At 43.6% G+C, this 282,327-nt stretch overlaps 14 protein-coding genes across 29 annotated transcripts in view; 6 read left to right on the top strand and 8 right to left on the bottom strand.

The window, feature by feature from the left end:
* The window catches only part of usp6nl (USP6 N-terminal like), a 42,809-nt gene extending 26,658 nt beyond the window's left edge, over positions 1–16,151 (top strand). For 6 of the 7 annotated variants that reach the window (XM_029494935.1, XM_029494936.1, XM_029494937.1 and 3 more), the window contains 13 exons: positions 3,119–3,192; positions 5,398–5,477; positions 6,380–6,419; positions 6,889–6,969; positions 8,498–8,605; positions 9,013–9,122; positions 9,444–9,492; positions 9,581–9,701; positions 10,145–10,239; positions 10,396–10,461; positions 10,723–10,822; positions 10,909–11,061; positions 13,437–16,151. In XM_029494935.1, the coding sequence (XP_029350795.1) occupies positions 3,119–3,192; positions 5,398–5,477; positions 6,380–6,419; positions 6,889–6,969; positions 8,498–8,605; positions 9,013–9,122; positions 9,444–9,492; positions 9,581–9,701; positions 10,145–10,239; positions 10,396–10,461; positions 10,723–10,822; positions 10,909–11,061; positions 13,437–14,992 (2,633 nt within the window). In that variant the 3' untranslated portion in view covers positions 14,993–16,151. Of the gene's footprint in view, positions 188–3,118; positions 3,193–5,397; positions 5,478–6,379; positions 6,420–6,888; positions 6,970–8,497; positions 8,606–9,012; positions 9,123–9,443; positions 9,493–9,580; positions 9,702–10,144; positions 10,240–10,395; positions 10,462–10,722; positions 10,823–10,908; positions 11,062–13,436 lie in introns of all 7 variants that reach the window. The other variant, XM_029494932.1, reaches the window with a different exon arrangement.
* Positions 16,152–17,517: 1,366 nt separating this feature from the next.
* On the bottom strand, positions 17,518–21,159 carry echdc3 (enoyl CoA hydratase domain containing 3). Its single transcript, XM_029495466.1, has 6 exons — positions 20,729–21,159; positions 20,099–20,220; positions 19,933–20,030; positions 19,334–19,534; positions 18,884–19,062; positions 17,518–18,474 (listed from the first exon to the last, which is right to left on the bottom strand). Exons 1-6 carry the CDS (start codon positions 21,157–21,159, stop codon positions 18,321–18,323), a joined length of 1,185 nt encoding a protein of 394 aa, XP_029351326.1. The 3' UTR covers positions 17,518–18,320.
* Positions 21,160–21,528: 369 nt separating this feature from the next.
* Positions 21,529–26,253, bottom strand: kcnj8 (potassium inwardly rectifying channel subfamily J member 8). The gene is made up of 6 exons (XM_029494824.1): positions 25,846–26,253; positions 24,294–24,442; positions 24,044–24,204; positions 23,432–23,571; positions 22,726–22,942; positions 21,529–22,651 (listed from the first exon to the last, which is right to left on the bottom strand). Exons 1-6 carry the CDS (start codon positions 26,190–26,192, stop codon positions 22,406–22,408), a joined length of 1,260 nt encoding a protein of 419 aa, XP_029350684.1. The 5' UTR covers positions 26,193–26,253; the 3' UTR covers positions 21,529–22,405.
* Positions 26,254–29,426: 3,173 nt separating this feature from the next.
* Positions 29,427–61,795, bottom strand: abcc9 (ATP-binding cassette, sub-family C (CFTR/MRP), member 9). The gene is made up of 39 exons (XM_029495647.1): positions 61,648–61,795; positions 59,683–59,824; positions 59,445–59,566; positions 58,778–58,944; positions 58,546–58,647; positions 58,330–58,470; positions 58,031–58,225; positions 55,773–55,937; positions 54,968–55,123; positions 54,747–54,881; positions 54,471–54,633; positions 54,186–54,226; positions 53,928–54,070; positions 53,637–53,745; positions 51,573–51,680; positions 48,243–48,315; positions 46,864–46,969; positions 42,881–42,982; positions 42,674–42,758; positions 42,497–42,577; positions 41,281–41,418; positions 41,025–41,150; positions 40,830–40,929; positions 40,494–40,567; positions 40,147–40,374; positions 39,906–40,060; positions 39,690–39,759; positions 39,466–39,623; positions 39,223–39,315; positions 37,949–38,051; positions 37,599–37,706; positions 37,142–37,262; positions 35,104–35,234; positions 34,345–34,423; positions 32,215–32,323; positions 30,910–31,013; positions 30,670–30,803; positions 30,516–30,578; positions 29,427–29,564 (listed from the first exon to the last, which is right to left on the bottom strand). Exons 1-39 carry the CDS (start codon positions 61,793–61,795, stop codon positions 29,427–29,429), a joined length of 4,716 nt encoding a protein of 1,571 aa, XP_029351507.1.
* Positions 61,796–79,175: 17,380 nt separating this feature from the next.
* On the top strand, positions 79,176–186,046 carry LOC115036591 (plexin-B2-like). Of its 5 annotated transcripts, none has more exons than XM_029494810.1 (43): positions 79,176–79,627; positions 110,771–110,826; positions 120,222–120,273; positions 157,157–157,677; positions 158,531–158,857; positions 159,139–159,277; positions 160,000–160,145; positions 160,225–160,404; positions 160,915–161,049; positions 161,899–161,999; positions 162,456–162,582; positions 163,930–164,095; positions 164,349–164,460; positions 164,544–164,655; positions 164,743–164,844; positions 164,931–165,026; positions 166,279–166,366; positions 166,952–167,115; positions 168,641–168,789; positions 168,920–169,055; positions 171,036–171,172; positions 171,265–171,447; positions 171,786–171,897; positions 173,353–173,562; positions 173,652–173,735; positions 173,826–173,921; positions 174,153–174,289; positions 174,382–174,482; positions 174,833–175,065; positions 175,193–175,374; positions 175,737–175,803; positions 176,327–176,473; positions 177,283–177,360; positions 177,447–177,525; positions 178,023–178,123; positions 178,562–178,643; positions 178,729–178,880; positions 178,980–179,140; positions 179,818–179,965; positions 180,117–180,181; positions 180,352–180,427; positions 180,994–181,068; positions 181,193–186,046. In XM_029494810.1, exons 4-43 carry the CDS (start codon positions 157,162–157,164, stop codon positions 181,295–181,297), a joined length of 5,607 nt encoding a protein of 1,868 aa, XP_029350670.1. In that variant the 5' UTR covers positions 79,176–79,627; positions 110,771–110,826; positions 120,222–120,273; positions 157,157–157,161; the 3' UTR covers positions 181,298–186,046. The 5 variants fall into 5 exon arrangements, with proteins under 5 accessions (XP_029350670.1, XP_029350673.1, XP_029350672.1 ...); XM_029494813.1 differs by having other exon boundaries at positions 157,160–157,677; positions 181,193–181,297; XM_029494812.1 differs by lacking the exon at positions 79,176–79,627 and adding an exon at positions 87,274–87,326 and having other exon boundaries at positions 181,193–181,297.
* A 1,421-nt stretch (positions 186,047–187,467) lies between these two features.
* mdm2 (MDM2 proto-oncogene) lies at positions 187,468–195,013 on the bottom strand. Its single transcript, XM_029495099.1, has 13 exons — positions 194,876–195,013; positions 193,138–193,176; positions 192,722–192,789; positions 192,544–192,618; positions 191,918–192,051; positions 191,705–191,754; positions 191,384–191,442; positions 191,050–191,143; positions 190,772–190,959; positions 190,568–190,699; positions 190,292–190,363; positions 190,025–190,211; positions 187,468–189,846 (listed from the first exon to the last, which is right to left on the bottom strand). Exons 3-13 carry the CDS (start codon positions 192,770–192,772, stop codon positions 189,389–189,391), a joined length of 1,500 nt encoding a protein of 499 aa, XP_029350959.1. The 5' UTR covers positions 192,773–192,789; positions 193,138–193,176; positions 194,876–195,013; the 3' UTR covers positions 187,468–189,388.
* Positions 195,014–195,836: 823 nt separating this feature from the next.
* Positions 195,837–202,948, bottom strand: nup107 (nucleoporin 107). 2 transcript variants are annotated; one of them, XM_029495063.1, is made up of 27 exons: positions 202,838–202,948; positions 202,127–202,209; positions 201,731–201,826; positions 201,507–201,601; positions 201,003–201,138; positions 200,810–200,913; positions 200,390–200,505; positions 200,267–200,315; positions 200,101–200,172; positions 199,901–199,989; positions 199,745–199,820; positions 199,541–199,654; positions 199,343–199,433; positions 199,160–199,239; positions 199,022–199,081; positions 198,781–198,926; positions 198,477–198,525; positions 198,324–198,393; positions 198,125–198,240; positions 197,819–198,008; positions 197,635–197,741; positions 197,363–197,465; positions 197,093–197,250; positions 196,880–197,005; positions 196,604–196,717; positions 196,233–196,421; positions 195,837–196,038 (listed from the first exon to the last, which is right to left on the bottom strand). In XM_029495063.1, exons 1-27 carry the CDS (start codon positions 202,843–202,845, stop codon positions 195,931–195,933), a joined length of 2,745 nt encoding a protein of 914 aa, XP_029350923.1. In that variant the 5' UTR covers positions 202,846–202,948; the 3' UTR covers positions 195,837–195,930. The 2 variants fall into 2 exon arrangements, with proteins under 2 accessions (XP_029350923.1, XP_029350924.1); XM_029495064.1 differs by having other exon boundaries at positions 196,233–196,400.
* A 286-nt stretch (positions 202,949–203,234) lies between these two features.
* Positions 203,235–206,176, top strand: slc35e3 (solute carrier family 35 member E3). Its single transcript, XM_029494726.1, has 8 exons — positions 203,235–203,439; positions 204,105–204,561; positions 204,704–204,814; positions 204,914–204,973; positions 205,259–205,357; positions 205,528–205,610; positions 205,804–205,888; positions 205,979–206,176. The coding sequence occupies exons 2-8, from the start codon at positions 204,160–204,162 to the stop codon at positions 206,078–206,080; spliced, it is 942 nt and encodes a 313-aa protein (XP_029350586.1). The 5' UTR covers positions 203,235–203,439; positions 204,105–204,159; the 3' UTR covers positions 206,081–206,176.
* A 2,937-nt stretch (positions 206,177–209,113) lies between these two features.
* On the top strand, positions 209,114–223,746 carry upf2 (UPF2 regulator of nonsense mediated mRNA decay). Of its 3 annotated transcripts, XM_029494724.1 has the most exons (22): positions 209,114–209,169; positions 209,662–209,693; positions 210,188–210,550; positions 210,689–211,468; positions 211,550–211,710; positions 211,828–212,010; positions 212,097–212,246; positions 212,521–212,624; positions 212,716–212,801; positions 213,146–213,254; positions 213,382–213,495; positions 213,588–213,704; positions 213,959–214,348; positions 214,775–215,050; positions 215,262–215,445; positions 217,380–217,528; positions 217,652–217,756; positions 217,875–217,973; positions 218,062–218,235; positions 219,663–219,804; positions 219,913–220,033; positions 220,904–223,744. In XM_029494724.1, exons 3-22 carry the CDS (start codon positions 210,189–210,191, stop codon positions 220,911–220,913), a joined length of 3,816 nt encoding a protein of 1,271 aa, XP_029350584.1. In that variant the 5' UTR covers positions 209,114–209,169; positions 209,662–209,693; position 210,188; the 3' UTR covers positions 220,914–223,744. The 3 variants fall into 3 exon arrangements, with proteins under 3 accessions (XP_029350584.1, XP_029350583.1, XP_029350582.1); XM_029494723.1 differs by lacking the exon at positions 209,662–209,693 and having other exon boundaries at positions 209,129–209,169; positions 220,907–223,746; XM_029494722.1 differs by lacking the exon at positions 209,662–209,693 and having other exon boundaries at positions 209,129–209,169.
* Positions 223,621–230,126, bottom strand: proser2 (proline and serine rich 2). Its single transcript, XM_029494725.1, has 4 exons — positions 230,017–230,126; positions 228,895–229,053; positions 226,630–226,888; positions 223,621–226,545 (listed from the first exon to the last, which is right to left on the bottom strand). The coding sequence occupies exons 2-4, from the start codon at positions 228,970–228,972 to the stop codon at positions 225,158–225,160; spliced, it is 1,725 nt and encodes a 574-aa protein (XP_029350585.1). The 5' UTR covers positions 228,973–229,053; positions 230,017–230,126; the 3' UTR covers positions 223,621–225,157.
* A 1,187-nt stretch (positions 230,127–231,313) lies between these two features.
* Positions 231,314–239,223, top strand: rab3ip (RAB3A interacting protein (rabin3)). 2 transcript variants are annotated; one of them, XM_029495341.1, is made up of 14 exons: positions 231,314–231,430; positions 234,204–234,311; positions 234,606–234,723; positions 234,810–234,976; positions 235,070–235,241; positions 235,544–235,639; positions 236,427–236,504; positions 236,587–236,799; positions 236,882–237,010; positions 237,161–237,273; positions 237,389–237,412; positions 237,970–238,069; positions 238,281–238,350; positions 238,451–239,223. In XM_029495341.1, the coding sequence occupies exons 3-14, from the start codon at positions 234,634–234,636 to the stop codon at positions 238,531–238,533; spliced, it is 1,335 nt and encodes a 444-aa protein (XP_029351201.1). In that variant the 5' UTR covers positions 231,314–231,430; positions 234,204–234,311; positions 234,606–234,633; the 3' UTR covers positions 238,534–239,223. The 2 variants fall into 2 exon arrangements, with proteins under 2 accessions (XP_029351201.1, XP_029351202.1); XM_029495342.1 differs by lacking the exon at positions 237,389–237,412.
* tmem19 (transmembrane protein 19) lies at positions 238,637–243,513 on the bottom strand. Its single transcript, XM_029495343.1, has 8 exons — positions 243,284–243,513; positions 242,020–242,161; positions 241,595–241,708; positions 240,686–240,823; positions 240,532–240,608; positions 240,272–240,449; positions 239,684–239,893; positions 238,637–239,607 (listed from the first exon to the last, which is right to left on the bottom strand). The coding sequence occupies exons 2-8, from the start codon at positions 242,141–242,143 to the stop codon at positions 239,447–239,449; spliced, it is 1,002 nt and encodes a 333-aa protein (XP_029351203.1). The 5' UTR covers positions 242,144–242,161; positions 243,284–243,513; the 3' UTR covers positions 238,637–239,446.
* Positions 243,514–245,790: 2,277 nt separating this feature from the next.
* kics2 (KICSTOR subunit 2) lies at positions 245,791–248,603 on the top strand. 2 transcript variants are annotated; one of them, XM_029495347.1, is made up of 3 exons: positions 245,791–246,111; positions 246,392–246,680; positions 247,342–248,603. In XM_029495347.1, the coding sequence occupies exons 1-3, from the start codon at positions 246,039–246,041 to the stop codon at positions 248,159–248,161; spliced, it is 1,182 nt and encodes a 393-aa protein (XP_029351207.1). In that variant the 5' UTR covers positions 245,791–246,038; the 3' UTR covers positions 248,162–248,603. The 2 variants fall into 2 exon arrangements, with proteins under 2 accessions (XP_029351207.1, XP_029351206.1); XM_029495346.1 differs by having other exon boundaries at positions 245,791–246,270.
* A 1,900-nt stretch (positions 248,604–250,503) lies between these two features.
* LOC115036656 (SLIT-ROBO Rho GTPase-activating protein 1-like) lies at positions 250,504–268,871 on the bottom strand. Its single transcript, XM_029494921.1, has 24 exons — positions 268,805–268,871; positions 262,212–262,407; positions 262,056–262,110; positions 261,872–261,979; positions 260,373–260,435; positions 259,777–259,974; positions 259,545–259,673; positions 259,199–259,420; positions 259,020–259,121; positions 257,308–257,505; positions 257,141–257,225; positions 257,043–257,070; positions 256,897–256,930; positions 256,710–256,770; positions 256,339–256,416; positions 256,124–256,258; positions 255,403–255,508; positions 254,764–254,988; positions 254,129–254,208; positions 253,664–253,844; positions 253,202–253,357; positions 252,435–252,443; positions 251,776–252,160; positions 250,504–250,926 (listed from the first exon to the last, which is right to left on the bottom strand). Exons 1-24 carry the CDS (start codon positions 268,869–268,871, stop codon positions 250,504–250,506), a joined length of 3,324 nt encoding a protein of 1,107 aa, XP_029350781.1.
* Positions 268,872–282,327: the final 13,456 nt, after the last annotated feature.

Raw genomic sequence — 282,327 nt, 5'->3', positions numbered from 1 at the left:
CTTTGCCCGTCGCTCGTGTTTCCTCTCTCGTCTCGTCTCTTGGCGTGCGGCGGTGGCGGCTGGGCGACAGTGATGGGACGGGCCCGTTCAGGTTGTCTCTTGCTGTGTTGGGATCCGGTTGAACTGTGACCGATGCGGACCAAAGCTCTCACCCGCTTGGAGGATCCGCTGGAAGGCCTAAAAAGAGGTAAAAGGTTGAGGAAGTGGATGTTTCTGTTGCTGTTCTGATGTTTTTACTGACTCAGTTTTGTCTTGAGAGGTTTACAAAATCAAATTCAGATGTTAGTTTCAGACTAAAATGGTGCGATAACTATTTAATTTTCTTGATTTATCATGTTTATATTCAAATATTCAGGATTAATCCAGATCATTAGCCACATAAAGGCTCCATTTTTTTGTTTCATAAGAGACATTTATGGTCTTAGATGAAGTTAAAACAGACAGAAGATTCTCACGTCCTGACGCTCTTCCTGATATTACTGATTATTAATGATGCAGTGTGGGCTTATTTAATGTTAGCATGCTAGCATCGATGGAAGCTGGTCCAGGACCTTCAACCTTCAGGCAGCTCCTGGCTGCTGTTTTTAATGGTTTTAGCATAAATAATGTAAAATCTTGAACCTAAGCAGAAACACAAACCACAGCTAGAGTCAGAGGAAGCTAAAAATCTTCAAAAGTTTTTGCTGGAGTTGTGTGTTTGTGTGGTCTAACACAGCTCGGAGAGGCAGGCGTTGTAATAACACGTTACAGCGAATGGTGACGTCTCTGCAGTGGCCTCATCAGTTGTTTGTTGTGAAGTGGGTGACATCATCTTGTCTAAGCGTGTCTGTGTGTGTCTGACTTGTGTAGATGCTACACGTTTCAGGTTTGTTGTGATGAGCAGCACTGACTCTGCTGTTACACACAGTTAGTTTCATCAGGGAAACTGAACACGTTACAGACAGCGATGGTTTGAATGTGTGTACGATGTGATGTTGTTGTGTTTGTCTGAATGGAGGTCTGGTTCAGTTGTAGCAGATGAACTGAGTGAGAACAAAAGACAGGAAATGAGTTCTTCACCAAGCAGCATCATTGTCAACTTCATCATTATTGTTATTATTGTTGTTGTTGTTGTCGTCGTCCCTCTGTGCAGATAGCATCCTAAAGAGGGTTAGAAACGCACAAAGAGCTGGGTGAAGGTTTGAAAAGAGGGACGAGTCCTGAACAGGAAGAACAAAGGCGCCGTCAGGAGACAGGCCGTGATTATTGTCGCCTTGGTCGTCTTTTTATCGTGGAACAAACACACACTCGCCGCCCACTGCTCTTCTTCGTCACATGTTCGTTAGATGTAACTCGCAGACTCTTCTCCAGACGCACAAATTTTCATTTTGGCTTTGGAATAAACATAAATGTTCTATATTCAATGAATATCAGAGGTTTTAATGGCTCGTCTGTTGTGTGCGTTGAACTCCTCTGGGTTGAGATTCAAAGTCAAGTCTTTGAAATGATCTGGAGCAGCCGTTCATCATTTCCAGCACTCAGCTTTCTTCTTTATTATTCTTTAGTTTTATGAAGTTTTTAGATGTAATTATGCAAATATCCGCGGTGCTCAACATCTCTGGACATAAAGGGGGCTTTAGGTGAGAATTCAGTTGTGGAGTTTTGTTTTTCCAAAAGCTCAGTAAATCTTCTCCTCCTCAGTTCATGGTCTCTTTCCATTTATTTAGATTTTGAATGAACATTTGTCTCAGTGTGGATCAGTGTGGATTCAGTCAACCTTTAATTTCGTTCAGCCACAAACACAAACACTTTGTGAGTCCTGATCTCCTTCACGGACGTCAGAACGGACCCCGAGCATGAAAAAGGCTCTAATTGCATTTAGGTTAAGTCGGGCCACAGTGGAATACTAATATGGCTTTAAGGTCTCAGTATGAGGACGAAGCTTCAGTGCAGTGAAAGGACTGAACCCCCCCATTCCTCCGACTCTCACTATGGGAACCTCGCAGCCCCCCCGCGGGGCGACTTCCCGGCAGAAAGAGGCTTTTACTGTATTTGTTTATTTGCTCCAGACAGTTTGCCTCGTTGGGCCCTCTCCTGCTGTGTGTGCGCTCGGGGCAACCAACAACAACACACACACACGCACAGACACACACCATCCTGTCATAAAAATGCCAGCCAGCTCGACAGGGAGCGTGTTTGTTTCGGAGCATTTTGGAATTCCAGTCCGGTCTGAAACCCTGGAGACCCAAACAGGAAGTGGGAGAGTGGCACAAGTCAAATACTTCCTGTTAAAGAATATTAAATAACTGCTGCGAATTAAAGCGGATTCTATATTCTAAATTATTTTGGATTTAACCAGATTCACTTTGGTAGCTTCCAGCAAATGTTGCCGTGTTGTGCTTCCTCAAACTTCATCTGATTCGTCATCACTACGTGCCGCACCTGTATTCAACATAAACACAACATGACCCCACTTAATAGAGTGTTTGTGTGTGTGTCTGTGTGTGTGCTAAGAGCTGTGACGATTCAGAGTGTGGCAACTGCAGGTACAGAGCGAAGCGTCTGTGTGTGTCAGTTGTGCGATTTCACACATGCAATGTTGAGATACACAAAACCTGCCTGTGCCTGTTGACGTCTCTGTTTAAAGGCGCTCTCTCATTGGCCTACAGACACACAAAGACACACAAAGACACACACAGACACGCACATTATTCACTGAGGCTGAGGTCAAGCTGGCACACTGACTGCGCCGCAGTCAAGTGGCTCACCAAGCTTTCTCTGACTGAAGTGGGTCTGTGTGTGTGTGTTTGTGTGTCCTCCACGTCAGCTCTCGGCCCTGACGCTCACAGAGAAGCAACACAAAGCCGGTCTGTCCGAATAAGAATCACCTCAGTTTGTAGACGATTTTAAGATCTATCTGTTGTGTTTAGTGGCGACAGAAAATGATCTCCACACTGAGACGGATTAAAGGGACGATGTGAAAACTTTTAAGATCAGCTCGGTCAAAAATAATTAGTTTTAATCAAACAGACTTTTGTGTTTGTGCAAAAGATTCACTGACTCACAGCTTGTTAAAGTTTGTGTTCTAACTCGTTTGTTTGTTCACCTTGTCCTCTTTTCTCTGGTGTTTTATCTGCAGCGTCTGATACCGAGCAGGATGCAGCGGTGAAACTCGACCAGGAACGAGCTGAGATCGTGGCCAAATATGACAAGGTACGGTTTGAGCGCCATGGCGACAAACAGCAGTTTTCATCTCGTGGTCGTCCACAGCCACATTCCAGCCGCTCAGTCGTGCTGACACTCCATAAATCTGCACCTTATTGCCCGTGAAACACAAGAATCACAACAACATGCCGCGACCACAATCTGCTGCTCGTCGCTTTTAAAAGGTTTCCATTCATAAAGCTGCGATTTCTGTGAAGAGTCACGTCTGAGATGACTGACCGCACAAAAAAAAAGAAGCTTCATGTGTTTGAAGGGCACGTGGCTGGTGTGATGTCACTGGAAGGAAGCTTCAGCCCAAACACATTTCAACGACGGCCTCCTCGGATCAGGATGTGTGAGCCACAGGAAGTGCCACTCATAGCACACTGATGATGTAGTTGTGATGTCACCGGGCTTGTGGCGGCAAGTCAGCTTCAAAGAGGGCGCGTCTGTTTTTCTAAATGTCGTAACCTGAGGTGAGAAAGTTTGGAGGACGTTCAGGATCCAGTGAAGATGAGGAAGTGTAGTAGCTGTTTTAGTCTGCCATTGATTTGATTGGTTCATTGATCATCGAGTCAAAGTGAATGTTCGAATGTTTTTCTCAAAACAATCTGAACGAACGTTTTTGACATTTTCCTGGATTAGTGCAGATATTTGATATTTTAGTCCAGTCAGAGTTTTAATCATGGTTCATGTTTATTTTAACTTTTTTTTTTTTTAAGTTTCAGCTGTAATTTGTAGATTTGTCCTCCTTTAGCTGCTTTACATCAACGTCTGTACAGTTGTTGTACAGTGTCTTCGTTGTGTGTCTGTGTGTGTCAGTCCGAGTAGCCCAACACTCTGTAAATTAGTCTTTTTAATTTAGTCCAGCAGGCGCCGTAATCAAACTGCCTCATTAAGAGTGAAGAGACCATGAAGGGGAGATGATGGAGGCGTGCGTGTGTGTTTGTGTGTCCTTCAAGACACCGGGCCTGACTGCTGCCGCAGCTTCGGAGTTATTGATGATATGATTATGTTTTTGTCCAGACGTTCCCGTTCCTGTCAGGATCGTGGTCCCCTGACTTTTCAGGAATGCTAGCTGAGATGTTTTAAATTCAAATATCGAAAACGAAGGAGCAGAAATTCTGCTCGCGATGTGATGTCAGGAGACATTTAAAGCTGAGGGGCTTTTCTCAAATCTTTGAAAACTGCAATTACAGATTTATTGTTGTGAATCTGTAGCAGTTATATTAACGAACTGTGTGCACAGTCCATCACAGAAGGTGACACAGCAGCTGCTCAACAGTCCGACTCCCGCTTTAATTTCCCCCTGAAATGGATTTGAAGCAGAGAGACAAATGATGAAAACTCTCCGGCCTTTTGTTGTGTCGGGAGTTTGTGCGTGTGTGTTATTTATTTAAGTTGTGTGTTCCTGTTGAGGAAGCGGCTGATCGGACTGAGCTGTGATGGAGATTATTATTATCCATCACCTGGTTCTTTTTAGAACCTTCGATTTGACGCAGAATTTTGAAACACGCAGTGAAAACTGTTGGATCCGTTTCATGACTGAGATCAGGAATGCTCACACGCTAATGGCAGCATTATTTCTGCTTATGGAATATTTAAAATGTAAAGAGGAGCGTCTCTTTCTCTTGTGTAATTTTAAAACCATTCCTGTTAATTTTGCACTTCACTGAACGTCGTTTCATTTTAATCAGAGCATCATTTTGATTAAAGGAACAAACAAAACAAACAGATGCAATTTTCCTCTAATTGCTTTGTAGTTGTTCAACACAATGAGGCATAAATTGCTGGTTAATTAAGCACTTGGGATCAGCAGATAAATGAAGAGCTGATAAAACCGTCCATGAAAACTAAAATGACGACACGCAGTCGAGAAATGAAGCACTTCAACGTCACATTCAACACGTTTACTTTGAATTTATTTCTATTTTCTGATTGGTTTGTGATTCAGAACCGCTGTGTGAGGTGACAGCAGGAGTGTGTGTGTCAAATCACACCTCACTGAGTCATCACACACACTATATAACTATTTCAAGATTCACTGACACTTCCCAAAGAGCCAATCGAACCGGAGATTTGTGTATTAAGGATAATTAGAAAAGCATGACAAAGGAAGTAGAAGAAGTCGTGATTCATTCTGGCAGGAATGAAAATAAAATGGATGCAGAAACATGATAAAGTACCTGACTGCTCTTCCTCCTCCTCTTCCAGGGAAAAGAGGCCACAGTGGAGCCCTGGGAGGACACCAACTTCCACCTGTACAAAGCTGTCGACCGCTTCGGCTTCGTCCAGTAAGAACAGCACGTCCTGTTTTCGTTCTGAGTCCATGATGAAGATGGGCTCAGAGAGCAGTCTGTCTGTGGCTTTGGCCGGAGCTGCTGATCATCGTGTTATATTTAGAGCGGCAGGAAAGAGCCCGGTTAGCCACAATCACAGGCATCAGAGTGTCAGACGGAGGCCGAAGAGTCCAGACCAGCAGCTCCACGTAGTCAGATGTAGATGTTCAGACTAAATGCCGTGTTTGTTGAGCGTTGTCGACCACAGAACAAACTCCAGTTAGCGCAGATGTGAGCAGAAACATTCACAACATTCTCACATCAGCAGAGGAAACCACAAAATGTAGAAAACCCCGTCTGCTGCTTCCGACTTTGTTGGCTCTAATATTCTTTTTCTTTTTTGTTGTTGTTGTTGTTCCACTAACTTTAGAAAATGAGCCTAAAACTAGTTGGGTGGAACCAGCAGACTGAATAAAGATGGACGCCCCCCCCAAGGACAGGGACATTCTGGGTTAAACCTGACAGAAGTGCTGTTTCAACCCAAGAGCATATTTATCGAAAACCCGTTTTATTTTGGCTTCTCTTACTCCGATTGAGTTTTAGGAACATGACAGGAACACGGATGGCAGACAGTCAGGTGACCTCGTTGTTGTCCTAAACAGTAATAACCAGCGCAGCAGAGGGAGAGGAGTGTCCCATCTGTTATTTCCTGTTTGTGTGACTGCTGACATGCTTGATGTTCCCTCTCTCTCTGATAATGGTCGGGCCGAGCGAGGCGAGCGCTGACCCGGATATCGTTGGAGTCGTTTCATCGCTCAACAGTGTTTTTGTTTGTTTCGATTCACATGTGACAGAAAAGACACAAAAGCTGCGGCTTTCCTTCTTTTCACTAATTCAGTCCCTCCTTGTCTCCTCAGTGAGAATGAACTTCCATCCTACGACTCAGTGGAGGAGAAGGTGAGTGAGATGAACTTTGAGTGAAGAAAAGATCAGAAGTGTGTCCGATTGAATGATTTATCAGAAGGAGGATGTCTGATGCTCTGGTTCTGGTTCCGGTTCCACCCGTCCAGGCATCAGTGAACCTCCTTCAGGGGGAAGGAGAGGAGAACAGGAAGTAAATGACCTGTATTGTTGATTGTGGCACGAACAAAAAAAAAAAACAAAAAACTGTCGGGGGTTCCGTACTTTTCTTTATTGGTGAAAATGGGACGATGAAATGAAGAAACAGAACTGAATTAAAAATTGATGTGTGTGATGTTGAACTGAGAAGATTCGGGCTCCATGTTTCCCTGAAACATTCATTTAAATAACTTCTGAGCAGTAAATTAGATGATCTCAGCAGCTTCAAACGACTTTAATCAGGCTGTTCCTGTTTCACCGCGCAGACAGGAAGTTACTAACGTGTCACTTCTGTTTTTCCACGCAGCATAAACACACGGAGGTGGAGCGGACCACCAAATGGCTGAAGATGATGAAGAGCTGGGACAAATACAAGAACAGCGAGAAGGTGATCAAAAAATGCCGAAAATGATCGGCTTCCTCAGCAAATGAGTTGCAGATGAATTCGTAGATAAATATCACAGAAGCCATCGAAGCTTCGATCATTGCTGCCTTAAATCGGTCTTCTGCCCCGCCCTGTCAGGAGCAGCTGTGGAGGAGTGTCACTCTCTTTCTGCCTCCAACAAGGGCAATTAGAGGGGGCAGGTATCGTTATCCTGCCTTCATTAGTGCTGCTTTGGGCCCGGGTCGGGCTGTTGTGCTGCCTGCAGCGCCTCAGTGTCCTTCATTTGTTCCTGTGGATTCAGGAGGGAGTTGTTGTGTGGTTGTGTAGTTGTGCGATGTGCCGGGGCTTTGAAATGTGAAATCCAGACGTGTCAGTGCAGCACAGTCAGACTCACTGCCTGCTCTGTTTCAAAGAAATGTTGACGGCGAATAACATCCAAGGACGGTGGAGTGTTTAGCCCCGATCACTCTTCATCTCCATCCTCCTCCTCCTCCTTTCTTCTTTAAAGCTTCGGGGTTTTCTCTTTTCTTTTCCTCTTCGTCAGTCAGCAGCGTGTTTTCAGCTCTGTGAGGAAACAGGTCACACTTGATGTGTCTCTTATTTTGTTTCCTCACTCGCCAGCTGTGGAAAACATTTTGCCCGCAGTAGGAACCGACTGAGAGCTCAGCAGATGGAGACGAGTCTGAGCTGTTCTTTTTTGTCTCCCTCCCCAGTTTGACTGGAGGTCGTCGTGTTTAGCAGAGACAGCATCTTAAACTGCAGGCATCGATTTGTGTTTCCGTGTTTTAGTCCGGTGGCTGTAAAGATTCAACAGCTTCTCAGTAAAAACTGAACATCATTTGTGTTTATTTGTGTTTACAATCAGGAAGAATAGAAGTTCTTATCCTTCCTACATTTAAAAGAGTTTAAATCTTTTATTTAAACAGCAATTTCAGTTCAAATCTGAGCTTCCTGTGTGTAAATGCAGTGAATGCAAAGAGAGATTTACTGAAATGAAAACGCTGACACACACTCGAAGGATGATTAGCCTAACAGATGCTCTCATTGACTCGCTCATCAGAGTCTAATTATGAGGCCGTTGCAGCAGAAACTAGTTAGTCCCAAGTGTGATGGACACACACACAGAAAACATCATTAATTTTAGGATGATCAGCACATTAGTGCTTCACACTTTTATTAAAGCAACAAAAACATGCAATAATCTACAAATAACACATTTTAGACTTCAAAACAGTATTTCCTAAATAAAATCCAAGCTGCCAATGCCAACGTGCCGATGTAGGAACAGCAAAACTTCCAAATAACTGATGAAATGTCAGATGGTGTTTTAAACTGAATTAGGGAGTTCATTTAAACATTGTTAGTGGGTTTTTTTTCTCCAACTACACAAATCGGGTTTGTTTCCAAATGAGCTGTATCTGCTTTCACAAACGTAACTTAAATGAATGTAAGAACATTAAATACGAACAGAAACTCCTGGACTTTGATCTCAGCTGAACAATGACCCCCCCTGCTGTTTGTTTCCTTCCAGCTGGTCAGGAGGATCTATAAGGGAATCCCCCTGCAGCTCCGAGGGGAGGTGTGGTGTCTGCTGCTCGATATTCCCAAAATAAAGGAGGAGAAGAAAGACTTCTATGAGGTAAACACTCTTTCTAAAACCTCATAAAGATTCATAAACGAGCTTTATTTGATTCTGTTGTGGGCTTCTGAGGCTTAATTGTGTTTGTGAGGAGAACTTTTTTTTTATTGTCGTGCAGAGACAAACTTTGGGTTTCATTAACAAGTTTAAGCTGGAAGGATCAATATGCCGCTGCTTTCATTGGCTGGAGTAATTACAAGCCATCGGCAGATAAAGTTGATGGGGAAGCTCCATTTTATCTTTTTTTAAGATAAAAAACTAAATTAAAAAAAGGTGGAGATTGAGTGGTTTTTGTTCTCATCACTACATGATCTGACCTCTGGCACACGAATTTCCATCTTCAGGTTCATTTGTTTTGAAGAAAACGTTAGAACGCTGGGTGACTTCCTTGTTTCCTTTTTCTACAGAAACTAAAAGCCAGAGCCCGAGGACTCTCCCCCGACATCCGACAGATCGACCTGGACGTGAACCGAACCTACAGGGACCACATCATGTTCATGAACCGCTACGACGTCAAGTAGGTCGTTTTGACGCCACAGCTCCGATGTGACTGCCGCCCTTCACCAGCTAACTGTGAAGCTTTCCCTCCGTAGAAGTGAGAGGTCTGATTAACTCTGCTGTAAATCATTTGGCGGCAGCATTCATGTCCGGCCTTCGCAGCATCTCGCCGGTTTTACACTTTCATGCTCATGTGAGGATTCAGTGATCGGACCTCAGAGGCTGACATGCAGAAGTTCAGCCGCCTGTTCTAACAGGAAGTTGGTGACGCAGAACCGGAACTGTGAATGATGATCTGGGCTGGTTTGTGTTAATTGCGGGTTGTGTTTGTTGTTCTCAGGCAACAGGCTCTTTTCCACGTCCTCACAGCCTATTCCATGTACAACACGGTGAGTCACGCTGAATTTACAAACCGGCCGGTGAAGCGATGAGGAAGGAAAACGTAGCTTAAAGATTCTAGTGGTTGTGTGTTTGCAGGAGGTGGGATACTGCCAAGGCATGAGTCAGATCACAGCTCTGCTGCTCATCTACATGAATGAAGAAGACGCCTTCTGGGCTCTGGTCACACTACTGTCTGGGCAGAAACACGCCATGCACGGTAACACACACACACACACGACTCTGAGCGCCCCATTTGTTGTTTTTTATTTGAACACGGCAGGTTTATTTCTGCTGCAGCAGAATGTCGTCACATAAACGTTTTTATTTACTGAGTTGAAAGAACAATCTCACCTGAAACCTTCCGAGCATCATGTGGCGATGTCAAATTAAATCCACAGAGCTGATATGCTGCTCCTTAATCCTGCATTGATAATGTCACTGATGGATGATTATCAACCAGCTCAAACTGAAACGGCGCTCAGAGATATCCTCTCTGAACTTGGAGATGCTGCACGCCGCCGCCATGAAGCCCAGCTGGAACATACCAACATCTCTGTTGATGCTTTTGGCTAAATACTGTCTGTCACGCTGCCGGATGAGGAGCAGCTGAAAACTTGAGCCCTGACTCCGCACGCTTAACGCCTTCGTCCTCTCCCGTAGGGTTTTTTGTCCCCGGCTTCCCCAAGCTGATGCGTTTCCAGGAACATCACGACCGCATCCTCAAGAAGATGATGCCCAAACTGAAACAGCACCTGGTGAGACACACAATGCAGAGAGCAGATGCAGCTGTAATTGGCCGAGGGACTTTGTACAAATATTGATATTTAACTGTTGGCGCTGTTAAAACATCCTTTGTTCTCCACTCAATGCACTAAAATAGATTTTGTGTCGGTTCGTTTGTTCTGCTGCAGGACAACCAGGAGGTGTTTACCAGCCTCTACACCATGAAGTGGTTCTTCCAGTGCTTCCTGGACAGAGTGAGTACATTAACAGGAAGCTCACCACACATATAAAATGAGACACAGCCGATCACAACATTTGGGCGTTTCCTGTCGCTGGACACTGGAATTAATCTCTGTATCGAGAGAAAACCGAAAAATCAGGAAGAAGTCAGCTGTTGGAGGAGATCCTCTCCTAGGAGACAGGAAATAACTGCTTGGGAGGTGTGACTGTAGATTTATCCCTGCGGTGGGAGTTTTTCGTGGGATTTGCTAACCTCTCGTTCTGTTTGGGCTCAGACTCCCTTCACCCTCACCCTCAGGATCTGGGACATCTACATTTTGGAGGGAGAACGAGTGCTGCCTGCCATGTCCTACACCATCCTGAAGCTGCACAGGAGTAAGACGGTCCCCTCCACTGTCCAACTGCTGATCGCCTTCTCTTCCACACAGAAAAAGTCTGAATTTGTGTGTGTGTGTTGGCAGAGTACCTGATGAAGCTGTCCATGGAGGAGCTGGTGGAGTTTCTACAGGTGACTCTGTCCAAAAACTTCTACATGGAGGACGACGCGGTGATCGAGCATCTGCAGGCGTCCATGACGGAGCTGAGGAAGGCGAAGCTGGAGCTGCCGGCACCAGGTACAGCAACGACGCACACAGATCTGAGACAAATAGAAAATACTGCTGATTTCAAAGAAGGAACGTCCAACATACACAAGGATCCAGTTTTATACTCAATATTCAGTTAGTGAGAATTGGCTGTTAAACAGAATACTTTCTGGTCTTAATGTCCACGATGGCCTTTTTCTTTTAATTCAATTTCTCCAGGAAGGAAAAAAAATCAACATCTGGACAAAGATATTTGGTGTTCTAGACACAAATCTGTCGAAATTTAAACTCAGATTGAACCACACCTGTCTGGAGTGGTTGAATTAGATCTGGTGTGTTTCTTCTGTCTACTCATTAATCTGCCTTCTCTCCTTCTTCTTTCAAAAATGTTAGCCAACAACAACAAAAGTGTGGCCGTGAGTGGGGGCCACATTCCCTCCTACAACAGTAACCGGTGGGCTATCCTGACTGGTCTTCCCTCTCCATGTCTCTGTCCATCTGTCCCTCAGTCCGTCCGTCCTGTCTGTCGCCTGTCTGTCCAACAGCACTCGGGTTCTCACAAACTAGTCTTCCAGCTGTTTTTCTTTTTAAACCCCCCCGCCCCCCCCCACACACACATACTGTTTCCTAACTAAGTTCTGATGCATTGCTTCAGTCCTGCAGCGGCTGGCTCTCCCTCTTCTTTTTGCCCCCCTTTTTTCCTGTCTTGCAGGTGACATCTGCCCCCTGGTGGGCAATTACAGGCCTCACTTGACACTGGTTTGAAAAGCAGAGCTAGTCTAGTATTCTATCAGCAAACTCTGACTGTTTTTAATCAATAAACACGCAGCGGTTTAAAAAAAAGCAGCCTACAGTTTTATTTCTCAGAAGGCTCTTCACCTGTTTTCTTGTATTTTAGTAGAGAGATTTTTGGTTTTCTTCCAGAGCCCACACTGAAACAGTAGCTGTCTGTCTGTTCCTTTTGCCCACTGACAAGATAATGAGCTACTTTTCCAACACTGGAGGCTTTTGTTAAACTGCCTTTTTAACAACCATCTGCTACCAAACGTTGTGCAGTATGGGGGGATTTTCTTTTTTTTTATCTGAACCGGCTGAACTCTGAGAAAAGACAGGGATTTTTAACCAGGCCTAGTTTGAGCTAAATGATTCTCTGCTCTTCGACTGACCTCTAACTGATTTAGAGATTTGGACGATGAGAACGATGAAGCGTGGGTGTACCTGTAAAAACTGAAATAAGGTGGAATAACACTGAGAGCTGAGATGATCATCCATCACACATCTTGATGTGATGTTACAACCTCTAAAGCCTGAAACATCACTTCAGTGTTTCCTTCCTCAGGGAAAAAAAACTCTAAAATAGCACTGATGCTGTCACCGTGTGGGGATTTAAAGACTGCCACTATAAAACAATCCTTCACTGCACTGACATGACTTCCTCTTTTCCTCCCAACTGTGGGAAGTAAAAACACGTGCAATAAATAATACCCTAGTCAGTAAAACACTGTGTGGGTTCATATACGTGATTTAGAATCTAAAATTGGTTTCAAATGAATCGTGAAAAGACGACTTCACTGACCTGTGTTGTGAGCAGCTTCCAGTCAAAAAGGATTCCTACAAGAAGAAACAGAACTGTTAATTTAGCACAAAGGTAGTACATTTTTTAGTAACACATTAACGAGACAGCCTTTGTTTTAAGACGTTTCAAAGAGTGAGGTGTATCAAAGTCGTCGTGGACAGGCGCTTTAACTCGTGCACTGTGCCCATAAGTTCATTTCCTGGATCACTCCCACAGCACTTCCTGTTCCTTCAGCTGCTGCCTCCCGACCCGACTCTGGTGATCTCACTTTCCCTTCCATCACTGTGTCTTCATTCTATCCAGTCTTGTCGACTTGTACTTTTTATTTCTCTTTGACTTTAAGCAGTAAGCTCAGATCTTAATTCTTCACTCGGCTCATGCACCGGTTAGTCAAAGTGAGGAAACATCTCTGGTTGTGATGATCAGTACATTTTTTAAAAGTACATTAATCATGAATTATTTCTCTATGACCTTCCGAGTGCAGGACTTCTGCCGCTGTTACGTGCGGCTCAATGAAATGGAGTCGGTTAATTTCAGGGACCACTCAATAAATGAGCCCGTCCAACATGCTGGGAAGTAATATTAACACTGTTTCTGATGGTTTTTTTCTGTCCTTTGCTCTGTGCCTGTGGAAATGTGATTATGTGTCGTATGAATGTAAATCTCCTTTATTTTGACCTCTCTATGGCAGTGGTGTTGCATGAATCCATGTCCCCGTTGTGACTCCTCATCCGATGTGAATCAGCGCCACACAGTGTCTTCAACCATCAAAGTCCAGCTTCGGTTCGTAATTATTTCCTGATGCGTTTGTTCTGTCTTCATCGTGCAGGTAAAGAGGACGAGTTTCCCAAGAAGCCCCTCGGCCAGCTTCCTCCTGAGCTGGGAGCAGCGATGGGGAATCACGTGGCCAACGGCGAGAGCCACGTGGAACCGGTTGAGCCTCCCAGGGAGCCGAGTCCTGTACCGGACCGCAGGCGGGACAGCAGACCCCCCAGCCGGTCGCGCCGAGACTCGCTAGATAAACCGTTCCGCCACCACAAGGCTGAAAAGAGGGACGCCCGTTCCAGGGGATCAGGGGAGATGCCCAACGAGCAGCGAAGGCAATCCACATCCACCACACCAGAGAGGGGAGCAACGCCGCCCTCAGCACACACACCAACGCCACAGCTCACCACGGTGGATAGAAGGAAGCCTCAGAGCCACGCCACCGCCAACCACAACTCCAATGCCGCCTCCAGTTCTCACAAAGACATCACGCCGCGTTGGTTCAAACCTTCTGAGACAAAGCTGGAAGCAGTAAAAGCGGCAGCGCGAGAGATCCAGCTGAGCAGAGCAGCATCACCGGTCCCCTCCAGTCCAGACAACGCTGCTCTTCCCCATCGCCGCCCGCGCTCCAAGGGCTTCGTCCCCGGCTCCGACCGAGGCTCCAACGCCTCCCAGTACGACAACGTTCCTGGGCTGCCGGAGCAGGAGTTTGAAATCTTGGAGCTGGAGAGGCCTCCGTCCAGAATGAGGACCCCTCGTAGCGAGACGCCCTTCAGTGTGTCATCCCTCCATCAGGGCAGCCCCGGCCGTGGACCCAGCCTGGCAGGAAGTGTTGTCTCCGTTGCATCAGGGACCAGGACGGCCAAACACCCTCTTCCTCCGTTCTCTCACAACAATGTGCCGGTCCAGGCCAGCTACCCCGGCGGCCCGAGTCAGTACCAGCCCCCTCCCAGGCAGCCGTCCCCCGGCAGAACTACTACCGAGGTGCCCATCCTCCATCCAGCTTACAGCGTGAACCTGGACCACAGAGCCCGATTCCCTCCCCCCGCCGGTGTGGCGTACAGGGAACAAGTGTACGCCACCACCCAGCGGCAGCCCAACAGCCTCTCCCCAGAGAAGACGCTTATGAACCACTCCTTCGCCACCTACCGCAGACAGCCGCCACCCGGCTCCGCCCAAAATCCCCGAAGCAGACCTCCTCTGGAGCAATCCCTGCAGCTGCAAACCCAGGGCAGCTCCACCCCCATCTACCTGCAGCAGCTCACCTCCACCGCACAGGTCTGCAGGTTTGAGGAGCCTTGGAGGGGCGACGCTGGTCCACACTACCAACCAGAGGGAGGGTCTCGGAGAGCAGTAGCCGGGCCGCTGTGGGCATCAGAGGACGAGCTGCCCCCTCAGTCACCGGGCGGAATGCCCCGCTCGCCCAGTTTCCAGAAAGCCCAAATGTCCCCTGTCCACGAGTTCACATTTCCCCCCAAACCCGACAGCCTGCTCCATTACAGGACACAGTTCCAGGAGCAGCAGACTGTCATAAGACAACAGCTCCCCCAGCTGTTCGGAGGACCGCACTACAGGCACGCACAGGAGGCGTTCGCCATGCAGGAGTCCATGCTGCTGTAACTGAAGCGTACAGAACTGGAGAGACACTGAAAAAACAAAACTGAAGTGTAGTCACTGACACTGTGGTGAGGATGAGCAGTTCTCTGTTCTTTATGTGTGAAGTACTGACCTTCTGTCGCGCTGCATCGTAACGTTGCAGGACACACCAGCCTCTGATGTTTATACTGATCACTTTAAAAAGAGAAAAAAAACTGACTGAAGATTTTATTTTATTTTTGGATGTAAATCATTCACAAGAGGTGACAATATGTATCTTTTAGAGTCCGACATGTACAGTGGATTTTTCTTTTGTGAATACGCTGAGTTATCAGTAGCAGAGAGCAAAACTGATTTATTTTCCATCTTTATTTTTTATATGTTACTTCCAGATATTTAGAGATCGAATTACTCTATATGCTCATGAATGTTATTTTTCAAAGAGGATAAGTAAGACTGTCCAGTGATACCATTTAGAAAGCAGTGATAAATAGGTCACTGAAGCTCTTTGATTTACATTTCAGTCCTAGAGCGCAGTCCAAATATTCCTTACTGATAAACTCATGTGAAGATCATTTCTCTGGCACTTACGAAGTTCAGTACATTGAGTATTTACACAAACAAGGCCAGCATAGTTTTCAATCATATTCCAATTCTGATTAGAGACAAGTAATAGAGCTAATTTGCGAGGGCTAATAATATACATATATTTTGGTTTGAATCATCTGATTTGCGATATAAACATAGGTAACATGTTTTGTTGTGTGGGTTTTTTTTGAAGGGGGGGGGTCACTGAACTGTAGCTGCCACATCACAGGCATCTGGAGATGGATGTGAACTACTTTCAGTAAAACTTGTCGTCACTTCATTGTGTATTATTATTCTCAACACTCTCATATCAACTACTGTTCAGCTGCTGGCACCTCCACTGCCATAGTCTGACACACAACACAACACAACACAAAACACAAGCGCTCACTACAGATCATGAATGTGTGAGTCGCACATGCTAACATTTAATAAGTCACACTCCCTGTTATTATTCCACACTCTGGTTTTGTTAGCCATACTGTTCATTACATTCCCTAAGTTCTCTTTGTTTTTTGTTAAACGACTAATTACAGACAACTCTGATACTTTGCTTAATAAAATATTGTGGGTTGAAAATAAAACGTTGTCCACCATTTGTTCTTGTATTACAAACATAAAAGTCTTTCCTAATTCTGTTCAGGCTTTCTTTTTTCCTCCAACAGTGAAACTCCTGAGGACAGAGCTGTTTTGAAATAATGCTGCAAAGAGGTTTTTTTTTTTTTTACAGAGCATCAATCACATTAATATTAACTGAGTAAATAAATCATCAGATCATCGTTCGCTGGCTCTGGTTTCTATTTTATATTTTCATGTTCTATATACATTTGGCCTGTGAACAGTCCAGATTAGGAATGTTAACAATTGATATTTAAGAATGTACTAAATTAAATTAAATGAAACATGATAAACATAATTCTGAAAAGCAGTGTGAAACCAATTCACTTTAATAAATGTTGACAGAGGAGCCAAATGTACACGTTGTGGTTCTACGTTTAACTACAACAACTCAAAGTTATCGCAATACTTGGATTGTTATGTTTTTTTATGTAATAGTTACCATTGAAAATTATCCCCCTCATTAATTAATCTTTAGTTCATTTCTAGCTGTAATTTACATCTTTAGTCCAGATGTCATGGAAAGTTACTGGCATTCAAATCTGTCACTAAAAAAATCTAATTTAAATATTCAAGTTGAATGTTTGCTTCAAATACGTTTTGCTTTACTCACAAAATTTTAATTTGTCATTTTACTTACATAACTATATTAAGAAAGTATAATTTTTGCCAAGATTTGTCAGTTTGGAGCTGAAATCAGACAAAACAGGAAATCCCCAAAACTAACATTTAACTCGCATGATAACCACAACAACAGCAGCCAAATGCTCATTTACAACATTTCAGAGCAACAGCAGACCGAATCAGCCAAATATATGTTGAACATGTGAACAGCACTGAAAGCTTTAAAGTTTAAAAGTGGCCAAAAGTTCACAACGTGGAGGAAACGACAGAAATGAAAAGCCGCCATGTTTGTTTGCTAACGGTCGACCGCAGCTAACAGCTAGCCGTTCTTTAAATTGATAAATCAAAGGCGGGCTTTTCTTTTTTAAATGAAACATAAAGATGCTCATGTTCAACACTTACCGACAGAAGGACGGAGGGAGTCAATCTTCTGTCCTTCAGAAACTGTACTTCAGCTCCGGCAGCAGGACTTCTTCAGCTATTAGCGAGTTTGTGTTTACGAGGCTAAAGCTAAAGCTTTAAAAAAAAAAAAAAAAAAAAGATGGCGACCGGAAGTGACACATCTTCGCCGAAGTTAGAAAAATAAAATCAGACAAAATTAGACAAATATTACTTTTTACAATACAACACTTAATAATGAGAAAGGACTGTTAGATTTTGTGTTATTTTAACAACCTATAAACAAATCATCAAACGTGAGCACTCTTGTTTTTGGTAAATGTTAAATTTTTTATTGTGAAATTTTTTTTTCATAATATCTCTTGGTAAACTTTTAAGACTTCATAAGAGCTCATAAAGTTTCTACAAGAATATTTTTTGCACTGATAAAATTTAAATTAAGTTACAAATCATCATAATCATTAATTCCTCACACTATAATAATACTGTGACTTTACAGTTTTTACCATCGCCTTGGTACAAATACTGATGCAGCAGAAGAAAGAAGCTACAACAAATGCAAACTATTTCCCAAATACAAACAGGAAAAGGAGAAAAACAATAAAAATATAGATTCAGAATTGACCTGGAAGGCTGATCATCTTTTACCACTTCGGTTGATGGGTGTTTTTTGGTAAAATGCAGCTTTAGTTTTGGAGTCTCTCTTCACTGTACAAATGCTTGAACTTCTGACATTTTATCAAAGAATCATATTTTACAACAAAGTTGTTCGGTATTTTGCACTGTGATGGTTCAAACTGAAGATTTTAATGTGCATCTAAAACTGGGAGGAGCTTTATCACGACAGATTTAGATTTACTTTACGTACTATCAACATGTTCATTGGACAGATACTGATATAGAGCAGCTTTCTGAGTCTATTATGGCATCAATACTCTGGATGGTAACAGTATATATATTTTTTTTTTTGTCAAATTTTAAGGCACGCAGTAGGTCAGTTACTGATCTTAGGTCTCACCAACAATGAGGAAATATAAAGATAAAGATAAAGTCGACAAGACAAACTATCCTTTCATTAATCACTGACCGGTTCATTAATCATCTCCTGGGATAAAAACGTCCATCAGTCATGGGCTTTTTCTGCTTTGTTGCTCCACACTGGCTTACGTTTCTCGATGAAGGCCCGGATCCCTTCCTGTCCGTCTGTCAGAGCCAGGTTGTCGACCATCACCTTGGAGGCGGTGGCGTACGCCGCATCTCGGCCTTGAGCCATTTGTCTTTTGAGGAAACAGAAGGAACACTGACTCATTATGGTGGATTGATATTTCACTTTCTCATATTTAGGAGAAATTTGTGATAACTTCATCAGAATTTGCCCTGAAACAGTCTCATTTCATTTGGATGGAAACTCAAGTATTCAAAATTATCAGTGTGGGTTTTTTTTTTTTTTTTTTTACATCATCTGTCTTGTCCTTCCACAATCTGTCATCAGCAAAGAGTTTTTGGTGCCATCATAAAAAACTCTAAAAGTGTCTGCTGCGTTTATGCAACACATGGACGCCATTTAGGGCCAGTAATGAAAACAGGATGACATTATTGGTGGTGAAAAACTACAAATGAATTATTAAAATTGATTTAAAGTAAAATTCATCCCTTCATTATAAAAAAGTGTCAGTTTTCACCCACCTTTGGAAAGTGGCCTTTCCAAGGGCGACGACAGGTCGGCTTGCCTGACACACCCGCTGGGCGATGGCCATGGTTTCCTCCTCCAGTCGCTCCTCAGGCACCACCTTACTGACCAGACCGTGCAGCAAAGCATCATGGGCCGAGATGGGGGTTCCTGTAAACAGCATCTCCATTGCAACCTGGTAAAAACACAGGAGTCTATTATTCATCAGGTTCAGAGGAACGGGAAAGAAAACACCCATCAAAGGTTATCAAAGCAAAAAAAATATCTTTCCAATTCACGACACACTGAAACAGAAAATACACAAATTTTAAAGACTTTTTTGCATCATAGAATATAGTAAAAAAATACTAAAAATCAAGCATGCTCGATTTAAATACTGATGTTGGCGCAGAAAAGAATTAACCAGCAGCTCCGAATACTCCTAAAACTTGTTCAGAAGCTCTGACCTTCCTCGGCACCGCCCTGCCGATGGCCACAGCTGGCGTCGAGCAGAACAGGCCGACGTTGACACCCGGAGTGGCGAAGGTGGACTTCTCGGTCACCACGGCAATGTCACAGCTGGCGACGAGCTGACAACCAGCCGCCGTGGCGACACCGTTCACCATGGCAACCACTGGAACAGGTATGTCTTGTATCAGAGTCATTACCTGAAGCACAAGAGACACGAGTTAGGCGTGTGTGTGTAAAATAAACATCGACTTATTAAAACAGTCAGTGATTGTCAATGAAAGTGAGAAGTGTGTTTTTAGTGGAGCCTGCAATGAAAGAAGACTGAAGTTAATTATTACTAATTTTAGTTCATTATTCAATTAATTTGTGTATCCATCCAGTCCATAAATTTACAACCATATAGCTCTGTTTGTTACTTCCATTCTAATCTGAGCACATTTTTCATTTGGACAAAATGAAGGCTTCACCTTTGGAATTACTCATTTACACTTTAAGCTGATTGAATTAACCAATTAAATGTTATGAGTTAATGATTTAACATGTCTTATATCAGAGGTGCTCTGATTTTTCATTCATAAAAAGGAGAGAAGCTCACCTGTGCACAGGTGTCAAACACCTTTGTGTGGTAATGTCGGCCCTGAGCTGACGTCAGCTCCTTCAGGTCATGTCCGGAGGAAAACACCGGACCTTTGGCTGAAAACACACGAGATCAGACGAACATCCTTCTCCCTCTTTGTGTCTAACACAGCTTAGACGGATACCTGATATGATGATAACTCTGAGGTCTTCACGGTCTACGTCAGTCAGGATGTTTTCTCTGAGCGACTCCAGCATGGACAAAGACAGAGCGTTCCTCTTCTTGGGATTGTTCAAAATTATTCTCCTAAAAACAAGACCAAGAAACATCAATATATCACGTGTTTCTATCGTCTGCTCAAAAATGAGGAGAAATTATTTCACTTTAAGCTGGACAAAGACAGGCAGCCAAATAAAAGATTAAAACAGAAAAAGTTTTTGTCCAAAGATTTAACAGCACCTGAAAATGTGTTTAATTTCCATAATCAAATTTAATTTAAACAGTTTGTGAATGAATGATCAAATATAAATTTCTGTCCTGGATCATCATTATTATTATTATTATTATTATTATATAGATTTTTATCAAGGATGTCCATTCATAAAGGAGAATATGGCGCCTCCAATTTGTAGCTGATTAAATATACTTCATTACTTTTTTAAATTTACTAATATTTTTTTTCTAGAAATTAAAGTGTCCAAAAGTATTTGAAATCATGAATTCAACTCTGATTTTAGGGGGTATAATTTATGTTTTTGTTGTTGTGGTAGAATGATGATCAAGAGTTTCGGTGTTTGTTGTTTCTTCACCGCACCTGATTCCTTCCTGTTGTTTTCTCACCGTCAGCGGCTCCGGTTCGGTCCCACAGTAAGACCGGGTGCAGGTCTGCAGAGTCCCGGTTCTGGTCTGCAGAGTCCGGGTCCAGGTCTGCAGAGTCCCGGTTCTGGTCTGCAGAGTCCGGGTCCAGGTCTGCAGAATCCCGGTTCTGGTCTGCAGAGTCCCGGTTCTGGTCTGCAGAGTCCGGGTCCAGGTCTGCCGGGTCCAGGTCTGCAGAGTCCCGGTTCTGGTCTGCAGAGTCCGGGTCCAGGCCTGCAGAGTCCCGGTTCTGGTCTGCAGAGTCCGGGTCCAGGTCTGCAGAGTCCCGGTTCTGGTCTGCAGAGTCCAGGCCCTGCTGAGCTTTAAAACTCCGGCAGCTCCGCTCAGAAAAGGACGAAACATGTTTCTCCGCTTCGCCCCCTTGCTCATTCACTTCCGGGTTTGGGGACGTCACAGACACGTGATGCAACGTAAGCTTAAGATAAAATAAATTGAAATAAAATGTAATAAAATAAAATGAATCATTACGAAACTAAAGTAGATGACGTGAAAAAATATCTAATTATTAATAAAATTATTGATTTATTCACTCATTCATCTTCTACTTATGTTTCCGGGTTTTGGTGCCAATCACAGCTCACTCTGGACGAGGGGCGGGGTCACCTGGACAGGTGTCCAGTCCGTCACAGAGACAGACAGACCGAAGGACAGGTTGGACAGACACTGAACCCAACACCTTTTCACTTTATAAAACGAATCATTAATAAAACAAAATAAATCTCTGGAGGGGTGTTTGACAACTTTTTTACTTTTATTGGGAGCTCAATCCAAAAAGCTTGAAATGTAACAGCAAGAAATTATATCTAAAAGCCCAACAGTTAAAAAAAATAACGTGTCTGTGATTTATTCAGGTGGACTTCACAACATGTTGAACTTGTTGTCTTGTTTCTTTTTGATTTGTGGTATTAAAGATCGTTCACAGCAACAGCAGGAGACTATAAATGTAAAAGTTGTAAAAGTAAAAATGAATTTAGCAGTTTGATGTTTGTGTTTGTGAAGAAGTCTTTTTTGACCTCTGACCCCTGAGAGCCACGAAAAAGGATCAAGTCTGACTGGGTGAAGTGGTTTTTGTTTTCTTTTTCAAATTTAAAAAACATTTTCAAAGATCCCACAGCTTCAGGCAACGTCTTCACATTTCCATTTTCTGTTTTTCTGACCAGGAGGCGTTTGAAGCAGAAGAAACAGAAAACAGGTTCAACGTGAGTCTCATGCTGCAAGGTGTGTGTTTGTGTTGCCATTTAATTGTTTAATAAAAGTGTAAAAAAAAAAAAAAAAAGTCTGTCACCGTCTCCTCGAGCCAGAACCCGGAAAGAGAAAAAGTTTAAATTAGAGGAGAGGAAACAGATTTTAGAAGCTGCAACAAATAACTCATGTAATTAATGATGAATCCAGCGTCAGTCTTTAATTTTAGAGGCTTTAAGAAAACACAATGCATGATGGGAAGAATCCTCCAGGATTCTCAGGATCACCAGCCGTGGACGCGTCGGGACACGAGTCGAGACAAGGCGGGACACAGAAAGAGAAGGAGTCCCACCAGGGCAGGACAGACGCCGACACCCGCCATCCTCCGTCCCCCCAGGAGGAGCAGGGCGGCCAGCAGGAGGCAGACCTCATGTCAGGTGACGGCGTTCAGGCTCTGGACTCCGTCGCTCGGGGTGAAGAACTGGACTTTGGGCGAGACCATCGAGGAGTTGTTGCGGCGCAGGCTGCCGCTGGTCCCTTTACGCATGGAGTTGTTGCGTCTCATGGAGTTACGCTTCCTCAGCGAGTTCTGGTGCGACAGTTCGCTCTTCTGGAGAGTCTGAATTAAGATGGACGGCTTCTCGTCCAGCTCCCGGGCGCTGCACAGCGGCGTCGCCACCTGAGGGGAGAGGGAGGCGTGATGCGTTTGTTTTCAGTGCCACCGTGTCTGTCGCTCTTTGTGTCACTTCGTACCTTCACCGTGTTGCCAAACTTGGAGTAGTCCACCGAGTACACGCCCTCCTCCTCCGTTACTATGGGAACAAAGCGGTGACCCCACTGGATCTCCTCGGAGACGTAGGATGTCCGGGCCTGCGTGGTGATCCCGGTGGTCTCCACGACGCCCTCCAGGATGACGATCACCTCCAGGTCGCTGCACTGAAGCTCCATGGCCGACAAGTCGTACAGAGGACTGAGGAGACACACACACACACGTCACAACTTTGTGTGTCTGATGTCAGTGAGCAGAAGTCGGTCTGAGTTTATTGTGTTGACAGAATAAAGAGCTGATTTTTCATCATTAATGAGCAGAACTCCTGATCGGATAAAGACAGAAACGACCCAAACATGAGAAACAGAAAGTGTTTTTAGTCTTCTCTAACGGGGTTCTCTCTCTCTCTCTCTCTCTCTCTCTCTCTCTCTCTCTCTCTCTCTCTCTCTCTCTCTCTCTCTCTCTCTCTGGAAAATGCCAACATTGAATCAGGCCACTGCAGTTTGTTTCCGTCCAGCAGGTGGAGCTGCTGAGTTTTGATTTCACTCCAAACTGAGCAGCTTGACCACCAAAGATTGATACGTTTAAAAGCTGAAGGGGTGAAACTTGTGAAAAGGTCTGCTGTTGGATGGATCCAGATCCAGATCCAGATCCAGATCCAGATCCAGAGCAGCTCCTGGGTCTTCATACCTGCTTTTGTCGATGACGTGGCAGATGATGAGCGGCGCCAGGAGGAACAGGCTGTTACTGGCCACGGCGCTCTCCGTCTGGACGTCGATCTGATGGATGGGGATCACTTCCCCCTCCGGCATGGTGGTCTTCTTCACCACCTGCAGAACCACAACAGTCCACCAGGAGGCGAACAATCATCAAGTCTGACAGGCGTCGAATAAAAGTGTGTCAGCTGGTGACAGACGGACAGACGGAGTAGTTATGAACTGGCTCATTTATCTTCAGGATCAGCTTTTACACATTTACAGATCCAGCTTTATATCCTAAAGACCCAGAAGTCCATCTGAAAGTGAACCAACACTTTTAAATGAACTATGGCATGATTCAACATCAATGTCCCCCAAAGAATTATGGGAAACTTGATTAAGATGAGGAGTTAGGTGGCAACATCATCTGTTTGTCGGCCATCTTGTCACCCCGCCCCTAACCCCTCCCCTTTCCCTCTGAATGGAGCATCATTTAAAAATCAACATCATGTTGTGTTTCAGACGGAGACCATAAACTCATCAGAGAGGAGGAGGGACATTTTCCCATAGACTTCAGCGCAGGCGGAGGGAAGCAGAAACACACCTGTAACCTGACGGTGGCTCCGATGATCATGCTCTTCCTGAGATCCCCGATGCGGATCATGAAGCACAGGCGGTTGTTTCTGACGGCGATGACGGCGTGACGGCTGAAGATCAGCGTCTCCGCTCGGCGGTTGGACTGGGCCGTCTTCATGAAGATGCAGCCTGAGGAAAAAAGAAAGGGGGCGGGGCCGACGTGTCAGAAACACATGGAGGAAGTCTGACCTCTGGCCTCTCGTTTGTCCTCGCCTCACCGAGCATGACGGCGTTGATGATGAGCCCGACGATGTTCTGCAGGATGAGGACGGTGATGGCGGCGGGACACTGCTCTGTGATCATCCGTCCTCCGAAGCCGATGGTGACCTGGACCTCGATGGAGAACAGGAAGGCCGAGGTGAACGACCTGGAGCCAGAGATTTCACAACAAGTCAGTCTGCTGATGATTTACGGCTCCTTAAAAGCTTCATCGCTGGCAGAATGGCGAGATATTTTTAGAAACCAACAAAAAGGAAAAACTTCTGCAGCTTTAAATTCATCTTGAATGGTTTTTTTCTGCAGGACGTTTGTTTCCATTTAAGGCATCGCTCAGTTTCTGCTCTCCGCTGATCCAACTTTCACATTCAGCTTTTTTTTTCACCATCACGCCAAAATAAAACACTTTCTCCAGGAAAACACACAAACAAACAAACAAACAACCCCTAAAGCGCCACTCAGACTGACAAAACTGGAAACTGGAGGAATTAAACTGTTGGTGGTTCTCAACATGAGGATGGAGCTCCTCCTGGGGGCCGCAGGATGAATCTGAGGGGGTCGGCAGGTGATTAATAGAAGAGGAAAAAAAAACAACAAAAAGCTGCAGTTCAAAAGTTTAAACCTTCAAGATGGATTTTTACACATTAAAAAAATAATAATGAGAAAAGAGTGAAGTGTGAACAAGAATAAAAAAAAACATTATTGGACAACAGCTGAGTTGGTCACTATGGAGGGAAGAGGAGGAGGAGGAGCAGGAAGAGGAGGAAGAAGAGGAGGAAGAGGAGCAGGAAGAGGAGGAGGAAGAGGAGGGAGAGGAGGAGGGAGAGGAGGAGGAGGAGGAGGAGCAGGAAGAGGAGGAGAAAGAGGAGCTGGAAGAGGGGGAGGAAGAGGAGGAGGAAGAGGAGGGAGAGGAGGAAGAGAGCAGGAAGAGGAGGAAGAAGAGGAGGAAGAGGAGCAGGAAGAGGAGCAGGAAGAGGAGGAGGAAGAGGAGGAGGAAGAGGAGGGAGAGGAGGAAGAGAGCAAGAAGAGGAGGAAGAAGAGGAGGAAGAGGAGCAGGAAGAGGAGGAAGAAGAGGAGGAAGAAGAGGAGGAAGAGGAGCAGGAAGAGGAGGAGGAAGAGGAGGAGGAAGAGAGCAGGAAGAGGAGGGAGAGCAGGAAGAGGAGGAGGAAGAGGAGGAAGAGGAGCAGGAAGAGGAGGAAGAAGAGGAGGAAGAGGAGCTGGAAGAGGAGGGAGAGGAGGAGGAGGAGGAGGAGGAAGAGGAGGGAGAGGAGGAGGAGGAGGAGGAGGAGGAGGAGGAGGAAGAGGAGGGAGAGCAGGAAGAGGAGGAAGAAGAGGAGGAAGAGGAGGAGGAAGAGGAAGAGGAGGGTTGGGGCTGAGAAGGACGTGAAAACTTTTCCTTCACTTTGAAATAAAAAGAGCAGAAGTTTGATCATTAGAGTTTTTTTAAACCATCAGGAGGAAGAGGAGGAGGAAGAAGAGGAGCAGGAAGAGGAGGAAGAGGAGGGCAGATGGAGAAAACACACTTTGAGCCTGAAACTTCGGCTCTTTTCTTACTTGACGTCGGTGACGCAGTGAGTCCCGTTCCGCTGACGCGGATCCAGGTCGCCGTGCGCGAACGCCACCAGCCACCAGCTCATGGCGAAGAGCAGCCAGCTGCTGACGAACGTGGTGGTGAAGATGACCAGCGTGAAGCGCCACTTCAGGTCCACCAGCGTGGTGAAGACGTCCTGCAGGAAGCGGCCCTGCTCGCGGATGTTCTTGTGCGCCAGGTTGCAGGAGCCGTTCTTGGCGATGAAGCGCGCCTTGTTGACCCGGTCCCGGAACACCGGTTTGCGGGGCATGCGGGAGACGAGTCCCGGCAGGCCGAACTCCTCCGGGATGATGCTCTTCCTCGCCAACATGTCGGCGGTGGAGCGGACGCCGGTTCGAGTCCCGACCTCGGTTCGTCTTTACGCGCGGACACACGCGCACTCCTCTGCCGCTGCGCACGGCTGGGGACGGTTTGGGGGAAGAGCCCGCCTCCGACCGGGACTGGGACGGACCCGGTCCTCTCTCTGCTGTTGACGTAGTCCAGCTCCCAGAGTCCAGACCCGGTGAGACCGGGGTGCTGCTGCTTTCAGGGACCGTCGGAAAACACCAACTCACCAATCAAAACACATTAATAACACTTTAATCAGCCAATCCATAAGCTGGAGTCATTTTAAGGCACTAAATTATTCTTTTGATAGTTTATTTATCCGTTTAATCGCAAAAGTAAACTCATTATTGTTTTAAGTTTAAGAAGAAAAATAAACTTTGGCAGCGTTTGTGATAAAAAAAAAAAAAATCTAACAAAACTAAAAGTGGGTTAATATTTCTGTTTCCCTTCTTCATCTTTGTGTTACAGCAGAAACTTTCTGTCTTAACAGCCTTCATTTGCTGCCATTCTTCTACACATCTATCATCTTTATTATTCTTCTCGGTATATTTCTAGTTTTCTTTTTCTTTGCGTTCTCCGTTTCTGCTGTAACACTTTTTCGAGGCATTATAATCAGACATTTTTTCCCATTTTCAGTATTTATCAATTTTTCACTTGAAATATTCAGCAGTTTGTGACTGAATCACCAAGTGGCGCCATTTAACAACGTATAGTGTGTCAGCTGGAGGGTCAGAGGTCAAGAAACAAACAGCTTCACTTCACTCAAACATTTAATTGTCATTATTCAAGTGTAATAAAAAAAAAGAAAAAGAGGCACACATAATAATACTTATATGTTTAAAAATCCTTGGATATACAGGCGACTACATACAGAATGTACATTTAGATAAAAATAAAAGAAAGCGTGCACTCAAAGACAAATGTCTGCATAGTTCCCACATCTCCACGTGTGCTATGAACCTCTGTGTGTTTCCTCCAAAGTAAAAACATGACGTTTAAAATATCTTATCATTTTGCTCTGAGAGCATCTCGAAGATAAAACTGAAGCGAAGGCCAAGAAACACACACATGCTTACACAAAAAACTAAAGGCAAAAGAATTTATGAATTATGAAGCATAGCTAAAAAAAAAAAAAAGATGGCGGCTGAGCGAGGATCAGTGCAGAGAGGAAACGTTCAGCATCACAAGTGAAGAGTTAAAGGTTTTAGTTGGAAACACAGACTTCAGCTGCTGCTTCCCTTCTCCACATCGACACGTCACCACAACAACAACCCCGGATGTTTCAGCTCTCTGTGGGAACTAAATGATTAAAGGAGTTGTGTAAAAACAGAAAAACCACCAAGCAGCTTCACAAGATGAAACATTGGAGAGTTCAGTAAAAAAAAAAAAAAAAAAAAAGGAGAGAAGAATTGTTTTGGCTTTGAGTCTGTACAGTACAAAGTCATTTCAATCTCACAAAAACAAGTTTAATCAACACACAATAACACAAAGGGACAACAGCACCACTCCCAGAGAGACAGTTTAGATCAGCGTGCCCGACTGATTCTGTTAAATTCAAAGAAACAGGACTGTAAACTAACACGTTCAATGTTGGATCCTCATAAAAACACCGACTGGAGCATAATATCACTAAAACTATCACTTCGATTTGAACGGACAAGTGGAACATAAAGGTGGCTGCTCTCATCCTGTTTGGAGTCTTTATGCTAAGCTAAGCTAAGCTAAGCTAGCCACTTATTGGCTGTTGCTTCAGGTCTCCACCAGATGAGGAATACAAACCAAACCCCAAAATTACATTTAAGTTTTTGAGGATTCACCCGTTGAAGTGTTTGTGTGTTACTACATATCCCATGATGCACTGCAGAACCAGGAGTTACTGAGCCTCTTTGACTCAGGACTTTAGAGCCAAAAACACACGATGTGAGACTTTTTAAAAGGGCTCGTCTTTTATTCCACATCGTTTCTTCTGATGACGTTCACCTCTGAGTTAAATTTCTGTGGATGGAGTCGGATGAATGTAGATTTCATATTTTCACTCCTCTCAGCTGTATCAGCAGGACGGTCAACACGTTTGACTCTCCAGGTGTCTGTTGTCCCCGAGGATAATAAGTTCAGCAAAGCACGACTGCAGACAGACAGCGGGGGCCAGCGGGGGCCAGCGGCTCCGGGCGCCGACACCCTACAGTGTTCGAACTACTGTCGCCATAGAAACGGAACAGACGGGACGCAGAGGCTGCTTCGATTTGGAGAAAATGAACCAGAAAGAAAATCCAGCTTTTTACAGATCCTGATGATGATGGATTTTCTTTCTGGTGTATTTTCCCCCCTCGTTTCCACCACGTGGAGTTTGGTAGATCTGATCTGATCCGCAGCGCTCAGGAACATTCAACGATATTAAAAATCAACCTTCTCCGCTCGTCATTATTGCATTATAGAAGTGACAGAGTACAAACTGATACGAGTGCTCAATAATCTAAAATCTTTCTGTTTTTATAAAGACTTTTTACATTTTTTCAGTATAAAAAGATTCTGACTGAACCAGAAAGTTCAGTTCGATCTAAAACTATTCGACCGAGTCCATAAATAGAATCAGGTGTGAACTTTAAATGGCTTTAAATCATGAAACCAACCGTCTCTTTTGCAAATATGCATTTCTCTTTTCTCGTTCACTGAAACCCATGAAGTGGCCAAACGGCCAATTCAAAGATCCGGTCTGTTTTTAAGGTTCAGCAATTCTCTGAGTTCAGTTTTTATTAAACAAAACACACTTGTTGGTTCGATATGTGATCAGATATGTTGACCATAAGACGACCTGATGATCGGTTTTCTGCTCAGAGGTAAGTTAAAGAGCCGCCTCACACCTCACTTCTTTTTATCGATGGAAGCAGGAAGAATTCAATGGTTTTTCTTAATCTACAGGTCGGCCTGATTGTGAATATGTGAAGCACTTGGTGAGACTTTTAAAAATGACACGTTTATCAGCAAAAATAAGGGAAAATAAGTCTGAATGTGAGAATCCACTAAATGTTTAGATTCGTTGTGTTGCACTCAGTCACACCAGCTGGTGACTGACAGCGTCTCTGCTTCTGTTTCTCCTTCCACTTAAAAAAAAATCAGAGAAGCTTTTTGCTTAAAAAAAAAAAAAAAGCGGCGTCTCATTTTGACGTCGGTCCACCTCAGAGTCGGCCGACCGTCCGAGCCAGACGAGAGATCCCATCTACATGTCGGCTTTGACGAACGAAGCGAACATCCCGTCCTCCTGCTCCAACAGGATCTCGGGCTTGTCGTACTCCAAAATGTTCCCTCGCTTCATCACAATGACCACGTCGGCCTTTAGGATGGTGTGGACGCGGTGCTGGAGACGAAGGAGACAAAAATGGAGTCACAAATGTGGAAGCCCACAGCGCTCAACCAAAGTCCAGACAGAACGACGTGATTTCAGTCTCTGCCACAGAAAGTGAACAGAACACACTAAGACAGAAGAAGCTGCTCTTTCTTTATCTTCTTTATGTTTCTTCTGATTTAGTTCCTGTCAGTGACTGAGGAGTATTCAGGCTAAACCTCCCAGTTAACTGTTCCATTTTTAAACTTCTCTATTTGACACAACACATTGAGGCCAAATTGGGCTGCATGCACTCTAAATATCTATCGCAGAGCATGCTGGACTTTTTTTCTGTACCAACCAGGCTGTCTGCGGCAGTAAGTTGTCAGACCCAGACCAGGACTCAGACTCAGACTCAGCTGGAAGAAGTGGAAAAGAAACAGAAGCAGACAGAAAAAAATGGAGGAAGGAGAAAAGAATGAAGTGAGCGGGGTCGAGCTTAGGCGGTCTGTGCTGGTCCGGGTCTACTTGTGAGTCCTCACTAGCACACTGAAGAGGCTCCCCTCCTGAGTTAGCAGGTTGGGACCCGAGTCATTTTCCACCAAGATCCCTGAGGAGAAGACCAGCACCTTATCGGCATCCAAGATAGAGGACACGCGGTGCTGACACGGAAAGGAGAGGCAGGATGGGACGGGAAAATAAAATCACAGAGGAGAGGAAAGAGCAGAAGCAGGGGGAGAAAGAGAAAAACACAAATCACAAAAAGGTCAGGAAAAAAAGGAAACGACGTTACATCTGGAGTAAGAGTTAGTGAGAAACATGGAACGGAAAGATTCAGGAGAAGGATGAGATATCTGGAGAACATCACGTGAGGGACGCACGTAGAGTTCAAAGCTAAAGAGCTGAACAAACCTGGACTGTGTTGGTAATCTGGTCTAAATAAATAGTTTATAGTTTACATACAGAGCAGAGTGGAGGACTTACCGCGATCGTAACGACTGTTCTGTCTGCGAAAGCAGTCATCACAACTTTCTGTAAGATATTCTCCTGCAAGCACAGACAGAGAAGAGCGGCAACGTTCTTAAAGGTGTGAAAGATCATTTTTAAACTCTGAAGAGCTGCAGCTTCACACACACACCGTGGCCATGTCTATAGACGCTGTGGCTTCATCCATGATGAGGATGCTGCTGTTCCTCACAAAAGCTCTGGCCAGACAGAAGAGCTGCCTCTGCCCGACACTGAAGTTCTCCCCGCCTTCTGTCACCACCGCATCTGCACACAGACAGACACACAATTACACAGCCGTGCTGAATTACTAATTCATCCCATCAACTCCGGCAGGACTGTGAATCTGACTGCTGTCTTTGTATCTGTGTACCTAGGCCTCCGGGCAGAGCCTTCACCATGTTCTTCAGCTGAGCGATCTCCAGCGCCTCCCAGAGTCGGTCGTCGGTGCAGGTCCTTTCTGGATCGAGATTAAACCTGCAACAACAACACAACATTTACACTTCATGTGTCCCAGAGGATGATGAGCCGGTGTGGCCACTCACCGACTGTATAAACACAGTTATAAAGGGGCTGACTGTGCATATAAACTGTATGTGTCTGTATTTGGACTCCTGTTTAAAGAAGGATTTAATAATTATAAGAATAATAATAATAATTATAAAAAAGTCTGGAAGCTACACTTTGAAAAAGCCGCAGCAGAGAAATTATTTCTTGGTTTCATTATCAACACATGAAATTCTAATAATCTAAACAGGATGAAAACTAATAATTCAGTTTATCAATAAAGAAGTCAGACAGACAGGAAACTTCTCGAATTTTAAGATATTCTTAGTTCAAAGAAATCAGTGCGAGAGTTTCAGACTAGTTTGACAGCAGAGTCAAAGAACAAAGTCACAGAGCAACAAAATCCCAAAGTGACAGATTTTTAAATGTGGCCTAACTAACCCAGTTACCGTTAACTGCAGCAAAGCAGCAACACATGAAATGCAATAGAAAATAAAAGCAGCTCTTTTATCAAAAAACCCCCCAAAAAAACAAAAACAGTTAATGATTCTTCTCTGATCTGCTGTTGCTGCTGAATGATGAAACAGCAACATCTACAATAACAGTGTGAAACAGTTACTGTCGACCATTCACCCCAGGCTTACCTTCACATAAACACGAGCTGCGCACACACACACACACGTCATTTTCTTGGAGCAGCGTATCTGTCCAAACAAACAGCTCATGTTCTTTGTCTTTTATAACAAACACAGAGTCACTGTATTGTCTAGTAACACAAACACGCAGACATTGTGAGTGTGTTTGACGGAGGAGGAGGATGACGGAGGGTCCTTCATCCTTCAGACGACCTCCTCGGTCTGAACGTCTGTGACTAAAGTCAGATTAGGTCCCAGCTGGAGTTCCCACTGCGTTTTCAACCGCTAACCCCACAGCTGGGACGTCGTGTCGTCACGGGACAGACGCTGCTCTTTTTCCTTGTTGCTGCAGTTTGTGTTTTGTTTTTTTTTTGTTTCTCCTAACTTTTATTTAAAGACCTAATTCAGCTCTCCCAAAGAAAAGTGTGTTTAGTCTGTAAATCAGCAAAACAACTTAAAGTGGCAGAACTCACAAAACAGCCAGTTCAGATATTAATAATGATAATGTGTGAGTTTATACAACTGAGTTTGCTTACCTTATTGATCCGCTGAACAACACTGGATCCTGGAGGATGATGGAGAGTCTCGACCTGAGAGTCTGCAGAGGAAGTTTAGAGATATCAATCCCGTCGATGACGATCTTTCCTGGAAAACAAACAAATGAAAAGAACAATCAATCTTTTTTTTTTAGGTTAAATTTCATGTTAAACTTTAGTCATCCATTGACAAAATGAAAGAAAGGTCCCTTTGAGAACTGATACGTCACCAGGCTTCATTTTATTTTTCTTCATTTATATTTGAATGCCTTCACAGATGAAATGTTTCATTACCTGGTCAATAAACCCATGCAAACAGCCCATTACAGCTGTTCTGTGTTCCTGTGTTGGTTGAGAATTCATTGGCCTGTTGTAAAAATTACATTATCTTATACTAAATGCTCTGTTTAGTACAAATGTTCCTGTGGCCAGGATTCTGCTCTGCTTTTGTTTCACTGCTTTATAAGGAAACACTGTTGAAACAAATGTTTTAATTTACAGATAAATGAAAAGTCTGCCAAGCTGTGTGTGTGTGTGTGCGTAAAGGGAAAATGTGACTAAGTAATCTCATCCTGGCCTGAATATTTTGTCTTGAAGCAGTCGTCATCGTCCACAGAACAAACACTATGATACGATTACGAGTCACTCTCAAAATCCACTGAATGAAAACGACGTTTTAAGACTTTACAGCCGCCGTCTTGGAAGAAATATGACTCATTCTTACGCCGCGTCTTCTTCTTGTACTCATATCTCCCTGCTCTGATAAGAGAGTCTACTTCGGATCCTTCAGTCAGGAACAAAAAAACACCTTCAGGTTCTCTCTTAGATCTGCACTAGTGTTTGAAAAGACCTGAAGGAAGATCAGTTAAATAAACATTTTCTTATTATAGTACAGAGGACGGTGGATGTTTATAAAAATGAAGCAGAAAGTAGATTACCTCCAGCGAGAAGTGATTGACAGGAGGAAATGTAGCCACAGCGTTTTAATAGAGGAATAAGTTCAGGCCTTGGATACGCAGGTTTATTGGTCTGAGTCTTTTCTGGGACCCAACCCCCCCCCCCCCCCCCCCCCCCCCCCCCCCCCCCACCCCCCCGATGTTCCCTTCACAGACTGATGATGAAAAACCTTCCAGAATTTCACAATTAAAAAAAAAAAAAAAAGTTCAGTGAAAAGTCAGAAAAATAAGCAAGAAATTGCTGGGTTTTTTTATTGTTGCTGTTATTAATAATTTCTATTTATTATCTTGTGACCCCCCCGAGGATCTCCAGAAGATTTTTTGTGAGATGGTTTGTGGGTTTTTCTTTTTATCCCACATGACAGAAGGAATTATTGTATTCGTTATTGTGGAGCACTTAAAAGCCTTTTGAGAAAACTCTTCGCCGCTGAGGAATAAACATGTTGGCGTAACGTCGGTGGACGTATAGGTCAAAAACCGAACACATCTTATCTGTAACATGCTTCTGTGAGTAAGATCAGATTCACACAGGGTGGTGTTTCAGACCGGGAAGCTGCGGACGTTTTAAACTAAAAGGATGATGATGTTCAGAGTTTAAGGGGCTAAATGAGTCTGATCGGATCTGGACTGTCGGTTCTAGTGTTTCTAAATATAAAGAACAGTTTTCCCGGAATTCCCTCCTCCCTGCTCATGTTCAAATGTAAAGACTTGTTCACAGGAACTTCAAACATACTGGCTGAGTTTTGTGAGAAAACAACAAGCAATGATTTGTGATGTCGGAAAACTCAGCAAAGTTAGACTTTTTACAGAAAGTCCAGTTCGGATTGTCAGATTAAAAGTGAAAAACTAAACAATAAAACGGGTTTAGTTGAAGGTATAAACATCTTCCTGTTGAACTAGACTGTGATCCTAAAGACATCATCTTCATCTTGTCAGCAGAGCAGAGCGAGAAGAGAAGACCATAAGTGATGTTGTTTTCTGAGAGGAGCAGGATTTGGGGTCAAGAGCTCCTCATAGCAACAAGTTGGAGGGAAATCCTTTAGAGATGTTCCCAAACAGAGGAAAGAATCTGAAGAGTCTCACACTTTGATGAGACGTTAACAAAACAAGCAGTGAGAGAGACAGACAAAAAAAAAAAAAAAATCAAGGTGAGTTCTCAAGGAGACGGACTCACCTTCGAACATGTCCACCATGTTGAAGAAGGCCAGCGACAGGGAGGACTTCCCGCTGCCCGTGCGGCCGCAGATTCCCACCTGACGGAAAGAGAGAGCTGGTCAACAAAGCCTGGCTGTGACACGGCGGTGAGGCATGAGACGCCTGAGTGATAACAGGACGGCAGGTACATGCTGCGCTCGCTCAGCTCGGTGTCAGGGAGCTGCGACTCCAAAGGAAGCATCTCACATTAGACTGAGGCTGTTAACTATCATCACTGCAACTATGAAAACACTTCATTTCAATGTGGATGTTTATATAATAACAAAAACAATAATATCAACTCTTGTTAAAAACCTTCAGGGAAGCATTTCTAAAAAAGGGAGAGTGTATTTGGTGATTTATTTGCAGCTTTGAATTCAACAGCCTGCTCTTTAATGCTGCTGCTGCTGTTTGTTCACTAAATTTGTCGGCCTCCTTCTGTTTGTCAGCTCGCTCCTTTGTGCCTGCAGACACTTGTCATTCCAGTGTGATGTGAGGTCTTAGTGTGAATTACTTGTTCCTCACAGCTGCTTCAGTTAATGGAATATGATGAAGCGCTGGCTGTTACACAAGCAACAGTTGGACGTGACTCTGGGAATTTCAGGCCCACTTTAAGATGAAGTTCTTGAGCATTTTCAGCAGATTAAAGACTGACAGGTTAAAGGATGTTATTAAAAATTTGAGTCACTTGGCTGTTCCCTCCACCGCGGCGCTCTGCTCGCGGCGTCGTGTTAATTACCTTCTGCCCCGGTTCGATGTAGATGTTGACGTGTTTCAGCACTGGTTTGAGCATGGGATCGTAGCGCACACACAGGTCGTGGATCTTTATTTCGCCGTTGTGGGGCCAGTTCTCGGGCACCTGAGAGCCGTCTGGAGGGGGAAGGGGGAGTAAGAGGAAGGGGGGAGGTTAACCCTCACTTTACTCTGGACAGAAAAACACTGCAGTGCAACAGAAAACAGACCCGGCTGGCTGTCTATGTTCCAGGCATTATGCTGTAAACAGGAGCGTATAGACCATAAGGGCCAAGTCATAACACTGCAGATCAACAGCAGCGGAGTTTCCCGCTTGAAGTGCAGCTCAGATTCCCGACTGACATCACAACTATACAGTTAGTTTTATAACTTCAAACCTTAGAACAGGGCTGGACTCAGAGCTGCGTCACAATCCGGGCCGTCAGGTTTACTCAGTTATAGCTGCGGAGCGGAGCTCGGGGATTTACACACAAACTGTATTTACAGAAGATCTGATCCGTGCAGATTTAGGCTGACAAGAGAGTGCTGAGGTCAGACAGGGCGAATATACAAACCTAATTAGAGGATATTTTTGACTTAATGGCCACCTCATGAATGTTGTTGCGTTGAGGCAACAAAGACATAAGCTGTGTCCTATTTTGGTTTGGCCCTTTCAGTAAACACCATCTACAATGGACCACATTTAGACGCTTTTGTGAGTCATCTTTGTTGGATGGCGGGTTTTCTCTCTCAACAATTTAATGATGATGTCAGCAAAGATTTAGCAAAACTCCTCCACAGCAAAAGGAGTATGTGGAGCTCGCACGGCGGTTAATTCACATCAGTATGATGAAAAATAATAAATCACATCGATAACAGAAATGGGATGGCTCTGCGTGGGCTGTGTTTAATCTGTTCCTCCCTAACGTTGGAGGATTTTACACTTTTATCAATTTGCTGGAAGCTTCCATGATGTCAGAGAGGAAAAATCCCTCTGTCACTCAGGGCTTTTGGGATAGTTTTATGGCTTCATGGCTTGTTTGCTGTGAAGGTTCAGAGCAAAAGTCAATAAGGGAAATAAATATGAACCTGGATTCCACATTTATGCCTTTCTGATACTTCTATAGAAATTTCTTGGTTTCTCTTCAGTCCTTCATCTCCCTTTATGTCTTTCTGCCATCTTCCAAGCTCAGGAATTGTTTTTATTTCCCGATATAGCTGCCGTGTCTCCGATCCTTTGGGAAATTCACTAAAGCATTTTCCTTTTTTGTTCAAGGTTTGAAAAGGTTCGGTTTGGTTTGGTCAAATTTCATTTGGCTGGATAATCTCAGTGGCACAGCGCTGACGTAATAAGAGTTAAACAATTAGACGTCTCTTTGTTTTGTCCTAGCAAGGGAAGAAAAAAAAAAAAAAGATCCTTGCAGCTTTTGTATTTTGCCATAGCAACAGCACATCCCATAAACTCAACACACAGCGTCCGGACAGTGGAGATGAAACTGTTACGAAGGTTCTACACACAAACAGACGCACACTCATGAACCCACTGACATCACACACACAGTGTTGAGTTACAGCAAGAGCTGGTTCTTCAGATTGGATCATTCTGTTCCAGTCAGTTAATCTTCAGTTATTTTCTCTTGGGAATAATTTAAACAAGTTCTAAAACTAAGTGGTGAGTCTTAATTTATTCATTTTAATTTTGTTGTGGAGCAGGTTTGTGATGTTCTTTTCTCATCCATGTGGTTTTAGCAGATTAGAAAAACACCTTCTAACAAAGTAAAAGAAATCCGATTTGGAAATAATAGATTTCAGTAATGACATAACTCCTGATGTTTTTCCTGTTTGACATAAAATCTGATAAAGAAGCACCACAGAGATTTTTCTTCTCTGAGGTTATTCAGACAATTTGAAAATCGCAACACACAATTAGATGCAAAACTTAAAACATAACATACATAACATAAAAGTTTTGAAGGTGTTTCGAGGATTTAAAGGTTTAAAGAAGATAAAGAACGTCACATCTGATTGAGCTTGATATCATTTACCCATAAATCCCTCGTAGTTCTCCGACTCCGTGCTGAGGAAGCTGTTGACCTTCTTCACAGCTGACATCTGGACCTCCAGGTCTGCCAGGTTCCTCACAACCCAATTTAGATAGTTGGTGACCTGCACAGTGACATAAGAACCGACTATAACGATAACACTCCAAGAGAGAATTTCTCTAATGAGGTGGATCTTATTGTGTTTGTATCCTGTCAGCTCTAAGTGCCAACAGAGTACACACTTGGCACACACATAGCATTTATCATTTTGAAATCTAGAAACCAAGACGACAACAGCAGAGTTTGTTAAGTGTCATATGTGTAAAGGTAAAGGTAAAAAAAAATAACTTTCAGGTGGAAAATGTGCCTATTAAATTCATAATTCTTTCAACATATTTAACAATCTAATGTCGTGTTTGTAGAAAAGGTGGATACAGGAGAAGTGTGTGACTGAACTCACAGTAAGGGCGTAGGTGAGTCCGAGGCCCACCAGGCCGACAGACTGCAGACCGTAACTCCATATGGACGCCCCCGCTGCCGTCAGCACTATCACTGCTCCGAGGTAATCCTGCCAGCGACGGAGAGGAGAGGAGAAAGGTAGCTCAACCTGACAGAGAGCTTCACTGTGGTACTTCTCCTTACATATTCAAATTCAGCACAACCTCACTGAGGTCATAAAAATACAGGACTGATCCTATTTAATACTTCATTTAAAACATAATTACTATGTGCTGCTCTCTAAATGATGGCATGCTTCTGAAGTACCTGCCAAGAAACCAGCCAAAGGATTTTCATGAACTAGTTTCTCACCGTTCGGACCTCCAGCCAGCGGTTGGCGGCGGACAGGAACAGGTAGGCCGTGTTATTGGTGTCTGTCAGCTCCAGCATCCGCTGTTTAAACCGAGCCTCGTGTCTGAAACCAACACACATCAGGGGCACCAATTATTATCGGAGGGGTTGTTGATTTCCCTTTTACAGTTTAAGGGCTTGATGACAAACTGACACACTTGGAGGTCTGAAATAAGCTTAAAAGTGAAAAAAGACTTTTTAACTAATACAATATTTCTACTAAAGTTCTCATCAGGGCCTGAGCTCAGCAAATTACTGCATCTAAACCAGACTCAGTTTGGAGGGAGACCAGTGGATAATGATAATGGGAACCATCCCGCGTTTGCCAAGAATCTGTCTCAACACCAGATTCACTATTTCTGTGTGTGTGTGTGTGTGTGTGTGAGTGAGTCTCTCAGTGTTTGTATATTTGTGTGTGTGAGGAAGAGGATGTCCTCAGGGAAGAGAGGAGAAAAAAGCGTGAGAGCTGTTTAATGCTGGATTATACCGACGATGGGAAAGGGGGTGAAGACAGAAATACAAGGAGATCCTACGACATGGGTCGGAGCTCATGCTCCTGTCAGCGACTATTACAAACATTCAACAGCCTTAAAGGAAGACCTCCATGTGGTCTTTGATTCTAAACCAGGTCTAGCTTGTATGTGAATGTGTTAAAGGTTTCAGAGAAATGCTGTCGGTATACAGAAACTGAGCCTGATAAACAGCTGTGAGGACTTCCTGAACTTTGTGATGTCACAACCAATCAAGCACTGCCCTCAGCCACGCCCCCAAGCCAAGCACCACCTGCTGTCAGGAAAGAGTCAGACAATCAGAGCTAAATACAAAGAAAGTGTAAAATATGGGACGGTTTTAAGTGGATTTGTAAAACAACACTTCAGGATAATTTATCAAAAACCCGTTCACAGCTAATGTACGTCACTTGTCAGACTAACAGGAAATAGTTATGAAAGAGCAGAAACGGCAGAAGACTCCAAACTCCGGCTGCGCCAACAGCCACCCACCCTCTGTCTTCTACCTGCCCAGCAATAAATTCACATCAGCAGGAAGAGGAGCGATAGTAACTGAATTATATGTCCTCCTCTTCTCAATAGCTTTTTATTCTATTTGGATTTTACATGTATTTGGATTAAATTAACTGCGCTGGTGTAAGTTTTGCTACCAGTGCTTGAAAAATACAATTTTACATAAAAAAAATCTTTTAAAGTACAGCACTGACAAGGACCATGAAGCTGTACCTGAATGCTCTGATAGTGGTGAGGCCCTCGGCGGTCTCAGAGAAGTGGCAAAGCAGAGGAAGCTGAGTGGAGTCATCAAGGTCCTGGAGGTCCCTGAGAGAGAGAATTTATATCCCAGTCATCTTTGATGTTGGGTTAAACAGAGGAAACAGATTTTCTAAAAGCAGTTGATAGATTTGACCTGTGAACCCAAACTGTTTCCCACATTTGTTTACATACAAATAAACTGCACTTGGGACTCACTTGGAGGCCACGCGGAAGTACTTCTGTATGAAGTAGAAGGTGATCGCCAGGGGAAGCAGGGCGACCAGAAAGAACGGAGTGATGGAGGATATGACCCCGATGGCTGACAGGCAGAGCAGCGTGGACCTCGTCAGTGACTCCAGTGTGGGAGGAATATGCTGAAAGACAGAAATCATACTTGGTTTCCTCCTTTTAGTGCCAAAACACAAATAGTGTTCAGTTACCTGGTCAATGATGTTGGTGTCAGCTGAGAACCTGTTGAGGATCTGACCCAGGGGGGTGACGTCAAAGAACCTGAGGAGCGAGGCGACAAATACAGAACCACATATTGCTCAAAGCTTTTTTTATGTTGGCTTATGTCATCTGAGCAGACTGAACTGGGTTTTTTATGCTCAGGCATGTGTATGTGTGTGTGTGTGCGTGCGTGCGTGCTGGTGCACCTGATGGGGGCGTGGATGATCTTGTTGAGCAGGTTGTGGTGCAGGTTGGTGGCTGCAGAAAGACCCAGAAACTCCGCAGTGAGAGAGGTGATGAGGCACAAAGTGATTCCAGCTGCGCACAAGACGATGAACACCAGCAGATAGTGGGAGTGGCTCTGTGGTTCAAATACAAAAACACAATGTATTGTTTTTAAATCACAAATTTAAGCATTGAGTAATTAAAAAAAAAAAAAAAACGTACCTCAGCCCCCAAAGGACCCGGGGTGGGGAGGGTGATGTTCCTGTCGCTGTCGTTCAGGCCTTTCCCACGAGACCAGCCTCCATCAAGCGCAGTCTGATTGGTTTTGGACGACGTCCAGAGAGCCAGCCAGTAGTCAATGGCAACAATGACGGAGTGTTTGAGGAGTTTACAGAAAACCATCAGGAAACACATGAGGAAACCACCAGAGGACATATAACACCAGCACGCCTGTGAGGAAAGAGGTCAGTATGACAGGTGGAGTAAAGAAATGAATAACTTTAGGCTCATTATTATTGATCTATGTTTCTCTTTTTGAACAAACAACAAAAACTAAAATATGTTGTTACCTTCCACGGTATTTCTGATCGTCTGTTGGTGGTCGAGGACATGTCGTCGTCCTCCTCGTCCTCCACTTCTTCCTCTGATTGGATGGAGATTAGATTAAAAACAAAACAATTCAAGCACACAAACACCTTTTTAAATCGACGACAAGCACAAAGGTTGAAAAACGTCTGACACTTCAGAGATATCCAGTCATTTTAGTCTTTCCTGACGGAGGACGTATATTCTGTGTTTTACACTTCCAGTTTTTGCTTTTAGACTTGTGTGATCAGGTTTTGTCTCACTGACACTTGAAGGCAACGGTCAGCTACATTCAACAACATTACACAAACAACTATAACCTTCATCCTCATCATCGATTTGGTTTTTGGCCTCTCTGGAGTAGAACGCTCTCCTCAGTGTTTTCCTCTCCAGCATTGTTTGACTGTCCTGCTGTATGTCCTGGAAACAGAGACACAATGAAAAACATTACAGTAAAAATGTGAGTAAATGCCAGTAGATTCAATGTCTGCCATCACCGCAGGTATTTGTGAAACCTTCTCCAGCTCCTGGTCCTGTCTGTTCATCAGGGTTTTCCAGTGATCGTAAAGCTCCACGTCGTGAGTCTGAATATCTTTCAGCGTGCCCTCTCTCAGGATGGAGCCGTCCTTCATAGCTATAATCTGGACAACACACAAAAAGCTAAAGGTAGGGACATTTTCCCATAGACTTCAAAACCATCAGATTCGTTTTTTAAAGCTAGTACAGATTTTCAGGTTTAAGAGCCTTCGGTCAATATTTCCCATTTCTTACCCAGTCTGCATGTATCAGGTACTGAAGTTTATGGGTGACCAGGACCACGGTCCGCTTATCGTCCTGCAGGAACTTGAGGATTCCTTCCTGCATCAGATGATCACTGAGGTGGATGTCCAACGCCGAGAACGGATCATCCTGTCACATTCAGAAAGGAGAGACACATGAAAATGGTTTTATTTAAACGCCTTTCCGGGCTCTGCGGGGAGAAAAAGTCTCCGCTCTTACCTGTTCTGCACCACTGGGACAATTTACTGTTCAGTGTTTCCATGAAGTTGGCTGATTTAGCAACACTTAAGCTCCTCTGAATAACAGTGTCTGGCAGATCTGTTTTGTTCCATTAAAGTGTGTCTGACTGGGTGGGCGAGCACTGTAGTGTGTCTTAATGGACATTGTGTTATGATTATTTCATGTAGCTCATGATGACGTATGTATTCCAGTCTGGACGCCGCATATGGAAAACACAAGCAGCTGCACGTTCACAAAGAAAACATCCCCCCTTTATTTTACAATATCACACAGTGTGATAACACTTATGGCTTTTAATGAGGAATGCCCGCTGGACAACCAATTAAAATGTGTGATGGCAACAGGAAATTATCCAACTGCTCAGAAAGACAAACACATGACAGCGCTGTGAGTAATGTTGTGTCACACCGCTGATGATGCGATACCATAAAGAAACGGAGGGTCATGACACGACGTTGTCTGATTAGAACAGAACAGGAAGCTCGCAGTGATCCAAGTGTACATTGTTTTGAAGAGGGGCGTGTTGAGCATGTTGGTCTGACATTTAAGATTTAGAAGTTTGTGGTTTTTTCCTTTATTTCAGTTTGGGGTCAGATCATTTCTATCAGTCACCTAAAAAAAAAGTTTTAAATGCTTTTATTTGTTTTTGGTTTGATTGCTCTTCAGTCCTGTCTCATGGAAGGATCTCAGGACTAAAGCCTTTTTCTGATTGTTTTGTTGAATTTGGTATGTGCACAAACCAGAAATGAGATCTTCAGAAGGGTGTTAGACCTCCCGATCTTAGATCACGGTCATATGAAAACATTTCTTTGTCTTAGCCTTTAGTAGTAGCTGTATGTGTTATGTGTTATAATCTTTTACTATACTCAGATAACTTTCATACTTTGTACCCTGTATTTAATTTTTAATGGAGGCTGGGGTGGAACACCATCTGTGCCACAGCAGGAAGTAAAGATGCTTCGCTCACCAAGAAGACAATGTTGGTGTTCTGGTATAAAGCTCTGGCCACACAGATTCTCTGCCTCTGGCCTCCACTCAGGTTGATACCCTGAACAACCACAACAGAGAGAGAAACAGTACAACTTTAGAGCTTATTTAAAAGGTCCTGCAATGTATTTCATTCCCAAATGTAAAACATGCATACCCGCTCTCCAATATCAGTTTGGTCTCCAAAAGGCAGCAAGTCGATGTCAGGCTGCAGAGAACAGGCGTCAATCACAGCTTTGTACCTTAGAAAAAAACAACCAAAAAAACAATCTCCATGATCTCAGGAAAGGCTTAGGTCAGGGTACACAACAAAGACATGAGGCTTCAGAAAACTGTATGTGCTTGTGTGTCTTTGGGTTTCTACCTCTGTTTACTGAAGGGGCTGCCGAAGGTGATGTTTTCCTCCACCGTAGCGTTGAGCAGCCACGACTTCTGGGCAGCGTAGGCCACCGAGTATCTGTTCTTGCTGGATGCATCATGGGAAAGGGAGGCAAAGAGACACTGCATAAGAACTACAAGTCCTGTATTCATAAAGCTTAAGAGCAGGAATACTGATCCACCATCACTTGTCAGTTTTTTCTGTTGATTCCTCACAATAAAAGTTATGAACAGGTTTAATTTCAGGTCACAGAAGCATTTTACATATTTACAGTGACAACATTAGGTGGTATCAGTTTTAAAAAGCCAAGCCCTGTTCCATTTCATCTAACTAGATTTTAAAAGCACACATTTATATAATTCTAAAATATAATTAGACAAATATATAATCAGCAGTATCAGATTTTTTGATAAGTAGAGGAGGGGTCATTAAATGGGTTTTAATTAGGATAACAAGATTAGAAGAGATATCAAGAGTCAAGGCCCCGAGATGAACCCACTAAAATCTGTATTGTTTACTCTAAATGTGTACTCTTTTCAATTAAATCTGACATGTTTCATTCTAGCTGTTAAAAGTTTTCCTCTGCTGCAGCATGACTGTTGATATTTTCAGTTCATCTAAATCCCTGAATACTTAATGCCAAAGACGTGATTAAAATATCAGACCAGTACTCCTGTTCTTATCAGCTTTATGAAGGCAGCGCCCAAACATTCAGAGGAAAAAAAAAAAAAAGTCATTGGAGGATTATGTTTGAAAGCTGCCGAACTTCACTGCAACTTGAAAAATACTGTCAGATATGGGAGATAAATATGGATAATGGATTAAGGTTAATAATGGGCTTCAAATCATCAACAATAGAAACTACAACAAATCCAACAATAGAATCAGCTAAAGCAACACAAAAATAAATACCAACACCAACACCAACAATAACAACAACAACTGTAGCACTGTGCTGGGAGTCTAATCTATGAACTGTTCAGGTTTTTCTTAGTGACGGTCCGATTCTGTCTGTGACGGACATGAAACATGCTAAAGTGTAATACAGATGAGTCAATTTAGAACACAACACAATATAAAAACTACTGTTTTGTGACAAATATCGCAATATCAGGTGCAGAAGAGGAATATTATTATATGTTATTTCATAAAATACAACCACAGATATTTACTCCCATATATCACCCTCAACACAAAATTTGCTGAAAGGAATGAAAACACATGCAAAGGTCACAAAGCATGAAAGACTGAAAGATGCAAACTGATCAGCCATAACATTATCAAGACTGTGGGGGGGGTTATTAGGCAGCAAATAAACGTTTTGCCCTGAAGGTGATGTGATGAAGGAGGACAAAATGGTCAAGTGTGACTTTGACAAAAACCAAACTGTGATGTGTATATGACTGAGGTCTGCACACTGCAGCTCTTGGTTGGCTTTGGGGAGTGAAAGCTGGAACAATTTCTTTATTTTACTTTCTGAAGTTCATGCTGATTCAGGTGGCAGAACACAGTGCATCACAGTTTATTGTATACAAGGCTGTGGAGCAAACTGCAATAATGGCTCTGGAATGCTTTTAGGAGTAACAACCAGGTCAAAGTGTTGACTCAGCTCCAAAGTTCCCAGATCTCAATCCGATCCAGCATCCGTAGCATGAGCTGGACCAACAAGTCCGGTCAACGGAGGTTCCGCCTCACAACTTCCAGGACTTCCACAAACTTCCAGATACCAGCGCTCACCTTCAGAGGTCTCGATGAGTCCAGACCTTCTGGGTCAAGGACTTCTTTGGCCAGCAAGAGAAAGACCTCCATAATATTGAGCTGGTCATAATGTTATGGCTGAATGTCACTGTGACTATTTGGAGGGACATCTGAGGGTGAGTAAATAAAAAGAAGTATCTTCTAACAAAGCTAACGTTTGTTAGTTTGACTCCCAGCATTGAAAGCACAAACCACTCCAGGATCAAAACCAATGATCACCTCAACACGATGAGCAAAAGATGGGTCGCTCTAAAGGCAGACGGTTGTTTATGAACACATACGTGTTAACATGATGCTGCTTCAGCAGCCAGAAGAACAGATAATAATAATAAACAATGATGATGCTTCGATCCAATTAACTTTGCAGCTTTATCATAATAATAAGAAGCAGAAAAATGGTATGTGTTCAAAGGTAACAAAATCCGTAGATAGACACAAAAATACGTCTTGGCTATATAAATGATTTGATGTTATCATCATATAGCCAAACCGCCAAAAAACATAAATGTTGATTCATGAAGTAATTAAAACCGAGGCAGATCATTTTTATGTGCTCATGAACAACACACGCCTGAGTCTGTGTGACTATGAAGGATGGGGTTTTTTGAAAAAGAAAAAAAAAAAAAAAAAAAGGCGAGAGGAGGGAAAGGCGGATCACGGGGTCAAAGGGTCACGTCAGATCTGAAGCAGGAAGTAAGGGACAGGAAGAAGAAGGTCTACCTCCTGATGTCTTCGTCAGACTCCTCTTTCTCTGACCAACTGTCAAAATCACGTCAGTTTGTTAGAGCGAGTCTAACACAATGAGCTGTGTGAATGCTTGTGTTTGTGTGTGTTACATATGTAAGAGAAAAAGAAGAGAAGATGGTAAAAGCTCAGACAGAGAGAGAGAAGCTACATGAACACAGAGAGACAGGATCATAAGAAGAGGAAGAGACAGAAGTGTTTTCATGCCAAAGCCCGGACAATGAAGACATGGTGTTAGCCTGCCAGCTGTTAATCACATTAACCTTCCCACCCAGAGAGGAAAGGGCCGTGTAAGTGATGCTGTCATTGTCTGTCTGCAATAATTAGGTTTTGTGGCTTCCTTGACAATGATGTCTCAAATCTTATCAGTACAAGGGTGTGTGTGTGTGTCTGTGTGTAATGTTAATGTCCTAGGTTAAATGATGATGTATATTCAGTAGGAGTTTATGAGGCCTTACAGAAGATCCAAAGATTAATTTATAAAGTAAATGCCGCACACCCGTATTAAAACTTGATGTCCTCTTTTCAGTCACCTTGTAAGATGACTTGCAAGAAAACTGTGTGTGTCGCAGCTTTTGAGAGGATTACAGAGCACATTAGTTAATGCATTTAGTTGGTCAGTATTTGTAGACAACAGGTGAATTTACTGATGTTTCTGGCCTTTTCTCATCTCTCTCAGGTTCTATTTTTGCACTTCTCTATGGGCAGTTTAATGTAATTAAATTCAACAAAACGGCTGTGATAAAATAAGTGCTGAATGTTTAGATGTGGATGTTTACAGTCTGTGTAAATTATTATTTCAGAAAGAAGAGACCAGAGACTAAGTACCTTATGTTGCCCCAGTGGATCATCTCACATTCAGGTAGGCTGATGTGGCAAGAAGGGAAAAAGTGAGGAGACCAGACACACACAGACAGACACACACACACACACATATATGTGTAATATTTATGTGCAACCACGCACATATACACATGCGCGCGCACACACACAGACACACACAGGAAAGGTTAGTGTGCAGCCTTAGAGGCTAGATTATCATAAAATCAACAAAACTGTTTTTACTCTAAAACTGAATTTAAAAAAAAAAAAAAAATAAATAAATCTGTTTTCTTGTAAGGTACTAACACAACTGGGATTGGATTTAAAGAGGCAACAACAAAACACCCTGACAACAATCGGAGGGAAACTTATCAGATCTGGAGCATCTGGATGGTGATTGCCTCTACTGTCAGACAATTAAATCAGAGTTCTGAATCTGAGTACGAGTTGATTTAATGTTGACTTTAACACGTAGCACTGAACTACTCCGCGGCTCTGAGCTCATTCTGACTGAGAAATGCCACATTAAACATAACTGAGGACGACATTTTAAGAAAGGCTGCTGAAAACACCTTAATCTGATTATTATTCCAACACAATCAATGCACTTTAATTATCTGAACCTTGTTGTAGCATTGTCTTACTTGCTCCAGTAGACTCTCCCGTCGATGGTCTGCATCTCACCAAGCATGGCCAGCAGCAGGGACGATTTCCCACAGCCAACCTGGCCGACGACCATCGTCAGCTGACCTGAACAAATGAAGAACGGTGTTGAGTTTATTTCTGGTTTATTCTCAGTCATCATTGTTCTATCATTTATATTTGTTTGTCATTTTTAAATAATTTTTGTAAATACAAAAGCTTTTGAAAATGAATACAGGGTAACGTCATACTCAAAAATTCACACAACAACTTGACAAATGTAGATGGGGTCAGGGGTCAGGAGAAACTGAGTCACTGCTACACCAATAAAACTCATAACCTCTTAAGTCTGAGGTGAACATTGACTTTTCGTGACTGCAGTACTTCACTAGCCCTCTAAATATAACCTGACCGTGTTCCTGGTTGAACTTAACAGGGCTGTGCCCAGAGAGACGTTACTGCAGGAAAACAGATGGAAATGATCAGATTCACCTGGGTATTGGTTTTATATCCATGTGAAGTCATTTGATGCAGATTTCTAACAGCAATAAAAGAAGCTTATAAACAGAGAAAAATTCATGACTTTTTATAAAAACAAGATCAGATCATAAGAGTCCCGTTAGGTTCATGTATATCAAACATCCTGATTATTTCAGAAGCAGTTTGACAGCGACAGCAAGAAAGACACTTCCCAAGGGAAGGTGTGTGCCTGAGTGATATACTACACGGTCCATCTGTTGGCAGAGTCCTCAACATGACCTGGTCTCCTGACATTTGGTATTTCAGTGACGTGCCTGCAGCATTAGTGTAAATTATGGTGTAATGTTCTGACAGCAGCTCTGGATGCTTCATTCACAAAATGATTCCTTTCAGCCTCTAACGCACTGACAGATTGGAGTCTGATTGAAGACCGCAGCAATTTATAGCCAATAAAAGTATATTAAGTATATTAATTAAAAAAAAAGCAGATAGATAAATGTGTGGATTTAGATGATTAAAGTGGAAACAGTTTCACGAGTAGCCTCAGCCTTATGACAAAGAAATAATCACTTTCCTGCTGCATCCCACTGAGGGAACAGACGATGGTGCTTTTAAAATGACAACACTCAGCTGTCTGAACACAACCGGACAGCAGCATCAGTTCCTTCTGGGATTAGGTTCTAATCCAACTATTCATTTTATCCTAATGGGACGCTATTTTCAGTAAATCTTTAACATGACAACAACTTTGAATTGCCTTATTTTTTTACAAACCATATTTATCAACTATTCACATTTATTCAAATCATTTTCCCATGATCTCCTAAACACTGTCATTTAAGATTCAGATTAAATTATGAATCCATTCTTGTCTGTGAGCATATTAGTGACTGAGTCCCACCTGTTGGGATGCGGATGTTGATGTCTGACAGTGTCGACAGGTTGCTTCCCCAGGTGAAGAATCCATTACTCACCTGAGGAATAACAAAAAACAAAAAAGAGAGAGATTTAATGCAGCAGCAGGAGTTACAATTTAAACCCATAATAACAGTAATATATGATAACTTTGGTGCTCGCCAAAGTTGATTAATTTTGCTGCAGTCGTTTATTCTTTGCAGAGTGTTTCACATGAAATTGTCATCATGCACACACAACCGACTACGTGCTGTTTTCTTGTTCTGTGTGAAGCCACATGACCCGCTGCATGTCCTGACCCGGAGTTTAAGAAACCCTAACACTGAGTCCATTGCAGTAAACACTGCTGAGATAACTGCAACAAATGGGAACGCACACTGCGTCCAAGGTCTGAGAGACCTTAAACACAATGTTGGACATTTCTCAGGTTGAGGTTTCGCCTCGACGAATGACAAATAAAATGTAAAAGAGGAATTTGTCTTTCATTTAAAGAAATCCTGCAGTGACGCTTGATTTTCTTCCCAAATATGGTTTAATTTTAAAAGAAAATTATCATTAAATACATGGAATTGCTTAAAGACTCAACATTTAAATAAGAAGTGCATCATTTGGGCTGTGTGTTCTTATGAGCTCTACAACATTTTTGACATTTTAAAATGGATCATGAGCTTGAAGAGGTTGAGAAAAGCAACCTCATTTTTTTTTACTGTATTTAATAACCTTAAAGAAGGAAAGCATTAACAGGACTTTGTATCTAATCCCATATAGTGATCCATCACCCTATTTCCTGCTTGGACTGTTTACATTCCTCCCATCTCTTGCATTTATTTGTTTATTTTATCTGACAATCAGCCCCCCATCCTCACTCCGCCAAGCCTGGACTCCACAGTTCCCTTCTCCCCATGACACAGATCCCAAAAGACATCCAAAATCAGGAATATGTGCTTCAATAATATAAAATAGCTACCAGGGTGTTACTTAAAATGTCTGTATCTGTTTAGTTTTCAGAAATTTAGAGGATTTGACACATCAAAACTGGTCAAGTGTCTAGTCAGACGTTTCAAGTTCTTCTAAAAATTGTGAAAATCATATTAACAATTAAACCTGTTCAGTAAAACATCAGAAAAACAAAATGACTCTAGGAGGACAAGGTAGAAAAAAAAGAGTGCGAGAGTTAAGTTTGGATCAGAAAGAAAGAAGGGGAGTGAAGGAGAAAGGAAGACTTAGTGAAAGCAGAAAATAATGAAATGTGGGGTCACTGCTCTTTAAGCAGAGACAGATCATTTAGTACACCAGACAGGGAGCCAGGGGAAATGGTCTAAACTGTAGTGTTGATTAACTCCTGTTAATGGATAAAAGATCATTTAAATACTGCTGATTCCATGGCAACATGAATATAAAAATCTTCAGTTTTGACTTTGGTGTCACCTTTTTATTCCCTCATGTATTTGCATTTGTAAAAGTTCCCTTTTACAATTAAAAGTGAGCGAAACGCTTATTAAAAACCGATAACTTCAGCCAAGGACGTCTCATTCTTCCTGAAATCGTACAGAAAATAAACTCTTGGCCCAAAGAACAAACTATCAACAGAAACTTAACAACCTGATGGGAGATCTTAAAGCTACCACAAAGTTATTTTAGATATTGTTCTTCCACCTTTCGGGCTCACAGCGGCCCTGACCTCAACTCCATCCAGCACCTTTGGTATTAAGCGGGACGCTGCAGGTCCCCGAAATCAGGTTCTAAAACCTGGTGAGAAAGGAGCTGGGGGGGGTTGATGTAGATAGTCCTGTCCTGTCCTGCATGCTCCCTCCCTCGTTAATTAACAAACCACCGTCTGCTCGATAGCGTCGCTCCACAGGGATGAGACAGGAAGAGCGGCCTTTTAAAAGAAGGCGGGGGGGGCTGAGAAAATGTCGGGACAAATTCACAGGGACCTTTCAGGGGCAATGGATTCTCGTGTGAATCCTATACTTCCTGAGTCGGCGTGCACAAATCCGTGCATGTAAACACACCGCACGTGTGATCACCAGCTGATGTGCAGCACAAACACTGAGCTGAAGAAACGAAACAGCTGCTGAAGAAGATAAGTCAGTGGTGATAGAAGCCGACAGCAGCTCCTACGCATGAATGGCCACTTAAAATTTGTGATTATTTTCTGTCACATCAGCCAAGATCCAAATTGTTTAGTAAGACTTTGGTTTGCTCATCTATTATTACCTCGTATTCAAAACACATCTGACACTCCCGCATTTTTTTTTTTTTTTTTTTAGCTGAAGAGTTATGGATAAACTCATTTTCTGGCCAGCGTGACTTAGGTCTTGTATTTGTATTTGAGTCTGCTCATTATAAAGTGTTTTATTTATGGCGTCATATTAAATTACAAAGTACGTGTAAAAATGCAGCTGAATATTGGGTTTTAAAGTACAAGCTGGGGCTGGAGAGGAGCTACAGTCTTTGATTCTCTAGTATAGTGACTACAGCTAAACTACAGCTGGAGTGTTTTTGTCTGACATGATGCTAAGAAATTGTCTTAACAAAAAGACCAACTTATAACAAGCACAAAATGGTAGGGAATAAAGAAATAATCACACAGATCAAAACAAAGCAGCGGTCAACAGAGAAAGAAGAAGAAAAAAGGTCATCAACTCCCCTCCTGTCTTAGCTCTCGGGTCCTTAGAGCACACAAGTATAAATGATATTATAAATAATATTCGGAAGTCATTTCTGGCTCCTAAATATAATTTGAATTGATTGATATGATGGCCCAAATTTCAAATCTGGTTGGGTTTTTTTATGACTAAGAAATGAAAATGATGAGTCCCATTTCCATCTTTTCTTTCACATCCTCATGATCTATTTCTATTAATGGCCTCTCACACTGTCTCCATCAAAATGGTGTCCTGTTCCTCTGTACCTAAACATATCCATCCCCAGTGGACCCCTTACACCTCACCACCAAGAAGAGACAGTGAAAGGGCCAAACAGCTGAGTTCATTGCTTTTGAATGTGCCGCCTCGGTGACCTGCACACAGAACAGCTTCACACTTCAGCCTGACTGTGAGACGAAGACTTCCACTGAAACGTGGTTGGTTTAGATTCATAGCACTTCTACAGCTTTAAATGTCGACTTTCACCCTCTCCGCTGCTACTGACGGGGCCACAGTCAGTCTTATCCACTGACTTATCTGGATCCTCCACCATTTAAAAATCTAGTTTAATCTTTGAGACGTCATATTGTTTTCCTGCCCTTAACCCCTCTCTCCCCCTCTCTTCCCTTCCAGCCATCTGTCAACATGTGAACTTTGATCCTGACCTTGACAGCCACATCCTCCGTCTCCGTGGGTCTCGTCTGACGCCTGGTCGGCTGCTCGTAGTGGTCCATCTGGTAGCGCATCGGCTGCTTCCTGTTGATGGCTTTGGTCTTGCGGGGGACATGAAATTAGCATTAAAGGACAAACTGAAAATGTTCTTGCATCCGCTTCAGCCCCTCTGGGAAAATGAAAATATAAACCTCGAAGATGTTGCCCCCAAAGGCCTGACTCCCACTGCAGCCATATAATCCTGCTCTTGTTATCCGGACTCTCTGTACAAGCACAATGTACATCAGCCGTCTTATCTTTGTCCAACTGACTCCAACATTTCACACATTTGCTGTACAAGAGGCGAGGTTGTGTAGCAGGAGGTCAACTGATGCCTGAAGCATTCAAGGGCCAAACAGGCCTCAACCTCAGGAGACCATGAATAGTGTGATAATAATAATAATAATCACATTTCAGGTAGGGGTTTTTAAATAGTTTAGTTGATTCTTTGCTGTCAGTGCCAAACACTGACAGCAAAGAATCTCATTGATTTTTTTTTATTGTTGTCACTATTAGTAAAATCTCAGGATGAATGACCTGGGACATTCAGACAAGTGGAAAAGGCTCTCATAGAAACCTCTGCACTGTTTGACTGATTTAACAATCTAACGGATGTGACTGGAACAGCAGCGGCCACTTAGCTAAGCTAAACTTTTTCAGCTTTGTGGTTACAACTTTGACTCTGTAATGGCTTCATAAACGGGATATAATGCAACTGCTATAAACCAACTGCACATGGGGCTTTCAAAGTAAGTGGATCAGTGAAATATTGATAATGAAAATGGTTGCTGTTTGTTTTTAATCCATTAATAGATATTCCATGTGGTGGTTTGACTTAATGCATACAAAATCCTATTTGAAAACCATTGTGCCTTTGAGGAATCACTCTGTGGTCCGGCCGTCCATTTCAGACACAAACAGTGATAATCCCACTGCAGCATAATAGACTGACACCAGATTAGAGTCATGGCTGCAGTTCAGTGGGACGCGCCGCTCTGTCAGACCCCACCCACACATCTACTGCGTCAAAACCCTTTAAACAATTAGTCCTGGGGAAATAACCTGACAACAATAGAATTGTGTTGCATTGTAATGTGAGAGGCCAGTCACAGCCTGTCCTCAAAATATGATTTACCTTTCATTCATTCCAGTCGAATTATTCTACCACAAAGCAGCACAAAGCTGGCGATGAGTTCATAATTTGCAGTCTTAATATGAGCTCTTGAATCTTTTAGCATGTGAGTAGGTTGCAAATATTTGCATGAGCCTGAAGCGCATGTCTTTCTGTCTTAATTGCACTGTTAAAATACAAATTTGCTGTAAAATAAAAGTGTTTTTAATTGTCAAAAATTTCTTTAGAAGCTCTAACGTCGTCTTGTCCCAGAGCCCTATCATAGAGACAAAGTTTTATCCTTAAACTGCCAATTAAAGAAACCTGTTGCCACAATGGCAATGTCTGACATACCTGCAGTCACATGGGAGGAATGTGCAGTGTCATATGGCACTCCTCACTGATCCAAACCCCTGACCACGAGCAAACCGGCCGTTAAAGGCAACACCTTAAAGAGATTTCTTGGCATCCTCAGCGTGCTCTGTTAACACTGTTTTAAATATGAGATATATGCTTGGATTTTTTTTTTTTTTTTTTTTTACAGTTTGAAGGTCTTCATAAGCCAGAGCTGTCGTTCAATGTGGCATCTATACACTGCACGAGCTTCAAACCTTAAGTGAGAAAAGTGAATAAAAGCAGCCGCGGGGTTAAACTACTGAGGTGCTTTTTGTCTAATATTTGCTTTTAATTAGCACAACAGACGTATTAAAACAACTGTCCTGATTTTTGTTGCAGAATAAATGATTTTTAAGAAACAACTTTCATCTCAACCTAATTTACAATCTGTCATCATGGAATTTAAAGTTTTATAAGCTTCAGTGGATACCCACTGACACTAAAGTTTTCCCAGTAAATGGTCGTCTATCAGATCTCTTGATCCATTGATCTGCTATCAGTTAGGACTCACCACGCCCAAGTGTTTTTTTCCAGGTTCAAAGGAAGCAGACATGTCTCCATTGCGCCAGCTGTCATCTCCAATTTCATCACTCTGGAGAAACTCGCCAAGCTTCTGGACACTGTACGCACACACAAACACAGACACAGTCCAAGAGTAAATATAATTGCGATACTACCAGTAATCTCTCAGGAGGTTGGAATATCCCCATGTGCCTTTAATTAGATTGAGCTCAGAACCAGATCCAGTTGCTGACATGGTTTCTCCAGTCAGTCCGGCCCCTCCCCCAGGCGTCACACTCACCTGACCAGAGCCTTTACGGCGAACCTGACCACCGTGGAGAGCAGGAAGAGGGGGGTGACCAGGATGTGGAACAGAGACAAAGCTGCAAACGCCTCAGAGGGCGTGGGACCGGTCTCATTGATGAAATGATGCATCACGAACGTCTACGAGACAACAATTTAGATTTGATCACCTCTGTCATAGTTGATGTTTACTAAACATATCATTGGTTAAAGAAAGTAGAACCTTCAAGGTAAGAAGATTGTGAAGTTGTCTTACCGCAAGAACGGCAGCAATGGGAATGGCAGCATTCATGAAAACTGTACAGAGACAGAACAGGTTTTATTTCACCGCTTGGTTCAGTTCATAAATTATATTAAATAACTCATCATGCATGTGTTTCAGTCATTTTTTGGGGCTTTTTGATTAGACAGCATATACAGGCTAACAGGGCACCATGAATCTTAGATTGTTTTCGTTTGTATCCACTGACTTCAAGCACGAGGCGTTCAAGTTCTCCAATCAACATGAGTTAAAGCCACGTCACGGATGTTTTTATCTTACTGGACAGAGACGTGTAGAGGGCAAAGGTCCTGAGGCTGGTGAGCTCTTTGCCTCTGGTCTCCTCCACGCTGTCACAGAAGATGTTCTCCCAGGCGTACAGCTTCAGCAGCTTTATGCCCTTCAGGATCTCTGTGGTCTTCTTTAGACGGTCTGTGGAGTGTTCCTGAAGGAGAGGGAAGGGGATCAAAATGATCTATTGTAATATTTCAAGAAAAGATTGTTACTAAGTGATGTAAAATATAAAAACCTGCTTAAAAGCATTAGTATAGTGCCTACTAGAGAGACTTTTTGTGTGTCAGCCAGCTTTGTAGCTATGAGATATTGAAGCGGAGCGAGCAAAACTATGACGGATGCTCCAACCAGGGCGCTCCAGCCCAGTAAATAATATAGCAGGATCACTCCCATCACAATCTGCAAAGGAAGCAGATAATCGTCACTATGGATTAAAAAAGTCAATTTAAAAAAGTGCAGCCCATAATGAATCTAGCTTTTCCTACCTGCACCGGCATGGCCCACAGGTTGGGGCAGAGGAAGAGGAACCACATCAGCTGGTTTGTCTCTATGGCAACCAGGTTGTTGATCTGGCCCAGAGTCATCTCGCCCATGGACATGTTGGAGGTGGACAGACGCAGGATTTTGTTGTAAATCATTGCCTAAAAAAAAAAAATAAAAAATGAAGCAGATATGAACACAAAATGTGGCAATGTATTAAATATTAGTGTTGAAATTAGCAGCAGAGATTTGGTACCAATAGCAAACACAATGATCCAAAGTTATAAGACAAGCTGAATGTAAGATATATTCAAATAAATTTAATTTTAATAATACAACTGTTGATTTCATTCAGCCTAAAACCCTGTCTTTCACTTTTGACTGAAATATTTTCATAGTTGAACACCGGTTGACCTGAGCTGAGTTGAATGCAGAAACCACCACACAGGTTTTCATGACTATATTCAGTAGTAGCAGTAATATCACAGAGTTTAATGGAGAATTAAAGTCACATGGTCTAAATACCAGAGGCTTTATCCCACTAAGTGATTCATCTAAATGAATCTTTGGTTTACACAACTGCACTTTTAACTTTTGTTTTTGTTAACATTTACCCTCTGAACAGGGAGATCCGTGCTGTTTGTGTTCAGAACTGACTGGCTGCTTGCTCAGCACTGAAAATTATCTGGTGGATAAATTCTAATGCTGACGCAGCTCAGAGACCACGAGAGCTGAACTTTTCCAAGCAACACCCCCGCAACGAAAACAAAATGTCAGAAATTAATTTTCCATAATGACGCGTTTGCTCACCAGCAGGGCTCCGCGCAGGTTGATGCCGGTTTCTATGGTAACATAATAGGATGCCTGCAAGAAGGTCCTCTGCAAGATTAGAGCCAGGAAGAGGAGAACGGCCAGGACAGAGGTGTTCTGCAACAGCTTGGAGGAAGACATGAAGTGGACATCGAAATGGGTCTCCTGCAAACAAAAAGAAAATCAATTGAATCCATCTGTGTCATGTTGATAATTTATTCTGGTAATATCAACATATATTTTTGCAGTGAGGATTTGATTACATATTTGATTTGATGCACTAATGCACAAGTCGCCATTTGCATTATACCATTAAAGCCATCGTTGCTAATCAATGAGTGGAAATGTTGGATTTTAAAAATGAATTATCAGGAGGTGCTTTGTTTTGTTGTGCATTTAATTTGCAGGATTGACCAGGTGTGCCAAATATTGACGTTTACAGTTTCTAGATATTACTGAGTGAATAAAACAGTAGGGCATAAACATATAGGAATCAAAACACTCGACCTGATGCTCAGCGGCCCTTCTCTTTGTGTTAACCTGAGATAGAGTGTGATGTGTGTGTGGAACTTTCCATGCCACTCAGAAATGCAGCCCTGCTCTGCTCTGCTCTTTCTCCACTGCCCATTACGCCCACTTTAACGGGCAGGCACGGACCTAACAACAGCTCCCGTCCAACATCAACCATAACAACCACCAGCCAAATGGACTGAATGAAAATACGCTGTCATTATAAAAGCATCTGTTCTGGCTCTCCAACCGACGGCCCCGTCTGCATCGTGACCTTTTGGAGGAGGCTGGCATGGATTTAAGAAGAGTTGAAGTTTGTGATCAGCTATGCCAGCATCTTCTCTCTCGCCAAATGGGCCATCTGTAAAAGTGTCTGTTTTCTCTCTCGCTCATCTTATTGCGCTGTCATGGCAGGTTAAAGTGTTTTGTATTATTGTCTCGTAGCTGTACTGTTGTACAAAGCTGATTTATGAGCCCCGGTGCCAATCCTGAAATATTTGCGATGATGAACCGCAAACTCAAGACTTTGTGTAGATATGAAACACGGTGCCAAAACAATTAGACAGATGATTGAAAGCACCATTTGTTTGTTTTCTTTTTCCTCCCACGTTCAAACAAGTGAAGTTTGCTGCTTATCTCTAAGGTTACATCATTGTGAGATTAACATTTTAGGATTGTGAAATGGTTAGAGAACAGCGGAGGCCATTTTTAGATATTACTCACATTTGATGAGAAATTTTCTGACTTTTACTCACGGCCAGAAAATACCCAATGAAAACAAACTACCTACCCACCTCAATGTTTCATACTTTGCCAAGAAAATTGTTTGTGTTATTTCCATTTTCTAGACCGACCTCATGGCAAATGCAAATTCTTATGCTGATTCACAAGAATAAATAAAAGTCATGCTCACACCATTTCTCTAACATTAAAGTTCAAAATGTCTCCTGATCTTTCTTTTGTTTTCGCAGACTTTTGTTTATGACAAAAAAAATTGAGATCATGTTTTGCAAAATGGGGGGGGATTAAACAATTCCTCTGCCGATGACGACATTTAAGAAGATTTAGTTGGAATTGATTTGACGGTTAACATTTGATTTGGGTTCAAATTAAAGTTTACTGTAGGGTATGTGGTGGTGTTGGTTGGTGGTCAGTTGCCATGGTAATAGTTATGTCGTGCTTAAACCATGCAGGTGTGTGTGTTTGTATCTGCGTGCGTAATGTAATTTCAGAATTTCAGCAGCTGCACATTATTACATTATAGACATATTATCACATCAGATACAACCTCCTCTCTCACACACACACACACAAACAAAATGGTGGTAACATGATGACTGTGACCAACGCCTCGGTAATATCACACTTGCAGTGAGTCATTCATCCAGCGTAGACAACTCATGATGTTGCACTAAAGTGCACTTAACCTTTAATAAGCTGATGCCGACACTCAGCCGTGTGATTTCTCTGAAGGGAGATGATGATGAGGGTCAGCTATGATCGTCAGTTTCTGTACCAGTTTTCAAGTCCACATAGTCACATGATACCACGCAGCCGTCTGACGTAAATTGAATATTTAAAAAGTAGATTCTGCAAATAAGCTTCATTGTAGTTCATTTACATCAGTTTGACCATAGTAATGAGCTTTGAGCTGATATTCTACTGGTGTTTTTGCCACATTTTTCATTTTATTTCAAGCTGTGTTCACACAGAAACACACATTCTGTCTCACACAGGCGCATACATACACCGAGGGTGTCCTTGTCCAAGGTGGTGTCTTTCTCAACCTTCAGGTACTTCACGATGCCAGAGATGCAGAGCGGCCCAGCGAAGCCCAGCAGGTCTGCCAGGTAGCGGAAGGTGCTGCTGAGCAGGATGGGCCGGCCGAACGCACGATACATTGAGCGCCAGATGGACGGGGCTCGATCCGGGTCCACCGCCGTCTGTGTGAGGAGAGTGTGACAGATGACGGAGGGAAATTACAGAGATTTGTGTAGTGTAACAAGTGCAACAGGATCATTTGAGGTTAAAGCGTCTGTCTGCTCACCCTCTGATCCTCATACGCATCTTTGAGCCGCAAGTAATTGGTGAGGGCTCTCATGGCGATGGGCAGCTTGCCGATCTTTTTCAGCTCTATTGGCCTTTTATGGGCTCCAATGATCAGCGGATTCATCCACCAATAGGTCGCCTGAAAATGAACACGACCAATGACATAAACACTCTGACATGACACTAAAATCTGATGTGTTGTGTTGTCATCCACCTTAGACAGCAGGTTGACAAATGGCTGCAGAAAGCGAACCCCCAAATCCTGCAAGTCCTCAGGCGGCTTCACCTTCTGAGGATTGGCGAAGAATACGTATTTCTACAAAGGAGACCCAAAAGGGATTAACATATGAGAAAACCACTCTGAAAACCACAAACACAAAAACATTTTGGTATCCCTTCCTGGTCATGCAAGTTAAAGGTTATCTGTTTGAAACATGCTCACTCACCCTGACTCGTATGACATTAACCTCAACAGCCATTAATAGTCCATACAGGATCACCAACAAGGCTGTGATACAGAACCTCAGGTGCTGTGGTCCCACGTTGAATTGCACATATTTCCAAAGCTTAATGGACTTTGTGATGAATGCCAACACCCAGTAAATGAAAAGAACTACAAGAGAAAAATAAGTTGTTTATTGCAGTATTGTGCAGTGCTGAAAATAAATATGTTTAAAATTCAAATTCTAAAATCTAAAAGAGGGTTCTAAATCTTGAGTAACTTCTTTTACTTGAGCCCAAACAAATGCTTTTAAGAAATTCACTCAAGGTGTTAGTGATAGCATTCACAAGAATGGGACAGATGGACAATGTAACGGCTCGTGTCTTGACTGTGGAGGTAAAAAAACAAAAAAAACGCTCAACTGCTGTCAGAACTCAACATCAAGCAACTTGCATTATGGGTATTTTTGGTGCCAAGTTCCAACAAAGAAAATGAGGAATGGCAGATAGAGCATCTCTGGCTTGATTACAAACTCTCAGCGTTATGGGTGAGTGGCGTTAAAGCAATGGAGTGGTCTTTAAAAAGCTTTGACTTGTGCACAGACTGTTCTTCGAGGACAAATAAAATTTACGGGGGTAAACAATCTCAGTGCCCTCAGTGGTGAGACTTACCAAGCAGCAGTTTGGGAAAGTTGGATGTCTCTATGTTGTGGTAATAAACCACTGATGTTGTTGCTGCCACGAAGCCCATGAATGCTGGTGTGTAGAGATGGAGGTGATTTGTTCCCATCATCCTACAGTGACAGACAAAATATAGAAATGCCACATGGCTTCAGCATGGTGTGATCATTTTACAAGGTGGATTTTTTTTGTGCTTGTGTGTATTTGACATGTCTGTCTGAGCCCTCACTTGTTGGACACGATGCCTTCTGCAAACTCACAGACGTGGACAAAAAGCAGCGAGAAGGTGAGGATCCACCTCAGGTTGTGGCCGGGGAAATGAAGCCATGTGTTGTGATGTATCTGGACCTTCGAGCTTTGACTGCCCCAACCTGAGAGACAGAAACAGAGGGAGACAGAATGAGAAGGAAGTCGTGATGAATCTGAGCTCCACATTGTTTAAAGATCCAACCTGTATGAAGCAGGGAGAGAAGAAGAAGTCAATGATTGGTTTTTGAACCAAGTTATGAGCTTCTGATGAAGGAAGACAAACACAAGGAAAGTGATATAATGCAAGATTTAAGAACATAAGATATAATAGCCACCTAAAGCAAAAAAGCTCTGTGTATCTCCAATACTGACACACTTCATGAAAATAAATGTGTCAACTGAATTTGACTCCAGTTTAGTGGTTAGAATGATGGATGCTCTGGGCCAGTAACTTGTTTCACTTGTGCTGACAGTGATGATATCGTTTCTTATCTGGTTTCTCAACTAAATGGACTGTGGCCATTTGGAGTCTCCGGGGACTGAGACCATAAAAAACCAGAACCAGGAAGTATCAATTAGTGAGTCCACTGGGACCGGACTGAGGGCTTCTGGTCAGAAATATTCCCATAAACTACGACTACACAAGCATGCATGCACGCGCACACACACAACAAATAAACCATACATTCAGCAAAAGACATTTTCTGTAATATAATACAGCAACAACAGAGCAGGATGGAAGGATTTTCTATTATGACAAACATAAAACCAAAATAAAATTAAAAATGCTAGCCTCATCACTTAAGATACTGAAACACTGTTGTAGTTTTGTGTGTGTGAAAAAAGTCACTGCTGCAGATCATGGAACAGCTGTAGAAATCTTAAATGCTCTTCCAAGCTGCTTAATATTCACACTGGAGATGAGGAAGTGTGTGCGTGATATACATTTGCTGTGGCTGCCAGGAGGTTTATATGGAAGTTGACTGAAATTGTTAAAAAGAAAATGGAAATGGGACAAGTTTGCTAAAAAAGAAGGTATTCCTGTTACGCATCATAAAATTTCAGTCCCTTTTCGGTGACGCAGAACTTCACAAGTACGAAAACATCATTCAAAATACCTATTGACTATGATCTAACTGCCTTGGTGCTCCTTTCTCAACAGTCTGTTGTGTGATGGATTTTAAAATGATCTGCTAATATGATGAATGCCTTTAAAGTGCCAGCTGTTTAACTGTGTATTAGCTGAAAAAACTCACATTTGGTTATTTTAGTCATAAATCATTCAGATATGTATTTAAATTATTCAAAAAAAATCTAATAAAACTCTGAAGCAGGATTTTGGTCATATCGCCCACTCCTATCCACCTATTCAAAACCTCTTATCCTATACAGGGTCATGTGGGGCCCCAGACTTTCCCAGCATGCACTAGTGCTGGCTTGCTATGGTCAGTCACAGTGCCAGAACACTATAAAATCACATTCACTGCTCCTGCCCACTAATCACTAACACTTAACGCACTGCAGTGGATTAAAAACATCATCAACACCATCAAAACAAAGATCAAACTGTGTGCGTGTCTGAGTCATGGCAATCCTCTCTGGATTAGTTCTGTCCTGACAGCTGCACCGACTTCTGAGACTCTCCAGCAGAAAAGGTGATGCTCTAAGAGGCTTCAGCAGGAAACACTTACACATTTGTCAGAACACAGATAACTCAGCTTGAAGCATTTTTTTAGGAAATGCCCAGAACTTTGACACATTTCTCCCATCAAATCAGTTGCATTGTCAGCAGAAGATATTTATTTTTAACCAGGTGGTTGTTTCACATTTAAGTTAAGACAACTGTGTTTGCAGTGATTGGAGCTGGAATAATCATTTGATCAATCAAATTAGGAAAAAAAAAAAAAATCTTTTTGGTGATTTTTTTGGAGTTAGAATCACGTACCGATGAAGAGGATGGGGAAGGTAATGAAGAGCAGGAAGACGTGGGGGACCAGGTTGAGAGCGTCCACGAAGCAGCCATTGTTCAGCACACCATTATGCACGCTGTAGGCATTGATATTGATCTCGCTGCCACAAAATGACAAGGCCATGCCACCATCCAACTGCTCCACACAAGCCTTAAAAAAAACAACAAAAAAAAACAAACACCAAAATAAGGGTTGATTTCATCTAATGTTTCTTGTTGATCCTTTAAGACCCAGCGGTCTGGGTCATAGCTGGTGCTTTGGTTTGACCTTTGGAGAATAGATCGGACACGTTTGTGGTATGTCACACATTCAAGTGCACACACACTTGCTCACACAGTCACACAGCATGAAGCATGGGTGCTATTTCAAAGGCGCTGCACAACCACATATCCACAAGCTTATGGAGCTTTACTGTTAGACAATTTGTGAATGAAGTGTTGGAAGTTTTCATGAAGACATAAGTATGTTAACTGTTCGACAACCCTAAATCCCATTCTGATTAAAAATACAGAGTAACAAGCTTAAAACGATGATAAAATGTTCCTGAATATTGCTTTATAGTGTGAACTCATTATAAAGCCCTGGTTATTAACCTGACATCAGTTAAAGGAGTTTAACTAACTACCAGTGCTCACTGAATAAATCAACCTTCTTATATCAAAACTTGCACCGTTTGGGTTTTGAAGTTTGCTCTAATGTGTCACTACAGAAGTATTAACAACGTAGCAAAAATTATTACAGCAATGCAAATCGCTGATTTGTAATTCATATTGATGTATCAAGCTGATCAGAGTGACAGCAATTAGCGACTGATCTACCTGTAAATGGAGGGTTTTCTGTCTGTCTGATCTGTTTCTTGTCAACCACTCAGCCAATCAAATCCAAACTTGGCAGGCGTGTTGCAGATGAGCTGACAAATTGTAGTATAATGTGTCAAGTTTTTTGGATGAGCGGTGGAACCAGAACTATGGAACTTTAGAACTCAGTCAAAGGAACATTATATGGCATCGCCCTTCCGTGACATCATATTCAGAACACAAGAACAATGTCTTTTGGACACATTCCATCACCCTTTGGCTCCATATGTGTCGCTGAGGATTTGGAGGACCAAAAGATGGCAGAGATCAAGGTGGCTGGGAGGAGGTGGAGGTATTAATGGCACAAATGCATAAAGCCTTGGATTTACAATCAGGATGAGGAGTAGTGTGATCTCTCTGCCCAGCTGGAAGCAGAGACTAAGATGAAACACTCTCTGACCTAACAGGCCTGCTGAGTGAGGCTCAGTGAGCTGATGTGCCAACAAAAGGAAATCCATCAGCAGCAGCTCAAAGAAGAGAAGCAATCCTACGCCAAAAGGGTGAAAAGAGATCAGGAACTGATCCAGGGGATGAAGACCCAGAGGAATTCCCTGAACCAGGAACTAGAGGGCCGAACAGCAAAACTGGAGAAACTGACCTCAGCCAACCTCGAGCTCATCATCAAACTCAAGACTGAGGACAGGGACAGTGAGGGAATGCCCACCTGAGGTATGTAGGAAGAAGAAGTCACACTTTCAGGGTCAGAACCTCAAATGTCTAAAGACAAACTCACATAGAAGGAAAAAAAGAACCTCTCTCTGGAAATGGATCTGCCACCTCCTCAGTTTTGGAACAACACAAACTGAGACTCCAACATCAGGAGCTGTACATCGCAGCGCTAACCTATACACCTAGTAGCATGTCAATAAATATTACCTTGAATTTTTATATTCCTTCCTACGAGAGTTTGAATTACACCACCATTAATAATTCAGTCCGTCCTGTGTGATCCAGGATCAGAAAACACAATGCTTAGAAAAATGGATCTCAGAAGATTGAGACCAAAACCTGCACTTTAGTTAGCACTTTAGCACTCAGTGTCCTTCTCATTAAGCCTTTTGGTTCAACTGTTTTTTTTGGTTCAATGGCTGAAATTAAGTCTGACACTAAATCAAGCATGAGACATCACATTTTCTTTTTCTATGATATAAAGAGAGACGGGTACAATTAATTTTATAACCAGGAGTTCCTGCCTTCTCCATTTCGCAGTCAAGATGGCTGCAATTGAGTGCAAAAGGATGAAAATGTGTTCCTACACTAAAACACTCTACATTTTGACCAATTTGAATAATTTATGCAAATATGAAGCACAGAAAGAGATGACAAAAACAAAAACAAACATGGCCACCGGAAGTGCTAAAGCTCTTCCGGTGGCCATCTTATTTTGGCGTGAACAGTGCAACAAAATTTTTTTAAACGTAGAAAATTAATCACTAATTTAATACACTGAACAGACTGTGAATTAATGTACACATCGTTCTGTTTAAATTTGTTTTGTAGTTATTCTCCAATTATATATTTGTATTTTAAACATGGCGGAGCCGTTAATTTGGACCGTTAACGCAGTTGATGTGGTGCGAAAAATATTAAACATTTAAACAAGTTAACCTCCGTCTTTAAACCTGCAGGCGACAAACTTGGTAAAACAATAAATTTTTTTCAACACAACACTGACAAAAAGTGAAATTTGTCACCAGCAGAGTCGTTAAGTTTTGCTAATTAAAGCTAATATTAGCGTCTTACCTCGGAGAGAAGTAATAATCCTCACTGACAGCGTTTCATTCCTGGTGCCTGAGTTTTAAAATATATATACATACACATAGAAAACAGGCGGTGGGAATGGGAAGCAGGCGAAAGAAAGGGTTTACTGAGAGCTGAAGAAAGAAAAGTTGATTATTTTTAGCCCCGTTAGAGAATCAGCTGCTCCGCGTTCAGCTGCCTGTCTCCGTCAGCGACGTCAAGATACGTCAACACGACGTAACAACTTCCGCCGGTGGCCTTCAAAAATAAGAGACGGGGAAAGAACACTGAATCTTTGCTTTGATTGTATCCTTTTAACTTTGTTCTGGTTTATTTACTTTAGTTTTATAACACACTATCCAAACAAAATGATTATGACCCTCTGTGTGTTTTAAAGGACAAAGGTAGTCCGCAAATGTTGTTGTTTTTTCTTATTTTCTGGCTTTCATTGATATTATAACTCCCAAGTATTTAGAAATGTCTATTCATATTTCTGTTTGTATCCTGCAGCAGCTGTTTCTGCTGTTAAGTATTTCTGATCATCACTATTAAGAAAAACATGAGCTGTTAAACCTCCTGTGTGCTTCAGTCTAAAAACAAACTGATTATCTACCTACACAGCCTGAATGTAGAGAGTATTTATTGAAATGTTAATGGTATTGACAGCCATGTGATTGGATACAAGTGCATGTGTCTAATTAGAGCTTGTCTATTTGTTGATGATTTTGTAGTAATGTGTGCTGCATAAACTCATTGAATAATTCATCCTTCTTTTCTATATATTACATTTAATTATCATTCAGTCTGCTATTACTTCACACCTTTTGTGAATTTGCTTAATTTTCATCTTCTCATTTCTTTTATGTTCCTCAGAGAAGCCTCTTTTTTCTTCTTCTTCTGTCGATAAAATAAGATTACTTTGAAGGTGTGATTTTTGTAAAATCCGGTCCAAATTAATCTCACTTCAGCGACCTTGACTCACTTTTCCACCCCTCTCTTCTCAGATTTCCAAAGTTGAGGTTGAGTGGGGGGGATTATTATGGGCTGCTTCTTCAACAGCCAGCTGATAAGTCACTTACAGCCAGTTTATAAACCTGCAGCTTCAGTCCTGACACCTCATCTGGTTACACTTTTGGATTTTGGTCATAAAAACCTGAAGTCCACCTCTGCAGAGGTCAACAGAAACAGAGAGCATGTTTTTAAGAACCATTTAAATAGAAATACATAGAATTTTTTATTTCATCTTATTATTATTATCATTATTATTATTATTATTATTATTATTATTATAGTTCACTGTCACAGAAGCAGCTTCATGTGAAATCATCCATGGTATGTAAGGATGCGGGATCTGGTGCCATAAAGCCCGTCAGAGAGAAGCCCTTGATCGGGTCACTGAGGCGGACGATCCTCGGTTGTCGACCTCATTTATGGAGGACACATAATTCACAATGAGACGCAATTACTGCACCGAATTTAAACCGAAATGCACACGAAGGGGAAACACTGATGATTCATAATAAGACAAAGGTTGATGTCTTCCACCTACAGCGATTCTGTTATTTAGTCATTTGCTCTTGACGAAACTCCATTTGGAAATTGGTGAATTTAAGGTCTGTATCCAAACAACGGAAAAAAATACATCTGTTAAATATAATTTGATTTTTTTTTTAGTTAAGATGCATCCAATTTTGTGTTCGGAGTGAGAAAAAAAAATATGTGAAACGACATTTCCTCATAAAATGTGTCACGTTTTGAACTGTCCCGCCATTCATTCATTCATCAAAACCACCTAAAGCCCATCAGGAGTCCAGCGTGAATTCATTTCAATTTCCTGCTTACATTCACAACTTTAGTTGATTATATTAAAGCCGAATTGAAGACGTTTCTCTTCTTAACATAAACATACAGTATAGTCTTATTTTTAACTTTGCGATTTTTTAGTTGGATTCGAGAAACTCTTAAATTTCGGATCGGTGGACGAGGTTTGGTTTGTCTAACCGGGCTGCTGCGGAGGACTCAGAGGGAAAAAACGAGAATCCTTACCCGGCTTCTGACGCAGGTCAGTCCTTCCTCAGGTCCCGTGTGTCCCACAATAATGCGGTTTATACTGAAGGACTGAGGAACCTGGGGGAGGGGGGGCAGGACACGGACACACACGCACACACACACACACACACCCAGATATGGTGCAATATTTCCTGCAGAAATTTGATTTAATGCATCAATAAGTAACTACAAATGGGGGATAAAAATCAACATTACTGTCAGACATCATGCTAATATTAATAATGTATCAGTCATTTTATATTACAGCTCATGTGTTCATATTTATCATTTCTCTTAATCCTGCTCAGCATTAGATTTTATAGTCCTGATGACGTCATAGTGACATCATCGGGCTAAACCACGTAGAGGGTTTTTGGGTTTTTTTTTGTCCAATAAAATAATTTCTTTCGATCATTTTTACAATTATCAAGTAACTTCTTGGTTATTTATCAAAAAGAAAATTGTTGTGGTGAAGAAAGAAATCGAAGGATGTTGGTTGGTTTTCTCTGGGTTAAGATTCCTGCATCCTTTGGTTGAATCACAGCAGTTTGATTTGTCCTCAGTAAATTTTCTGGTTAATTTACGCTTCATTTCAATTTAATATAAAATTTGAAAACACGTTTCCAGGTAGTCATCCTAATTAGAGCTCATAATTAAGGCTAATAGGAAAAGCTGCAGTTGTCAATCAAGTGATTGAACCAATAGTGTTTTAGCAGAAGATACTTTGTGGGTGTCTAAAAGGTCCTGAATTTTACGCTCTTACTGTATTTTATTTGGAATGATTGATATTCATTAGAAGATATATTTGTGGTTTTAAGACCCAAAAACCAAATCAGTGTCGTTTTACAGGCTTCTCAGATCATAATCAACTTTATTAGCCAAGTATGTGAACACAAGGAAGAAACATGACTGGCTGAAACTTAAGCATGAAGTTAAAAGAAGACAATAGAAAATAGTTAGAGGAGCCTACACCTGCTCTATTTAACTTAATAAATCATTTTCAGCGTCTTCAGTATCTTCACTTTTTGAAACTGTGTGGTCAAATGGAAACGACAAACACAACACATCAAGTCGTAACCTCATCGGCTGATTCATCTTCATCTGCGAGGAGATTCCCATCAAGCAGTGTTTCCCAAGAAACCGCCAAGGGAAGAAGTTGACCTTTGACCCCTGCACGGGCACACAAAGTGCCACAGCTCATAGCTCTTTATCTCCTCCGGGGGCCGACAAACACTCCCACACACCCTCTCTTCTGCTGTGTTGACACGCACAGACACACACACGCATACAGTAGGAACAAACTCAGACAGCTGTTCAACTTTGACCTCTGACCTTTATGTCACCAGAGGAGGAAGTAGCACTTGTGACCCAGCATCACAGGAAGACCCTCAGTGACACAAACACACAAAACAAACACAAACAAACAGGATGGAAACACGAAATATAAGTTAAAATCCGACCCATGTGATCAGCACTTTCATGCACCCATAAGTGTGAGTGTGTTTTTTTGTTAATTTTGTGTATGTGTATGCTACCTCCGTGTGTTTTGTTTGTGTGTTTGTGTTGCTCATACTCCACACAGCGTGAGAAAGCTTCTTCCTGAGGGCAGTGCTTGACCAACACGCCGCCCCAGGACAGGAAGCGGGGATCGTTCCCCCCTCCAGAACAAACTTGTCCGTGCTTACACCCTTGTGAGGAAAACCTTTAAACTTTGACCTTTTACTTTGCAAAAATTTACTTCGATTTTAAAGCTGATGAGCTTTAATGTTGATGTATTCTGTTTTGTTCAGCGTAAATTAAAAACAACGGAGTCCAGAACATGCTTGAAATAAAGCAAGCTACAGAACAGAGAGATTTAAAAATCCTCAGCTACCTTTTCTCTAGAGATGTTCAAGTGTTTTTATGTTTTATTCCTTTATTTCCCTAAGTTTTCACATTTCTATAAGAAAGTCATAAAAGGATTTTTAGGATGTTCAACTCCATCATACCAAACGCAAAACACCAATCTGTCCACTCTGTCAAGGCTTCAGCAGAGGAGTGCTGGTCGTAACAGTTGTGCTGGATTGTGAAGATGAGCCTGCTGAACACAGAGAAGTTCGCTTAATAAATCAAAAGGACAAATGTAAAGACGTTCTGCCAAATATAACAGCACAGGTGAGTGTGGTCACTTCTCAAAATACACAATGCGCCTTAAAAAATGTCCTGACTTTCCAAAAATGTCCCCTAAAAAAAACAGACACACATTCATTAGCGATGAGTCTGTGCTGCCACCTTTTGGGGACACGCTGACGGTGATTTTTAAACTGATGGTGAGCATCAAAGCAATAAATCAAACTTTCAAAAAACATCCTGGAAAGTTAACAAACTCAGTTTTCATCTCGTCCTGCAGCAGCGGTGATGGCGGAGCGTTGTTTTCTTCGACACCTAAAGGTCACCGGACAGTCAGCAGGAGGCGGGAAAATGCTGGCACACGCTCTGATTGTTCTGGTAGGTGACGTTTGTTATTCGGCAGCAGTCTGGCATGAAAGGATGCCAATCTGAGCTGGATGGGATCTGCGCAGATTAAAGGAAAATTTGTTGAAATGCTAATCGATTCCTCGAACAGACAGGACGGAGGCGGGAAACAAGAAAAGCTGCAGCGGCTGTCGGGAAATTACAGGCCGCAGACTTACTTCAAACAGCTGGAGGTTTCAGTGATGTCGTGAAGGTGGAACCAGGCCGAGTCACTGAGTGAATCACAGTGAAATGAAGATAATTTCACAAAAGCAAACACACGTTATTACTGCTGAGCAGGATTACACACTTAAACGCACACGGCAGTCACACAGCTGATTCAGTCAAAACTAATTTGAAGCGTCAGAATTTATTTGCATCAGAATCATAAATGTTTTTTCCGCTTTGGTGCTTATTACTCAAACCAGGCGACAAATTTAGCTTCATTTTAATTTAATTTCTTTGTACGTGAGCAAAGAAAACTGTAAAGTGTGTCCGCTCGTCCATCGCTTTGTATTGAAAGGGCACCAATGTGTCTTTTCACATCTTGTAATGACTTTGACTGGTGGTCTGTGATTTGGAAAAGCTGTTTTACAGCAGCAGTAGTGCTTCAGTTCATTTCAAAAGCAAATCTGACTTAATCCAATTTTAAACACAGTTTGTTAAGACTCTGCTAATCACATACTACAAAAAAACAACCCTGTGTTGATGTGTTTTAATCACAAGCTTAAATTTAAACCAGAGATATGTATAAAAAAGTGGGTTTAGTCGTACTGCAGCTTTTGGGAAACCGTTTTATGGAAACAATTTTCATCTGGGATTTCTGCCAATTTGTTTTTCTTCTTATCCAAATTCCACCTCAGCCACCAGGAGGCGTACTCATCCTGTAATTGTTTTGTGAAGCTGACCTCCGGCCACAGCCCATAATACTCACTCTCTTTGTCATTTATTTATTTGAAATATAAAATGCATCACTTCCGATGCAACACTGTTGCTTATGGAGTTCACAGCGATATCCTTTAATTTATTTTAATAATCATCTATCAGATTTACATTGTTTAGTGCTTTTCTTGTCTTTTGAAAAATCTATCAGTTTCTTCTTTTGTTGTTTTTACTGTCTGAATTTCTTGACTCACTTTCTGTAACCATCATGATCATTATTATCATTATTTAGGAATGCAGAAATGGTTTTCTTTTTTTTCAGACGCCCTTTAAACTTCCTCATGATTTATAGCTTCAGTATGTTTATCCTGCACAGGTCACATCCACATGAACTCTAACATCTTTCTTTCAGAAAGCAAATTAAGAACTGGTTTCCACTGTATTCATTTCTAAATAACTGGAGATAACAATTTTCACACAAGGCAAAAAAAAAAACAACATAATTCATGGGTATGGTATCACATAAGGTCAAAAAGGTCTCTCTGAGTCGTGTCTCATGAAATAAAAATAATAGAAAACTTAAATCTACTTTCTTGCTCCTGTGTTGGGTGATAGTCGAGCTGTCCAATAAAAAACTACCCAAAAGATTGGCTTCATCTTCACATACATTATTGAAGTCCCCCATCTGTGGTAATATATGGATGTAACCTTGACTCTGAATTAGCTGCAATTTTTCCAAGACACTGTTCTTATTGCTGCCAAAGAGACTTTGCTTTTTACTTTTCATGACGGGAGCCGACCCTCATTGTTCACCTCAGATGGTTGAACGGTGAATTCACTGCGTCAGGTAAAAGTTCTTATCTGTGATTGTTTGTGTTGACGTTCTGGATGCTTTGTGTTCTTTTTTTTCTCACAAGTTTTCACTTCCATCTTCGTCATGTTTGTTTTGAATTCTTGTACAGCTCGATACATATTTTACACAATAGAGCTGCTGTACATGTTATAATGTGCAGCCACAATTCAGTCTACTAAATGAAATCTGTTCATTTGTCTTGAAGATTGTCCAGATGTTTCCATGACAACTTCCTCCAGCAATGAAGGATGTAGCTAAGATTTAAATTAGGGCCTAATTTGATAGGAACTGTGATGTTTAAACTGTGAAATTTAAAGGTCTCTGAGTAGATAATAAAAACAAGAGACATCTGCAGTGTCTCCTACTGATCCTAATCAATCTGAGCTGAGGGACATTTTCCCATAGACTCCAATACAGCGGTCATTAGATAGAAAGCAGGTTGAAGGCTCCTCAGCATCGGCTTCACTTTTCTCCATCTGCATGCACTTTTACAGTGCCAGTGAATGAAATCTGGATCCTGAACGCCATAAAGCAAAGGTTGATGCTCGGAGGTAACAGGATGAAATGTTGAGGTATGAAGATAAAATAAATGAGCCAAAACACCTACAGTCACCTTTTTTTTTATTTTTTTGCTCTTAATGTCAGTCTCTTGAATTAAAAATGTGCACATTTAAAAAATACTTCCAGCTCAAAACACCAGCAGTCAGCAGCTTCAGTCCACCCACATCAATTTCAGTTCCGGTCAGGCGTCGGCTCTCCAAGTGCTTTATTAAATAAATTGCCCATTATTTTAATGCTTCAGACAAATCTCACTCAGAAAAACGCAGCATGGCCTTTATCAGCATAAATTATTCAGAGCATCCCCTGACAGGTGGAGCTGAGGGACAACAGAAAAACCCTCAGCTGTCATCCATCTTAAATATGAACAAATCGGCCTTTGTTTACGAGCGGGACGAGGACCTTGGGCCAGACTTTTAAGGATGTGTTAAAGAATACTAAAGCTTAAAGGATTTTCACGGGGAATGCGAACATGAATGCACAGGTGGTGGATTAGCATGGAAACAATGACGACAACATCCAACAAAAACACACACACAAAAAGAAACGGCAAAAGAACAGTCCTTGGAATCCAGCAGAGGGATATCAGCAGCAACACACACTGTATGTACAGTACATGCTCTAACTAATGATGAATACACACACACACACACACACACACACACACACACACACACAGTCTGCAGTAATCAGAAGGCAGTGTGTTTTTCTCTGCGATGTAATTCATCAAAGTGACGGCTGCCAATGAGTCTCGGTCAGGCCGGCAGCCACAGCTAATCAATCATCAATCTACCTGCTTCTTGTCTCAATGTCTTCTGCAGGTGCCATATTTTCAGGAAACACACACTCACACACACTCATCTCGCATGACCAGGCCTTGTAGTTCCTCGCCACGTCGAGGCCAGTGTGTTGGGAAAAGCACAAGCAAGGCTCCGGGTTCGTAGTTCAAGTCCCCAATCGGGCCGGCTTCAGTGAGTAAGTAATCAGGAGCTGGTTCATGTGTTTATTGGAAAAACAGACCTTTGGCATCTGGGTGGGTCTCAGGTCACGGAATAATTAAGAATGTTGGGAAATATATATGCGTCCTGTGTCGCAGAGGGAAAACATCAGGGACCAGATGCATTAACACGCTGCACAAAACCAGGAATATGCAGATTCCTTTCTTCAGAGTTATAAATTCCCTCATTGAGCAAGTAGGCGCACGTTCACAAGCCTCATTTCCACTCCCATAATTAGCCGTAAATGGATGAAGACCCTCCCATAATCCATCACTTTGAAAACAAACTCACTTCTGGTGTGCCTTAGAAAACAACGACAACCAAAAAACTCCAAACTTTGTTTGTCTGGACTGTAAAAAAGTCAGATTAATAATAAATAACAAGTTAAAGAGTGATGATATGTCATATAGTATGATCTAAACCAACACAGGAACAATTATTTCTACATTATTGCTATTGCTAATCCTTTGATAAATATACATATATAAATTACCAAGTCTTCGCATTTAGCTTAGCCTTTAGCTTAGCCTTTAGCTCAGCCTTTCCTCAGCCTTTCCTCAGCCTTTAGCTCAGCCTTTAGCTTAGCCTTTCCTCAGCCTTTAGCTCAGCCTTTCCTCAGCCTTTCCTCAGCCTTTAGCTTAGCCTTTCCTCAGCCTTTAGCTCAGCCTTTCCTCAGCCTTTAGCTCAGCCTTTAGCTTAGCCTTTCCTCAGCCTTTAGCTCAACCTTTCCTCAGCCTTTAGCTCAGCCTTTAGTTTAGCCTTTAGCTCAGCCTTTAGCTTAGCCTTTCCTCAGCCTTTAGCTCAACCTTTAGTTTAGCCTTTAGCTCAGCCTTTAGCTTACCCTTTCCTCAGCCTTTAGCTCAGCCTTTAGTTTAGCCTTTAGCTCAGCCTTTCCTCAGCCTTTCCTCAGCCTTTAGCTCAGCCTTTAGCTTAGCCTTTCCTCAGCCTTTAGCTCAGCCCTGGCTCGGCCTCTGTGGTTCAGCTTCTTCAGCTCAGCTTCTTCTGGATGCTTAACTTTCATGTGTCTTCTGCCACCAGTTTTTGAGTTTTTGATGGATGTTCTCAACATCTCTGCACCGCCCGTGTGGGGATCGAACACAGAACCTGGCTGCTGAGAGGTGACAGAGCTAATCGCTGCTTTCTGACCAAATTAAATAAAAAAAAAAAAAAAAACAACCTTCTGCATCGTGTCTCAGTGCGAATCAGTAACAAACAGCACTCCTCAACAGTTGTCGGCGCCCGATGAATAAATTGTGTGGCGGAGGGCATTTTAAAGCGCGGGGCAATTAATCTTTCTCAGCACATTGGTCGTGTTGTTAACAAGTCTCGTATTGATGGAAGTAAGATATTCTATTTGTTCCTTAATGGACTTGAGGAATCGCTCAATTTGTTTCTTCCATAATTGCAGAGAAGATGAACCCGGTCTGTATGATTCCCTTCGATCAATACTCATTTTCCAATCCTGCATCCTGTTCACAGACAGGAACATAAATTGGTGCGTCAGCGAGTCCACTTTGTTGGGGCTCTAACTAATTTCTGCGTCAAACCGTTCCTGTTGCACTAACTGTGACCTGCTGGAAGTGAGGTTATTTTTATGAAAGGAGAAGTGATCGAACAAAGCACTTATTTCAGCTATGAGCAAGATTTGGTTATTTTTCTGTATTCGGAGCTTTTCTTCCATCTGTAGCTGGTGTGCTGGATCATTGCCTCCTTTTTCTTTCCATGAAACAAAAAAAATTCTGTCTCTTCAAAGGCTTCATCACTGAGAACATGAGTGAAAAGGTTTTTACCCAGAGAGAAATGAAGTGTGAGGAGTGGGTGTACTGCAGAAAAACAGCCTCATTACGCCGCGAAGGACTGAATGGGCTTTTTAAATAACATCCTGAATGTTCTGTGTTTCACTGTACCGTGCCGCTTTCACATGCTTTTCAATTTACATCCCACTCCGCCTGATGTTATACCTGCCTTGTTTTATTCCCTCCTGCTGTACAGTACGACGCACGCCGGGGCGAGATCCAGGCAGCGCCTGCTGCTCCCATAATGCATCCTTTCCTTGTTGTCATGTGTACAGGATGTGCACACCGTGACCACCTCGGTGCAGGTTGGCTTGGAAAAATCATCTCGCTCGGATTCAGGCCTCTTTTTCTGAACCTCTTTGTAGCTCCTCCTGCTTTTCAGTGCGGATCAGGAGAACTTAGCCGTTCTCAGCGGCGCAGTCACTTTCCCTTCTGTGATTTTCCTTTTATGGCATGTTTATGGCTTATGTTTCCTTCGAGAGAGGAAGGAATTCAATAGAAGGGTCAGTGCAGCAGCCCGGGAATTACAGCTGAGCGCGGCTGGCAGGCAGTGTTCGAGGCCCTCAATCAAACTTTTATTTTCTACCTGTGCAGTCGTTTCAACAACAGAAATGGAAAAACGGAAAAGTCGCGACCCGTGTACTGTTGACAGTGATTACAAATCAAACCGAGAGAGGCGGCCTTGTTTGGCGGAGAGATTATTTCTGTTGCTGATGAAAGGCGACTGTACCGTCAAAAAACATGCTCGCCTTTACTTTTAATATGTAAGAACCACGAAGAGCAAAAGGAAGTCAACAACATCTTGTGAGGAAGACGCTGAGTCTCATTTGTCCTTAAATTAGCAGCATGCAATGAATCTGTTGTTGTTACCACGGTGACAGAGATGCAGCGTCTTCAGGCCGTGTATGTGATGGCGACGATGATGATGGTCCAGTGAAGGTCTCCTTCTGATTCCGCGGCCACGATGATAAAGGCTTTTTCTGTAACTGATATTTTTCTCCTCTTCGACTTCAGTTCATCCTTCAGGAGCTCCGTTTTGAAATCTCAAATGTGGATTTAACGTGCAAAAATGTGTTTTGGGTGTTTTTCCATGTAAAAGCGAGTCAACTTGGCTCTGATGTAAAGAGTTCATTTAGGTGATGAGGATTCTTCCAGCTGATGTTTATTGCACATTTCAATCGGAGCATTAAACTGAGCGGCAGCTTCCACTGAACAGAATATTACGTGTGCGTCTGTGTGTGTTTTGGTCTTTGGTGTCCTTCAGCAGTTCAACAATCTCATTTACATACTCATTCACATACACATACTCATTCACAATCATTCACATCTGACACCTCTATCACAAACACACAAACACACACACACACACACACACACACACACACACACACACCTGTGGGTTCTGCAGTAATGAGCTGTTTGATTAACTTTTGCAGCTCAAATAAAAAGCCGTCATACTCAGAGATGGATGAATGAAAGGATGGATGATGAATGGATGAATGGATGAATGGATGAATGGATGATGGATGGATGTTTGGATGACTGGATGATGGATGGATGGGTGATAAAAAACATGTTTTATGATATCAACCCTTCAAAATAAAACCCCAGAGAAGAGTAGACGTTGACACTGTAAATTCTGAATCTGTATTTTCTACGACATTGTGTTTGTAATGAATTGTTGATGCTCCGTCAAGATTTATTTGCTTCAGAGGAAATGTAAATTCAGATTGCCTGCAGTTCAAAGTTTCTTTTGGTGTTTTGTGTGTTTGTGCTTCTTTTGCGTTTTCCTCTCTTGTGTTTTGATTTGTTCATTTTTGGTATGTTTTATTTTTACCCCCTCTCCTCACTGCTCAAAGCTGGGTGATGTGCCTCCAGGCATTTTTTCCGATTTAATAAATCTAATCGGTTGCGTTAGCTCGTTTCTCCCACTCACACTGGATTAGATGAATTTAAGTAACCTCTGCACAGTTCAGGATGAGTCAGGAGGAGAAACGAGCGATATGGAAATGTTGTGTGTCTGTGTGTGTTTGTTATGGACGTCTCATCACGCTTCATATTGAATGAAATATTCAGCGCCGTATGAGATATGAGGAATATTCTAAATTTTCTGTGCATCATTTCACCAAAAGTCGGCCTCAGACGCATTGAGTTGTGTTGTTGTTGTCATTGTTACAAACTTGTGGTGTCTGCTGGAATTTAAATTAAAGGTCTGTGAGTTTGAATAATGACCAAGAGCATAAAATTCATTTCTTATCATGCAGCAGCTGAAGGGCCCACAGTGGACCACGAGGTCAGCGTTTTCCTGGAAGAGGAATTAAACACATTCTGTCCTCATCGGAAACTTTCGGAGCCTCATTTAAATAAACAGACTGTTGCGTGTATTTATTCTGTTAACGGAATTATCTTTTTGGAGGGTTGGGATTGTTTTAATTTGGAAGTGTGGATATGACAGCCCAGTGCAGGGACGATGAAGACAGACAGACAGCTGGCAGGAATGTGTTATCTATGGATGGCTGAACAGACACGCCGACACAACAAGTCAAAGGTCAGAGGTCACGCTCTGGCTTTGAGGGAGGGCAGATGGACTTCACGTAGATTTGAGTCTTTAAAACAAACTTCATGTTGTAATTCATAGCTTTTCCGTATTTAGATACCTGTGATTCAAAACATTTTTGTTTTTTATTCTGAAAGTGACATTTCTTTAAATAAAATTAGCTAATTTATTCTTTAAATGAATACATCTGCTTTTTTTTAACAGTGGATCACTGAAGTCACGGCGGTCCAGCCTCTGAGGACCACGAACGTATGAAACTCTGGAGGTGTGTGTGTGTCGTCAGGCATCAGGGCGTGTCTGTATGCACAGGAGTGTGTGTCAGGATTTGCATGCGCTTTGTTTGAGGTGACAATGTAAACACACAGATCTTCTTGGATCTTTGTGAGGACACTTGTTGACATGATTCCTTCTTTTGTTTCTGCTCTGACTTGAACTGTCACAATAATCAAACGACCCCAAACGACACCTTCGGAGCCTTTATCCTGTTCGAGGCGGGGCATGAAGCTGACGCTTTGGAATTTGTAAAAACCTAATTTTCCCTGAAAGGTCCTCGCTTCACAGCTCTGGATCTGGACCTGACAAAGATAAACACAAGGACAACACACACACACACACACACACACAGACAGACAGATAATTACTTACTCTGATGAACAGACAGTTTGTCAGCCAGACTAATGAGTCAACTAGTCTGTTAGTCTGTCAGCCGGTGATTTAGGCGGTTAATGAGTCTATCAGTACAACACGACAGACACACACTTCCTCACAGTGTGTGAAGACTCCAGTTTGTAATTTGACCAACAACTCTTTTATTTATTTATTTTTTATTTTAAACCAGTAGAACCCATTTTTTGAAGAGAAAATGGATCTGACCAGGCTGCACATTCTGCCAATCACAATGTAGCCACGCCCCCCAGCCAATCCCCTCCTATATAGTCTTTTTTTCTTTACATTTAAAAATTAAACATCACGTTGTGTTTGAGACTGAGACCATAAACTCATCAGGAAAATATTTACTGAGGAGGAGGAGGGACGTTTTCCCATCGACTTCAACACAACCTGACTCCAGTTGGAGTCGCCCCCCGATGGTTGTTAGATTATTTATGTACATATAATCAAATGAACGAGTGAAACACAACAGAAGCAACATGTTCTGATCAGAGTGCTCCACCTGAACACATTTCTTTAACATACTTCATTTTAGCGTTTATTGGTGGCGTTGCTGCTTTTACGGAGTTTCCTGACGCTAATAAAAGCAAAAGTATCACCGAACTTCATTCCTGGGCCCCTAACACTTGACCTCTCTGCGCCTGCAGCTCATTTTGCTCCACATAAATCGCTGCAAGTTGCTCTAACGCACTGATGCCTACTGTAACATTCAGGAGACTTGTGAAACAAAAGGTCCGGGCCCTGAATGGCCCAGTGTCAGGGATTACTCCTGAGACAAATTCTCCAACAACAAAGCCCTCATTGTGCCCCTCCAAGCCCTTGAATTAGCAGGAGGTGGGGGGCAGGAGGAACTGGAGGGGGGCAACTGCACGCTTAACTGGGCTTGACAGCGCGACTACTATCCCAGCCCTCTCTGAAGATTCAGATTGCTTCGATCTCACGTCGCAAAAAAAAAAAATAAATAAAAAAACTGAAAGGAGTGAGAAATGTAAAGATGAAATGAAAAAGTAAATCCAATGGATGCCTAAATGGATTAATTTGAATATAGATTAAACTCTCCAGAATCTATCATAAAGCAGGCCTCGGCCTGAATATGGATTAGGCCGCAACATCTGTCAGGAAAAATAAAGAGGTAGTTTCTTCAGGGGTCCTTTTTTGTTTTTCAGTGGAACGTTTGATTCTGTTTGTTGGTTAAAAGCTCTTATTAAATCCTCTCAGGTTTGGGGTTTTTCTTTAATTTAAACTGTGGGGTCCAGTTTTATCTTTCAGGGTCAAGTCATTAAGGAAGGAAGTGTATGTCTTCCTGTTTTAATTTTCAAAATAAAATCATTGCTTCATAAACATTTTACATTTATTTTTATTGCACATCGATTGCCACTCAAACATGTATTTTTTTTTAAATATTACTTTTATATTACTTTTCTTCAGAAAGCAACACAAGATTAACAATGAAACCAGATAAAAGTTAAAGAAGAGGAAATATATTTTTGCACGCCGACTTTGCTTTTTGTCATCAGACTGACTCTATGTTCTTTATATATGTCAATTTATTTCAAATAATACGGAGAAATTCGCTCCACTGAAGAACAACAGCAGCCCTCCAGCCCGAGCTCGGGTTTACCAGAAGACAAATTAATATTCATATGGGTTTGTTTGAAGGTGTTTCATCAGATTCATTCATTTTTCATCTGTGTATTTAACGAAAAACCATTTAAATGTCTGACAGTTAATTTCTTTAATGACTGTTTTGACAACAAATAATAGAAATAATATTAAAGTATAATTTAGATAGACACTTTATTTATCCAGGGAGAAACAAATAATTCGCAGAGACATAAAGACAATGAAGAAACATAGTGGAAGAAAGAAAATATGAATAATCAATAAAACTTTTTTTTTTCTTTAATCTGCATCCATTTTTGGTGACTTTTATTTGGAAAGCAGACTGAAGCTGTTTCCGGTGTGATTGTGTCCGACCTGACTGGACCTGAAGCCGATGGGGGGTTTTCTCCAGCAGGAGGAGGAGGAGGAAGAGGAGGAGGAAGATAAACGCTCCTCATCCCCGAAACTCTCCAGTCAGTCTTGTTGCGTGTCGCGGCGCGCACAGCCGAGGAGCCCGGTGCGTGAGCGCGCTTTTTATTTCTTAGAATAAAAACACACACGGAGTGTGAGAGAGAGAGAGACTCACACAAACACACTCTCCCGCAGCAGAAAAGAAGTCCATGCGTGTGTGGGGTTGTGTGCTCCACCTGAGCCGGCCGGCCGGGCGGGCGGGCCGGTTTCCTGTGCGGGGGGAGGACGGCCGCTCGGTCGCTCCTCCGTCGTGGGAATATTGTTGAAGGGACCAAAGTTGAACCGGATCGGTGTCCTCCCTCCAGGATGTAACGTGTTTTTGGGAACTTTTTCAATAATCCGGATCAGTTTTGCTGTCTTGAACTTTTTCTTTTTATTATTTTTGGGGGCGTTTTGGTGGAATACAGTGAGAAAACAGAGACAGCAGAAGGTAAGAGCTGCTTTCCCCTTTTCTGCCTGATTGTTATTATCTCTACATGCTGAAAACCGTTTTGGTGACATGAAAGCTGTTTTTCTAAAAGATTTGTGAAGGTACACGTGATTTCTTATCTCGCGCTGCTTTGGAGAACGTCACACCGGATTCCGCCGTTAAAACCTGAAATTTAACAATTTGCGTTAAATTAGTGAACGGCACGCGCAGCATGCGCGGAAATTCGCGTTGTTTCCCGTGCAGAGTATAGATGGGGGAGATTCGGCATTCGGGTGAAGGCAAAGTGAGTTGTTGTTTGCTGGAAAACTTTAAAAATGGGTCTGATTCTTCTAACGAGCTGCGGCGGCTGCACCGGGAAAGCACCGCGGTGGTTAGCGGCTCGATAGTCGGAGTGCGGCTGGATTTTTAAATCCTGGCACGATCCAAGTTGTGTTTTAACTTTTAGTATTCGAGCCGAAATGAAAACTTGACGATTTAGAGTCGCCACGTTTGTGTGATCCGGTTGTGCAATTTGTAATTTCTGCGGAATGGTGAGGAAACTTTTAATTCTACGGTTTCCCAGCCGAGTCTGGCGCAGCCGAGGCTGAGGAACGTGTCGGGACCGATCAATACTCACAGGAACATCTGGAGCTGCAGCTGATCCTGTTGAGCGGGTGACACAGCTTCAGTAATGTGATCCAGACTGGACTGACTTCTTCCCAGTGATGGCATTTTTACAGCAGCTGCACAAACCCATTATCTGCCATTGATTCTCCTCATTACCCGATGATGATGATGATGATGATGATGAGCAGCTCTGAGGATCAGCTGGACACTAATATAAAACCCTTAATGATATAAACAGATGTCTTATTCCTTCCTTCCTTTCTTTCTTAATTATTATTTTTTTTTTTTTTGCTCTGTGCTCAAATGATTACAACAGCAGCTTGATAATGATTTGCATTAGTCAGATGTTCGGCTCCAAAGGTCATGAAAGCACTTGGACCCGTGTGATGTGTGGAGCTCTGTGCTGCTGGTGTTCACCATGGGCAGGTAATTGCCCGTGGTGTCAGTTAATGGATGAGGATCGCCCCCACGCTGCACCTTGAGCTGTGGAGCCATAAAACCATTTCAGCTGCAGGGCTGATGGTGCGGCGGGTTTGGAAAAACTCAGATCAGCAGCAGGTTTGGGGTTAATTTTTCACGTTGTAACAGATTATATGAAGCTGCTTTTGTGCATGGATGGAAAAAATCAGACTTTTAAATGCTTCTGCTGACTTTTTTCATGTTCAATTAATGTTTTCCAGGAAGCAGCAGCTCTCGTGTGTTCATGAAGCAATCGATGGTTCAAAAGGATGGTGTACTTTTGAATAAGCTCCTCAGTAAATCCCTTTTTAATGTTTTGTTGGAGGCGAGGCCATTTCAGCAAAACGTCCCAACACATGCATCACTGCGCAGCACAACACACACACACTATCTGTTGACTGTTTTAAAATGAGTGAGGGAGCGGGAGAGCAGCCTCAGGTGATGCAGCACACAGTGTTTTACATTATCTGAGAAATGGAGCCAATTCATGGAGAGTTTGTACAAACGTTTCCTGCAGGCAAAGAAGGAATTTCATTGGTTCCTCTTTGGGCCGTTTCAGCAGAAGAGCTGACAGGCAAATTTTAGATATTCAAGGACGTCCTTGTATAAAATTCCGGTGTCGATATGCAGGTTAACTGGATGACTTGGACGGTCAGACGTGTTTTTTATTTGCAGGCCATCTTCATATTGTCTGTTTGTTTTCCAGCTGGACTTTGCTCTGAGCCAAAGACTCAGGCAGACCAGATTTGGCGGGATTAAAAGGGCTCGTGGGCTGCAGTAAAAACCAGACCCCCCCAGCTCCTGGTTCTCACAGCGAGAGCAGTTCACTTTGAAAGAAATAACACAAATGACTAAGATCTGTTTGGATCTGTTCTGTCGTTTCTTTAAAAAGGGGTTATGTATGACAAAGAAGAGTATTTGGTTTTTTTACTCTAAAAAAATGTCAGTTAATCATTGTTTGATTGACAAAGAGTTGAATTAACAAGATAAGGAATCACAGATTAGCATTTAGCTTTGTGTGACTTGATTAGGTTTTTCTAATGCTACATGGCTAACATTAGCATCAACGGCTGTTTGTGTCACTTCCGGTGATGTGTCGGCTATTGTTGTGGTTGTAAGACGTGCGTTGTCGTCTTCTTCTCTGGATGCTGCAGTGACAGTTCGCTGTGTTAGAAGTGTTAGAAACTGATGAAAAGCAAAAGTTTCCATTTGTGTTGGAGAGAAAAGGACGTAGGTTTGCTTCTGAAGTGGAAATGCTAACAAAGAAATGGCAGAAAATTCACAGGTTTGTTTTCAGACGTGGGAATTTAAAGTGTTGAGCTAAAGTGGAAATTTGAAGGAAGCTGTTAAAGCTATAAATTTGATATATTTAAAATTAGGAACCAGCCGAAGCTGTCTTTGTTTTTGCTTTTTGACTCAAACTGTGACTGTCCGTTGTTGTTGTTGTTGTTAGTTGGTTATCTAAAAAATCTGGGGGACTTTGGCTCCGCCCACCGCCCGACCAATATGATTTCCAAACCTTCAAGCGGTCGTCCGGAGAAAAAGAGAGCTGTTGAAGTGCAAATTAACGGCATCTATAGAGTCACTGATCACAAACCTGTTTGAAGGAATGCAGACGGAGCGGCTCGCCTCCGTCACAATGAAAGAAAACCTCAGTCAGGCTTCATGGATCCAATAATCCTTCATAATAAGTAAGCAGTGAAATTACCACGGGGAGAAAACGCACAACTCCACAGTGCTGACATGTGACAGCTTCCTGAGCTCGCGGCGTGACAAATTTGCCAACTTGTGCCTGTCAGCTTCTTATTGGTTGTGTAGCTGAGTTTTGTTTGGACCAGGACTGAAGGAATAATTGGGCCAAATCACACGGCGATGAAACGACCTCGCGTTGTTTCTTTGTTTCTGATTCTCAGGAAGAACCCTCCTCGTTAAAAACTGAAACACAATCAGTGAATAAAAGGAGCGAAAGCAGCAACACAAAGTTTTTTTTGTTTTTTTTTTTTCCCCATAAAAATGTAAAAGAATTCAGCCAGTTTTAAATCAAGTCCAGCTCAAGAACAGTCAGATTGTATTGAACTCTATGGGAAAATGATTTGATTATCGGCACAGTGAAGTTTCCTCTTTAGTTTTTTTTGTTTTTCCACGATAAAATACTTTTAAAATTATTTAAGATTTTAAATAATTCTCCTATTTAAAGGAAGACATACCAGGGGAAAGGGATGAAGTGACTTGATTTTCTTTGGACCAAAATGGTCACATGGCAGAAGCAGATTTATTTAATGGCTGCCCGATCACTGGCAGCTAAGCTTTTAGGGACTCTGTTAGTTTGACTCTTTCATGTATTTATAGTCGTACAGCGCACACTATCATCATGTTGTGTCTCTGTTGGAGCCCTGTGGCTGTTTTTGGTCCAAACCTCCTGTCGCTGCCGTGTTCAAACATCCAAATAAGCAACTTCTGCTCAAAGCCTGAAATTAAATGTTGCTTCATAACTTGGCAGCGAGCGCCGAGAGCAGCCATAGAGCGGGAAAACCACTCGGAGGGTTTGTTCTTCAGGAAGGGGCTGCAGGGGGTCAGAGGTCAGCGGTGGATTTGCACGTTGGGTTGTAATCAGTGTGCGTGTCTGAGTTTGTGTTGCTTCCTGTTGTCTTTGGCAATTGTTGTTGAGCATTTTTTTTTTTGTCAGTCTGAAGGCCAGCTCAGTCGACTCAACAGGAAATAAATACGTTTACTGAGACGTTGTCAACGTGACTGAGACTTCGGGTGCGTTCGATTGGAGTTTTATTTTCGTGGCCTTCAGGTGTGGGAGGTTTGTCAGATTAAAGTCTGTTTGTTTGTTTGTTGACAGCAGGAGGAGACGGTTTGTTTTCATTGTTGTTCCATTGATTCATCAGCTAATTGTTTTTATGAACAATTGAGGTTGAATCAGTCTGATTAATTATTTTAATAGTCACTGATATGAAAAATAATCCTGAAATAAGACTATAGTTAGTTTTTCTCACTTTTATTTCATTTTAAATGGAACGTCTCTGAGCTGCAGACAAACTAAAGACGTCATCTTCATCTCTGGAAACCTTTGGCACGTTTTTCCTGATTTTTCTGGCATTTTTGCAGACAAAACGTTATTGATTTAACTGAGAAAACAGTGTTTGGATGCCAAAAATAATTACCTCCTCAGTTTGGGACGGAGATCGTTTTGCCAACGTAAAAAGCTGCAGCTGCTCGTTTGCATTTGTTCAGAAACATCTCAAGTTTATTTTTAAAGCCTCTTCATGATCATCCACACGATTCTCAGCTCTCACCTTTGATATGTGCTCATGTTTTTTCACATTTCTTTTACATTATAATGAGGCCACTCGCTTCTACAGGCTGTTGGTAATAAACAGAAAACTCCAGAAGACTCTAAAGTCACGGAGCTGCAGCGTCTCTCCTCATCGCTTCTTTTCATCTTGCAGTATTTTTTATTTTTTGGTCTTGGAAGTGTCTTTTCAAAAAAAGCTGCTCCTTCCATAAACATCAAAAACATCACTTCTGTGCTGCAGAGGCCTTTTTTTCTTTGTGTAGGTGTTCACATCAGCAAACAGAAGCGTTCATGAATGAGATACAGATGTTGTTTTACTTCCAAAACAGACATTTATTCAGGAGACAAGGATGCAAATTTATAGCAAAGTTTGGCAGCCATTAAAAAATATGTCTTCAAATAGTCAATATCCAGACGTTGGTCCTCTTAAACTTAAATAAACAAAAACATCCTGAGACCCTGAAGTTTAATTTCTCTGAAGGACAAGAGGCCGAAGAGGCGGCTTTAACGTGTCTGCTTCAGGCGTCGCCTGAGGATTGTGTTTGTCCAGCTGTTAATGTGTCGTTGTGTTAACTGACTTGTGCTCCTCTCTGCCTGTTCTTTGTGGATTTACTCTCCAGTGAAGCACCAGCGGCACTGGAGTGTGAGAGTCCTGTGACTCGGGATAGATCGGGCAGTGTTAAACCAACAGTAAGGCTCGGCTTGTTGTTATCGACCCTCCCGATGCAGTTTGATTGTAACTGATGGCGAACTCCGTCTTGTCCCGTCGCTCGCTCTGACATCACACAGACTTTATTTGACCAAACTAATTCATTTTCACATGTGACCGTTCGCAGTATAAACAGGAAAGGACTGTTCGTGAGCAGGAAACTGGGAATTGCGCTCTCCATGTGGAAAATGGTCAGATGACTGGAGCTGTCATGATTAATAACCCAATCTGAGAGCGAAGGTGTCTGCAAGGGTCTGAAACTTTAACGGCAGTCTTTAAATTAAAACTGTCTGAAGTCAAACGCGTGAAACTGCAGAGTAATGTGGACACCAGGCGTAAACGGAGGTAATGGGATGTCTTAAAAATAAAATGTGCTTGTGTGGAATTTGCCTTAAAGGCCCATTTGGGTTAAAGGTCGGTTCTGAATACAGAGTCAGAAATCTGATGTTTTATTGGGATGAACAGGATTAAAAACTGAGATAATGGTGAATATATTTCGTCACTCCAGGATCAGGTTTAGCTCCCAGAATTTTAAAAGCTGGCCAAATTGACAAGCTGATGTCCAATTAGGGAAAGATTTTTTTTTTTTTAAATCCGGTTGTGCATGATTGCATCATTCTGGCAGTTTTAATCAGTCCAAACTTTCAAAGAAAACTTTTGAGAGAAACAACAGACACACAGCTAATGAAAGGGAAAAAGGAAAAACCTCTGAGTTGTTTGTTGAACTGAACGTTAACTCGTGCTGAGGTGCTCTGGAAACGGGAGTGAGCTCCGGCGACACTCGATCAGTGGTTACTTCATCTGTGGCGTCAAACCACATGTGACCTTTAACCCCGTTTACATTATTGATGCGTGACAGAGACAGCAGAGTTTAGGGGATCAGATATTGACGTTCTCTTGAAACCAGAAGCTCTTTGTGTTGTTGGTCCTGATTTAAGGCCTTTGGTGGAGAAGAAAATGAGACTGAAGAAGCAAACAAAGCTCTTCCTGCAGACTCTTTGGATAATAGGAATCAAATGAGACTTGTTATGAAGAGATCAGGCAGCCGTCACTTTGTCTTTTGAATGTGTCACGGAGAGATTCTAATGTTGGGAAACCTTTTTATTTCCAGGACAATTTCATGTAAATGGAAGTTTTGTGGAGATGAGATTTCCGCAACAAGCAGACATTTGTGCAAATTGGTGCCGTTGTTCCTCCGTTTTCCGTCTTTCACATCACAAACGCAGGGAGGGACGAAAAATATTCACGTAGCATCAAGTCGGACCACATCGTCTCACAGAAAGAACGATTTGTGTGTCAGTTTCTTCTCCCGCAAAGCTCCCAAGTGTGCGATGCGTGCTCTGGGCCGGCCCATTTATTTTCCCCAGGATGCCCTTTAACTCCATCACCACGGCTGCTGACACACACATCACTTTCTGATGACGGATATTTCTCTGCTGAGTGATGAACGGCGAGCGCGAGGGGCCATTTAGTAACTCGGGGTCACGTCAGCTCGTCCTTTGGGAGGTGTGCGATGTGAAGCGTCGCTCTCCAGAAAAGACGGAGTAATCATCACATGAATAAAACACCGCCGCCTACTTGGTGAAGAATAGAGAACATGAAAAGAGAGGCAGAGACAAAAACACGGCGGGGGAGGAGGATCCTTCAGTTAATGATTCTACCCAGCGTCTCCTTTAATTTCATACAATGGTTTTAAATACTTGCTCTTCTAGTTGTTTAGATTTTTTGTGGGCTCATTACAGGGGCGCTGAAGTTTTATTGTGCTGAGAGAGGGCTCGACTTCAGGAGTCTTCCTGCAGATTTGGAAAATGTGTTCTATCTGAAATACCTGCGATCAGTCAGATCAGCTCTGCTGCTGGTTACGCTGCTTACTGTTTGCTCCATTAATCCATGAAGCCATCACACCTTCCTGACATCTGTTAACCAGCTGTTGACTGGTCAATATTATAATATGTTTATGTTGAAAACAGGAAAAAAAAAAAAAGTGAAGGCAGCTGCTGGCGTCTGGTTGGTTTGCTGAAGTGTCTCCTCCTTTTTGTTGCTTTTCAGGTTGAGCCGGTCTTGTGAGTTGACTTTAGTAGCGTTCTTTAAACCAACAGGCCTCTAAAAAAAAATGACCATCATCCAAACCTTCAGATTTACTGGACTGATTGTCCCAAACTGATGGTCCGTTTAAGACCGCCGAACTTTAAAATGTCATGTTTCCAAGGTTGTGTTTTTCAAAACATGGTTCTAATTCAGAAGCAACCGCGTTGTCGGATCACTAAACCGCGACAAAATCCCTCCATCTAACATAATCTGCCACCAAATCTTAGACATAAAAAAATAAAACCTCAGCCCCCGAGCTGTGCTGGCAGCCAGCAGCCAAAGGAAGGAAAAGCTTTGTTTAAAACCATCGCCAGCCGAGTTGCGGCTGCTTATGTAGATGTTGCATCACTCCAACGTTGCGTTGGGAATGTGTCGGCTTTGTTTTTTATCCAAAAGAAGCATGCGAGCTAAAAACAATGAGGTGGATGTTATAATTGATCAGCGACTGAGAGCGAACGTTGATCCCTAAGCTGCCGTCGGTCGGACAGATAGAACCTGATCAAACCTGATGTCCTCTGTTTTTAATCAGTCTGCAGGTACGTTAGAAACAGAGCGTGTAAATAATCCTCCTCAGGAGTGTCCAAAGGTTGTTTGCAGTAGGAACAGTAGTGTTTGTTCAAAGCAGATAAACGGAACGCTGGAAGGTTTCCGGCTTCAGTTTATGATCTTTTGCATTTAAAAAAAAAAACAAAACTGTCCAAAATTCAACATTTTTCCAACTTTCTGGTTCGACTTGTTTCATTTTCACTGAGCAGAGCAAACACAGTTTGTGTTTTGTGGAGTTACGATGAGTCAACACTCTGTTTCGAAGGAATCCAAATGAGAAACATCTGTCGGTGTGTAATTTCATTTGCTTTTTTTTTTTTTTTTTACTTTCTTTGGGTTTTAAGAACCAGGACAGCTGAGAAATCTGCCGCCTGTCTCTGAAGTCTCCGTTCTTCACCAAACACTCGATGTCTGGGTGATAAATTCTGCAGCTCTGGCTTCCACAGAATTTCCCCAGAAGTCTGACAGTGTGAAGAGTTTCACTTCCTGTTTTGGTTTGTCTGAAATCTCTGGTTTCAGTTTTGTCGCCTTCATTCCTGTCATTTTTTCCCCTCCCTCATGCTCAGTCACTTCTTCAGCTCTTTATCTTTCCTGTTGTTGTTCGGGCTTCGCTCACATTGTTCCCAGTCTGGGTTTGTTGTTACTGTCAGTCTGACTCACCCCCCTCTCTCCTCCCCTCCCCCCTTCACTCCCATTACAGCCTCTCACATACTTTTCAGCTACGTGTCTCATAATATCTGTCAGTAGTATACCTGCCGTGTTCGACGGCAGTTTTAAGGCTAAACTGAAATCCTACCGAGTCGTTGAGACTTTTCTGAAATTCCTGCTGCTGCACACGAAGCCCCGTCCGTGGAAACACTTTTATCATGTCCTCGCTGACCTAAACGGACAGAGGTGAGCATTTAGGAGGTGCGGGGTGTGAACCGCGCTGTTTCTGCTGAATTGTGGGAAATGTAGGCGCTCGGCTGATACCGCAGGGACTTAAAAACTTGTGTCTCGTCCAATTTCCTTAAATTTTATGGAAAATTTTAAATCACAAAACTTCTATTGAAGCTGTGAAATGATTGGTGTCTATTTGCACAGGGAGGTTTGTTGTTTCGTTTTTTTGGTGGAAGAACTCAGATTTAAGCTGTTAGAGGTCGTTGTTCTTTCAGGAGGAATAAAACTCAGTAAAGCAGCAAATGACTCGTGAGGACGCACTGTGCTGTTGGATCAACATTTCTGCACAAAGAGTTTTATGAAAGCAGACAAACTTCAGTAATTAAAGCAGCAGCTCCCAAATGAACGGAGTTTAAAGGTGCTGAAGAATAATGGACAACTTTCCTCATCTGCTGGACTTTGTTTGTGTGTTTTTAGGCTGCAGGATCACAGATCTGTTTTAATGGACCGCAAATTTTAAAATGGAGAATTATGGACCTGGACGCAGATGAATGGCTGCTGGGAAAAAAAGAAACCGCAACTTCTTTTTTTTTAGGATCCCACACAGATCCGATGGGGATCTGGACAGTTTCCAGCTTTCATGACTTCACTCTGGAGATTTCTGATGAGCTGACTTTGGGAATTTCCACTGTATGAATTCAGTTTTTGTTGATGAGCTGCAGCTTGGATGTCGAGGAGGCAGCAGAAGATGAGCGATCACACAGCTGGCGGTTGATCTTATGAGTGCTCTGAAAGCCTGAAGGTCCACAGACCATCTGAGTATTCAGAGGTGAGCGTCTCTCTGTGTGGGCTGTAATTAAAACCACTTTCACACTGAGAGCGCCGGAGCAGGAAACGCTCCTGTGTGAATGTTTATGGGCTGTTAGGAAGCTCGATGTGACTTCTGACATTTCATGGTTTTACCTTCATCTGGCTGGAAAAGGTCTGAAGTCAAGTCACAGATGAGAAAGTGTTGAACTCTGGCTCCGAGCGTCAGAATTTTTCAAAAGTTTAGAACAGAAAAGGTTCAGAAAGTCATCGCTGCTTTAACTTTAAACGCAGCTGAAATGTCTTGCTTGAACAAACATTACGACTGAACTGAAACTGACATTTAAATGTTTAAAAACATACTAAAGACAAGAATCTCTCTTACTGGATTTTTGCTTTTTGCTATTGGCAGAATGAACTTTAGGTTCTGGAGAAACTGTCGAACATCCAGTATCTCTTTGGAACCATCATTTTTTGAAAATCATTTTGTGCCTTTCGTTATTGACAGGATTAAGTGAAGAGAGACAGGAAACGGTGAAGACGGACAGATCACCTCAGGAGAGACAGCCTGTCTGCCACAGTCTTCCACGCTGGTGATGTCATAAATTGTGGTGGAATTAGATGGATTTCAAACTCCGATTGCAGCTTCTCCAATACGCTGATCACATATTAACTAATAAGTGATTAATAATAAATGGCTGCAGCTCCTGAATCCTACTTCAGCTGTTTATCATTCACACAGCGCGTGCTGCCTTCGCAGGCAGTTTGGGGTTCAGTGTGTTGCAGCCGGGGATTGAACCGTTAACCTTCTGCTTGGTGGACGCCCCACTGCTCCACCAGAGCCGCAGATTGATTGAAATAAATTTGAAACCCGTCGGTGCTACGTCATCGCTGCCCTGATCCGGAGCTGTGTGTGTTCGATGATCTAACACAACCTGAGTGTGAGATGCACACATACTTGTAGACGAGTTCACACACATTGCAAGAGTGTGAATGTGTGTGTGGTCGTAGGTGATGTGTGGTAACACACACTTGTATGGTTAAATGTAAGAGACAGAGTGTGTGTGTGGCTACAGTTTGACCTCTCATCTCCACCACAGGAAACCCAAACCCACAATCCTCTGCTCTACTATTTTCCTCCACGAGTTTCTCTCTGCCAACTTTTGAGTAATTCCACTCTGAGTCTCTCTGCTCATTTATTTCTTTCTCATTTCTCACAGTTTAATGTTTTTTAGGAGCAGGGACTATTCGTTGTCTTTATCATGCAATCAACATGCCACAGTTCATGCTGCGATGGTAATCATGAACACACACACTGCTGATTGCAAAGGAAGCGTGCAGATTTTAAAGTGGCAATCAGCAACTTACCGATCATTATTATTATTATTATTATTATTATTATTATTGTTGTTGTTGTTATTTGTGTTCGGCTTTGTGGAGCTGCAGTTATTGCAGCAGAGGTTTTTATGGGATCAGAAATTAATTGCAATCAGACATTGAGACAAAAGTGAACTGCTGAGCAGACTGTTGGTGCCGGACTTTTAAACAGGAAGGAGAAACCGCGGCAGTCCGTCATTAATGTCGGGTTTCTGCAGAGGTTGAACTTTGTAACCGCTGCAAACACATTCTTGATCCCAGAGGATGAATCCGGATCACTTTAAAGCTGGATATCAAACTTTGAGCTTTTTGTAGCGTTTTAAAACAACCTGACCTGTCGTTCTGTGAGCTGCCGTTTTATTTTTCCGCTCAGTCTGCTTTGGGACGTAATTTAGCTCCTTTACAGGTTAACTTTTAATGAGTCAGTATTAACTTGTTCTTAAATGTTTGCTCTTCAAACAAAGAAGCAAACACCTGAATATTCAGCTCTGGAACTCCATGAATAATTTAGACTAGGCTGGATTTATTTAACACCACAACTCCGACCTACAGCTAATGGATGATGTGCCGAATTTACTCCATCAGCAGAAAAACACACAAATGGTTTTATCGAAGTTTAAGTCGAGTGTTTCACATTAAAAGCCTAAACGGAGGTGGGGGGGCTTTAACCGCAGGCGGCTTTTCAATGTGAAACATCTGCAGGAAATGCTGAACTTGTGTTTAAGCCAAAAAGGGTTGAAGAATAAACAGAAGCATTGACAAAATATTAAAATAACAGATTCTGTTTTCAGTTTAGACCAAAGCTTTTGATTATTTTAGCTATTGTTTTTTTTTTTTTTTTTTTTTTGTAGATGTAGACGATCAATAAGCTGCAAGAAAATCTGAGGGAAGGAATGAAGGAGAGAAGGAATGAAGGGAGGAAGGCAGGGAGCCAAATCATGCACGTTTGGATAGGCAACGGGCCAAAATGCAGGAAATGAGGCATATGAACACACACACACACGAAACACAACACAAAATATGATCACCAGTTTCAAACCAAATATGAAGATATGAGCACAACATTTAAGTAGCAGTTACCCCGAATGCATGTAAACAGAATACATAAACAATGGCCACACACACACACACACACACACACACACACAGCCTTGATGGGTGTTCATGTGACGCTGACGAATTCAACATGACTCAGAAACCAAGAAGTGGATTTTCTGCAAGTCATCGAGGTCTGAGGCCTCCACGCAGGCCCACATGAGCGTCGTCCTGACAACACGTGTTGAAGGGCGGGAAGCCTTAGAGTCTCAAAGCGAGGTCAAAGGTCAGTGCGAGAGTTTACTGAAGGTTAGGGAGTCAATGCTTTGGTCTGAACCGGATCTGGAGGAAGACAACAACATTACGGAGCGTTCAGAGTTAGCAGAGCCGCGCCTTCCAATGTGTCATCGCCTAACTCTGTTAAACAGGTTTACTCATGAGTAACACTGTCACCTGTGTGTGTGTGTGTCTTTATTCTTATTTATTGTTTTCAGTTCAGATAATGCAGAAAAAAAATCACACCATCTGGAAAGAAAACTGAGTTTTCCTCTGGGTTTTATTTAAATGTACTTTCTGGAAGAATGGTCACAGAATAACTTTATTCCTAATGTGATTATAGAATTAATCATACAAATGAAGCCACCTTCAGGGGCCGGCTCCTTGTTTTTGTGTTTGTGTGCGTCTTTTGTTTTGCTGTTGTTGCTGCTTTTCGGTTTGTCTCTCTCTGCAGTGGAATGAAAGTTCCCATCGACAGTCATGTTGTTTGTCTTAAATAAAATCCAAATGTTGGATTTTTTTCCCGACACAAACACACTCACATCAGCAGTTCGGCTTCACACAGTCTCATTTGTACGTGCTGGTCTCTCAGCAGTAATTACTGGCGGCATTGAAACAGACAGGAAGTCAGAGTGGGAAGGTCAAGACATTCATCTCTAACCCAGCTGGGTGTGTGTTTACATATTTCTCTCCTCCTGTAATTGCTCGTTTCTTGTCTGAGGGTTGATGGTTACACGCCTTAATAACGTCCCACAGTTTGTTTGGCGTCTGATCGGATCGTCGCCGACAGCTGCAGCTCTCGATTATGGAACGAATTCTTTTTCCTTATTTTAGAAAAATGAAACGTGCATGTTACTGTTGGTGCTTCACTGCTGAAAAGGCGATGCACGCTCTTCGTCTTCGCTCCATCGTGTCTTTAGTCGCATTGCTGAATTCATAAAATAATAACCGAAACATTTAACGGGAATGAGATGAAGTAAACGAAGCATTGGCTGGAAAAATGGCCTCCGTCATTGGAATCGTTTTGGCCCTGAGCAGCTTCCAGGACGACGAGGAGCTCGCTATAAGGTCAAAGGTCAAAGGTTACGGTCTCTTCTGATAAATATCTTGAACTTCAATCCGACGCTGATGAGTCTGCAGAAAAGTTCTAGCCGGTTTTGGTTCGTCAGCAGAAGCTCATCCGGCTCCAGCTGTCCTCGTTGTTGTGGTTGTTGTGGTTGTGTTATTTCCTGAAGTTGTTTGTTTGGCCTCTGTGTGTTTCAGCCTTTTCATATCTGTGTGGTAGTAAATTCCTGCTGCCGTTATGAGGTGATTAGTCATATGGTATCAGTTTGTTTTGCCTGTAATGGAAACTGCTCTCTGCCTGAAAACGCCCCTCTCTCCTTCGTTTTCTTTTTCTCTCTTTAATTTCCTCCCTCCTCGTCCATCCGCTGTTTTCCTCTTATTTTATTGCCTCCTTTCACCCTCCTCTCGTCTTCCTCCTCTTTGCATTCTTCTCATTCCGACTTTTTCAGAGTTCTTCCTTCTTTTTCTTTTTATTTACTCTGTCATCACTTTCTATTGAACCTCTCCTTCCTCTTTGGCTAATTTGTTTTCTCTTCTGTTTATAGAAGATGACAAACTGGCTCTGCTCCTCCCATCTATTAAAGCAAACATGCCTGGACTCCAGAAGTAAAGGAGCAGTTCACCCTAAACAAAAAAAACAGTCATTATTTCCTGTTTACTGGCTGCATCAGAGCAAAAGCATGGTGGTTGTTAAATACCTTGAAGGAGCTTAATCTCGTGACGGTGACGGAGTGTTTGTGTTTCTGATTGTGGAGGAATGCGAGGACGACTCGGGGCGTCACGTCGGACGGCAGATTGCGGGTCATCCAGAGACTTGAGACGAAGGCGTCACGGTTGTTTGGAACTCGATGAGTAATCTGGTTCAAATCGCTGCGTCTGCAAAACGCCATGGTGGTTAATGCTGTTTGTCTGTGTGGGCAGCTCTGTTACAACAAAGGTCTTTTTTTTTTTTTTTTTTTTTTTTCAGAGCTGCAGCTATTTGTTGATTCATTTTAATTCAATCAAGATGAAATAAACTTCATGATGAAGGTTACGGGTTGTTTTTCGGTTTTCCGCTGTTGGTATTAAATAATGTCGTCCTGTATTTGAAATTCTCAAATGTTAGATTTAGCTTCTGGAGAGTAAAGTTAATATTTCTTGGCTTTGGGCTGCAGGTCGGACCGAGCGAGATGTATAATATTGTTGTTTTGTGCTCTGAGGTGTCGTCAATATACAAAAAGAGGAACGTTTGATTCATTAGACGGTGAAAAGAGATGAAATCAGTGAAGCGTGGAGTGGAAAAACACAAATTAATGTTAATTAATGACAATAGAAAATAAGTTTCTGTGCTCACTGCTGCCTGGATGATTCATCACAGATACAACAGAAACTGGAGTGTGGTTTTATATCGGGCAGCACGCCGCCTGTCGTGTTTGTCCTTGACTCTTCTACTTTGAAGCTTGTGTGTGATCGACTGCAGGAAAGTTAAAAAGTGGATTTGCCGTTAAAGTAATTAATGAATACAGTCCTGAGTTTTCCTCTCGCCCCTCCTCCTCCTAAAATGAAGCGTGGAGCAGCTGGATTCTCACCGGAGCTGAATGTGAAGGCCTCATTTTTTTTTTTTGTCCCAGCAGAAGGTGGTGAGTTCAAGGTCCCGTGGACGTCGTGGGGGTTTGAAATGGAAATGTGTGAGTGATCAACACCTACTGGAAGGACGTAGATGTGAGGCGGCATGTGTGCGACTCCACAGGACGCTCTAACAAAGCTGCATCTCATTATCTCAGGTGTGTGTTTGTGGCGCAGAAAGCTGCCAAACGGGAGGACGTCAACGCCAGCAGCAAACGCTGGCTGGCTCGCTGCAGAGTTATTTCTCAAGGACACAGACGACAAACGGACGTGCCGCTGATCGCCGTATGCTTGTGGGTGAATCGTTTCCTCCGATATGTCGCCAAACAGGCCTTGACGCTGTCTCCCTCCTGTCAGCTGCCAGGAATCTTGCTGACGGACGTCGTGGAGGTTTTATTCAGACTTAAACAGCAGTGATGGCTGATGGATGCATTCAGACCGGAGCAGTTTTATTTTTAGACACAGATCAAGTCATGCTTTGGTTGAATTGGCTCCTTTCTTTTGCCTGCTCTTCATTTTTATTTTATGAAGTTATTTAAATCATCAGTTAAATGGCTGATTGTTTCGTGTTGCCTGTAGTTGATCTTCAGTCAGAAGAGGAGAAGCAGTTTTCGGACTTTGCTGCTCAGTATGCAAAGAAAAACATTTCTGCTGTTATTTTCGTCTCGGCTCGGCCTACAGCGAGCGATGACTTAAAATGAAATATGTAAATAGAGACACTTTTAATGGTGTTATGTTTGCAAAGTCTAAATCCATCCATGACCCAAGATGCTCCTTTCCTGATATCTTGCTGATGTGTGTAGATTTTCTTTGTCGCAGTGTCCCTCACGTTGTGCTAAGCTGCTGCTGGCTGCAGACTCGTCTAACTGTTGGTGCAGAAGTGAATATCGTGTATTTCCATTTCCGTTGCCGTGAAGTGTGCTTTTCAAACGAAAAGTTTAAGTTGGATGGAAAAGGACGACAGTAGGAAGCAAGGGTTAGGGTTAGGGTTAGGGTTAGGGTCACAAAATACTCAAGTCTTTAAATTTTAAACAAGCTGAACTTTTTTTTTTTTTTTTTCATGGATTAAAAACATTTTCTGTACCTGGACAAAAAAAAATGAATGTGAATGTGCAGCACTATTACAGAAAATAACTGAAAATTTATGCATTGATATCCACCATTTAAAAAAAAAAAAAAAAAAAAACTCTATCTTTCCAGGCGTAGTTTCATTTATCTTTGCAGAAAGACCTAAAAATGCTCCGTCAGATATTTGATGTGCACCACAGTCCTTTAACGCTGCGAACAGATCAGAGCAGTCACGGGGGAAGAGTCGTGTCGACTGAATCAAAGTTGTGACAAAAGTGAACGAGGCAGTCGAGGAGAAGCCGCGGAGGTCAGAGGGAGTTCAGGGTGGGATTTCTAAAGCAGGCTGAAGTCTTGTTTTCATGGAAAAGCAGATTTAAATGGAATCATTTTCATGGAAAAACATTTCTAAACTTAAAGTGTTTTCTCCGACTGTTCGGCAGACTTGACTTTCTTTTCTTTAACATTAAAAAGCACAGTGACTAAATATGGACTTTAGATTGAAAAGCTCCCATTTCTTTGTGAGAAGAGATGATGAAAATTCACATCAGCACCTTCGACTGAAGTCTGCTGAATCTTTTTTGATCTTTTGAATCTGCGATGTCTCGAATCGGCAGAACCATCGAAAATGTTAGAATTTGGCTGGAACCACCCAAAAACATTGTTGTTTTTTTTTTACACTTTCCACTTACAGAGAATGTGTTTGTTTTTTTTTGTTTTGTTTTTTTTAGAACGCCGTAGGTTGTTTTGATGTCGCAGAAACGGAGGCGTGTGTGTGTGCTGAGGCTTTGCTCTGTCACTTCCATTAAACATGCTGTCCTCATTTTCTCTCTCTCTCTCTCTCTCTCTCTCTCTCTCTCTCTCTCTCTCTCTCTCTCTCTCTCTCTCCTGTAATTGTCCTTTGCCTCTCTCTCCCCCTCTACACCTTTTCGTTGCCCTCCTTTACTGTCTCCTCTTCCAGCGATGCTCATCGCTCGCTTGGTTGCTGTTGCTGAGGTTGGGACTCTAGTTATACACACACACACACACACACACACACACACACACACACATAATGCTCCTCAGCCAAAATCAGAACCAGAACATGAAACCTGAAAGTGAGGACGGACCACTCTGTCCCCACAGAACATGTCCTCGTTCCCAAGGTCAACAACTCAGAATTGGTCCTCACAAAGATAGACGCACACACACAGACACACACACACACTTTTCAGACAGCACGCTCTGCTACACTGGTCAGGAAATTGGACCCTCAGCACTCTGTATATTGGAAAAGAATTCCTTTGAAAGACACACACACACACACACACACACACACACACACACACACACACACACACACACACACACACCAGCTTCGAGGACAGGTGTCTGTTGCAGTTTAACTGTAGTCTTATCTCCAGCTGGATTATCAGTAGTTTAAAGATGGAGCTGAGTCACCCCCCCCGCCGGTCCTCTCTCTCTCTGCCTTTTGTCTTATTGACAGTTGATGTCGCTCGTCCACGCGTGCTGCTGACAGATAAGCTATTGATGTTAATTACAGGACGTGTAGCCTGTCGGGGCGGGTTCTCCCTGAAGTGGTCCAAAGTCCAGGACTCCCAGCTCTGAACTTGGGGATGAATTCAGTCTTTGTCTGTCCAGAGCCAAAATGGATCTGTCTCGGTGGGGCGATGGGATTTCTTCCCCTTAACGCTGTGATTCCATCATTCTCTCAGGAGGTGACGCTCGGACCGATCCAGATAAAAGTGGAGTCTCAGGAAGTCTGACTTAAATGTGTATTTGAGTTTAACGGAGGATGTGGTTCAGTTCTGGGCGACGACACAAAGTAAGCATTCATTTGGTGAATTGCAGGTAAAAAGGTGTCTAGACTCTCTAATTATGGTCCCAACTGGATGTCCACTGAAGGAAACCTGAAACTTTCAAGACCTGCGAAATCCTGAATCACTCAGCATCCAAAAAAAAAAAAGAGACTTTTAACGGAACATAAAGCGTCAAAAGTCAAATTTCATAGTTAATAAATGAGTTGTTGGTTTCCTGCCTGTTGTTTGACTCCCACAGTGTGTGTGGTTTATGTGCACGCTCATGCATGTGTGTGTTCTGACATTTTCATTGTCTTCCTCAGAAACTGGGACCAAAAGGAGACGTTTGGCACCAATTAGTGGGATTTTGTGTGCATTTGTGCGTTTGTGTTGAGCAGCTCTTATAGGTGTATTTTCCCTTCCTCTCAATGAGCTCAGCTTTTGTTGTTGTTGTTGCAGATCTGAATAAACAGAGAAAATGATCTAAATCGAATCCTTTAATTAGGTCGAGCTCCAATAAGACGGCGAGATGAAACGGATCTGTTCACTCTGCTGCCATGAACGAAGGCAAAATCCCTGAAAGGTTTTCAAGTCTGCCGTTAGTTCTGTTCGATGAGGAACGGGCTGATGGAGCAGCTTTGTTTTCATCAGTTCTGTTGTTAAGTTGCTCTTAAAATTCATTCCCAGGTGATATTAAAAAAATCCCTGCTTCAGCGCCTCCAGAACTGTAATTTCCTCTATAACAAATTTCCCAATTTATCCTCTCGGCCGTTCGGGGCTGAGAACCGGGATCCCTATTAACCTTGAAGCGGAGTTACTTTGGTAAATTCCCATTAACCTCCAGCGTTAGTCATTTATCGGACAACAAAAGACGTGTTTGTCGGAGAGTTCTCGTCTTATTTCTGCCTCATTTGGAGATGATTTTCAGGGCGATTGCAGGTGAACAAAACATTAACAGGCTGCTTCTGTCATGACCTGGTTGAAGAGTGATGTGGAAAAGTTGGATCCACTTTTGACTCATCGGGCTCTTTGGAAATGAAACAGCGGAGGATAAAGTTAGTGAAGCTGATGAACTGATCGGTCTGGTTATCTGTTGCTGAAGTTGTGGAGCGCAGTGTTATCGTTTGTTGACTTCCCTCCCAAATGAAACAATAGACGCCGCGTAGATATGAGGAGCTGTATCAACAGTACAGCTTCCTCCAACGTCCCACAACTTGTCACATCCTTTTTCTGGAAGTTTATAAAAAAAAGATCCGGAAAGATAAAAAGAATTACATCCTGTTGATACGAGAGCTGTTAGCTTCAGCTGCCCGGTGATGACATTACATAGAAAACGTTACAGCTGAATGAAACCTGACAGGAAGTAGCCCTGAGCGTCCGGCCGTCCATTATGGATGTTGAATTTCTTGTCAAAATGACGGCTGTAACAGTTCCTGATGCTCCTGAGATGCTGTAAAGAATGTCGCTGACGGATGGATGTCTTTCTGCTCTCGATGGGTCGCTTACATCATTAGATTCATTCCTGCCCCACTTGTTGACCCAGAAAACCTTTTCCAGTTCACTTCACATCTACTCTGTTTGCTTTTCTCCCCCCCCCCCCCCCCCCCCCCCCCCTCTGCTTGTGTCGCCTTCCAACTGCTTTTCAAGCTTTAATCAGCGCCGCTGTCCTCGCAGGTCGACTAATGGCCTCCCTCGGGCTGACGTGCACAACCAAGTTCGAGGCGCCTTTTTAGGATTCAAGTCTTTTTTTTTTTTTTTTTTCAACTTGAAATCCCCCGAGTGGGCAAGCCACAGGTGGAAATGATTAGAAGAGAGCAGAAAGAAGGAAAAGGTGACGAAAGGTCAGCGTTTGAAGGCGTTAGACAGCCGCTGTCACACTGTCAGTGGATTTCTATGCCCTCCTCCTACAGTAGCTCTGTCCAGTTCGTAGCTTCTTGAATAAACAGGAGGCCTCAGAGAGTCGGGGGAGATTCGCCCACACTCAGAGAACAGACTTTCCCTCTTCTGTTGTGTGTCTGTCCACTCGCATTTTGTCGGGCTAATTTAAGCATGGCCATGCAAACACGCAGACATCTATCAGTATGTACGCATCACCTGCACATCTGAGGGAGGGTTTGGTTTATTGGAGGGTCAGCGAGCATGTGAACGGAAACACGGAGTCATCTTTATCCAAACAGACGAACGTGTCAGAACGAGGGAGGACGGAAAAAACTGAGGCTGCTGATGTAAGAGGGAGCAAATGGGATGTTGAACAGATTAAAAGGTGGTAAAACAGAACTGGATTAAAGGAGGAAGTAGTTCTGAAATCAAAGGAACAAAACAGGGGAGACGACGTCGGGCAGGCATTCGGCCTGGGGTTGGTTTTAAAACGGAGTAAACAGGAGTGACGGCTGCAGCCTGCAGCTCGGTACTTTCTGAATGCTGGATGTCATCTCAGCTATCGAGGCTTCTGCAGTGATTTCCCCGACGTGCATGAAGCAGTCAGCTGCAGAGTCGGGCAGATGAGCACAAATGCCCCCCCGCCCCCCGATAGCTGCAGCCAATTCACACCTATGGGATCTCTCATTAGTCTGAAGCTAAAGGAGCGTTTAGAAACTAACACACTGCGGAAATCTGTGTTTATTTTCTGTGATGCTTAAGTAGAAGTTGAGAACAGGGATGTCTCCGACTGCCTTTCCCACATTTGTTTACATTGTTTCCAGAAATTTGGGTTTGGTAGAAAACAGCTGGGCTCACATTTCCTCCTCGAGGAGCCCCGTCGGTCGTCTGCTGCTCCTGTTGGAGGATGTTCACATGAAGTTTTTCAGCTCCTTCAGGTTGCACCGCCGAGCTGTTGAGTGCTGACCCGACAAACGGCGCCAGAATATTTAAAAAAACTTTGGTTACTTTTGCTCTGCAGCAAAGTCCAAACAATATTTGGAGATATTTCATTGAAATTAAGCCCAAAATCACAAATGTAGCTCAAATAGTTTTACCAACTCTGAAGGATATTTGACCCTCCAACCTTTATTTTGGATCAGGACACACAAACAGAGAGGAGCTTTTAGTTCATGGTGAGACATCAGAAGATATTTATACTTTATTCTGCTTTGGGCATCTTCAGGGTGAGTTGACAATGAGGAGGATTGTTCTCATTTTAGCTTTTATCAGCTACAAAAAAATCATGCTAATACCTTTTTTAATTCAACCAGAGAAGCAACTAAAGATTATTTTGATTATTAGATTGATAATCTAGATTGATTGTTACCTCCAGGAGCTGAAACCAGCAAATGTTGGGCATCTTTTGCTTGATTGAGCTGAACCGTTGTCAGGAAACGTCGTGGACGTCTGAGATGTGACAAAGAGTCCCGGGACTCTTGTCTTTTCTGAAAGATCACAAAGAAAAGAGGATACATTTTTTAACAACATCATTAAGCTTTTCAAAATCTTGGAAATCAAAGTAAAATAAATTCAAACACGTTCCCCGTGTTCAGTTGTCCCAGTTGGCTTCAGTTTTAAGTGTTTAAAAAACCATGAATGAGATTAAAACTGGTTGATTTCAGCAGGAAACTCTGAATTTTCATAATTATGAGAGCTCATCATCACACCATCACTGCTCGGGGATGTTTTGGGAACCAAAAGCGGGCGGGGAGCATCTTTATCGAGCACTTCCTGTTCTCTGCGCGGTTCAAATCATGAGAACGGACACTGAAATTGGTCCGAAGTGTCTCGACAATGATTGATACCAAAAAGGAGCTCTGAATACAGACCACACTGGTGGTCCTTATCAGCGACACATCCGGCCAAGATGTCAGCTGTTTGTGGACGAGGGAGGAGGCGGGTCACATGAGATGAAGACGTGCTTGTAATCCTGAGATCTTGTCTGTTTGTTTTTTTAACGTTTTCCAGAAACACTGACAGGCTTTGTGTGAAGAATCTCTGCAGAGAGAATCTGCGTTTGTTTTCTTTGATGCTTCAGAAAAGAGCCAGAGGCAAAAGATTATAAGTTGGACACCTCCGCTCTGGGATGATTCATCGAACTGTCCAACAAACCTCCAGAGCATTCAGCAGGAAACAACACAGGAAAGGATGAATAGCTGGAAAAACTGTTGTTGTTGTTTTGTCGTTTACTAAGCTTGTGTCTCTCTGCTCCCTTTGTCCTAATTGTGTTTAAACTGCCGTGTTAAGGCTCTCTGAGGAGCAGCAGCCTTCAGGAAAACTGAGCTATCTGAGCTGACTCTAAAAATCCTTCAGGACGGAAACTTTGATGTGAATTCATGAAAAAAAAACCTGACTGATTGAAATCAATCCTAATTGAACAATCTGGCATCCATCAAAGATCCTGAGATTGATCCTTTTTTTTTCCAATTCAAATAAAATACCTACAGTTTTGTGTTGACATTCAGAATGCGTTGATTGATTTCCAAATATCAATCAGGAATGAAGTAACAAGAAAAACATTCCACCTTAAAAATGTCCAGGTGACCTCTGACCTCCGGCTGAGGTAAACCAAAAAGGAGAACAACCAACCAGAACTTTAATGCAGCAGCTTTGTTTTAATGAAGCACCTGGCTGGAGGAACGTTTTCATAGTCGTGAAAATTTGTGCTTAATGTGTCGTGTTTTAGCGGCAGAAGCGGCTCTACTTGTCGGGAGTGGCTGTTGGTCGCCGTCCTAAAGATAAATGGATGGAGTTGTGAGGAAAAAAAAACCCAAACAAACAAAAAACGCTGCTGCACATCCTGGGTATGTTTGTTCAGCGGCTCAACTTTTATCCAGCTCTCAGAAACCGAGCTGGATCTGCAGAGTCCAGCTCTTCTGCGACTAAAGGTGCCAAATAATTTATGACTTCTGGGAGTTTCTCTAAAGTCCACTGGATTTTTGTTCCAAAGCCAGAAATCATATCAGGCAGACTGAGGAATGGCCGAGCCCTCTGTTATTGATCAGACAATCCCATGAACCTCGACAGATGTATCGTGGTCATTTTTCTGGCTGTGCAGGTCAGTAGATATTTCTGTTATTGAATCTTTAGAGGTGACGGGTGTTAATGAAATATATCTCCCTGTGTGCTGTTAAATTAACATTTTGTGCAGAACTCTCTGAGTTTGACTCAGAGAGAGGCAGAGCTGATGGACTAAACCACCAGGAAGGAAAATCTTCCTGCCGTTTGAAGACCAGTTCAGCAAAATGTGACTTTAGTTTATCCATAAATATATGCTGCGTGCTCAAGCGAATTATTTTAATAATGAAATATTTATTTCAGTGTATTTTACTTTGTATATTACATTTACTGGAATGTGCAGTATACCAATATTTACCAAGATGTGACTATGATAAAAAATTTTTACTTCTTGTGGGCAAAATGATCAATGAATTAATAACATAGATATTGGAGTCTATGGGAAAACGTCCCTTCTTCTCACTAGATTTATAAACCTGTTTAAAAAGGCAGGAGGGCCGACTGACTTTGTTTGACTTGATTTTGTTTTTTAGAGATGATGATCAGCAGCTTCCTGAATTATGAAAATAAGTTTCAGTTCTGTCAGTGTCGTTATATTTACCTGCCAGAGAGAGGAATGAAACAAACTGACCTTCTCTGTCATGGAGACGGCAGAGAAAGATATTATTGATCTTCTCTGCTATATTTTAATAATTATCTCTCAATAAGCTGAGATGATGAAGACCCCCCCCCCCCCCCCTCGACTTCAGCTGGATCAAACTGGGGTTTGTCAGAAACCGCCTTGATGTTTAGATGAGTCAAAAGAAAAAAAATCGATCTCATGCCGGCAGTCAGGAAGATTGATGTCAGAACTGGCCGTGACACGAGCAGACAGGCGGCGCTCTGAAGAGAGATTCATGGGTGCTAATGCTCGTCCAGGTCCAGATCCAGACTGCGTTATTAGTTCCAGGTCAACTCATAACTCATTAACAGCTTTCTCAATATTCCCGGTGGATGGAGATTGATTATTTGGTATTAAGGAAGTCCACCAACGTGCTCAGGCTCCGTTTGAGAAATCAGACCTGGAGACGTATCGACGGCCCCAGAGATGGATTAAATAGCTGGAATATTCTGCGCCGTACGTTTTCAGACGGTCTAATGAGTTTCTGGGCGGTCGGGAAGGACGAGGTGGTCCAGGATTTAATAAGACCACCAGTGGAGATGAAGCTCGGGCGAATGGGACTCTCTGAACCTCATTATGGAAACAGGCTTTATTTCTGATTGCCTGGCTGTGTGTGTTTGCGTGTCTGTGTGTGTCTGCACAGGTTCTGGAGGGCCTTACACCGTGTGCAGAATCAGACCTGTGTTGTTGGTAGGAAGGCAGAATTTTCCAGCTCAAACAGAAAACACAACGTGAAGTTGTGAGGTCGGGGGTGAACACGAGTCCGCTGAGGGGTGGAGACCTGAAACTTGAGTTTCTGTGGTTGTTGTTTGTTACAGAGGGAGGAGGAGGTGAACTTGACCTACAACGGTTAGCATAGCATGGAGGATCAGTGCTGTTGCCGTGGTTACGGACGTCCTAATGCAAGATGAGCATGGGGGGGCAGCTCATGTATGAGCTTCTGATCTGTCAGACTCCTCCTTTACGTTTAAATTCATACTCACTGGACCCTCCCCCTCAGAACGTGGGAAAAGGGAAAGCCCCCGAGGTCTCTGAGGAGAACCGCGTGGTTGTGGGATGATGACGAATTCCAGCTAATTGAGACCAGAGCCGACCTCAGTAGGAACCTTCTCTGTATCCTTCCTTCCTTCCTTCCTCCTTCTTTTGGCTGCTTCTTCTTCTGCTGTTTCTCCTTTTGCTTGCGTCTTCTTCTTCTTCACTCCTTCCTGATTCTGCTCTCTCTTCATCACCATCTTCATCCCGGCTTGCTTCTGTTTCTTCCTCCTCCTCTTCTTCTTCTGCTGTTTCTCCTTTTGCTTCCATCTTCTACGTCTTCTTCTTCCAAATTGCCAGAGGACGTCACTCTGTTTTTCCTCTTTTACTGAGATGAATTTATTGGACACGCTCATTAATGACGTCATCATTGGAGGAGTTTTCCGCCTCACCAGATCTGTAATGTCAGTCCAGAGTTAATTCAGAAGTTAGCAGCCAATCGGATGATACATCCAGACGAACCGGCTGTCATCTGCAGCCGTGAGGAGATTTTTCAAAGAGGGTTATTTTGGAAAACAACATGTGTATTGCTGACAAAATAAATCCATGCAGTTGTTTTTTGCTTATTAAACTATGCTGATATTTAGTTTGAAGTAGCATCACGGCTCCTGACCCAGATGCGGCAGCCTCTGTGGATTTGTGCGTTATGAGCTGACAAATAAGAACGGAATGGAGAGCAGATAATATTTCTCTCTCCTGACCTCTGCTGACTCACCACAGACTCTGACTTTGTTTATTGCCTTTGTTTTTGTCCGAGGATTATGGGATTTGCCTTTTCTCGGCGGACTTGATGATACATTACGGCAGCTGGATGCTGTAAAAGCTCTGTGTGATGAAAACGGTCGGTCACACGTCGCCTTTTGATGACACTCCTGCAGCAACACTTCTCATACACGCTCATTTCTAAAAGAGAAGCGTGTTTGTTTTTAGAAATTCACGTTTCAGTTTGAACTGCAGAGACAGAAAGTCTTTGCTGCCTTGTTGTCATGCAGCTGATACTAAGTGGTGTGCTGACTTTTTTTTTTTTTTTATCATCACATTTGAGCGACCTAAAACTGGATAACAAACCTCATCAGACTAGATCAGATTTTTTTTTTTTCTTCCCCTTGAAGGGTACTGCACCGCTTTTAACTGATGAAACTGATAAATACTTTTAGATGGTGTGATTTTTATGGCCTGTAGATTCAGTTGTTTTTTTTTTTAATCATATCATGTCACTGAGTGTGAAGAAGCAGCATTTATCTGCACCATAGAGATCCAACTTCCTCTTTCTTGGTTTCCTTTAAGTTCAGGTTACAAACTTTAAAGGTCTCTGCAGCTGTTCACTGAACTTTGAGGCAGCTTGTTGTCACTTTTGCTTTTGTTTGATATCATCAGAGACGAGACAATAGTTGTGTGAGCACAACACGTTTTAATGTCACTGAGATTAAATGTTGAGATGAATCACCAAAATCAAACACACGGCTCGTTGTCGAAGGTCAAATCAATACCCCTTCAAAAATAAAAAGCTCTTATCTGGTTTGATAATCTGATCTTTCTGCTCATGGATTCACCTCACAGGAAAAGCTCAGTGTTGATCACAAAGTTAAATCAAATGTAAATTTCGAAGCGGCTCAACAGCACGGTTTGGGGTTTTTTGTGAAAAGATAAAATACAATAGGCCAGTCATCTGTCAAACTTTATTTCTCTCCCATTAAATGATTTTAGAAGTTAAAACTGCAGCGTCTTCTACAAAGCAGCAGCGTTTATTATGTTCAGCTTCTCACATTAACCTTTGTCATCAAAAGCTCGTTGGGCTGCTTTTGCTTTGTATGATGATGGCAGGAAAGAAAAAGATTGTGCTTCCTGGTAGATTAGTCAACTAAAGGGCATAATTTATGAGGGGAATGTGAAGAGATCAGCATCGGTTTTCCCTGACGAGACAATTTGTTTGACAGTCAGCACAAAGAAATGCTGCATTTACTAGTCGCTCACAAGTTCGACAAAAACGTTTCCGTTAAGGTGATTAAAGTGTCCGTCCAGGTGACCGCTTCACCGCGGAGCACCGGGCCGGTCAGAAAAACCTCCAGCCAAACAAACTTATCAAAACATTTTCACCAGCGTAGAAAATCAATAAGCTCTCAGCTGAAGGTGATTACATTTGTGTCCTGCTGAGGCAGTAAAGGGGGAAGTTGTGTTATAGTGTGATGTAAAGAGACGAGAGTTGTGTTGGCGATGGTTCATTCTCGGGACCGTTGACCCGAATTTACTGGACATGAAACTTCAGCCTGCAGTTTGACCACGTCAGGACCGTTGGCAGCTCAGCTCCCACTGCTGCAGACACCCGACTGGTCATGGAGAATCTTCACTGTCTGAGATGTTTGTTGCTACGAAGCTGGATGTGACTCCCGACGTTCAGCTTCATACGCTTTCCAAACTAACTACAACTGGCAGCTTTTTCCTGTTCCTGTTGTGCCACAGTGCTGCGACGTTAGTGTGTGTCTGGCAGCATCTTCCCAGTAGTGTTGCAGTGTTGCACTCTGGTGAAGGGTAACTGGTGTGTGTGTGTGTGTGTGTGTGTGTGTGTGTGTTCTGTGGTTTGCTGAACCAGGTCGAGCTCTTCAAAGAACGGCCGTAAAAGCTCGGGATCTGAATCGGATGCTGTTCAGACTACACACTATAATTATGTCCCAACAAATTCCTGCCTACACACTCCTTTAGAAACGAAGTGTGTGTGTGTGTGTGTGTGTGTGTGTCGGGTGGTCGTTCCTGTATACAGTTGATGTCTCTTTGGGGGCTTTATAAGCTGCATGTTATATCACGTTAACATTGTGTTCAGGCTGTTGATGTTTGTGTGGCCATGTCGGTGTAATATTTACACAGATGGTTGTGCGAGAGTGTGTGTTAGCATGTCTTTGTGTGTGTATTGGCAGCTTATCTTTTCTATGCTCTTCTCACACACAAGTTTCTTTGGTCTCAATTGGATGTGAAAGGAAATCCCATGTCTGTAAGGCTTCCACTGCAGGAACAGACGTGTGTGTGTGTGTGTGTGTGTGTGTGTGTGTGCGTGTGTGTGCGTGTGCGTGTGTGTGCGCGCCACACTGGATTAACCACACAGTGTGAGCAGGAACAGTGAGGCTGTAAAGGGGAGATTCAAAGTGAAAACAGAGCCGGAACAAGACGGATGATGGGACGACGAGAACGAGTTCAAGATTGATTGAAAATGTCTTTTAATTCCAAAACAAAACATATTTGGTTTACAGAAAAAAGAAAAATCTCCCGACGCTTAATTAATCCCCAATTCAAAAACGCTGTTCTGATTTTTCTAACCTCACTCTGCTCGTGTTTTTGGAGCGCCGCTCTTCCAGCGACTGTCACATTTTCTGCATAATGTGTTTAAGATAAGGTGATCCCTTTGGAGTCGCTGGCAAGCAGAAAACAAAAGGCTCCTCCAGACTAATATTAATAGATTGTTGCTGTTTTTATTTTTTTATTTTTTTAATTCTAACACTGCTAGCAGACGATTTTTCCTCCTAAAATCTCGTGTTTTTGAGCAGCAGCGAGGAAAAGCTAATGATACTGTAAATCTGCCTGATATCAGACAACAGGTTTTGTATTTCATCTTAAAGAGCTTGAAACAAACTGGCAATAATGATGATCACACTTCCCCAGAGCTCCCGTTCACAACTTTACATCACTTGATATCTACACAATAATAAACTTTTAGAATAATCGAGAATCATAAAGTCGACTGCTTCAGTCTGACCGGATGATCCGACCCCTGATTTATGGTTTGTTTTCCTCTAAATGGGAACATCGTTTGAAATTATTTTCCACGAAGAACACTTGAAACTAGAGACTAAAAAAAGTCTACTGAGCTAATAGATCAAGTGAGAAACAGGGACAATTTTCCATTGATTTCAATACAATCTGGACAATCTCCCATCATCCATTGTGTCATCAGTTTTAAAGTTATCTCCACATCAGAACTCACATCACTCGTCGCCCAGACTATACGTTGTTAGTACTTGAATTACGGCCAGAAGCTTGTTTCATGCAGGCCATGGCCTTTGACCTTTGACCTTTGACCGCAAAAATCCCGACTGGTTCATACTTGTTTCTGAGTGAAGGTTTGTTCCCTGGAGTTGTTTCTGAGAAAAAGAGAACTGGCGAGGGTCAGATGACCTCGATATTAAACTCCCTCTGGACGCCGACAGCCGGCAGCTCGGAGGCATGAAAGGCGGGAACTTTGGCGGCGTGTCCTCCATCGCCGGGCGGAACGAGGTCGAGGTGTTGTAACAGAAATGAGTGTGAAATAGTTGATCTTACTCAGCTCTTTGTCAACAGTGAACCGGTCTAACCGGCTCACCTGGTGATCCGTGTTCAAACATCAGCCGAGCACACGGCGCCGGTTTCACCACGTTTCATCATTAATTGCACATTGTGCCGCCGTACTTACCTCGACCTGGCAGCTGCTCGCCCCCCCTCCCTCCTCGCCGTTCGATGAGGCGCCGGCTTCGTGGCGAAGTCATTAAAGGGAGAGAAAGCTGAGCTGCAGAGGCTTCAGCTCTCTGTACCGCCTTGCTCTCATGGCTGGCATTTCTCAGATAAGAACCAGCCAGCAAAACTGATTTACAAGGCTCCTCTGTGTGTGTGTGTGTGTGTGTGTGTGTGTGTGTGTGTGTGTGTGTGTTGATTTAAGACTCAAAGTGTAATAAACCATCATGAAATACTCGAGTAGCAAAAAACACATCAAGCTGCAAATTGCATCACAGCTTTCAACACTAGTTCTCCATCTGTCATACAGCCGTGTGTGTGTGTGTGTGTGTGTGTGTGTGTGTGTGCGTGCAGCCTTTTTTTTTTTTTTTTCAGGGTGTGTATTATATTTCTTCTCCTGTAGTTTTTATAGGATGTATATATTTACTTCCCGCCCTTTCCTTAACGCTCTCTGCTGAAGTCATTCGATACAGGCATCGATATCTCGGACGGGAATTCCAAGAATGTCGAAGTGTTAACTCCTTTTTTTTTTTTTAAATTAGATTTTCTTACTTTTCTTTTTATCCTCATTCCTGAACATCCTCAGAGAGGAACTTGACACTGAAGCTTCTTTTCGCTCATCAGCTCAGGTGGAATGTTTTCCACGTCTGGCCACGCCCAACTGGTTCGCCGCTGTGAAGGCACCAGTTGGTTTGTAATTTGTCTGTCAGCCATCTTGGTTTTTTTATTTTGTATTTTTGGAGCCATATTTGGAGGAGAAGGTGAATTTGACCCAGTCTGCACTCGACCCTGATTGGGGGGTGTGCAGTCTGTCAGTCACACAGTAGCCACGCCCCCTGATCGATGCACATCTTTCTGGTCTGTTTTCCTTTAAGATATGAACCTCATGTGAAGTTTTGTATTTTCTAACTCATTCTTTCTTCCATGTCAACAAGTGAAATGCCTTTTTTTTTCTGTCCTCAAACTTGGGAAGCTCTCCACATGTAACCTTCCCAGTCAGTTGTGTTTATTGCTGCGTATTTTAGTCGTCGACAAGCCCGATTAGAAAAGCCTCCCAAGCTGTTGTGTGGGGTTTGGTGCAAGAAGGTGTTGAAAAAGTGGCGGAGACAAAGTTAATGGTGCGTAACATAAAATAAAGACAGTAAATATCTCAAAGGTGTAATCATGCTGTCATTCTGTCTTCTGTTATAAAGTATTTAATAAAGAACAGGAATTACTGTCACAGTTATTTCCTCCATCTGTCTGAACTCGTCTATGATTCACTTCTAAATAAGAAGCTAAAATCTTTCCCATATGGCTCCGCTCTACTCTTCAGGGAAATGTCCCAAATGCAAACACTTCTGGTTCCTTTACGAATGAAACTTCAGACTAATGAGACTCAGAAACAGGAACAGGGCCGGTCCTGGACGCCGGAGGTCTGACTAAGACCTCAGGTTGTTCTTTGCTGCGATCCAGACGGTTTTATTTGGCGCTGGGTGGTTGCAGGATCGACGGTTGGATGAATGCATAATATCCCGTTAATTAGAGTGAATTCCTTTCTGTAAGTAACTTGGACAAAGTGTTTGTTTGTAGCTGGATGTCCAGGTCTGTAATAAATGGGGCATCTGGAAGCAATTAATCCCCTCTTTCAGTCGTTAGTGACTCTGTCATCTTAGATTTATTACAGCGGCAATTAATTGAAGAGCCGATCGACCGAATAGAATCAATAGTTTGTTCTGTTTTTGTATGATTGTAGAAGAAACGTCTTCGGGTTTGGACTGTTTGTGCTGGAGGGTTTTTACAGAAGGCTGAAGTTGGCTTGATGATCGCTGACAGTCGGGTTCATAAAACCTCTGAGGAGTGCCCTTAAAGGTCGACCTGTGAAAGTCTGTCTGTTTGTAAAATCATCTGTGAAACCAGCTTTTAGGACTTCCTGAACTTTGTGATGTCACAAAAATGCAGAACTGCCATCTAGCCTCACCGTTTTTTTTTTTTTGGTTTTTTTTTTCTCTTTTGGTGTTTTACCTGAAATCTGCTGTATTTTTATTGGCTCACTCAGAGAACAGCCAAGAGCCAATCAGAGGGGAGGCTCATCTCCTCTCTTCTGATTGGCCAATTGACTCTTTAAATTTTACGCACCAGGTTCTGCCCCGTCGGCAGAAACCGCCTCCGAACAGAAACATGGTGTGGGAGTCTCTGCATAATTAACCTTCTTTTCAAACCGGCTCTTCACACCTTGTGGCTTCGATTTAGCTTCATTTACATGTTTTAGCTCTAATTGACCATTCAGACTGCCGACGCTCTCACAAAACCGCCGCGGGGAGGATTCTAACAACGGTCACACCTCGGCTAAAAATAACCCACAGAAGGGTTTTTCTGGGAGCTGATGAAGTGCTTTGAGAAGTGGAATAAACGATGAAACCTTTTCTGTTCTGTGCAGGAGAAGAGCGAGCCGGTTCATGTCGTCGGAGTTCAACAGGCCTGAACGCTGAGCAGGTGAGGAGAGAAAAAACTTTTTCAAACTTTATTTTGAACACAGTCAATAATGCAGATCAGTCACGTGTCGGTTCTCCTTAAATGAACTGAAGCTGACTTCAGTGGATTAACAAATGAACAACGTTAGTTCAGATATGAAGACATTTAGAGCATCAGAGGCTTTGGAGCTGATTTTTCATCATGACTGCTCCAAAGAATGAGCAGAACTCCCGATCAGATAAAGACAGAAAGTTCCTCTCGTGTGTTTGGGTTGTTCAACGTTTCTTTGGTTTTTATTGTGTGACATTCAGTTAGTCTTTACTGTAGAATCCGCTGAGGTTCTGAACAAATTGGTGAAATTTGGAATATGACAACTTTTTTTCATTTGAGTTCCATAAAAGTTTTTGTTTGAGACACACAAATTAGGAATTTCTTTCTCGGAGTGAATGTCTCGACTTTTTGGATTCGGGAAGCAACACGAGCCATCTGAGTGTTTTCCGTCCACCCAACGACTTGCTCTCATTTCTTTTCTGTTGTGTAATGATCACCGGAGTCTGAAGGGACGGTGGGTGCGACCTGCTGTTTTACTGATGAATTCCTCCTCTCAGACAAAAGGCTCTTGCTTCTCCGTCTGTTGGTTATGTCATATAAATTTCCCATAAAATCAGTTCATTAGACCGGAGTTGCTGTGTCAACACGCAGCATTGCAGAGCTGTTAACCTAATTATTTCAGTTGTGTAACGCACATTTTTCTTCCTCCGGCCGCTCTCTTCGTAACACAAAGAGGCTGTCGGGGTTATGGAGGGCGGCAGGAAGACGAGCGTCGCTGCTACAGGAAGTAGTTCAGCTGTAATAATAAACTCTTTTGGGAAATGTGCTGGTCAACATGAGTATACGTTTAACTAATGAGTTATTATTGTGTACTTCACTCAAACGCAGCAGCAGCTGGAAATTAAACCTGTTTTTGGGTCAAACCAGCGACACGGAAAGCCTGAAACTTACATTGTTGATATCCAGTTTAATTGCTGGCAGTCTTGCAGGCAGACAGCTGGATGTGTGATTAAAAAACAATTAAAAAACAAACAAAAAGAAAACACACCGTTTGTACGGCGAAGGTCCGTCGTAGGTGAAAGAGAAACACGGAGGGAATCTCCTGCAGAAATGATGTTTTCATACTGACTGATGGAGATCTGACATCAACACGACTCGACACCTCCTGATTAAAAAGCTCTTTACGGAGCCTTTTAAAGGTCCATTCGTTCTGAAGGTGGAAGAAGAATTAAATTCATGGATAACATTCGGAGCAGAAAGATTAAGTTAGTGAGAAATTGATGATTTATTGCTGTGAAAATGGACTTTGACTAAATTTACAGATAAGTGTGGAGCAAATTTGAGGTTGTATCAACCGGCATGGATCGCTTCAGGACTTATTTGATTTGTTATGGTTCTGGATTTGTCCTTCCTGGGTCATCCTGGGTTTGGGGAAGGTGGGAATTGAACCGACAACTGTGGAGTCTTCAGTCTCAGGTGGTGATGCTGAGAAGCATCGGGCCAATGCTGAGCCAACAGAAAGTCAAAGCAAAATCTATAATCATAAGTTGAAATGCAAAACAGTGCAATAATTTTGCATCTCATTGGTGTTTTATTGACCTTAAAAACAAGTTTCTGTCTCTCACACACACACACACACACACACACACACACACACACACACACACACACACACAAATACTCCCACCTTCCTCTGGGAGGTATGCAGGAAAGCATGGGTTTGTTTTGCAGGAAGAAGTTCAGTGTGTTTGCATCTTTATTTGTGTGTGTGGGTGTTTGTGTGTCTCGGAGGGGAGCTACAGCTGTGAAGGCTGGCTCAAAAATGTAAACTACACACACACAGACACACAAACTGGGGAAGACAGGGACTGTCTTTATAACTGTCAACATAGCTAACATTTCCTTTCTGCTCCAGAAAAATCTTCCTCTTCAGGACTCGATGTTGCAAGTGTGTTGTCGCTGTATGTGCGACTAAAAGTTGATGTGTGTTAGCTGTGAAATGTCGTTAGGAGCATGTGTGAGAGTTAAATAAGCCTCAGAATTCTTCTCTTTTCTGCCGCCGGCGCCGGCGCTGCACTGAACCAGGCTGGTAGACCCCCCCACCTGATGAAGGCCTGATGAGGTGGATCAGTTGGGAGGACCAATTATTCCGGCTCGGCTCGGATTACACCGTGCGTGGTATGAAAACAGTGTGAACACACCTGAAACTGTCCAACCTTCCGCTCCTCCTTCGCTCTGCTTCCACGTTCCACATTTTAATGGAAAATGTTATCGGTTTCCTCACGTGCCCTGATTTTTGGTGCAGCGAGAGGGAGACTTGGTGATGTCGTTGCAGTGCAGATTGTTACGCTGCTGTGGTCTGAAAAACAGACGTGGCTTTAATGATGTTGGGAAATTACTTCTTATTTATTCAACCTGCCCGATCAAACACTTTTATCTTTGTCATGACTTTGAACAACAGAAACGACAACCAGAGTCTGAATGCCCCCAAAAAAATGAATGAAAAGTTCCAGTCTTTTATTTTGAAGAAGATTCTTTTTTTTTGTGGATTTAATCTGTGTGCTTCTACATCTCCTCCATCAGACCAAATCATGACCTGATTTACTTTTAGACAACATGGGACCTTTAAATTTCTTCCATTCATGAGAATCTTCTCCAGTTTAATGTTAATAGTTCATCCTCTCCTCATTACGTCTCAAAATATTCTAGGTTTAGTCTGAATATTATGTGTATATATAATTCAATATTTCATTAAATATTGTATGAGGGGGCTGGATTTGAATTCAGAGGCAGTAACACTGGAGGTGACCAAAAGTGGACGGACACTGAGAGAATGAATCCACCAAAGTACTGACGGCTGAAGAGAGGCTAATATCAGCGGCGGTATATATTTATACGTTTGGGCTGGCCTAATGACAGGAGTGAGTCCTACAATGACAGATTGATTATGGCGGGGGCGGCCAACATGTCATCGTGCTTCGCTCATGAAAAGTTTGCCTCATCTGTAAATGTGCTGATGCACTTCTTCACCGGGGAGGAGGAGGAGGGGGGGGGGGGGGGTCGGGTGGGGGGTGATCTCTCTCTCTTATCTCGCCTCCGTTATTATATCCCAGCATTCAGATGGGTACAGCATGAGATGAAAGAATCAGTTTGTATTGAACATGGTTGAATGCAGTGCTGATGAAAGCTCATGCTGATAATAGCTTTTTCATTATGTCCTTAGTCGAGCTTGGCATTTCATTTTCTCCTGCAGAGAAGTTCTGACTCTCGCAGCCGCAGCTTCAGGTGAGACTTGTGTCTTTTCACCGCAGTTTGGTGGTTTGTTATGTGGAATATTATTATTTTACCGAGCTCTTCTGCCCAATTAGGCTCAGGGGAGCAGCATTGGGGGGTTATTTATTTACTCCAGAGAAAAGATCAAGATTATGTTTGAAATCAAGATTGTTCTTTTAATGGAGCCGACACCTGTTGTTTGCGGATGAAGCCGCAGGGCGAAGCAGCGATGGGCGCCCCATCAGAAAGAGTTATTTGGCCAAGTAGTCTGTCACCTTTTATTTGACATTCAGTCTTCAAAGTTTAAAAGGGCCGATCAGCTTGAACTGGTGACCTCAGAGTGAAGTGGAGGACCGTAGACGGGAAAGTGTTGCTGACCTTGAACTCTGAAAAGCAGCTTGTGCAAAAAAAAATCAGACGGCGTGACGTGAACTCTACAACCTCGTCATCTTCGGGGCTGTCCGATAAACCACCGCTGAGCAGGAGGGTATGAAATCCACTGGCTCTGTTTCAGGGGCAGCCTGCTGACAGCCAAAATGTTTTTATATGAAGGCTGCATCAAGGCGGGTTAAACTTGGCAAGACAATAAATACTGTTGAGTCCGGTTTGAATAATGCTCCCTTCAGCTTCAGGCAGGATTTTCCGATTCTTTGAAGTCATCGTGACATTAATAGTTCTTTCTTCACAATGTAGGATGACGTTATTCACATCAAGCGTTGCGTCCTCGTATTTATAATTGGCCAACGTCGTGCCAGATGACTTCGTACAAACTTGACCACCCTGTTTTCCGTTAGCTGGATCCTCCAACGCAAAGGAACAAATGAGCAGACAATTCCTGTCTTAACACAAACTGACAAACGACACTAATAAACCAGCGAAGATCGTTTTTACTCACAGCAGACACCTCGAACTTGGAGAAGAGCAGTTCGTCACCATCAGGCCGGCTGTTCCTGACTCCCTCTTTCCTGAGGAATGTCAGTCATGTTGAGCAGAACCAGATGTGTTTGCACCCACCGCTCTTCCTCTCCACCCCCGTTTTGCTGCACTTCTGTCTCTGTGTGGGTTTCGAGTCAGATTGAGATATTTTAGGAAGTTTGCATTTAGTTTTTATTTCTCAGAAATATATTCTGCTGCTGCTGCTGAGAAAACTTCCAATCATCAAGGCTTTCATTTCTCCACTGCTTGTAAAGTCTGTGGGACTAATGAGTCCATAGTTTCAAATCTTCTTCAGTCCAGAATGATGTTGGATCTGGACTTCCTCCAGAGTCGGTACTGTCAGAACTGCTGCAGATCTTTCTGGACAAGTTGACGTTAAATGGGACCAGTGAGGTCAAAAATTTTTTTTATTTTTTTTTTCTTCCATTTGGGCAAATGGACAACAAGACTGTGGTTGTACTTTCCCATAATGAATGTGTGGAGGAAAATGAATGCGAAGCAGTTGGTGTTCAGTCATCCTTGACTTGGGGAAATGAAAGGGTATAACTGTATTGTTGCCAGATAATATTAGTTTTTACATCCGTAGAAATTAGCTTTCGCAGAGGCGGATGGATGTGAGCAAACGGAAGACGCTGAGGGACAAAAGGGAAGCACAGATAGAAAGATCTGCACAGATGGATTTGAGGTGCTGCAGAAGTTTTTTTGTTTTGTTTTTTTTTTTTGTCTTTACTCCTCCCTGCTCTCACTTATTGGATTTTCAGTCAGTGTATCTTAGATTCGTCTGCCCTCCCATCTTTTTCTCATTTCCTCCCCTTTACCTCTCTCCAAACATATCTCTGTAAACAAAGAAATCCCTCCGCTAGCATGGATCAGTTTAGTTTCCACTTCATCTTTGTGTCGGCGGCCTTGATCAGAGCGTGCCGATGCAGCAGCTCGGATCGGCTTTGCTCTTCACGTCTTTATCTGTCCTCTGTCCTCCCTTCACTGTCCCACCCCATCCTTGTCCTTTTTCCTTCTGACCTCCTCATTTCCTCCACTTTCTTTTCTGATTGCTCCCGTCATGTCTTTTAAAGCATTTTACTCATTTTTTTCTTTCTTTCTTTCTTTTGTGAAGGAATCAGGTCGAACACGTCTAATCAGCCACACAGCTAATCTGAGCTGTGTCACGTCTTTTTAAAGGATCCATAATTTATCAAACGCAGGCTGAAATATCTGCCCCATTTCTACAGAGGAGTCATTACCCCCCTGAACTCCGGGGCAGAGCAGCACACAGTTCGGTTTACAGAAGGATTTTGTCCTGCATGCCTTTGCCCTCATAAACAAACTGATTAACTGTGTGTGTGTCCTTGTGTGTGTGTCTTTGTGGGTCCTTTGATCTGGTGACACAAAGCAGAAGTGGCTTTGCTCCCAGCAGATGAGGAGAGAGAGATAGGAGGGGGATGAAAAAAACAACAACAAAAAAAGAGAGGTGTTGTGTTTGGGAAATGGGTCAAGAGGAAGTTGAGATTGTGCTTTTAAGTGTGTGTGTGTGTGTGTGTGTGTGTGTGTGTGTGTGATGTTTCTCAGCTGAGGCCGCGTTGTCAGTCAGAATGGGAATTTTGGTGGTGTGTATGTGTTGATGGTGCATAACTTAATTCCACAGGGAAGAAAAAGTAACAGCCTCCGTTTCCTGTCCTAATTGCTTAAAATCCTACACAAATAAGCCTACACACACACACACACACACACACACACACACACACTGGTCTACACACTCATTTACACATCCTATGTTTAAAAAGGACTTATGCAGATAAGTTTAGCATTTGCATAGTTTTAACATTCATTATCTATTTTGACAGAACAGCTAATACATCTTTTTCACAGCACACACTCCTGGTTTCTTCTTCTGTCTCTCCTTTTTTTTTTTTTTTTTTTTTCCCGCCTCCGCTGTCCTCAACACCTCTTCCCTCGGCTTTCTGCGTCCTCATCGTTGCCGTATCGAGATGTTTTGTCTCATGCATTATTAAGCAGTTGCCTGCTTGCAGATCCAGCGGACGCGAGGCCGCATTAGCATTCATTAGCACCTTCCACCTGATGGGTGTTAGCGCTCAGAGTTAGCTGCTTTAGCTGCCGTTTTCATCAACGTTTTGAAGCTCCGCAGACCGGAACGCGAGGTCGTCCCCTGAAGTCGCCACTCATCGGTGGTGTTGTGTTCACACGACAAAAAATCCGATTTTCATCCTCCATCTTTGATCTCAGTCAGAGGGATGACGTCATCAGTGAACAGCGGTAGATGTCACTTGGTGGTAATGGGGAGGGTTTCCGTGGGAACCGGTCGTGAACTCTCGCCGCTGGTTTTGTTTAACAGGGCGTTTAGCTGCAGCTGAGACCTGCAGACCGTTTCTAAGTGGACTCGTGAAGGAACGGCGCTGTTTTTCCCCCCGGAGGTGGTGGAGACCAAAAACAGAGCTCACTTCTGAAACCAGATTCTGGATGTAAACTCTGAAAAGTGAAGCCGATACTGAAGTAAACCTGCCTTCTAACTAAAAGAAGTCAGATTGTGTTGAAGTCTATGGGAAAATGTCCTTCCTCCTGATGAGTTTATGGTCTCAGTGATGTTCATACTTATTTAGACAACCTCCTACATTTAGGTTCATCCTTGAAGGTAACAACTCTTTGTGTTGATAAATTGTTGTTGAATGTTTTTGTCTTTCAGTCTCAGTCTCTTTGTGTCAGTGTGTTTTCATATTCAGTTCCAGTTGTGTGTGTGCTCAGAAGTGAAAGTGTGTTTGGGTCTTTGTCTGTGGACATGGCTGCCATTGTTCGCCTGTCTCTGTTGGCACATCATGACACATGACCCACTGTGTGTGTGTTTTCCTGGCGTAGAGGTCAGACGGGGAGCAGAGGGGACGTCACTGTCACAATCTGGACCTGCTGAGTCTGTCTGTCCTCCGTCTGCTTCGCTTTTATTACAAGATGGAGCCAAAAACTGAAAATAAAAATCTAAATATCACCAAAAATCCACGTGATGAAAGCTTTGCTCTTTAACTCAGTAATGTGCAGCTTTGGCCTGCTGCCTTTTGCTGCCATTTGCTGATTCACAGCAGAGTCAGTTATTGAATCACGTTGAAGAGGAGATTGGAAATGAAGCCGGGGGGTCAGCGGAGGGTGAACGGAGGGAAGGACGCTGCTGAAATTTTAATAAAACTCATGGAAATGTTTCAGATGCTTTCAGGAGAAGAAATGTCTTCACTGGCTTTTGTTCCGATTTAATATCTGACGAGACGCCGCTGACAGTTTGAGTCCAACTTTTTTATTAGTTTTGACAGAAAAACTAAAAGTGACGACGACAGAAGGAAGTCAGAAAGTGAGACTAATGTGTGCTGCGTTCACAGCTGTCAAGTAAATAACACAGAGGTCACTGTCTTATTAATGTGTCAGGATGGTGGAAAGATGAGACGTCGGCGTCTCATCAGGGAATTGTATGTCCAAATCTGGTAGATGTCCCTGAACGCCCCTTTCAGAGGACATGATACAATTTATAGATGTTCCTTAAATGCCTCATGAAGGGTCGACAGTACAGTTTACCAAAAACTTGAACGCCTCACCTGCCACCTGTGGTGACGTTAAGCCCCGCCCCCAAAATAAAAACGTGTCAGACTGAAGGTTGGAGATGGAAGCGCGCTCTGAATTCAGAGCTTCCATCGGTCGAATCACGAATCCCTTTGGTCCATTCTTTGCTTTTCTGGTTGTCATCTGGAAAAGTAAAAATCTGTCGTTTGAATTTTATTTGAATCAGATTTTGATAATGAATATTTTTTGTCTTCAAAGTTTTTTGAGCTACTTCCTGATAAGGGAAGGAAACATTTGACTGAGGCTTCGCCATCTGGATGTTTGGATGTTGGAAGTTAGGTGCTAGAACATATGGACACACACAGGGGCAAACAAATGAACACACACACACACACACACACACACGCACACGCACGCAGGAGTCGGCTCAGCTATCCAGAAGCATATGGTTCTTTGAGATAGAGTGGAGACAGACTGGGCCATTCTGTTGGATAGCACCGAGGGCCTCAACATTGTTAGAAGTCCTGCCAAACAAACTTCACCCTCCACACACACACACACACACATTCTTGTCCTGCATCACTTGCTGCCTTTGCTGCTCATGTGAATGAGAAGTGAAAGGCAGCGCCAGCAGAGTGTGAGCGTGTGAAGTGACAGCGTGGATACCTGCGAGCCGAGCTGCGGCCTCTTTGTTTGACACACAACTTTCTCTTCTTCCTCTCTTGGTTTTGTCTGTTTGGTTGTGTCATTATGAAGATTACTCTCCAAATTGATTTTCCCTTTATCTCCTCAGTTAAAAAGCCCCTTTATTCCAGAGCCTGCTGTGCCTATAAGTGTTAATGTTATCGTTGTGAGAGAAAAACTGAGACTCTCTTCTTGTATTATCACAAATTAAAACGCCTTTAGTTGAATTTATGTCCTGATGAAGGGCTCCATTTAAACGCAGGCGGAGCTCCACCTTTTTGTTATTATTCCCCGCAGTAATATTCTTTTCTCTCTGATAGATAACACCAGATTTTTGGCTGTTTCTGTGAATTAATTACGTTTAATTAACAATGTCATCACTGTGCTGTGAATATAACTCCGAGTTCAGCTTTCATCCGCCAGCTTTTCTGTGGAGTAGAACCGATATTCAGTGTCAGCCCCAGTGCATTGTGGGGGTTTATTTCCACCTTAGGACTGCTATAATTTCACTTTATCTAGTTTTCACTTGCCCGTTTATCCAAATATATCGGACGGATGGATGGAAATAAACGTCAGCAGCTCGGAAAATAAAAATAATAATCCAGCACACTCTTGGATTTGCGTCGTTTCGGCGCTGGAGAGAAGCTGGTGTAAAGTCTAATAACCGTATTTAATGAAGCCGAGGCAGAACTGGCTCTTTACAGCAGCAAATAAAGTCTCCTCAAGCTGCTGCATGTGCCTCCACCCAAACATTCATCGGTTACATCAGTTTCCCTCTGAGCCAATCAGGAATGAGTACGCCACCTGGTATAGACCTGTAACCGGAGCCCCTCCCCTCGGGGGTCGGAGGCGTCGAGGAGCTCCAGTTTCAAACCAGATCTTAATGTGCTTTTGTTTTTGTTTTTTTTGTTTTTCAGAAGACGAGGTGGTTCATGTCATCAGAGATCAACTGGCCTGAACGCTGAACTGGTAAGGACTGACTTTTATTCTGAAATCCTCTCTACTTCCTCCTCCTGTCCTTCCTCGCCGTTGGTCAGCCGTTCCCTCCTCCTCGTCAGGAGCTCTTGTAGGTTCCCACAGATACCAGTGGCTGTTTATTTTCTGTGGGAGGTTAATGGGTTAATTGGAGGCTTCAGGCCGTTTTTTAAAGAAATGAATTCTCGCTGAGATTTTGTTTCCCCACATACAAACACTCTCCTCACATATCAGCCAATTACTGGAACACGCACACAGACACACACCCCTCTGTCTAAGTTTAATACACAAATATCGCAACATTCTTTTAATTTGTACAAAACCTGAATGCTCTCGAGTCTTTTTTCTGAAAAACTTTTCACAGTTTCTCAAACGTAAAAATCAGAGCTTGTGAACGAGGAGGCAGAGGCTGAAATCGAGTGAATGAGGAATTAGGAACGAGCTTTTACGCAGATAAACCTCAACAATGCGTCTTCCTCTCCGTCGGCTCGACCAGGCTGCCTCACATTTGATGGCTGTTGGAGTTTATTCTGCCTTCGGTGCGCTCTGCAGGTATGACCGAACATATTTCTAACGTCGGACGGTTTGAGGACACGATCGTGAACATAAGGTTTCCTGTTTTCATCATTTCAGACACATTTCCTCCGAATGTCAGCCGCCCAGTATGAGTTCGTACGGCCTGACCTGCTCTGCAGTTTAATACCTCAGAAACAGCTACAGTGTTTAAGTCGCTGTTTTTGTTCCTCTCATTTAGCTTTTGCATCAGCAGCCTTCTTCACCTCTCTGTGGGCTCTTAATGTGAAGAGACATTAAACGTTTGTTTGTTTCCTGGTTTTTGCTGGATGTTTTCTCACACACACACACACACACACACACACAGGAAGATGCAGTGTGTGCACACAGATTTGTTTCTGTCGGGCCTGCAGACTGACTCCAGGCTTTTCTCTTTCCCCACTTCATAACCTCAGATGGGTGAACTTTGTGTACTGTCCTTCAGGTCCTGGAGAGAATCCAGTTTTTCGGAGGCAGAAGTACTTTTTATGACTATTGATCATAATTTTCAGTCTGTTGCTGCGGCTGCTGGTCTGAAATGAAACCTCCCAATGAGGCAGTTTGACTCGAACGGGCGTCTTATCTGAGCGGCTGCTTTCTATGATCTGCCAAATCAGATTAAACTGTGTCACCGCTCTCCTCTTCCCCCAGCTTCCCTCTCCTCCTTCCATCCATCACTGTTCCCCTCTCATGTCCATGTTTTCGATCTCTCGCTCCCCTTCTGCTGTTTTTTTTTTCCCTTATGAAATTGTTCTTGTTCTCATAAACTGCTTCATTTTATCTGCCTTGTTGCTTGTCACTCTCAAATCTTATGAAAGCAAATACAAGACTGTGTGTGTGTGTGTGTGTGTGTGTGTGTGTGTGTTATGATGGCTCCTTTTCAGGGTCAAATCATTCATTCTTCTCTGAATGAGCTCAAATGTTCCCTCATCTGCCTTCATCTTGTAAATGTGATGACAGCTCTCGACTCGATATCTAAAACAGATTTGTCTTCGAATACGTGACGTGTTAGAAGTCTTGGAGTTGTCTCATAAGATTTGGGATTTAATTTAAAGAGACACGACTCGCTGTCTTTGTTCTGGTTGACTGGGACTTAATTTTACCGACTGCTTCACGTTCATTTCACTCGTGTGGAGTGATGTTGACTAATGATGTTACTTGGACTTGACTTGACACACGTGAGGTTTGCCTCATATCTGTCTCTGGACCTGGACCTGGACCTGGACCCGGTTCAACACCTCAGTCTTCAGCTTCTAAAACGGATTTTTCACACATGGTCTCAAACATAAACAGTCAGAACTGACTGTGAATCTTTCCTCATCGACCCCCCCCACTGTGCCGTTTCCTGAGGCCAGCAGCTCCTGGAGAAGCCCAACAGATGGTTCCTCTGAGGGAGGGGGGGCGTGGGAGGCTGGATGAGGCCCATCTCTCCAGTTCAGGCCACCAGGGGCCTCGGGGCCCCCATTAAAGCAAATCGCGCATAAGGACATGAAATGTTCCCTCCCCTGAGAGCGCAGCGATATGATGGGTGGAAGGAAAGCTGAGTATCGTCGGCGTGTGAAGTTAGCAGGTTCAACGTGTCGGGCTGAATTTGTGAACGCGAAGTGAAACGGTTTGGAGAAGCAGTAAATATATGTGCAGAAACATCAAGGCCATTTATGGAGACAAAGAGAGAAGAAAGAAAGCCGCCCGACGCAGACGGCGCTGGGAACAAAACATATGCATTATGTAAGAGAAAAGGAATCTGAAGGAAGCAGACATATAAACTTCTTATATAAGACGTGATGCAGCAAAAGCTTCGGTTTGGTTCTTATTTTTTTATTTTGGGCCGTTTCGGTTCCAGCTGTCACTCAGATGTGTGCTGTTTCTCCCAGCGATGAGTCTGAGAGGCTCATTAATACCTGAATTGTTCATGATTTTCAAATAATTGAAGTGTTTTTCTTCACTGTCAGGAGCTAAACTCTCACGGCGATGGTTGATGTGCTTTTTGTTCTTGGCCTGAATGTGGATCCAATTTCTGTGCAGTATTTTTTGACTTTTCTGACTGTTAGCAGTTTCACTGCTAAAATATTAAGCTCTTCTACAGTCAGATTGGTTTTTTGAGCAGTTTTAAGGTAAAAGCAGATCAGCATTTAACATTTTTAGGGTGCTATTGAGGAATTAACCCTTTAAGGCTGGATCTGAGACGGGCTGCCGAAGGTGGACGAGTTCGGCTTTTCCTTCTGCCCTCCTCTGCCCCCCCCCCCCCGGTACAATCGATGACTGAAACACAGTTTTTGTGCGTTTGGTCCCATCAGAATTTAGCGAGTTGTTTAAGTAAAAATGGCTTCAGAGTATTGAACGTCACTACAGAACACAAACTCTCAGCAGATTCAGTCCAGAAAATATCAATGGTGACCTTCTCAAAGCCACATCAGTCAGATTGTGGTGAATGATTAATATCAGCAGTAAACACAGCTCTGTGTGTGTGTGTGTGTGTGTGTGTGTGTGTGTGTGTGTGTGTGTGTGTGTGTGTGTGTGTGTGAGGAACTAAACTATAAGATGTTGTGGGAATGTCGGAGAGATCCTTCGTCAGGTCGTTTCTTCTTCTCTCCCCCATTAATCTTCTTCAACACTTCCAACACGTCTGCTGCTATAGGTGTGTGTGTGTGTGTGTGTGTGTGTGTGGCTTGCTGTTGTGTGTGTGTGTGTGTATGTGTGGCTTGCTGTTGTGTGTGTGTGTGTGTGTGTGTGGCTTGCTGTTGCGTTTGGGTTCATTCCCAGAATTGCATGGCTGCGTGAAATTTGAGGTGTGTGACTCTGACTGGACTCCTTTTCTGTCTTAAAGCGCACACACACACACACACACACACACACAGATGGCAAGTGGTGCCATCAGACCTGCCAAAGCTCAGTGTGTGGTCATCTTTTTCATTATATCCCCCTAATCAGCTCATTAATTCATCTTGACAATGAGGAAGGAAGGAAGGAAGGAAGGATGGAAGGAAGGACGTAAGGGATGACGGATGAATTGTGACAGAAAATGGTGGAAAAAAAAAAGCAGAACGGATGGGAGAACGCCAAGATGGATGAAAGCCGAATAACAGAGAAGAAAAGAAAGCAAAGAAGAGAAGAAATAAAAACTCAGTGTGAGTGAAGGAGAGAGACTCCGAAGGCAAAGTTGATGACTCGGAGCCGACTTTTATCAGCTGCCAACTGGCTCAGTGTGTGTGTGTGTGTGTGTGTGTGTGTGTTGAGGTTGAAGAGTTTCAGGATCATTGCCTGTACTTCAGCGTATTGTGTGTCGGTGTGTGTTGGAGGGCGTTGGTGAATGGGTGCTCGTGTGCGGTTTTTAGTATTTTCTTTTCTGTGTTCGCCAGCGAAGTGTGGCCTCGCTGGAAAAGATTCCTGCTCTTTTCTTTAAGCCGCTCCAAGTGGCGTTGGGTTGGCTGGAAGAAGTGAAGAAGAATGAGGAGGAGGAGGAGGAGGAGGAAGGCTGTCCGACTCTTAGTCTCCGTTTCGCTCTGAACTTTCTGTAGATTTTTCTTCAGTAGGTTCGTCTGTTGGAACCTCAGCTGTTGATCTCTGTCTCAGGTTTTCTTCTTCTCTGGTCCTTAGGAAGTTTCCTCAGCCCTCTAAATTGGAGCATCATGTTAATATTAATAATAATAATAATAAGTGTGTGTGTAGTTAGTGTGTAGTTTGTGTCTCTTCCTGTGGTCATGATGTGTTTATTATCCGTCACAATGAAGCCAGATAACAACATATCTGGTCGGCTGATGTGTCGACCTGCACTCCAACACCTGACTGTTTGATTCCTCTGGGAGGAGGAGGAGGAGGAGGAGGAGGAGGAAGAAGAAGAAGAGGAGGAGGAAGAGGAAGAAGAAGAAGAGGAGGAGGAGGCTCTGTAAGCTGTCTGCTACATTTCAGCCTTTATGGACAGCAGCAGGGACCCTCCCTGCCTCTGATGGCTTTAACAGCTTACTCTGCCGACTCTTTCTCTATTATTCTCTACACTTCTTACTTCCAAAATGGACTCTGTGTGTGTGTGTGTGTGTGTGTGTGTGTGTGTGTGTGTGTGTGTGTGTCCATAGCAACAGGTTCAGGTTTAATGTCTTCCACACATGCTTCTCTCTGGATCAGTCTGACTCAATGATACAGTTAATGAGAAGTGTCGTTTTTCCTGCTTTTCTCACACAGAGACATGTTTTTGTGTGTCTGTGAGTGTGTGAGTCTTTACGTCATATTGTGTATGTTTAAATAGGATCAGATGGTTTAACAGACGGGGCGTTAACAGTTCGAGGGTGTGCGTGCTCCTCGAGCCAAGCTTCAGATTTCTTGGAGAATAAAGTGTGATGGAATATTTAGAATACGTCCTTCCTTTAAATGGTTTTCATGTGTTTGGTGAGGGCGTGGCGTAGCGTTTGGTGATGTCATGGCGTGGCATTCGGTGATGGCGTGGCGTTTGGTGATGGCGTGGCATTTGGTGATGTCGTGGTGTTTGGTGAGGGTGTGGCGTTTGGTGATGGCGTGGCGTTTGGTGATGGCGTGGCATTCGGTGAGGGTGTGGCATTCGGAGATGTCGTGGCGTTTGGTGATGGCGTGGCATTCGGTGATGTCGTGGCGTTTGGTGTCCGTGGATTTAGACTAACTCTTTTGCTTTTGTTCCAGACCCAGCTGTGTGTACTTCCAGTGCGCTGGGTTGGCGAAACGTTGAGGTGGTCATGCCCCACCCACGGGTCTCACCTTTGATGTTTGACTGGCGGCTCCTTAATTAGCCCGTTAGACTTCAGAGAGCGGTTGACCTTTGTGTCCCGGACGCCACTCGTTGTCTTGCTCGGCTCCACATTGTGCATTCATTGAACTGGGTTTTCCTTTTCTGCAGCTTCTCCGACATCGTTGGCTGTTTTTCTTCGTTTTTGAACCATTCAGGGTTTTGACAGAGAATGGCTCTGTCATTTTCCCATACGCTTCAGTACCGTTAGTGAACAGTAAACAGGTTAGCATGCTAACATTAGCATTTATCTCCGACAAACTTCAGGCGTTCACTTTTTCATGAACAGGACGAGTTCATTAGATAGAAAAGGACTGACCTGGTGAAGCTTTTATGTTTGTTTATGTTGTGCGGTTTTGGTCATAGCACACAGACACACAGACACACACACACACACACACACACACTGTGGGCAGAGTGCTCAGTTTGATCTGCTGCCGACATGCTGAGCCACACGGGAGCTGTGAGGAGTTTAAAGTTTATACAGCACCGTCAAAATTAATGAACTAGGATGTCACAGCACAGAGAGAGTGTAGGAGAACACACACACACACACACAGACACACACACGTAATGAAAGAGCATAGACACATCAAATGAAGTTACATGTAAAGCATCAGGATAATTACAAACGCACACGTCTGTCTGTGCTGTTTGTCCTCTTACGCTTCCGAAGACCTGCAGCGATTGTGTTTCTGTGCGTCTGTGTTCATGTTTTAACTCATGTGTATTGTGTGTTTGACGGCGCTGTGGCCCGTGACAAATGAGCGCCTCGTTCTTCATCAGAAAGCGTGAACGCCCCCCCCCCCCCACACACACACCATCACCACCTCATTCAGATATTCTTCAGAAGCATCTGGGAGGATTTAATAGCAGAATAAAATTATTCTCTAAAGATTATCTTCCCTCAGAGCTACATCTGTGTGTGTGTGTGTGTGTCTGTGTGCGTCTGTGTGCGTCTGCATGTGAACAAGAGTGCACTTCCTCTGTTGAACTATTCAAACAGTTTCTAAAAGCTTCAGGAAGGATTGAGTAAGATAATGAAAGCGCTTTCTAAAGATTTCTTTCCGCCCTATCTCGCCTCCTCACCCCCGTGTTTGCTGCAGGCTGGATTTTTAATCTCCTGGATCATTTTGATCTCCTGAATCATTCACTGTCATCATTTTGAATTAAACCATTTCACTGTCTCCCGTTTCCTTGTCAGGGTTTTGTTTTTTTTTGTTTTTTTCCCTTCCCGTGCCTCTCTTTTATTTTCTGGCATTGTGCAACTGGAAACAATTATTTTCTGACTCAACGTGCTCTCAGCTGCTGGATCCTTTTGTGTTTTTGTCATTAAGGCGTTTTCTGAGTCCTGAAAAAGTCTTTAAACGTCTTTGACAACAAACTTGGAGCCCTTAAAGCTCTTCAGCTCAGTTGAATCGGAGTGTTTTAGGTTGTAAATTCAGTTTAATCAGGCTGAGGATGGGATGCTTTCGAAGGAAAAGTCGTGTTCTTGGAAACTTTTAGGTGTGCGAGTCCTTTTAAAGGCGAGCCAAATTTATTTATGGAGCGCATTTCATACATAAAGACTATTTAATGTGCTTTACACACACAGAGAAACGTAAAATCATGAGATAGTTCATTTAAAAGGATATGCAGCTGTCCTGTGAGCTGCCGTCGTCCCCTCCCTGATGCGGCCTAATTCAGGTTTCGGCGGTGGGATGTTCCTCGGTGATGAATCAGTCGGAAGCGTAAACCTCATTGGCTGCTGGGTTTTTTATTGTGTCTCACTGAAAACGACCTTTAATCAGAGTTTTGTCAGAGGCAGCTGACTTTTGGCTCAGTTCTCATTTGGTGTCCGAATGGCTCTAAAATCATCATCTCTCTCTTTACTTATTTATGACTCTCTTCTATTCTTTTTTTGTGTGTGTCTTTCTTTTCATAGAAAATAAATAAATTTGTGCCGATTTTTTTTTTTTTAATCTCGTCTCCAGCAGGAGAAAATTTCCTTTCACTTTGAGATGTGAGCATCTTAAAATCGCAGTTTGCCAGCTGAGCTGCGACGCCTGGAGGTGACCGCTCAGCCGTGCAGGAAAAACACACTGGGAGAAAATGTGATGTAAACAGTTTGGGTCGCCTGAGACGCTTTGCTGCTTTTAAATCACGTCATGATTGGATTGAGAATAAGGACGCGCCAACAGACTGCTGTTATCGGCCGCCGAGTAGATGAGTGTGTGTGTTTGTCCTGAAGCCACCTGATAGATCCGCTCTGACGGGTTTTTGTCCGTCCACGTCGGCCCGGAAGTAAAGGGGGACTCTGACTGGATGTCTCCTCTGCTGGAAACTAAAACCTTCTCGTCTCAGGGCGCTCCTAAAGAACCGACTTCCCTTTGGGCTGCAGATGGAAGCGTTTGGTTCTGCGCCGTTGGACCACAGGTGCTCGGGAATTTCCAGCCAAGCTTCCATCGCCTCGACTCTCGAGGCGTTTTCGGTAATCCGGCCTCTGATGTGAGATCCAGTGAATAGGCTTGAATCCAGGCCCGGTTTTTGAATCGGGACCAGTTCCTGTCAAAAGCAGGATTGATCGCTGATCTGTGTTTCAGTGACTTGTTTTCTTCTTTACGCCGGTTTTATGGGCGCTTCAGGCGTCGCGTTAACAGTCAATCAAAAAGCCATCAAAGGAACTCTGTTTCATTTGTGCCATTTTCAGTTTTTCCATTTTTCAGATTCTACTAAACTGAAACGTCGTTTTAGATGATTGAGATTCTAGATCAACAGGAAGTAGCTGTAGCTTCTTCACAATAAAAGCCCTACCGTAGTTGGGTGGGGAGAGAAGTTTGACTCTTTGAGCAGAAGAGAAAGAAAACATTGTGATGTTTGGCAGAAGAGCAACTTTCTCATCATCTCCGATTGTTTCTGACATTGAAGCGTCTCCTGGAAGAGAGCCGGGCTTTCATTTAAGATCTCGTCTTTTGTTTTCCAGAAATTTGATGGGACCCAAAAGATTAACAGAATTATAAGCTATGAATAAAACAATAACCATAAAATATTTGGCAGATGGACTTTAATTTTTAATACATATTTTTTTTAATGTTCCTTCTTTCATCCTCTTCAGACTCCGTCTCTCACTCGTCTCCTTCTGTCCCCTCTGGACGGGCCGGGATCGGGAGGATTTCAAGGGTTTTGTGTTTCAGCGGGGAGAAAGATGAGAAGATAAAGAGGGCAGTTGAAAACGAGGGGGAGGAAGGCGGGATCGTTTTTGTACAAACGACAGAGGGAGGAATAAAAGGGGGGAGGAACTCCAGGGACTCTTGTTCTTCTTGCAGCACTTTGGAGTTTTTCTTACTTTTATCTTCTTTCACGCTTTCTTTTGCCCCACACACACACACACACACACACACACACACACACACTTTCACCCATAATGCTCTGGGTTCGGTCTGTTTACACACACAAACGGTTCTAAAAGAAGCTCATTACGGTAGTCAAGTGTGTTCTCGGACTCACTATTCAGACCACAGATTGGAAATACAACACCAGACACACCCCTCACTGTGAGAGTCAATACAAACGCACACACACACACACCCAGTCTCAGGTGAATTAGTATTCCCTCTTTCCTCCACACTATATTGTATTTGTGTCTGCAGAGTGTCGCCCCCCCCACTTTTTCATAAACTATCAGTCTGAGAGCAAATGATGATGGGGCTCAGGGGGGCTGATCAGAAATCAGCACTTAGACCGATTCAGTTTTAGTGGCGTGTGGAAAAACAAAACAAACTCAGAGCGGCAGATTGAAGCCAGGATTGGCTTCTGAAAATGGAGCTTGATATGAACTAAAAGCTTTAATTTGGAACTATTAGAGTGAAAATGATGTTGTAGATAAACATCAAGAGTCCCCAACGTTCTCTGATTCAGCTCCTCTAGTTGATTTTGGTCCCATCTTCAGTCTTGATCATGAACCAGCTTCTGTTTTCATACAGTGAGCGTATCAGAGAAAAGTCTAAAGAAACTGAGCCATAAAACCGGCCGTCAGGACTTCCTGAACTTTGTGATGTCACAACAAGATGGATGGAAACTGTTGTTCACATACAAACATCATTCACACAACAAGGAAACCATAAAACATAAATACACAATGAAGAAATGGTGCAAAATGGCGTACAGACTGCAGACTCTGAACTTCCTCCCTGATCGACGCCTTCTTCATAAGGTTTTGATATGAAACTATCGATCCCGGCAGCTTTCCCATCTCACTGCAGAAATCAGTAATTATTGACCGTTTCAGGAATAATCAGCCTGCGAATTTTCTAGCTGTTGAACCTTTCAAGTTCAACTCTGCGACCTTCCTGTTTTACTGTCAGTTATTCAGCTCGATATCGTAGTGACTGATTAAACGAAATGAAAATGAAGCAACCTTCTGATTAAACACGTTGCACACATTTTGTCGTTAATCGTTAGTGGTATAAAAGCCGTCGCGCTGCAGACCAACTGTTGCACATATTTATTTCCAACCTTTAGCCATGCTTACCTTCCTGCTGCCCAGACAGAGATCGGGCTTTTTTTTTTTGGATTCAGCCTTTGACAGTCTGGACTAATGCGTCCCGTCTGCTCCTGGCTGATTTGTTGTTGTTGTTGTTGTTGTTGTTGTTGTTTGAACAGATTAGACGCTCATATTTTTCATTATTGCTGCTGCTGATAGAAATCCAGTTATATTCACATCCACTTCTCAAAACTCTCAAAAACAAAATCTGATTACTGTGGAGAAGCTTTTTTTTTTTTTTTTTTTTTTTCCTCTCTCTCGCTCTTGATGTAATTCAAAAAATGAAAGTCCAGCAGAACTCACCTGTAGCAGATACTAACTGGATCACTGACCCTGATTGATTGACTCCTCAACCAGAGTGAGAAGCCGCAGCTCTGAACTGTACGAGTTAATCCGTATTTTTAATTGATCAGGAAATCAAATATTTTGAGGTACTGGATTTTTGATCATCCTAATTAAAATAAGAAAAAGGTGTGATACGTTTATAAATGTAATGAAAGTTTCATTTTTTTTTTTTTATTAAATAAAATTCCATTTTCAGCCCTGAGCTGCAGATCCTCTACTTTATTTGCCTAATAAATAAATAAAGGCATTAAAAACGGCCTCAAAACTGACTTAAAAGAAGTCATAATAATAATCTGTGTTTTATTTTGGGCAAGTAATAAATATGCGATGAATCCTGGAGGGTGGAGCCGCCGACAGGTCTTCAGTTGGATTGTTTTCTTATTTGCTATCAGAGAAAAAACAAGACTGTTTGAAATGTTTGAAAAGCTGCTAATTGATTTATTTTTTTTTTTAATTTTTATGTTGAGCCGGCTCTGCTGTCTGGTTGCTTTGTGGTCAATAGTTTCATTAATTGATAAATATTTAATAAATTCACGTTCTGGTTAAGTCAGCAGAGCTTCTTCAGAGTGACACTTTGCTCAGTGTGTTTTAGCATACCTCTGCTTGTGTGTGACTTTGTGATGCGTTGTGTATTTCACGTCAGGTCTTTTGAACGAGCCTGTAAAGTGTCACAACACTGGAGGGAAATTCAGACGCAACAACACAACAACACTCAGTAAATAATTCAAATATTGAGACGAGTGAAAAGAGGAGGAGATAGTTTTTGGCCTTGTGTGTGTGTGTGTGTGTGTGTGTGTGTGTGTGTGTGTGTGACTGGAGCAGAGGCAGCCTGCCATGCCTCAGTGTGTTAATTATGTAAATTGGTCATTAGGAACCCTTATTGGGGGGGCCGGGACGAAACTGCCCAAAGACACACATATTAAACACACACAGATCTGGCAGCACATGTTAAGTGGGGAACAGGAGGAAAAGTAGGGCAATGGAAAAGGGGAAGTTTCCTTTGGACCTTTGAGCAAAGCATTTTATCAGGAACGTGTCACTGTGGAAGTTTTCCCGTCTGAGATCTGACAAAGGAAATTTTCCTCGATGCCAATTCTCTAGAATCCGTGTCGTTAAAAATAATTTTTGCGTTGTGCGACTGGTGCTGTTTCTGCTACGTTTCGTGTCCTCGATACACAAAGTTTTCTTCAGATTTGGAAAAGTTGAAGATGCTTCAGCCTTTCAGACACTTTCAGACTTTTTGTTTTGTCTTCAGGTCATCTGAACGTCAAAGTTTTCTGAGCAAACATTTTCAAATTTGTCAGAAATGTTCACTCTGACTCAGTTGGTCAAAGTTCAGGGGCAGTAATTCTGGTTTTTCCAGCCGGAGCCTGTATGTGAGAGTCAGAATCAGTTTGAACCCAAAATCATACCTTTTAATGAAGCTGTCATTTCTAAAATATGTCTAAGTCTTCACTAACTCTGCTAATTCTCTGCTAATAGCTTTCACTGCAAAATAATTGATAGGGCTCAGGGAAAGAACATTTTTATATTATTACAGAATAAAGTATTTCTCAGGCAGAGTTATTTTCCATATCTGGCAGGTAGTAACAGATTTTTTAGCCTCTGGGGGATCAGGCAGTTGCTTTTTCTCCCGGCACTGATGTTGACTCGGAGCTCGGTGTTTGGCCTCCTCCAGTTCCTGAGGGGACACAATGACTCCGTCCAGGCACAAAAACAATCGGCTCAAAAGTTTCTTCTGTGAGCTGCAGGGCGGTCATCATTTAAGTTGTTACAGAGCTGCACTCGGTCATAATTATAAAAATATCAGTTGCGGTTATTTCCAGCTAATGAATGTGACAGTTTTTGGTGCGCAGACACACATTTCCTGGGGGGTCGGGGGGTTTGAATGAGCAAACTTGGACTTTTGACCTCAGTGTATCTGAGCTTCTGTCTCTGTCCCAGCGAGGCTGCTGTTGTGTAACATGGCACACACAGCTTCAGGCTGTTTGCTGCACTTTGTGGGCCTTTTTGGACTTGAAGTTTAAGAAAAACCTCCCAAAGCTTTTTTCTTTTTTCCTCCCCAGACGCATTAGCTCAGTGCACAGAGTCTGAGGAAGCATTGGGAAGTAATTAGCCCCCCGCTGATTCTGCTGCTAAAACTCCATATTGATGAATGGATCTGTCAGTGATCAGGACTCTTCCTCGCTGTCTGACTCACCTCATCCAGCTCTGCAGAAACTTTTCAAACCGGAGAACGTCTTCGATTTTAAAGGGGGTTTGAGGGTTTTTTGTTTTTTTGTTTAATCAGCCGTTAACTTTTTGTGTGAAAACTCAGATGGAAACATACAAATATCAACATGCCGGCCGAGAAGAGAAAATCAGTGACCTTGCCGTGAACTTTTGAAATCTGCTCTTATGAATCTAAGCACTTCCTGTTGGACGTCCAGACTGTTAAAACTGATACTGAAGTTCGGAAACATCCTCACCGAGTCACAGAGTCAGTTTGTGTCTTCAGTTTTTATCACTGTCTTTCTTCTTCGACCTGCTGAATGTCCACGTCCATCATCTCTTGGCGATTAAGATGCCGAGCGGGGCGACGAGTTAAATCACAGAGGAGGTGTCGTAGCGTTCTTTCTGTCGTCTTCAATTCGCCGGCAGATGTTTTCCTTCAACAGAGGACGCTAAATGTTTGAACTGCAGTTTGCCATCCTCGGTTATCTGAGATGATGTGAGATGAAGGGTGAGAAACATGATTCTGAGGGTTCACTGCCGTCCTCTCGCTCCGTCTCATCTCTGCCGTTTTATTTTTTTTATGGTGTCTCTCAACATTTGTCCGTCTATCAGTCTTTTGTCATTCCCGCCTTTTCTCCTTCCATCACTCGGTCTTTTCTGCGTCTTTGGTATTTATTGGGATCCATCTCTTTTTCCATCTGTCTCTTCCTCTGTGCCTGTCAGACGACTTGCGTGATAAGAAATGGCAACCGTATCAGCGCAACAGACTGCATGTGTGGGTCTGTGCGTCTCTTTGTGTTGGCGTGTGTCTGTGTGTGTGTGTTGCGCTGGCTTGTCAGCTCCTTTTGTCAGTTTGTCATTGTAATTTTCAGACTGATCGCCTTGAATTCCCATAGAGCTCAGTTGCACAAACACAGACACACAAACAAACGCACACATGGCTGTTTCTGTCCCTGATCATGTAAAGATGATGGACAGGGAAGAAAAAAACATAAAGGCAGAGAGACAAAACACTCACAACAGAGACATTCTTAATGTCAAGAATGAGTAAGACGCCTGCTGAGTCCCAGACAGGCTCTGTAGAACAGTCTCTGACCTTTGACCTCTCAGTCTTTGTCTCCACCCCTTTAACTCCATTTAACAAACTTGGCTTCCACAAAAAAAAATAATAAATGTTGATTTTTTTTTTTTTTTCTTCCCTCCTGCTGAGTTCATAAGCTCAATCTTTGCCATCCAGAAGGAAAATTACCACCAACTCCACTTCAAGCTATTTTGGAGTTTGGCAGTACAGAGAGACAAGAATTGTGAGGGGCGGTGGGGGTGGGGCGGTCAGTCAAGGCTGTGGATTATCAGTTTAAATTCAAAAAGATCACCCAGAGTTTCATGGAAGATTTCTTTATTTTATAAACCTATTCAAAGATTTGTCAGTTTCTAATCATCTCCGCCGCCCTCTGGTGGTTAGCTGCGGTATGTACCGCAAACTCCGCCCCCTTTTACAGTTTCAAATGAAATATTTTCTCTCATTTTAATTTTCAATGTTTGGTTTAAATTCAGTGATCGTCGTCCTGATAAAGTTCTGTTACACATCCGGCTTTGTTGGGTCTGTTTGTTGGTGGGTGTGTGTTGTGAAGTGGCCGAAGCCCAAAGATGCTAAAATGCTAAATGCTAAAGTTAAACTGCAGAGTGCAGATGATCATCTTTGCCTTTTATCACCTCCAGCGGCTCCTCCTCCTCCTCTCATTACATTCAGTCATTAGGCAAAGTGTTCTGATGGAAAAACTGATTAGAGCAGCTTTGAAGATCATTTTAAGGACTCATAGCTGCCGATTAGATCGAGACAGAAGAGGAGGAGAATTCTGACTTAAGATCAAAAAGGAAATAAGTTGGTTCTGTGGCTTCTCATTCAGGATCAGTTTTTTTTTTTTTTTTGTGATATTCAGGACTGGCTGGAGGACAAACGGAGGAAAAAAGTGTCTCTTCATGTAATCAGGTGGTTTAGTCGGAAAGAGAGCAAAAACACAAGCAGCACAAAGAGGCAGGTCAAAGCATCAAGTACCAGCTGAAGATCTTTTCACCCTCATCCAGGAAGTTTGGTCGGCTCAGTCTGCCGTGGAGACCCGGCATTTAACCTGTGTGTTAACTATTCTGCTGCTGGTGTGTGCGACGGTGACAGCAGGAGCCGCCTCCTCCGTTATTTCTTCTTATTAAATATTCAGGTTGCTCTTCTCGACCTGATGAGTGTCGGGCTGCAGAAGCTGGATTTGACAGGCTCAGTATTTGTGTGTCGTCGTGTTTGAACACCGTTTGTTGACAATCAGGTTTGTCAGATGGGATTCTGGTCTTGCCCCCCCACCCGCCCCCCAGCAGCGTTGGCAACAGAGACCTGGATCCGGTTACAGTTCCTGAAGAAGAGCATCAAGGTTTTATTACTATTTCACTGTGGATGATGTCCGACAAGCTGCAGCGGTTTTCACAGCAGCCATCAAACTGACAGATTTCAGCTAGATTGATGTTTTTTTAAATCAAAGTCCTAAAAAGTCTTTACACAAAAGAACAAAAAGGTGGTTTCTCATATTCTGTGCAGAGTTGTAGCCCAAATCCAGGACTCAGACCTGGATCCGTTTTAGTGCAGCTTTCATATTTCATGGTAGTCTGGACGCCGTTAAACGGGATAAGACGAGCCACCTGCAGCACCTGCAGTGATTCCTTATCTGCAGGAAACGACCATGAAATGACTCAACGTGTCGGTGCACACTGAGCTAGAATCCCTACTGGAAATACAGTCATCAAAATAAACTAATGAACCATTTTTATTTTGGGAAAAGACAGTTTTTATTTAGTGTTATGCAGCATTTAATACGATCAGTAACGGAATAAAGGGCTTATAGAAAATACACAACGATGAGTCAATTCAGTCGGTCTGTAACTTAAAACGGGAAACATCAGAAATATGATATTATTGGTGTCGACACAGCTTTTGATGCAGAGGTTGCTGCTTGTAAACGTCTGTGTGTCTGGTTGAAGAACAAAGCATTCAGGGAGTTCATGGGATGTTCGTTTGACTCTTTTATCCCCCACAGCAGGAAAATAAAAGTCCCAAGTATAAGAGCCAGTTTCCCAGTTTCCCTCCTCCAGAGGTCACAACCTCTGCAAGAAAGAAAAGGAAGTTGTTGGCGGGAAATGAGCCTTTAGGTTTCTGTAAGTTATCGGGCTGCAGTTTAATCAGTGGACTCTTTAACGTGACCACACACACAAAAATAATCAGTATGGAAAAACAAAAATGCCATCACGGTATATTTGATATTAAAAATGATCGGATTAATACTTAAAACGGAGCAAGAAGCTTTGAAGGCCTATTAGATTCCTCTGAGTTAAATGTTAACGAACACTTTAGTGCTCGTTAACATTTATTTTGAGACTGTTTCAGATGTGTGGCTGTTAAAGCCTCCGATGGGACGTAGTTACTGTATATGAATTATGTCCCGTGTGACTCAGAGCTGCCGTCCTGGTGGGAAACCGCCTCCTGCTATATCTTTCCATCTGACTTGTCTATCACCTTCTTATCGCCTATTCCTCATCTCCAAGCCTCGCTCTGTTTCCTAAGAAGGTAACCTGAGAGAGGAATGGAGGCAGGAGGGGGAATTAGATTCAGAGCGGGAGCGGGAAAAGATGTTGAGAGATAGCGAAAAGGGCGAGATTGGAAGAAAGGGCAAGGACTGGCAAGAGATGAGCTGAAATTAAACTCGGGAGTGAATAAGTATGAAAGTTCGACGGGGTGAGAAGAAGAGAGAGCGGCGGGCATATGAGAGGAAAAGATAAGGTTTCAGGGTGAGGAAGGGTAAGTAGAGGGTGAAGAAGAGAGCAGCGATGGGAGGTAAATATGAGCATCAGCGGGAGTCGGCTGTGACGGTTTAGTTTTATTAAAAACCCTCCGTGCAGGCCACCTCTGCTGTAACAGATGATCCTGTTTGATTGTAGATTTATTGTAGAATTTACTCGACAAAAACTTAAATAACAGGCGCAACATGATGGAGGAGGTTTGGCTGCAGATTCATAACTCACCTCTCGTTGGAAAGAAAAGCAATCCAGCCTCATTTTGGCAGAGGAGCCGCCCATACTTTATCATTTTTAAGGTGCTACATGTAAGTCCGGGGGTGGGGTTGGTAAAGTTCTGTATCGGAGCAGTTTATGTTGGACAGTCGGGCTCAGAGTAGCTGGTTAGCACGTTAATTTCAGAAAAAGCAAAAAGTAATGAACCTGCAACATTTCTGTTAATTAGTTAATTAGCTTTGCTGTCTTTAAGTGGCTAGCTTCCAGTTAACTTCCAGCTAACTTCCAGTTAGCCACTTAAAGACAGCAAAGGAATCAAAATAAGGAGCACTGTTGCTGCAAAGCTAATGTTGAATTATTATGTTTACTTACAACATTTCTTCCAGACTGATAAACCGGCGTTAATGCTAAAGGTGGATATTTGGGAGAAATGACCTTCCTCCGGATGGTTATCGATGATTATTATTATTATTTGATGTTGTTCTTTCCTGCAGTCTAAGTTCAGTCCTTTGTTGTCCGAAACATGTTTTGTCCGTCTCTGCCTTGACGGTGGAGGCAGAGAGAGGAAGGATGACAAACAGAAACCAGAAGTCGCCGAGCGCTGCGAGCGGAGATTTATAAGAATGTTCTTTTAAAAAAAAATGTAAAAAAGAGAAAAGGGAAGATGAGAAGTACGGCAGAAAAGGATGGACGAGTGGAATGATGGAAAAATGAGGGAGAAATGTAGGAATTGCAACGGAGACAGAGGAATAACCTTTTCTTCCAGCGAGTGCTATAATTGGATTTTGACTTTTCTGCTCTGTGTGTGTGTGTGTGTGTGTGTGTGTGTGTGTGTGTCTCTGTGTGTGTGTGTGTGAGAAATAACTCCTGTTCCACCTCTCGAGACGATAGATCAGATAGAGACCCGAGAAAATGACCAATTCTTCTGCTTCTGTCCCAGTGAGCTACTCAACACGCACACAGACACACACAGACACACACAGTTGATACACACTGTAATTTATAGCTCTGGTGCTTTTCTAATTACACACAGTGAGACTGTGAACTTTGTGCGTTTATTTGTGTGTTTTTGGCTGTATCACAACAGTGAGGGCTGGATGTGCGTGATGAAGTTACATCCTCACTCATGATGTCAAAAAAAGTGTTTCACGTTAGTGCGGCATAATGTCAATAAAACTTTGTACTGTTGTAGCTTTTCATGAACTAATTTGTTTAATTGAAGCAACGTTTATCGCAACGTCTGCGTTTTGTTTTTGTAAAGCAGGAAACCAGCAGAGTGACTTGAAGTTTTCTGAAGGTTTTAATTTGTTTGGCAGTTGGATGGAAAACTGGGCTTCTTCTGTCCGGGAGATAAAGGCAGCAAAAAATACACACAACGCCAGCAAACCAGCAGATAGCAATGAGCTTTGGAGCACTGAAGTGTAAAATAAAACAAACAAAAAAACATTCCAGGGCTGGTTTGTTATCAGAAGTTAAAAAATGGAAGTGATAGAAAGGATGATGGGATTGGGGACAGAAAGACGACGAACACGTCGGACATGTTTGCAGATATTATTCCTTTAAAAAAGAAAACGAATTGAGAGCTGAATTGTTCCTTTTGTCTGTTTATTAATTGGAGATTGATTGATTAAATCATTAATTGCACATTTTTGATCGTTGGTTTGTGAATCAGACCAGTTGGGTGTGTTTGAATTGAAGAGTCAGATTGTGTTGCTTTTCACCGACTGAAATGAAAACGTTGCATCATTTCCACTGATGTTTGACTCACATGAGAAAATACGGAAGAATTACATTTCCCAACCATTTTAACAGCTGCGTGTGGAGAGAGTGAGACATTATCTGTCCAACATAAATCAGAAATTCATTTAAAATGCCGCACAAATGGAACATTCAAGTCCCACAAAACTGTACATAGAGAGACAGACGCACAACTCGGCTGCATCAAAGTTCCCAAATGTTCACATTCATACTGTTGAATTAGACCACGGCTCCACTGTTGGACCTGCATGAGAAATGATTTAATCGTCCATATTGAAGATAATAGTCAGATAACACGGTGCAGTAATGATATGATGTATGAAATCCTCCTCAGGAAACTAATATCCAGATGTTATCGCCCGCCAAGTTGTGGAGGAGAAATGAAGGAGAAAGTTTATATTAAAAGGCCCGTCGGCTCTTTGTGTCCGTCTCACTTCATATTCCAAGTGAAACCTTTTCAATAATGCAACTTTGACTTCTGCTTATTAAAGAGATGCTTCTTCTCTCTGCTTCTGCAACTCGCTGACAGGAAAAAAAAAAAAAAAAAACCTAAAATCAAATGTGAGGAATGAAATTAAAAGAAACACAAAACTAAATTATTAATGAGGTGTCGTTAACGTTCAGCAGGAAATGTTGACCTTTATGTATAAGTTCATTTTAAGCTATACTTATTTTACAGTTAATGTCGTACACACACCATCTTATATACAACAATACAACAGTAAATGTTTTCCTCGCAACTTCATCATCGTCGCATTTGGATTGGGGGGGTGTGGCTTCTCTGTGATTGACAGACTGTACAACACGCACACACACAAAAGAAAGAGAGGGTGGACGGTTGGTTCAGCTCCACAGTCGCTCCATCTTTGGACAGGAACACTCGGCTGTTGTTGTTTGTTTGTCCCCCCCCCCCCCCCCACACACACACACACACACACACACTTCCTCTGCAGCACCATAAAGGCCAAGCAGGTTCATATTTTATTCATATTTTCTGATGTATGTTTCTCTGCCTTCCTCTCTCTGAGCTCTCCCTCCTCCCAGCAGTCTCTTGTCACCTTCCTCCTCTCCTCCTCCCACCTTTTCATGTTGGGACCCCCCCGCCGCCCTTCCTCTTCCTCCTCCTCCTCCTCAGTTCCTTCCTGGAGCTGACACTGACCGATTCCTCCTCTGTTCCTCTTCGCTCCCATCTCGTCCTCCACTCTCCTCTTTTACTCATCCACACATGAAAAGTCTCCGCTGACCCCCCCCCACCTTAGAAACAGCTAAGCCTAGCTGTGGTCTCTCTGGGAGTTTGTGTGTTTGTGTCTATATTCACACTCGGGGGAGACTCGAGTCATTTGAAGGACCGATTCTTTTTATTTTTTAGCAATAAAGTGCTCCAGGAGAGATATAATGGATTAAATCTCAAAAACAGAGACGTGTCCGGAGAGAAAAAATACAACAACCTGAACTCAGAGAGCACAAGAGTGATTATTTCCTCGGTTTGTGACTTTGATCTGTCTTTGTTCTGAGAAGTTAAATACGATAATGAGAAAATATGCTGCGTGTAGCTCCGGAGATGACTGAGAGTTTAAATTTTTATATCTGTGGTATCACAAACAGACTGCTGTGAGAATGTGCTGTCATATCACCATGAAAATTATCTGTCAGGCTGTAAACAAAAATGAAAATGTGGCTGATGGCCAAACCTGATTTATGAGCCATCTTTTAACCCCCTTTAAAATAAAAGAGCTCTGGCAATTAAATTTCTTCTGTATGTTTTCACTTCAGCAGCTCATTTCACGGTTTACTTTCTTGGACTCTGTGCAGCAAAATAAACCGTGAAATTTGGAACGAAAGGCAGAGACGTGCCAAGCGTTCCTGGTAGATATGACCACCAGTCTGCATGTTGCGCTAGGGAAAAAGAAAAACTGCCAAGAAAACATTTTTATGAACAAGAAAGAGAAGAAATCCTGGGAGGTTGGGGGGGGGGGAAACCCCGAGTGAGTCTCTGCTGACAATCGGACAGTGATAGCTGAATTAGGAAACAGATGTGATGGCAAGCAGCATGTGGAGGAAAGATGAAACTCACAATGTGAAGATGAGAAGAACATTTAAACTCATGTAGGATAAAGGGCAGGACACGATGGTGTCATCAGCATAGAAACGTGTTTTAGTCGCTGTTCTTATGTTAACGAGCTAAAACTGTGTGATTAGTCCATTCATTTAGATGTACAGAAAATAGAATGATTTTAGGAATCTGTATTCATTCATCCTAGAAAGCTGAAATATTCAGCTTCACCTGCTTTTATGTCGTTCTTCCGTCTGAAAACGATTTTCTTTGAGAGAAATCGGAAAACAGCGGTCGCTGCCTTTCGACGGGGAAATATGTTATCATCTCATCAGATTTGGCCCAAACGCCTCATTCCTTAACGGCACTCTGTGATCATCGCCTCTTCGTTTTCACGTTCCCTGTTCAGGCCTCTGTGCTTCCTCCAGCCTACTGTTTTGGCTGCGTTATCACAACACACTCACAGACACACAAAGACACACACACACACACTGAGGGTATAATAACTCTGGCCAAGCATAACAGGAGAGTGTCGAGGCAGGTGCTATTCATAACATCCCTGCTGTAAATACTGTGCTGTTAGCTGTGTGTGTGTGGAGATAACCCAGGATAACCTCATTTCACCTCTACAACACACATGCACGCGCACACACAGACACACACACACACACACACACACACACACCGCTCCTTCTTCAAACTTATTCTGTCTCAAACCCTCACCTTGTCATCTTATCTGCCCTTTTGGTCTGTCACACACACACCTACACACTCACACACTCACACACACACACACACACACACAAAATACCCTCCTTGTTCCCACAGAGTGCAGTGGTGTAATCAGCGATTCAAATTCTGACAAGAGATTAGTGCCACTCAGCTAAAAATCACAATCTGCCCTGTCAGATAGCATAGGTTTGTTGAAACACACACAGACACACAAACACACTTATAATATAGAAAAGTGCTACCTGCAGTTCTGCCATCAAACGTGTCCATAATTGGTATCTTCTCTTATATTATCAGACTTCGCAGCAGCTCTTACGTAATTACCAGGACAGTCTAATAACTGCAGAGCTTCACTTTAAAGACACTTAATGATACTCTGCTGCGCCCCCCCCCTCGCCTGTCCTCCTCCCCCACCCTGTCCCACGCGCCCTCCAGTTGATCTTCACACCTGCGCCGCGGTCCCGTGAACCGTGTCACGTCTCACGCTGAGCCGACGTGTCGTCTAGACAGAAAGCTGTTTTTAGACGTCTCTTTGTGCTGGCTGCTTTCACAGCTCTTCAGCGGGGGGGGGGGCAGCACTCAGGTTTTTACTTTGGTAAAAATAGCTGCAAGAAATAAAAGGCGCAAGTCAAAGTCCTGGATTGAAAAAGTGACCTCAGGCCAAAAGATAAGATCAGAATAAGATCATCAGAATAAACCAGATTAACAGATATTAGTGATGCGTTCAGGTGCACCAACACCTGTTGGTTTTATTTTCTGTTACTCATCTGAATCTGCTCACTGACGTTATAAAAAAAGAAATATTCCGGAGTCAAAAGTAAAATGTCCATCTCAAGCATCAGAAAGTGAAAATGTTCTGCCGCCTGATGATGATGATTATTGATCATTTAGTGACATAGTGAAGAATATTTCAAAAACACAGATGGACCCAAAAAAGGAACTCACATTCGTTAATCTGGATTTTTGGTCAAATCTGAGATCTTGAAACTGCAGCCACGTGGCCGTCGTCCACATCGGGTCTCCTCTGGGAATCAAACCGTCTAATTCAGATTCACTTCAGTTATCATTCTTCTTTTTTGAAGTGGAATTTGGTCTGGAGGCAGAAAAAAGCTCCCAGAATGCATCGCTCTGGACTCCAGTGAGCTCACTGGGAATCAGTCAACTGTAGTTCTAATTATTACGGCGGGGAGGGAATTACCCATAAGCCCTCAGTAGGTGGGATTAAAACCACTGAGCAGGGCAGGTAATGTTTAAACCGCCACACTTCTCATGGGGACCTAAATCCAGTCTGAATAGAGTCCAAAGAGCCAATCAGGAGCAGCGCACAGGTCACATGACGTGGGACTGAGTTTTAAAAGAGAGGGAGAGAGTTTGTGAGTGTGTACACACAATGAAGGCTGTGTTGTGTAATTGTTTCCTCCTAGCTGTCACTATTAAGACACACACAGACACACACATCCTCAGGGCTCAGTGAGAGAGATGTAAACTAAAGGTCTCTCTATCGCTCTCCAGCAGCTGGTTGTCACTGACTCTGACACCACAATAGCTTGTATAGCTGCTTTACCCACACACACACACACACACAAAGACACACACAACCTCGAGGCAGCTGTAACATTTGTTTGTTTGTCACCAAGGCTGATGGAAGTTTTGTAAAATTTAAAGCACGCACACACTTTTTCTCTGCCATGGTGGCGACAAATATGGAAGACACACTTTTACAAGGCTGAGGATAATGACTAAACACACACACAGACACACAGACACACACATTGTGGCAGAGTACCATTTAGCTGGTAATAGCCTCTAAAGTCACGCTGCATATTAATAATGCGGATTTCCCTGCTAACACCGTCATAATGAACTGAGTCAGACACACTCTTTGTGTTACTGTGTGTGTCTGTTTGTGTGCACCTGCCAATATGTCTGCGCACATTTCAACTGACTGTACAGGTGTGTGTGTGTGTGTGTGTGTGTAACTTTTAATACCAGCTAATCCTTTCTGTTTCCTCGTCTCTGAACCTTGGTCATACTGTTTCTGAGCTGTTCTGTGTGTGTGTGTGTGTGTGTGTGTGTGTGTGTGTGTGTGTGTGCGTATGTGTGTGTGTGTGTGTGTGTGTGTGTGTGTGCGTGTGTGCGTGTGTGTGTGTGTCTACCTTCACATTACTCAGCCAACTCCCCATTGACCTCAATAGTTATAACAAACACCACACTCTTTCTCATGTACGTATCAAAGCCTCTTTGGTTTCTCTCACTGCAAAGGCAGGTTTGTGTGTTCCTGTGTGTGCGTGTGCGTGCGTGCGTGTGTGTGTGTGCGTGTGTGTGTGTGTGTTATCATGTCTGAGTTTATTTCTGCTGCAGTAACAGGAAACTCATCATTTCCATTCTGCTCGTGCCAGAAAGTCTTGGAAACTAAAACTGTGGAAGTTTTGGATGTATTTTTTCTCTCCGATATGGAAAAAAAGAGAAAAAGTTTTGTTTGACTCTAAACAACAAAATAAAAATAATCAACAGTAACAGTAATAACATTTAAAAAAGCCGATTTTTAATCTGACCAACATGTAAAAGCGGTGAAAAATAAATAAGTTGCCTGAAGTCAATGATGTAATTAATGGCGATAATTAAATTCAAACCACGTTGTGATTCGTCAACGTCACCAAGCTGAAACAACATTTAATTAGTTGATCAGCAAATAATTCATTGCCAAGTCAACATGATTAAAATGTGAATAAAATTAAAATAATTAGTGAAATCTTCTCCCAAATCAACTCGTTTTTAAAGCGTCGTGACTTCGTGATGGTTCAAATTAGAGACGATTGTTCTCCTCTCAGCTCGTTTTAACAAACGTGAACTTAAACGGTCACTTAATAAGTTGATCTGCAGGAACTTCATTAGTTTTTGTGCAAAGATGATGATCAGATATTTAACGTCCACATCAGGAGAATAATATCTTTATTTGAATTCCTATGAGAAGCTTCTGGGACTGAACCATCTTGACCTGTAAATCAGAGATCAGTCTGCTGCTTCTCGGCGGGATCGACACTAAAATCAACAGGAGTCGTTTGTTTCTGTGATTCGCATCAAGAAAATTGACAAAGATTTGTCAGCGTGCAGCTCTGGTTAGAAAGCAACAGGCTCGCTTTCCGGGCTGTGTCTCATCGGGGCTTAGTGTTCGCCGTGTCCCAGAATGCACCCCTCAATACTTAAAGACGGCGACTTAGTGGCGGCGTGATCTGCCTCTTTCACTGACTCTTCCTTTCTGCTCCTTTTATCTCTCGCTGCCTCATAAATACACATTGGTATGCAAGGTGTTCTCTCCCTCCTTGTTGTTGTCTTTGTTCCTTCTCCCTCCCTCGCGTGCTCGCCTTGAGGGAGACGCCGGCGTTTTAATATGTGCAGTTTGTAAGATGAAGCTCTGGAGGTTTCTCTTCGTCTCAGTTGGAGCTCACAAACATGGACTCCGGTGTCTTCACTTAAATTGATCATTTGCTGACAGCGTGTGAGAAATGACCTGATTTGTTTACAGAGATAACAAAACGCAAACTTTCAGCACCAGCCCGCCGCCGTTCATAACAACTGCGGAGGGAACAACAACATACGGAGCATTTATTATTGAGACGGACTCAAACGCTCGTTTATGGCTGCAAAACGATGTGTTTGCATTCGGCCCAGTTTTATTTTCCGTAGCTTGAAAAAGGAACAAGTTTGAAATGTCGTCTATTAGGACTTTGTGTTTACTCCCAACCAAAGGAAGTTGAAGGCAGAGGACGCCGATTCCCTTTCCGAGGAAACAGTCAGACCTCCGCCTTGTCAGAACGATGGCTGGACTGCTGGTGTAGTTTTAGACTGTAACTCCATCGCTCAGTTTGTCCCTTCCCTGTTTTACTCCCTTGACTTTGCGGAGAAGTTTGGCTGCTGTGTTTCCCAGCAGGCCGTGCGTTGTGCATGATGATGAGGCGGTTTGTAACAGTAGAAAAGCTGAAAAGCCCCGTTATGGCTCGTTCCCGGACTCCTCTGTGCCGAGAGCTGCTGCAGCCACAAACATCCAGACTCAGCCAGCTGTGCGCCGAGCGGACCGAACCTCCGCCGCATCTGCTTCACACCAGGTTACGTTTCCCGCTCCATAATTCATGCCCCTGTTGTCTGCACCACATCCTCTGCTCCTTAACTTCCTAATTAAAAGGAGCGTTTAATGGGAGAAGTCTGACCGACGCTCCACCTGCTGTCGCCTTCAAATGAGGCTCCAGAAAGTTTGCAGTTTCCTGATCAGAGTAGAGCTGCTGTGGTCAGCTTGAAGGATTAAAGCCGTTTTCATGGAAGGGGAAATTTTTCAGACTACACTTCCTCTGCTCTGTTGTCACATTCAGGCTTTAAAAACAAAGCATAAAAAGAAGGAAAGAAAAGGCTTGATTTAAATTTGAAGAGACTCTTCAGTTCAGATAAAACCCACCAAGTGGAACCAGAAGCTGAAAACAAACAAGAGCCGCTCTGCCCGACCCCTCCTTCGGCTCATGTCGGTGTCAGACACGGATTAGAGTCTGAAATGGATGTGAACAGTCATCTGGAAAAAATTAGATATGATCAGCACTTTGGAATTGAATGTAAAGGCTGCAGTTTGTTGGGAAAGCTGCTTACAAAGTTCTGAAATGTACACGTTGGAATCTGGTGAACTGCAGCAAAGCCTCAACTTAAAGAAGCTCCAGCCTGATAAGTCACCATCAAAAATACAGTAAAATAACCGAACTAAAGGAAAAGTGTGTTTTACAACAAATAAAAATGTCACATCGAACTAAAGTCTTCCATGAAAAGAATGAACGAGTGTGTTCGTCTGTCATTTGTCATTAAAAAAATAGTCTAGAAGTAGTAATAGAATTCTATTAGTTGTTACTCTCATAGAAAGAAAAGATGAAATAATTCCTGTCAGTTCATCTTAACCTTTAACCTTTAACCTTACATGTTACATGTTACATGTCAGTTAACCTTTAACCTTTAACCTTTACATGTTGCACTGTTGTTGTTTAAGTGTTTTAAAGGTTTGTGTATACTCGAAAATAATTGGATCATTGGTCGCCATGGTTATGTGTAACCATGAAATGATGGGGGGGCAGTTCAAACATTCAGTTCTACACATGCAAACACACACACACACACACACACACACACACACACACTCTGCAGGGGTTCTTTAAGCTGTCAAGGTGGAGCGTTGTGTGTTAAGAGGGTCGGTTGTCCAACTGGTCAAAATCCAAGCTGAGAGAAACCATTGTTAAGCCTCGATTTTAATGAGTCTGTTTGTACGCCCGTGTGTGTCTTTGTGTGTCAGCGTGTGTGTGTGTTGAGTTGGCTTCCAGCAGCTCTCAGCCTGGGAGGGAGAGTTATCTGTGTTTTAATCAGCCCAGAACAGAAAGAAAAGGAGGGGAGAGTCTCAGTCGTTCCCTTTCTTTGGGTCTGTAATAAGGCTTCTTGCTCTAAATCCTTTAATCTGAGCAGGAATGAAGGCTGTATCTCTGTCTTCTGGCTGCAAAGAATAATCTCTCCTCTCTCTGTTCGTTGTCTTTTTCTCTCTCACAGCGCTGAGACAGAGCCGGCCTTGTTAATTGAGAGCTGCTCGAGCCGCCTCTCCTCTGTCTTGCTTCGTCTCTCTGTTTATATGTAAAGGTTAGCAGGAGGTTCAAAGCGTTTGAGAAAAGTTTGAGAAAAACCTCGAGAAACTTTGCAAAAAACAGAAGAGAGCGGATGGAGGGGTGGGGCGGGTTCAGACATTTGGACACACTCGAACGCTATCAGAGGTTTTGGCGGTGCTCCATGTGCACAGTCAGTGCTAATTATTTTTTGATATGACTTTAGAGAGACAAGCAGTTTTTTAATAAAGTGCTTTTTAGGCCGCTTCCCGCTCCGTTTCCTCCCTCTCGTTTACAGTAGAAGAGAGAGAGCGCTTTAATTTCCAGTGCGTGAAGAAGGGCTGTAAATTCTGCTGGATCCGGTCCAGACATAATGACTCAACAGCAGCATCGGACCGGGTCGCCGAGGCTCGACCTCGGACGCGGCGCCAGATACTGCTGCATGCCGTCATCCTCGCCCGAGCAGATTTAACATGAAATTCTTCTCCTTTCATACTGTTCATGATCCTTACTCTGATTACAAGGTTATTTATAATCCAATTCTCCAAATACCTCCTGGTTTTTCTGGAGGAAGATTATATCTAATGATTTTAATTTCCATTCAGGAAGTTGGGCTATTAATGGAATCGCTTCATCACACGGTAATTATCGGCATGTTGCCTGAATAAAATGGCCGCGTGGTCACTGTTGATAATGAAACATTTCAGACCTCAGCGATGTATCATCAGTGCAGGTGACGTTCAGATAAAGAGGGAATATTCTCCTTTCATGTCACTGCAGGAAAAACAGATTTAATTAACTTGTCATTTTATTAAAATGAGATTCCTCATTTTATTTATATGAGGAAGCTGATCGGGACTCATGACAAGAACTAATGAAGAAAAAAGAAACACCAACTGTGAGCTATCGCTTCTGTCCCTGCAGTGAATTTAACTTTACCTGCTCTCGTTCTGCAGGGAATAAAGGTCCAGCTGGCCGCCACTCGAACCGGGTCTTCGCCGTACACATCCAAACTGCTGAGCTTTCAGGTCGCCCCCGGGTCAGTGATTTTTATTCCCGCCCAAAGCCTGTAAGTGGTAATGTGATCATTTCAGCTACAATTACCCCGTTCCATCTGTAATTTAAATCCATTCTGCTGCAGTTTTCAGTCCCCTGACTTTATCAGCTTTGACTTATGTTTGAAATGAATAATAATAATAATAACTTTAATTTATATAGCAGTGTTTCAAAGTGAAGGTAAAAAGAGGAGAGCAACGCAAAGTGAAAAGAGGCCGTAATTATTTAAGATAATTATGGATAAAATACTGTAATTAAAGTCTGTGTCCATCGAACTGGACCGAGGGAAGCGCGTTAACAAACAGAGATGATTACAGAAGCCACCGACATGATTACGACTTTATTATATCACTCTCATTGTCTTCCACAGACTTATTAAAACCTCTGAGTCATCAACATGAACACAAACCAAGAGACTGAAACCAAACGTGACCAACACGGCTCCAGGACTCAATAATTGAATTTCCCATCACGTGACTTTGTATGTACATTTATGTCCTCACAACACGAGCAGAAGCTGGACAGCAGACTCACAAGGTGACATCAGTACCTGCAGTGCTGCAGCGTCTGGTAATTAAAGCCATCAGAGGATCGGGACCCTGGAAAAGCTCATCTAATGGGCTTTCTAATGTCAGCTACAGGATGCTAATGCTGCTCCCTTTTGATGTCAGTGTTTTGGTAAATTGGCGCCATTAAAAGCAGCTGAATTAGCTATTAGCAGCTTCTGTTTGGCCGCGTACTCATGAAGGCAGAAACTGCTGTCTGATCAATGCGATTCTGAGGAAAACTTCAAAACGTAATGATCCTCAGAGGAGCTCTGAAGCCTCTTTTCTGAAAACTTCTCCGTAGATTTATGGATGTTTGTTCAGGGTGGATATCGCAGATGATGCTAAATCAACATATTTATTCTCCGTGTTCAGATCTGACTCAGTTAGTTGCTAGTTGAGAAGGATGTAGTGTGTTTTTCTCGGTCGACTGCGTCGGCACATTAATGCTGAAATGTGAGGCGCCGAGAGTTGGAATGATGTCAGAGGTGACAGAACAGCAGCCAGGTGTCTGAACTGTAGTTGATCTTCTCGTGTTCAGGTCGCCGTTAAAACCGCTGAAGTCGACATCTGAAAGATTTAAAAATGAGTTTCTGTCTGAACGAGTGTTCGCCGCCGTATGATGCGAGCGTTGTTTTAATTTCTCTGACTCTTTTTAAAGCTGCTGGCAACGCTGCGAAGAATGTGAGGGATCATTAATGCAGGAGACGAGCTCTTCCTGGCGACGCAGGGAAACGTACGCACACGCCGTCTCATCAGTATGTATCATTGTCAGGTTAATAAGCGGAGCATCAGGAAGAGGAAGTGGTTGTTAATGGCGGTCCCCAACGCAGAGGACACAGACCCTTAATTACATTTGCATAACACAAAACTAATCTGTGCGCGAGTTTACCGCCATCAAATGGAATTGTGTCCCCCCCGTCTTCTCTTTGTCTCTCGTTCCTCTCTACACTCCCGTCGCCACCCTCACAAAAGACTTTCGATGCATCGACATGGAATAATATTTATTTTAGGAGATTGATTTCCAACCTTCCAGGCTGTCGGGAGGATTTCACTTCATTTCGTGGAGCTGGGAAATAAAATTTGCTCGATCTTGGTGATCCGTCACAGCCAACGTTTCTCTGTATTTAACTTTTTTACAAACAGGTTTTCTCTTTTTGTGTGTTTCTTATATCGCAGCTGGAGCTCTCAGGTGATCCAGGTCACAGATCACTTTGGTAACTTTCCCCATCATTTCCTAAATCCATCTGTCCTTTTCCTGCTGAGCCAAAACAGGAAGTGTTTTGCTTCATCTTTTAAATGTGTGTGTTGTAATACAGGTGGTGCATTCAGGTGCACCAGCTTCTAGTTAACGACCGGAAAAGAGAGAATTAGCACACAAACGAAAAGCTAACGTCCTGATTTTTGAGGTAATTTCCTCATAATCTCCTAAATCCTTTATTTATTCTGCTGGACGGGTCACTGGTCCGTCACAGGCCCGAAACCGAGGTCCTGTCAGACGCTGGTTCACTCCGCGTTCAGGGAAGAGAAAGATAAAATAAGATATAAATGTCGAGTTTGCAGGAAGAAGCGGAGAAAAGCAGCAGAAACTTCTCCTGAGCTTTTTCTCACTTATCGTCGACACGAGTTCCTCAAAAGTCTCGCCTATAACAGGCAGGTACATTTTTTTGAAACTTTGATTTGTTCAGTGTCGTCTCGGTGAGAAGCAGCTTCTCTGGTTCTTTAACTCCCTGATCACACCTGGAAGCCGCTGAGTACGACTCAGATCACGGCCGGGTTTAAGGGCCCCGCTGATACCTCAGATTTAATGCTGCAGGTCTGAGGGATTGAGGGCCAAACTCACTGTTACATTTTCACTCTCCGTTTTTTGCTCTTCAGGCCATTTTGGACTTCTGAACCGTGTGAAGACGCTTTTATTTTCAACTTTTACTTTTCTGTGATGGTTTGAGTTTGAGTCGTGTTGTTTTTCCTCCTTAAACTGCAGACTCAGCTGATCTGTCCGATCTGAAACTGACCTCAGTGATAAACTGATCAGATCTGGAGCTCTGCTGCTTTATCCTCCGCTGGGTGATGTCACAGATATCCGGATCTTTCATCATTAATGAGCAGAACTCCTGATCAGATAAAGACAGAAACGACCCAAACACATGAGACGAGCTTTTCTTTGGTTATTCAGCTTTACATTTGTTGCTTTGTTTTGTTTTGTTTTTTTTTAATCTCGAACATAAAAATGAAATTCTGTCTCCACTGATAGAATCAGGTCCACACAGTCAGAAGGTGAAGTGGGTTCATCTGGAGTCAGTTCGTTCTGTTTTTGGACCGATGAAGTCCATCTGCAGTGAACTGGTTAATGGCACGCTGTCATGTAGAAGTCTGGTATGGTCGTCCTCACAGTCGTCCTCTGTGTCTTTGACAGTCTGTCTTTGTCCTCAGCTGCCCAGACACTGTTTGTCTCTGCCCTGTTGAGACGGTACCAAGTGGTACAACGGAGGTGTGTGTGTGTGTTAATAACCGCTGACCTCTTAGACACTCGGTCACACGACTAATCCTCCTCTCAAAGGGTCAAGTTGTTAGAGCCTCTTATTTTGTCATTGTGTAATAATATGCACTTTGGGATTAATCCGGAGCAGCGAGTCTTCTGAGCTTCATGTGGCTCAACAAGTTATTTCCTGGACTCGTTCTTCCCTCCGTCGGTCCGTCACTCGCAGTATTTTGGATTTATTCCCCTTTTGAATGACATTAATTTAAAAATCCCATATTTCACTCTTCTCCAGCGCTCTGTTTTGAAGGGTTAAAATATATTTATGGTTTCCAGAATCTCTTGGTTTAGGAAGTCCTTTAAGGTTCAGTTTCTGAATGCAGGCTGATCTTTTCTCTGTGGATTAATATAGAAGATGGACCTGATTTATAATCCACCGTTAGACTGTGTGGAACTTTAAGTTACAAGCAGCTTTAAAATGGAAAAACATTGCAGGTGACAGAAACCATGTCATGCTGTTGACTCAGCTAACGATTATTTATGATGATGATGATGATGATTGTCTAATCTGCACATCGTTTTTTATCAAATTTTATCAGACAAACGCTGACAACACACCAAAAAATCTAATCTTCGCACATAAGAAGCTTAAGCTGAGTCACCGATAATCAAAATGTTTGCCAATTAATATTCTGTCAGTCAGCTAATGTATTAATCGACCGACTGCTGCAGCTCCACTTGAAGTGCTATTGAATTCACTAAATCCTGTCAGGATCTGTGAAGCAACAGAAAATAAAAGCCGAACCCCGACCACATCGACTGTGACGCAGTTTGATTCTTTGTTTCCGACATTTTTCAAACAAAAATGTCAATTTGACGGATTCCGTCCTGCTTGTTTCTTGATTGTGGTGAAGCTCTCACATCAGGCTGAGGCTTCGGTGTCCCTCGGCAGCGGCATCAATAAAATCTAATATAATGTGACATTTTCAGGCTGATATGAAAAACCACCAACAGGTTGATGAAAGCAATAATTGGATAGTGATGAATATACTTCTTGCTCAGACTCTGGATGTCCTCCTGGACCTGGGAAAGTCCCGGTTAGTTCTGTGCAGCAGAGAAAGTGTAGCTGCTGTGTGTTCGACTCTCCTCTGTGCTTTAGTTTTATGCTTACTTTGTCTAAGCCATGCTCTCCTTCAGGCCTCTTCATTACCACCAATAAGAACTCAATTTCCCCTGGGCTCCACCAATCATGGCCCTTATATCCCCTTCAGGCCCGTCCAATCAGCTCCAATGTTCCTCCAGCCCAATGTCATGAATGGCTAATGACACCTGGTGGCAGCCATGAATGCAGATGAGACCACATCAGAGGTTTGTTAAGTCTTCAACACAAAATAAAAATCCTCTCTCCTGGTTTGTTGTGAGACGGAAACTAAAGCGAGAGAACGGCAGCTTCACCTCTGAATCACCAGATCACTGAACACTGAGCAGGAATCTGGCAGTCATGAAACTTTTGTCATCACGTGTTTGTTTTAGAACAACAGCCGTCGCCTGAGTGATTCAGAATAACTATAACGATGTGGTGCAACTCTCAGCAATGCTCGTCTCCGCTTGAAGGAAAGTTAAATTTAGCTCCTCCGTGTTTATGCTGAACATCAGCACTAATGTTTGACCTGAATATCAGTGAAACTGCACACTTTACACTCAACATTTTTCTTCCGTTGTGCCCTTTAAACTCGAGGCACTTCGCCAAATGACTGTCCTCATGAATCTAATGGAGGTTACAGGTGTAATAAACCGTTTAAAGCTCTTAGAAAGTGTTGATATTCATTAGAAGGTATTTTTCTTATTTTAAGAACCAAAAGATATTGTATCATTTAAAAAATTAACATCACGTTGTTCTGAAGACTGAGACCATAAACTTATCAGGAAAACGGAAGGACATTTTCCCATAGACTTCAATACAGACAGACTTCTTTTTACATCAACTGGAGTCGCCCCCTGATGGTGGTTAGACAGAATAAAGGTTTAAGGCTCTGCAGCTTTAATTTAGCTCAGATTGAATATTAATCAGCCGTGATTTTCTTTTCCTGAAAAGTTTTGGAAATATAATATTAATTTTAGAGAGACAAAGAATATTTATGTGAAATTCATACATGCACATATGTGCAAAAGAAAATATTCAAAATTGAAATTTCAGGAAATCTGAGCCAAAGGTTTTTGCATCCATGCATGAAATCTGCTCGAATAGGAACCAGGTGTTGAAGGAGACGGCGCTGCATTGAAATGTTTGACGGAGTAAAAACACGAGGACGGACAACAGACAGGACAACAGACAGGTCAACAGACAGACAGACAGTTGAGGATGGGAGCTTCTGATCTGGTTTGTGCCGGGGGATTTCATGTGTCAGAAAACCGGCTTTTGTTTGAACTCGTTCCAGCAAGCGAGGATATAAAGACAGACAGACAGAGAAAAAAGGGGGTGAGGGACATATAGACAGAGAGAGAGAGAGAGAGAGAGAAACAATGTGAATTACAAAGAGCAGTTAGAAAGAGAAAAGCCTGGAGAGGCTGCACGGAGAGAAAATCAGTCAGGCTTTATTCCCCTGGCTGAAGCTGCCGCAGACATTCCTGGATTTAGTTTCACTCAAAACTTTTTAGCAGAAGGGTCAGAGCTCAAGACTCTTTACAAAGTATGCACTCAGGATTTTAATGAGTCACAGATTTCTGCTTTCGCTCTCCTGTGTGTGTGTGTGTCCTTGTGTTTTTAGGCTGGTCTCACTTTTCCATTACAACATTTGCATTTTATCCTCATTGTAGGTAACTGCAGTTTTATACCAAATATGTCCCGCGGGCAGCTGCCAGTGTTCTGTAATCTCCCTCTCACAGACCTGGAGACAGTTGTAACTCTATATTTAAGAAGTATTTCCCTCGAACACATTCATTCCTCAGTTCTGTCAGCCCTAACGGGGACACGCCAGACCTTAAATCTGTCTCCTGCCAGATAAATATAGAATAAGAGGAGGAAACCTAATGAGTGCAGGTGCACAACGCACATTAAACAATCAATCATCTGGCGCAGAAAACACATACTTAAGCTGCGAGAGCGCCTCAACGTCGTCACATTATAGTTTATGTACAAGTCATATCAATCTTATTTCAGTGTAAGACAAAAGAAAAGCAGTGTTTCCCTTTTTTGTCTTAAAAGCTGCTTTAACGGATAAAAAACTGCAGCAGACTGTTCCCTGACTTGGCAGTTTCCTTCAGCTCTGTCTCTTTTACATCATTGTTTTAGTCTTGGTTGAGTGCTATTGATCCAATTAGCAGCTGAAGAGTTTGATCTTTTCTTCAGCAGCTGGTGGAGACCAAAAACTGAGCTAAAACTTCCAGACAGTCGGTGGTCAGACAGAAAAACAAACACAGGATAATACAATCATAAAGAATAAAAAAATGCTGGATGAATGCTGGATGACAAAGCAGTCAGGAACATTTCCTGTCCGCTCACCCCTTTTTCTTTTTCTGCATGAGAACTAAAAGATGTAAAAGTCAGAACTGTGTCAGAACTGTGGCTCGGAATGATTGACACAAACACACACACGTGTGTGTGTGTGTGTGTGTGTGTGTGTGTGTGGAGAGAGAGAGACGCACAGCTCTTACACCTTTGACTCCTGGTTTATTCTTGGCCTGACACCAAAGCAGGAAGGTGACAGAAAGAAAATAAGGCAGCGCGAAAAGAGAAAGAGGTGAGAAGGCTGGCAGAGCGCTCAGATGGATCCTGTGTGGAAAAACCAAAGATTCTTTCTTTGAAATGCCGGATGCATCCACCCTCGGCCCTGAGAGAGGGCGAACATACCTGCCATCATTTTCCTGATGTTTGGGGTGCGGAGGGGGGGGTGACATTTAATGAGAGAGAACGCCATCTGACAGGAAGCAGGTGAGAGGGAGCCATGTTGGAGGTGGCGGAGCTGACGGGTCGGGTTCGGCCCCCGCAGCCTCGTCTGATGGTTCAGACCAGATTCCGTAAGAAGCAGGTTTTAAAGAGGAAAGTGGAAAAGGAATCTGGTCTGATCTGGGTGTTCTCAGCAAAGACGACGGTCGGTTGCCTTCCTACAATAACGATCTTTGTCCAGCTCTTCAGTGGTTCAGGTTGTTGTTGTTTGTGTATCATTGCCTAAAATCACGTGTACTGTGAGGTTTAAGGTTCACTCCTGTGTGACTCACATCCTCCGTGTCTACTGGAGTCACGTCTCCATATCGGACGCTCCGATTGGCTTCGAGGCTTTGGAGCTGATTTTTCATCATTAATGAGCAGAACTGCTGATCTGATAAAGATAGAAACTTCAGATCAGCTCCAGAAAACCCCAAACACATGAGAGGAGCGTTTCTTTGGAAAAGAAGGAAACATAAACAACAGGAAACAACATAGAATTAGCTGAGTTTGAGCTGATTCTGAATATTTGAGGAAAAAAAAAAAAACGCGTCTAGATCTGTGAAAGTGCTACAAATGACCAGAAAGGTCTTTGTAATTTGGTCCTGACTGTTTGTTCCCTCGAGGTGCTCGATGGTAAATGTCCACAAATCCTCCTCTGCCTCTGCTTCCTGTTTAAAGTGTGAATTTCTCGCCTGTTCGACCCTGAAACTCTGCATCGCAGCCATTAGCAGCAGCTGACTGTTGATGGGTAATTTAGGCGAGCAGGTGGGAGGGGAGATAACTCTTTTCACACTAATAAATCCCGTTTCAAGGGGGCAAAGTGAAGTGAATTCAATTTGGGATGGACCAAAAAACAAAAAAAAGAAAAGCAGAGAAGAAGTCCCGGGTTACTGACCACCAATCAGGAGTCTGATCGGGATCCTGGCCATCTTGCTGAAATGACGACGTTGAATAAACAACCACGTCGTCGTCGTGGCATCAGTCAGATCTGATGTTTGTGCAGAGGGACGTTGGCGTTGTGTTACAGCCACAGGCTACGCCTTTAATCACACAACCCCGTCCACACTAATGCACAGAGAGTCACTGTGTCGCACAACTAATTGCTACACTCAGTCTCCCTCTTTCGCACACTTCTTTTGTCTTTGCTAATCTAATCTGACTCAGTAACTCTCACTTTGAGGCCGTTACCTCTCCCGCCGCCTCCTCTTCCTCCTCTCTGGTTCTCCTCCAGTAAAGGATGTTCAGGGTTTAATGAGAAGCTGCTCATTATTGCTTCTCATTTGTCTTCGCTCTCAGCGTTCATGCTTTCTTCTTGACTTTCTGCTGCTCGAGTTCTGCTTCGTTTGGAGGACGAATGCTACGTCGACCGTCTCTGTCTCCGGATTCAAGTTTGTTTTCCGAGAAGCGGCTTCACAGATCTGTTTGTTTTCTTGATTAACTCGTTTATCCTTTCAAATCAGAATCTGCTTCATTGGCCAGAAACAAAGAGGAAAAACATCAATTTGAGATGTTAAACAGTAAGAAGCATAAAAATTTACATTAAATTCAAAATTTGTTCAAAAAAAAAAAAAAACCCAACTAATACAATAATATATACAAGAATGATGAGATGGAGGATGGTAATGGCAGAAATATGAATAAATGCAGTCTGAGTGTTGAAAGTATTTAATATAATCAAAGATGCTGATTGCTTTTGTTTGCTGTTTATTGCGGCTTTTGTTTGATTCCAGATTAAATGTTTGGTTGGAAAGTAAAGAGACAAATTTGGCTTCAGAGCAGCAGACGGCTGACATTACAGCCACTTTAAAATAACCTGAAAGACAATTCGCTCTTATCTTTGCCAAGAAGATTAACTGATTCAAATATAGATTGAATGACTCATTAAACTTTAAAAACCAAAAAAGTTGTTTTTTTTTTTTTAGCCGTGTCTGCAGGTATTAATTTCAGGCCGAATGCTGTGAAGACAGGCAGAACAGAGAGACGTGGTCACTGAGAAGATAAACCTGAAGCAGCGAAGATCCGACAGAAGGAACTAACACTAGCTGCTGGGAGTGTGGGGAGTTGTGTGTCTGTGTGTGTCTGTGTGTGTTCTGGAGTGCGATGGCTGATGTGGACATTTAAAAAGGATTGATGATTGAGCGGCGGCAGCGGCGGCCCAGACAGGTCAACGGCGTCCCCAGCTGTTCTCGCCCTCCTTGCAAAAATCTTTAAAAGGTTTTAGTTGTGTCTGAAATCTGAAACATAAATATTTCTGTCTTTGCTTTTCCAGCAGACATGATGGAGCGGTGGTGGGCGTGGCAGCTTACCTTGGTCGCCCTGGCAGCCATTAACCTCAGCCCCTCCCACAGCCAAACCGCCGAGTTCCTCTCCGACACTCTGATCAACAACGTGGTGGTCCATCCTCGTACGGGCCGGCTGTACATCGGCGCCGTCAACGCCCTCTACCAGCTGAACCCCGACCTGAAGGTCGAGTCCCACACGGAGACGGGGCCCAAGCGGGACAACAGGCAGTGCACGCCGCCCGTCACCGAGGCCTGCGAGGAGGCCCGGGACACGGATAACCACAACAAGCTGCTGCTGGTCCACGAGGCCAAAGACGTGCTGGTGGTCTGCGGCAGCGTCTTCAGGGGCATCTGCTCCCTGAGGAACCTGAGCAACGTGGAGCAGCTGCTCTACTTCAGCGACACCAAGGGCGAGAAGTCGTACGTGGCGAGCGCAGAGGAGGGCGTGTCCGTGGTGGGGGTGATGTCATACTTCACCAAAGATAAAGACAACTTCACCGTGTTCGTGGTGAGCAGATACAACACACACAGAGACTGCTTCGTTTGTTTTCTTTTTGTTTTTTTGAGGCAAATGAAATGAGAATAAATGATCGTCTCCATCTGTGGCATCGTGTGAACAAACACAATAAAAGTGTAATTTGTGGCGGCTGGAGAAATGAAGTCTGCAGCTGTACGGGAGACGAGAGTTCCTGACAGCCGGCGTGAAATGATTTCTTTATCTATTTACACATTATCAGTGGATTAGAAGATGCTTTATGATGCGCGGGTGCCGAGCTGCAGCTCCTCAGCTTTAATGTGTCTGGATCCAGTTTTGAGGGAACCTGCCAAGATCTGAGACGAACCGCAGCAGTTTAAAGAGGCGTTAGAAAATGAAAAGGAAATACTTATTTTGCTGTTTGAGATCTGCACTTGACTGAGTCCAGTTTTAAAGGATACAACTAAAACATTAGATGTTAACATCTGGATTTAAACATCTGTTTACGAGTTAGCTATTTAGCATCTTGTAGCAACAGCTGCTTTCTCCATTTACTGCAAAGACTTTTATTGTAATTTACAGCTGAATAACGGATCATTTCGGAGGAATGAGGTTCCCTGGAAAGTATTGGCAAACATTTCTGAGTGATGGAATAAAGATCCAGCAGATTTTGGGGAAATTCAGAGAAACCAAATCCCGTGGGGGCCGATGGTGGGTCCGGGTTTACGGGGCTGAGGGCGTGGTTTTGTTTTGATGACTCACTTTTGTGATCATGTGTTCCTTTTGTCGAGCGCCGCCACCAGGTGTGGTCTCATCGTCTGGCCTTTGTGTTCATTCAGCAGGAAATCAAAAAATAACCTGTTGCACGTTGGAATCTCCTCCTCAGGTTGGGAAAGGCTACGGAAGCCATGACAGCACCAAGCTAATCTCCACCCGGATCCTCCAGGACTCGGGCGACTGGGTGGTCTTCGACAGCATCATCGAGGCCTCGGCGGTCCAGGCCAACCCCTTTTTCCTGCGCTACCTCCACGACTTCCGTTTCGCCTTCAAAGACGGCGGCTTCATGTACTTCCTGTTCTCCAGGACGCTCGGAGTCCAGGACACCAAGAACTTCACCTTCATCTCCCGGATGTGTGAAGACGATCAGGGCTACTACTCCTACACCGAGCTGCAGCTCAACTGCAGCGCCACCAACAAGTACAACAAGGCCCAGGTAATGATGATGCACCGCTCCGCCGCCGGATGGGCTGTCAGATCTTTTATTAAAAGGGCAGCAGCGAGTCGGAAAAACACATTTGGACATTTCACGTTTGGATGGTTTTGTCTCAGATTGGAGCCTTTTTGAGAACGCCTCGGCTCTGACCCCTTTAAATTTGATAAATTGGATTTAACGCGGTCTTGAACTTGAAGGTCTCCACTCTCAATGTGCTTCTGTTGTATCAGATAAATAGAATATCCAACGTTCAGCATGTTTGTCTCCTCTGTGTCCCCCAGGCTGCCTATGTAGCAGCACCAGGTGAAGCTCTGGCTCAGAGTCTGACCGCATCGGGCCGGTACGGACCCGTCTCTGCCTCCGACAAGGTGCTGTTCGTCACCTTCACGTCTGATGAAGACCCGTCGACTTCAGCTTTGTGTAGGTGTCATCTCCGTCACAACATTTCAATTGAATTTGACCGCGAGACGAGAAGAAACGGTGATTAATGAGGATTTAGATCTCCGCCTCTTGTCCCAGACACCTTTTCTCTGCTCAAATCTGTTGCTATTTGAGGTTTGAAGTTTACTTTCGTCCTCAGAGGAAATGAACTCACCACAACTTTCATTAAATGGCTCTTCTGGAGCTTTTGATCCCATTAAATGATCTTTGTTTCAAAGTGTTTCATTGATCTTAAACTTCAGCTTTTCAATTAAAACGGATGAAAAAACTGGATAATTGGACATTTTCCTCCCTCAGCTTTAGACTGTACGGACCTTTGAATATCTTTAAATAAAATTGTCCACATTGTGTTCTAATCATTTGATATTTAGGGTGTAAGAAACTGTGAAATTGAATTTCTGACATTTTATAGACCAAACAACACACTGATTTATCGAGGAAACAATAAGCTGATCATTAACTGATCACTGATAATCAGGAGCAGTTTTGGTCAGCGTAAACAACAGAAGCATAAATCTTTAGATCCTTTTAAATTTTGCATTAGTTCTCCGGCACATTTTTCATTGTTAGAGCGACATTAGAAATTATGATGAGTCTGCAGACTTTGCTGTTCTTTTGGAGGGAGGGGCTCGTGTGTAAAAACAGACTCGTGTTGTTTTTGACCTGCGTTAAAATGAAAGGTTTTCTTCTCCTGTTTTCAGGTGCGTACCCTCTGCGCTCCGTTAACAAGAGGCTGGTGGAGATAATCGGAGCCTGTTACAGCAACAACGGCATCATGAACGGGAAGCCTGCTGTCTACTCGCCGTACTCCTCCAAGTCTGAGGAGCTGTGCAGCAGCAACAACCAGGTGAGGAGAGCTCTGAGATCAAATCTCACTTCCTGTCGATGTTGATGTTTCACCGTCGATCTCTGATCCGCTCCGTCAGAACAACATGGCCGAAAGATACAAATGTGGAGCCGAGTTCCTGCCCTCGCCGATGGCCAGCAAGGCCGAGTTCGCCCTCACATCAGAGGCCTCGCTGGTGCGTAAGGGTCACATGACCGCCGTGGCTGTGGCTGTGGAGATGGGGCACGCCGTGGCGTTCCTGGGCACCGCCGCCGGAGAGGTAACGGCTCTCTTTCATTCTTTCATCTTGAGGCCAAAGAGGTCAGTTATAGAAATCACATGATTTATTGGAGGAATCGAGATGGAAAACAGGAAGCAGTTTAAGGTGATATGACATTTTGTTTCAGCAACAGTCTGAGTTCTTCCGGCTAAATTTATTTAAAAACTTTAATATCAGCTCAATATTATTCACATTTCCTAAAGTAATTTAGTTGTTTGTGCAATATTGATTGTAAAATCCTTCAAATTTGGGCAGCATAGTTCTAAAAAGCATGCAGAGGTGATTTGTGGAAGAAATTCGAAGCAGGGTTTGTTTTTATTGGTGTTTTGGGTGATATTTCAAAAATGTTTTTAAAAATTCATTAAAAAAAAAAGGTCTAAACTTGGAGTTATTGGAGTCGAGTTATTCAGCGGCTGATCTGTTTCTCTGAAGGATTTTAGTCTAAAGAAACCTGAATCCAAACGCATCTCTTGTTTTTACAGCGAGTTTAAACTTTTTTTTTTTCTGTAGGTGCTGAAGGTTCATCTGTCGGCCAATCCCGAGGTGTACGGACGGGCGCCGGGCGACGTCACGGGAGACAAGGTCAACAAGAACCTGCTGTTCGATGCCGGCCTCCGACATCTGTACGTCACCACGGAGAAAAAGGTCAGACTCAGATTCTGTTTTTAATTATAGATTTCAATCTATTTTGGTCACCTTGGCGTCACTACATGATGAAAGTCAAGGACTCGTCCATGTGTTTACTTTCTCGCGTCATCCATCAGCTCGTGGATCTGATGAGTGTTTTAATGTATTGGCTCTGTCTCATTTGATTATTCTTTCATTTGTTCGTCTTAGACCAGTAAATCCGTCTACATTACCACACAGGAGTCACTCATCGATTTATTCTTTCAGCCTCTTTGTTTCCCTCTTCACTTCTCCTCCTCATCCGTCTCTCTTTCCCTTTTGTCCTTTCATCTTTGGGGGCCGCCATCGTTCTCTGCTGCCACACCGTTGGTAGAAAATTATGTTATTGATTTAGAAATGAATTAATTAGAATGCACTTCAAGAGGGCAATTCACTTTAATCAAGTCAAGTGACGATGTTCTGTCTTGTTCCATCTGCTGATTTAAATTTATTAGTCCAGGCTCTTTTGTCAGAGGGAAAATTATTTACACAGCTGCTTCTGCACTAAAACACCGTCCATCCAGGAGCTTCACTTTACAGGAGAATTAGACGATGTGCTGGAGGGAAAAGGGCGTCTGTCGATAAAGATGGACGCAGCTCAGACTGAGCTCCTAATTTGCGGACGACGTTACTGACATTAATCAAAAGAGGTGGATGGTTTGTTTCAAAAATGCCTTGTAAAAAATAAAATTATGAGTTGTATAAAAATTCACCCCAGTGAGGAAAGTGTGACGTCACCGGGTGGTTTGGTTTATTGAGCTAATAGAAGAAGAAAAGAATGGAGACGTTCTCCCATTGACTTCAACACACGCTGTGGTATCTGCGCAGATCACCAAAGTCCCTGTCCAGGCCTGCCATCTGAAGACGGACTGCCACGCCTGCGTCTCCATGAAGGATCCGTACTGTGGCTGGTGTGTCCTGGAGGGAAAGTGAGTCATAAAGAGCTTTTCTGTCCGCAGTGAATAAACTCAGTTGGCCTTCCCGGTCAAAAATCAAGAAGGTCGAGTTGGTCGTCTAATTGGGAAGTTAGTGGTTTCAGCTGCCTCCTGTCCAAATGTCCAAATGTCCTTGGACAGAATACTGAGCCCCAAATTGTCCCTGAGCTGTCATCTGTGCTGAAGAAGCACTTAATTGTGATAGAAAGGCGTCCAGTAAACCTCAGACCTTCAGCAGGGCCGGATTCCAGTCAGACCTGATCTTCGCCCCTCATCGGGACCAACTGGCCCGAAAATTATTTGGTTTTACAGCAACAAAACAGAACTCGGCTTCCTTCTCATCTTTTAGCGGCTTGTGGTTCGTCTCTGTGTTTTAAACGAAGGCGACTATTTAACTTTGAACCAATGAACCTCTGAGTTCAGGTCAAGACTCCGCCCCTTCCTCCACAGGTGCACCAGGAAGCAGGAGTGCAGCCGGTCGACGGAGGAGAACGCCTGGCTGTGGTCGCCCAACCAGCAGTGCGTTCAGATCCAGGCCTTCGACCCCCCCAACCTGAGCTGCAGGAAGACTCAGCAGGTACGAAGGGAAGCTGGTTCCCTCCGAGCAGCTCATAAAGCCTCGTTACAGCCAACCAGATACCAGCAACAGTTCGCTCCGGAGCGACGCTGTGTGCGATTGTCGTGTAGCATTGTTACAAACATCAGTGGGATTTTAATTAGTTTTTTAGGAGCAAATAGAAACAACAGGAAGAACTCTCCATCTGATAGTTTTCATGAGCCTCAGTGATCCCAGAAAACAGCGTGAGAGTAATGTCGAGGAAACTAATCTGCAGAACCGAAAAGCCACCGCAGGTTTTTTAAATAGTGGAAACCAGCACGCCGCATTTCTCCATCTGATCCTGTTGGATCAACTTTCTGAATTAATTAGGAATTGATCAGCGTGCTGATTTGGACATAAAGACACATCGTCCTTCATGATATGCGTCGGCTGCCTCTTCCTCCCTTCGTACTCTCTGCTCGCGGAATAACAAACACTTTCAGTATTTGCTCAGGTCAACTTCGTAGGAAGTAGAGACACATGTTGATTAGGAGGTAAAGTATGAGCGGAATAAAAGATGAAAGCAGCCCAGGTTGATGTGAGGACACAGATTTATTCTCTATGCAGATTGTTACATCGCTGATTGGTGACTTTTGTGATGAATTTGTCGGCCGTCCTCATCAGACGTGATGAGGCGACACAACAACAACGTCGGTGCGTGATCGTAATAATCAGGTCGGGTTGTAATAAACACAATGCAAAACAGAAACGGGGAGGTTGAATCCTTTTAAAGTGCAACGAGAAGAGACTTTTAAATCTGAAGGGTTGATATCCATAAGAAGATAGTTCTGGTTTTAGAGTTACAGATCTTTGGCACCTTCAAAGTTCAGCTGAAAGAAAGTTTACGGATGTTTTAAAGCAAACTGCGGCCTTAATAAACAAACTGTGTTTTTTAATTCTGATCACTTGAAGACGTATTTGAAGTTGATTTATGTTATTGAGGATCACCAGACCGGCTCATTGTCTTCCAAATCCTTCGAGGCTCTGGTGGGGAGAAGGGTCCACGTTGATGTGAACAAAAGATTACTTTAGTTGGGCAAACTGTGGAAATGAATCTGCTGCATCTTAATCAGGGAGTTTGGGACCATCGAAGTTGCAGCATCTCGGTCTGTGATTTTAATCTAATACGACAGTTTGAATTTGTCTTAAAGAAGAGAAACGTACTGAAGAGGAGGGAGGTCTTTGGTGAATTCGTTCAGGGACGACTTCCGTCTTAACCCAGATGAGGAAGTTAGGAATTAAAACTTCAGCAGCAGTAAATCCGCTGAGGTCAACGAGGAACCCACAAACTAATTCACGTCTTCGTTTCTGCCGCTCCTCCTCCAGGTTGACATCAGCATCCCCGCCCTCCCCAGACTGAGGCAGTCCGACTCCCTCCGCTGCGTCTTCGGCTCCTTCGTCAGCGACGCCGTCATGACCGTCCACGACCAAGTGAAGGTCACGTGTTCGCTGCCCAAACCCGCCGAGATCCCGCCCACTCTGGACCAGCAAGGTAGGCGGAGTCATTTCAAATCCTCATCCAGGCTTTCTTGCTTTTCATCTATTTATGTCTCATGTATTTAAAACGAGAAGTGTTCAAATCTGTTGTCTGGACATTTTAATTTGTCACTTTAAGACGTTTCTTACGTTTGGACAGACGCCCGTTTGACAAGATAACCTCCGAAGCATCAGATTAGTGGAAGTGCTGCCTGTGAGACTAAACTCAGGGAACATCTCAGAGTCACAGATACTTTGTGTTTGTGCAGACTATGTATCTGTCCCAGTGAAGATTCTGGTAAACAACAAAACTGAGGTGACGTCTGGAGAGTATCACTTCTACAACTGTGCCGCCACCGTCAGGAAGAACCAAAACACCCCGTAAGATCCTTAACACACACACACACACACACACACACACACACACACTGATATATCTTTAAATACACACTGTGTGTTTTCAGGTGTATAGCGTGTGTGACCAGTGAATGGGGATGTCAGTGGAACGCTCAGGATCACAGATGCAGCGACAGCGATGGCAGCGTGAACGGAGATCACATCGTCCAACCACAGCAGGTGTGTGTGTTTTTGTGCTGTTCCATCAAAATAAAAGCAGACAGTTTTTATTCAAATCAATATTTCGCCTCTCTGTGTCTGATGAAGTCGGAGCGTTGCCCTCAGTTCGAGTCTCCTGACCCGCTGCTGATTCCCGTCGGCTTCGAGACTCCCATCAGCTTTCAGGGACGGAACCTGGACATCTACGCGGTGAGCGGCGTCACGTCTGCTCTTTAAGGCGCTCGCCGTTGTCCGAGCGACGCCGTCATCATCAGCATCTCTCTGTTTGTCTCCAGGGACGCATGTTCTCCATCGGGACCGAGCTGATGAAGCACACGGAGAAGGAGGTCACGCAGGAGCAGAGGTCAAAGTTCAAGTTCACAGGTTATGAGGTCAGTATGAAGAAGGTTCGTTTGTAGTTTAAAAAAAACCCAAAAGAACAAAACAGCAGATGGATTTATTCCTTTTTAATTCATTTCCTCTTTTCATCAGTTACATGAATTTAATTAAAGTTTTGTTTAGTTTTTTCCCAATCCGGCGGATTTAGAGTCGAACTGTGGAGGTAAATTCACATCCTGAACAGAAATAACAAGCTGCAGAAGCAGCAACAGGCCGTCGTAGTTTATTATGAAAAATACAGATATTAAAAAAGAACAGAAGGAGAAAAATAAGTAACAACGAGAGCAGGAAGCTGCTGAAATAATAAAATCAGCTGAACATCTCTGTTTGTCTGCGACTCACTTATTTTTACACCCAAATAAAATCAATTTGCTGCACTTAATAACACACCGCTGCTTCTTTCGTGGCGTCCATTAGTCCACAGACACACACATTTACTCTGCTCTGTTTGTGTTTTGAAGCTGCCAGGCAGCGTAACAAAGTCATAGAGTGTGTCATTTATGATAATTAGAGAATTAGCGAGTCATTAGTGGCTGATCGTGAGTAAATTGTGAGTCAGAAGTTCAGTTCTAGTTGTGTTTGCTTTATTCTATTTACTGCGGATGATGTTGATGTTTGTGTTTTAATCAGGTTCATTTTATTGACTTATTAGCTGATGACATGTGTCTGTTGGTGCCCCTGAACAGCAAAACAATCATTTTCCCCCAGTCGCTGAAGTGCATGTTGTGATTATAGTGTGTGTGTGTGTGTGTGAGGGGTTTGTGAGTCTTTGCCTCCTTTCTTCCCACATTGATCCTCAACTCACACTGAGTCCAAGACGACTGCCAATATGCAGTTAAAGAGTGTGTGTGTGTCTCTCTGTGTGTGTTTGTGTATGTGTGCGCTGCTGACTCCACTCTCATTATCTCCTGTGTCTCTACATTCACTTTTATTTTCCTCTTCCCTCGTCGCCTTTCACTCTGTTTCTCCTCACACACACTCAACCTTAAAAACGGAACCCAATTCATGGCTACAGGAACGTGTGTGTGTGTGTGTGTGTGTGTGTGTGTGTGTGTGTTTATGTATGGGCTGACCTTCACAGTAAGGCAAGATGCAAAGTAATTTAATGTTGAGCGGCAAATAGCTGGCAATGTTTTGGTGGCCATGTTAATGTAAAACTGATGGTGTGTGTGTGTGTGTGTGTGTGTGTGTGTGTGTGTCTATGTGTGGACGTGTGTCTGTATCTGTGTGTGTGCGTGTCTGCAGTTTGTCTATGATAAGCAGCAGGAGGTGAACGTTTCCTTTCATATCAAAGAAAGAGACACTGAGAGGAAGATTGACAGCACGCTGACAGGTTGGTGTGTCCCTCGTTCAACACACACACACACACACGCACAGTTTGACAAAAATCAAGAAGTGTAAAAGTGCTGTTAGTCTCGATCTTATTTCCAATTCATTCCATCTGAATTATGTTAATGTGCACTAACTCGTCTCCTCTTCCTCCTCCCCCTCTCTTCCTCTTCCTCTTCCTCTTCCCCCCTCTCTTCCTCCTCCCCCCATCTTCCTCTTCCCCCTCTCTTCCACCTCCTCCCTCGCTTCCTCTTCCTCCTCCCCCTCTCTTCCTCTTTCCTCTTCCTCTTCCTCTTCCCCCCTCTCTTCCTCTTTCCTCTTCCTCTTCCTCCTCCCCCTCTTTTCCTATTTCCTCTTCCTCTTCCTCTTCCTCCTCCCCCTCTCTTCCTCTTCCTCTTCCTCTTCCCCCCTCTCTTCCTCTTTCCTCTTCCTCTTCCTCTTCCTCTTCCCTCCTCTCTTCCTCCTCCCCCTCTCTTCCTCTTCCTCTTCCTCTTCCTCCTCCCCCTCTATTCCTCTTCCTCTTCCTCTTCCCCCCCTCTTCCTCTTTCCTCTTCCTCTTCCTCTTCCCCCCTCTCTTCCTCCTCCTCAGTTGTGCTCTATAACTGCTCGGTGGGAAGAGAAGACTGCAGCCTTTGTAAACACGCTGACGCCAAGTACCAGTGTGTTTGGTGCGCCGCCTCGCGGACGTGTGTTTACCGGGAGCTCTGCCACTCGCCACAGCCGACACAATGTCCCAACCCGGAGATCACCGACGTGAGTCTTAACGAACTTCACAACCCAGCAACAGCACCTGCACGTTTCCCTTTTTGTTGTTTATTCCTGCAGCCTCACAAAGTTTGACCTTCGATCGGGTGACGCCACATTGCCTTCTCCCGCCTCGTGTTACATAAGACCAGACAACCATTTGATATGAATCGCAACGGTTCATCTGAAATGTATCTCCTGCGTTAAACAGGCTCAGCAGCAAACTTCATCTGGAGGTTTCAAAGGAATTACTGAAGAGGAACTGTCAGTCTGTTGACGGCACTTTCTGAAATGCGCTGCAGTCACACAAATGAATACAAGGAGGCAATCACATGGATGAGCGAAGATGAGAAGGATTTTAAATGTATCTGTGAGTCGATCAGACAGGAAACAGAATAATTTACAATAATCTGCTGCAGATTGTTGGCTTCAGCTCCTTCAGTGGCAGCGAGGATCCTTTTAGTGTTTCATTTTTAACGCGAAATTTTCACCTTAAACTTGAAGATGTCTTCGTCTGTCATCGTACCGTTTGGTCAGAGACTCGTGACATTGAGCAGGCTTTTAATTTGCAATAAGAAAAACTAAATATAAAATTCTGGCCCCAGAGAATGACTCTGAGATGACTGAACTTGTTTCTGAGACTTCAGGGACAAATAAAGATAACAGAATCTCTCCATTTGTTTGGATAATTGTCTGTTTTCTCTGGTGGAGCTGATAGTTCTCCTTTTTTGGGGGGGCCGGTTATTTTTTTCTCAATTTCCACGTCTGTTTTAAAAACTCATCTTCTTCTTTGGATTAAATTTTGCGTTTTTAGAGATCGGCATCTCAGCCTCAGTCAGTCTTCTCCTCTTCAGTTCAGCAGATCGGGGTCTCGTTTTTATTCCCTCATATTGTATTCACAGTTTTGTTTCCTTCGGGCTGCACGACTTCAATAGGTTTCCTATTTTCTTTGCAACATTAGTCATTTGTTTTCTGAGCCTCGTCTCGATTTCCTTTGGGGAGCAGCTGATGAGGTCAAGAGCTGTTTGTTGTTACTCATCAACATTTGAGCTTGTTTTCGAGGGCTTTTAACCAGCGAGGGGATGAGAAACCTTAAACAGGTGAAACAGCTGAAATTACTCCCACCTCTCATGTAGCTGCGACACATCGGGGCCAGCTGCTGCATGCTCCAGGCTGTTGCAGCGACCGTTATCTCAGACACGTGACATTCGTTCCGTCGTGATGCTGGTTCGATGCTCGATGGGTCCAAAGCGATGTGCACGCTTCCATGTTGTTTTTGAACATGCATGAAAAATGAGAAGAAGGTTGATGTTTAGCTGAAAAACTGAAACTTTAATGCTGCTCATCAAAATAAACAGCCACTTTACTTATTTATGTTTTTAGAAATAAAATGAGTACCCGACAGAAGTTGAATTATTAATCGGACCGCCGTCAGTGTCAGAAAATGGCGGCGCCTTCCTGTACAGACGTTTACTTTAGTCTGCAGAATCAAACGAGCTGAAGCCATTTTATCGTTTCCTGTCTCGTCCTGCAGATCATCCCTCGCTTTGGTCCTCTCAACGGAAACATCTCCGTCACCATCAAAGGCTCCAACATGGGAATCAAGAAGGAAGACATCAAGAGGATCACAGTGGCCGGAGTGGAGTGCGTTCACCAGCAGGACAGATACTCCGTCTCCACCAGGTAACATCGTACCGTCGGCATCAAGCACACAACTCACTGATTAAACACTTCACATCACTTTTGTTGTGCTGTCCATCTGCGGTGATCGAAATGATTATTGGTTCGATTCATCCGTGTATTTATTCCACAGCGTGGTGTGTGAGATCGGCCCGGCGAGACCAGCTCCTCCGTTTGACGTCACGGTCGAGTCGACCAAACGTGGAGCGGTGCAGGTCGAAGTGGAGGGAGGCCGGAGCGGGACGTCCGAGGTCATCTTCACCTATCAGGTACGTCTGAGGATGGAAGGTGGGTGTGTCCTACTCTGTACTTTCTCCTGATTGACTCCTTCATTCTCAGACACAGAAGAGTTTTCTCTTGATTTTAGCTTCTTTGAGGCGACCTTTTCGTCTGCAGGAAGCTTTCAGAAGTTGTGAAACCTCCAGATGTCGTGTTGCACACTTCATCAAAGCTGCTGTGGAAACGCACAACATTGTGCGACAAAGCTGCTTCACACCCTGGAGATCAAATCCCAGGAACTTTAAAAGCTTCATAACAAAGCGGAAGCACACGGCCCCCTCTCCGTCTTTCTCCGTCTTTCTCCCAGAAGAAGCAGCAAAGTTTAAAAATATCGTCGCACAAAACTTTGGTTCTTTCATGGAGACGCAGATCTGATCAACAGGCCGATTCCTTAACGGGTCGTTCTTCACTTCATGCGTGTTTCTTCTTTCGTTTTTTTATCGCATTAATTAAACAAACTGCTGAGTGACTTCAGCAGGAGATGAAACTTTGGAGCTCTGATTTCATTCCGTCTGTCGTCTGCTTTTTTTCTGCACATCTGAGCATTTTGGAGCTTCAAATTAAAGCTCAAACTGTGAATCAGTCAATTGAGAGACTAATCAACAGGTTCAATAAGAACTAAAATAAACATTAAAGACACAGACGACACCCTTCCATCAATCCAACTCAACCGCCAGCTGAAACTCTCTGACGATTTAAAAAAGTCATTTCAGATATCTACAGAAAAAAATCAGCGCTCAGATATTCAGCCACTCGTCTCTGCTGGTTCAAGCAGCGTGATGACAAACATTTCACTTCACGCTTCAGTCGGCGGATGGAAGATGATCGATTGGTGAAGCTGGCCACGGCTGAATTTCTCTGATTCTTTCTGTCTCTCAGCCGGAGCTGAGACACAGAAGTGTGTGTTCTCTGCGACTCGCAGGCCAAAATATATCTCACTAAGTGCAACCTGCTTTGTTTGCCTTGAACCTCCAGCCGGCTGGAGTTTGTTGTGTTGTTGTTTCTCTTCGGGGATATTTATTCTGGTGCTCTCTGTGCCAGAACAGCGAGAACAAATTTGAAACACCAACAAACCAAGATGCCTTCCCCCTGATTAAAAAAAAAAACTATGTTGTGCTTCTTCACATTGGAGTCATATTTACATTTTTTCTTCCACCAACTGTGATGGACTGCTGCGTCTTAATTCTGAAGACAGATAGACTTCTTATATTTTTGAGCTGCTTCGTCCCGACGGCGTATCTGATAATTAATATCCAGTTTTGTTTTGTTTGTCGGCGCCAAGGAAAGAAAAACCTTTGAACAAACAGGAAACAGCAGCAGCTCATGTCTCCTTTATCAATATTCTTCAACCCCCCCCACGGTGAAGCTCTCGCAGTGCCACCGACTCTCCTCCTCCAAATTTAAAATGTATACATATTTCGGTTTTGCTGTGATCAAAGTCACCGTACCTGCAGGACGGCAGCTGGAAAATGATGAACTCCGCTTCTCATTTAATTCTTCTCTTTGTTTGTGTTTGTCAGTCTCCACCATTCAGCTCGACTGATCTCAGGAGTTTTTGTTGTTGTTCTTGATTATTTTCGTGCCGAAGTCTTCTGGGCAACATCAGATGTTGTAATGGAGTAAAAAAAGATAATAATTAGAAGTCCTAATTAACTAAAAGACAGATTCAAGCTGATGTTGGTGAGAGAGGCAGAAAAGCTTTAAAAGCCTTTTTATGCTCAGAAACTAAACTGAGACCTGGAGTCTGTAAATGCAGAAGATTTAACCAGACTACGTAAATATGAGTCGTTTGGTTGGTCGAGACAAAACGATATTTGAAATGCAAAAGGAGAGAAAACGAGTTAAAGTGAGGTCAAGAAATGAGCCATCAGGACTGTACCTTTGTGATGTCACCACCCTAAGCCACGCCCCTTCCACACAGACTCGCCACAGACAATGTGGGACTGAGGCTGATTCGTTTCCTGTTTCAGGATCCCAAACCAAAGTCTGTGGAGCCGCTGAAGGGTCCGGCAGCTGGAGGGACCGTCATCACCATCAGAGGAAACGACCTGGACACGGCGACCAAAGACGACGTCACCGTCAGGGTGGGCAAGTTTTCCTGTCAAGTGTAAGTCCCGCCCCTTCACCTCGGCTGTCTCATACACACACACACACTGTGTTCACCTCGTCTGCTCACATCTTTGTCCTCCTCCTCTTCAGCCTGTCCTTCGGGAGGGAGATCACCTGTAAGACCGGGAAGTATTCGGGCCAGAAGGTGCCGTCGGACCTGCTGACGGTGACGGTGCAGTACGGGAAGAGCACCAACAAAGACATCCCAGCGGCGTTCCAGTACTCCGACAACCCCAAGATCACAGACTACTATCCCAAAGCCAGCTTCGTGTGGTGAGTGTGACACCTCTGGATCAGGATCAGGACCGGCACAGGTCAGGTTTGGACCTATCAGGTCTGAGAGAGAAAACCGTTAACGGTGACGTTCTCTTCAGTCTGCTGTCAAACTGAAATGGTTTCCTGAGTGTTTTCAGGCCTGTTATTTCCCCTCCAGGGCAGAAAAGCCAGCCACTAATAACTGGATGGGCTGGTTTTTTTTTCCCAGCAGGAGCAGCGATAAAGTCACTGAACAGTAAACCTGCAGGACCTGGATCACATGGTCCACGAATCACAGCTGATTATCACACATACTGACGTCAGCGTGTTCATCATTCTCCTCTGTGTGTGCGTAGCGGCGGGCGAAGGATCGTTGTGGTGGGAAACGGTTTTGACCTGATCCAGAGAGCCACCATGAAAGTTCTGCCTTCCACCGACGAATTCTCACAGACCAGGACGCCTGTAGAGGTGAGTGTGTGTGGCAGATTGATGGGGGGTTCGCCGGTTCTTTATTTTAAAACGGGAATTCATTTCCTCTCTTTCTTCACACGCTCACACAATCAAGTCTCTGCACAGTTTTTCTTTTTTGCACGTTTTATTTATCGTTTCCTTCAGATATGTTTTTCTTTCTCGGATCTCCGCTCAGTTTTTTTCTTCTCTCTGCGTCCGCCTCTTCGCCTCTTCAAAAGTAAATGCGGTTGAATGTAAATTGTACACGTAAACAAAGCTGAATAAGAGGTAAAAACATTGAGTGGTTATTATATCCTGTCGACGATGAAAACAACAATCAGCATAAAAAAGTTTTAAATGTTTTTCAATCTGATTATCCTGATTTATTACACATTAAGAATAGTTTAAATAAAAAAATGCCTTTAAAGCAGGAACTTTTACTTTTAATTGGATGTAAATTAATTGGAACTCACTTCTTGGTGCTCTAAAACACACAGAAGGCCTGAACAGCGGGGAGGTTTTTAGTAATCTTTCTTTTTTTCATCTGTGAAAGACGGAAAAAGTCAAACTAACTTCATTCAAAATAAACTTTTTTTTTTTTTCAAATTCATTTTTTTTCTTTGTCTTCCCAGAAATAAATACAGTTACCTCTCGAGGTTTATTCTATTCACAGAGTAAAAAAAATAAAAACTTAGGAAATGATTGATGACGCCTTTCACGGCTTCTGTAAAAACGAGCACATAACGTTGAAAGATGTTGAATATTCAGCAATTTTCTTGTTTTTATTGTCTGCTCTGAGTCTTTGGGTTTATTTTTAAATCATAAATCATCTACATATCTGAGCCATGTGTCTCAGTTCAGTTTCCTCTGAGCTGCACAAACTCGTTCAGATCGATTCTGCAGTAAAGCTGCAATAAATTCAAACTGCGTAGAATCAGAGATGGACACGCTGTGACAGTGTGAAGTCTGATTTTTAATAAAACGCAGCCTATCGACACCTGAAACAAGGATCTGAAGGAAAACCTCAACCATCAGGAGAAACTTTGACATTAATTTTCAGCGGACCAAATGTTTCAACATTTCAGCTTCTTAAATAAGAAGATTGAATGTTTTCTTTTGTCCGACATCACAGGAAGCTCAGTGCTGAGCGTTGATAAGACAAAAGGAGACATCTGAAGACGCCGTCTGGAGCCGTGGGAAGTTCTGACGGGCCTTCTTCTCTCTTTATGTCTTAGAGACAAAACAATGAATTGATTTAATAAGAAATGAGTCGGTAGATTGATGGAAAAGGACGCTGAGGATTCGTCACAGCCTCGGTTTGTTGTTGTTGTGTGGTTTGTCCCTTCTGGGCCACTGCAGAAATGAGAGGAATGCTTTATTTTGGTGAAAACGATAATAGATCTCTTTAAATCCTGAACGCTGGCTCTAAAATTACCATTTTAAATCCAGTAGTCTGGTCTTTGTCCCTCTCAGTTCGTCCAGGAGAGTCTGAGTAAGAACGACACCGTCCTGCAGTTCTACTCGCCGTCCCTGAACGCCACCCAGGACACCCAGTCCCTGAGGACAGTCCTGCAGCTGGACAACATCGAGGAGGATCTGAAGGACTTCGACTACCACCCCAACCCCAGCTTCAACGAGCTCGCCAAGAACGTCATCACGGAGACCAGCATCATCATCGTGACGGTGAGCGCCGGCCGCCTTCGCTCCTCACTTCCTGTCAGATCCTTGTCTCCGAGCGCGGTGACGTTCACTCTGTGTTGTTTATCCGCCAGGGTCGAGGTTTCTCCAAGGCCATGACGGCCAAAGAGGCTCAGGCGTTCGTGGGCGACGCTTCCTGTCACGTCAACATACTGCAGGTGAACATCCCTGATCAGGGATCTGCAGACCCCGTTTGGTTTTTTACCGCCGTCAAACAGAATTCAGCTCTGCTTTTTGTTCCCCTGCAGGATGACAAACTGATCCTGGAGGCGCCGTCATCGCAGCCCAGATCCAGATCCAAACGCCAGCGCAGAGACACGGCCAACGACATGCTGGACCTCGTGGTAATAAATATTTGAACTTCTGTGTTTTTTGTTTTTTTTTACCAGAATAAACTACATCTGTTTTTGTTGTTTTCTCTGAATGGGACCTTTAAAAAGTCTGAAAACTATCATGTTGTATTGAAGCCTTGAAACAAGGGAATCAGTTCAAAGTAGGGACGTTTTCCCATAGACTTCAATACAGTCCGACTTCTCTGATGTTTCTCTCACCTTTGTGTGTTTCTGTGCGTCCAGGTGAAGTTCGGTCATGGTGAGTGGTTGGTGGGTTCGGTCTACTACGCCCGGAAAGACGACATTCCTCTGGCCATCATCATCCCGGCCGTCCTCGTCCCGATGCTGCTCTTCATCGCCGTGTCCGTCTACTGCTACAGGTCCGGCCATCAAACCGTCAAAAAGCACACAAGGGGCGTCTGTTTGTCTTCCTGCGCCGCGCCGCCGTCTAAATGTGTCCGTTTTATTTTAGGAGGAAGAGCCAACAGGCTGAACGAGAGTACGAGAAGGTCAAACACCAGCTGGAGAACCTGGAGGAGAGCGTCCGGGATCGCTGCAAGAAAGAGTTCACAGGTACGCTGCTCAACCGGAGGTCACATGACCAGAGGCCTCCAAAGATGGCGGAAAGAACAGAGAAGTAAAACGTGTTTGACTTCAACGAGTAACAGAAGCCAATGCTAGCTCAGAGTGTGAGTCTCAGACAGGAAGTCCTGGTCTGACGTGGTTCTTCCTGGTCTGATGTGGTTCCTCCTGGTCTGATGTGGTTCTTCCTGGTCTCACGTGGTTCTTCCTGGTCTCACGTGGTTCTTCCTGGTCTCACGTGGTTCTTCCTGGTCTCACGTGGTTCTTCCTGGTCTCACGTGGTTCCTCCTGGTCTCACGTGGTTCTTCCTGGTCTGATGTGGTTCTTTCTGTGTCTGTCAGACCTGATGATTGAGATGGAGGATCACACCAGCGACCTGAGTGAGGCCCGGATCCCGTTCCTGGACTACAAGACCTACACTGACCGTAACTTCTTCCTGCCGTCCAAAGAGGGCGGAGCCAACGACACCATGATCACCGGAAGAATACAAATCCCAGAAGCCCGCAGGATGATCGTACCTCAGGCCCTGAACCAGTTCTCCAACCTGCTGAACAGCAAAACCTTCCTGATCAACGTGAGCCTGAAGCTTCCTTTGTTCCTTCCTTCCTCCCTTTCCTTCCTCCCTTCCTCCCTTCCTACAGTCGGTTCTGTTCGGTCTCGATAAAACCCTCTTCATCCACCGTCCTTCCTTCTCTCTGCAGTTCATCCACACTCTGGAGAGCCGTCCGGACTTTAACGCCCGAGCTCGCGGCGACTTTGCGTCGCTGCTGACGGTGGCGCTTCACGGAAAGCTGGAGTATTACACCGACATCATGAGGACGCTGCTGCTGGAGCTGATGGAGGAACACGTTCAGAGCAAGAACCCCAAACTCATGCTGCGGAGGTGGACACACACACACACACACACACAAAATAAGTCGTGTTCTTGTAGGTTTTAGGTCTCAGATTTCTTTTTCTGTCTTATTTCAATTCTTAATAATATTAATTCATGTTTTCAATGATCAGAAATCATCAGATTGTTGCTGTATAATAAAAAATTGTCACATTCGAGAATGTTGAATATTCATCAGTGATTCACAGTGAATCAGTAAATTGATGCATTTCAATGTTTCAGTTCAGATGGTCAATCTGAATCAGTTACATCAATCACAAGTCGTATTTTTATTTGTATTTCTCCTTTCTATGTTTATTTTAGTTCCATGATGGAAAAGTGACACAGCTCTAATGTTTCTGTCTGCTGTGCAGGTCGGAGACGGTGGTGGAGAGGATGCTCTGTAATTGGATGTCCATCTGTCTCTATCAGTTCCTCAGGGTAAAACCCTCCCTTCACTTATTTTACATTTCTTTCATTTCATTTCATTTCCTTTCCATTTCAGTTTCTCTCGTTCTTCATCTCCTCCTCTTCCTTCTTTTATGTTCAACTCTCGGGAAGAGTCTGATATTTCTCTTCTTCTGTCTTTAGTTTTGTGTTTCGTGGATGCCGGTGTCAGATGTTTTATGCTGGTGTGTGTGTGTGTGTGTGTGTAGTTCACAGTTCAGATGAAGCTTCACTCTGAATATTTTGTTGAATTCAGTTCCTCCATCCAAACGCTGGGACGCTGGAGCTGAATGAAAATGATACAGTTTGATGTGCAGCAGATGACTCTGCCTTATTTCACCTTTACAGAACAAACTCATTCTGTTTCGAATCTCTTATGTTTCCTAAACAGTGAAATGAAATTCTCTCTGAAGCTCGAAGAGTAATCAAATTCTGCTTTATAGAAAATCGAGTTGTTCTTTTTCATTTGATTTGTGGCACCAGACGTGTCAGTAAACGTGTTCATGTCCCGTCACAGGACACGGCTGGCGAGCCGCTCTACAAACTCTTCAAGGCGTTGAAGCACCAGGTGGAAAAGGGGCCGGTGGACGCCAAGATGAAAAAAGCCAAATACACCCTGAACGACACGGGGCTGCTGGGAGACGACGTCGAGTACTCTGTGCTGGTTAGTGCACACAACGGACACACAACGTTTGTGTTTCATTACCACGTGCATGAAAAATTCTTTTTTCCTCCTTTGGATTTTCTTTTTCAGGATTTTAATCTCCTTTCTGCTTAAAAAAAGGAGAAAAAAAAATTATTTCAGACTTAAAAATTCTCTGAAATCAGAATTTAGTTGCTGGGCCAGAAAACAGTTCATGCTGCATTCACACACTGATGGCAGAGTAGGAAAACGCACCGCTCTTCTCAGTGTGGTGTTGTTCCAGCGCTGTTAGCGCTGATGCTAACTGGCCAGGTTCAAATGAAACCAGATCAACTAAATAAATCTCAGATCTAAAGCCGTCAAACAATGTGAACCAGACTTCATAAAACAAAAAACAAATTTATAGAAAACAATCGAGTTCATTGAACTCTCTCTAACTGTTTTGGTAAAAAGTTGTCTCAACGATCCGGCAGGCTCTGATTCGCTCTTCTGATTTCACTGGTTGTTTTCTGAGCAGATTTCAGGTCGAACAGGTTTTAAGGTTCCGTTTCTGAACCCCAGATTGTGGATTAATACGGAACCTGGACCGGATACAGAATCAAAGACCACATGGAGGTCCTTTAATCTATAACTAAACTTTCTGAAGGAGACACAAGGAATAAAACACATGAAGCTGCAGAGCTTCGCCGTGAAGTGGCGCGCCAACAGTGCTAACCTCTGTGCCGCCGTGCTGCCCAGCTCCATCTCTCCGTGAAACGGAAATGACTTCTTTCTTTTTGTCTGGTTTTAATCATGAAATCGATGAATGATGGAACGGTTTGTGGTCTCAGACTCTGCAGGTCCTGGTTCACGGGGAGGGCCCAGATGTGACTCCAGTCAAAGTGTTGAACTGCGACACCATCTCACAGGTTGGTGTGTTTTTATCTCCCAGTGACGGAGAACTTCATGTCGTTGGTTTGTTTGTTGGTTGAACTCGGACCCTTCTGGTCTTCAGGTGAAGGAGAAGATCATCGATCAGGTCTACAGAAATCTGCCGTACTCACAGAGGCCGAAGGTGGAGAGCGTCGCTCTGGGTGAGACTGAAAGGAATTTAACAGGAAGGAGTAACGTTCCTGTGCTGCCCTCTGTAGGTCGGAGCTGGAACTGCAGAGACGTTTAACAAAAATGATCCAAAAAACCAAAAAAAAAAAAAAAAATTTCAAACCAGATTTTATTTACAGACTGTCCTCAAAACTCAGATTCAAATACATCATATATCATTATGTCAATAAATCAAGATTTTTTTCTTGTGAAAGGAGCATTTTATCTAAATAAAGTAGATTATGTAAATACACCAAGAATCTGCTGATAAAAGGAAATCATAATCTTTGTATGTGTTTACATAAATGAAAGTAGACGTGTCGATAAAGGTGGAATGTGAAGGTATCTCACATCACGATATACTTTGATTTTTCATTCAGTTCAAAGGGAGAAAAAAAGCAACAAAGAAACAATAAATCTGACAAAAGTTATTTTCTGAAGTCAGTTGGACCTTTTGTGTTTCTCTGCTTGTGTCTTTGTGCGTCTTCAGAGTGGCGTCCCGGCTCGACGGGTCAGATCCTGTCTGACTTGGACCTGACGTCCCAGAAGGAGGGACGCTGGAAAAGGCTCAACACTCTGGCTCATTACAACGTGAGTCCGGCCGGAGATTTTCCTCAGAAACGTTTTAGTGTCAAATTCACTTCACAAAGCATCTTTTCCTTCTTTGTGTCTCTCCGTCAGGTTAAATTCTGAGCTGTGCGGTGAATGTTAATCCCTTTTTGAATGTGGATTAATTAACGCATTATTCAGATTTACTCAGTAATTGTTGAGTTTCACTCTTTTCACCTCAGCGGAGCAGAATCGGCCCAGATGTTGAATATTAAAACGGAGAAGGCGACTCGCTCAGTTCTCACTCAGATCTCATTCAGTTTGAACTCATTTCAGATTTATGTGGAGATGTTAATACTAAACATTTGTTTTTCCAACCTGCTGATCAAAAGATGAATTAGTTTATTTTTGCACTGAAGCAACCAGAAAAGGAAAGTTGATTCACAGAAAACTTCTCCTCTCTGCGTTTTTGTGTTTCAGGTTCGAGATAACGCCACGTTGGTTCTTTCCAGAGTCCTGCACACACAATCCTTCCACCAGCACCAGGACAACCATGAAGAGAGTGCGTACACACACACACACACACTCTGATGTCACATCGTCACATATTAATGGAACCAATGGTGTCGTTTTCACGCCCTGTCCAGAGAACGCCCTGCTGGAGGACGACAACACCTTCCACCTCGTGCGACCGGCCGACGAGATCGACGAGGTGAAGTCGAAGAGAGGCAGCATGAAGGACAAGGCCATGACCAAAGCCATCACCGAGATCTACCTGACCAGGCTGCTCTCCGTCAAGGTGCCGGCCACGTCAAATATTTACCAACGTCACAGCACTTTTTCTGTGTTGTGATGTTATAGTCAAACATTAATGTGTGTCATTGTGTGTGTGTTACAGGGAACTCTGCAGCAGTTTGTCGACGACTTCTTCCGCAGTGTGTTGTGCTCGAGCTCCGTCGTTCCTCCGGCCGTCAAATACTTCTTTGACTTCCTGGACGAGCAGGCGCTGAGACACGACAACGTGGACGAGGAGACGCTGCACATCTGGAAGACCAACAGGTGACAACAAAACGCACAGAAAGAGAAGAAAAACTGACCTTAAACGTTTGTTTTATCTGCTTTCTTTTTTCGTTTTATCCTGATTTTAAAAGAAATGTCCGTAATCCAGAGAAACGCTGAGAAGTAGAAGGATGATTTACTTTGCGACATGGTCTGTGTAAAAGACAGAGACTGAAGCTCAATGTTCCTGCTGCCAGTGAACGCCTCCTTCCAGCTGATCTTTGACTCTTTAACTGATCTGACGACTTTTCAAAGCTTCTCTTGCTCTCTGCTGGAGATTCAAACTGAGAGGAAAATAATTACACTCCTTCTGGAGCTGTGTGTTTGTGTCTAAACTGGAGTGTAATTATGTCCTCGTTACTTCTAAAGCAGACTGTCGGCCACATGAAAGGCCGGTTTAATTGGCAGACTGTTATCAGGTCGGGTTAGGAGGAGAAGAAGACAAAGATATAAGTTTTTCCTCAACATCTCTGATTTGGCCTGGAGCTCGGCCTGTCAGTCACCAAGTTGGACGATGAAATATTCATCAGCTGTGCTGAATTATTGACGAGGGTTATGATCTGTGGAGGTGGAGGGAAAGAAGGTGAAATGACGGAGGGCGGAGAAAACGGAAAGGTGGCAGGGTGTCAGAGTGACCAGAATACTTTCAACATGTCCGGCTGTCCCCCTGTCTCCAGTCTGCCTCTGCGGTTCTGGGTGAACATCCTGAGGAACCCCCACTTCGTCTTCGACGTGCACGTGACGGAGGTGGTGGACGCGTCGCTGCACGTCATCTCTCAGACCTTCATGGACGCCTGCACCAAGACGGAGCACAAACTCAGCAGAGTCAGTTCGAGACGCTACTTATTTATCCTCTATGAGCCAGTTTCAGAGTCATTTACATTTATTTGCTCCAGAGATTTGATTTACTAGATGAAGACAAATTTTTGACCTGGCAGGAGAAAGAAAGTGACCACAAATCTCTCTCTCTCTTCAGGAGTCTCCCAGCAACAAGCTGCTCTATGCAAAAGAGATTTCTACGTACAAGAAGATGGTGGATGAGTGAGTTTACTGAATGTTGAGAAAATCAAGTCCAATACGTTGATAATTGATTAGGAATCTGTTCATGCATCAGTTCTAACCATTTCTGATCATTTTCATGGAGAATAAAACGGCTCTCAGCACATTCATCATTTGATTGATCAGATCTGGACGCTTCATTGTTTCCTCAGTTACTATAAAGGAATCAGGCAGATGGTTCCAGTCAGCGACCAGGACATGAACACACACCTCGCTGAGGTGTCCCGGGTACGAACCTGCTGTTACTTTTCTAATGTTGTAACCAGATAAAACACTCGTCCAACGGTGCCTATTCATGTAATAATAATAAAATAATGCTCCATTTTCTCATGAGTGTATAAAACCTTTATTTTGCTGAGCAGATGCTGAGCTAAAATAATCTGCTCGCACAGAGAATAATATTGTCAGCCACTCCATCTTTAAATTACTTTAATGTCAGTGCATGTCAATATCTGTAATTATACAATCAGCAGAACTCCTCCACTGAGCTGTTAAATTATAGCGTTGGCTTATACGTTCAATACACGCAACAAAGAAATTCATTTATATGAATCAAAGTCATTGACATTCTAAACATGTAATGTAATAAAAAATCTTAAAGAAAGCAACAAATGGGTCTGAGTTTCAGGGCCAAACCAAATAACTGAATCATCATCAGTAAGTAACCTGATGAACTCTGACTCAAAGTGAGCGTTCAACAGTCTGCAGCTTCCTGTTAAAGATTTTAACATTTAACATTTAAAAGGACACACCAGCGTCTGTTTCAGCGTTGAATCTTTGTCTCTCCTTTGCAGCAACACACGGACAAGCTGAACACCCAGGTGGCCTTACATCAGCTGTACAAGTACGCCAGCAAGTACTACGATGTGGTGAGGAGACTTTTTGTTTTAGTGAGCTCAGAGTTCTGCTTCTGTTGGATAAATGCTATTTGTCTTTATGTCATAAATAAACAGATAAAGATGGAGAATTTAAAGTTCCTTTCATTTCTTTCAGATCATCCAATCGCTGGACGAAGACCCAGCAGCCCAGAATAAACAGCTTACGCTCCGCCTCCAACAGATTGCTGCCGCTCTGGAGAATAAGGTCACCGACCTTTGACCTCTGACCCCATGGAGGGGTCGGGGCGAGCAGCTAACGGCGACTAAAACGTAGGATGTTGTTTTCCATTTACAGACTCAAAAGAAGGTGAGTGTGAGGACTCTACCGAATGTTTGACCACGTTGAGGACTGAAGTGGGAGGGGCTAGTGGAGCCACAGGAAGCTGTTGACCATATAAGTACTGAATGGGAGGAGTTACGGGAGATTTTGGACAAACAAAGTGTTAGAATGTGCTCAGACGGGCGGAATCGAGGAGCCGATATCGACTGCAGCCGTTTGGCGAACTTCCACTCAAAATGGATGCAAAATGGCGGCCGTGACGTGGCTCCATGAAATCGAAGGGTTATTTTTATCGTGGTGGCTCCTCGGACCGAGCAGGACAATGTTTCTGTGTTTGGCCTCTCTGCAAAACAAATGTTCACTTTACCGTTGAGGGAGGAGCCGAACGAAGAGCGATGAAGAAGATTTTTGGATATCTGAAGAATTTTAGAAGAAAACGTGACCAACTGTTTACTTTTCGCAGCTCAACCTTTTTGGAGGTTGGGACTGCAGAGCGCGTTGTGGCCACTACTCCCGCCTATAAACTTTAGACTTGAGTTGAATTTGCCTCTCGCTGCTGATCTGAGGTCAGTTTGTCTTGTCTCTGTTCTAAATGGTAACCAGGAAATCTGATCTCTTGTCAGCAATATAGTGAAAATGCTCGGACGAGCTCAAATCTAATGAAATAATTGACCGATAAAAGCCCACTACGGTACAAACCACTGGCCAATCAGAGGCCTCTGTCTGGTATGATGGCGCAGAGGTGAGTGAATTCAGGGTACGATGATTAATTTAAACCTAAAAACCAACCACAGCATATTTTTCTTGTGCCATGGCCGAATCACTTCGAATTAGCTGCAGTGTGTTTCTACGCTGACGACACTGTGCTGTCGCTTTAAAGCACAGCCAAATAAATGTATGCAGTTTAGTTGGTTTCGTATTATTATTTCTGTGCAGGCTTTGAATGGGCTTTACATTTCCATATACACCATGAAATTTATCTTTTTAGTGGTCTGGCACGATCAGGATGGTCGATAATGTCACATGCTGTTTGTGAGGACCAGCTCTTTTCTTCTTTGTGTGAAAAATCATGCCTGCGTACTCTAACTGTGGTCTAAACAGCTGAACACTTTAAATAAGATACAAGTTTGTTTTTCAAACATTTATGATTTTGCGATATTGCCTTCGTAGATTTTGCTGCATTCTTTTGTTATTTTTCTGTTTATCGGCACACAAAAGATAACGTAAATGTCTTCCAAAGACAGTATCCTTAAAAAATGCTTCAAATAAATCTGAGATGATGGCGGTAAATTGTTAAAATGTATTCAGTCCTGTTATTGTAGTCGCTGTGCCTCCATCATGCACTCTGTGTTGTTAGAGCTGCAAGAAGTCTAAAAATATAGAAATCAGTTTGAGTCCAAACAGCCCAAAACATGAAAGTCTCCAAACTCAGAATTTTTTTCCTGCAGAAGATTTAAAATGCATAAATGAAAGAAAAAAATTATAAGTATAATCCAAGATTTTAATGAGTCTCAATGAAAATCTACCAGTTGAAAGAGTTAAACAGTTTTTTATACGATTTTATTGATTTACATACATAAAGAATTAAAATGTTTGATTTATGCATTTTAAATCTTCCATGTAGTTGTAATAAAACGCTGAGCACCTGCAAAACCGCCATAGATGTCCATGTGTTCTAAAGCTGTCCATCAAATGCTCAATAATGTCCATTTATTGAATCACAAATCGGCCCATTTAGGTTTCGGGGGGTCCATAATGAGAGAATTAACAATGTTAATGGGAGAAAAAAGCAGGTCAACAGCTGAATATTTTCTGGGGCTTTCTGCATTATTCGATGAGCTTCATGCCGAGTTTCAGTTCATGGAAAGATGAACATTCAGTTTCTGAAGCCGAAGGATTCTTCTGATTTATAACAAACTGTTGAAGCAATACCAGCTGAAGGCCGGAGCTCCGTCCACCGCTGGAGGATGGAGCTCTGGCGGCTTTTGGCACCACGTGATTTCTAGACTGAAATAAACATCTTCAGCCTCTTTAGTTTTCTTTTTTTAATTTTAAACTTCTCATAAGCTTCCTTCTGAGCATTTCTTAGAAGTGTTGTTATGAAAGCAAGTTCTGTGCCAAATAACTTCATCTAACTGTTGTGTGTGTGTTGTATTGTGTGTTTGAGTGTAGGAATGAGGGCAAGAAACAATTGTGGATTAAATAACCTGGTGGTACTTTTTCTAAAATCTGTAAATGTGAAACTTATCAGATGTCAGCAGATCGAGCGCAAAGTTTCAGCAGCTTCTCACAACAAACTGCCACATTAATGTTTAGATGTTTAAATCCTTCTGCGTTGTTGACCTGAAGGCGCAATCTCTCCACTCGCTCCACAAATAGTGTTTTAAATAGAAAGTGTGAGGCTTCAGAGTCATGTTGAACAACATTTCAGTCAGTTTATCTCTTCAAAACGTCTGTATCTCTAATCCTCCCCAACACTTTGAGCTTCTTTCTGCCTTCGTTTTGCCACCAGCGAGTGCCTTAAAGAGTCGAACTGAAAGTAGATTAGAAGGAAAAGCCAAAGAAGACGTCTTGAAGCACACAGTCGGTTTACTGAACGTTTGTGATTATTAGCTGAAGGACCTCGATGAGAAACTCGAGCTGAATGCAAACAGAGCAAAGGTGGAACTTTTGAAAAGACGTCACTGATTTAAATCCCAAAACTGACTCGTTTTGAAAATCCAAACAAACTGGATTCATGTTGTAAATCTTTAAAAGTCGTTTCGGGTAAAGTGCAGTTAAACGAAGGAAAGGCAGCTTTTTTACTGATTATAATTATCGATTAATCTGTCAAACATTTTATTTGGCAGGATTACTTCAGTTTTCATAAAAAAATTAATAATGAATTATCTAAAACGAAGTCCAAACTTTTACCAACTGATAAAACGGAAATAATGATTGAAACAGTGTTGGCATGACGACACATTTCTTGCTCTTTTTAAAATGTATGATTATTACGAGCAATAAAAAATTATATTTCTCCTTGTATGGAGCCTAAAACAAATATTTTTGCCTCTCGAAACAAAAATTTTTGGAAATAACGCTACTTCTACAATAAACAGCTGCAGAGTTACTCAGATATTTTTATTCTTTGACAACCTGTCAACAGACGAATATCTGCCGACTCGTCAGCAAAACACAAATCAGTTTTCAGTCGATGGAAAGAAAAATAAACTTACCTTCAATTTGTGATTCTGTCATTATGCAAACTGATTTATTAAATCTGTCACTTGTATTTGTTTGAAACACTAATAAAACTTTATTGAGTAGGTTTAATTAATAATAATAAAATGTTTCTGTAAAGGTGAAATGTCTTTATGAAATCTGTCCATGTTTTAGCCCCTAAATTGTACTGATAATAATATTTTAGTGCCTTTTCATTAAAAGAATATAGAATAATAATAATGATAATAATGGACTTTAATGTTTTACATATTATATTGAGTTTATATTTTACGTAATTTAGATCCACATCAGAGTTGGAAACTTATTTATCCCCCAAAGCAGATTCATCAAATCTTTTGGAAAAATTTAACTACTTAAAAAAAAATTAAACCTTATAAAAAGTGTTGAAATTTAAATAAAAAATTTGGCACATTTAGAGATAAAAATCCCCAAAAGGATTCTCATCTGAGCTGGAGTCAGCGTGGTTAGCCTAGCTTAGCATAAAGACCTGAAGCGGGCAAACAGCAGTTAATTACAGAAAACAAAATGTGTTTAGAAACGCAGACAATTTTTGTGTTTTACTTTCGTTTTTTGTCTTGTCGGTGATTATTGTTTATCACAGCTGAAATCATTAGCATCATTAGCATCATTAGCATCGATCTCCACATGACATAAATGGGTCATTAGCCGTTAGCTAGCTTCATCTTTTTTAATCTCCATTACTGCAGTGCAGACGTATTTATATTAGAATGTGGATTAAAAACTGTTTTTCAGGCAAAAGCTTCAAGATTTTTTTTGTTTCTTCCTAATGCAGCCGGCTCGCAGAGCACAAGGAACGCTGATGTTTTAGCACTTCGTCCAAAACTTTAACTGAGTCAACAAAAATTTGGGTAATTTTTAAAAACACGTTGTTCTAGTTTACTGGATTGTGGGTCGATGATGGATATAAATAGTTTGGCACAAAAAAATAGAAATTGTTGTTTTGTGTTTGGCACAAAAGTGAGAAAGTGGTCCAGAATATTTTAAGTGTCATAAATGTGATGTTTTCAGTGGAGCGCTGCACGAAGGATCCGCTGACCACTGAGTGCATTTGTGTGTTTTTAAGACGTGAACCTGAAGTGTATTTTAAAAATGATTGTTTTATTTAGCAGACGGCCGTTCTGGGGAGTTTTGAATGTTACGCAGAAATCTGGCACTGATGTTTTTATCATTACACATCGTATGTGTTTGTACCAGTGTGACAGTTTGTACATCAGATACGACGTCCACATCGTTTATGTAACATCATCGTAGGAAACAAATGGTTTGGATGGACTGGACCAAGTGTGGACTTTTGAAAGAGACACAACCAGAAACCAAAAACCGTCTGGTCTGGTCTGAACTGGACTGGAGCCCAAATCGGTGACTCTTCTGAGGAAGTGGAGAAGTGGGCAGAAAATCCAGATTGAAATTGTCCAAATGTCCAATAAAATTGTTTATACAAATAAAAAAGGCTTTCATTTGTTTTTTCTTTCAAACACTTTGTGCTGCAGTTTTTGTCAAGTGTGAATAGAAGAACAGAGGAATTTATAGGGAAAAAATAATAGAAAATACTAGAGGATTAAAGTAGATACAGAAAAAAATATGTCATGTAAGAGAGAAAAAGCTTATTTATCTTTTTGTTTTAGCTTTTGGATAAAGAACTGAGCACAAACAACTCGAAAAGAAAAAAAGACCACAAAATCCTTAATCAAGGTTACACTCACCAGGTTTACGGTCAGAAGGGAAGTTGTTTGGAAATCATGTCTGAAAAATGTTCAACTGGGCTAAATGAATAAAAACGTAGCCTCCCTGACGTCACACACTGTCCTTTGTGTGACGTCCTCCTGAATTAATAGATGTTATTTACTGATGAAATAATAAAATGATAAAATGAGTTTAAGTTTGTGGCTCAGCAGCTTCCTGATCCAGCAAAAGCAGACTTATCTTCTTTTTTCAGACCCCAGAGGAGGAATGTGTGATTTTTCCTGGCAGCTGTCAGTGACATTAAAACAAAACAAAACAAAAAAAAGGACTTATCAGATTTCCACCTCACGTATTCAGGTGTTAGTGGAAATCCTGAGTGGATGTTTCACAGCAGAAAACCATGTTTAACTAATAAAGAGCGCAGTGATGCAGCTCAGTCAGCCCGAGGCAAGGACAGTCCGGATCCTCAGAGCCGGCACTGCTGAGGATCCTCCTGTTTAGGATTCACAAACGGATCATTCAAGGCTGTCGGGCTTCTCAGCTCCCATTCAGACATTCAGATTTGCCGGCAGCAGCTGCTTATTCCAGGAAAACACACCAGTGAATATTTGTTTAGTCTGAGTTAGTATTCACTTAGATTCGCTGTGGAGAAACAAGTTTGTTTCAGGTTTTTAGACTCTGATGATAGTTTTTCTGCAGAAAATCTGTTTTTCACTGATGTTTCAGCATTTGGCTGACTATCAGCAGGTTTGTGAAATGAATAAATGTGACAACACTGCCACGCTGTGTCGTCATGCTGAACTGCACTTTGACACTTCAGCCGCTCAGATAAAATAACAGTTGATGCTTTAATGATGTAATTGTTGGTGTCCATCGTGTGAAACATCCTCCAAGCAGAGAAAAGTTCTCTTCAGTAACTCAATGGAAGAGCTCACGCCTTGCTTCCAGATTCAAACCCCAGCCAGATCCAGTGTTTGTGCCGGTCCCAAGCCCAGATAAATGGGGGGATTGTGACCAGTGTAGCCAAATGAAAGATTTTTAATGAGAACTTAATGTCATTCCATCATATCAACTAATTATACTTAATTATATTATTATTAGATCAAATTAAACATGCACTTCATGTCTGACGAAGTAGGATTAGAATCAAGATAAATACATTAGACCGGCATTAAAGGCCAGTTGTGTCACTTTGTGTGTCAGCTCAAATAAAGACTTGTGATTTTGCCAGTTAAAGTTTATTCAGTTCACGGCACGACCAGTTATAGATTTTGCTACATTCATCTGGTTTAAAAAGCTCATAGAAAAGTTAAATAAACCAATCAGCATCTTAAATAAATAAATATTGAGGATGTTGTGTAACACTTTATTTCACAGTCATAACTTCCCATTACCTCTCTAATAACATTATGGGATGTTTCCTGGAAAGAAGAAACTGGAGTAAATGTCAGTGCAAACATACAAATTAAATTAAATCTATTTCAATCACATAAAAACTCTGAGAAAATCCAAAATGCAACTATATCTACAGCCAAATTTCTAATTTCTTTCCAGGAAATGTGGAATTAAATGACCTGTAAAATAAATGGTTACTTTTTTTTCTGGGCCCACAATATTAAAATAATTTGTGATTAACTTGAGAAAACGTCTCCTGGAGAGAAATGTTTTAATGTGCTGCTGCAAACAGAGAGGGTTATTTAGAATTATACTCAGGACGAGAATAGACAATGTTTTACGTTGGTTAAATATTATTATTTATTTATTTTTATTTTTTTACTTTTTAGTAAAAAGCCAATAGCAACTAGAGGTGAACGAACCAACCAATAACATTACAGGATTCTTTCCAGGAAATTACGGACCCGAGAAACTAAAAGTGTTACCAGACAGCGTGGCTGGAGGTCAACAGCTCATCTGTTTTGTGTGAATGAATCCGAAAGAAGATTAAAAAGATCAAAACCAACAGTGACTGTCTTCATGTCAGTGTTCAGTCCTGCTGGTAGCCATTCTTTACTATTTCGCTACTTTTAAACAACCTGCAGCAAACTCATTTCATTATTCTGCCAATTATTGTCCAAATTCTATAATACTACAAATTCTAAAAATTTGTTCTCAAACAAAACCATCTCTGTGACTGAACTGTTGGTTTTGGTCTTTTCACGATGACCGAAGCTTTACGTTTTCCAAAAGAGAAAATAAGACGCCGATGAGAAGAAGTAGAAAAGTGCAGATTTGTGCCGAAGCAGAAAAGTGAAACTGATGATTTATATAATTATTTCATGTGTTTCTAAAGTTACTGAGAGTTTTATCTCTGACTGTCATGGTGGGGGCGAACTTGTTTGGCTAACCCTTCCCGTGCAGAAGACGCCGTTTTCCACAACAGGATATAAATTACTGACGTCCCAAAAGGTCATGATGACAAATGATTCCCTGCAGCTCAACATCGAATCACAGAAACACAACACATCAAGACCAGGAACAGACTCAGGAACACGCAGAGTGTGGATCAGCAGACTCCCATGTGCTGAACTTCCTGTAGCAGAAAAGGCGTGAACGCGACAGACGGGGGGGTCTCAGCTGAGGTAGGTGAGGACAGACGTCGGCGGGGGCGGGGGGGGGGGGTCTCAGCTGAGGTAGGTGAGGATGACAGACGTCGGCGGGGGGGGGGGGGGGGGTCTCAGCTGAAGTAGGTGAGGACAGACGTCGGGGGTCTCAGCTGAGGTAGGTGAGGACAGACGTCGGGGGTCTCAGCTGAGGTAAGTGAGGACAGACGTCGGCGGGGGGTCTCAGCTGAGGTAGGTGAGGACAGACGTCGGGGGGGGGGTGGTCTCAGCTGAGGTAGGTGAGGACAGACGTCGGGCGGGGGGGGGGGTCTCAGCTGAGGTAGGTGAGGATGACAGACGTCGGCGGGGGGGAGGGGGTCTCAGCTGAGGTAGGTGAGGACAGACGTCGGGCGGGGGGGGGGGTCTCAGCTGAGGTAGGTGAGGACAGACGTCGGGCGGGGGGGGGGGTCTCAGCTGAGGTAGGTGAGGATGACAGACGTCGGCGGGGGGGGAGGGGGTCTCAGCTGAGGTAGGTGAGGACAGACGTCGGGCGGGGGGGGTCTCAGCTGAGGTAGGTGAGGATGACAGACTGGATCGGCAGCCTGCAGACTGGACACAGCTTGTTCCTCTTCTTCAGCTTCCTGGCACAGATGTAGCAGGACATCAGGTGTCCGGTTCGTCCGTGGACGATGCAGCCGTTCTTCGGCCGGGACTGACAGATCAGACAGGGGTCCAGGCAAGAGTCCGGCAGCCGCCACTCCGCTGACGTGCTGCGCTCCAAATCGGGGACCGCAGGAATGGAAGCGGGAGGACGAGGAGACGAAGCGGCCGGGGAGCAGGGGAGGAGCTCCTGGGAGTCGACAGAGGAGTAGGAGGAGGAGGGCTGGGACGAGGCGACGAGGTCCTGGGAGTTGGGGGCGGAGTCGGGGGCGGAGTCTGTCAGGCATTGAGACAGAGGTGGAGTCTTTGCTCTCTTCCCATCTGGAACATCGATTCCTTCGTTCTCCTCCAGATCAGAACCTTCAGGAGATCAATCAGTAGCTGGTTGTTATTAGCAACAGGTCGAAGACTTTAAGGGTCAGACGGTTCCATTTCAATCTCTTGTGCCTGTGGCACGTTTTACTTAAACATGAATTTTATCTTATTTTTGCCAGAACTCTCCAGCTGCATTAATCATGACTAATAAACCGTCAGTTACCTGGAGTTTCTTTGGCTGCTGATTGGCTGCTTGGCTTTGTGGGCAGGGCCTTGGGAGTGGAGAGGGCGGGGGTGGTTAAATTGAGGGACTCCTCAGGTAGCCAGTCGTGTCGCAGAGTCCAGCAGCGGAGACAGTTTCTGGGGAGGGGGGGGTTCAGCTCGTCACACTTCGCACAGCGCCAGTAATCCTGAGGGAGAAAACACACACAGTTAGATGGAAATGAGGAGAGTGTGTGTGTTTGATGTGTGTGTCTGTGTGAAGACTCACAGCTTCTGTGATCTCCGTGTCTTCATCAAAGGAGTCGTCGTCATCAGCCTCGAAGATCGTGACCTCATACACCTGGACGCAGACGGACAGACAGGGAGGGGGATAAGACGGGCGGCGTTTTGGGGTAAATACATAAGGATCATATTTTTTGGCCAATAAATTCCACGACTTGGATGATAAATAATTCTGATGTAAATAACTGATATTTGAATGCTTCGTTGTCAGAGCAGAAGAGACTTTTGTCAACATGTTCCCTCCTAAGATGGAGGTGTTTACCTGGTCATCAGCTGACAGAGAGGTGTCGTCTTCGTTGTAATCGTCGGAGTCGACGGACTCCACCTCAAATTCTACGCTGAAGTTGTCGCTGTCTGAGTCTGAAGCTGGAATCGTGACCTCTGACCTCCCAGACTACACACAGAGTAAGTGTTATAAACCAACACAACTCTCCGTCACAGAAAAAGCATGCGTGTTAAAACTCACTGTGCTGTGTGAGTCCGATGACTGGCTGCTGCGTCTGTCACACCCACTTCCACCAATCACACACCAGGACAGGCTGTCGTCAAAGGTCAGCGAGTAGCTCTCGGACCGCCGCCTCTTCCTTCCTTCTTCTTCCTCTTCCTGCTCTGACTCATCCCCATCTTCGTTGTCCTCGACACTGTGTGAGGGGCCTGAGGTAAGCGTTGGACAGAGGTTAAGTCTCAGTATCGCAGTGTGTTTATGAGAACCAATGAGGTGGCAGCATCTCGGGACACACTCACCTGGGTCACTGCTCCTGCAGCTCCACCTCCTCCTCCGCCTCCCTCGCCGCCGCCTCCTGTCTGGCGACGAAGACCGACTTCCTGAGTCTGCCTCCTAAAAACACAAAAACATTTAAACTCTTGCTAAAGTTGCACTTCGTTCTTTCTAAATTTAGCACATTTTAAGTTGCCTTATTTTTCTCCACCGTTATGATTTGTGTTACATGCTCCAGACATAAACAAAATAATAAGCTTGCACTATAATATGAGGCCACATTTTCCTTTTTATTTCTGGATTTTATGTGGATTCCTTTTTGTTGCCAACATGTTTTTTTTTTTTTTAAACAATAATTACCTCTGTCCCTCTGTCCACCTGACTCGTACTGTGTGCTTCACTCATGCTGGGCAGCGATTCTAAGAAAAACAAAGAGAGCAGACAGGAGGATGTCAGGCCTGGACAGCTCACTGACATTATGGCTGTCTACAATAAAAATACACAGCCTGGAGACTGAAGCAGACACAAATGCAACAATAGTAATGACACTCCCATGATCTAAAACATGATGAAATTAGATATAAGAAAAAGTTATTAACATTCATCTGTTTTTGATTGAAGTCCTAATGAAGTGGGAACAGAGAGAGAAGGAGAAACAAAGGATGAACGGAGTCATCCTACCTGGAGCCGTCACAGCTACCAGATTCTTGGTGATCATTGCAAACAGAACTCTGAAACATAAACAACATTTAGTTTAAGACGGCAACATCAAGAGCTCAGCTATTTAACTAAGAAATCAGATTCTGAAGAGATGGAGCTCCGTTGTTCACATTCACTGCTCCTTATTTTGGGGTTAACAAACACTTGTTCTCCTCTGTGGGAGTTTTCTCTCACCGTGGCTCTTTAACAGAGAAGCTGTCGACTCCCAGCACCCGCCCCAGTGCATCCTGGGAGCAGTGAACGATGTGCTGCTGCTTTTGGTCGTATAGCTGCTTCTGGATGATGTACTGGCCGAGGTAGAACATCACCTGCAGGAACACATCACAGACTGAATTAATATGTTTTACTTTAGTTAGTGGAAAAGTTCCATGTTCAATAAAAGATCACAAAAATTAAACATTTTTATTAGTGCAAAAAAAAAAAAAAAGTGGAGGCCCTTAGAGGCAGTTCCAGAAAAACACAATGACTCCTTTGATCAAGAGTCTCATTTCACTGAAACATTTCCTTTAAAATTATTACATTTAGAACAAACTGAGATGAAAAAAAAGATAAGCTGCTCCTCTAACAGTCCTCATGTTGTTCAGCACTTGAAAGAAACTGGCACAATCTCAAAATACAAACGAACAAGCAACAATAATCAAAGGCAGCATTGTATAAAGAGCTGTTTACTGCAATGGGAAAACTGTTAACATAATAAATAGGATTTGTGAAAATTTAGTATATTTTTGTATTTTTAAGAGCAAACAGTTTGAAAGACAGCAACTCAGACTGTAATCTCCAGTTTGACAGAGAAACTCTACCTCCTTCATGGTGAAAACATCTTTAGTGGCTCCAGCGTGTTGCAGTAAAGAGTGGAACTCTACCTTTGGTCTAACCTGAACACACACAAACACACAAACGCAGACAGGCAAATGTCAGATCACACAGTCAATGGTCAGTGAACCGTGAAAAGCCAATGAAGAATTGAGTGATTCTCACCAGTTTGTTGTCATCGCTGGTGTCGGTGTTTAGATCTGCATCAGCTGACATAGTGAAGCTGATTGTCCCTGCACGTCATTAAAGATCATATGTCAGAGTAAAGTATCTATACAGAACGGTGGAGATGGGTTCATAGATTAAGAGTTATTTAATCAGTGCTTTAATATTACTTTAAATGGATCAGCTGTATAAGAACTTATTAATGAACATCATGACTGAAAGTGTAATGACAACATTTTCATATTGTAATTTATTGTAAAAGAGGAAAACCAGGGTACAACTCCAACAGACAGGCTGTACTGTACAACTACTATCAGTAAGGAATGTAACTCATCTAACAAGCATCATTATTTCTAAAGGTTATTCATCATGAAGACAGTGTATTCAAGTGTTAATTAGACAAGTCAAAGCCTTACCAGTATATACGGCGTGAGAAGTATCAGCAGCAGTCCATCCTGTGCAAGTTAAAGCAGATAAAGTGCAGTCAGAGCAGAGCACATCAGAGCAGCAGCCTCTTATACGGCAGCACAGACATGTCAGGACTAGACCAGCCCGGCACTCTGGCCTTTCCTAACTGGAGCCTATCAGGGCCCAACAGGTCCAGTCAGGGTTGAGTCAGCAGCAGCCCTAAACTGACTGTACCAGCTGATTTAATCACACAGCCCAGTGTAGACATGCCGAGACTAGTCCAGGATGACTCATCCCTTAGATAACCACAGTAACCAAGCTAACCAGTGGTAACCAGTGGTAACCAGAGCTAACATGATACCGGTCTGACCCAAGGGTACAGCGGGCCGGCCTTCAGGCTTTAAGGGGTGCGGGGTGTGGCGGGAGCACGTGTGCATAATTTATTCGTTAGCTCTTAAAAATTTGGCAGCAAGTTTATCCAAGTGGAAGAGAAGTCTGTAGGAAAATGTTAATATATGTGGAAAAGGAGAAATAGACTAAAGCATTTAATTGAGCTCATCTAAAGCTCATCAATGTGACGATCAGCTGCTTTTCAGGGTTAAGAAATGCACCGTGGATACATTATGTCAGGCTTTGGGAAATTAATGTTTGATTACATCTTGTTTTGAATTTCCAAATAAATTGGAATAAAACAAGGCTGTGTGAGTTTTGTGAATCGTCTTACTGAGGTAACGTTTAGTATAAAGAAACTAAAATAAATATTAACACAGATGGGAAGGGGCGATTCATATGCTGACAGAAATTGCCAACAATTTACAATTTGTTTAGAATTAAAAGAAATCCAGATTTTCAAGCTGCCAAATGAGATTTCTTTACCAAGAAAATAACAAGCAGCATAATCTAGTTATCTGCAGCTGTTGAGGTTTATCGTGTCAGATGCCATGAAAACATTTCTGTCTGCTGTGCAGGGCGGACAGAGGTCAGAGATCAGAGGCTGTATGGACAGAAATGAGTGAAGCTGCCATCAGCTGACTTGCAGAATGAGTCAGCTGTTGGACGTAAACATTACTCCACTCCAGCAGTGAAAATATGCCCGGACTTGTCCGGCTCTGCAGAACAGCTGACAGAAACCCACTCTGGTTGCACTTTCACAAATGATTTTTCACCCACGTGTTGAGTGGGACACATCGGATCTGGACCCAGAATCCACGAAAATTAAAGAATTAAATCAGTAAATGTAAAAAAAAAAAACAAAACCCACTTTTATGGGTAAAACTTTTTTTTTAACATGATTTATCGTTTACATATGACGGATTTATATCCCTGCAGTATATATATACTGACAAAGACACAATATCTCACATTTATCTTTAGATCGTCACATTATTTCGTTTAAATTAAAATGAAGAGCAGCCGTTTGTTTACTAACAAAACTTAACAAAACACAATGCAGTTACGTGTAAAAGTGAAATGAATTCTACACCAGGGTAAAGAATGGCACCGTGGGTTAAAACATATGACAGTTTTAGAGTCGAGTTTTGTAAAGATTTTAAGTCTGGAGTCGTTTTCTGAGCCGGGGCTAACTAGGCAGACGGCCGCCCGCCTCGCTTGCTCTCAGGAGGGCCTTCCCAACTGAGAAACCCCGAGGCTTCGCGGCCTGCTAGCACGCTTGCTAACCTTAGCGGCTAACTTTTGGTTAAAGCGCCAAATCCGGCTGTATCTCGATGGAAACCGAAATTCACGCACCTGTTCGGATACCCTCGATGAAATTATTTCCCAGATATAGTTTTAAAATCCAGTTTTTCGGGGCGCTGAGGTGATAATTCTGCTCCTTTTAGCAGTCTGTTCACGGCTCGGTTGGTTAGCTCGTTAATACGGCTAACCCGGCGGTTGAAACCGGAACTGCTCCGAAACGGTCCACTTAAAAATAACTTTAAATCATCTTTTGAATGTTTACCTTCAAAATATTTCATAAATTATATGTTATTATATTTTTTCAGCTTCTCACAGAATGTCTCAATGTAGCTGTTTAACAATAATGTTGTTAATAATATTATTTGAAGAAATAGAAGTCAGAAATAAGAATCACAAATCTCTTCACATTTGAGACTGCAGTCATGCATTTATTTAAATTTTGTATGTCCCTTAAAATGATTTATTGACAGTCAACTATTTTTTTTTTTTTTAATACAAGCGTCACATTTTATAGGCTGTGAACAAGTTTTGTATAAATAAAAATTACGGTATATTTGCAAATGAACCTGCCAGATTAATTTGTTGATAAAGAACCATATTTCTCTGCAAAATGCAGTAAAGCGTCATGAAGAGATAATGAATGTGCTCACAGGTCTTTAGTGAAAGTCTTTCTCATCGCTAATGAGTCTACTTTATCAAGGTTTTAACACTTTAATCAGAATTAATTAGTTCTGATGATTATTTAAATAAAATGACTTAACTCACTGAACTATGGTGAAAGCTATAAAATACAATCAAATCCTGACTTTAAATTTATTCCATTCATCCTGTCCTACATCTGCTTGATCAGAGCAGCTGTAACATGTTCATTCAATACAGAACAATGAGATGGTGAAACTGCTGCATCTATGCTTAATGTATATTTTAAAAATTAATGGTTGCAGCAATACTGACAGATGTGCAGTAACAGCATTATTAGAATAATCTTTAAATAAAGTTGACACTCAACAAGTACAGGAAACACTTTTATTTTGCAGAAAAAAAAAGGTAAACATAAAAAAAACAACTAGTGATTTATACTTCAAACTGTGTGTGTGTGTGCTGATTCATGGCTGCAGTTCGTAGCCTAGTGGGTCGAGCCCTCGGTCCAACAGAGCGAGTGACGATTCCCTCAACTTCTGCAAAAACCTCCTTAATTCCTCTTTCGAGAAAACCTGCATTGGTGGAGAGAGGCATGAGAGAAACGTGAAATCCACCACATGAAGAAAGACGAACATCAATGTAAAATTTAAAAATGAAAGAAGTGCCTCAGATAACAAAGACAACTGCGGAGTAAACACTATTTATCCAATTTCTTAAATATGTTTGAGCTCCAGGTTTAAGCGCAGCTTCAACAATCTGCGGTTACCTGGTAGAGACGGTGCTGGTCGGACGAGATGATGTCAGCGAGTCGCAGCGCCTCCTGATGCCTGGATGAGTTCTGCAGCACGCTGAGAAGCAGGAAGCTGAGGCGAGGCAGACACAGAGATCGCAACGCTCCCATCTGGTGGCTCCGCTCCGAGTCCTGCTCTGAGTCCTGCAAACAACCAGACAAATCCTCCAGCAAGGAGGTAACAAAAAATTCAATTACATTAAATCACCTCTGTTAGCATTAACTTTCACATTGTACCATTCATGATGACACATTTTAAGGTTTGTTTAATTTATTTCACTTCATTTATAGTTTCTATATTCTGGAAATATGTTGATGGGAAGTTCTTCTCCTAAATAGACAATCACCTGTCTGTTATCGACCATCCAGCCTCCATCGACGAACAGCAGCACGTTGTAGATTCTCTCTTTAACATCTTCAGTCAGAGCGTCCAGACGACACGACCAGGCAGACAAGGAGGTCTGACACACAAAGACACACAACTCATTGAAACTGTTATTAGTACTTCTCAATTAGTGTATACAGTAATTCTCTGACAGAGTGACAACATTTGGGGAAACGAGAACATTTTTGGTTATGGTCTGGCTTCGGGATACATTACGTCAAAGAGAGTGTTTGTTTACCTGGTACTCCTTTTCTCTCATCTCATTGGCTACTCTCTCTGTGAATTTGGCCTCAGGGGCAGGTGTTGGCTTCTGTGGGGCGGAGCTACTGTGGCTGAACCAGTCAGTGAAGGCCTCATGGGCTTCCTGGGAGACCATGAGAAGACACACAATAATGCTATTGGGCAATTTGAAATATTGTTCCTAACATTAGAACAGAGAGCAGTGACAGACCAGGTACGCTCTGATACACAGGTGCTCTCTGATGGCGTTCTCATCCTCAGCGGGTAAGGTTGTCTGACCGATCCCCGCCCACTGGCAGCAAATCTCCTTCATTGAATCTTCGGGAACTTTAGAAAAAACCGCCTTTGCTGCGTTGTGTTTCTGCAAAGCTGAGAAACAAAGGCAGACGGTCAGTAATTTTATTCACTTATCATTTTGCCTGGAGAAAGAAAACAAATCCTAAATTTCAAGAAGCTAGAAAACACAGGAAGAAAATGATACCCAAAAACTTCCTCATGATGGCGTTTGACTGTTTCAGGGCCTCGGCTCGGTGGGCGGGGTCAAACAGCAGCCAGTCGATTACATCAATCTTTCTTTGGTCCTCCTATCAAAGCAAAGTGTGACAGTGACTCCATCCTATTTCACCAACAGTGGAAAAATAAGTGTAGAGTGTGGAGTAGAAAAGAGCTTGAATGGTTGTTGTTGCTGTTGTTTGATTGTCCAAGCTGAAGAAGTGGAAGTATCCTGATGCCTGTGTTCAGTTTACTCTGTACCTTAGTAGTTCCTGTCTCCAGCGTCTGATTGTGGTGTGTAAACTCCGCGTCATCTCTCTCCCTCACTGTCTCCACCACCAGTTTAGTAATCGTAGCGATGTCCAGACCTGAAAAATGCATTGTTAAAATAGTTGTTATCTTCCCAGCTTCAGCGTGTGTGTTTCTGATTGTTTTTAAACCTCACCAGCTTCAGTGGCAAGCTGCAGGCAGCGGGGGCGGAGCTCTGCCTGGGTAACTGTCTCCAAGAAAGCAGCGTACTGAGCTGTGGCGAGTTCGGCTGGTAGCTGACCAACGTAGCTCGCCACCAGGTCAGTCTGTTCATCCCGAATCAGGAAGGACACGTACGCCTTCAGCACGTCCACACACACCTCCTCCTTTCAGAGAGAGAGACGGGGACGGAAAGACAGACAGTGAGGTCATCAGGCGTCAACACAAGATTGTCCAAATACATTTTGCTGCACTTACAGGCTGCAAATTCTGTCTATTTTACCTTCAGTGCCAAACCAAGAGAGCGGAAAAACAACAAAAGGTGACTCATGAAACGTAGCAGGTGGGAGGGGAGGGGTTTGGAGCTTGTTAGCCAATCAGAAAACTCCTCCAACAGACCTGAGAGAGATGGAGAGCGGTTGATGGTCAGGATTATAAGTGCTGTTTTGGATATTTTATGTTACAAAGAGGGAGGTTGTTACCATCCAGGTCGCCCAGGATGACAAATTTCTGGATGATGTGGTAATGCTCCTTTGTCTCTTCCAACACCCTCTGCACACACAAACAGAAAGAAGTTGGGTTGAGTCAGGTGACCCAAAAGTTCAGTTAATAGTTGGTCAGTATGTGAGTTTCACCTTTGAATCTGATGCTTGAAGCTCCTCGAACACCTTCTCCATGGTCCAGCTGTGGAGATAGATGGTGAAATAATCAGACAAAGTTTTGACCTGCAGTCCAGATTCAGACATTTCTGTTCTAAGTTATTAGAAATGTATTTCCCTGTAGTAGTAAAGAATATGTGTAGGTTAAAATAGGCTAATGAAACATAATAGGGCAGAAAAATTAATTATGAATGTGCTGAAGTCCCTCAGTGGGAGAGCATCAGTGAATATACAAATAATCTGAGCCCACAATGAATTCCTGTGTGTGTGTGTGTCGTACTTGGCCTCCAGGTATTCTCGCGGGAGTGTCTCCACTTCCTGGTGGGCCATACCCGATGACATCAGATCCTTTTCGACCAGCGAGTCCACCATCACTCTGAAGTGTGCCCAGACACAGTCCTCCCAGGACTCACACACTGCAAGGACCTGACACACACACAGTTAGTGTATTACCTACTGTCACCAGGACCCTGGCCTGACCTCTGGTCCTAAAACTAGTCATGACACACTGACAGTATTACCGGTTTGAGGTTTCCACTCAGACTGGCGTAGATTGCTCTCTCGTATCTGTTCAACTGCTCCTAAAATAACCAAACAGCAGGTTAACACCAGACCACGTTTGACTCGGCCTTTTATAGTTAATTGTCTTTGTGTTGTACCTCCTCAGCCATTCTCCAGCAGCAGGCTTTCCAGACTCCTCTTTGAGGGTTTCCTTCAACAGGCTGCAGCTCCAGACTTCCTGCAGAGAGAAGAGAGAGATTAAGAGTCTTTATAAGGTAAAATACAAAAATCTTAATGGATTCTTTCTAAACACCCAACAGACAAGAAGATTCAGGTGTTACCTGAGGTCATGTTGGAATCATGGTACAGTTTCCAGCCTTCCAGAGTCGCTGCTCTCCAGGCCTGACCACAGCGTTTACACAGCCTCTGAGCCTAAACACACACAAACAGAAGGGAGTTTGAAGACAGGGCATCTCTCTAATCTGTCCTCATGGATATCATAAATTTGGATGTGTGCCAATCAAAATCTCCCTCTCTACCTCCTCGGTCATCCCAGCCCTGATCAGCGTGAACAAGTTCTTCAGCAGTCGAGCATCATCTTCTCTGTCCAGGTCAGCCAGGGGACGCTGCTGCCGAAGAGGAGCGTCCGGGTCCTGAACACACAAGCACAGATGTGTGTTAGCTATGTATTTCAGAAACACCATGAATGAGGAACTCTGTGTTGTCATGGTAACAGGCCTCACCAGTTCAGTGACCAGAGGAACAGTGAAAGCAGCGCCACTCTTCCTCCTCATCTTCAATGCATGAAGAGTGTTCTCCCTGTAACACACATACACACACACTTAACTGTAGCAGGAACTCACTGATGACGACAACAGAAACTTGATGTTTAAACTCACCAGCAGACGTTTTTGGCGTAGTATTCTATATTATCAGAAAAATCTCCGATCTGATCCTTGGCGATGCATTCCAGCCAATCAACCACCAGCTGCAACACAGCACAGTGACCACACTGAACACCTGCTTTCCCTGTTTCTATTTTGTTTCGATTAAGTTTTTAAACTGAGGTGGGTTAAGGTTAGGTGTGTGTGTGTCTTACCTGACTCTGTCGTATGACAGCATCTCGCTGAAAAAGCTGCTCCACCACAACCTTCTCACTCTCACTGGGGACCTACAAACAAAATGTATGTCTATTTACAAATATGGAATACAAAAGTTTAATATTTGTCTGAAAACATTGTTCAGCATCTTAAATGTTCACTCACAATCATGTCTGTCATGATGTCATCCTCCAGAGCCAACTGGACTCGATCTCTGCAGAAACAGACCAGTTATTAGTCAGAGCTGGACAGACAGGAAGTCGGACAGTCCCTCAGGACGACAGGTACCTGTAGAGTGAAGTAATGAGTCTCCAGGTGTTGCTCTCCTGCTGCAGCAGCCAGCGGACTCCTGCTGTTTTACTGTTCTGACCCGCTCTGAGGACTACAGACTGCAGTACGTCCACCTGAAATAAGGCAAGGGGGGAGTGTGTGTCATTAAACTGAGGAAGCAAGTATCTTGGTGAGTGTTACAGGAACTGGCAGGGGAAACGGCTGCACTGTTGTAATTGTTATAAACAAATATATAGGGGTCAATTAATCATGTATTCGTTCAGCTGAAATCAAACATCCACCATCATAAAAACCTGCTGTTGATCTGCTTCAATTTCACACCGCAAACAAGCTGTTTGGCAACTGCCACCCTGAAGCCCAAATAAACCTGCAGCAGGCTGGAGGTTATGAAAATTCCAAACTCACATATAAACCTACCTTGTCTTGGCAGACAGCCTGATAATCTTCCAGCAGCTCAAACACTGCAGACGATGAGTGTTTCAGAAAAGATGCCAGGAACTCTGGGAAAAGACTGGCAGCCGCTGAAAACATAAAAAACCAGCAGCGTTAACAGACACCAGTATCATAAAGCAACACTGCCGAGTAATACTGATGTGTTTGTTTCACTCACCAGCCTCTCCGGGGTCATCCTCCTTTAGAAGGGCTGAGCTGAGGTTGGTGATGTCCTCAGTGAAGAAGCTGGTGTTCTCCAGTCCCGAAACAGGGGACGTGTACACGCTGTTGGTCCAGTCACTGTCGTCCAAATTCTACATGTACCATCATGAATTAGGGACTTATCATCTAGCATTTCACTTTTCATGCCATGTCTAACAGATTTTGTCACTAGAGCTGGGGAAGATTTTGGTGTTGACAATTCAGTTGGGTCAGGATCAGGTTTGACTGACTCGTAGACAAGGCTCATGGGTGCAGTAGTATTTGGACGTCAGTAAAACAGGAAGCTATTTTGTAATGGTGCAGTTGTTGAATCAACTGGAAGACTCTTGTTTTTTGTGTAAGGTATTGTAAATTCTTAAATGAAAAAAATTAAACAAATATATAAGAGGCACACACGTCATGGAAACGTTAAATCCTCTAATATCACAGGTCTCTGAATGTTTGTTCATGTCTATCTCACCAAACTGCTGAGTGCATTTCTGGGTGTATGCGTATATCGGGGTGTTCGACCTCCTGGACCCAAAATGGAGGAAACATCTGGAACCCTGGGAGTTACTGAGAAGACAACAGAAAGTGGGGAGACAGGAGTGGGGATTTAGTCCGACACACGGTTCTTTAAAATCAGTCCTAATGGATGATCATCATGATCATCAGATCCAGGATCTGTGTGTGATCATGTCCTACCAGCCTGTCTGAAGAGTGAAGCAGGGGTGGTCCTCAGCAGGGAGCGGGCTGGTGTTACTGTGGAAACAACGGGGCTGCCATTGCTAGGTGACGGGACTGAAACTAGCAATCAGGAAAACAACAGCAAAAGAATAATCCTAGGCACACGTCTCAAAGCATCCCCACTAAACACTATTAATACCAACCCAATATTTGTTCCTGCTACTGCTGCTGAGAATTGTGGCCTTTGTGGCCCTTGTGAAGCAGTCACAGGAAACAAAATAATGCTCACCACCATCACTCATCAGAAATTTGATGACAAATCAAGACTCTGTCTTACTGTGCGTGTGTGTGTGCATGTGTGCGAGAGAGACTGGATGTGAAGGAATGTCAGTCGACCTTCCAGATGAAGGATACAAGCCACCTTCTTCCTCCTCCTGCGGGCAGCGATAGTCACCTCATCGTCCCGAACCACGGGAGATGGCAGCTCACTCTGACCCCTAGATGACAAAACAAGTACAACCATGTTATTACTCACATGAATACCGTTTCCCCCAATATTTTTGCTTTTTAGAACTTAGGTTAGTGGTAATAATAATATTCATATACTCTCACTGGGCAGTAGACCTAAAACTATGGAACTAACCCAACAACGCTGTGGTAAATTCTACTTTTGTGAAGGTTATGAATTATATTTCTGAGAAGTTGATTTCAACTTGTGACTGCTGTCTTATGTAAGTGTACCTAATAAATTACTAATTGTTTGTATGGTTATAGCATTTACAGGGTACTTTACTACAATTTTACAACGATCACGTAATCGCCTAATAGTTCTGTTGTACTTTTATTAAAGTAATTCTAATGTAGTATTGGTAGTTTAACTTCTTGCAGTCTTGTGTTTATGCCAACACAAACCAGGAGGTATTTAGCCTGCTAGCATCTGCAGCTATTTTGAACGGCAGCGTTAGCGGCGTTAGCCTACGGCTAGCACAGTGAGCTAAACGGGCGCAGACTGGCCAGCTAAACAACACGCTCACGGCAAGACGCAACGGTCACACACAGATAACAACAATAAATACTTTTAAAATGCCATCAAAGTCTGAGAATAGTGACATTTTATTTATTTACCAGTCCATGGAAGTAAGCTGTCAGTTCCCGCTTCACGAGGTTTACGCTTCTTCTTCGTGGGTCTTAATTCTGCGTCCTATTCCTTCTTCTTCTTCTCCTTAATTCTCCTTCTTCTTCTTCTGTTAAATTCCGGATGCAGCACCACAGAGAAATTAAAAGATATATTCCTGTTTTGTTTTTTTTAACTGGTGTTAAATGTTTTAGGAAAATTTATACAGTCAGTTTTTGTTGTCCTTTGTTTGTATTTCAGCTCCCAGGCTTTTCTGTGCGGAGGGAGTTATCCGTTCATGGAGGCTCTCCCCCGGAGCCTCCAGCCCGTTAGCCGCCGCTGTGGTTCGGTCCCGGACCGTTTAACGGTGACAGCCGGGAAGGAAACAGGAACACTGGGCGGCTTTGAGCCAGAAAACTCGGGCTGTGTGCTGCAGGAGAGCAGGGAGGTAGAAAAAAATTCTCCCGGCACGGCAGCGGGGATCCGTCGCCGGTGAAGGCCGGGTTTGGAGCTTCGAGTGCCCGGTAGAGGCGCAGACAGAGGCCGGTGGCTGTCCGGCCGGAGGAGCAAATAAACTAAAAAAAGGAACAGATGGAAAAGATGGAGACATCAGGTAAACTTTTCTTAATGCGTGGCAGAATGACTGACTCACAGACACACACTGACTGACTGACTGACTGGGTGGAAAGAACTGAGACTTAAGATTTACTGTTTAAATCAAACTGGATTCATATTGTCCAATCCACATTACAATGTTTACAGCCTCAGGCCAAACTCTGTTTAAAAAACTGCTGATTTCACAGTTTGAATCTGCATTATGTTTTACCTGTGCTGCTAAAAAATATAATAATTATTGTAATAATGAATACACTTACTCAATTGTGGTTCTTAAGTAAAGATTTATGTTATATTTTAATACAAGGCTACAAACCAATTAAATGTCAGTTGACTAACTTAGTTTTAAAGTTTTAAATTATGGTTATATTAACATAATGCTAAAATAGCTAGGTGTGGTTGTAGTATTTTTAATTTTACTGACAATCCGTTATGTGCTTTTGCCTAAATTAACATTGTGTGCAGGGCTTTTGTTTCGAAAAAGTATTATTGCTCTGTGGTTTCAATTCTTTTACTCAAGCAAACGGTGCATTGAATAATTCTTGTAACTGTTGATAAAAAGTATTACCATGAAAACGATGTATATGCTTTTAATAGCAGGATTGGTCAAGTTATATCTCCTGTTACTAAGATTGATCTAAAATTGATTTTCTCTGTTTGCAGTGTGAGCTCAGAAGTTGGACAAAGCTTTGCTGCAGTAAGCTGAGCTGCCATAACTATGGCTGACAGGCTTTTTAGTTTTTCAGCCAACAGGCGCCTTGTCGCCGGGCTGCTGGTCAACCTCCTATCCTCCATCTGCATTGTTTTTATCAACAAGTGGATCTATGTACACTATGGCTTTCCCAACATGACCTTGACCCTCATTCACTTTGTGGTGACGTGGTTGGGACTCTACGTCTGCCAAAAAATGGACATTTTCTCTCCAAAAAGCCTCCCAGTTCGCAGGATCGTATGGTTGGCTCTGAGCTTCTGCGGGTTTGTGGCCTTCACCAACCTTTCCCTGCAGAACAATTCAATAGGGACATACCAGCTGGCTAAAGCCATGACTACACCCGTCATCATCCTCATCCAGAGCACTTACTACAAGAAGACCTTCTCCACCAAGATTAAGCTGACACTGGTAAGGAAAAGATGAACTCCTCTCCTGAAGGAAGTGCTGTGACCTTGTTTTTGGAGCCAAATATGCTTTATTATTTTACAATTTAGCTTAGTCTAATACATTGAAAAAGGTGGTTTGATTACGTTCATGTCTGTCTCTCCAGGTGCCCATAACATTAGGAGTGATATTGAACTCTTACTACGATGTGCGGTTCAATCTACTGGGGACAGTGTTTGCATCACTGGGTGTTCTGGTGACGTCACTTTACCAAGTGGTGAGTACATACACAACCTGACATGAGAGCTCTTCTGTGAAATCAACAGTCATAAAAACAAATATTCTCTTCCTGTTTGTCTCTTGCTCTTTTCCGCAGTGGGTGGGGGCTAAACAACATGAGCTCCAAGTGAACTCCATGCAGCTTCTCTACTATCAGGTATGACTCAACACCCAACACTGATAAAATGAACTGTAACAGGGGTGGTACCACTTTATCAGCTACCAGATACCACTGAAGCAGGACTAGAATATTCATACTATAACTGTAATACGGGTTGTTGATTGAGACACAGGATTTGAGACATAACTTAGTTCTTTTTGAGTCTTAGATTCTGTTCCCTTTCACTTGTGGGTGAGGGGTCAGATCCACATCAGCTGAAGGTGATATGAATGTAACGTCTCATGTTGTTCTGAGATGTTAACATACTGACTGTCCTGTCAGGCTCCTTTGTCTTCAGGTTTCCTGCTCTGTGTTGTCCCTTTCTTTGAGCCACTGACTGGAGACGGAGGAATATTTGGACCCTGGTCTCTGCCTGCTCTGGTCAGAATCATTTTGACACATACATGCCAGCCCAAATTCTGTCCTTTTTAAAACTATTTTGTGTATCAATTATCAAGTAATGAGTACACTTTAACCATATCAGGATAAGTCTGATCTTGTTAATAATAATAATTATTGTTTCTGGATTAACGAGTTTCCTTATTGCTCAGGTAACAGTGCTGTTCTCAGGTGTGGTGGCGTTCTTGGTAAATCTCTCGATCTATTGGATCATTGGAAACACCTCAGCTGTCACGTATCCTTAAATACACTGGACTCCAAAATGGCCATTTGGGGTTTGAAAGGTTTTTGGAGTGGTCTAGAGGTTTTACATGTCTGTTGTGTTCTCGCTTCTTATAAGCAATTTCAGGACATGCTTTTAGTTTATTTTTAATATTTCAAATTGGTTTCATGTGTCCTGCAGTTGTTCTCTTGACTATAATTCGTAGCTACAACATGTTTGGACATTTTAAATTCTGCATCACTCTGATTGGCGGATACTTGCTCTTCCATGACCCGCTGTCACTCAACCAGGTGCGTCTTACTATGCGTCTCTCATGGTTCAAACCAGAAACTCCAACTCCACACTGTCTTATCGGCCTGCTGTCTTCTTGTCTCACTCAGGCTTTTGGGATCCTCTGTACTCTGGCAGGCATCCTGTCATACACTCACTTCAAGTTGGTGGAACAGGAAGAGGGAAAAAGCCGGCTAGCTCAAAGACCGTAGCATGACTTACCTGTCAATCATCTGCATGGACTCCTGCCATTGGCTGCCCACAGTCTGACTGGAGGCAGCGACCTCGTTACATTTGTTTTATCTTCTTATGGGTATTTTTTTTTTTTTGGGGGGGGGGAGTGGGGGGGTTTGCTGGGTTCTAGATGGGGTTAAAAGTGTACAACATTTGCTTAACAACACCAATGTTTATACTTTCAAGGGAAACTGGAGCCCATTGGCAGCTGGACTTTCAGGTTTTCTCAGCTTAAAAAAAAAGCTGTGTTAATTTAATTATTAGTTTTTTTGTTTTTTGTTTTTTTTATCTGACAACACCGCCAAGAGGATAAAATAACATACACATGAAGGTTGCAGGAGTTAATGTTGATCTTGAAGTCCTTCCTAGAATTAACTAATAGGTCTGCGAACAAAATAGAAAAACCTTCATCTGCTGGTGGAGGATTAGAATGTAATAGTAGCAACAGTATTAGTAAAATAATAATTACAGTGTTTTTCTTAACCGTATTTAATTTGATCCTCCAGAAAACAATGGTAGCTCAACGCAACCAAAACAGAGCACACTTCTCCAGGCGTTTTGCCTTTTGGATATTAGATGAGAATCTATCGATCATTAAAACCAGGTACTGCACTTGTTTAAATATGTAGTATGTACCTGTTGTTCCTAAACTCCAAAGAACTCCTTGAACTGCTTCCATTAGGTTTTATCTATGAGAGCTTTTTCATGGAATGATGACTGTGTCATTTTAAAGTTACTGTGAAATTCGAAGCCAGTGGAAATCAAGTACATTTTTTTGTAAGTTGCATCCCCATTAGCATCTGTCCCATTTCTCTTTTTCTACATTTACACCTTCTGTCCACATGCACCAGTTTTTTGAGCTACATTTATTTTGAAGACTCCAGGGTTGTATTCTTGTCTGGACAGACAGAAACTGAGACCTTGACGTAGCTGTTGCTGTTGACGTAGACCCCCATGGTCGCTCTCTGATTGGGTCTTATCAGCCTGGTGGTAAAAGCAACATGGAGGATAATGAATTGCAATTGCAGCTGCTCTTCCATTACAGTATTTTGTGCGACTGATCAAATGCAGAGTAGACAATCTGCTTTCTGTTTACCTTTTCATTTAAAATCCGTCAATTCATACCCTAAGGCGGAGTCATGCTGCCTGCTTTCTGGTCTATTTCCCTCTAAATGGAGCATCGTTTAAGAAATGAGCATCATGTTGTATTGAAGACTTGAAACTAGAGACTGAGACCATAAAACATTTACTGAGCTGATAAATCAGGGTGAAGGAGGGACATTTTCCCTTGGACGTCAATACAACTGCTTTGACTTCTTTTTTCGGACCCTAAGTCCACTTTTTTCGACAGTCTGTGAACTGTCCTCATAACAGCAGCTCACCGTTTATTCATGTAAGAAAGCCAGTTTGCGTTGATGATGCTGCGATAATTTAATGAGGTGAGGAATCGGATCACGACCACATCGCTTGGGCTTTGATTTCTTTGTTGCTTTCAGTTTTTTTATTTTCCTTAAATACATCAGATGCACAGAGGATCACAGTGAGCTCTGTCTGGCGTGCTGCACCGTGACAGGGTTTGCATCTCATCTACTGTATTGAACATGTTCATTCTGCTGAATAAAACACTTAGTCATTTTTCAGCTGTTTGGTCATCTGTCTGCTCATTGAGTTGGAACAAGTATTAAGGTCACTGAAATTATTAACAGTGAAGTTTTTTTTTGGTTCATGTGATAAACCTGAAGGGTCAGAGATGATTAAAGGGAGATATTTGTGTTCATTTTAGTGTTTTCTATAATTCATCTGTTAAAAACATTTATCATAGTTTTACCTCATGGTGGCAAAAAGTTACTCACATTTAAGTGCTCAAGAAGGTCAGAGATGATTGATTACCATGAAAATAAAAACACAAATAACTCTATTTGTGTTTGAAGAAATTGTATTTTGCTTTGTAAATTGGAATTTCTACAAGTTTTATATTCTGAGACCAGCCATGTTTGCTCAGTCTAGAGTTAACAGTAAATCTGCTGTAGGTAGATTATTTTCCTTCCATATAACCACACCTAGAATGTAGTTTTTCTGTGAACTACTCCTTTGTGCAGCTTGGTCGGCTGTGTGTGTGCGTGTGTGAGATCCACACTGTGTCAATAAAGCTAGAACAGTAACCCTGGTTGGCATACACACAAAAGAGTTGCTGTTCTGGGAGGAAATTTCAGTGGAAAATGTCAACTGTCGTCTCCTGAGGAGGAAAATTTTAAAATCTCATGCTGTCAAACAACTTCACAAAGAATCTATTGTGTCTCTGCTGAGGGTCAAAGTGTTTTCATTCCAGTCAAGTTACATGGGTCTCATTTGCTTTGCTTAAATCCATCAGAACTAATAATTTCCCAGCTGAACACATTGTTCAGTACACGTACAAGTATGACACTCGTACCACAACTATGACTAATCACAGGGGAAGTCATTTTACATTAACTTCAATAAAAATAGCTATAATGCAAATATACGCCATTATTTGTGGAAGCGATGCAATGAAATTGATTAAAAAAAAACTAGTGGCAATGTAGAGAAATTCCCCATATTCTAGATATGAAATATAATCTGAGTGAGTATTATTATCATTTGATTAATTGCTGTAAAGTGGTTCAAGCTGGTTTGAATAAAGCTAACAAAGCGATTGAGGCAGAAAACAAATAAAATTAAGTGAACAATTATAAGATTGACCTCTTTGCGAATTATTTTTTTTAATCTTTGATTTAAATTTAAAATATATTGTGCATATTTGTTTTTAAACTGGTTAAAACGCCTTTAGATGAATAGGGGTCGAACGCAATGCCTGTAAATATGCAAAAGCAATTTTAATGAAACAAAATAGGCGGTAATTTACTGATTAAATCAAATTTATTTAAAATAGAACAATCCAGCGCAAACATCTAAAACAACCCGAAAACAGGAGTTATTAAAAGATATTTTCAGTAAGGCATAATGTGAGAGACCTTAATGACGGGGTCCTACGTCTTTCACGGAAACCAACGTTAATGACCGATGTTTGTTATGCTACAGTTAGCAGGTAAATATTTTACATTTACCGCAACATTTACACAAAAATACGAGTTGCCAGGCAATGATGTATATCGTATATCATCTTAACCTCCCGCTGTGAGGGCTCAACACGCACTAACTGCCAGTTTAACGCTGCCAAAACGTTTGTTTACATTCGTCCATTCAAGTGGCCTAGCTAACGGCGTTAGCTTTGCCAATGCTAACTGTGGTTTTTGTCACGAATGTGTGTTTGCATGTTTGAAACTTGACAGCCGCATTTATCGAAATATAAAACGGACTACAGTCTCATAAAATTTTAAGGTTAAATTTCATTTATGTCCCTCACAAAGAAGCGAGCTGACGTTAGCATGCTAAAATAGCGGCTAACAAGCGCTGTCTGCTTCGACGCTGCTGCGTGTGTGTGTGTGTGTGTGTGTGTGTGTGTTTCAGATGAAATGAAACAGGCGGGCATGTGATGATTTTATTAAATTGAACTTTATTTTATTCACTTTTCTGTCAGACGTGCAACAAGGCCTAGGCGGCATCTACCTGGTGAGAAACACGTTATTTTGAACAAGTTTTCAGTTTCATTTCTCTGAATTTGTCCATTTAGCCACCGAGTGTAAGTGAATAAACCTACTCATTGAGGATCAGTCAAGAGTGGTTCAACACTGTCTTCCTGTGCTTCCATTCATTCAGCGAGATGCCAAATTAAATCTGTCGTCAAGACAAATCATTGTGAATCATTGGCATCCATCATGTCGGTTACATTATCATTAAACAGAACAGTTATCAGTAAAAACAAGAATAAAACAACAAAATTGTTGTTCATTTTCAGTTTCCACCAACACACACACAGACACACATCGATTAGCTGTGCCATCTTTCATCTGACCACAAGTCTTTTGTTTTGATTTACTTTAAAGTGCATCATTCTCATGAAATGAATCCCAATTAATATAGTGCTGCAACAAATGATTAGGAGAATGCTTTTGGACTCTGGATGTGGAGTTGCTGAGCAATTGTTTCTTGCTGTCTTTCTTCAGTATGCCTGCTGAACGTAAGTGCTCAGTAAACATGGATGAGAAAGACGTTTGCTCCTTTAGCAACAAGGAAAAAGAAAAGGACAGAGATGGTGAGAGAAGACCAGCTCGCGATAAAGTAAAAGATGAGGCCAAAATGAGCGGTAAAAAAGATGGCGGCAAGGAGGAGAAGAGAAAGCGCCTAGAGGAGGAAAAGAAGAAAAAGGAGGAAAAGGAGAGAAAGAAGAAAGAGGAGGAAAAACAGAAAGCAGAAGACGAACAGAAGAAGAAAGAAGAGGAGGAGAAGAGGCAGCAAGAAGAGCAGGAGAAGAAACTGCAAGAGGAGGAGGCCAAAAGACAACGTGAAGAAGAGGCAGCTCTCCTGAAGTAAGTCATGGTTAACTTTGCTGTTGTCATAGAAATATAAGAAAAAAAGAGTCATTTTCTCAGTTTTTCACACCAAAGTCGACCAAACGTAGTTTTGCTTACTTCATGTACTTTTTCTGTTATACCTAATTTCTGCAGGGAAAAGGAGGAGGGGCATCAGCTGCACCAGGAGGCCTGGGAGCGCCATCAGTGCAGAAAGGAACTCCGCAGCAAGAACCAGAACGCCCACGAGGGTCGGCCTGAAGAGGCCTTCTTCAGCCGACTGGACTCCAGCCTTAAAAAGAACACTGCCTTTGTCAAGAAGCTGCGCACTCTGACCGAACAGCAGCGAGATTCACTCTCCAACGACTTTGCCTCGCTGAACCTCAGCAAGTACATCGGTGAGGCTGTGAGCTCTGTTGTTGAGGCCAAGCTGAAGATCTCTGATGTGGGCTGCGCTGTGCATCTGTGCTCTCTTTTCCACCAGCGATACGCAGAGTTTGCACCGTTACTGTTACAGGCATGGAAGAAGCACTTTGAGGCGAGGAAGGAAGACAAGGCGCCCAATGTGAGCAAGCTGCGCACAGATCTGCGCTTCATTGCAGAGCTCACCATCGTTGGCCTCTTCACAGACAAAGAGGGCCTGTCGCTGATTTATGAACAGCTGAAGAACATTATTGGCACCGACCGGGAGACACACACTCATGTGTCTGTGGTAATCAGCTTCTGTAAGCACTGTGGGGACGACATTGCCGGTCTGGTTCCCCGCAAGGTGAAACTGGCTGCTGAGAAGTTCGGCTTGTCTTTCCCTCCGAGTGAGATCATCAGCACAGAGAAACAGCAGCCTTTCCAGAACCTTCTTCGAGAGTACTTCACATCACTCACCAAACACCTGAAGAAGGACCACCGGGAGCTGCAGAACATTGAGAGGCAGAACAGGTGAACACTCCTTTCCGCAGGGAAAACTGCTTCTTAGTCACATTTTGTTGCTCACTTTGATTCAACCTTTTTCCTCTTTAGGCGAATCCTACATTCCAAAGGGGAGCTGAGTGAGGACAGACACAAGCAGTATGAGGAGTTTGCCACTTCCTACCAAAAGCTGCTGGCTAACACTCAGTCACTGGCTGATTTGCTGGATGAAAACATGCCAGAGCTACCTCAGGACAAGACTGTGCAGGAGGGTCTGTTTCCAGAATGATACCGAATATATAGGCAACACTACATGTTTTTATTTTAAATCAAGTGAAATGGTTGGATTAACATGAATGTGCCATATTTTTTTTCCCCTACTTTCTCAGAGCACGGTCCTGGCATTGATATTTTCACCCCTGGGAAGCCTGGAGAATATGACCTGGAGGGAGGGATATGGGAAGATGAAGATGCTCGTAACTTCTATGAGAACCTGGTGGACCTGAAGGCCTTCGTCCCTGCCATTCTCTTCAAGGACAACGAGAAGAGCGGCCAGGGCAAAGAGAAGGAAGGTATGTTTAATGATCACCTGTCAGATGAAGGAAGAGTTTCTCTTTGAGTTCTTCTGTATTCTGACTGTTGTGTCTGGCTGGTGCAGATGGGAAAGAGGGGAAGGACACAGCCAGCACCACAGAGGAGCTGGAGCTGGAGCTGGAGGCTCTGGACATCACTGATGAACCTCTGGAAATGGAGGGAGCAGATGAGGCAGAAAATGAAGAACTGGCCAAGAAACTGTTGGATGAGCAAGGTAAAGGAGAGAACCGCCGAGTGGAAACTGAATTTTACATTTCACATTCCTGAGTTACTTTTAGGTAAAGCTCACACCTCAGTTGTGACCACGACCACATCAATCCCACATCCATTTCAAAGACGCATGGACACTATAAGATAGACAGCACAATTTTCTTAGCAATCAGGGAGTGTCCCCACCTGTGGTGGTCATTTTTAAAAGCATCAGTTATAGAATCTGCCACACTTTTTTTTTTTTTTTTTTTTTTTTTTTTAAATCTCTGCTTGTGTAGAACAAGAGGACGAGGAGGCCAGTACAGGGTCCCACTTGAAGCTAATCGTGGACGCATTCATCCAGCAGCTCCCCAACTGCGTCAACAGAGACCTCATAGACAAGGTGATGAGATCAGATTTTATGTTGAGATTATATAAATAAATTGACAGAATTATGACAGTATTTTATTCACGTTTCCACCTAACTTGTGCAGGCTGCCATGGACTTCTGCATGAACATGAACACCAAATCCAACAGGAGGAAGCTTGTCCGAGCTCTCTTCACCGTCCCCAGGCAGAGGTAAAGCTGCACTAATTTCACTTCTTTCATTGGATTGGTTCCTGCCCCCTCACGACCCTGCAAGCAAAAACACTATGGAAAATGAATGGATGCTGGATGAATGTTAGATTGTTACCTTCAAACAGCAGCAGGTGGCGCTGTTGTTTTAATAATCACTTGAAGATGTATTTTCCAAGCTGCAATTGTAGAATGACAGAAACTTATAGCTGCTGTTGATTTTCTTGTTTTTTAGAAAGGGCAGTGAACTTAATTATCTCTTTTTGTATGAAATATTTGCACAGGTTGATATGTTAACATGAATACAAATGAAAATGACCAACAGATCCCTGACCCTTCTCTCTCAGGTTGGACTTGCTGCCCTTCTACTCTCGCTTGGTGGCAACTCTTCATCCCTGCATGTCAGATGTGGCAGAGGACCTCTGCTCCATGCTGAAGGGAGACTTCAGGTTTCATGTATGTCCTGAAAACTACGTTTCATCCTGTTTTTTGTGCTGTCATATCTTTACTCTATTACAGTATTATGTAAGACAAGGTTGTAATGCTTATGATAACTTTGTTGTGCTGATGTTTTTCCTTTTAGATTCGGAAGAAGGATCAGATCAACATCGAGACCAAAAACAAAACGGTCAGATTCATCGGAGAACTGGCCAAGTTTAAGATGTTCTCGAAAACTGACACGCTGCACTGTCTGAAGGTGTGTGATCAGTCTCTGTCTGAGGTCTGAAGCTCTGTGTCTGAGCTGATCTGTTTGAATGTTTGGACTGAGCTGTGTGTGTGGTCCTGCAGATGCTACTGTCTGACTTCACACATCACCACATAGAGATGGCCTGCACACTGCTGGAGACCTGCGGCCGCTTCCTGTTCAGATCCCCCGATTCCCACCTGCGAACCAGCGTCCTGCTGGTCAGTACCCATCAGTCCTTATAGTGGGTCAGCCCAATTCCTGATCAGATAAAGACAGAAACTTTAAGTTTAGTTCAGAGTGTGTCTTTGTTTTGTTTTTGTTTTTTTTTTTCTTGTTTTCTGAGCTATCATCTACTACGGTGAACAGCATCTTTAAAGAGTGACGTACAATAAGCTGAGGTTGTGCAGATTCTGAATATATGGAGACTTGATGACAGCTCCAAAGTCTTTATGTGAAACTGTTTGTTTTTCAGGAGCAAATGATGCGTAAAAAGCAGGCCCAGCATTTGGATGCCCGCTACGTGACGATGGTGGAGAATGCGTACTACTACTGCAACCCTCCACCCATGGAGAAGACGGTGAAGAAGAAGAGGCCGCCACTGCAGGAGTATATCCGCAAGCTGCTCTACAAGGACCTGTCCAAGGTCACCACTGAGAAAGTGCTTAGGCAGATGCGCAAACTTCCATGGCAGGACCCCGAGGTCAAGAGCTACCTGATCTGCTGCATGGTCAACATCTGGAACGTCAAGTACAACAGCATCCACTGTGTGGCCAACCTGCTGGCCGGCCTGGTGGCCTACCAGGAGGATGTGGGCATCCACGTGGTGGACGGCGTGCTGGAAGACATCCGGCTGGGCATGGAGGTAACAATGATACTGACTAAAGCGTGTCTGTGTTTAATCGAGCGGTGAGGTAATAGACGGTATGAGGGCAGACGAGCAGAATCTTTACTGACAGTTTCGACAGGTGATTGAGGAGGAAGCCATGTTGTTACTGTCATCAGACCAAGGAACGCTGCTACATGTTGCAGCACACGTGAGGCCGCCGCCTGGCTTCCTCTGAGCTTAAGTCATGTTTTAATAACGTTTCAAGAGACATCCTGCAATACTAAAGAAAACAATGCTCAATCCGCATCTATCAGTCAAAATTATATAACTCTCATAGCTCATCCTTTTTCTTTTTGGTTGTATTTTACTTAAAATATTGATTCGATACTTGTGGTTGACACACATCACATTTCTGGGTTCAAAAAGTCAGAAGTCTCAATGCAACTTCCTGTCCGTTCCCAGGTCAACCAGCCCAAGTTCAACCAGCGGCGGATAAGCAGCGCCAAGTTCCTGGGTGAGCTCTACAACTACCGGATGGTGGAGTCGGCCGTCATTTTCCGGACCCTCTTCTCCTTCATCTCCTTTGGGGTGAATCAGGACGGCAGCCCCAGCCCTCTGGACCCCCCCGAGCACCTTTTCCGCCTCCGTCTGGTCTGCACTTTGCTCGATACCTGTGGCCAGTACTTCGACCGCGGCTCCAGTAAGAGGAAGCTGGACTGTTTCCTCATCTACTTCCAGGTTCGCATGCTCATGCATTTATATGAATTTTTCTCAATTAATCAATGACTAAGCAACAGAATCGATTAGTTGTTGCAGCTCTAGAATCTGTGGAATCTACCTACTGTTGCCATCTTTGTCAGGTCTCTCCAGCAAATGATGATTAATCCAAAGAGGTTTCTTTGTCAGACAAAGGGTGAATTTATAAAGCGATGTGGTGTAACCTCTGCAGCGCTACATTTGGTGGAAGAAGAGCATTGATGTCTGGACCAAGGACCACCCATTCCCCATCGACATCGACTACATGATCAGCGACACCCTGGAGCTGCTCAGGCCCAAGATGAGGCTCAGCTGCTCCCTAGAGGAAGCCACCAAACAGGTCAATGACCTGGAGAGGGAAGTGCTCGTCAAGCTCGGTAAGCGTGACATAAGTATGGTCGTGTCTGAAGTGTCTGTATCTAATTAGAGCGTGTGCAGAAAGGATGTGAGTGTGCAGCAGCTGGTCTCTCCAGTCAATCTGCTCTCCGTTGTCCTGGTTGAGCAACATTCCCTGCTGTGTGGGAGGATGACACGGCTGCATCACTCCTCACTCAGGTTTAACTCAGATAAAGACACACACACTCAATCAGACAATACAGAGGTGAATTAAAAGTAATGAATGAAATGAAGTGAATGACGTCTGCAGTGTAACTATTCTTAGCATAAGTGCTTCACCTGAATAGACTTGTCTCCACCAAAAATGTTGCTGGCATTTTTGTTTGTTTCATTTAATTAATTAATGTAATAATTTATTTTCATAATAATCAGCTATTTTCTGTGCTAAGAATACACAAGGTCTGACCTTGAAGAGTGTTGAGCTCTTGGTCTTTTACTCTATTGTAGAGCAGCGGTTTTCAAAGCTTTGATTGGCTACAGCTCCCACGTCACTTCAATGGGCTCAGTAATTATTTATCTTTTATAAAATTGCACAAAAAGGTGTTAAACTTTGATGATAAATAAGTTTTTTTTAAAAGACGTTTAAATGAGATGTTTTAAATGTTGAGAGTATCTACTGACAATGCAGATATTTTATTCTGAACCTTGAGGGAACTTCCTCAAATTATAAGAATTTTTTTATCAACTCCACAAAGATGGTTCGCATTTCATATAAACAGCATCCGAGTTGTCACAGCCTCCAGTGGGCGGAGTTAACGTTTACATTTTTACTCTGCACATTCCAAGTGAGCACCTTGAAACTGTGCCACCAAACCAGTGTCAATGTGGTCACAAGTCACTCAGTATTTCTGCTATTTACCTTCAGGCTTCTGTAGCTGCTTAAAGGAAACAAATGGCACAGTTTTTCATCTTCAAACCCATAAAACAGCCGTCACATGTCTGAAAACTGGATTAACTACCTTGTCATTGTACCACCACTTGGACTAGTTCCAGATTCCTTCCCTCTTTATCCAGGTGGAGCCCGTTTTAAGGGTTTCATGTCAGGTTTCATCGAGTGCTTCCAAACCTAAAAAATGCTGCTACACAAGTTTGTTTTCATTTTTACATTCCTCTCTAATCTTTGTGTGTTACTTTATTTCTATGGAACTTATATTTATTATTAGTTTTACTTCTTTGTGTCCGTCTTTTAATTAATTTGTATCATTTATATTAAATTTTTATTTAAACAACTGAGAAGCAGACAGAAGTAGACACAGATTCTTTTCTGCAGTTTATCAGACAGAAACAAGAGGAAACAATGTTTTAATCATAGACACATATTTTATCAGCTTATCGTTGGTTTAAATATGAAAATCTTACTGAGCACATTAACAAGTTATCATAGTTTCTGATTAAATGTAATAAAGTTGAAGTATATGTGCCCACTTGAGGTGTTTGTGGTTTAAATTTCTCATATTCTCATGTCTCACTAATATATCAGTATATAAAGGAAATATTCAAAACTGTACTGTACTGTGTGTGTGTGAGTGACAGGGTGATGGATAAGGATTAGAGGCCCCCCGTTTAAACAGTGCTGCCATTGTTTCACTGTTCATACCTGAACCAGGATCAAACATTCCTCCATCTCTGAGTCACACCAGACCTGATCTTCAGCTTCAGGCGTCCTGCTCAACTTCATCTTCTCCCTGTCATCAAATTGGCGTTATTAGTTTCTGTAATTGGTTGCACTTATTTTCCAGGTTGAATAATGAAACAAAAATTCCCTCGTGAATATGTTTCCCTTACAGCTGCAGCTTTTCTCACTGGGGTGCTGCTCTTCCTGGTTGGGTGTGGCCGAAGGTGTTCATTATCTCGATCGTGATATAATTATGTGTGAAACTAATGATCACATGTCGCACACTGTGTTTCCATGAAGGTCTGGCCATGGGGAAAGATGGCCGCTCCAGCGCCATGAGTGAGGGGGAGGGGCTCGACGAAGAAGACGACGACGATGATGAAGAGGGAGGTGCCGAGACTGAGGAGCAGTCAGGCAATGAAAGCGAAATGAACGAACAGGAAGAGGATGTGAGTGTTGGTCTACGATTGGAATTCTAGTGTCTGTCTAAACAAACTCATCTTTCCTTGTGTTGGTCTAAATTTCAAATGTTAGACTTTATTAAGTCTCTTTTTATCTGTTCTCTCTTATAGGATGGCTCAGAAAATGAAGAAGAAGAGAGGGAGGAAGAGGAAGAGGAGAACACCGACTACCTGACTGACTCCAATAAGGAAAACGAGACAGATGAGGAAAATAATGTAAGATGGAACATGCACTGGAAGCAGCAGATAATCTTGTAAAAGAATGAATCTGCTCTTCAACGTGCTCTATAATCACCACAATGACACATCAGGTTGATTTGCTGCCTGTGTGCAGGAGGTGACGATCCGTGGTGGCGGCTTGAAGCACGTGGCGTGTGCTGAGGATGAGGATTTCATTCAGGCTCTGGATAAGATGATGCTGGAGAACCTGCAGGTGTGGCATCCAGGTGTAAACACAGCGATTCCTCTGCAGCCGCAGATTGACAGTGAAAGGTGACTCGTGTTTGTTTGTGTCACCGCAGCAGCGCAGCGGCGAGGCGGTGAAGGTGCACCAGCTGGACGTGGCCATTCCTCTGCAGCTGAAGAGTCAGCTGAAGAAAGGCGGCTCCGGACAGACCTGCATTGGGGAGGGAGACTCGGACATCTCGGACACCATGCAGTTCGTCATGCTCACTCGAAAGGGCAACAAGCAGCAGGTAAGATGCACGGAGAGCAGCGGCGGCTGTCAGAATCCTTCCCTCTGTTTTACTCCAGATATCCTCTCTCCCTTTCTCGGCCAGATGGGATATGTAGCTCTGGGTCGACCTTAAGAAGGCGCCCAGGAGGTGCAGAGATGCCTTTGTATCCATACAGATGGAGCTGCCTTTTACCAGAAGATTCACTCACTTTCTCACTATACCCGGGGCAGATTTTTGCCACCAGGGGCTGCTGAGAGAAACTTCTTCCTGTAGTTCAGAGGAGCAGCTTCCATCATCTGAGTCCTTCTCAGCTCGTCCTGGTTGTTTTAGTGTGGTGAAGAGTAGCGAAGCTTTTACCCCAAAGAGGGACCTAAGGGCCCTGGACATGTCTTTAGTTCCCAAACAAATGTCCATAAATAAACACGGCAGCAGGACTGAGTGTCAGACACAAGGAGAGGAGTGGCTGCAGTCTCACTGTCTCTGAAACTCACTCACACTCTCGCTGAGCCCCAGAATAATATTGACTCTGGACTCAGCTGTGTGTGAAGTTGTCTTGAGTTTTTTGTGAGGGCCGGTCTGGACCATGAGGCCACTTTAAAGGTTACGTTCTCAGTTTTACCTGCAGCAGAAACAGGCTCTGAACATTTACACATTATAAGATGTTTTATGTGAATTTGTTTGGAATAAGTTTCTTTCACTACCATCCAGCAGTTAGAGAGCAGTGTGTGTGTGTGTGTGTGTGTGTGTGTGTAGGAATGTGTGGTTTGAGGGCAGAGGCTGGTTCTTGAGCAGCAGGGTGTGTCCAACTTTCAGCACGAGCGCCGAGGTTTAATGAAGCATTGAGTCGACACGACTTCGCTCAGACACACGCGAGCCACAAACACAAGAAAATCACTTTTCATATGAAGTTTGTGGAGAACACAGATCATCTTTGTGTTGGTGAGGAGTTTGGATGGAAAACGACTTTACAGTGTGTGTAAACACACGCGGCCTCAACAGACTGACTGAAGCAGTGAATCAAAGCATCCTCTGTTTGTGTGTTTGACTGCCTTCACTTCCTCTCCCTGGACTTTACACCCGTCCATGGCCGGATTTACCTCAGACGGGGGCAGTAGTTTTCTTGTCAGGCTCTTACCTGAGCCCCACCATTGATGGTATTTTTATTATTTACAACCACACCCAGAAACCAGCAACTGCTAAAGGTAGCTGTTAAGGTCCATGAAGTATCTGCTGACCTGTTGATAAGAGGAGCTGTTTTTTTTTTTTTTAACCAAAAGTATATTTTTTTTATGGATATCAACACTTCAAAATTAAAAACAGGGGAACCTTCAAAAATAATAATTAACAACTACACTATAAACTAAAGTGTAGATCACGTACAGGTGAGATGTGATTGTGGACAACCTTTTGTGTTTGTCCCATCAACGTGTGTTTCTCGTCAACAGTTTAAGATCCTGAACGTTCCCCTGTCATCACACTTGGCGGCAAATCACTTCAACCAGCAGCAGGCAGAACAGGAGGAGCGCATGAGGATGAAGAAACTAACCCTGGACATCAACGAGAGGCAGGAGCAGGAAGACTACCAGGGTACGACCCGAAGGCCGTGGCCGCCAAGGCTACATGAAAACGACCAGTTTCACCGCTATAGAGTCGCACATCTTTAACCCGCCGTCCGCTTTATTGTGTGTCCTACAGAGATGATGCAATCTCTCGCACAGCGTCCAGCTCCGGCCAACACCAACCGTGAGCGTCGGCCTCGTTACCAGCACCCGAAAGGAGCCCCCAACGCCGATCTCATCTTCAAGACTGGAGGAAGGTGAGACACGTAGACGAGGCCGGCGCCGCCGCGACACTCGTCATCGCCTTCATTACTGACCCCTCCCACTTCCTTCCTTCATCAGTATCTCTTCGATTGGAGTGAAAAGGGCAAGAAATGAAAGGCGAGAGAATCGAGAAAGACAAAAGAGACGAGACAGGACAGACAAGCAGGAGAGAAACCTGAGAAATGTCCCGGAGTAGTTTAGAGCAGAGACCAAGATTCAGCAACTTAGTTCAAAAGAAAACAGCGAGGACTTCCTGTTTACATCTGCACTTTAAACAGATCTGAATTTCAGCTCAGCTGATGTAAGATTATTTATTTCTTTTTAAAAGTTCTGAAAACGAGTGGAAATAAAGATTCCTTTAAGTTCACGTTTAAACTTCAACAGCAACCTGTATGGGTTTTTATTTTTTACTGCCGCATGTGGCTCACATCTCATCAGCTGATTTACAGTTTGATTACAGTTTCAGCTGGTTGACTCTCAGGACACACAGCTAAAAGAGAGAGACACTGGAGGAGACCAAACAGTGAGGTAAAACAGAGAGGGACGCTGGAGGAGACCAAACAGTGAGGTAAAACAGAGAGGGACGCTGGAGGAGACCAAACAGTGAGGTAAAACAGAGAGGGACGCTGGAGGAGAACAAACAGTGAGGTAAAACAGAGAGGGACGCTGGAGGAGAACAAACAGTGAGGTAAAACAGAGAGGGACGCTGGAGGAGAACAAACAGTGAGGTAAAACAGAGAGGGACGCTGGAGGAGACCAAACTCAGCAACAGCAGTGAAAACTAACATTGAGACAGATGCTGATAGAAAAGTTGTTTTGGTTGCTCAGCACCTCTACAGTAAATGTCCTGCTCTGTCCTCCAGGAGACGCTGATCCAGGTCTGGGTCCGGACTGAACGAGCGAGCAAATGAACGAGAGCGGAAGAGAGAGCGAGAGAGAAGATCGGAGAGGAAACCGGTCGACAACAAGGGAACGAGTCCTCCAGACACCCACTGATGATGCCGGGGAAGACCAAACCCCCCCCCCACTCCCCCACTCCCCTCATACACCCCCCTTCCCCCCGACCCAAACATAGACTCCTCCCCCGCCGAGCGAGGCCTGAGGAGGAGAGACCCGACTGGGAGCCTGGGGGTGGGGGGTTAGAGGTCGAGGGTCAGACAGATTGCTCTCTTTTCTTTTTTTTGTCTGTTGGCTGAGATGACAAAAAAAATTACACAACTGTCTGGACCAACTACAAAGACGACTGGACACCTGACCGGCCGATGGCGAGGCGGACAGGGGGGGCGGGAACGGACGGATCACCTCCCGCCGACGCACCAGCCAGAGGAGCTGGAGTTTAAAACCTGCGAGTGGGGAAACATTTACACGAGACTAGAAAAGGATACCGGCTTTTCTTTCTTCTTACATTTTTTTTTTTTTTTTTGACTCGGGAACAGGCCTGCTCGGTCTGAAGCAGCACTGCAACAGAGACAAAGGACGGGACGGCGAGGATTTAACACTGGTGGTGCGTTCACAGACTGCTCACTCAGTGACGCAGAAGAAGACGATGACGACACAGAAAAGTGGCTGATGGTTTGGTCCTTTAAAGACCATTTATATTACTGATCAATCTGCTGAAGACCTAGAGAAGCGTCTGTAAAACGTCAGAGAAAGGGCTGTCATCTTTTCACCAACTGAAACAGCCCAAAACAGAAAAATATTTATTTTCACTGACCAATAAAATGAAGAAAATCATGAAATCCTCAATTTGTGAAGCTACAGTCAGTGAATTTTACCTAAAAAAGTTTGTTAAAGCATCAAAAGTAGCAGATGGTGTTTTGTTGAGTTAAAGGCCTCAGCTCAGTGTCGCTGCGTCTACCTGTAAATTTAGTTATTTACACCTTCTCACCCGCACTCAGCAGCCTCCCAATGATCCGTTCTGTCGTCTGTCGCTAATTTCTGTGAAAACAGCAAACTTTAATTAAGTTTTAATGATAATTAGAGCCGAGCTGATTTGATTATAGACTCATTTGTCCCAAAGTCATCAAATAAAAACAACAGAATGGGAATCTCCCACCATCAGACACTTTTCCAGCTGTGCATCGTTCACGCTCCTGAGACATCTGGAACATGTTATCATGTGACCTGCCCACTGACGGACACCTCAGTGTACATACTCGTCGCTTCTGCATCGTTGAGTCAAGTTTTGTTGGTTTTTTTTCCTCTTGTCTGTGTTTTTGCTCTAGAATTGGGAGCATCTGAGAGTTTGTGTTGACAATATTCCGCTTGCTTTGATTTGGATTTGTGTGTCGTGTTTCTGACAAAAAGAAAGACGAGTGCCTGAGAGCCATCCTCGCTGACTGTCTTCTCTTAGGTTCAGTTTTTATCTGTCGAGCCTGTAGATGGATCAGTGTGCTCCGTGTTCTGCTGCATGGGCCTTTTCTGCACCAGCTCAGTGTCTCCTGTAGTAAAAGCTTCGTTGGCCCCACTTTAGTTTGTGTCTAGATTCAAAATGTATTGTTGCTTCTTCTGCCAACAAAAAAAAGTGACAGTGACAGATTGCAGCTTTGTGTCTCGGCTCATGACAGAGAAATAATCACAATAAATATATGAAGACGACATCAGTGAATCAGGTCCGTCATGTGTTTGTGGCGTTTGCGTGTTGCAGAGGGTGCGGCCTGTTTGTGAAGGTCTAATTACAAGGCAGCAAACAGAAGTATTTCCTCCCGCCCAAACTCCGATCAGGACTCGACCGGAGCAGGATCACTGTTCAAGGCTGTTTCACATCAGCTCTATTGTTTCCTCCTGCTCCTCCAAACCAGCCAGCACTGAAGAGCTTGGCAGCAGGAAGTGAGATTTTAATTCATCAATAATTTCATCTAATTGCCAGAAAAAATATATCCAAAGAGAACAAGTATCAACGTTTTACCTTTTGTGATCAGAGTTCCACAACATGAGATGTCATATAAAGTAAACGACAGCAGAAATCGGCGTTGAAGGTCGTTTAGTTACGTTTGAATGTTAACGAATGAGCTCAAGAGACAAGAAGTGGAGGGCATGTGACATAAACAGGCTTTTAAATGACGACCGAATCCAGCACGGACCAGGACCAGGAGCGTCCCACAGGTGTGACAGTTTATCAAAAATCAGGAGGAACAAAGTCTAAACTGGATGAACCAGAATTAGACACGTGGCCCTGAAAGATAAACGGTGGTGAGCGTCAGTCGCCCCCCCGATGATCCAGATGCCCTCACCGGGGGCATGAGTGCAGTAACTGCCCCCTGAAGGACCCCTCTGTTGAAATGTTATGTAACCGTCTAAAGTGCAGACAGTTTCCTTCAGTGCTGCTGCTGCTCGAGGTATAAGGAGTCCAGTGTGACGTGAAGAAGGTCTGAAAATACTAATTAAAAAAAACAGGAAGTTTAAAGATTCTGCTGCTTTTTGACATTTTGGAGAAACAGCTTTAACTTTTCTGCTGATTGTGCAGCCAAACGTTTTGTCCAGATTAACTTTACAACAACAGATAATGTGTAATTCTGCCAGCAGCACAAACGAGCGAATAAACCAAGGGAGAAGTTGGCCCTTTTCCCATAGACTTCAATACAGTCTAATTTCTGTTTTAATGGAAGAAAAACAACAGGAGATAAATACATTATTCTGTTTACTGTCTGAGCAGAGTACATAAAATACATAATGTGGATATTTGTGATCTTCCCACTCCCCACACATGGACGCACACACACACCAACAGACACACACAGTTACACAACATGTGGTTACACACTGTATATGTGTGCACCATCAGATACTTCAAAATGACTGTAGGTGAGCTACAGAAAACCGGAGTCTGTAAACAAAAATTCACAATAATATTCTCAGCGGAGAATTAGAAATATACTTCAGAGTTACTGTAGGTGGACTACAGAGGCCGGAGTCAGCATCAAACACACAAAACTCATACACTGACGCACACATACTCACACATTCATGCTACCACAACAGTTAAATAACACACATAAACAGCAAAGATATTGACAGGAATAAAAACACAACTGGCCCAGGATGTATTTCTGGACTCTGTGGTTTTAGTGCTTTGTACAATGGCCCCCCCTCCCTAAAGAGCAGTTTGGTTCTCCCTATGTGTAGTAAAAAAAACAAAAAAAAAAACAAACTAAACCGAACCCACAAACTCATTCCACAGTCTGTGGTTTGGTGTGGGAGGTTTGTCCGTGGAGTAAAAATATTCTGCAGCTCAGCTCAGCTCGACGTCCCGACTCCTCAGTCCGGGACGTCAATGCCGTCTCAACAGGTCAGAGGAATTCAAAGTGCTTTCAACTGTCCTCCCCCCTGAAAGTCCCCGACAGAAAAAAAACAAACAAACAAACTAAAATGCCCGAAGTCGGTGAACAAACTTGTAAAAGCAGAAAAGTTTCCTGTAACAGAGACGATAAAGACTTCACAGTCCGTGTGGAAGACAGAAATTCACTTATTGAAGGGAAAGTGACACAGAAACAAATAATATAAATAACTAAACTGAATTATCAGAACAAAAACATTTTCCGACTCTAGAGAAGATTCGTGAATTTCATTGTTTGTAGACTTAAAATTCGATGTGTAGCCTGATTACAGGGGCAGATCGACTGAACTGAGCTCTGCGCCCTGTTGCCCTCTGGTTTATCTACATATCTGAAAATGAAGGGCTCTTTCCACTCCAGGGAATATTGTGTTGTAGTGACGGACCAAACAGCTGCCTGTTTTGAGGATCCAGTAGAACCTTTTGCATTAAAAAGTAAAAAATACCGAATTACCTTTTAGTCTAGGCTCATTTTATGGAAACACGCCACAGAATCCACCCAGAGCTGACAAAGAAAATACATCCAGCCTTTTTCTTTACGATTTTGGTCAGAAATGGGGTCTAATGAAAAAACAAAACAACACACAAAGCTGAGACAGAAGAACAATGCTGCTCTTTGCAGCATCGGTTTGTCACAGAGGAGGTATATGATGTCTTGGATCAGAGTTTTCAGTTGATGTCAGGCTTTTGACTGAACAGTCTCAGATGTCGTACGTGTCTGTCACTGAGCGGGTCTATCTCAGTCCTCTGTCCGCTGCGTGTCACAGATCCGGACCGGAGACTTTCAGGAGTCTTTCAGCAGCCCCAGTTTCTTCAACGCCTCTCTGCGGGATTCGTTGGTGGCCCCCCGTCCTGAAAACTGCACAGTGATGCCCTGAGGGCGGAACATGGAGGCAGATTTCCGCCTATGATCGGGGGACAAAGCTTGCTGAGCTGTTTTCAAGGGAGCGACGGCGCCGTGGTAGGAGTGCCGAGGAGGCCTCGGGGCCGGGGCTGGCGCCGGAGCTCTGACGCTCTTTGTGTGGCTTTCTGGAGAACGGTTTAAACCCGCCGAAGGGTTGATGGTCCGGCTCTTTCCTCCATAACTGTTCAGCTCCGTTTTGGCAGGCAACATTTGACTTGTGCCAACGTGGGAGCTGAGGATGTCGGGCAAGTCGTTCCTGGTCACAGCTACCTGACCAGGTGTCATGACTTTGGACTTTCCTCCGTAGCTGTTGAACTCGCTGGGGTTCGCCAGAGCAGGTGGGAGGGGTTTTGGTTCAGGGCTGGTCTGAGGAGCTTCGGCTTCACCCCTGGAGAAAACAGAAGGGTTGACGACGATGGATTTCCCCCCGTAGCTGTTGAAGGCCAGCGAGGTGACCTCAGGTGGTGGGGGGTTGGCAGCCTTGTTTTCCAAAGGAGGTGGATGCTTGCTGCTTTGTGTCACAGCCGGTGGGGCGGGGCTCCGTTGGGAGTTTCTTTGTTCCTGGCTCTTCAGGGAACTTGTCTGCAGAATCTCTGCTTTTTTGGTCTCTGCAGATTTGGCGGTGGTTTCTGCACCTGTGCGAGGATTTTGAAAAGTGTCAGGAAGACCTGATGTACCCCCAGACATGGCGCGGTTCCTGTTTAGGCCCAGCTTAGACAAGGCCTCCATCCTGGATATGTCTGGGTTGGGGTCCTTGAAGGAAATGCTGCGGGAGGGAGTATTACGAGGCTTCTGCTCCAGGGCCTGCTGAGGCTCCTCCTGCAGCAGAGCGTGTGAAGTTCCTGTGAGGTTAGCCAGCATCTGTGCCCGCCTCTCGTAGATGTTCACATTAGCCAGAGACTGATTCTGATGCTCTTTGTTGCCATGTATCATGTTGATGTTTGCAGGGAAGCGGCTGGGCTTAGCAGAGGTAGGAGGACCCTGTTTCACAGGATGATCTGGTGGATTTTCAGATTCAATGCTACGACGGTGAAGGACCACGGAGGGAAGTAAGCTGGAGGATCCGCTCGCCTTGTTCTCTGCGATCTTCTGAGCAATCAGGACCGGAGTGGGAATGCAACCTGTAGGTTGGTAGGAGGATTGGTCTGTCGGCCCGTAGCTGCCACTCGGTAGGGGTGGGTTGTACTCCGAGGGCAGGTTGTCGGTTGAATCACGCCTTGGCTTAATGTCAAAGTGGCTTTCAGGAGTTGGCCCCATGCTCTGAAAATCTGGGAGGAACAAAGTGTAAAGTTAAAACCTGATAAAAACCACAAGCTCCAGTTTGTGTCAGAGCAGGAGCTGCAACACGTTACCTGGACTGGCGTGGTTGAAGGCCGGTTCTGGGTGGACCAGGTCTATGATATCCTGGTCTTTAGGACTGAGTGATCTGGCCATGAGGGGACTTGAGGTCACGGGTCCATCAACTTCTTGTCTGCCGCTGACGACGGGCTTGGCCTGCCCGGCCTTATGCTCGTCGTCCTGCAGACTCTTCTCCAGTGAGCCGATGGTGTCCTCGAAGAACTGGATGCACTCCTGCTCCTCCTGACTGAGACACAGCAGCGCGTTGTCTTCCTGTCGAGACCACAAGACAAAGACACAACGGTCAAAATTGCTAAAGCGAATATTTAACTTTATCTTTATTCACCAAACATCTTTCATTTAATCGGTTTGTTCATTAATTTGCTGTTTGTTTCTCATTCTTATAGTGTCGTTATTTCAAACTGATCCTCGACTTTCTTGTTTTGATTTTTAACAAAGAAACGCTGGACTCATCTTCAACCTCCTCTTCATCACGTTCCAACACATCCACCTGGACTTCCTCGTACAGTAGTCATGTGTACAGGGCGAACACAGGCCCGTTTGTTCCTGAATCCCCACCCTCCAAACCGCCTCCCCACCCTATATTTAGCTCCAATGCCCCTCTCCTCTGTTGCCCCTCCCTCCCCTCTCCAACATCCTCCAGAACTAGCTCGCTTGACAAACCTGCTTCACAAAGGAAAACAACAACACAACAAGGAATCCAGTAACAACACGTGACTACTGATTCAGCTGCATCGCTTCAGTCCCGATAAAGATCGAGGCTGAGAATTAAAAAATGCAGCACGAGGCTGAAAATGAAAAACACTGAAATCGTTCAAGTGTAAAAACAGCATTTAAAGTAAAACGTGTCAGCTTAAGGAACTCCTGAAACCAAAAGTCTTCCTGGTTCACAAGTTGGTTATCTGATTAGTATGAAATCAAACTCAGAAAGCTAACAATGTTTTGGCTCCAGGAGCTTTAGAGATGCTGTCAGCTGGATTCTGTTGCTTCTATACAGAAGCCCTGTTTCCAGTCGTAATGCTAAGCTTAGCTAAAATAACCAGCTGCAGCAGTTTACACTGAACTAAAGGAGAAATAAACTTTTTTTTCTTAGTTCTGTGCATAAACCAAAGAACCTCTTCAACACACATTTCAAACACAAATGAACAATGGAGATTTTTGATCACCAGCTATGTTGCACTGCAATTACAACAACAAGCTGCTTATTTGTGCTATTTTCAAGGTGATGACCTTCAGCTGGTCTGTTGCTGACACTGACATGTTAGCACCGCAACAAGGTCACGGAGAGTGATGTGGTGCTTCGCACATACAGACACACAAAGGACACCTGCAGCAACGCCCACCTGAAACCAATCAGAGAGAAACGCTGCTTTCAGCCGGAATGAAAGAGGCAAATTGAGCCAAAGCGGCTCAGGACCTAGAAAACTGCAGCCCGACCGGTCGGGGCTGTGTTGTGTGAGTGTCGTGATTGTCATCCCAGGGGCAGGTGTCGTCTCTCAGAGTCTAAGCTGACTGGGTGCTTTGTGTAAACACAGCATAAAGGTTTGAATAATCAGTTTTTCATCTGATACGATGTGTGTGTCGATTGTGTTGAGAACAACAATGGAACAAGACGACACAATACAAACCTTTGTGGCAGCAATATTCTCAACAACAGCCTCTAAATCGTCCTCAGTCCATAATTATCTGACACTTACAGGAAGTGTCGGTTCATTTATTTTTTGATAACTCGCATATGTTTGCCAAATTTTAGAGGAATAGCTGAAGTTGTTTCAGACTTTACATTGTGTTTGTTTAAGTACACAAAGTGTAGAAGCAACATATTGTGGTCGTAAGTCCGTAGTTGGTAATTTGTCTTTCCTATCTGGACCCTGAACCTGAAGCTGATCCTTCTGACTAACACTTAACATTTCCAGTTTCTGAGCTCTTTGGACTCTTTAAAATCTCGTCCGTCCCACAGGACCTGAACGCAGCGTCACAGGCAGCAGACTGAAGGTTATCCTGCAGTTATTGATCATTTTCTCATCGTTATGCTTTCTCTGTCTGAGATAGAGAAGCCTGATCGTTGATGAGTTCATGCTTTGTCTCTGAGCTCAGTGTCACTTTGAATTTGGCCAGCAAAAAATATTTTTGCAAAAAACTGAAATCGTCTGGACGGCATTCAACATTCAACGTGAGCTTGTTTGAAGACCACAATGTCTTTCCTACAATTCTTCCACGTTAAGCAGGAGACGCCGTGCTTCACTCTGGATACTTACGCCCAGTCTGGGGTTCCGGCCGGTTCCTCTGTTGACGGCGTGGCGGAGCTGAGGGTTGGCCTGCAGACGGACGTCCATGGTGCAAAGGTCAGAGGTCAGCTGGACATCTCGGGGAGGTTCATCCGGTCTCGCTCTGACGATTCATCTAATCTTCTGAGTCTGGAGATGCAGAGAAGGAACAAGACATCAGTCAGAGGTTACTAAAGGTCAAAGGGTCAAAAAAGGAAACCACTGGCTGACAGACAACAGGAAATAAAAGTCTTTTTTGATAGAAACGTCCTAAAATATATATAAGAGACGAATAATAAAATGAAATGAAAAATAATTTTATGTACTTCATCTGTTCTTTGCTTCCTCTGATTTAAAGTTTTTTTTTTTTTTTTGATACAGGAAGTGAACAGGTGAAAAAAGATCAGGGCTGACCATATCAGTGAGATAAGGAGTAAAAAGCTCATTCACTCAGTTGCTCAGCTTCAGGATCCAGCATCACAGCACAGACCATCACCTGAATGACCGGTTCACCTGGATCAGGTAGAGCTGGAAAACCAGATCCTGAAGCCGAAACCACAACAGCATTCCTCCATAATGCTGCTGCGATAAAGAGAGAAAAACTGGGACACCGAAAGCGACAAACCCTGAATATGTGATGGTGGGTAAGATGTGACAAAGACAGCTGAGACCAAAATCAAATAAAATATGTTAGTTATTTTATTGTGGTAGTAACTAAGGTGACTAATCCTGCCCGGCTTTAGTGTCATCTTCATTCCTTTAAAAGCAGCAGCGGCAGCAGCAAAGACCAAAGTCTGCATTCAAACTTATCGTTATCACCTCAGAGCAATAAACACAGCTGATTCAAAGATGCCTTTGTTATTTTCAACACCAACATTAAACCGAAAACATCCGTGAATAAACTGAGATGAAAAGAAAGGAACGAAACACACTTTTTTTTATCTGTGATGCTCAAGTGTGACCCAGAAATGCTTCAATTTATATCAGAAAACTTTTTTTTGTGCGTCTGTGGTGACATAACAAACGACACACTAATATAGTCAATAACAGAATAATATCATTATATTATAATCTAATATTAATTATAATCAAAGGACTTTGAAGTGGACTTACTCAGCAGATCTGTCATCGTAAGCGGTTTGTTGAATAAAGTTTTTGATTAAAGGTCCCGGTGGTTTGGCGCTCCTGGTGAACTCCGCGTGCGTAGTGACACCGGCGCGCATCACGACGCGCCATTTTTAAGGCGCGCGGAGACTCCGCCCCCAGGCGTCAGGAGAGGGTGTGTGTGTGCGCGCGTGTTCAGGTGTGACACACTGGAAAGTTATCTCGCGCGTATCACACACCTACCTCAGTAGTTTCGCTGGGATGGGTTCAGGAACTGTGGGATATTTGACCTTTGCTCTGTTTGACTGATTTAACCAGGAAGATTTTATTTATTTCCAGTTTATGGCTCAGGGTCATTTAATGGTCAATAGAAGCGTATTTATATAATCAAAGAGAAAAAGAATAAGACAAGCACCTTATTATACACTGCACAAAATGTTTTTCGCACTAATTTCCTTATTTTCCTCAGTGTGTAAACTTTCCTTTAGTTCAATGTCTTGGGTTATTTTTTAACTACTAGATGATAATATCTATTTCCAGTGAATGAATAATTAAATACTTTGTTCGACATTTAAATTGACTTTAAACTTGAGCTAAATATCAAAATAAAAAGTTTAAGGTTGCGTCAGGTTGTCCAAATAATTAGAGCCAAATTATTGATTCTCTCTGGGGAAGCTTTTACTGAGACTAAAGAAAAGAAAACAAGAAAATAAAAACATAAATAGAGCGTTAAGCCTTTTCTCCTGTTGTGTAATTAAAGAGTTGTGTTATATGACAACCTCTTTACCGTGAAATGGAACATAAACACTGCAGTTCCTTGTAATGAAAACAACAACAGGAGTTAATTATCACACCCAGAATAAGGTGAGGAACAGACTTTGTGCTTGTTGCAGTTGCTGAGTTGGAGGACTTCACTCTGCTCATTAGTTTGTTCTGGGCGCTCCCTGCTGGCTGGAGCCTTACAGCTCATTTCTTTTTCCTTCTGGTCAACAATAATGAAATAATAACAAAATAAATAAATAGTGAAATGGATGCACGGAGTAAAATTTTAAATACAAAGAAAGCACAGTTTTCCCACTTTTTGGAGTCATAATAATGAATATGTTCCCTTCCCACTCCGGGTTTTTCTGGGGGTGCCACCTCTTAGTAGGGGGGTGTTTAAATTATTATTATTATTATTCTCATCACCATCATTATTATTATTATTATAGTCAAACATTTTGCACTTTGATACTTTTTGACACACAACCGTGCTCATCTGCTGCTATAAAAACAAAGTTCTGATGTCCTACACCTCCAGCGGTCCCCGAACGCGCCCCGCCGTCAGTTGGAGTACCGGGGCCGGTCTGCGTCAACAGCCGAGTCCGTCAGTGTTTGTCGGGTCGGGTCATCCTGGTCCGGCTGCCGGTCGTCCGGAGTCCGGGTGAGTGCACAACCGCCGAGCTATGACCGTTTTCCGACGCTGTCGTTGCGGTTGTTTTGTTTTTTTTTTCTCCGCTCGGTCGATGGAAGTTGCTAGCTTGTTAGCTTAGCCGCATGCAAATGCACCATTACGATGAGATGCGCCCATTTTCGGACACGGAGCCGTCCGTCGCTCACGGCCGGACCGTCGGTGATTAAAACGCCACCGACACAATTAAAGCCACATTCATCCGGCATGCGGCCGCAGAGAGGCCGGCCACGGTCCTTTTTGTTCCGCGGTGGCCGGTCATGGAAGCGTCTGCATCAGTAATCCCCTCCCCTCAGGATGCGAGTAACGGTTGTGTGTTGGTGTCCAGTTTGTGGCGGAAAAATGAGAGATTTGTTGTTTATTTTTGTTTGTGTTGCAGTGTTGCTGAGTTTGTGTGTTCCTCCGTCTGTGGGACGCTAACAGGAGGGGGCTAATAAATAAAGCTAAGCTAACGTTAGCGGTGTGGCGGTGAAACCTTAGCCGACAGTCGGCGCAGAGAGAAGCCGCTTTCATGCATCTTTGATGCGGATACAGTGTCACATAACAACCGATAGCTTTTTAACCCCCCCCCCCCAAAAAAAAAACAAAAAAAAAACCAATCTCCTCCTCCTTCACCGTCAACACACAGCCCCCCCCGGATGCTAAGTAGATGTTAGCATTGTAGCAGCCGCAGCTATCCCAACTAGCCTAGCCTTCACCTGACACAGGTGCTCTCCTTCATTTGCTCAGATTAACCTGAGGTCAGTTTTTAAAGATTTTTCTGTTAGATTTATAATACATCTCAGAGTCAGAGGTGGATTATTAACCCCCCCCCCCCCCCGGCCCCACCACCTCTGAGTCTGCATCATAATTCAGAATTAAAAATTAATTTCTGATATCCACCTTCTAAAGTACAAAATTAAATCTGACAGGAAAAATTCGCTTTAAAAGCTCAATTCATTAAATATTCATGTCATAATCCTGTTTCTGTAAATAAACAACAAAAGCTCATCATCATCATCATCATCATCATGGAAGAAGTGTGAGGCTGCAGCCACTGTCTGTTTTCATATCTGCTGATTATTCGTCATGTTTCCGTGTTGGTCAGTCTGCTGGGAATTAGTTTACCTCACAAAATGTCATTTCTATTGCTGCCAATGTTTAGACATTGAAAGATTTTGGGTTAATTATTACAGTTAGTATTTATTATACTATACATATAAACGATATATAATCGGAAGAGTAAAATGCTGAAACTTTATTGCAGTGAGCAGCAATAATCCACTCATATAATCCGATAACAAACACTGCACTTCTTCTGTGTTTCTCAGTGACCTTTTAAATCCAGAGTTTTCCTGGTACTGCTGTGTTTTCACTCCGTCTTCATGGTCATGTAAGACGACTGTTTGATATGAGAATCATGTGAATGAACAGAGAGCTGTTGTCAGTGTAAACTCACTAAGTGTTTGTGTATGTGTGTGGTGCAGTTTTTGTGCAGAGTCAAGAGATCATCATTTTCCTTTCATACGTTCAGCTTTTATGAAACGTCACCACCTCAGGTGTGACACACTGTCAGGTCTGCCTGTCCAGGGTGTCCAACAGGGTCTTCTAAGACCAGGAGGACAAATCCCCGAAATGAAAAACAGATCGGTCGGAGCAACTGGATCCAGGTCCCGCATCCCTCAGCATCTTAGATTACCACGGGCTGTTCTCCATGGAGACAGGGGTGGGGGCAGTTTGGAGGCAGCTGGCTGTTCACTTGGACAGGTGTGATGCTGCGTGTGTGTATTAGTGGCATTTTTTTTAACCCTTTCTGACATTTTATGGACGAAGTGATTGCTTTATTTAATCAACCAATCAATTGGGAGATGATCAATCATTAGCTGCAGCTATAAACAGGATGAAATGATCATTTCAATCGAAAGCAGGGATGAAACCTTTTTCCAAGACTTTGTGTGCCTTCTCTCACAGAGGAGGGTGAGACGCTGATATGAAAACACACACTGACCTTGGTCTGGCTGGCCTGTAAATAAACTTTTATGACTCACACCGGCTTTATATGAACAAGTGCAATCAACCTGTGTGCACACACTCCGAGTGAGACATGCCTACATAGTACACACACACACACACACACACACACACACCCAGAAGCACACCAGGCTGAGCAGGAGAGACCGGTGTGCTGTTAACTCACCCCATTGAGCTGAGGCAGGCAAAACAAAAGGAAGGTCAAAGAGAAAACAGAAGCAAAGAGTCAGGAATCCTAAAAACAGATGATGATGATGATGGAGGGCTCTGGCATGAAAATGAACTTGATGCTTTGTTCTGTCAGTCACTCTTTTCACTGGAGTTTGACCCAGGAAGTGAAACCGGGGCTTCAGGTGAGAGTCCAATTTAGCTGTAAAGTGAATTATAAACCTGCTGGATGTGCTGAGAGGAGGAAGAGGAGGAAGGACATGAGCCTCCAGTCTGAGAACAGACTTGGGAAAATTTGAAGCTAAAATTATTGTATTGTATCTTTGTTGTGTGCACAAAGAATAATCCAGTAAAACACAGAAGTGCTCATTAAAGTGAGACAGCTGACTGGAAACGACTTGGTTGGTTCATGTTAAAACAAGGCCTGCTGAGTTTGATAACTTCACCTTAGATTGGAAAGGAGGGTCCAGGCCCCGCCCCCAAGTGGACTAAGATGTGGTCTGAAAGCAAACGGACCGGAGCAGACTCAGTCGCTTCACCAGCCGACTGAAACTGTCTGTCTGTTCAGGTCTGTTTGCTGAGTCAACGCTTCATCTGGAAACTGGTTTCTGATGAAAGTCTGACTGTCAGCGAAGCCTCCACCAACCGGCCTCCAGCCTCCAGCCTCTTCATCATGGTACGCACGCACACACACACACACACACACACACACAACACTGTAGATCTTTGGAATGGAGATGATTGTAAATCCAGCCGTAAGCCGTTCTGCTGCTGCTGGTTTGGTATTTATTCAGAGATTACATTTGTCCTTGTAGTCACTCGGCTGTAGAACCTCGTGCAACCCAGAAATGGATAAGATAATCATGAATGATAGTTTTTTCTCTGTAATGAGTCTTGTCTCCTTCGCACTTTAGAAAAAAACCAGCAGCATTAGCAGACTTGGTGGCACTAACGTTTGTGTTCCCTGCAGAGTGTATGATGTCTTGAGAGCAGCTGCTATGGCCTGCAGCAGCAGTCAGAGCAATGCTGAGACTCTGGAGGGCTTCCACGAGGTGAACCTGGCCTCGCCCACCACCCCTGACCTTCAGGTAGGTCAGAGGTCAACCATCAGGAGGACCCGTAGCTGTAACCTAAACCTGACTGTCACCTGTGTTTCCTGTGTGCCGTCCTCCAGAACCAAGCGGAGCAGCGTCCCCCGGTCCGTCACAGCACCCCTCCCACCTCTCTGTACTGCACCCACTCTCTTGGAGCACCCCCCCCTGGTCTGCCCACCTCCCTGCGGGCTGACCAGCTCCCCACACAGCCAGTGTACTCCACACCACGACACAGCCACAATGGAAGGTAAAGGAGCTCCACTGAAAGTCCCTGATGCTATTAAAATAAACAGCGTGATCCATAACTGAACTTTGCTGTGTCTTTGGACATGATGCACAGCGTGCCAGGCCTGGAGGTGGAGTCTGCTGAGGGCAACTTCCTGTCTGGAGAGGACGGGGAAGAGTGCAGCACGTTGAGTGACAGTCTGTCGCGGCTTCGCAGCCCGTCAGTGATGGAGGTCAGAGAGAAAGGATACGAGAGGCTCAAAGAGGAACTGGCCAAAGCCCAGAGGGTAAAATACACACACACACACACACACACTGGTCTTAATTTGAAGAATTGAAGATTTTAATTGATTGTGCGTGTGTGCAGTTGTTTTGTGTGTGAGCTCATTACTCAGATCGACGTCCCGTAACTTCCATTATTTTAGTTAAATTAATCATGTTTCACTTTTTTTTTTCTCCATCTCATTTTGTTGTCACACTCTGATTTGACCTTCATGTGTTCATTTGCTGGTTGTTTTTGTTTTGTTTTTTTTTGTTGTTTTGTTTTTTTTTTTTTTGTTTTTTTCATTTGTGTGTGTGTGTGTGGAAGGAGCTGCTGTTGAAGGATGAGGAGTGTGAGAGGTTGTCTAAAGTCAGAGACCAGCTCGGCCAGGAGCTGGAGGAGCTCACCGCCAGTCTCTTCCAGGTCGGTCCGCCTCTCTTCCGTCTGTCAGTCCTCCTCTGCTTCCTGCTTCCTGTTTCCTTTCCTCCTGAGGCAGCGGCCAGACAGAAACAGGACTGAGAGGCTCAGGGCAGACGGACACAGGGCAGGTTTGACTCCAGAGATCTAGTCCGGATCATGTATCGTCCATTAAGAAAGTAACTCCTGGTTGCTATGCTGCGATATTGAAGTAAATAATTATAATAGCAATCGGGTCAATAAATAAATCATCACCTGCGGCTGCATGATGTGATGTTTTATCAACCTGAACTCTCATAATGATGAGTCGTTTTTAAAGTCCAGCAAATAGAAAAAGCCAGAGCAGTAAAACGGCACCAATTCTCCTGGTCTTTGAGAACCTGTCATGGATCTTCCTCCTGTGTGTTCAGGCTCTCTGTGTCACTGAACCGATCCCCAAATGACAGTGATCCGGACTCTGGCGGGTCAGATCTGTTTCAGGACTCCCTGTTCCTCGTAACTCTGGATTCCAGCATGTTCACACCAGCCTCAACCGCAGCGTTTTGATTCAGGTGCAGGACAAGTTAGATGAGGTTCCCTCAGACGGGTCTATGAGGTCAGGATCAGGACTCAGACTGGCTCTGTCCGGCCACATCACTCCTGTTCTCCCCAGTCTTCTTTCCTCGTAGACGGTGCTGGGATCTGTGTGTGTTTCCTGTAACCTGTGTGCAGTGTGTGTTCACACAAACGTACTGGGCTTTACTTCTATCATGTGTATTTTACATACTGCGTGTGTGTGTGTGTGTGTTTCCAGGAAGCTCACAAAATGGTCAGAGAAGCCAACGTCAAGCAGGCGACTGCTGAGAAACAACTGAAAGAAGCTCTGGGCAAGGTAACAAGAACACACACACACACACACACACACACACACACACACAGGCCCTCTTCCTCATCCTTCTCCCCCTCCTCCTCAGATCGACGTGCTGCAGGCAGAGGTCCAAGCTCTGAAGACGTTGGTTCTCTCCTCCCCCACCTCCCCTGTGGGAGAGCTCCCCTCTGTGGCGGGAGGAGGCGTAAAGACGGGATTCAGGAAGGGCCACAGCAGGAACAAGAGCACCTCCTCCGCCATCTTGGGGACGCAACCCGACCCGTCAGCCACACAACCCATCGTACGGGAGTGCAGAGAGGTAAGAGCGCCATGTGGCGATTGGTGAGAGATTTAACCCAATTAGTGTGTGACACTAACAATGTGTGTTGGTGGTGACGCAGGTGGACAGTCAGCTGTTCAGCGAGTTCAAAGCGTGGAAGGAGGAGCCGACGCTGGAGCGGACCTGCTGCTTCCTGGACAGAGTTTACCGTGAGGACATCTACCCCTGTCTCACCTTCAGCAAGAGCGAGGTACGGCGAGCCGCAGGGCTCAAAGAGGTTTCTGACCAGCAGGAGGCAAATTATCCATCAGTGACAGATGATTGTGTTCATCTTGAAGATATGTAAAAACAACTTGTAGTTTGAAACAAAGATGAAAGCTCCGCCTCTCTCTTCCCACAGCTGGGGTCGGCCATTTTGGAAGCCGTGGAGCAGAACACGCTCAGCGTGGAGCCGGTTGGTTTCCAGCCGCTGCCTGTGGTCAAAGCGTCGGCGGTGGAGTGTGGAGGACCAAAGTGAGACCCCCCCCCCCCCCCCACAAACACACACACACTCATAAACTGTGTCTCCTCTTCATCAAGCTTTCACTCCATCATCATCTCTCCATCTTCCCTTAATTTCCTCCTCTAGTGGACGAAGGGCCGAGGTCGTCACGTAAGTCTGACTCTCTCTCTCTCTCCCTCTCTCGCTCTCTCTCTCTCTCTCTCTGCATTTGTTAATCTCTCTCGCCCTTGTCTGGCTCTTCCAAGCACCCCCTGATAACTCCTCCCTCCTCCAGTCCTTCCTCCGTCTGTCCAGATTTATCAACCACAATCTGACACGTTTAAAAGGATGAAACATGTCCCCCCTCCCTCCTTGCTTCCTAAAGTCCTAGCATTAGTCTTCTTTGGTTTATTTTGGTTTTCAGTTTTTGTTTGTTTGTTTTTTTTTTTTTCCCCCCAGCCTGTTGAAACAAAAACAGAAAAACTAAGTTTAGTAAAAACTCAATGCCAGTTAGACCAACCCTGTTTAAAAAAAAAAAATTAAAAAGAATAAAGGGCAACTCAATCTCTTATGTCTTCAATACAACATGATTTATTGGAAAATAGATGGTAAAGCATGGGATGGATTAGGGGGGTGGGGCTGCTGTGTGATTGACAGACTGGACCACCTCTGAAATCAGTCTAATGATGTTAAAATTCTCAGTTCTGTGTTTCTCTCTGTCTCGACAGAAAATGTGCCCTCAGCGGACAGACCAAAACCTGTAAGCACAGAATCAAGTTTGGAGATTCATCCAACTATTACTACGTATCTCCGTACTGCAGATACAGAGTGAGTGTGAACACACACGTGCACACACAGTGACATCTGCAGGACAACAGCAATATTGTAACAAGAAATTTACTAAAGGGATTTCATACATGAATGAAAACAGCAAACATTTTCAAGCCTTGTAGCATCAGTTCTGTTTCACACAAACACAAACTCACTTTAGTTTCTTGTGTTTTGGTTCAGCATTTCTTTGTGTGTCTGTTTACTTCAGATAACAGCAGTGTGTAACTTCTTCACCTACATTCGCTACATCTACCAAGGGCTGGTCAAACAGCAGGACGGTGAGACAGACACACAACTACACCAATTTAGATTCTACAATTACCGAACATGAAACCATGTGACCGTCTTGTTTGTGTGTGTGCGCATGTGTGCGTGCAGCGGAGCAGATGTTCTGGGAAGTGATGCAGCTTCGTCGGGAAATGTCCTTCGCCAAGCTTGGCTACTACAAAGACCAGCTGTGACGGACGCATGGCCAGAGCCCGCCTCCTCCCTCTAATCTGGAATCACAGCAGACCCCTCCCTCCTCTCCCCTGGCTTTCCTCCGCTCATTTCAGGAAACTCTCCCTCCATCCATCCTTTGAGTGAGTGTTTTTTTTTTTTTTTTTTTGTGCGTGAGAGAGTCACACAAACACACGCAAAAAAGACTGTCCATCATTTTTGTTTGATTCCAATGAATCGTTTCCTTTTTTATAGAACAACATTAGATTAAAGAATACGTTGGAGGAGCTTTGACCTTCAGTCTGGATAAAATAAGTAACGTTAAAGCGTCTGTGTGAGAGGGAAGTGTTTCCCAAAACTGGACAAGCTGTTGGATGCAAAGATAATCAGACTGGATTTACTTTCTGAAAATGTCTCGTCAACATTATAAACTGTCTTGTCTGTTTTATTTATAGTTTCTTTAGCATTAATTCTGTTTTGTGGTTTTTGGTTAAACACTAGTTTAGATATGATGTATTTAACTAATCAGGACACGTGTAGATAAACTGAGTGTGTGAATGTTAGGTGATCTGTGAACTTTCTATATGTTGATTTAAAGCTGACACCCCCTGACCCCCCTCAGTCACTGTCCCGGTTTGGTTTAGTGCCTTTTCTCTCAGACACTCTGAAATAAAAACAGTAATACCTCTGAACACCTGCCGCTTGCAATCCTTTCTGTTCCTCAGGAGGTCAAAGGTCACGCCGGTATTAAACATTACAAAATGTTATCAATGTTTATCTTCTCCCCCCCCCCCCACAGAAGAGTCTCGTTCAACTCCAACAATAATAAGATCAGTAGTGTGTGTGTCTGTGTGTGTCTGTCTGTGTCTCAATGTGTTGCTTTGCTGATAAAGAACCAGCAGATCAACTCAACTGTGTGAGAACGCAGCGGCCGGTCTATCGCGGCCACAGACCCCACGCCAGCCCGGGCAGCACCAGCGCCACGAGGAGGGAGGAGAACAGGTTAACAGCGTTGTTGTCCAATATCGGTTTCCCACAGATCCAGTGAGTGGTGGCTGACTCGTAGTTGACGACCTTCCCGATGCTCGAGTCGAAGCCTGAGGACAAACGGGAAGAGGAAACCTCTTTAAAGCTGACTCGGCAGGAAACCAAAACAGTTTGGACTCTTCCTACCTGAGTACTGCATGTGAGCTCCCAGGAAGGAGTCCAGCATGGATCCGAGCAGCCCGGCCACGCCCCCATACACTATGATCGGCCACTGGGGGTCCGCTAGGTTCAGGTCGTTGACCAACAGCAGCTGTGTTATGAAATAGGCCACGCCCACCACAAGGCCACCAAGGAAGCTGGTGACCAATCCGACAGGGGTGACGCCTCCGTTTGTTCCTGGAGAGGAAAAGAAGAGAAGATTTTAATAACGTAAAAGAACATTGATTTAGAGAATCTTCTTCTGTGGCTTTTCCCAGTTTTAAAAACATTTCACATCAACAGATCATCACTGATATCAGATTTCATGGAGGTGATTTAGGATTTCTTTTTCTTTCACTCCCAAATTCATTTTTAGCTTCGTCAGTCCAGATTTATTCACCTACACGTTTACATTTTTAGCACCTGTATGAGACAAAGTTGGGCTTTTAGCAGCTCAAGTTTCAGCAGGTGGTGGGGAACAAACACAGAGATAAAAACAGAAATCCTTTTTCATCTGGTGTAAAACTTCAATTTGCATGAATTTTTGGGGAAAAAGATTTCTTTTTGGCTGCCTACCTGCCGGGACTTCCTTCCAGGTGGTGATGAGTCTAGGCTGTGATTGGCTGAGCACAGGCCCCACCTCTGACGCCCAGGTGTCCCCAGTGCTGCATGCAAGTGCGCCCACCAGAGAGAGGCACATCCAGGAGGCCGAGTAGTGTTTACTGAAGTCGATGGGGATCTCACCCGGACCCACCTGAAACACCAGATGTCTGATCACCGACCGTCCGTTTGGATTCAGCAAACTGCCTCAACTTCTATCGTATTCATTCAATCACCTCGATCATATAGAGCAAGGCCAACTCTGTGGGAATTCCTCCATTACAGAAGACCTGGACCCAGTTCCTCTGGCCTCCTGACAGACACGGAACAGATTTTTACGTTTAAATCAGCCTCTGGAGATGAAACAACACACACCTTCAGCTTCCTCACCTTCTTTGTACTCAGAGTCCATCTTCTTCTTCTGCTCTCCTCCCCAGTGCGTCAGTCTGGAGGACGTTATGAAGAAGGCCAGCAGTGACGAGAAGAAGCTGTAGTTGGCCATTGTTAACACGAACCCCACCAGAAGAGCTGAGGAGACATTTAAGAGACATGTTTCATATCGTCTTCTGCTGTAATTTGATATTTATTTCCATTGAATCGCTGTCAGTGAGCCAGCCAATCAGAGGAGAGGCTCAAAATATCTTGCCATTTCTACCTTCACTAGGGACAGACGTGGGAGTGAGGGATGGTCTCACCTGACACCTCTCACTTCCTGTCAACGTTCCGTTTAAATGTCTTAAGTTGACTTCAGTTATATTTCATTTTGTGCAATAAATAGTAAAAAAAATTCTGTGAAGGTTGAACCAGCACAGACTCGGCCTGGCGACTCCCAGACCTCTGAATCCTGAGATGTTTTTTTTTTTCTGAGAAAGTTTAAATCATAGAAAGCCTCTGGGAGCAGATGGGTTTCTAAGAGGAATGCTGATTTCACAGCAGTTGACTGAGACTCAGGTCTGACTGTCATGCGATCAGCTACTTTCTGTTACAAATCTAAATAAATGACATTTTTGTTACCCTCAAGCTGAGACCATGTAAACCAGAAATTCCATCAGTTATAAAAAAAGGAAAACAAAAAAATAAACAGGGTTCTCTTTCTTCAGCTGCTTGTCTTTCAATAAAGTCCCCATTAAAGTTTGGTATTTCCCTTTAATTGAAAGAGATATTTAACGGAGGAAAAAGAGGAAAAATACCTTTTTAATTACTTAAATTAATCAGTTACTTTCTCTGAACACAGAGACAAAAAAGACTCAGGTTTCAGCTAAATGAGACACACAGCTGAGGCGCCGAACCGTCACTCACCTCCCAGAGCGCCCGTCCGGTCCAGACTTCGTCTCTTCAGAGCCCTGATGGTCATTATGAGGGGAACCAAGATGGAGAACAACCATCGCCACGGTGACACGGGCTGCAGAGTTCCTGCAAATACACACAGGCAATCAAACGGATTTAGTGAATCTGACACATAAGAGCCCAGCTGTTTGTTCAGCTTCTAACCACAGCTGTTTTAACTTCTGAGCAAATATTAAAACAAACAGCAGTATTAAGAGAAGAGCGCATGATATCTTGTTCCATCTAAAACATTCTGCAGCTTTTACAGATATTCAAAGCTTAAAAACTGCAGCATTCAGACATGAGATGGAACCCCCCCCCCTCCTAAAATAAAAAAAATAAATAAATAAAAATAAAAAGTGAAATAATTTACGAGGGTTTCCAGACACACAACTCACCGTAGTAGGTGCTGATGACGAGTGAGATGACCCAGAAGAAGAGGGAGAGCGCCAAGGTGGCGCAGAGCACGAGCATGTCAGTCATCATCTTGACATAGTCCTTCAGAAACTCCTCAGAGCTCATAGTGATGGACGGACCGAGCTGCAGGACAGGAGACCAGCAGAGGATTAAACTATTGTCATGATTATAGTGTGTGATTTTTGTCGGTCGTTGAAGACCCTCCCGGTCCCTCATCTGTACAACCAGGATACAAGAAAAGCATAAATACACATTTTCATTAAGGCAGCAGCGTCACCGGCCACAAAAATCAGAGGACGACAGCAAAAAGTGTTGTTTCAGACTATCAGACTGTTGGACTGAGACCTTTACCTGACTTAGAATCAAAGGCCTCCTGTAGGCTGTGGGGCCCTTTAACATCCTTAATAAGACACCAGGCTACATGTACCAGTTAAATCACTTCATTCATTCAGCTGCACCGAAATATCTCGAACTTAATCGATAATAATTGGAAAACAAAAATAAAGGAGTGTATTTTGTTCCTCATCATTTACAGAACCGACGGGAGGAATGATCTCATAGGTTCAGTCTGACTTGTGGGTTGGTTTCCTGGCATGGAGCATCGCAGCTGGTGAGAACCAGCGACTGTCCCGGAGGCCCCAGCAGACCCAGATTCCCTCCAAATCGTTTGGTTTTACATCATCTGATCTACCACATGGTGGTTTGAAGACTGTTAGAGATGGTCTCGAGTGAATAACCCTCATTTACAGACCTGAATTAGTTCAACCTTAAGCTGTGGTCATTTGGTGAAAAGCTGCATTCTGACACACAAAACTGTTTTTTGTTGTAATTTGTAAATTACTTGATAGAGAAGAAATTAAAATCTGTTTTGGCTTATTAAATTATGTAGAGGAGTCACAGGAGTTGGTGAGCTGTTCTAATAAAGTGATGATGGCGCTATGTCCATGTTAGACTTATTATGTATGTTACAGAAAAGTCCTTTGGCTTCTTTCTTTGGGTTTCATGTATTAATAAGATTATTAATATCAACGTTTCTGTTAAAAAGCCCAAAGCTAACGCTGCTAATTTAGAAGATAATGACTTATTATCCGCCATGTTTACAATCATCACACCGGACTGTCTCAGTATTGAAAAAGAGCTTTTATCGTTTTATTCTCTTGACTTTTTAAAGACAAATTGATGAGAATTTATTAAGAGAACTAAATAACCACATTAGAATAAGATAACTGATTTAATTCAACTCACCGTTATTTTCCGGAGCCATCACGAGTTCACGTCGCTCCCTTTCAACGGTAAAATCGGCTAATTCTGACCCGGAAACCTGCTCACTTCTTCGGCTGCGAAGTAAAATAAGTCCCGCTGACCGACATCGACCGAAAACTGTTTATTTATTCTTCACTTTTGTGGCAAATAACAATATAAAGAATAAATCGCTGCTAAGCTGTGACTTCCCCCCGAAACACCTGAGGGCGAAAATGGGGTGGGACACATTTCACTGACGGACCGACGTCATCAAACTGTGACGAGTTCTTAAAGCGACAGCACCGTCGTCCCGGAAATAATGAATTAAATTATTTTAAGTTCAATTATAATTTACTCTTTATTTATGTGCTTTCTTCTTTTTTGTGGGAATTAAAACATAAACTCGTGTAAAGATTCTGTGAAAGCTGCTTGTTTTGAGATTATTTTGTTTAGTTGCTAAACGATATATATATAAATATATAACATCATAAAATAAATAAAATAAAACCATATACACATGAATTGTTTAATGGCTAGACAAAATAATCTCAAGTGCACACAAAACAACGAGAACAACGAGAAAATTTGATGTAATTTCTGCTGTGAATTGGCACAATATAAAAAATATTACTTTCTGCCACAACAACACTTGATGGGATGATACTTTAAATGAACTCATTGGGCACCTGACCACCTGATTTTTCATTAAATGATACAGTCAGTCAATGATGTGTCAGCATTGCAGAAAAAAATAAAAGAACATTATATATATAATCCAAATCCTTGCACAAAATGCCGCCTGTAAACTGTCATCACATGAGCCAAGGAAGCCACACAAACTGAGCTCTGTCTCCGCTCAGTCTTCCATGTGAACACAAGTTCTGTTCTTCCTCTCCAGGAAATCCTCAATGGAAATGTATGATTTCTAGTGATTTTACAGTAAGTGAGTCAGATGTGATTATGAGCTTTTCAACCAATGGGGAATCTCAGGCTGAAAAGGAATTATGTGGTCTGTTGATCAGTTACGCTCGTCCAGCACACAGATAATGATGCTTCAGAAGAAAATGTGCACAAAATGCATTTTCTACTGTAAGAAAGAATGAGGACAGTTTATTGTACCACCTTGATATTCTCTTTTCCCTTAGCTCCTCCTCACAGGTGAAAATCACCCTCATCCTGAATCTTTAAATTTGTTCTGCAAGAGGAAACTTAACCGCAGCTCTGATTTCATTCAGAGATTACCTGTTGTAGCTGATGCAGTTAGCACATTAATCAAACTGACAGCCAGTCAGTCCACAGTGAACACAGCTCAGCGTGCAAAAACAGACAGAAAGGAGGAGGACGAGCCAGAGCAGTCACTGAGCCATAACCTGTATCCTGTCTAATGATTCAGGTGTATTGAAGTCTACGGGAAAATGGCCCTGTTTTCATCAGCTCAGTAAGTATTCTGTATGATCTCAGTCAGTCTCCGTAGTAATAAAGCCCCTTCAGTGATTTACACTATACCAAAAACATGGACACAAACAAGACAGATGGTGTTACTCACCGAGCGGTGGAGGAGGATGAAAGTCTAATTTTACAGTGTTGAGCTCTTTTTTAGTGGAAGCAGAGATCCACCCCTGGAGGGGGAGCAAGAGAAAGGGAGGATTTATATGCATACAGACCTCAAAGACCCGTGGCAAGTATTCAGATTTAAGGATGGAGCTAGAGGAGGAAACGTCATCATCTCAATGGTGGTTTTGTTGACAACTTAATTAATTTGTGGATGGTGATGATGCTGCTTTATCAGTGTTTCCAAATTATTTCAGATTATCTATTTATACTTCTGTGGTTGAAAATTTTACTACTCTCCCTTACTGAGACAATTTGTTAATTTCTCATGTGTTAACCAGTAAAAGTTTTTTTTTATCTGAATACACTGTCTACCAAAAATCTTATGACTGAGAAATACGTGTGATTTATTCAGAATTATGTGAAACTCAGGAGTCATCTCAGAGCTTCAGTCTATACTGCTGCACTATTTTATATTTAATGGGCTAATTTACTGATTTAAAAAAACAACAACAGCGTATCAAATAATAACGGGGAAAACCCCATTTACATCACAAGTTTATGGTCTCAGTCTTTCTCATTAACTTATTATTATTGTTATTATTATTATAAAATAGAATAGGAAAATAGCACGGAGCAGGTCAGATCCACTTTCTCCACCAAATATGTTTAATTTTACGTTGTAAAAAAACAGGAGGGTGACAATCAAATTATAAACTCTGTGCTTCGAGTGTAATCATCCTTTTTGTACTGCCGTCAGGAAATGCGTTTTCAGATGTTAGGTTTTTAAAAAGTGCAGTGAAATTAGTAGTTGTGTCGTGCTTTCAATATTATACACTAAGTACACACATCTACAACAATATTTCCAGAATATGACTTTCATACTTCTACTTTAACTGCGATTTCTGAGAAGTCGGTTCATGTTGACACTCCGGACTCGCCGTAGTGTTTACATCCGGAGGAGCCAACATGGCGGCAGGAATTTAGCCGCTAGCTGTTTATAAGTGACATTTTATGGAATTATTCACGTTTTTAGGAGACGTTTGAGGTATTTGGGGCAGTATATGAGAAGCTCCAAGTCTAAACACCCTCAGACTGTTTTATAGAGAGGTTTACTGTTTTTTCGTCGGAGCAGTGATGCTGTTTTCAGCTCCGTACAGCGTCGCTGTGTTAGCACAGCCGGTTAGCCGTTAGCTCGCCCGGAGCCATGACGGAGGCGGAGGAGCTGCGGCCGGTTCCCCGGGAGAGGGCCATCCTGGAGAGCTTCTTCACGCAGCTCGGCATGTTTTCCTTCGACCGGGCCAAAGACTACGTGGAGAAGGAGAAGGACAACAGCAAGAGCGCCGGGGCCGTCTGGGCCGCCTTGCTGGCCGCCCTGGCTCACCTGGCCGCCGCGGAGAAGGCCTACCACAACATGACGTTCCTCGGACAGAAAATGGGTAAAGTCTAATAAAGTCTGACTGCGGCTGCAGCTGTTCCTACTTAAAGTGTCTCTGAGGAATGTCACATTGACAGACAGCAGGTGGCGCTGAAGTACGTGAATCCCTCTCCCCCCTCCAGGTGGCCAGTCCTTCTTCAGCCGGAAGGACTCCATCCGCACCATCTACACCTCCCTGTACAACGAGCTGAGGAAGGTGGTGACAGGGGGGCGTCACAGCCAGCCGGGCTCCGCCTCCTACCTGGAGGACCTGCTGTCTCACCTGTCGGAGCAGCTCTGCCACTTCACCCAGGCCCGCATGGAGATGGCCGACCTGTACGAGAAGATGCACTCACTGGGCAGCCAGAAGAACATCAACTCCGAGGAGCTGGTCACCACGCTGGAGGCCGTGCTGCACAAATACAGCTCCAAGTGTGTACCTGTGTGTACCTGTGTGTGTCTGTGTGCAGCATCTTAATCCTGAGGTGGAGCAGAAGCGCTGTACTGAAGGAACCCGCTCTCATTTTTATACTTTCTCAGCTCACTACATTCAGTAACGCAATCAGACTCCTTTCTCTGCAGTTGTGGAAAATAAAATTAAACTCTGAACTTCTATTTAGTGGCAACAGAGACCTGGACCAGAAAAACATATAATCAGAATTATGCTACAAACCCACTACACACAAAATTACTTTATACAAGAAAGACATAAAACAAGAAACGTCAAACTTCTTCATATTTTAAACAAGTTGAGTGATGATACGGATCTATTTTTGCATCACGCTGCTGGAGATGTCACATTCATGTAATGAGATATATTCACAGTTTTCAGGACTCTGAACTCGTCCTCAGTGGTTACCTGGTTTGGCCTGGATTTAAAAACACAAAGGAATTAGTGAGATAACACAAAGTGAAGGGGAGGTGATGTAATGAGGCCAGAGGAGGAAAACTTTCAGCTTAATCCAACAAACACAGGAAGTCCTGCAGGAGGAGCTGTCACACAACTACACACACTCATAAACAGACTCGTGTGTGTGTTGCATTCAAGTCGGTTTTGATAAGCTGCAGTGCTGTGATGTCCTCACCTCCTCAGGTTCCATCACCCCATCCTGGGCCGGGTGGAGGAGAGCTTCCAGACGGAGGTGGACGTGGTGACCCAGCTGCTGCGCTGCCAGGCTCAGGTGTCGGAGTGGCACTTCCTGCCCGCCCTGCTCAGCCTGCACGGCGCCAACTCCAAGCTCATGGCCTGGGGCCAGCTGTTCCAGCGGCAGAAGGAGACCCGGAAGCACCTGTTCGGGGGTCAGTCCCAGAAGGCCGTGCAGCCGCCTCACCTGTACGCCTGGTTGCAGCGCTTCCAGGCGGCGCTGCTCGCCAAGTTCAGCTTCTACTTCCACGAAGCCCTGAGCCGGCAGACGGCCCCGGCGGACATGAGAGCCCTGACGGCCCGCACCACGCCGGACTACCACGGCAAGATCAGCTCCTTCATCCGCAAACACGACGCCAGCAACGTGTCCCTGGTGTTCGACAACCGCGGCTCGGAGAGCTTCCAGGGCCACGGGTACCACCACCCGCAGTCCTACCGGGAGGCCCCGAAGGGCGTGGAGCAGTTCCCCGCCGTGGTGTCGCTGCCGTCCGGGGAGAGGCCGCTCACGCACTGGCCCAACGTCATCATGATGATGGGAGACCGCGCCGCCGAGCTCAACGCCCTGGACAAGGTGGTCCACTTCTACGACGACAAGGTCCAGAGCACCTACTACCTGACCCGGCCAGAGCCGCACTTCACCCTGGTGGTCATCTTCGACGGCCGGAAGTCAGAGAAGGACCTGAACATCACGGCCTTCCTGCAGGAGATCTCCGGCTCCCTGCGGAACTCCAAGCCCTTCAGCACCCTGAAACCTGGGTCCAAGGGCTGATCCGGGCTGAGTTGGGCTGAGCCGAGCTGAGTCGGGCTGAGCTGAGCCGAGCTGAGCTGAGCTGAGCTGATCTGGGCTGAGCCGGGCTGAGTCTAGCTGAGTTGGGCTGGGCCGAGCTGATCCGGGTTGAGCCGAGCTGAGTCAAGCTGAGTCAAGCTGAGTCGGGATGAGCTGATCTGGGCTGAGTCAAGCTGAGCCGAGCTGATCCGGGCTCAGATGACTCCTTTCTAACTGCAGGATCATGATGGCAAACTTAATTTTTCTTTGAATCTCATTTTGCCAAAAAACAAAAACTGTTTCAGACCAAAACTTATTTTATTTTAGGATGTTCTATAAGCTCTGACATTTTCTTTAAAGTGTGTCAATGATTTTAATTTAATTTTACCAGCTCTTATTTTTAATAGCTGAACGTGCACTCTGCTTGATAAAATTTAAATAAAGTTTTGAGATGACTTCGTAGATTTGTCATTTATTCATTTAACTTTGCTATATTTTCTTCATTGTTTTAAAATAAAGTGATGTCTAAATGTACAATGATTTAGTTTAGTACGTTCAAGGACCCTCAAGGAACGACAGAAGAACTTACAGAACACACTGGAGGTTTATTGAGTGTTCAAACAAAACATTTAGTGACATTTCATTTAAAGAAAGCTTTCGATAGGTTCATGACTCGAATGCTAAATTTGTTCCTTGTTTATTTATAATATAAATACAACACATTGATACAATCCGTTTGGCTAATATGAGCTCATCTCTAGGAAGCTCAGTCTTCAAATACAGCAACACTGACAGACGAAAACCATTTTCCTTTATTTATCAAACACATTCAGAGAAACCTCCCTTTGAGTTAAAATGCACCAACATGTTATGATGCTACATGCCAAGTACACAATCCTATACATCAAAGTGCAATGTCACAATGGGTTAATGCTAGTTTCATATTTCTGTAATCTACTAAACACTTTATGATTATTTCATTCAGAGTGCTGCTGCTCTTCGTTCAGGACATGCGTGAGTGGATTCACAACTCCCCAAAAAAGACAAGGATTAAAAAAAAAGGCACTTTCACATACACACACACACACACACACACACACACACACAGATGTGCATCCACAGCCCATCTCAGCAGGTCACGTCTCATTTTAATCACCACACTCACATCAGTTACCAGCCCAGTCGGAGGCCACATTCAGTGTGCTGTTCAAGTGTTTTAATTATATATATTTTTTCTTTTGGGCGTTTACACACAGAGCCCCACCCTGTTAGCTTATTGTGAATTTAAGGTTAACTAGTGACTTCAGTGTTACAAGCAGGTAAACCATTTTGAGACTCACTCACATACACACGCACACACAGGAAGTGGCATGCTTTCTGCACTCTCACCGTTTTCCTAACTTGCACTTGCGTGTTCTGGCACTCAAGGCAGGCATGAATTATCTATCATCTATCACTATTCTAGTGCCTCTGCACTTACAAGGAGCAGAACAAGGACAGGCAAGCAGGAGACACACAACACAACACACACACACACACACACAAACAAGAATAAAATCACACATCCTCCCCCATCCCAGAAAAAACTTCTGTCCAAGCTCCCTCCACCACTCAACCATCACACCCTGTTTGAAGCTCCGTTCTGGGTGCGGGGTCTTTTTTAATTTTTATTTATTTATGTATTTTTTTGTTGTGTTTTGTTTTGTTTTTTTGCCCCCCCCCCCCACCTCCCTCCTTTGGAAAAAAGAAAAACACAAGAAGGCTGTTAAAAAGTCGAGCAGGCCCTCACGGCAGCTCGCTGAACATTCAATCGATGGCTGAACAGTCGTTAAACACTGGAGACATTCATCAGGTTGGTTAAGTAACGTGAGTTTGGTGTCACCGACGACCTCAAGAGGCGTTTTGGTGGTTTGAGGTGTAAGTGAGCTTAGCAGCTGAACCCAGCCAGAAATAAACCAAAATAAATCATAAGTCACACGGACGTTGTTGAACCAGTGCCTCCTCCTTCACTCTGCCGGCTCCTCCGACAGCACAGCCAACATCCACCACACTGAAACTACATTTCACCGGAGCTGGACTACATTTCCCAGCTCTGCGCCATCAGCAGTTCTTTTAGCTAACCTTTGATAAATGCTTCAATACATGGAGAAAGTAAACTCCTACACACCTAGAGAGTACACACCGACCTGACAACACGTAAATATCATGGCATATCATATCATAGGTCATATATTAGATTTGATTACTACATTAAAAGCCTTCCGTCTGGACCCTCATGTGGATTATGAACAGTACCCTGATCTCCTCTTCTGGCCCGGTTTTGGCCCGGGTAGGCCTGATTCGGCTCACATGGTGCAGGATTTGTCCAGCGGGGGGGGCAAAGGCGGGGTGCTGCTCTTCGGTGGGACCACAGGTTTGGGCCTGAGGGCGGGGGGCCGCAGCGGAGCCCCGATGCGGGCGGCCGCCACCGGCTTGAAGGAGCCCAGGGCGTCCGGGGACGGGTTGGCCGGCCTGGGGGGTCCGGGGAGCGGGCTGATGGGGCTCAGAGGACTGAGGGGGCTCGGGGTGCCCGGAGTGCCGGGGGTGCCCGGGGTGCCGGGGGTGCTGGGGGTGCTGTGGGGGCTGGGGGACTCGGAGGAGCAGGCGGTGACTGGCCCGTTCTTCACCTGCTCCAGAGTGTCCAGCACCACGTCGGGTGCCGGCCGGCAGCCCTGCCGCTCCAGCTGCCGGAGCTCACCCAGAGCCACCGTCACCGTCTCCTCGATGTCCTGGTGGGGGGTTAAAGGTGAGAGGGAGGGGTGTAAAGGTGAGAAGGGGGGGTTAAAGGTGAGGAGGGGGGTTAAAGGTGAGAGGGAGGGGCGTAAAGGTGAGAAGGGGGGTTAAAGGTGAGGAGGGGGGGTTAAAGGTGAGAGGGAGGGGTGTAAAGGTGAGGGGGAGGGGCATAAAGGTGAGAAGGGGGGTTAAAGGTGAGAGGGAGGGGCGTAAAGATGAGGGGGAGGGGCATAAAGGTGAGAGGAAGGGGTGTAAAGATGAGAGGGAGGGGCATAAAGGTGAGGGGGAGGGGCATAAAGGTGAGAGGGAGGGGCATAAAGGTGAGAACAGGGGTTAAAGGTGAGGAGGGAGGTTAAAGATAAGAGGGAGGGGCATAAAGGTGAGGGGGAGGGGTGTAAAGGTGAGGAGGGGGGGTTAAAGATGGGAGGGAGGGGCATAAAGGTGAGGGGGAGGGGCATAAAGGTGAGAGGGAGGGGTGTAAAGGTGAGAACGGGGTTAAAGGTGAGAGGGAGGGGTGTAAAGGTGAGGAGGGGGGTTAAAGATGAGAGGGAGGGGTGTAAAGGTGAGAACAGGGGTTAAAGGTGAGGAGGGGGGGTTAAAGATAAGAGGGAGGGGCATAAAGGTGAGGGGGAGGGGCATAAAGGTGAGGGGGAGGGGTGTAAAGGTGAGGAGGGGGGTTAAAGATGAGAGGGAGGGGCATAAAGGTGAGGGGGAGGGGCATAAAGGTGAGAGGGAGGGGTGTAAAGGTGAGGAGGGGGGTTAAAGATAAGAGGGAGGGGCATAAAGGTGAGAGGAAAGGGTGTAAAGGTGAGGAGGGGGGTTAAAGGTGAGAGGGAGGCGTAGACATGAGGGCGGGGCAAACGTGAGGAGGAGGGGTGTGTGTGTTGGTTTACCTGTGCCAGCGCGTCGGGGTCGAGCGCTCTGGACCGGTGTGCATCACCGAAGCCGTGCTGGCCGCTGGCGGAGCGCCGGATGGGCGTGTCCTCCGGCCTCCTCAGCGAATCGTGGCGGCTCACTGTCATTGTCACGGCGGCAGCAGAGCGACGTCTGCGCTCCGGGCTGTCCAGGGGCGGGGTCAGGCCCTGGCCCCGCCCTAGCAGCAGCTCCCTTGGACTGAAGTGACCCGTCACCGGTGGAGAGCTGCGCTCCATCCCACCCCCGGTCCCGTGGTTGTCGGTGGAGCGGCCGAGGGGGCGGCGGAATAACCCGTCAGTTCGCTTCCTCCTGTGGCTGCGAACAGGAAGAAGGTCGATTGGCAGGAGAGACAAACGAAGAAGTTTCATATTTAAAAAAAACTTAAATTAAAGAAGAAAAAAACGAGACTTTGGTGGTTTTTACAATTGTTGGTTTTTTTCAGATTAATCAATAATGGAGATAATTAATATAATGAAATGTAATGAGAGTTCCCACCAAAATAAAAGGTGAGGTGGATGCTTTGATGTGGAGTGACGGCGGAAACAGACAGATGATGAGCCTCCATGTTGAAAACAGTTCAGGGTTCAACATGATGCCTCTGCGTTCATTTGAGTTTTATTTATTTCCAGATTGTTTTTATGGGCGTGTCTGAAAACAACAGCTTCAGAAAATTCACCATTTAAAAATAATAATTGAAAGAAACTTTTCATTATTTCTAGAAATTCAGTAAAAAAAATCTTCCTAATTTGATCAATAATTTTTATGTATGTGACTAAAAATCTAAATACATTCTGAATAAATCTGGACAGTTTTGAGGTAGTAACTTTGATTATTTCCATTTTTCAAACTGTAGACTTCTGCATTTATTTGACGGCTGTTTCAGATTAAGATTTGGCCTAAAACATGAGATAAAATTCTGATGAAACTTGTTTATTTCAAATCTTTAAGCGTGAGTTGTTTTGAAGAAACTCGGTTTTAATTGATTTGTTGACCAGAAATGTGTTTTTTCTACCAAACTCTTTGTGAAGTAGTTCAACTTTTCTGCATCTCCAGATATAAAACCACTCTGACACAGACAATAATAATGATAATAATAATAATAACAACAACAGGACTTATTTGTTTTGTGAAAACTTCCTCCACTCTTACACACCGATCTCCCCTCCACAGATCGGCGGCCATCTCGGGGGTTTTGGTGGGAATGACTGTGGATATGAGGGTGGACAGTTTCAGCCGCCTGCTGACGGGAAACGAGTCAGGTGAGAAACAGGATGATGAAATTCACAGGTATCTTTTCAGAGGTGAGAGACAGAGGTGCAGCGGCCCCGGGAAGGGGGGGGGTCTTAGGGGACAGACCTGTTGTAGTTCTCTGGTGGTCTGATGTCGGTGGGGGAGCTCAGCTCGCTCCTGGACCGCTTGTCGTCGGTGCTGCTGCTGCCACCGTCGCTGTCCGCCTTCTGGCTGAGGGTGTCCGACATGGCGTCCGCCCTGAGGACGCAGGAGGAGCACAGACTGTGAGACAGGAAGCCGGACACAATGCACCCATCAGCTGATCAATAGCAGAAAGTCTCTTAATCCACCCAGAGCGACGTGTCACTGGTTTCTTGCTGAATTAACCTTTTTTAACAAACACAAGTGTGTTTAATAATGTGAGCTGCAGAGGAAACAGCCTCAGGAGAGACAGAGATTTATTTTATCGTCTCTTGTTTACACTTTCTACATTTTAAATGATCTGTAATGAAGAATAATGAATTATTCTCACCTATTTTTTAAATATGACATAAACAATAAATTTTTAAACATTGGAATGAAAGAGACCTGTCCTTGACCACGATGTACTGATGAGGCACCAGGCCGTGGTTTCCGTTGTGCCGCCCCTCCCACCAGTCATGTGACGCTCGCTGGAAGAGCTGCAACGACGCTCCCTTCTTGAAGGAAAGCTCGCGGCCTGACCGGCCCACGTAGTCGAATCTCGCCACCGCCTCCACAGCCTCGCCCTCTGCCGCGGGGAGGGGGACGGGCAGACAGACAGAGAGGGGGGGGGTGGAGATAAGAGACATGAAAATGGAGGTGAACCTGAACTTGTCAATCAGCTCAGGCTCTTGTAATAAAATCTTCTCTGTTCATTCAGATGGAGACGATAGAGGAGGAGGAAGGGTGGGTAGAGAGAATGGGGGGGGGTGTCTCCATGGCTGCTGTTGCCGTAGCAACGTCTCTCTCCACCAGCACACAGCGGGATGGGAGTGTGGGGGCGATTGTGTGAAGGTCAGGGGTCAGACCTACCCTCATCGCTGGTCTGGGTCTCGGTGCCGGCGTCGGGCTCGGTCTCCTCCAACGCTCCGGGCTCGCTGAACGGACTCTCACTGCAGGAAGGAGAGGAGGAAGAGGAGAGAGGCGCTGCTCATTCATTCAGAGTGGGAACAAAGAGAAGGGGAGTCAAACACAGAGGGGGGAGCGATGCTGCTAATCAGAGTTTGAGGACGTTTACGCAACAATTCAGCTACAGCTGAATGTCAACAGTCCAGTTTATAGATCAGAGTCCACAGCAGGAAAAAGGACAGCTGCCTCTGTGAGACGGAACCTGACAGCTGTTATCAGCCTTTATTTATTTACATTCTAACCAACTGATATTCCAAATGAAGCTGTTTGGAGGGAACTCCTCCATACTGACAGTGAGACCGGATCATTTTGAAGCTGAAGAAAACCTCAGAATCAAGTTCTGAATCGTCTCTTTTGTTTATGGACAGAAATTTGACGATGCACATCAGAGATGATGTTGTGTAGAAGTCACACTGAGTTTACATGGAATCAAAATGAATCTCTGGTTGACTTTACTTTTGGACACCAGTTTTCCATCACTGCTTCCTTTTTCTCTTTTATGTTTTAAATGAGTCTAAAGAGTCGGTCTGGGTCCTCACCAGTACTGGTCTCCAGTCATGCACTTCTCATAAACCGGCCCGGGCAGGTCCTTGGTGTCGGGGAAGATGTTGTCGTGGTGCAGGATCACCGTTTTTATGACCTCATTCACGTGCGCCTGACAGGCCACCTGGTCCAGCGTGTCCGGCGTGGGCAGGAGGGTGGGGCCGAACACGATGGCCAGGTTCCCGGCATCCATCATGTTCTCATCGCTGTACTGGGAAAGGCTGCGGGAGAAGGAGCAGCGTATAATTTGCATTTTGCTTCAGAACTGAATTATTTCCTGGGGTGTCGTCTGCAGAAGGACTACGAAGTTAAACGCTGGGAGAAATGAAAATATTTTCACTCCTCTCCACAGTGAAGCTCCTGGTTTAATAACACTAAAGCTGAATGTTCGGTACATCACACCTGCTCATCACACTCAGCTCGCGCCTCCTGCCTCTCCATCCCTCTCTGCTCTCTCATGCTATATTTATTTCACAGGCTGCAGAAACTAAACGAGCTCCATTTCGTCAGCTCTACAACATAAAGTGTGCACTTCTATCCCCCCTTCATGGCGGTTGGGAACTCTGGGGGCATGGAAACAAATTGGTGATTATCATTAGCTGGAGTGGCTGGTTTTTGTGGAAGTGGGTACTCACTGGTTGAGGAAGGCAAACAGGTAACGCATCACCACCAGCGTCGCCCTCGGGACGCCCAGCAGGATCTTGCGGACGCACTGCGCTCTCTCGTAAAGGTTTTCTATTCCTGCAGCGGAACACACAGATCAGACGAGTCATCGTCAGGTCCGCTAACACACCAGCCGGCGCCACAGGAAGTGGAGCAGCCGGCTCCATGTGTCTGCCAAGGAGGGGATGAGTTTCAGAAACACAAAGAGACACTGAAGGCAGACAAAGACAAAGAAAGTGAGACGAACGGGAGTTTGTGTGTGTGGGCTGAAGACATAGTCGGGCTTCATGGCAGCAGCAGAAAGGAAGCAGCATAAATGTCGGAGGTGACATCAGAGCAAGACTCGAGTTTGTACAACGTTTCCACGTTTATCAGATAGTCTGATCTGCATGAACCGGATCTGAGAGTGATCAACCATCAAATCAAGCAACTATCCAAACAATTAATCGAGAAAGAGACTAACTATCTAACCAACAAACCAACAAACCAACCAACCTTTCAACTGACCAAACATCCATCCAACCGTTCATCTTCCAGGTCAATTCAGATAAAATGATCTGATCTCCAGCTGTCAATTACAGTCACAAACTCCAAGATTCAGGATCAAGATTCATCCTGAGCAGATTCCTGTCCAGGTCCAACGTCACCTTATGAAAGAACATTAACATAAACAGCAAAGACAGGAATACTCACGGACGCAGGAGATGAGGTCATTGAAGCGGTCCTTGGGGAACAGCGGGTTCTCCAAACCCCTGAAGTAGAGCTTCAACACTCCGGCCACGGAGTTGATGTCGTGGTTGCTCTCCTCATCGATCAGCGGGTCGTTACCTGGACCAGAGACAGACCGGATCACCAAAAGAATCTGTGGATCAACCTGAACCTGCAGGACTCAGCTGTCGACCTCTCACCTCTCTCAAAGGAGTTTTTGATGTCGTTGACCTCCACCTGTGATCCCGACACCCGGAAAATGCCTTGGTGCTGCAGACCTGTACAGAAGAGAACAGATCAGATCTTTGGTGTTCCCCATGGTGCCATCTTAGAACCTCTTCATGAAACACAATACAAGTCACTTTTCATAAGCAGTTAAAAGTTTTTCAGGATTTCTGTGAGATTCTGTGAGAAGGAGTTTTTAACACCAAATACAATCATATTCGACTTACAGAAGTCAGACTTAATACTTTTCCAGTATTTTAAAGACCTTGAGCTTCTAGAAATTATCCCTCAAGCATCTGATGGAGCCACCAGAGCATATAAAAGGTGACCGAGGCGGGAAACCCACCGTGTAGGTTGATGTAGCGGATGCAGCTCTCCACCAGCAAAGGTATGGCTTTGGTTGAATCCTGCACAACAACACAATCATCAGGTACACAACATTGCACTTCAGCCCTTCACGGCTTTTATCGACTCCTGGAGTCTGAAAAGTGAGGAGACAAACTTCCTGAAGCCGGAGAGGAGTGAAACTCTACCTGGTGCTTGCTGTGGGAGTTCTTCCGCCCACGACTGAAACGAGAAAAAAGACGGAGGGAGAAAGAGAGAGTCTGAAAGTGAAGCGGCGGGACAGGAAGTCACAGTTATTATCGAGGTGAGGAGAAAATATGCAGCAGCGTCTTACCTCGTGGTTAGCAGCTCGGCTTTATAACCTGTGAGAGGAAAAATACAGGTTAACGTGATGATCACCATGAAGGGAGAGGAGGGAAGTGAGAGTCTTACCCTCCGCTAAGGCTTTCTTCAGGATGTCGTGTTTGGCCTGCAGTTTGGAGATCAGATTACTCCCCTCTAGATACTCCCGGAATTTCTGAAGATGGAAAAAAAAAAAGTTGCATTCACTGAACCATCCGGTGAGCAGCGTGAGGCGTTCAATGACCCTGTCCTCTCACAGTGAAGTAGAAGAGCTCGGTCTCCTGCTGGTTGGCCCGCCTCTTGGCCAGACTCGGTTTGTTCAAGTAGCCGTCTGACACGCTGGACTTGACCGACTCGGAGGACGGACTGTGGGTGAAGCTCTGGGAGACGTCGTAGTCGTCCAGCACCGTCATGTCCTGCAGGGTGGTCAGGGTGGCCCCCCAGGTCTTCTTCACCTGGGAGAGGGGGCGGAAATTTGACTCAACAAAAACAAAAAATAAAGAAATCCATGTTTCCCAGAGCTGCTTTTTTTGGTCTGGTCATATTTTTTTTTTTACTCTTTTTTGTTGTTTAGCATCATTTTTAATTGCTTTTGAATTGTTAAACGTCAGTTTTTGTTAATTTTGAAAATTTTGTGTTGCTTTTTAGCAAATCAGCTTCTACTTTCAAACGTTTCGGGTCATTTTGTAATTATTTTGCATTTATTTTGAATTGTTTTGTGCCAGCTTTCATTTGTTAATCATTTTATGTCACTTTTAAAATACTTCGCATTTGTATAGCACTTATTTTCAATAGTTGTGTGGCCCTTGGGGCTGGTCCCGGGGGGCCCATTAAATCCATCCTTCTTCAAACATCACTGCGACCAACAAATATCTCTCCTGCCATGGAACAACACATCCCGGACTGAATATCACGAGTCCTTTCATGAGTTAAAAAATAAACCATATCTGTGTGTTGAGGGTTTTTTTCATGCTCTGGAGGTTTGATGAGTCGGAGCTGCTTCTGAATCTATTTTTCCACTTTTAAACTCCAAACTCTGCCGATGTCGTGTGGAACAGCGACCTGAATGGCGTTCACAGCTGCAGCGCCTTCATGGATGGCGAGTCATGAATTATGAATTTTTAATTGTTTCAGGGTGGAGTTTCATTTTCCTTAAATTTTTGATGAAGTGTGTGCGCTCAAGCACAAACACTCCTGTTTGTGTATACTACATATGCAAAGTGTGTTTGTGTTTACAGCGGTGATAATGGGCACCAATTTTTTTAATATTTGTATATGATAATCAGTGTGTGTTTGTGTCTATGTGTGTGCATTTGTGAGCCGTGGAATCGTGCAGATGCAGCTCATTACTCCAGACTCCTTCAGCATTTTTATGCCCTTCAGGGTGAGTTAACAGCCCCCCCCCCCCCTCGTCTGCGCCGAAACAACGGTGACGAGGCCACAGGCCACAGCGGTGAGTCGCTCTCAGATGGTACAACTTTATTTTCGGAGGTGACATCTGTTACATTATCACCACATTAAAACGGGATAAATTAGCATAAGTCTGCACAAAGTTTCTTCCCGTCAGCAAAACATTTTCATTTGTAATCAGCCGACGTGTCAGAATCATCACTTAAAGAGGAAAATATTAAATGTGACGCTGACATCTCTGACTTTAACCAGCGATTTAAACAACAGAGGTCAGATCTGACAACAATCTATCATTCATCCATCCATTTTGCTATTCACTCTTCCATCCCTGTATCCAATCAATCATCCATCCTCTCTCTCTATCCTGCATCGTCATCTCTGGACTCTGGAAGTGACCCACTGATCTTTGGACTGTGGGAGGAAGCTGGAGAACCTGGAGGAACAGACCTGGGGTTTGAACCCAGAACCTTCCTGCTGTGAGGCACCAGTTCTAACATCCACTGACACTAAACATGATGATGAAACAACCTTCAAGCTCGATGTAACGCGACAGACTCACCTCTTCGTTCTCTATCTTCAGCGACGCCAGGCGTGTCTGCAGCTGCGTGAGGCGGAGGGTGAGCTCGGCCTGGACCTGAGGCTGGGAGGCGATCTGGGTCACCTGACAGGGAGGACGACAACCGTAGTGTCAGAAAAATGGCAGGAAACTGAGAGGAACTTGAAGTGTGAGATACTGACTGCGTCGCCCATGTGGGCCTGGAAGCCGAAGCGCTGCGGGGGGCAGAAGGCGGTGGGGTAGAGGCCCAGCAGACGCTGCCGGTCGCGGGCGGGATCCAGGCCCTCCACGGCCCCCTCCAGCACCTCCAGACCCGCCCGCCTGGACGCTTCAAGGCTCAGTTCGGCTGATAGGTAGGTCCTCAGAGCCCGGCTCAGACTGGAGTGGTACCCTAAGTCACAGCACTGAGGCAGGGGGGAAGTCTGTGACTCACATTATCTCCCAAAACACAGCCGCTCAGCCTCACATCCGCCCTGAAGGACAACAAGAGTCTTTTACTTTGGAAACCACCGCTCCACGTATACTCACGTCTATGATGTCGGGCAGGTCGTGGATGTAGTATTTAAAGACGGAGGCGTTGGTAGCCTCCATGGTCAGCAGGTACTCGTTCCTGGCTTTCAAAGTCTTCAGTTTGTTCTCTGAGTACTTCGCCTTCCTCTGATGAAGGAACACAAGTGTCGGTTATTGTGTGTCCCTTCAGGGCTTCCATGTGCACATACATAAATAAACATAGTCCATCAAAAGATACTGAAGAGCTGACCTTCTCCCTCATCTTCTCCATCTTGCGGGCGGCGTTACGCCTCTGATGGCGCTCTTCTATCCGCAGTCCGAAGACAGGCTCCACCCCTCCGCCCGTCCCCGACACGCCCTTCACACGTCCCTCCTGGCGCTCCGCCTCCCGCAGCTTGGTTTCCGCGTTGATCGTCTCCGCGTGGTACATGTGATATGTCTTCATCACCTAGGCAACAGCAGCATCATAGCAACACGACTGGAAAACAGTTCTGGCTCGTTTTCCTGAAGGTCATCAGGTCCACGTGGAGCTGGATTACGTTTGGACCAGAATATTTTTAGGCCCGAAGCTCTGACTTTAAACAAATCTGACATTCTGACGGTCAATAAGCATAAAATTTCCTCCTTAAAAACACGAGTGAACAAAACAGCAGAGAAAGTAGGACGTCTGTCTGCTGGATCCAGCACATTTGGATCTTTCTAAATAAATTTGGCCCAGTTCGTGTTGTTACAGTTTCTAATTCTTCCTACAAAAACAAATGTTGCTCTACTGATATTACAACCTGCCACATGATCCACGTCTGACAGGAAAGAGCCTCCTCCGTTTGAATTCTTTATTCCACTTACGGTGTAAAGCTCGTTCAGAAGCTTCATCAGGTCCTCCTGAAGCTGGAAGATGATCTCCTTACTCTGACAGAGGAGGAGAAAAAACATGTCAACATGAGCACGAGGTAAAAACGTGAATTCACCTCACAGCCACTCAGAACAGTCTCTTCTGGATTTCTTCCTGTTTGGAAAGCTCCAGAACGGACGATGACCTCATTACGGGAGTTTGTCAGTTTTAACACAACTGTTGTCACGTTTCGTCATTAGTTGTATTTTGTTAGCCAGCAGGTTGAACAACCAACTTCCTGTTGTTGTATGAAACCTACAGATGTTTGCGGACGTTCGCAGAACTTCTTGACCCCTCAGGTAGATGCAGTGACCCTTAAGAGGGCCCCGACCTTCTGTTTGGAAACCAGGCTGGTGATTAAGTCACATTAAATCAGCTGATAGTGATCTGATGACGTCATCGCAGTGACGGCGGACATTTTGCTGCTAATTAAAAAGGTTTTAGCTGCAGCAGCTTTAAGAAACAAATCTGAGTGCTTCTTCGTGAGAACGGCGGTCCATCAGGACGGCTGATAAATAAACGGATCTGACCACACAAACGGGGAAATGAATTCTTAAATGAAACGAGGCCTGCAGTCGGTCCGGATCTCTGCTTCCTGCATTAAACAGCTGTCAGTGGGGAACGAGTTATGTGGTGCCACATTAATATTGCATTATGCTAAATGACTGTGGAATCCCAGGATGGATGAATCCCGTTCCCGTTCCCATGGCGCCTGCTGAGAACATTTCAGCCGAGCCTGTCGCCATGGCCACTGGGCTCTCGCTGTTGTCATGGCCACTTGGCCTCCTTCCGTTGTCCCTCCTCAGAGCGGAGTTTCTTCGCGGGCCACAGCGGCGTGATGGAGGTCTGACTGTTTATAGCTGCCGGCATCCGCTGCACTTTAGTTAGCATGAATAAAAGACGAGCCGGAAGAGAGATTAATAATGAACACGGCGAGCTGGAGTTGGAGGCGGTAAAAGTGTGTGCGTGTGTGTGTTTAATTTGTTAAACTCTAAGGCAGCCCGGTGAAGCTCGGGGGAATTCTGACTTTACTTTTCATTAGTATCAACTCCTCTACTTAGAGATGAGGCCTGCAGGTTTGCACAGCTTTAGCTTTAGCTTTAGCTCAGCAATTATTTTGATCATAGAAACAGCGATGTGACAGCTGAGCCTCTGAGAACAGAAGGAGGTTTAGCAACTGAAGAGTCAGATGTTTCCTTCAGGAACTGGAGGAAACCAAAAGCAGAGCTAAAACTGAGCAAACTCAGGTTTTCTAACTGCTTCGCTCTGCAAACTAAAAACCCAGAGCAGAAAGATTCTTAAATCATAAAGGAACATGTTTGTTTGATCGAAGACCGACAAAGCTAGCCAGCTAATTTGCTCTGGACTATTTTCAGCGGCGGATTAATCGTTGTTTTGACCTGCCGGACGGTGAAGGTGGGATTGATATTTTGTCTTTTGTTTTTGGACTCACCCTCTTCAGCAGACGGGCCGAGTCCTCGCTGATGTGTGTGAGGCGGGTGATGACGTTGTTCAGGTAGAGGTCGCTGAGGGTGGCGTGGTCTTTACTCTCCCTCCTCACCTGGGAAACAGATGGAGGGGGGACCTCTGATTTCTGTTTTAATGACGGAAAACCAAGCAGGAAAACAACCACCAACCTGATTGAGCAGCAGATACCAACAGTTCACCGGAGAGAGCAAGTTCTGATCCTTCCTGAACGAGAAACAGACGTACAAACACACAAAGACGTTTTTTGTTCGATAGCAAATTCCTCAAACGCAAATCTACACACACAGACACACACACAGTCCTACTTGTATTGCTGATGGTCTTTCGTGCTCCGAGTCTTGGCCATGAATCTCTCTGCGAGCTTCTCCAGGTTTCTGGAGTACTCGGTCTCGATCTCGGCCTTCTTCCTGAAGAAGTCCTGCAGGTCCTGGAGCAGCTGGACCCGCATCTCGGTCTGCTGCTCCAGACACCGCTGCTGCTCCACCAACTGGGCGCGCACATCTACACACACAAACACACATCCGTCACTTTGGTGGCCCGTTTTTAATCAGCAGTTAGAATCTTTTCTTGAGCAAGAACAAAACACACTCAGAATTTTTTTAAAGGTCACATTCATTCATTCATTAAATGAAGCAACACAAAGCGAGTTGTTGGTCTGAAAATTGTCTCAGAATGACACCACTGTCTGCTAAAATGAAAACAGAGTAAATGCACAGAAACAGTTCAACAGTTTTAAAATATTGATAATAAATAATCCAGTATGTGTGTTTAAAGGAGAAATATAAAAAAAAAACAAAAAAAAAACGGGAGAGCGGTTGCATTTATCTCCAGACTAATGAGTGTTTCCTCCAATATCTGTTTTTCACAGCTGCTTCATTCGACATCAAACCGTCTCCTTCAGTTCATTAAATCCCTGCAGCGTCTGAAGGCAGCATGACACCAACGCTGAGAAATCTGCAGCGTCTGATTGAAGAAGTGCTGCGACAGAGAAGCGAGCCACCACTATCCACTGGGCTGACTTTAAAGGGCCACATTTGACTCTTTTTTCGCTCTCTTATTTTGAAGGGTTTACCCTCCTTCCTGCTCCGTTTCCCTCTAAATGGAGCTTCATTTAAAAATGAACATCATGTTGTATTTCAGACTGAGACCAGAAACTCATCAGGAAAACATTTACTGAGGAGGAACAGTTTCCCATACACTTCAATATAAGGGAAGAGGAGGGACATTTTCTCTTAGACTTCAATACCATCCAAGAGTTGTTTTTTTTTTAATGAACAATTCAAAAACGTCACGTCAGTTGACACTTAATTTTGATAGACCAGGAAACAGAAAAGGAACATAAAGGGACATTTTGGTCGCCTTATTTTAATTTTTCTACATTCACACAAATAATGAGCGAACATGTTGAACATCTTGTGGCTTTTGGAGGCGTGACGTTGACTGACTGAGCGTCAGATCAGCTCCTCATTGGCTGACCTGCCGGCGACGTCGGCCCAGAAATGGACGTCAGTCTGCAGACAAGTTCAGACCTGAACCTGATCGATCTGCCCTGGACCCCCTCTGGGGGGCAGGAGGGGGGCTGGGGCCCCATTTGCCCCTGATGATTGATCCAACATTACCTAAAGAGCAAATGAGTGAATCTCATCAGAATCAGTGAGTCTGAGTGAAGTCTGAAGGTTCATCTGTGGGGACCACGAATGCTCACAGTCACACGACGGCAGAGAAGAATTTAATTTTCGGTTAAAGCAGCCTCCTCCTGTCCGTCTGCATTCAGATGAACACTGTGCATTTTTCTGAGGAGTCACCTTGGACAGCATCTTCTGACCGCATTAACACACACGCACACACACACACACACACAGTCAGTCCTACAGTCAGCATGGTAATGCCTGACTGCCTCTTCACCGGTCGAGCTGTTTCAGACTGTCGATCTGCAGCAGGAGGGAGAGAGAGCCACTACAGAATACACAATGATAACCCCACCTCTCTCTCTCTCTAACACACACACACACACCAATCCCTGGGGGACCCTATCCACTCCACTACCTGTTGTCTTGGCAACCACACACTGTGTGTGAACCATGTGATGGGGAAGGTGAAGACAAGAGCTGGATCTGCCGCATCGACACACACACACACAGTTTGACATGCTTCATAGATCTCTATAGAAAATTGCTGTGGCCCCTGGTGCCCACAAGTGTATGGAACTCTATTACTGTTTGTGTGTGTGTGTGTGTGTGTGTGTTGTGCGTGTTGTGTGTATTCATTCTGGCATCTCTTTTTGCTGTTTTTATCTGTCTAATTTAAAATGGCTGCCATCACACACCGACTGCATGTTGATCTGCAACACTTTCATATAAATGAAGGGGTTTTTTTCTGGTGTGAAATACTCCACCGGGGGTCGAGGGGGGGCGCTTGTTTCTGATTGGCTAATTGGCCAAACAGGACACCTTAAACATGTGTTGATGTGTCCCGACGGCCAGCAGTTTAATCATTTTCTAAATTGGCGTTAAGCCTCTGTTGAGCCATGGGTAACCATAACAACACTCCTGATGTTTCCGCTTTCGATGTTCAAGGAATAGTTGGACATTATGGGAGAGATATTTATTCAATCTTCACTCTGGTCCTCCATCACGTCCACTGCAGGAATAAATTAGAGCTCAGACTCTGAGTTTTTAACTCCTGTTGCTGAGAAAATGAAAGAAATTAAACATACGATCCTTTTCAGATCCAGTAAAAGAGTAAAATCTGAAAAAGGCAGTGAACCTTTGGTTTGGATTCAACAATCACTGGACTGGCGCGATACTGAAGAAAATTCTACTCTTTTATTCAGAGATAATAATGTTCTGAGGAAGTGTAAGTCCTGCTGAAGTACATTTGTTTGTTTGCCCGACTGAGGAGCCAAACTGTCTTTTACAGGAACAAGCTGATCCCATTCACACCTGGAAGCCGCCCAGAACAGCAACACCCCCCGGGGGTCCGTCAGGGTTACGGGCCTCGCTCAAGGACACCACAGCAGCGTGGATGAGGGTTGGACACAGATTCCGTTTTTTCACCCAGATTTAATCCTGCCAGCCAAACTGGAAGCCTTCCAGCCACGAGCTGGTTCGTCTGACCTTTAAGCCAACAGGCCCCAAATGTTCCACCTTGAAAAGGAGCAGCATTTGTTTTAAAAATGCCAAAACATGTCAACAGTTTTTTTTCTTGTTTCAGGAACAAAACTAACCGGTTAGTGAATCCATGAGGGATTATCCATGAAGAGGAGGTAAATGTCTGGTGTGAAGATGCTTTTAGACTTTTCCTGTTCACATAAATATGCAGCAGAGACACAAAAGGAATCAACTCCCAAAACTACATTCTGCTTTCTTTTAAGCTCGTCGGGCCGTTTTATTTCAAATTCGATGGCTTTGACACATCAGTGTGGCTGGTTGAAGAATAAAAATGATTTTCTCTTTGTGTCACCTGCTCTTCCCGCCTTTACGTCACGTTCCCGCAGCGTGGCTTCTGCTGCCTGACGGCCGTTACAACCTGCAGATTGTTTCCTTCTTCACAAGTTATCGTTTTAATTTTAGAAGCAACAGGTTCTGGGTTTGTATGTTTGGGTTAATGGGCTGAAAACATAACCTGGGATTATCCAGTTGGGATTGGCTGATGGATAAAGTGTACGGACGATGGAGCTGGAACCAGCAACAATGTGCAGAGAATCCTGGACCGTTTCGACCAACATGGATCCATTTCAACAACTCGAAGAAGCTTCCAAACTGGGATGGTACATTCAGCCAATCAATTAACAAGGGTTCAAACTAATTTAACTAGATTTCTCCGATCTGCAGCCCTGCAGAGTCAGACGAGGAGGATTCAGGCAGATTCCACTGAGATGTTGAGATTATATCAATGAAACTCCCGTTCTTGGATCACAATCAATTGAAAGTGAAAGGAGGACATCCGCTGCAGTTTAGCTTTTGATGTTGGAAACGCTGCCTCTTACAAACCTCCTCGTGCATCCTCGTAACATAACCCCCAACCACGAGGCTCGGCCTCTTTGATCAGATGAGCTACAGTCAGCTCAGCGCAGCTAAACGCCGACACGGAGGAAAAAAGTGTGCAGACGATCTGACCGTGGATAAAGAATCTGTCTCAGGAAATATCTGGACTGAAACTCCCCAGAGCTCCTTCTGCTGCTTCAGCTGGAGGGAATGAAGCGTTCAGGTCGCAGCCCGTCGAAGGTCAAAGTGTGAAACCAGTCAGGAGAATGAGGAGGAGGCCCAATCTTCAGTTTCAAATGAGAATTTACGTTCAGGTTTAAGTCATTTTCTTCTGGTCCTGACTGAGGAAGCGTCAGCTTCTGTGAGTTTAAAGAACTGTAGCTGCTCGAGGATGGAGACGAAGATGAAGACGTTCCTGATCTTGTCTCTGTGTTTGATCCAGACATCTGATTCTGACTAAACCCCCGACTCCATTTACAGAAACTTTAAAATCCCACACCTGTAAGAACCAGGATTCCTTCATCAGTCCAGAGGTCCGGCGTTGTGGTGACGAACCTTCCTGAGAAACCGTCTCCTGACCGCAGACGTACCTGCGGAGATCTTCTGGCATCAGTTTCATCTGTTTTTAGTTTTCTCTCCATGACACAGATTTCACTTCAGCCTCCTTTAGACATTTATGATGTCAGATGACTCGTCGTTTCGCTGGAATATTTCACATATTTCAACCGTTACATCCGGCATTTTCCCCATCTGGGATATGTAAAGTTAAAAAAAATAAAGAAAAGAATCGTTTGAAACCGAAACACAACAGTTTATATATAAAAAACGGAGGTGACGCCACCGGAGATGGTAGCTGACCGTTACCATGGTGACCTGGTTCAAGGACACGGGGCCACAGGAGTGCTGGCGGTTCATGACGAAGGAAGAGACGCACCGACATGGCCTCTGAGTCGGCCCCACAGAACCTTAACTCTACATCCTGTTCTTTCATTCATTCATTCATTCCCTCCCTCCCTTCCTTCCTCCCTCCCTCCCTTCCTTCCTCCCTCCCTCCCTTCCTTCCCTCATCTGTCCGTCTGTCCTGCAGGTACACAGATGTGAGGTCACTAATCACCTGCATGCACACGCAGGCAAAAAGCTGCTGCAGCCGGCGTGCAGCAGGAAACACTTCATCTCTGCCTGCTCTCCCCCTGCAGAGCTCATCTTTCTCCCCCCTTTTCTCTCCCCTTTACCATTTGCATTTTCTCATTAAGACACCCCCCTCACCCCCACCCCTCCATCCCTCCCATCTCATTCAGGATAGGGGAGGTGTCATGCCATCGCTGGCGAGATGACGGCTAGAGCCTTATCAAGCGCACAAATTTGTATTGTCAGCACTGTGCATAATGCTGCCGCTACCTTTACCTCACCTCGGCGAGCAGACCCCGCCTCCCCCATGAGAGAGCGGCGGCCACCTCCTGTGTATACATTACACACCACCTCCTGCATCAACCAATCAGGAGCCAGAGGAGGGAGGCAGACTTGGAAAGCACATAGTTACAACAGCAGATCTATACGTTTGGCTGTCGGTGGGAGGCGACAGGGACGGAGGGAGGGCCGGGGAACAGGGGCCTTTATCCAAGTGGTCATTACAATGCAGGGCATCCCCGAGTGTGTTTTGGCCAGGCGCCAGAGCAGGGGCCACACACACACACACACACACACACACACACACAAGCAAACACAGACACACACCTCTCACTTGGGGGCTGTAATGTTCTCCACTACTCTCCATTAAATTTAATCACTAAAAGTCTGCGTCGATTCATTCTGAGCCCAAGTGTGCATTTGTGTGTGTTTGTGTGTGTGTGTGTGTTGGTGTGTGTGTGGTGGGGAGGTATAGAAGAATGAGAAAAGAGGTGAAGGAAAGAGAAAGAAGAGAGTAAACACACATTTCCTCCTCCTCCTCATCGTACTCAGAGGAGACGGCGTGGATTCTGAAAGCGATGGCGCTGCTGATGGCGTGGGCGTAGGTGACAAGTGAATATGGAGGGAGAGGAAGTGTGAAGAGCCATGTGGAGGGAGAGAGAGAGAGAGAGAGAGAGTACGGGACAGACAGCTGAACAGGCTGTGGGCCCGGCGGCGTCCAATGGCATCCGTACGTGTCGTGCAAGTAAAGGTCAGCTAATATTTGAACTGAGCAGCAGGTGGAACCAAATCTGGCGTCCAGTTTTTCTGCTGCGGGAAACCAGCACGAGGGTTTGAGCTGTAGTTTTAATAAAAGGTCATTTCACTTGTCCGTCAGCCGGGATGGACGCAGGGATGATGGTAACCATGGAGCTGGGAGGAAGAGGAGGAGGAGGAAGAGGAGGAGGAGGAGAGGGGGGTTGTCCCACGGTCATGGCAACCACTATTTCAGGGCTGTCATCATCACCATCACCTAAACATGTGACCAGGTTAGAACCAGGGCCATCAGGTGATCTACGGAGACTGCACACACACACGCACGCACGCACGCACACACGCACACACACACACACACACTGCTGCAGTCACAGCCTCAGAGGAATACCAATAGAAAGACACAGATGAGGACACACTCGCCTCAGGTCTGAGGTAAAACACACACATGGGTGAAAGAGGCTCTGCAGAACACACACACACACACTATGTATCTATATAATTACACCCCCCCCCCCCCCTCCACCACCACACCACCCCCCCAGGCGCCATGCAGCACTCAGGATGAACCCACAAATCCTGACGTCTCAGTGTGAAGTGTCAGCACACACACACACACACACACACACACACACACCCTGGGCTGGATGCACTGCATGGGCAGACAGGTGTGTGTGTGTGTGTGTGTGTGTGTGTGTGTGTGTGTGGAGGTGGGTGTGACTGCAGGACTGATAGTAGAAGATGAATCTTACCTTTGACTTGACTCTCATACTCCGCCAGGATTTCTTTGTCCTTCTTGCTTTTGTTTGAGTTTGACATGTCGTCACAGAGCAGGTGACTGATCGGCAGGTTAAAAAAAAAAAGCTTTAAATCCCGTTTGATTTGATTTTGGGTGTATTTTTTTTATGTCCCTCCGTTTGCGCCGCCCGGAGCTTCACCGGCGAACATCGCTCGTGAGATCCGTCCGGTGCCGCAACAACACGGGCAGTCGTGGCCCCGCACCTCCACGCCGAGGAGCAGCTGCGGGAGGAGCTGCGGGAGGAGGGGGGAGGGAGGAGGAGGAGGAGGGGGGGGGCGCGTGGATTACCCGCCTGGTGCCCGCAGCCGCCGGTTCCGCCTCCTGCACGGATAAAAAAAAAACACAAAACACAAAACGAACGCCAAAAAATAGTGAAGGCAAAAAAAAAAAAGGTTAATCAACTTCCGGTCCAGCTCGTGCAAATATGCAATTACAATCCTGAGCGCGCGCACGCCCCACGCATGAACACGCAGGGAGGAAACACCGGGCACACGCCCACAAGGTAGAAAGGCAAACACGTCTTCACCCCGCCGTAACCTTTCATACGCACGCGCACACACACACACACACACAACCGGGCGCACGCAGACACACCGGAGGATCAGCCACCGCGCATGCACGTACAACCAATAAACCGGTAAATGAAACGCCGGTGAGGAAGTGGGTGTGTCCACGGGGAGGGAGGGGCGGGGCCAGATGCCTGATTGACAGCAGTGGTGACCAGTGAGCGATAGAGCGTCAATGGAAATGAATGAAGGAGAGAGAGAGAGAGAGGGAGAGAGAGAGAGAGAGAGAGAGAGAGAGAGAGAGGGAGAGAGAGTGAAATAAAATTTATCAATAAATTAAAAAAGGCTTCTCATTAAAATTTGTTTGAATTAATTCTAATTTGAATTTTAATACTCATGATGATGATGAAAACAGCTTATGTGACTTTAACTCACTTCTTGGTTCTGATTTGACTTTTATTTAAAATAAAATTAACTTCCTGTTGAAGTTTTTTAGACATATCTGACTTATAAATTGAAGGAAGAATGAATCTTTGGTGATTTATTTTGGAATATCCTGCAGGATGATGAGAGGAGAGTGTGTATTTACTGATTAAACATTTTGTGTCTGCTGCAGCAGCTGTAATTTAAAATGTACTTGTTTGGTCAGAAAATAGTGAGTTTCAGTCCTCAGACTGTTTTTGCAGCATCGATGGTTCTAATGTGTGTTCTTTTCCAGCAGAGGGAAGCAGAGTCTGTCTGATGGACAGCCTGAACCTCGGACCGTTTGCTGTTTGGCCACGAAGCCAGGAGAGGACACGTGCTCTTCAGTCCTGAGACCAACGAGCAGCAGCCTGACCCGGTAACAAACCGAGCTCGTCTAACAGGCCCAAACATCTCAGACAGAACAGGATCAGGATCACCAGCAGTTCATCTGATTAGTCGACAGATGATACAGAGTCCTGAACCATTTCCTGGTTTTGCTGCTCCCTGAGAACTGGAGCTTTAATGAAGACCAGCAGATGTTTACCAGCTGCCCCTCGGTGGTAGAAATGTATGGGACGCAATTTGTGCTTCATGCTGTGTCGCATTCAGGGACCTGAGCGTCCCAGTAAAGACCAGGACTTAATGGTCCTGTTTGTGGTATAGCTTCCTGTTGTTCAGTTCTTATCTGTCCACAGGATTCAGAGTCCAGAGGGCTGAAACAGAAACACTGAAGGGTCCAAAATGTTTACGGCCCAAATCTTTAAGGTCGTGTCGATGATGCATCCGAACATTCATAATGTCGAAGGAGTTCAGCGGGATGAAGGGATGAAGACATCCTGATGTGATTCTGCGCCATTGAAACTGCTCTGGATGTAATTAGATCTGAGCTCGGTCGTGAATAAACATCCACGAACCTGCAGGGAAATCATAGAGGACGCCGCCTCGCAGCTCCCCTGAGAATCGTTCCATTTTGAAGTTTTCCTCAGTTTCACGTCACCGCCAACAGAAAGTTAAAAAACAGCTTAATCAGCTACTTTGAGCCAAAAGGTGATCACATTTTTTATTGGGTCCTTCTCTTAAAATGGTTCCGAGAAGGTTATTGAAGGAAATGTTAAAATCACCACTCCTCCCTGGAAAATTCAGCTCATACGAAGCTGAAGTGGACTGTGATGGATCTGGTCTAAGTTTTATTCACCGTGATTCGCTCTCATCTGCTCATAGTCAACAACCTGCCCCCCCCAACACACAAAGCTGCCACTTTAAGCTGCTTAACTCCTCCACAAGTCCCTGAGAGTGACCTTTGACCTGGGAACTCAGCCCACACATCGTTCCGTCTCTGATCGCTCAGCTCTGAAAGCGTTTTTCCATCCGTAACCTCTTTAACACGTCGCTCCTGTCAACAGACTTTGAAATCAGAACTTATCTTTTCTTTTCGAAGATCGAAGGTCCGACAATCACAGCAACAGCAGCCTTAACAGAAAAATATGAGGAAACCTTCCTTTGAGAAACATGAGCACAAAGTCGACACAGGAGAAGACGGAGGGAGCTAAAAGTTCATGTTTTTGTTTTTTGGAACGAAAACATCTGCCCTCAAATATACTTCCACCAACTTTCATTTGATCTGCTGAAAGGACATTTTCGGCTGAATTTCCGGCCGTAATTATCCCGCACAGAGCTCAGAGTCACGATCATTTATTCAGGTTACTTTTTGTGTTGATGCAGAAGAATCCCTTAAAGACAGAGACCATAAATCACCTCTGTCACTGAAAGCAAAATAATATTCCACCAAATAAAGTACATTTTCAATTTCATTTCCATTCAGCTCAGCCACAGTGTAGATTATTATGATTATTACTTGTGTAAGCGTGTTGTTTGCTTTTCTTGGTAAAAATGATGACTAAATATGAACTGACTTCTACTTAAGTGTTTGGTTTATTATTTTCAAATCGATATTTGAGATAGTGGAAGGAGCACCGGTTCATTTTCACCTGACCGGCCTGCAAGCCAGTCCGCCATGTTTGATGGGATTTCACCAGCTTCGAAAAGGACCCGGACCACCATGGCGTCTAAAGGCTAGTCTGCTCGTCAGCCATCTTGGTTTTTCTGGAAGCAGAAGTGTTTTGTTGTCTCACTTTTAAGTGCTTATTTGGTTCCTTCACTCAGAGGTATTAATGATAATAGTCTCACATCTGTATGTGTTTCAGGCGTGAAGTTATATTACCGGGGTCGACTCTTCCTGCTGCTGTTCCCATTTATGGAGGAATCTGACACGCAGGTCAGCTGAAGGAATGCGTAGTAACCTTATAGCTGACGTGAGAGCTTCAGGCTCTGCTGGCTGAAGTTTCCCCTTTTTCCTTTTTTGTCTTATAATGAAGAAGTTCATAAAACTGGACCTGGACTTGGACTGCGTGTGTGTGAAGTGAAGCCAAAACTGAAAAGAAGTCAGAATGTGTTGAAGTCTATGGGAAAATGTCCCTCCTCCTCCTCAGGAAACGTTTTCCTGATGAGTTTCTGGTCTCAGTCTGAAATACAACATGATGTTCATGTTTTAAATGAGGCTCCATTTAGAGGGGAGGCGTTAGGGGGCGGGGCTACTGTGTGATTGACAGACTGTCAGGCTTCAAAGTGGAAGCTCACAAAGCAACAGGTGACTTGTACCTGGAAATAATATTAATAATGATAATTGGCAGTCTCTCGGGGCCCCCTGGTGGCAGGAGGGGCCCTTTGGTTGTCACAGGTTTAAATTCTTCTGGTCTGTTTCAGTTTCTTTCCAGAAAATGATCAAAAGTGTCGAAAACAACTTTCACGGCCGACTCTGTCAGATTCCTCCTCTACTTCTCACTTTGAACTTTTTTTTTCAGTGATTATCTCCAAAAGCAATTTCCAGTCTATGTGGTGAAACACGGACACACACTTGAGTTGAGGCCAAAACCTCTGATAGAGATTAGGTGTTTAAAGTCTGCTTTGGAGGAGCTGCAGGATTTTGGTGCTGGATCAGCACAGATTCTCACTTGCACCCTTAGATCACCTGATCTGACCTGATCCACGTTTGATCCCCGTTTTATTACAACGGCTCAGTGTCAGCGGGCAGACGCTGTCATCTCCTGCACGCCAACGACGCTCCGCCTGGAGGGCTCGCCGGCACCTGCAGCAGCTAACAACATAAAACAGCCATCAGTTTCAGGAAATGTCATTAAAGGAGCGGTTACATCATTTAGGAAACATGTTGAGGTTAGAAAACATGACATGGGCAGCCTGTTAGCTTAGCACGAGGACTGGAATCAGGAAATTGGAGCTTCAGTAAATCAAACCCAACTTTATGTATACAGCACATTTGTGCAAAGTCTGCAGCAGAATGTGCTCGACATTAAAAAGACATTAGCGGCCGTTCATTAAAACCACATGCTAAGACTCAAACAGAGAGGCAGATGGAGAACTTCAGATAAAAAGTCAGCACCTATCCATCAACACCTAAATGTTCCATCAAATCATCCTCCATGACAGCAGAGCGGAGACGTGAGCCGCAGAGAGAGGCAAAAAGAGGGTTAAAAACACGCTCTGTCTTTAATAAACGAGTCCTGGATGGCGTTCAGGATGGATCTAAAATCTAAAGAATGACAAAGCAGACTTTTCCTGCTGAAGAGAAACACCTGCTGTCACCTGATTCTTTTTAATCAGCTATCCAAGTAGTCGTAGAATAAGTTGACTTATACTCTCATTTTTAATTGTTATGGTTGCTGCGGCTGTTATATGATTCTCTCATTATAATAATTAAAGTGCGCTCGCTGTGTTTAAGTGGGTCTCTCCCTCCATCAATCACCTCCATCTTATATAACCAGCTTCACGGCTCCATTTGAATGGGCCAACATACAGGACATGTTCATCCATTACGATAATGTTCTGTTTACGTGCCTCCATTATTGCCTGACATGTATTACTGCATCTCTAATGACTTGTATAATTTATTGGTTTGAATTCATTTGCGTTTTCGTCTTTGATGTTGTAACTAATGTGAATTTTGAAGAATCCAATGAAAAGTCCGGAGCCAACAATATTTTTTCTGAGTTCACAAAAAAGTTTCATCACCTCATCCGTCTGTGGAACAAACAAGTACCTGCGATAGTTTTAAAGGTTTCAGCTCTCAGGTCACAAAAACATCCACGTTGCAGCGTGGAAAGATCTCCTGCAGACAACACTGAGGGCTGAAAACACGTCTTTGGAGACTAGCATCTTTTATGGACATGTTGGAAGAATAATGTTAGCATTTAGCTGCTAACACGGCTCTATATTCCTCGCATTTTGGAAAATTTAAATAAAATAAATGCCAATCTCGATGTGTTGATGACGACAATCAGCCTCGTCACTTTGAAGGCTGAGCTGTCTGTGTGGCTTTTAGTGTTGTGTTTTAAAGTTTTAAAGTTGTTTCCTACTTTGGCCATCATTGTCCTCGCTGTTCAAACAAACGCGGCCTGGAGGAGATTATTGCAGCTCTACACAAACAAACACAACAGAGCTGGATTGGCCCACCGTCCTGAAACTGACACACAAACAGGAACATCACACAAGTTCACGGCCAGCACGGAGTGTTGTTCTCTGTGTGGGTGGTATGTTGCATTATTTGTCTGGAGCCAATTTCACTGCAGGCTCGATATCGAAATACTCCATTAGAGTCATTTATCATCAACACACAACTACAAAGACACACAATGTAAAGCTTGTGCGTTCTTTCAGGAACTCACAGACATAAAAAAATGATAAAAAAGATGATGACAAACTAACAATTTTAGGTCAACTCCTCCTTAAATATGAAGGAGATTCATTATTTAATGTAAAATAAAAAACACAATGCACACATGACAAAAACGTAAAGTGTCTTAAAAGTTTATTTTGTTCCGGTGATGTTGAATTGTGTTTTTCTGTTTTTGTCTTGTTGTTATCGCAGTGATTTGTTTGTTAATGAAATGAATATTTTGCCCCTCAGGACGGACGAAGAGACATTTAGCTGAAATGGACGAAAACACGAAGAGCCAAAAGGTTTATTTTGTTTGTTTTTGCTGCTGATCCTGATCAGGATGTTTGATTTTTGTTTATTTCTGCCGTTGATGGCTTTCCATGACGTTTTGTTTGTTGTGCTGTTGCTTTTACAAATAATATCTGCAAAGATTAGAATCAGCTTTTTGTATTTTTACACGATGGAAACAACACAAAGACACACTAATTTAAAAGCAAACTGTCCTTCTTGCTTCTGGCTTTTAGTCAAATGGTTCATTTGTTTCTTTATATTTTCTGGATTTGATTGTTTCTGTTTTAATGCCTTAGTTTTATTTCCAATATAAAATGTTTATTTCTAGTTTTATTCTCTTCCAAACATTTCTGCTCTTTCAGCACTTTATTATTTCATTGTTACTATTGTGTCTTTTTGTTTTACTCAACAAAGTGCTGTGCAGATAAAGTGTAACTGATCGATTCTTGAGTTCATTGGCAATTTAAAAGACACAAACCACAAAATAATAACAAGGAGACAAAAATGAATTATGATGAGATGTAAAAGAACCACAAAGAGAAACTAGACAACTGCAATAAAACACAAAACAGCAACAAGCAAAAGAATGAATATGACGACAGACTACTGCAAAATGTCTACAAAGGCCGACAAAACCAACAACGAAACCACTGTTTCAAGTCTCTTTGTGTTTGTGGATGTTGCTGTTATGCAAGAGGAGCCGGTTGTGTTACGCTCAGTCCACGTGAGAGTGTGTTTGTGTTACACTTAAAGGTGAGAAGCTTTCACCGCTCATCATCTCCTCATCTGTATTGTGAGACTCTATTTCCTGAAGACTTTACTGTCCGACTTCCACAAAAGCTCTAAAAATATTGTTCCTGATCATTTTCAAATAAAACTACCTCAAAATTCACTTTTTTGTAAAAAAAAAATAAAATAAAAAAGAAAAGCTTGTAAAAAAACCCTGCAGCAATAAATTAGCCGTTAGCTGCTCCTGTTAGCGGGATGACTCTCCCTGGATTAATGTGATGCTGAACAAAATGGTTTCATCTTCTTTTTAAGAGAAACTGCAGAATTATTAAAGCATTCTCACAAATATTGATGTTTCTCCTGAGCAGCGGACTAACCAATGATTTCTCAGGTGTCCTCGAGAATCAATTGTTGTTAATAAATCTCTGCAGCATTCAGAGACGTAAAAAAACAAGAACAAGAACCTGCTCCTCCATCTTTAAACCACTTTGCACGCGTGGATTCCCCCGAGAGGATGAATCATCGAGGAGGAAGAAAATAAACTTCATCAGAACGTGACAAAGCTGCTGGGACTTTAACACATGAGGAACAAGAGGTGACAGAGTGACCTTTGACCCCCCCAGATGTTCCAGATGTAGACCTAACCCTCGCCCACGCCATCGTCCTGTTTTACTGCGCCGGTAAAACAGATAACACACACAGACACACACACAGAAACATGTATAAATCAGACCAGACAATTCCTGGACTGGATCTTAGTTAGTCCTTCCCGTGACAGAAGGTGAAACGATTTCCTTCGACTCAGCGACGCTGAGAGAAGAATTGGAGCGATTGGTCACAGTCGTCAAATTTCTTCAAAGATCATCGACCTCACAGGTTCCCCAAAGCTGACGAGTTAAAGAGAGAAGCATTAGTTTTAAGACAAATCTCAGCGAGCAGGGATGGATTACAAACTGGGCCCCTCAGTCTCAGGCTGCAGAGCTTCTCTACAAAGAAATGGAAACGGTCTGTCTCACTGCAACTTCCACAATAAATACGTTTAAAAGACGCAAAACAACCACAAGGAGACCGAGTGTGACCACAAAAGAATGAGAAAAGACAGAATATAACCGCAGAGACAATTCTAATAAATGAGAAGAAACAGAGACGCAAAATAAACCTGAAACAACTCAAAGTGACTACAAAGACACAACATCGACATATGAGCACAAAAAGTATGTAAAATGACAACAGAGCCATGAATGGGCCTTAACAATGACACAAACAGACACATAAAAGACACTAATTAACTAAAAAACAGACAAAAAAATCACACAAAGCGGCTACACAAAAACTACTACAGACACAAAACTACCAAAAAGGTAGCACGGCAACACAACCACAGAGAGACACAAAGCGGCTACACAAAAACTGTTGTTTTTCCACAGTGCAGTTCTCCCTCTCAGCCTGATTGGTTTGGAGAGAAGAACCGACGCAACGAGCCGTTAAACTTCTGCATCCATTTTCTGCCCACACGTACCCTGAGCAGGGGCAGGTCCGGCCGTGGAGCTGCACTTCAGTTCAGGATACGGCAAACAGCCGTCCTCCCACATTCTGGTTTTCCCAGATCAGGATCGGCGCTGCAGAAAGAAGACGTTTGGTCAGAATCAGGTCAGCAAATGTTCCCAATTTTCTCTCTGACAGATTCTCGCCACGTGTGTAATAAATCTCAGATGGATGTCCTGAAATCAGAACTTCACAGAGAATCATCATAACACAGTAAACGTGGTGTTCACAGCTAAAGATCACAAAAGTCACACTCAGTCGACGGATAAAGAGATTTCTTGTGGTTAAAATCTCAGATTCACTTTGAGAGGAAGCTGCTCGGGACTGGAAGTTCACCGAAAGGAAATAATTCTGTCTGACAATTATCAAATGAACCGTGAAGCGACAGCTCGAAACGATCCAAACCAGTCTGATGATCCCCTCCCAAAGGAGTTATTTGATTTCATTTACATTTTCCAACCTTAAAGGAAAGAGGTTGGAAACTTTAGGCGCAGCTGATGTTAATGAATGATCCGGACTTGGATCTCACGCTGTGGCCTGTCTGAGGTGGACCCATTAAGTGGATTAGCGTCCGGCTGATCTGGATGGGACCGGATCAGTTTGGACAGATCTCAGGATGAAACAGCTGATCAGACACAAACCCCTCCTCTCATGGCAAACACACAACCGGAGCTCAGACTGGACACAAACACACAAGACTGACTGTCCCCCCCAACTCTAGTGATGGAAATGTATCCCTCACACACACCAGCTGTGATCGACTCATTAAATTTATTATATCACATTAAAAGGCTTAATGCAGGATATGCAGTTCAAATAAACGGCTAAAAATGTTAAATTGGAAATGAATAAGAGACAGTTTGTTTGTTGGCAGCAGCCAAACTGACCCAACTTAGAAGATCATTTCATTTTTCCAACACAAACCTTCAGCTGATGAACATTCTGCCATTAAACGTGAAGTTATGTGACGTTTGATGGTGGACGCAAACGTCTGAAGTCTGACAGTTTCTCCACACACTAAGTCATTTCCAGTTCAGAAACAGACTGCTCTTCAGCACATCGACTGCTTCATGAGTTTCATTAAAACGCTGCTGCAGAATCAGACAAAAGTGCCGATAATCGAACCCAGTTTCTTTCCCATCAGACTAATTCAGCGATGCTCCGAATCAACCAGCAGGCTGTTTAGCAGCTCATATAATCCGACTGATGTTTAAACTCAAAGTGAGGACTGCAGGTGCAGTTAAATGTGGACAACATTCAACTTTAACCGAAGCTGAAGGCTGCTGTTTCCAAAATATCACATGAGGCTGTAAGAAAAGTTTTCAGACTCAAACTGAAGAAACTGTCACTTTATGTTAAAGAAAGAAACCCAACACATTCTGTTCCAGCAGCAGACTCTAAATGAACAGACGAATCGAGGATATTAAACTGCCCTTTAGTTTAGGAAAGTGTAACCTAACGCTGAATTTCCAAACATCCAAAAAGCCTTTTGATTTGACTCCTGGTTTGTGATATCAAATCGATTCTGTCTGGTTTTCGTTCCAGCAACAACTTCTGATTTTCTGTCATTTTAGGAACGAACAACGTCGCGACCAGCTAACTCAAAGTTTCAGTTGAGGCTGAAATGGAAATGAAAAAAAAGGGCAAAAAAGTTTCTACAGTTTTTTATTTTATCCAACATGTCATCTGGTGTTTTATCGGGAAAAAGGATTCAACATTTTCTGTGTTTATAGAAAGCCACATACTGATTTTACATCCACGATGGTAAAACAGCAGATTTGAAAAACTTTCCTTCGCTTTTAGTTGACTAAAAACATTTTAAAAATCTTTGCAGCTTTTGGAAAGATGGAGCTGCAGAATTTTACACTCACAAATGTATTCAACAGTTGCCCTTTAACCAAAATTTATTAATTCCCAAAACACCCTGAGAGATTCTTTTTCCTAATCTGGAGCCAACACATGCTTCTGAATAAACTCCTGCTGGCAGAATAATGTGACTTTTTAAAGCTGAACGAATGAAGAGCGTGACGAGAAGAAGATCTGAGGATCAAAAGGTCCCGCGGTGAAACATATTTTACCACAGAACAACAAAGACTTCCTGTATGGTTACATGATTTATGCAGATTTCACCACAGAGGAACACAAACACCGTAATGACTCAACAAATAAAACATTTATTTCAGAAAATGCGTGAAGATGAAACAGACTTTGTGGAAAATTGTTTTCTTCTTGCAGCTCTGCTCAGTTATTAGTGATATAGATTTGGACTAAGCTTTTTTTCACCCCTGTAAGCAGCTGCTAACACAAAAAAAAGGTTGTGTAGCCATCCAGTGCTCTGCTCTCTGTTGTGTTTTTTACCTTATCTGCCCTCTCCAGCTCATTTTAGCCCCAAAGGACTGTTGTCTATTTAGAGTTGAATTACTGCTGTATCGACCTGCCCCAACTGGAGATAATGGAGAAGCCCAGCAGACTGATTGGGATAATTTATAATTAATAGTTGGAAGGAAACTCAACGGACCGATGAGGAGAATTTATTTTCAGTCTCATCGCTGCAAACGGCCACAAGGCGAGTCCTGAATGTGCTGTAGATCAACACTGGTGGGACGAAGCTCAGGAAAAAAAAATAAACTCCACATGATGTGAGCAAAAACAATAAAACTTAATGATTATTAAAGTTTCTCACCACCAGCAGACATCGATGAAGGTGCACTCATCAGAAGTGTGCATTCGTTCTCACTACCAGCACCACAACAAAGAGGAGTAATAAAGTCGGCGCTCAGAAGAGTCTGAACACGTACGGAAGTTCAGAAAATAACCACGCTCCTGTGTGGGACGTTAAAATCAGAAGACAAACGCCTGCTTTTATTTGTGTGGGAGATAATTATAATAATTATTAGCAGAGGCTTTTTTCAAACATGCCAAAGGGCCCCGATTGGTCTCTGGTTCTGTATCAGGTCCAGGTTCTCTCGGCCTGGATCCAGAACTGAGCCTTAAAACCGGCCGTCAGGATTTCCGGGACTTTGTGATGTCACAACAAAACAGTCTTTGCCCACTAAATTTGGTACCAACACTTCCTTTCTGTAATGTGTGAGACGATTCGTTTCCACGCTGGACGGAGTTGTCGGTTGTTGACTTTTTAGTTAGTTGTGGGTTAGAGGTCAGTAATTTGAGCGTCGTATACGTGCTTCTGATTTCAGCCGTCTTCATCGGTGGTTCTGTTCTCCTGTTGTGTATCCCTCCAACTTTGGTGGCGTCACCCTGAAGTGTGTTGGATTTGAAATACCTGTATGGTTCTAATGTGTGCTGCCGTACGTCATCCGAGCTCTTATCAGAGCCCACACCGGTCTGGGTTATGCATCATGTCTGACAGCGTTCATAATCACAGAGTAATAAATCTGTAGCTCCTGACAGCTTTGACCATTAGCCACCATTGTTTAACAACAACATTATGTAACGCTCTGTATCAGCTGCTGGCTCGGCCTGGACGTGAAAAACACAGCTGGCCTCGGTGACTTCCAAACCTCCGTCTCCGCTCCGTGCATATAGATTGGACATTAAGATACCAAGTCGTGGCCTTGTAAGGCAGTGAGAGCGGGAAATAACCGAGCTTGGGGATGAACCTCTGAAGTGGAACGGGACGACACCGGAGCACGTCAGTGTCCGGTTTTTAATATTAGGCTACTTCAGCGTTCATCAGGAAGTTACTTTCAACTGAATTCATTTTTATTCTCGACTTTAACGCAGATAACGACAGGCGAGAAGCTCGAAGACTCAGCTCTGGATTCAGAAGAAGAATCTTTCTTCAGTCACAGATAATGATGTCAGAGTGTCAATCATTCATTTTAAATTCCTCAATTTTCACACGAAGAATTTCAATTTTAGGACGAGCTGAAATAAAGAAAAAGGAAAAAAAAAAAACAACAACAATCCAGGAGGTTTGGTCTCTGAAGCTGATGAAGGCGACTGCTCACACTTTCATTTCAACTCAACACAAACGTGCAACAACAGAAATCTGTTTCAATTCCGGTCGTGGTTGTGTGGCGTTTTTGACGACAACCTGTGTGTATTTTACAGTTGTGTGTCTGCCAGGGCTCACTCATTCAGTGCTGAGAAAACAAACACAGCGTCTGAGGTCATCGGGTTATCGCAACATAAACATTAAAGCTGCACAGACCCCCTCAAGCCCCGCCTCCACACAGACACACACAGACACACACAGCATGTCACAGTTGGACTAAATGGAAGGTTAAATCAACGTGAGCGAAGGGGAGGGGTGTTAATTAAATGTATTCCAGGAAATCGTCCTCTGGAAGTAATTAGTTAATTAACCCAAATTAACCAATCAGATGAGAGAAGAGAAACAAACCTGATTAAAAAAAACAAAACAAACAAACTTAGAAGAGTTTTTTTTTTAAGTTTTTTTAAAGTTTCCATCTTTGTGTTTGAAGGTTTTCGGACATTCAAACAAATGATATTATGGAGGCAGATGGAGTTCAAACTGACGGCAGTGAGGGGGTTTGTGGGTAATTTTTCATGCAAGCCCGCCTCTGGATGGTAACACAAACCGTCACCTGCTGTAAGTAACAACAACAACAACAGTTGTGTTATGTTCTTGGTTAACATCCACAAACACTATCGAAGTGAATATTCAGGAGCTCGGAACATTAAATCCAGAGAACAGTCGAAAAACATCAGGAGGAGACTCCAAAGAAGTCAGATTGTGTTGAAGTCTATGGGAAAATGGCACTCCTCCTCCTCCTTTTCTGATGAGTTTCTGGTCTCATTTCATTTTTTAAATGAAGCTCCATTTAGAGGAAGATAGTTAAAAAAAACAAAACAAAGCAAAACACAACTACAACGAGATGGAAGCTTCAAATGGATGTTATTCAATCTTCAAAGTGATGACTCAGAGGAAATTATCTGGATTTGTAAAGTTAATGAGCCCAAACGTGACGCCCACAAGAGCTACAGTAATTAGTCAAGTCACCAACAGAGAGTTCGTTTAGAAGATAATCATTAATTAACAATCCAACAACAGCTTCGTTTATTTTTGTGGCTGAAATACAAAGAAGGTGAGTCACAAATCTGAGAAAGTGGATTCGTTTTTTTCTGTTTGTTTGTTTGTTTGTTGGGCAAAACAAAACATCAGAGCGTCACCTTGGAAACAAGAAACAACTTCAAGTCTGAGAAAAACTGAAAACACCGTTT

Source organism: Echeneis naucrates, chromosome 23 (assembly GCF_900963305.1).
Source record: "Echeneis naucrates chromosome 23, fEcheNa1.1, whole genome shotgun sequence".
Lineage (NCBI taxonomy): Eukaryota > Metazoa > Chordata > Actinopteri > Carangiformes > Echeneidae > Echeneis > Echeneis naucrates.
Note: the sequence above shows the minus strand (reverse complement) of the source record. Positions and strands in the feature narration are given on the sequence as shown.

Coding starts and splice junctions, on each gene's coding strand:
- echdc3 (XM_029495466.1), bottom strand. CDS start 21,159: ATGAGCAAGGGGGCGAAGCGGAGAAACATGTTTCGTCCTTTTCTGAGC. Junction 20,221..20,728: donor AAACAACAGGAAGGAATCAG/GTGCGGTGAAGA, acceptor TCTTGTTTTTAG/GAGAATAATTTTGAACAATC. Junction 20,031..20,098: donor CAGAGTTATCATCATATCAG/GTATCCGTCTAA, acceptor GTGTGTTTTCAG/CCAAAGGTCCGGTGTTTTCC.
- nup107 (XM_029495063.1), bottom strand. Junction 201,602..201,730: donor TTCACTCTTCAGACAGGCTG/GTAGGACATGAT, acceptor TTGTCTTCTCAG/TAACTCCCAGGGTTCCAGAT. Junction 199,655..199,744: donor TTCCTCTGGTCACTGAACTG/GTGAGGCCTGTT, acceptor TTGTGTGTTCAG/GACCCGGACGCTCCTCTTCG.
- mdm2 (XM_029495099.1), bottom strand. CDS start 192,772: ATGTCAGCTGATGCAGATCTAAACACCGACACCAGCGATGACAACAAA. Junction 192,619..192,721: donor CCAGCGATGACAACAAACTG/GTGAGAATCACT, acceptor GTGTGTGTTCAG/GTTAGACCAAAGGTAGAGTT. Junction 191,755..191,917: donor TTCTCTGTTAAAGAGCCACG/GTGAGAGAAAAC, acceptor TTTATGTTTCAG/AGTTCTGTTTGCAATGATCA.
- LOC115036656 (XM_029494921.1), bottom strand. CDS start 268,871: ATGTCAAACTCAAACAAAAGCAAGAAGGACAAAGAAATCCTGGCGGAG. Junction 257,226..257,307: donor CCGAGCTCTTCTACTTCACT/GTGAGAGGACAG, acceptor TTCCATCTTCAG/AAATTCCGGGAGTATCTAGA. Junction 255,509..256,123: donor TGACCTCATCTCCTGCGTCC/GTGAGTATTCCT, acceptor GTTCCGCTGCAG/GAATAGAAAACCTTTACGAG.
- LOC115036591 (XM_029494810.1), top strand. CDS start 157,162: ATGATGGAGCGGTGGTGGGCGTGGCAGCTTACCTTGGTCGCCCTGGCA. Junction 177,361..177,446: donor ACTGCGACACCATCTCACAG/GTTGGTGTGTTT, acceptor TCTGGTCTTCAG/GTGAAGGAGAAGATCATCGA. Junction 180,182..180,351: donor TACAAGAAGATGGTGGATGA/GTGAGTTTACTG, acceptor TTGTTTCCTCAG/TTACTATAAAGGAATCAGGC.
- upf2 (XM_029494722.1), top strand. CDS start 209,138: ATGACCGATGTTTGTTATGCTACAGTTAGCAG. Junction 212,247..212,520: donor GAAACTGTTGGATGAGCAAG/GTAAAGGAGAGA, acceptor CTGCTTGTGTAG/AACAAGAGGACGAGGAGGCC. Junction 217,974..218,061: donor TGATGCTGGAGAACCTGCAG/GTGTGGCATCCA, acceptor GTGTCACCGCAG/CAGCGCAGCGGCGAGGCGGT.
- proser2 (XM_029494725.1), bottom strand. CDS start 228,972: ATGGACGTCCGTCTGCAGGCCAACCCTCAGCTCCGCCACGCCGTCAAC. Junction 226,889..228,894: donor GCCGGAACCCCAGACTGGGC/GTAAGTATCCAG, acceptor TGGTCTCGACAG/GAAGACAACGCGCTGCTGTG. Junction 226,546..226,629: donor CTTCAACCACGCCAGTCCAG/GTAACGTGTTGC, acceptor TGTTCCTCCCAG/ATTTTCAGAGCATGGGGCCA.
- kics2 (XM_029495346.1), top strand. CDS start 246,039: ATGACGGAGGCGGAGGAGCTGCGGCCGGTTCCCCGGGAGAGGGCCATC. Junction 246,271..246,391: donor GTTCCTCGGACAGAAAATGG/GTAAAGTCTAAT, acceptor TCCCCCCTCCAG/GTGGCCAGTCCTTCTTCAGC. Junction 246,681..247,341: donor CTGCACAAATACAGCTCCAA/GTGTGTACCTGT, acceptor TCACCTCCTCAG/GTTCCATCACCCCATCCTGG.
- slc35e3 (XM_029494726.1), top strand. CDS start 204,160: ATGGCTGACAGGCTTTTTAGTTTTTCAGCCAACAGGCGCCTTGTCGCC. Junction 204,815..204,913: donor TGACGTCACTTTACCAAGTG/GTGAGTACATAC, acceptor TCTTTTCCGCAG/TGGGTGGGGGCTAAACAACA. Junction 205,889..205,978: donor ACCCGCTGTCACTCAACCAG/GTGCGTCTTACT, acceptor TGTCTCACTCAG/GCTTTTGGGATCCTCTGTAC.
- rab3ip (XM_029495341.1), top strand. CDS start 234,634: ATGGCCTGCAGCAGCAGTCAGAGCAATGCTGAGACTCTGGAGGGCTTC. Junction 236,505..236,586: donor TGAAAGAAGCTCTGGGCAAG/GTAACAAGAACA, acceptor CCTCCTCCTCAG/ATCGACGTGCTGCAGGCAGA. Junction 238,351..238,450: donor GCTGGTCAAACAGCAGGACG/GTGAGACAGACA, acceptor GTGTGCGTGCAG/CGGAGCAGATGTTCTGGGAA.
- kcnj8 (XM_029494824.1), bottom strand. CDS start 26,192: ATGTTGGCGAGGAAGAGCATCATCCCGGAGGAGTTCGGCCTGCCGGGA. Junction 24,205..24,293: donor CATCAACGCCGTCATGCTCG/GTGAGGCGAGGA, acceptor TTTTTTCCTCAG/GCTGCATCTTCATGAAGACG. Junction 22,652..22,725: donor AGTTTGGCAACACGGTGAAG/GTACGAAGTGAC, acceptor CTCTCCCCTCAG/GTGGCGACGCCGCTGTGCAG.
- tmem19 (XM_029495343.1), bottom strand. CDS start 242,143: ATGAGCTCTGAGGAGTTTCTGAAGGACTATGTCAAGATGATGACTGAC. Junction 240,824..241,594: donor CCGGACGGGCGCTCTGGGAG/GTGAGTGACGGT, acceptor ATGTCTCCTCAG/CTCTTCTGGTGGGGTTCGTG. Junction 240,450..240,531: donor CCTTGCTCTATATGATCGAG/GTGATTGAATGA, acceptor CTGGTGTTTCAG/GTGGGTCCGGGTGAGATCCC.
- abcc9 (XM_029495647.1), bottom strand. CDS start 61,795: ATGGCCTTGTCATTTTGTGGCAGCGAGATCAATATCAATGCCTACAGC. Junction 59,825..61,647: donor CTTCCCCATCCTCTTCATCG/GTACGTGATTCT, acceptor TCTGTCTCTCAG/GTTGGGGCAGTCAAAGCTCG. Junction 31,014..32,214: donor TTGTTCAGCGGATCAATAAG/GTAAGCAAACTC, acceptor TTGTTGTTGCAG/GTTTAATCTCGATCCAGAAA.